Raw genomic sequence first — 288,358 nt, forward strand, 5'->3', positions numbered from 1 at the left:
CAACTCACCATCACTGTAAAAAGAGGGCACCCTAGGGGTATTCCCATCATCCAAACTCTGAAGCTCCTTCCTTAATTGATTTGTAAATTCATCATGGGATTTCAAGTAAGCCTCAGCTTCAACTCTCTCACCCGGATTCATCAAACTGTCATCATTCATCATGTCCTGCAACCGTGACCTAAGCCTTTCGTGCTCTTTCAAAGCTCTGGCTCTTCCAGTGTATGTCTTCCAGTAGTTCTCTGCAACCCGCAACATACTTCTGATTCTATGTTCAATGATCTCAAGAATTAACTTGTCCATCTTTTGTTGTATCTTTTCTACTTGTCGAGATGTCTTTTCGGCCTTGTTCCTCCAATATATTGCATCTGTCAAAGCATCCATGGCATCTCTGTCAACACCGTATGTCATCCCTATTTGACTAGTGCCTGTATCAATCTGAAGTAATCTCGCTTGCAGCCTTTATTTTTCTTCATCGGTCTTTTCATACAGAATTTTGTACGTAGAGTTCTCTCTGACAAGAAACACTATTTGATCCTAGTTCAGTTTAGCCACATCCAAATTTAGTTTGGCAGTGATCCTAGGGTCAGTCTTCCCAACTTTTTGTACCATCAGATGCCTGAAAGCTTCTTCTGTGTCAACAAATGTAGGTCTTTTATCTTTGGGATAAATAGCCCATTATAGAAGAGCTTTTTGATCTGGATCATATCTCGACCCCCTGAAGAGTTTATCAATCTCATCTGGCATCATCTGCTTATTTGGGTCCTGTTTCTTAAGGAATCCATCAAACAACAGAGCAAATTTCATGTCCCATCTAGAGTACAACAACACACCAGCCTCCTTAAGCAATTGTCTCCCCATTTCAGGTGTCATTTCTTTCATCACAAGATCCATCTCCTCTTGTAACTTTTGAACTTGTTTCTCTTCATTATTATCTTTCATGTTGTTTCTGATCTGTGATCCTTTATGTTGATAGAGGAATGCAGTAAACTCTTTAGAAGCAATAAAGTCATTGTCAGCAATGAAATCCTCATGTTCCAGGAATCTGATATCAGCAACTTCTCGGACATTCAATTGTCCTGTTGTCAAATCTATCTGTGCATCCTCTCCATAATCAGGAGGGTAATCCTCTCGAGGAGTGAATGGAACAATGCCACATGTAGAAGCAGGAGACACATGAGCTAAAGGCTCTATATTTTTAATAGTATCAATATACTCCCCAAATACATGAGGTTGAACTCCTTCAAGTATTTCCAATTCATGCTCCATGAGTTTGTTGGCCAACTCCAAGGGGTCTTCAATCCTTTGTAATACATTCTTATCCATTTTCCTTCTAAAAAGAGTCCATTTATAAGCCTGCATTACTTTCTCAAACTTTATTCTGTTTGCTCTAGCCTCTTCTCTGCCAATGTTCTTAATGAGATCATCCAGCAAGTAAGATTTATGCTCTCCAGCCATCAGCTTTTGTGATGACCGGGATGTCCTTATGTATCCTTTAGGATCAAAATTGGGCCTTGGATCCCCCATAGCCATGCCATAATATTCCAACTTTGTCTATAGCAAGCTATAGCTCTTGGAACTTTTCACAATGAAATCTGAAAAGACTAACAACCCAGGTACAATTGATTGTTTCCCATGGCTTGTCAGATGTTCTGTACTCACTATTGACAGTTGCCTCACAATCTCTAGACAAGCCACTCTGTTAGGGACTGTAAGTGGCAATAGGTATGGTCTCCCTTCAAACCCGTATACCCCTTACTTGTGTGCAGTCTGAAAAACAATACCAATCTCCCCAATTGTGTTCAATTGAGGGATCTTCAATAAAATCTTTGGTCTCAAGAATCTTTGAATCTCTGGTGCAAGGGCATGATCACACGGACAACCCAACAATTTATATAACGGCTTGACAAAGAACTCCTCAAAGTGCCAATATTGATTATTTGCATATCTGGTTGCATGAAGAAACCCACAGTTGCACTGGTTTTCTCATCCCAACATTGTCATATGTCCTAACACATAACTCTTCTGGCCATAATCCTTCATCTTGGCCCATATATAATAGCATATGCATAAGCAAGGAATAATGCTTTAAATGCATGTTCAAGACATCCCCTTTTAACTTTTCTAACCCATGATTCAAAACTTCAACCAAATAAGCAGCAAAATCAAAAAAGCGGGGGTCCTTAGACTGCAAATCGACACAAATGACCATGGCTACAATATCCATCAAAGGATGGGCTTTTATCCCTAGAACTTGAGCAACACAGTAATAAGTATATTTGAAGTATGGATGGAAAGAATTGACATCATAGGGAGCCTTGTCATCCTGACCTAGTGGCATTAAGGACCCTGCATTTCTAGGTCTATGTATGGGGAGTCTCCATGTTTTGTAAATGTGCTCTAAGTAAAAATATTCACTTGTCAATTTCTTGAGGTCAATCAATTCTTCAAACCCCCAGTCCAATTCAAACATAGTGTCAATAACCTCTTTTGTAATTGCAAGAATTGGCTCATCGATATAGTTATATATGGTTCTGGTTTTAGGGTCATAGTTGTTTGCCAATGCCTTCATGAGCTCCACATTCACGAAGACATTGGCCACAACTAGCCTACTTAAGTTCAATTGCCATAAATTGTTGATAGGTTGAGGGGCAACTCTTCTTTTGTACCCATTTATGAATAATTCATACCCCCTCAACTCTGTCCACATGTCTCCAAGATCCTCAAACCGGTCCTCTAGGCCTTCCTCATTAGCTCTAATCTTTTTGGAACTTAGACTGGATGATGGCCACTGGTCAATCAGGTCCTGGGCCAAAGAACGCCCTTCCCTTTTTTGTCTCTTGGGTTTTTCTTCTGCAGCAAGAAGTTCCTTTCCCTTTCTGGTCTTACTAGCCTTAGATGATGATTCCATTTGAATTTACAAAGGGGGTCTGTGTGTAGATAACTTACTTGGAATCACTGAGCTTCATCTATGAATTCTTCCAATTTCTGCTTCTAGTTCGTCGCCTGTGAATTCCTTAATGTTGTGTCCGTTGGTGTCGATTCATTACTTATGGTGTATTTAATCAGTTAGTAATGGCGGTTTTAACAACGGTTACTTGGGCACATGTTTGAATTTAATGGCAATGTGACCTCCCCTGGGATTCGTTTCTTATTTTCGCAATCAATAATCATTTCGATGAGAATATGTCTTTCGATCACTTATTTTTTAGTCCATCAATCTCTTTGTTTCTATCGACAACACTTTTGTTTCAAATATTACTTCGATTAGGTATTTTCTCCCTTCATCGAAATGCTTAATTCGGTTATTATGGTCATCTCCTCATCGATATATATCTGATGTTCATCGGGTTTCATGTCAAAGAAACCTTGGGCTTCGGTGACTTCCTTTATCTTTCCATCGAAACACCTTTTCCATCGACATCACTACACCCCGTCGATGAATGGGTCTATCGTCTCATCGAAGCCTTCTTTACTTTGATGACTTGCTTCTACTATCATCTTTCATCGATGAGCTCATTAGTAATCTTCATCGATAAAGTTGCATCGGCAAAATCACGCGTATCGGTAACATGCCTTTTAGCTTCCTTGAAACTCATATCCTTATCAATATCTTTTATCGATGTAGCTTCCTTTTGTCTGATTGATATCATTCTTTCGATAAGAACGTTTCTTTCGGTAAGTCTCCTTCGTGTTGCACCGTTGGTATTGTTTCCTCGAAAACCTTTTCCCATCGATGAAAACCATCTCTACTTTCTTCGATATCCTCTGTCGATGGAATCATTGCTTTCGGTGAGTCCTTTCTAGAGTTCATCGTTGTTCCCTTTCTTCGATAGCCCTTCTATATCAATGAGATATCGCTGGGTCTCATCGATACCATTTGAATTCGGATATTTCTATAGGATGCCATTACAATTGCTGGATAACTTATGGGTTATTATGGTATCAATGAAAATGATGATTTCTTCCAAAGATAGATGGCTTCTATGATTTAATTCCACAAATCAAGATATTTTACTTAATTCAGATTTGATGCTCAACAGTGGCAACGAGAAAAGATAGCTTCTAATATATATCGATCAATCCATCAATGAGATTTGGGGTAGAAAGACTATGGAATTAAGATATTTGCATCAATCACAAACCTTTACTACTTTTATTTAATTTAATAAATAATAAAAATTATGTTCTTAAATTCATTTCCATATTGTATTTTCAATTAAATTTTATCTTTAATTTCTTATCGACGTATCCCTTGAACTTCTTATAGGTGCAAATGATAGTTACTTATTCATTTAAAACGATTACTAATTAATTTTATTTTTATTAATATATATTTTAACTTTGCATTTACTTTATTCTATATAAATTTTAAATTTGGAGTTTATTTTAATTAATTGTTTTTTATGGGAATTTTGTTTGTAATCGTTTCAGAGGGATTAACAAAGTAATGATTTCACACTTGCTAATGTGACTGACCAACTGCTTAGAATCCTCCTTAAATAGGTAGAGTAAAATCCTTTAATAAAATGTTATAGTTAATAATACAAAAACTATTTTCAAGTATTTTTAAACTAGCAATTGTATTTTCATGTATGGTTCTCTCTTATCTAGCCTCTCGTTTTAATATTTTATTTGTAACCACCTTTGTACTCTTCTTCTTCCTCTTGATGGATTACTTAATGCAGTAGAAACTTTGATATCAAAAAAACTAATGTGGTTTGTCCAAAGCATTATTGCAAATACAACATGGAGTATGGAAAGCTTATGCCAATTATAGCATTTGTGTTTTAAGGAGGTTTGATTCAATTATGTCCAAAGTAAATTATATGTTATGTTGTATTATATTATAATTCTTGTTTGTATTAACCAAGTCATTTTAAAAAAAATATTCTTAAACTCTTCCATAAATAGAAATTTGGCATTTTGAAAATTGAAATCCAAGTAAAATTATAAGGCATCATATGTATATAACTATCCATGATTAATTAGGTGATTTTTAAAAAATGACATTAGAAATTTTTTTTGTCTTAATCCTCAACATGAGTGCAAATATATATAGCCTATCAAATCAAGAAAATCAATCCTTTGTTAAATTTCTAAAATATTGAAAATTGTTCATCTATTTTCCATGTTTTATGATGAAGTATTTGGTTTTGATCCAAAGTATTAATTCATAGTTAGTTAACATTTAATCGTGCATAGATTTTGTTGAGTAGTTAGCCATTAGTTCTTATGAGAAAAGTGGGTATGAAAATTATAAGAGAAGACCTTAATAAATTTTAGTAAATGATGTAATTAATATTGAATACTCAACACAATAAACAATATGATTTTCATATTCTTTTGTTATTTGCAAATTTAATTCTTACTTTTATTTCTATATTTAAACATGAACCTCACAATAAAGATCATATACTAAATGATATAAAATTTATTTTAATTTTAAAATTAATAGCACACCTTGCCTAAAAAACAATTTATTTTAATTTTAAAATTAATAGCACACCTTGCTTGAAAAACAATTTATTTTAATTTTAAAATTAATAGCACACCCTACCTAAAAAACAATTTACAAGTATAACCAAAAACTAAAAACTTGCTAGTAGATTTTCAAAATGCCACAAAATTCATAACCCCAATAGTAAATGTATTTAAAAAAAGCTTGACAAAAAATATCTTCACGTCTTTTTATGCAAATATCTACAATGTATCAATATATTTTAAATTATTTTATTACTAATAAAAATTTTAGATTTTTTCATGGAAGTAGGATGAGTATCTTATAAAAAAACATCATACCAAATGCTTTTCTGATTTCTATTTTAGGATGAGTTTCTTATAAAAAAACATCATACCAAATGCTTTTCTGATTTCTATTTTAAACTAACAAACACTATTGCCAGGAACTTTCCCTAAACATACAATACCAAGACAAAACATCAATGAATTTGAAAAAGCTTCCGTTACTATTAATGAACAAGTACCATGTACTACAATAATACATAAGTAGTGAACTCTGAGCTTTGAATTGACAAAAAGACGATCAAATGATGGACCTAGGTATAAGAAATGATTACAACATAAGAAGCCGCTCATTCCAGCAATCGTTTATGTTTAAACCATGCAATTGCTCCAACGTAGAGGAATATACAAACTACTGAACAACCACCAACAAACCAAATAAAATTTGTGAAGGTAGAATTAAATAAACCAATCTTGATGTTCATGCCCAGTACTCCTGCTACAACAACAAAGAAGTTGATAATAAGATTCGCTGTTGTCAACATGACTCCCATTTGAAGAAGGTGATTTTGTTTGCCATCAAGCATGATATTGATGTAATCCTCCGTATCATCAACATACTCTCTCAACTTCATACATCAAATTTAAGCAACGAGACATGCAAAACACCAAGAAAAGTTAATATTTTCAAATATATGCATGTAAAAGGAAATCTGAAGAAATGAAAAAATACAAAAATGAGGGAAATTCACAATGAAAGTATTTCCTTAAGACACTAACCTAGGTGCAGAATCTAGTCAAATGAGTTAAAGATAAATCCAACCCTATCAAAATTACTTCGATTGAGTGCCTCTATTTCAAATACTAATAATATTATTGCAGTCCGCAAAACAATAATTTTATAGAGAAAAAGCATCCTAGTCTTACAAAGAGGGTAAAAAGCCCACCTGCTCGTTTTAAGAGGAAAGTGATTAATTAGAAGATACTAGTCCTACTAAGAGAAAGTTAAAAACCAACCTTTCATTTCAAGAGTAAAGTGATAAATTAAAACACACATAAGTAATGCAGTGTATGCATCCAAAGCATGCATTAAGACCTCTGACCAATACAGTCCTCTATGAAAAGTCCATTTCGGAGATAAAGTTGAACGATGACCACCAATCAAGAAATGATGAACACTTATCAGACACACTGAAGAAAGAGAAGAAACAGTAATTAAAGAAGAGTATCATCTAATGAAAAACAAACAATAGAAAGTCACTTGGGGAGAATCTCTAATGAATCACTCAACAGCACGTTACCAGTTGAAATTTGTGACATCAATTTGGTTCTATACAGATTAAGAAACATACAATAAGATCTGAGCACAACCTCATCTGCTTGTGCATAACCTTGCTCTTAACGATTGGTGCCATGCAGATTGGATTGGTGCTCCTACATAAATAACACCAAAATTGGCTCATAGGTTGACACCAGCCCTGGAAATGGCTATGTAATGCCCCCATTTTTGTCAGGTTTCTGGAGAGGAAATAAATTAATATTTTTTAAGACAATTTATATTTAATTAATTATGTTTAATATTTGATTTTATTAAAGTGACTTTATCTGGTGTCAAAATAAAATAAAATATTATAAATTTATATTTATGAGAAAAAAATTAATATTTAAAAAGTGATTTTTACAATTCAAATTCCGAAAAGTTTCAAGAGGGTTTTGAAAGGAGGTTGTGAAAGCTCATTTGATAGTATGGATTGTTTGTTTTATAAAGACCCTCTTTCGGAGTCTAGTTTTGATTCAACTATTCAGCCTAGGATGAAAACCTTAAGGCCGATATTGCTCAGGAATGGTTCGCAACCCCAAAGAAAGGTAAATCTCAGTTGCCCAAGAGGTTACATCAGTCCCATTTTGCTGAAAAAAATTTCAGACATTATAGTCCTATTGCACCCGCTAAAGGGTAAGGAAAATGTTCATGATTTTGACAAAAGGATGTATTTTCTCATCCAAATAATCATTCATGGTGAGTCGTTTCTTGACTAGGCTAAGATCATTAGTAATCAAATGTATTTGATGATAGTCTGATTCCCACTCAATAAGTTCCTCTATATGTCTTCTGATTTATTCTACACGATTGCTTGTACAAGGTATTGGCTGTGTGTATGCCCAGTAGAGGTCTATGATGAAATGACTCAAATTTATGACCACTACACTCAACTGCAATTGGAAAGAAGTTATAGGAGGTTTAGAAGAGTGAAAGATGCATTCACTACGTGAATGGTAAGAGAAATTTAGGGTGATATGGGCTCAAGAATTTCTCCAGAGCCCATCCAATTGATTAACACATATGGTAGTCATTTCATAATTCATACAATTTCTGAGGTTTACCTATATCGAGATTGGAGGATTTGTGGGGCTTCCTTACAAATTGCCTAAGTATGCAGAGGACAATTTTTTCTTATTAAGATCTGCAGGAAAGTGGCTGAGGTAAATAAAAAGTGTCAGTAAAAAAAAGAGTAGGAATTCAATTCCCCATTGACCTTGGATACTACTCATGTAAGTCCATGTCAAAAACCCTTAATATTGAAAAGGATTTGGTAAAGTTTACCATGCAGTTCTATGAAAGAAGGCTCCCTTTTGATAGTTAAGATTTCATTAAAAATAATTTGCAATTAGGAGCAAGTTTTCATTATCTCCCAAATTTACAGGATTGCTGAGCAAATTGTGCTAATGAATATTTAGTTAGAAAAAGAAGCTGGATGAGATTATCCTTGAGACAAATTGTAACCTTTATGTTAAATAGGGATGTCTCGAACCTTGAAGATGATGAATCAAATTTGGTAGACCCCATCTTTGGTAATCATGTACAGATGCAACCAGTTTTGTCAACCAATTGGAGCATAAAATAGGTTGAGATTATTGAGGCTAAAAATGCAGTATTTCTTAAAAGAACTCATGAGGGTAATGGAGAATATTGCAGAGAAATCTAGTGCAACACCTCAAAGGTCTAAAGACACTTCAGGAGATGCAGAAAGAAGTCAAGGACTGTAATGTCCCTCAGCTATTCTGTAATGAAATTCCAGTCTTTGACCCCTTTGGAAATTCGTCAAACACTTGTCTCACAAATAATTAGCTTGCTGTTTCTGTTTCAGATTGTTATATGGGACATTGAACACTAAATCTTATTGAAGAACACTCCTTAATGACCAAAAATAGAAGTATGAAGACCAATGTAAGAGTTAGACAGCAACTAGGATAAATGAGGCTTCATTAACATGGACTGTCATTTTATCAAATAGTTGTCTTGCAACCTCAGAAAACTATAATATGCAGCCACCAAACTACTCCAATACTCTATTAATTTGCTAGAACAATGTGCCATTACAAATCATTATATGGACTGATAACATATCATGTCTCAGATTTCCTGAGGACATATGACACTTACATATTCAATGCACATCAACTGAAAATCACAAGGGATTGAAGTATCAGAGAACCTGATATGATTCACCTTGTTGAGAGGGTGGAGAATCAAGCAAAATCCACCATGTTGAGGTCACTCCAATGCCAAATCGAAACACTCCTTATGATGTCGCCCCTGCTGTTGTAACTTTAGACTGAGATCACAGAGAATTAGCAGACCAAATCGCCAAGAGTCTTCATCTATTGGATTGGTTTTAAAGCTAGAGGTAAGCGTCCCACTGAAAAGTGTGTCTCAATGCTAATTTTATGAGGATATCACCTAAATCGAACTGCTCACTGTCAACTTGCTGCAGATGTGAAATGTCTGATATGATAATGTGGACTAAAGATAGAAGTCTTAAATCACCTGCTTGCTGGTCGTCCTCGCCCAAGAGGGAAACGCTGCACCAAATGAGGTGTCCTCATAGCCAAGTCGTGATAATATGACCAAATCGAAGGAATTCACAGTATTCAGACCTGATTCTGATTATGACTGATATATAGGCCGATGTTATCTCCAACTCTCTCCAAAATATTATCCAAGAGGTCGCTTAACCCTTTGGATCATATCGCTGTCCTCCTTGATGACTTCAATGCCTCTATGGTGATGGGTAGACAAAATTGTGGTAGATGATATTCTACTTCAGATTGATTACCTGCTTCAACCACTCAGATCACTTCCAAAATTGCTCCAAATAGGATAGCCCCATGGGCACTAACCTGAAAATCTAAAAATACCTTGAAATCCTCAATAAGCACAAATAAGAAAGACTGCAATGTCTTTCTCTCCCAGCTGCAAATTTGTCTTCAAAGAAGACTTAACAAATTAGGCACCAATGTAGATCCCGTCATGAACCTACTCCCAAATCGAAACACTCCTTATGATGTCGCCCCTGCTGTTGTAACTTTAGACTGAGATCACAGAGAATTAGCAGACCAAATCGCCAAGAGTCTTCATCTATTGGATTGGTCTTAAAGCTAGAGGTAAGCGTCCCACTGAAAAGTGTGTCTCAATGCTAATTTTATGAGGATATCACCTAAATCGAACTGCTCACTGTCAACTTGCTGCAGATGTGAAATGTCTGATATGATAATGTGGACTACAGATAGAAGTCTTAAATCACCTGCTTGCTGGTTGTCCTCGCCCAAGAGGGAAACGCTGCACCAAATGAGGTGTCCTCATAGCCAAGTTGTGATAATATGACCAAATTGAAGGAATTCACAGTATTCAGACCTGATTCTGATTATGACTGATATATAGGCCGATGTTATCTCCAACTCTCTCCAAAATATTATCCAAGAGGTCGCTTAACCCTTTGGATGAAATCGCTGTCCTCCTTGATGACTTCAATGCCTCTATGGTGATGGGTAGACAAAATCGTGGTAGATGATATTCTACTTCAGATTGATTACCTGCTTCAACCACTCAGATCACTTCCAAAATTGCTCCAAATAGGATAGCCCCATGGGCACTAACCTGAAAATCTAAAAATACCTTGAAATCCTCAATAAGCACAAATAAGAAAGACTGCAATGTCTTTCTCTCCCAGCTGCAAATTTGTCTTCAAAGAAGACTTAACAAATTAGGCACCAATGTAGATCCCGTCATGAACCTACTCCCAAAAGAAGAAACTAGGGTTTCGTCCAGCCCTTCTATCCAATCTGCTGAAGGTTTGCGTCCTCAAAGATTCCACCAATGCAACGCATCAGTCACTTCATCAAATCAATCTCCAATCTTCCCCTTCCTTCTCTTACCCTCCTCTATTTATCTTTTTTCCATAACCCATCATGAGAGGCTTCTAGAAGAGGGTAGGTACACTTTATTTATTTTATTAAGTGACTATTTAATTAATTATTTTATTTTTATACTTTAGTCACTTTTTAATTAAATTTAATTAAATATAAAGTCACTTTTTAATAATTAATTTAATTAATTTCTCCTTATTACTCCTATTAGCCAAAAGGCTAAAATTGGGGACATTACAAGGACAATATCCTTCTTCTCAATGCCCATCTTCTTTTGCTCAATAGATGGCTTCCAATGGAGAAGGGGACAGTGATGAAGAGACTTGTGAAGGTACTACTAAGAAGAAGACCCAATAAGAAAAAGACAAAAAGTAAAGAAAGATTAGAAGAAGAAGCTGCAGATGTATCCTCATCTCCCTCTCGGGTAAGTGACTTCTCTTCTTCTCAACCTCTTCCAAGTTCTCCACCCAATGTGTCTCAAAGTCCTCACACTAGAGTTGGCCCAACTTCTCCTCCAGAAATAGAAATTTCTAATACACCTCCTCTTAGGGGATCCTTGCATTTTGTTTCTCCAAGTAGTAAATCATTATCAACTTTTACCTCTACCTCTTGGTTAGAACAAAGTCTCTCCAAAAAGAGAAAAGTGGTCCAATTAAATCTCCTTGACAGGGATATTGTTGGCCAACTGCTTCAAGGGACTCCAAAACCTAAGAAACTAGAGTCTACTTATAGGTTATTGGAAAACACCACTACAAGAAGCACGTATGTAGAAGTTGCACACCTCTCTAAACAAAAAGATGTGAGTCAAGTGATTGCAAAAGACTTCAATGTTACTAGAATTAATTTGGGTTATTCGACCAGGGATGGTGATGTACATTATTTTCAGATATCAGCTGCCAAGTTAGTAGAAAGGACAACAAAGGATAAGAAGAAAAGAGACCAGTTAAAGACAAGATAAGATTTTGACAGATCGTTTGAAAACATTTATTGATCCCTCATCTCAACCAATGGGTGAAATAGATGCTCCATTTGATCCAAGTTCAACTCAAAAGAGAAATGGTGAATACGAATCATAAATATAAATCTTATGGTAAAATGATAGAAGATTGGATTACAAATGTTTTGGTTAAAGGGACAATCAAGAAGTGAGAAAAATCTATGATGACATCAAGTTACTGAAAAAGGATATTGACAATGAGATTGCATATACTAAAGATGAAGAATCCATATAGCAACAAGCTGGCAACTTGAAAGAGATAACTAATCATGGGATGTATAAGTTGGTAGCTGAAAAAATCATGCAAAGTGCTGATGACACTTGATGCAACATGTGGAAGAAAAGCCTAGAATGAAAGTTCACATTCTTAAAACAAAATATTCTAGAACAAAATAAATTGATAATTAATCTGACTTCCAAAAAGATCTGTCGAGAATTAATGTCAGTTTGAAGAGGAAAGATGAATCACAGGATGAGGAAGTGGGAACAATGAAAAGAAACTTTAAAACGATGTTTGAGGATTTATTTAATGAGTAGTCATTCTGTATAGATAGAATAAGAAAAATAGCCACCATTGAGGATGCAGACATGGGTTTTCTGGATGAAGATTTCAATGAAGGAATGATATCAGCACTTCAAGGATTTCAAGAGAATGAAGAAGTGAATGAAGTGAAGATGTTGAACAATGCACAACTCCTGAATGGTTAAGCAATAGAATGAAGAAGAAGATTGTAGTAGAGAGCAATCTAGACAAATTGACTCGGAGGATTTTCTAAATAGGATCGGTAAGGCTATAGAGAAGAAACAAGCAAGGAAATGCTCCAAGATTACAAAAGAAAGTTCAAGATTCTGCATGGTGTAAGTTGCAGTTTCAAAGGTTGATAAGACAAAAGATGATATCACTCCAGAAGAGTATGAGGTGATGACAACTGGTTTGGGACTGACAACAAAGGAACAGGAGATTGAGGAATTTGATGAATCTGTGAAAGTAATCAAGGAAAGATCAAGGAAAGCAGAGAAAAGAAGAATCATCTTAAAGTAGAAAACAAGCAATTGAAGGATTACATATGACACTTAATGAATCCAATTCAGCAAGCCGAAGGAATGTTTGTCCCTCCTACAACACTTTCGAATGAAGATTTGGAAGGGATGTAATCTACAACACAACCAGTGAAGAAATGGATTGGAAGTGCATTTGATAAAGCAAATACATTCATTGAGGAGTTGGTACAAGCATATGGTAAAGTTGCATCCATTTAGAAGAAGATTCGGGTCGTACTTGCATTGTGTGATGAATTTCAGGATATTAAGGATAAGACTTCCCTGTTTGAATGTATCGATGGATATCCCCAAGAAAACTTTGGTGGAAGGATACGTAATGGAGGCAAACCAAGCGTGTGACTTTCATTGATGGTATTATGCATTGATGACAAGGATGGAAAACTTTTAGAAGTAAAAGGAAGATTGCAATCAGTTGGGCACAATGGTCAAGGGAATTTAGGATAGAATCCTCATTGCAGTGGAAGTAGTGCTTGGAAAGGAAGTGAATGATGATAAGGACATGGATGTGAATGAATTGAAGAATAAAATGAAAGCTATCTTCTTCAAGGCCACAAGTTCTACTTTAGAGGATCATTCGGAGGATGCTTTTTCATTCAAGACTTTCATGAATGGTGTCCAAGACCAAGGACCAGAATGGGAAAGGATATTTGCCACATATACAGCTGACTTGGCACTCACGGAGTATATGGTGGATGCTGCACCAAGTGCACCAATGGAAGAGCTCGACATCATCATGTCTAGATTCGTTGAATTTTCTATCAAGGAAAGGGATAAGGGGCACATATTCCTAGAGGATAGTTTGTTATAGTCTTAGGTGGCATTGAATTTTTCTATTTGCTCTTGCTCATCACAATGTGCCAACGAGGTTGTTTTATTTTTCATTGGTTGATATTTAATAAGTTAGTGGATTGGATGGTAGTTGTAACTAAGTCCACTTAGGGTTTGCTTTGAATTATCTCAGCCATTGACTTCAAATCAATCTAGGCCCTTCATTTGTATTTGAGAACTCTATATAAGGCTTGCTCATTTCATTTGTAGCAAGACTTTTGTGAAATTGTTTCCAAAATACTACCAGAATAAATGCAAACTCATTGAAGCTCGGTGAGAACTTGTGTTGTTTTGTGTGTTAGAATGGTTTCCTACTTCTCAAGTTGAATTAAGATTTGTTTACATTAAGTTGCATAGTTGAATGGAAGATATTGTTGCTGATTCATGGTGAAACCCATATGTTCATACAATTTGTAGTTTGCTGATTCATGGTGAAACCCATATGTTCATACAATTTGTAGTTTGCTGATTGCAAATTGCAATGTATGGTTAGTCTGAACTCCATTGAAAACTTAGCTTCAATTGCTTTATGCTCATTGATTCGCATTGTCTATGGTGTTGATGTGTATAAGTGATTTGAAAATCATTTGTGTATCGCTTGAAGATTGCATCATCTTTGTGTAGTTATTTCGTCATGGCAAAGCAAAGCTTGGTTTGGTTTCACTAAGTCATCAATAATTCCTTGCATTGTTAGAAGTAGAATAGATTCCTAAGCCCTTATCTTTTTGCATTTTATTTCAAAAGATCTTTCATAGAATTAGTTGGAGAGCCTTATTGCAAGATCATACTTTATTCTAAGGAAAAGAATTGATAAAGTCCTAGAACAATTATGTAAGTCCCTTTGTGTTAACCAGCAATATCACATCAATTTACTGAGTCTATCCATTACAAAAGTCGATTGATCACATCGTAAACCTTAGGATTGCCTTATTTGATCACATAATTTAGCATTTGAGGTTTCCTTGTTCAAGAGAGGATAGAATACTTAGTATTTTATTCTGTGTTCAAGATGTCATAAAAAACACATCAACAGGTTTGAGCAGGAATTGAAAGGGATTTTGTATGGAAACATCAATGCATTGACAACTGGCAATTATGTGTTAATATATCAAAATCCTTCTTTACTATCTCCTACAACAGTGATTAGCTATTCTTCACTTCTTTCTTTTAGAAAAGAAGTAGTTTGGCTTCTGTTTAGAATTTTCTATGTATGCAGAAGAGTTTTGGAGTTTACCCTTGCCAGTCGCTTTGTTTATGACTTGGTTTTGTGTGACAAGACTATTGTTTGAACAGCTGTGTGAATGCACAGCAGATCAGAGGGTTTAAACAAAGATTCTAAATTTGGTAAAAGGCTGTAACAGTTCACTAGGAGGTCTGTATCAGCACAACAAAGGTGTTAGGGAATAGAAGCTCCTTGGACTGCTTAAAAACATCTGCTGATCATAAAAATCTTTAGTTTCCCTGCTCAGTCTGCTACAGGTGGCTGCCAGGAGGCATATTTAGATCAATAAGTCTAGTGGACCAGCTATCTGGAGTGTTGCAGCAGTGCAGGGACACCTTGTAAGAGGAGTTGTTGCTAGCATGCTGTCATATAAAGGTTAAATTCATTTGTATGCCAAGGAGTTCTTTTTGGCCTCTTATTTAATTATTCTAATTATTCCCTTGTTATTTATTTTATTTTCTAACCTCCGAAAATGGAAAGGTTAGATAATTCACCTCTGATCATTCATCATGCAGAAAGGGACATTACATGGATTGCCATGGTTTGTCGGTTGACCTTGTGGGTTTATTACAAGGAAAGTACTATTGTGGTCTAGAACTTGTTGGGGTGGATACCATTGATGTTGAATCAACAAGCATTATCAAATGCACTGTTGGTAGGGTCCTAATAGAAATCAGAGTAGCACAACGACAACATGGTGGTGTCACTCTTTGGGTCAATATATATGCACAAGATCATTTTCAAGGGTTATTGGTGACTAATAATGATAGAAGAAGCATGCCATGGTAAATTGACCTAAAAAGTGATAAGAATGTCATAGTTTTCTCTTGTTTCGTGTCCATTTGAGTTCCTGCAAGTGGACTTGTAATATCCCCTACTAGGTTTAGGACTGTTTTAACCATAATTAATCTATTTCAACAGACTTATGTCTTAAACTAAATTTATTAGGAGACAATTCTATCTTAACATGACTAAAATCACGGATAACGTAATCTTCTTTCTTATGTTGAATTGATGATAATCCAATTTGATTTATTTTCTCAGTCTTACTTGTTCATTCAGATTATTGTTTCTATATATGTATGTATATGTATATGTATATGCATACGTATACGTATACGTATACATATATGCATATGCATATAATCTGATTGATAATACAATATTATTATATATATAAATATATTATCCATATTCTGATTTGAAAATATAAATAAACAAATAAATGAATTATATTATAAATCATTTATATATTTATTAGTTACCTGTTTATTAACTACCTATTAGATGATATATTATATATTACTACAGAATAGTTTCCAGAAATTATTATATTATTATGAGTATTAATATAATTACTAGAATTCTGCATAAGAATATTATCAGTTGCATAAATTAAACATACATATCAAGCACATCTCATGCGTACCACTATGGACAAGGATGTTACTGCCTGTAACTGAATAAGAGTTCTGATCTGATCTGATCGATGGCTACCCGATAATATATATACCCTTTTTTCCTTCCCTTCGTGCCTATATTTTATATTCCCCCCCCGTGAATGAGCGCGATCTAATTCTTATATTTTTAGAATTGAAGAGTCGCATCTTCTGAATGTGAGGAATCATGTCTCTCTTGGATCGAACCACTCATAATTAGATACATCTCTTCATAACAAAGAAGAAGTCTTTATTATGATCGTTGTCTTAATGTAGTCATCGCATCTCTTCGTTAAGTCTCATGTAATCACTGGTGATTGTCATCGTCATACATTTCTTCATAACTTCATCATGCCCTAATATCAATTATAATTTAGACTTATCAATGCCTTGGTAATCGCTGCCTCCTCATATCTGATCAATTATCGGTTATGATTGAGCTGTTACTAACTAACGGTGGGTTAGAGTGATATTATAGTTGATCATCATTAAACTACAGGCTATTAACAAAATTGTAATCACCAATCACAGTGGTGATAGATTCAATGGCTAATGATAATTGTGATCTGTGAAACAATCTTTAGGAACACTCGATATGTCGTAGTATTACTAATACTGCCGTATATCATGTTCCTTGCTGTTAGATGCCTTCGATGATTATAACCGTTTTTGATTGACATTAGTTGGCCATAGAGGTAATCATCATGTCCATTGATCTTAATTATTACAAGCGCTATCATATTGATAAAGATTCTGAATTCTCACTGATATGAATTCTTCCTTAATTGCTATTATAGAAGACTTAATATTACCTGTTGCCGTCTCATAATTTAATCAATTTATATCGTTGGGTGGCGATACTTGATGAAATTGGATGTTTATTTTAATACACCGCTGTCATCCTTATTTGCTTATTAACACCTTGATAAAAACTAATCATTGATTAGTCACCAATATTGTAGCCTCGGGTCTAATAGATGCTAATGTTACTATGTCTGTGTAACCGCATGCATCAATGTATAATACTCCAACTGTATTTATTTATACATTACAGATTATATTCATATACTGTGTACTCAGAATATGTATCTGAGTCTTCAACAAAGTGTATGAGTATTCTGTACAGCTATCCATAATCTGATCAAAATTTGTATTGTATTTTAATATTGGTTCTATTTATGGTATCATATTAATACGATATTATTTATAATGTATTTTGACAATTTATGTTATATTTTATATTTATTAAATAGCACGTTATATGATAAGTGTAATATATTCAATATATCTATTTTATGTTTTAATAGTATTTTATGGTAAAATTTCTTTAATAGTTAATATAATATTAATAAATTGAAATATGAACGTTACATTAAAATAAAATAATAATAATAAATAATAGTCATAACAAATAATAAACATTAATAATCATACATTAGAGGAAAATCGTGAAGTCTCATAAATGAGATGATTTTTTCAATATTATTAAATGTTAATTAATAAATATTTTAATTATCGTATTTATTTAATCCAATGTCCAAAGAGGGGTTATGACAGGACTAAAGAGAGATTATGAGTAAAACTTGGTATTTGTTGTGATGTCTTCACACATCGCCCCATTGTGAATGGGGGGCCCCACTTTTTGCTTGTTAGGTTAGGTGTTTGTGCTTAGTTGCTTAGCTTGGCAACATTTTTTTACCTTTTGTTTGTGAGAATGTTATATCTTGTCAGTGCAAGATACGGTGAGTGTTGAGTGACCTTCGGAATGTCTTAGGGGTGTGATGTCTTGTCCTTAGGGTGCGAACAAGTCAGAAACTCAACTTTCGAGTCAAGAATTCGTGAACAAACATTAGGACAGAGGATTGATAGAAAAGTTGTCAATGTTGCAAAATGTTGTCATAGATGTCAAAGTGTGAAAAATGTTGCAAAGTTGTCAAGAAAATTGACAAGGGGTCTTAAGGTTTTGAAAATGTTAAGTGTTGAGAAATGATGAAATATATGAGGATTCAATGCCTAGACAAAAGAAATTCATTGTCAAGACGAGATGGGGAATAAGGAAGATTTTTTGAAAACCCTTGTCTAAATGAGGATATCCAAAGTTGAGAACTAGAATCTAAGGTTCAAGCATGAAAATGATTTAATTCTTCGCTAAATCCTTAGCAAGCTTTTTAGGCATTCACCTTGGTCCTTAGTCCATACACACCCATAATTTGTTCTCTAGAATTTGTCCATGAACCTGCCTTAAATGTGCCTAGCTTTTGTCCATGAATGAGTTGAAATCCGGCTCTTGCATTGTACCTTGCCCTTGAACATCTGGAAATTGCACCCAGCATGTTAGTCCTTGCTCACCATGGAGATTGACCTTGTTTTATCCTCCACACTACCCTAAATGTGCCCAATCTTTACCATCCCTATCAAAGATATAAACACCACCCAACTTTAGTCCCTTATCACACGTAAAATTTGTCCCTTAATCCTTTACCATCCCTAAATACTGCCTAGCATGAGTCCTTGCATACCTTCAAACCCTGCCCAAGGATCTAGTCCCTTCATACATGCTAAACCCACCTAAGGACCTAGTCCTTGTCCACATTGAATCACCCCTCAAGCACTTGTCCTTGATACCACCTTAGCTGACCTATATTAGTCCTTGACAACACCCAATTAGCACCTAGCTTTGTGCATAATCCATGTACTCCTTGGAATAGCACCTAGCCTTGTGTATAATCCATGTACTTCTTGAACTTGCACCTAGCCTTAGTCCCTCTTACCCATGGATTACCACCCAACCTTCCTATACTAATCCTAGACCTAGATGAAACTGCGCCCTAATTGCCCCTAAACACCTTGATTTTCCACCCTAAGTTGTCCCTTTGCACATTGGAAAACCACCTTCCATTGTCCTTAATACCACCTTCAATGCGCCCAACACTAAGTCCATAATCACCCCTAAATCCCACTCATGAGAGGAGCAGTCCTAATTCACACAGCAGAGCAATTAATTTGAATTGCAAGTGATGAATTGTGTTCGAGGAAGTCCACTCAAACCCTTATTTACATCCATTCAAGGTAAAATGCAATGAGGCCGACTTTGAACATTAGAACCATTGAAGCGTGTGAAAAACTAATCTGGCTGACCTTGGAGAGGAGTGTGCAATAATTTGAATTGGGAAATTCAAAATTTAAGAGACAAAACGAACAATTAGCAAATGGTGCAAGAGCACCTTTGAGCTCACAATGGTCAAAGTTAGGTTTTTGTTTCATTTTGTGTTGTTTCATGTTAATAAGGCCATTTTGGGCCATTATTGTTCATTTGGACCCATTTGTGCAAGTTTGGGGCCAATTGGTTCAAAATTGTCAAAGTTGTCTTGACAACTTTTTGCATTTTCTTGTCAACTTTTCAAAAAGTTTTTAGATGGTAGTTGGAGTCGGTTTGGATGATGAAAAATGATTGTATGGGCATAAATAGGCCTAAAATGTACAACCCAAGGGTAACCAGTGAACAAGAAAAATGCATAACTTTGCCTTCCATCAATAGCAAACCCTAAAACTTGGTGGAATGGTTTGTTTTTACATGTATTTTATTGTCCTAAGTGTGCAGAGGCTGATGTGGAAGTTTGCACGTGCAATGATGCTGTGAATGGTCTGATATCTTCATGTATCAGACAGAGAAGAGTAGTAAGGTTGAAGAATTTGAGTTGTCAAGAACAAGAGACTAACTTGCCTTGTACCTGGTGATTGTGGGACGTGAAGAGGACCCTACCAATCCAAAAGACACTTGTTGGAAGTTCTTAGTGTGAAGAAGAACCAAATAGTTCATGACTGTCCTAGTAGAAAGCTTGTCACAATATTGATTGTCAGTCATATGAATTCTGCAAACAGAATTACAGTGGGAGTCTCTCATTGTTGCAAGACTTATAGGATGTGTACAAACCTTGTGTAGGGTCCTCCAAACCAGGCCTAAAGGGTTTAGGGCATAAAGACATTGATTTTGGCCTTTTGGCCATCAATAGGACAGCCCTAAGTGCAAAGGTCTAATATGTGTCAATGAAGGTGAATGTGGAAATGTTGAAGTCCACAAACTTGTATTTGTTGTAAATTTGTAATGTCACAAGCCCCAAAACCAATATGTACACACTGTCTACAGTTGGTATCCAAAGCCCAATGAATGTCCAAGTCTATGTGTAAAGGCTCAAGTCTTATAGTGGCCCATGGTGGAGTCTAGAAGGAGTGTTCAAAAGAGTAGTCTTAAAGGTGTGTTGTAGAAGCCCCTACAAGTTGAGATTGCCATCTTAGTCTAACCCCTGCCTCTGCATCAGCAAAGCATAGCCAACCCTAGTGCAATTGCAATAAAGTAATTTCAAACCATTAAAACACTAGGTCAGCCTAGTGGGGAAATTGCAAGTTCAAGATCGAGGGAGGCTATAAGAGGGAGACTTAATTTCATTTCACAAACATCAAATTGTAATTCAATTCTCAGTTGAATGGAAGCGGATCAAAGCAAATCAAGATCATTGAAGGCAAATTTCCAGCTGAGAACATCCAAATTTGGAGCAAATCCTATCTACAGATTGATCAGATTTCAAAATTAGTATCATCATTTCCAGACTTAATATTCATTTCCAGATTTATGGGGGTTTTGAAAACTTGATTAATGAAGTGATTAATTTTGTTTTCATTTATGCGTTTTATGATTAAAGTTTTCCTTTATCATCACCTTCTTCTTGATTCACAATGTTTCCTTTTCAGGTTTGATGCAAGGATGGAATGTGAAATGAGGACTCAACCATGTGAGGGGTCAAGATGTTCAAAGTTCAAGAAAGCAGATACAAGGAAGGACTCAACAATTCAAGGAAAGGACAATGAAGGACTCAACAAGGTGTTCACATTCAGGGATGCAGATGAAAGATGCAACAACAACATGAAGGCTCAACACCATGAGGAGGTCGAATTCACACTTTATCAAGAAGAGGAACTCAACATCATGAAGGAGGACTTACACATCAATATCCACACTTCAAGAAAGGAATCCAAGTTCAAGACACGAAAAGGATGGAGTTGAGGAACACCTCAGGAAATCATGACAAGAGATCAAGATAATATTGCTCTACAAGGAAAGATTTTACATTGACCTTGGATTTCCCTTAGAAATTCAAGATCAACATGAGGGCTCTACAACAAGAAATCAAGGATTTTCAAGATCAAAGTGAAGATGAGGACATCAAAGACATATTCCACATTTCAAGAAGACGTCAAGATGCAAATACATAGGATGATTGCAACATGAAGTCAAGAACTACAAAGGAGATCAAAGTCAAGTTCAAGTGTATCCTAGACATCACAAGGTGAATTCCCAAACATGAGAATGAAACATGATCAAGGACATCGTGATAGCTTCAGAAGAGTTAAGCTATAAACTAGATCAAGATGATGCAATTTGGGAATATGAACCATCACAATCAAGCAAGGTTTGGAAATGTTGGGTATCAAGAGATATTGATAAAGATTAAAAGACTTCTTTGTGATGAAGGAAAAAATTTACAAGATAAGCATGCTGAGGTAGTGATTAGTCATCCAACCAATCAAATAATTCCAAGTCGACATGTCCAAGTTCAATGAACCTGACTCATCCTACAAGGAGAACAACTTTAGATGTGGAAGCCACTAAATTCAATGTACCTAACCTCATTTCTTATTGGTTTGAATTCAAGGGAAGGACGTGTCCAAAATATTGTAATTTTCTCATTGGTTGAAGAGGAGTTAGTTGTAACTAACCTTAACTAGGGTTTTATTGTTAAATCTCGATCATTGATTTCAAATCAATTTGGGCCATTCATTTGTAATTGAAACTCTATATAGGGCTCAATCTTCTCATTTGTAAAGGTTAATAGCGTAAGGAGTTAGAATAGTAAAGTAGGAGGAGAAGAAATTGTTGCCAAAGCTATGACTGGAATAAACATATGATTTCATTGATGATATGGTGGATTTTGTGTGTTGTTTCAACATGTTGCATGGTCTCTACTTCCCAAGTTAGATTAATATTTGTTTACATCAAGTTCTTTAGTTGAATGGGAGATATTATTGTTGATTAATAGTAAAACCTACATGCTCATACCATTTGTGATTTGTTGATTGTAAATTGTAGTGCATGGTTAGTCTGAACTTGATTGAAAGCTTAACTTCAATTGCTCTATGCTCATTGTTCATGGTGTTGATGCGCATAAGTGATATGAAAATCATTTGCATACCCTTAGGCGATTGCACCATCTTTGTGTAGTTGTTTCCTCATGGAAAAGCAAAGCTTGGTTTGGTTTCACTAAGTCAGCAATCATTCCTTACATTATTAGGTGTTAGATTAGATTTCTTTAACCTTATCTCCCTTTTTTGTTTTTAATTTTCCAAGTGAGTTTAGTATTCCACATTCCAGCAAAACGTAAGTCCCTTTGTGATTACCGGCATTATCACATCAAATTTCTGAGTCTATCCATCACTAAAGTCGATTGTTCGCATTGTAAACCTTGGGGTTGCTTTGTTTGATCACGAAGTTTAGCATTCAAGGTTTCATTGTTCAAGAGAGGAAATAATACTTATTATTTTATTCTATGTTCGAGGTATCATAAAAAAACAGCAATATTCTACCGTGTTGATGACTTTTGGGAAGACATTTCTAGCCAAGTGAATGATCACAAATTTCACCTTGGCCAAGGTAATTCAGTATTGCAGTGATTTTTATTCTTTACAAGTGGTGTATTTTAAAAAATTAACCTTGCACAACTGCAGATTTGAGAAATTTCAATCCAATTAACTCATGGTTAGGGTTAGTTTTGGGCTTCAGATGAAGAGAATGACAAGTTTGGCTAACAAACTTCAATGTTGGTTGGATGTTTGGGCACCAAATAATTGCTATTGTTTATATTCAGTTTGCACTTATATTTGGGGCAGCAGAGTAAATTTCAGTGATAGTTATTATGTGGAAGTGCAAGGTGTTGGGAATGAGAGAGCTATTGATGACTTTCTTGAGTTTACTCTTATGGTTCCTTGGATTGGCTTTTTTGAAGAGCATTTATCTGAGGAGTTGATCAAGTTTTTGCAGTATTTGATTGCTCTCCTTACAAGTGGTTTTCAGGTGGTCTCTTGTGCTAGCATCTAGGAGTGCTTTGAGTAGATGTGTTGACGTGTTTTTTTGACAGCATCGAACATAGAATAAAGTTACCAACGGTCACCTTACCCTCTCTTGATCAAAATTAGTCTGTATGCTAAGATTGCATAAAGTTCAAACGGCTAATTCCAAGGTTCCTCCAGTGCGTGGATGTGACTCAGTTGTTTGATGGGTTTGTCGTCAACCCAAGGGGCCTTACGTGTGTTCAATTGAAGAAGATGATAATCTCATGCAAGCTCGAGGATTTCTATATGGATGATTTGCAATGAAAGCCCTAGTTTTAGATTATTGATTTTCGAATTATGCAGAAAGTAAATGAGAGTAGAGTAGAGAGAACTATGCTAAAGCTAATCTAATCCTAAGAACAGGAGAAGGGATCACTCATGCAAAATCAAACCACGCTTCGCTACGCTGGCAGAGCACAACTACGCGCAGGCGGTGCAATCTTCAAAGGGTGTGTAGAGGTTTTTCAGATCACCAATATAGACCATCGGATCGAACAATCTTCACCGATGATCGAAGTTAAGCGTACACACATAACAAAAGGCTTAGGCTAACTTTGCACGGTATACAACAATCAGCTGCACACCAAAAGTATGAGCTCGGATTCTGCAACAAGTACTCCTATCAAATCCAGTTCTCCTAACAACATATAAGCAAATCTAATCTAATTGAAGAGAGCAAGACCATGCAGATTGCTAAAATAGAACAAGAACACACCATCAAAATCGAACAATGTATTAAGTTGGCTACTTCAACAATCTCAGATAATAATCTCTCCTCTTTTCAAATGAGGGGGGTCACCCCTTTATATAGGCCTCAGGCCATGATTACATGCAAAACCCTAATTAGGGTTTCACCCTAGAGGATTCTCCACTCAAGATGCAACAAGGTGGGAATCAGCAATAAATACCCCATAAAGCCTATATACAATTAATTACAATCCTGCCAAAAATGGCACCCATAAAGCATTAATTAACCATTACATTCAAAAAGTGCCCACTATGCAATGAATGTACCCTCATGCAAAAATCGCTCATGATGCCATAAATTCACCATCATCTCCTGAACATGACGATTGCATGCAGAAGGAATCTGCCATAATGCCATAAATGTGACGGTTGCATGCAAAGAGATGCTTCATTAATTCAGCGTGCGTTGACTTGGTTGCCACTTGGCAAGAAAACCTTGGAGAGAGAAAACTTCAGGAGAGAAGAATTTTCTTGAAGTTTCTCGAACTTTCCTTGCTCTGGAGGAGATTTTTAATGATTTTCCACCATCTCCTATTTTTTAGGAATGTTCCACAAATTAGGGTTCCACAGTCCAGGAGAGAAAATTCCCTCTTGACTCCAAGTCTACAATCATTTTCAATTTCGGATGATTCTTGATGCCCGAGAATGGATTTTTCAAATTTTTCCCTGGGGGGGGGGAATTTCTTGTTCAATTCATCCTTGATTTCTTCCTTGCCTTAGAAATTGTTTTTTCCACCTTCAATTCATCCCGGCGTGGAATTCATGTTGTGAAGGAATTATCCTTTGGAAAGAAATTTGTTCCTTACCCCTAAGGAAGGAAATTCTTCATGCCTTAGCTAATTTTTTTGAGTTTTCAATCCTGAGCATGGAATTCACTCTTCATGGTGGAATTCATCACTTCCAAGCCTTGGAAGAATTTTCAATTTTCCTGACTGGGCATAGGATTTTGACTTTGATGGATAAAATTCTTTCTTTCATGTTCTCCATGGATACCTCTGTTTGGCCTCTATATTCTTCCTTAGGCGTTATCTGCACTTCAGAGAGGGAATTTTAAAGTTTTCAATGAATTCCAAGGCACTCTTACTTTGGCGCCCTTCCTTGATGCCTGGCACAATTCTTCATAGGGCATGGAATTTTGATGTTTTCGTGAATCCTACATGATGGTGTGAGTTTAGCGCTCTTCATAGGCTCAGGGCGGAATTTTCCTTAAGGCAAGGATTTTTACTTTTTTTATGCTTTCCAAGGACACCCTTGTTTGGCGCCATTCACTTGGCATGGGCACAACTTCTTTAGGAGGGAGGAATTCACTATTTTCCATGAAATCCATGGCTCCTTCTATTTGGCGCCCTGTGTACTCCTTGGGCGCCATTTTTCACTGTGCATGGAACTTTGCATTTTCCATGCTCTCCATGGAATGTCTATTTTGGCACCCTCCATCATTACTAGGCGGCATTTTGTTTTGGTCATGGAATGCACACCTTTTTCAACTTTCCTTGAACACTTCATTCTAGCGCCCTTCATAGTGTCCAAGTGCCATATCACCTAGGAGGAGGAATTCACAATTTTGTCCATTTTCCATGACACTTCACTCCTAGCGCCTTCCTTTCATCTTGGGCACTAACTTGCACTGAAGGAGGAATTTCATTGAATGTTGAATCCTCCATGAGACTTCCATTTTGGCGCCCTCCTGAGGATTTGGGCTGAATTTTGCCTTGGTCAAGGATTTTCATTCTTTTCATGCTATCCTTGCCCCCCTTCCATTTGGCACCCTCCACAGGATTTGGGCGGAATTTGACTATGGCCAAGGATTTCATCATTTGTCCTATTTTCCATGCTCATGCCATTTTGGCGCCTATCCTTGACCTAGGGCGCAAATTTGCCTTAGAGGAGGAATTCAAGAGTTTTTGTGAATTCCAAGGCAACCTGATTTCAGCGCCCAACTCCATTTCATAGCGCTATTTCACCTTTGGCATGGATTCTCGCAATTTTCCATCTCTCCATGCATGTTTCATTTTGGCGCCTGATCTTGGCTTGGGGCAGATTTTTATTGTGAAGGAGGAATTCGACCTTTCATGCTTCTTCCGGACTTGGATGGAGTTTTTGAGTTTCTTCCAGATTAGGCCACCATATAAGAATTTGGGATGATTTCTCAGACTTGACAAATTTCTCAAACTTTCCACTTCAAGAATGGGCTTCTAGCACACAACCATTTTCTGACTCTCCTTGATCCAACTTGACTGCCTTCTGACTCTTCCGGATTTAGAAATGGTCTTCAGGGACGTTCAGTCTTCAGCATCTTCAGAGATATTCAGCTTTCAGTGTTTTCCTGTGAAAATCTTGCCAAAAATAGATTTTCCCAAAAGTTAGGTGTTTCAAAATGTCAAGGTTTGGGCAAAATAGGTCAAGAAAGCACTTACTAAAAATGGAAACTTACTAAAAATAGTAAGTTTGATTTTTTGGCAAAATTAGACCAATCCGGGAGGCAATGAAACTTACTAAAAGTAAAAATAGACTTACTAAAAATAGTAAGTGCTTAGAATTCGCTCAAATTTTACTGGGAGGTTCCTTGAAGGGTCCTAATTCCAGTTCTGCATTCAGTTTTCCAAAACCCTAACAGAAACCCCTAAAATCTAGGACTAAAGGCAGAAACCCTAAAATAACCAAAACAAGTCCTAGACTTAATCAAATTCACCCAAACGAAAAGCAGATTTAATCAATTTGACCCCCAAACACTCGCAAACTAAAGAGACTAGAGAGACTGCTGCGAAAAAGACCCAAAAAACAAAGCCAAAAGACCGGAAGGGCCTAAAAAGTAGGGGGTCTCCATTTGCAATGGGGCGATGTGTGAAAACGTCACAACAAGATGGAGCTACAAACCTCCTAAGTTGACTTGGGACTGTGAGATCATATTTGGTTTCAGTTTGGATTTGTTTGGTGATTTGGGGTTTGAGTTGGCATTGCTCAAGGACAAGCAATCTTTAGGAAGAAAGGATTGTAATTCCCCATTTCCACATTATCTTGCTTTGCAGTTGGCTCTGACCTTCTAGATGTGTGTTAGCCTTATCAAAGTGGTTATTTGATGTTACCAGTGATCTCAAATGGCCCAGAGGGCTCCTATGCCACTTTCCAAAGTTATTTCTGGCTTTTGGTGAGTTCTTGAAGATTCTTGGAGAGTGTCTATTTATAGTAAGACACCTAGTTGGGTCTAATTATCATCATTTATCATTGGTATCGCTCTTGTTCAGATGCATTTCGATTGTTTCTGCAATGTGGGTGTAATATTGAGCTATATTTCAATTAATTTTATTAAGGTTGTTATTTTCATTACATTAATTTAATGGACACCTTAGTATAATAGCTCATTGAAATGAGAATGGAAAGTTTTAAATGTTGGATGCTTAACCAAGTGACTAAAGTGCCTAGAATAATTAAATTTTTGAATAAATCACTTTTGGGGGATATAAGGCTGAAAAATTATAACGTGATTTTATATTGCATTTTCTGGAAAGTTCTTGGGATGGTTATAAAAGAAGGCTGAGGTCTCATTTGTTGCATAAAGAATCATTTCAAAAGCTTGCTTATTTCTCTATGAAGATTCAGAAGTTTGTACATGTGACCAAACTCTTGCCAACAGGACGAAAACCCCAATGGTTCATTGGAGTTGAGGACAAAAACCCTTTGTCTTCAACAAAGCGGTTCCACATAGGAATTTACAAGGTGTTAAATGCAAGGACAAAAACTCTCATTCATGGTGCATCTTCGGAGGCAAATCCAAACAAGGTTTGCATTTGGATATAAAGAAGTTTTCAGGTTTGCTTTCAGATTAATTGGTTGAATCATTTAAATTTGTGGAGTCTTTATAAAAGCAAACTTTCAGAGATTGGAGATTTAATATTGCTGGTATCTTTGACGCCATCTTTGGTATTCATTGACTTGTATTCTTTTGGAATGCCAAGGAAAAATGTTGTTTAATATGCTAGGCAGTTACGAACTATTCACATAAGTTTATAGATTATATTGTTGGGCATTGAATTATCGGAAGTCATGGGTCTTATTCTTGCTAAGCCATGCGAGTTCTTTGCTGCCACTGAGATATTCATGTGAGTTGAGAGGGGTTGTGGAGTTTATTGCTGGACGTCTTCCTTTTATTGTTGCTGCTAGAAAATATTTTTATTGGTCATGAAGTTGAGTAGAGCTTATGACTATGGTGTAGGGTTAAGGAGAGCGTTGTTGGAGTCATGAGCATATCTGCTGGTCGCATATGACAGAGGACAGACATTAAAGAAGATTGGAATCAATTTTACCAATTTTTGCAAATGAGGCATTTTCCCTTGCTGGTAACGGGGATATTTCTGTGGATTGGGATTGAATAAGGGTCATGGGAATATTCAAATAAGTCTGCCTGGTGTGGCTCAAGTCTATTCCAGATTTGAAGTATTGAAGCTAATAACATTGTATACAAATTCATCCATTATCTGCAGAATTCAGAGGAGGTTGAGACTCTATGAAGCCTTGAATAATAGTTGCTGTTCATGCTCAGTAACATAACACTGCACACTTGAAATCTCTGCATCATTATTTCAGTCATGTAATATCTCAGATTTTTTGGCAATGAATGGTATTTCTATTAATCTGTAATTTGCAGGTACTCCATATCTCAATTCAGAGTGATTGTATTCAGTTTAATTAAAGCAATATCAATATTATTTGTTTTCCCATCTGTTCTTTGGTTTATTTTCAATGAAATGTGTCATTGAGGAATGAGGCTTGAAAACTCTTAGAACTGAAATATATAAATCTGCAAATCAAACCTTATCAAGTCACATACTTGCAAACTGTATGTTGAATCTTCATGGTGAAGAATGCATAATATAGAAAAAAATCAATGAGGATGCAAAGTGTTTGACATAATGCGTAAACAATAAATAATTGGAAAGTTAGATAGAAAGGTGCAAAAAAATTACTAGTAACAGGGGTGGCCTCTTACACATTGTTCAACCTTAATTAAAGAAATGTAGAAGTACAACCTTATGCAACTTTTACCTGTCAGAAATGCCATCTTAGTTTCCTTGCATATTGTTGTGCCGTTTTCACACATCACTCCATTGCAAATGGGGACCCCCACTTTTTGCTTGGCAGTCCTTTCTTTAGCTATTAACCTCTTGCTTGAGAGGGGATGCAGTGCAACTTCTAGGTCAGGTCAAGGTATAAGTCTTAGGGGTCATAGGCAATCAAGTGAACAAGTGGACTTCCTCAGGTCAGTTCAGGGAGGCGAGGAGCAATCAAGAGGTAAAGAACAGTCAATTGAGGTGAAATGCTTGATGAGAAGCAATCAAGGCACAAGCAATGATGAAGGTGCCATGTTGATGGTGATGTTACCTTGATGAATGGAATGGGGAGCTCTTGGAATCGATGAAGTGTTACAAACAAGCAAAATGGAATAAGTCAGGTCACTTCCACTTAGCCCCCAAATCCACGGACTTGTTTGTTTCACTTCCAGTTGAGGCCTAAAAGCCTGGCCATGCTTTACTTCCACTTGAGGTCCAAAACCCCGGCCTATCTTTATGACTTCCAGTGGCACCCAAAAAGTCTGTCCACCCTTGCACAACTTCCAGTTGGCTATCAAAAGCCCAACTTAGATGTACATGCCCTTCCATTTGCTAAGATCCATGCTGGGTGGAAGTTGAACACTTAATGTTTTTGAAAGATAATATTGATTAAGGCTGGTAAAGTCTACCTAGCATGAATGGGGATGCCTTGAGCGATTGATTGAACAAGTGATGTCGATGTTGAATGGAAGTCACCATTTCCAGTGCCCCCCTAAAAGCCCTGCCTGCCTTGGTTGATTTCCACTTGCACCCAAAATCCACAGACTTCCTATGTGCATTTCCAAGGTCAATTCCACAGCTATGTTTAGACTATTTCCAGTTGCTATCAATAAGTCCGACCTAAGGAGATGCAATGAATAATATGTTGTTGAATCAATGCTTGAACAATGAAGATAAGGGTTGCTTTTGTGAGGAAAGAAAAGGATGATTTGAATGTCTGATCAAGCAAATGACTAAGGTCAATGAAGAAATGAAGGTAGGCAAGAATGGAAGTCACCACTTCCACTTGGGGCTTAAAAGTTAGGCCTTCTGGGAGCCATTTCCACTTCCTATCCAAAACCTCGACCTACTCTAAGACACTGCCAATGCCCCCCAAAATATCCGGCCAGCTCTTGGACTATTTCCACTAGGCCATGAAAAGCCCGGCCAGCTTTAAAGCAATTCCAATGACTCCTCAAAAGCCTGGCCTTCCTTAGCACATTTCCAGTAGCCTCCCAGATCTATGGCCAAGGGTAGTGTTGTGACCTATTTCACACATCACCCCATTACAAATGGGGACCCCCTAGTAGTTTTGGGGACCCCCTAGTAGTTTTCTTTTTAGGGTTTTTGGTCTTAGCTCTACAATTTCATAAGTCTCTGTTTATGAGAGTTCAAGGTTAGGGTTTTTTTTTGAGAAGTCATCCGGAGACAAGTAGAGAATTTGTGCTCAGGACGCTATCAGGACATTTTCAAAGTGCTTAAAAGGTTCAAAGGACGAAGATCGCAATTGCTTTGGGTCATTTTTTACAACTTTCTATTTTTAGAAATTATGTTTATTGCTTTTTGCTTTTTCTTTTTTTCTTTTTTTTTTGGCACTTTGGGACCAATCTGAGAAGCAACTTTTTTAGCTTGCTTTTTGCTTTTTTATGCTTTTTTGAAAATAGGCTTAGGGTTTGGTCCCTTAGGTCATGGCATCAGTGCCCATGTCTTCAGAATCGAAAAATTATGTCTCAAGTGTAAAAAGCAGGGAAAAAGCTCTGGGATAGGGTTTTGTTCCAGAATATCCAGATGAAACATGACAGATCAAAACTTGAACATGACAATAGAATGAAGTTTGGAGGGTGGCACGCAAACATGCAAAAGGTATAGATGGAAGATGAACTCCAAAGTCCATCCAACATAAGAAAAATTTAATGTCCACTGCCTTCAACATTGACCAGCAAGCTGAGAAGAGAATGTCCAAACATGTGCAAAGTTCAACCAGCACTAACAAAGGCTTTGCCCAAAGAGCATGAAAGTCCGCCATGCATAACAAGCATCCTAATCTGCCTTGGGTAAGAAGTCATCATGTCTGCCATGTCCAAAGGAGAGTGAACTCCGACCTGCAGTTAGAAAAGGATGGCAAAGGTAAAGTAAACTCCAACCTGCAGTAGAGAGGGATATCCAAACCAAGACAAAGTCTGACTTAAGCATCAAAAGGATGGCCAAACTATGTGCCAAGTCCGCCTTGGTTAATAACTTCCATCAAGTCCGCCCAGCCAAGAGAAAGGTATGGTAAAGAAGTCACAAAGTCCGCCTTGGATGAATGGCTAAACAACTTCAAAGTCTGCCTAGGAGTAGTTGAGGGTGGCAAGGTGTTGTGACGTATTCACACATCGCCCCATTGCAAATGGGGACCCCTATTTTTTTGTTTTCTGGGGTTTGCTTTCTAGGTTTTTAGGGTTTGTTTGTTGGCCTTTGCATGCTGAGTGTTGCCAGAGGGATCACTAGGATGGTAGGCTCTGCTTGAGCCAGGGTGAGTCCATGGGGCCCCAGAATTAGGGTTTCTTTGAGAGTCTTCCTTAGGGTCTGGTTTTGCTCTTGTTGCTAATTGTGTCTTGCTCGGTGAGTGAGTATCATCCTTGAAGGTCTGAGCTAGGTCAAGTTGGTGAGTAATGAAGTCTGGAATGTCATCCTGATCTTCAAATGCCCTGAAATTTTACTGTCTGGAATGTCTTCCTGATCCTGAAATTTGACTTGTCTGGAAAACTAAAGAATCCTCCAAAAACTAGATTTTGCATTATAACTCCTGGAGGTCCGAAACCACTCTCAAACATCCTGACAGTACATATGGAATATAACTTAAAGTATAAGTTTCTTATACTTGAATGTTATATTCCATACATGAATCCTGACGGAGAGACCAAAATGTCAAATTTCGCTCCTGGCCCTTCCAAAGGGTCCAGAGTGAAATTCTCCATAAGACATTCTACTTTGACCAAAACCTAGAACTAACGCATTCCCAGGCATTATTGAGGGCAAAGCACTTGTTTGGATGAAGAAATGTGAGAAATGAAGTCAAGATCTGAGCCTAAATGTGAATTTCGCTCCTGACCCTTCCAAAGGGTCCAGAGCGAAATTCTCCCTAGACACCTTGTTTGCACTAAAAGTCTTGTTCCTTGGACATGGTAGGGGTAAATTGGTATGTTCTAGCCCAGGGAAGTGATTGAAGGCATTGGAAAATTGGATTTTTGAGCTAAAACTAGAATTTCGCTCCTGACCCTTCCAAAGGGTCCAGAGCGAAATTCTTAGAAGAGACCTTTTTTCCTCTTTGTTTGCACGCAAACCTTGTTCCTTGGGCGCAATTGGAAGTAGAATGATGTGTCTTTGCCTTTTGAGGTGATAGAATGCGAAAGAATGAAGGATTTTTTACCAAAACAAGAATTTCGCTCCTAACCCTTCCAAAGGGTCCAGAGCGAAATTCACCTTTTCCTCTATTTTGCTCTTTCATATGGCCAAGTTTTAGATTTTTGAGGCATAGTTGGGAAGGTTTTGATGCACATTTGTCTTTGAGAGGAGATTTGAGGCGATGAAATGGTAAAAATCAACCTAGAATGGAAATTTCACTCCTGACCCTTCCAAAGGGTCCAGAGCGAAATCTTCCATTTGACCTTCTATCTTGCCTAAAATGATGAATAGAGTATGAAAGGAAGTTGAAATTGATCAAGGTTGGAGGAGAATGAGATGAAAGAAAGTAAGAAACTAGCCAAGAGTGAGGATTTCGCTCCTGGCCCTTCTAAAGGGTCCAGAGCAAATTTTCTTGTACACCTCAATTTCTTCTTTGTCCAAAACAATTTCCTAGTTTCTAAGGCATGTATGGAAGTGTTTGACATGTTCTAGCCTTGGGGAGTGACTTGAGGTGGAGGAGATGAAGGATTTTAGCCTAAAAGGTGAATTTCGCTCCTAATCCTTCCAAAGGGTCCAAAGCGAAATTCTTGAAAGCACTCATTTTCCCCTTAGCCAAAGTCAGGACCAAGATGAAGATGCAAGGAGAGTGGTCTATGTTTGCTCCCGAAACAAGATTGAAGTTTGAAAAATGAACAATCAAGCCCAAATCATGATTTTCACTCCTGACCCTTCCAAAGGGTCCAGAGCGAAAATCTACCTAGACCCCATTCCCTTCCTTGTTTGACCAAATTTTAATATCCAAGGCATGTTGAAAGGAAGAATGGACATGTTTTTTGCCTTTGGGGATGTTTGAAAGCATTGAAGAGTGAGGATTTTGTCCAGGAATGGAAATTTCGCTCCTGACCCTTCCAAAGGGTACAGAGCGAAATTTCCCATAAACCTCATCTCCTTCTTTGTTTGGACCTACATTCTAGTATTAAAGTGATGAGATGTGAGAATGTGAAGGATTTTAGCCTAGAAGGTGAATTTCGCTCCTGACCCTTCCAAAGGGTCCGGAGCGAAATTCCTTACAATCCTATTCTTTTAACCTTGCTTGGGTTAAAAACTTTGTTCCTTGGATGAGAAGCGATGAAATTTATCTTGTAAGGAAGAATGAGATTGAAAAGATGAAGAATCAAGTCAAGAATGAGAAATTCGCTCCTGACCCTTCCAAAGGGTCCAGAGCGCATTTTCTCAAAACCCCTCTTTTCTCTCAACTTTGTGCTAGATCAAGTGTGGGCTAAGGTAAATTCAAGAAGGAGAAGTCCTTGGGTGCGACTTTGACTTGCCAATGATTATCAAATTTGAAGGAATTGAGCCAAAACAAGATTTTCGCTGCTGACCCTTCCAAAGGGTCCAAAGCAAAATTCCTAAAATCACTTATTTTCCTTGCAAAATCAAGTCAAACTTTGTGTTTTTATAGCTTGGATGAGTGTGAAAAAGTGTTTTCTTGCCTTTTGAAGTTGATTCAAATTGAAAGGATGGAGGAAGAAGCCTAAAACAAGATTTTCGCTCCTGACCCTTCCAAAGGGTCCAAAGCGAAAACCCTAAAAACCATCTTTTTCTCCAAAATTTGAGTGAAGTCGGGCCTAGACCAGGGTGAAAGAAGCCATTTGGATTGCCTTGGAAAGACTTTTGATCACCAAAAATGCAAATTTTGAGCTAAAACTTGAATTTCGCTCCTGACCCTTCCAAAGGGTCCAGAGCGAAATTTTGGATAGGCCCTGTCCCTAGCTAGGTTTTTGAGTGAATTATCCTTTTTAAGCCTTGTGAGGATCAAACAAATGTTGCCAAGTTGAGAAGTGGATTCAAAATGAGGGAGTCTAGATGATTTGAAGTGAAGAAAATGAAATCGAGTGTCGATAAGCAAGCAAAAGGTGAATTTCGCTCCTGACCCTTCCAAAGGGTCCAAAGCGAAATTCTTCAAATCCACTATTTCCTCCTTGTGTCAAGTCAAGATTTTGATTCCTAGAGTGTGGTTGAGATTGGAGTGAGGTTATTTAAGCCTTGCAAGATGAGTTGAAGTGAAGGAGATTGAAAATTAAGCCTAAAAGGTGAATTTCGCTCCTGACCCTTCCAAAGGGTCCAGAGCGAAATTCACAAAATGTCATGTTTTCCTCCAGGATGGTGTTGAGCCAAGTCAGTGATCAAGGTGGATTTGCCTTAGAGATTGCCTTAGAAGATATTGTGAGTGAAGAAGGGTGAATTTTGATCCTCTAGGATGGTGTTGAGCCAAGTCAGTGATCAAGGTGGATTTGCCTTAGAGATTGCCTTAGAAGAGATTGTGAGTGAAGAAGGGTGAATTTTGACCTAAAAAGTGAATTTCACTCCTGACCCTTCCAAAGGGTCCAAAGCGAAATTCTCATCATCACCTAATTTGCCCATGTTGGAAGCTAAAGAATTGAATCCCTAGGCTTTGTTGAACTAAAACTAGCATATGCTCACCTTTAAGAGGAATTTTGGAGTAAACAAGTGATAGAATTATCTTGGAATGCAAAATTCGCTTCTGACCCTTCCAAAGCGTCCAGAGCGAAATTCTTATAGGGCCTGTCTCTGGGAAGGATTTTGAGCGAACTTTATTTTGAAGTCTTCTTGTTGATGATTTAAGGTGGAAAATGCTTTGTTGAAATGAACATGTCATATGTACTTAATCACCTTTTGGTTTATTTTGCAGATGGAGAAAACCAGGCTAGGGCAAGGACGACCTCTTCCAGTCCATCATCATCAAGGACGACCACTTCCAGTCCAGTATCATCAAGGACGACCAATTCCAGTCCATCGTCGTCAAGGACGTTCCATAGGAAAAAGGGAAGACTCAAGGTGTTCAAGGAATTGCCAGCTACCTCCAGAACCTTCACTTTGCCACACTAAGGAACCACAAGATGACAATGAAAGGCGTTGCCAGCATTTCAAGGAAAGGTACACCACCCATCCATCACGTCAAGGACAAGGGAGAATCAAATAAGGTCAATGCAAGGGTCTGTTGAAGAAGCAGATAGTCTCAGAAGCGTTAATTAAAGTTAGCTTCTCAACTTCATCAAATTGAACATCAACCAAGTTACAAGTGTCAGACAAGGTGGCATCCCAGTCATCATTCTTCCAGTCGGATTGGTCCACCTCAGCATGACCAGATTCAAAGTACCTAATTTACCGAAGGCGGCACAAACTTCGATGTACCTACCCCTGCTTCTTATTGGTCCTCACTCTTGGAATGTAATTTTCTAATTGGCTAAGGAAGTTTGTTGTAACAAACCCTAATTAGGGTTTCTATCTTGTAATCCTAGCCATTGATTCTAAATCAATTAGAGTCGTCTATTTGTAAAGGGTTTCTCTATATAAGCCCTGGCTCCTCATTTGTAAAGGTTAATAGTTGATAGTGGATAATAGTTGGTTAATACAGAATAGATAGTAGTGAATAGTCAGAGAGTAGGAAATAGTTAGAGTAGAATAGAAAGAGAAGGCAAAGATTGTTGCCAAGATGTTGTTGTAAAAGATTTGTAAACTTCATTGAAGAAATGGTGAATTCTATGGGTCGATTCAACAATTTGCATGGTCTCTACACTTCTCAAATTTGATTTCATGTTATTAGATGAGTGGAAGAAATGTGTATGATCGATGGTGAAATTTGTACATCCATACTACTAGCAGTTTGTTGATTGCAGACTTGCCTTGTGTAGTCAACTGGAATCATTCAGCTTAAGCTTAACTTCAATTGTCGCTTCTTCATTGATATGCGTCAGCCTGATGGTGTCCATGCCTGTAGCGGTGATCTGAACATCATAAAGCTTTCCTCAGAAGATCGCACTAACCTTGTGGAGATGGTCCTAGGATGTCAAAGCAAGACTTAGAATTTCATCAAAGGTCATTCATTGCTCTTACATTCTTAGTATTAGAAATAGATCCTGTTTCAACCCTTCTCCTTTTTCCTTTTTTTTCAAAATCTAGGACCAGTAAAATCTCATGTTCCAGCAATATCCAAAGCAAATCAGACGTTCAGGTCGTCGAATGTAAGTCCCCTTGTGATTCCAGCAAAATCATATCGTACCGCAAAGAGCTTATCCACACGTAGAGAACCTACATACAAGAACCTTGGAGTTGCCTCGATTGATCCTTCGGCGAGATCTTCAGCAGTCGGGAACTTTGTTCAAGAGAGGATAAGGTACCTTTAGGTATTTTATTCTATGTTCGCATGTGTACAAAAAACACATCAACACAAGGTAAAATTTGCACCAAAGTAAGCATGTTCCAAACAAGCCCAAAGTCCGCCATGTCCACAAGAGCATGAAGTCCGATCTGCAGCAAGTTAAGATGGCCAAACACAAGGAAGTTCCAATGAAGCCTAAAGTCCGCCATGTTGGCTAATGAAGAGTGAACTACGCCTTGTCCAATGGGACTTAAAGTCAGCTAAAGACATAAGAGAAGATGGCCAATATAGGGGTAAAGTCAGCCTAGGAAGATAGAGGAGTATGTCTTGACAAATTGGAAGTCCACTTAAGGAAGAAAAAGTAAGGTAAGGTGGCACATTGAACATGAACTTTGCCCAAGCCTAAGACATGTCCAAATTCTTTCAAAGTCTGCCCTATGAAGAAGTTCCAACACAAGGTGTAAAGTCCGCTTTGGAACATAAGGTAAATTGCACAAGGTTTGGAAGATGGCCAAACACATTCAATGTCCGACTTGGCTAAGTAAAGAATGTCTAATAAGCATGAAAGTCCTCCAAGAAGAAAAGCATGGCAAAAGTACAAGGTTTGGAAGGTGGCCAAGTAAGCCCAAAGTCCGCCCTCTCCCTAGCAAGTCCAAAAGAACTTCAAGTCCAATCATGGCATGAGAGAGACGGCCAAACATGATGACAAGTCTGCCTAGGAAGTAAGGTTTGGACGTCCAAAGCATGGTGAAGTCCACTCAAGAGGGGTTTGGCATGATAAAAGAAAAGAAACAAAGTTTGCCAATCTAGACACTAGCCAAGTTTGCTTATGGCATTCGGCTTAGACATAAAGATGATAAAGTTTGCCAAGAAAGATAGCACATAGACCTCCCTACAATGCGCAGGAAAGACAGATCATTGCACCTGATGGAAGAGTTTTGGCTCATCTTGGAGAGTTAGCCATTCAGGAAGCATTTGGGATACCAAACTACAACAGAACCTCATACAAAACCAAAAGACACCCAAAAACTCTATGATAACCAGCCATACCTTTGCGCAACAAATATCAACAAGTCTTGGTTAGAAAAGCCCAGGGTTTCCCTCAAGAGAGTACCAAAGAAGTTGCTACGCCCATACTTCAAAGAAGAATATGGTGACATCATCTTACTGCTGAACAGAGTAATGGGAAGCCCTCAAGGTGCACCATTTGAAACATAGATGTACTACTACATTGATGAGATCACCTTAGGTGTCAAGATGTTCAATTGGTCAAGAATAATCAGTGATAATCTTCATGAACAGCTAAAGAACTTGGAAAGGACAAATCATTTTATATGAGTTCCTACATTGTCTACCTATTGGCCAGAAATTACACATACATAGGGTTGATTTGCAGAGGCGTAGTAGGCAACAGAGAGAATGAGTTCAAGTCCTATGACTGTTACCTGCAACTACAACTCAATGAGAAGACCCACTTCAAGCAAGTAAATGATGCATTCTTGATATATATCACCAGAATATTGCAGGGAGGAACCCATCAGAAGCTAACTCCAGAGGCCAAAAGTTTAACAAGCAAGTATGGATCCTGGTTTATCCAGTTTCCTAGATTTACATACATAAGGATTCAAGGTTTTACAAGTTGTCCTTACTGACTTCCAATCTATCCTACCAACAAAATGGTCCTTCTTGAGGTCCTTAGACAGTTGGAGACTTATCAAGGCTTCCAAAGAGCAAAACAGAAGACAACTATTCCATTCCTATTCTTTATCGGAGATATGCTAGAGTCTTGCCCAACAGCACAGGCAATTGAGAGTGTCAAGCTTGAGATGCAATGGTACCCTTTCACTGTCTATCGGTCCAAAGCTGATTACGACCCCCACAATGATATTGGGACGGTAAATGGAGAAAGGTACAAACATAGAGTAGACTTGGAAGACTTTTGGGCAAATGCTACTGATGAGTTTGACATCAGGAAAAGGTTATGGTCCAGACTACCAGTAAGCTTGATCAGAACTACTAAACTTTTCCATGTGCCTGATCAATTGGAAGATGACGGGGAATACACTCAACCTCACTTCAACGAGAATGCACCTCTTCATCCTGTGAAATGGTCAAAACTAGAGCATGCAGATTTGGCCCCCTTGATGCGGCCAGTGGTAAAATATTCCGAATGGTGGGTCGATCAGCAAGTCCATGGGCTAAGACGAAGGAATATGACCTTGACTTATAACTTGATGGGTGAAATAGAAGAATGTTCTTCAAATGCAAAAGCATCTCAAAATGTCAGACCTGTTGAAAGCACTAACTCTAGGAAGAAGAAGAAAGAAATTGGAAGCTCTTCAAGGACGGAGGACAAGACAGTTATAAATGAAGGACCTACTCAGAAGAAGCAAAGGCAGGAACCATCTCATTCTGCTGCATCAGGGAGTATAAACAGTATATTGACTATTGAGGAGTCATTGGCTAAGATAGAAATTCCTTCTCCAATCCATGGAGAAAATGTAGAGTCAATCCATCAGGAAGATGAAGAACCTCCATCTCCTACAGGTATAGAAATATTAGAGTCAGATAATGAAATGGATATTCTGGGCGACGAATTTCAAGAGGGAATGATTTCCGCTCTTCGAGGAGGCCAGAATATGCCATGTGAAGAGAATGATTAGGAAGAGAAAGGCACTGAGCAGCCTACAGTTCCTGGTTGGCTGAAAGAAAGACTGAAAGTAAAAGCACCAGTGAAAGTTCAAGAAGAGGAAGATGACATGGCCCATTTCTTGGATTAGGAGAAGTTGCTGCAAAGAAACCAGCCAGGAAGTTTTCCACAATTCAGAGAGATGAGAGAGGCTGTCGTACAGTTCAAATTGTTGTACCAAAAGTAAACAAGTCAAAAGAAGATATAACCCGTTAGGGGTATGAAATTACCACTTTTGACTTGGGACCAACTACCAAAGGTCAAGAGGTGGAAGACTTAGACAATTCAGTTGCTTCCATGAAGGCTAGGATAGATAAGGAGGTAAGAAAGAAAAGAGAATATAAGAAGGAAATTGAGCGTCTAAAGGAATACATTCAGCGCCTGACCAAGCCACTTAACCAAGGCAATGCAGTAGTTCCTCTACATCTGAATCCTTCACAAGGAGCAGCTGAAAATCTTGAGGAAGAAAAGGTGACAGCAAGAGAAGCTAAAGAGTGGATGGCAAGCAAAAGAGAAGAAGCAGCCACGTTCATGGATAAATTAATGTTGACATATGGATAGACTTTCTTCTTGCTTTCCAAAATTGCGAATATGGCAGAAACATGGGCTAGCCTTTAGGATATTCAGAATAGAGTTATCCTGTGCCTTAGAGTATTGAAAGGCATGCATAAGCAAGAGCTGATTGATAAGGAGATAATTGCAGCAAGGGCTGCCTATGATTTTAATGCATGGCATTGGGCATTAGTAGCACATGGTGAAATCCTGGAGAAGGTAAAGGCTGAAAGTGTTAAGTCCAAGGAGCAGATTAAGGAAATACAAAACAAAATTCTCCTTGTAACTGCTGATTTGCTTGAAAAAGAAACCATTCGGGAAAAGTGATATGCAGCTAGAAAACCTCAAGCTCAAAACTTAGGAGATTTTCTTCACCATCGCAAGGCCAATCCAAAAGCAAAATTTGACAAAGGCATTAGAATTCTTCTCCATCCGAGATGCCTTCCAAAGACAGGAACTGGAGTGGGAGATTGCACTTGCCGCTTGTGCAGACGACTTAGACGGATGGGAATATAGGATCAATATGCTGCCACATATCACTATGGAAGAGGTCAACATGATTGTGTCCAGATTCATTGAACACACTACCAATCAGCAAGATAAGGATGTGCCTTCCTAGGAAATGGCTATTCACGCCACTTGTCTCGCATGCACTTGTCTTTGGTTTTATTTCGGGAGACTCTATCTAGGATTGTGTTGTCTTGATCTCGACTGTTGATCTTAGATCGATCTCGACCTTCCATTTGTTTTCAGAAACTCTATATAAAGTCTCATTCTCTCATTTTCATTGTTGTGGAGAGATTTAAGAAATTGTTGCTCAGAGCTACTTGAATAATAAAAAGTTCATTTGCAGATTTGCTTTGATGTCTTATTGTTATTAAGTGGTTGCATGGTTACTGTTTGGTCCTTAATGTGAGGTTGGTAAACTGACGGATAAAACAAGGATTTCCCACACGTACCAACTATTCATGTGACAGAACATTCATATATCAAAGCATAAGTAACAATAACAAATAGCTATACCAGAAGAATGATATCTTTATTGAATTTTCAAGAATATGTCAGTACAATACCATCCTTGCCGAGGTTCCATCCGAATCATATATAGACTCGACGGTTGGCCAGGTTGCCAACCGTCACTAACTACCAACTACCCCACAGGAACCTCTCGACGACTCAAACATAATCAAACATAAACACCCATCCCAACTACAAACTAACATGTGTTATTGACCCCTAACATCAGCCCCCCCAAAAAGTAGTCGTCTTCCAGACGACTAAGACAATAGGAGTTGGAATACAAAACAAAAGACTCAGACTGAGAAGGGGGAGGAGGCATCCCTGTAGTGGTCGAAGAAGAAGGTTGTTGCCCTATGTGGAGTTTGAGGTTCTTCTCTGCCATCAGCTGTCGTTCTCGTGCCTTCTTCACCATGTGTGCGGCCTCCAACAGTTTTTTGTCTTTTTGCTCCATCTGTAAGGTAAGCTCGGCCACTTTTGCTGCCAGTACTTGCACCTCCTTCTTCTACATGCTGCAACGGGCCTCATAAGTAGTCACCTTTGTTTCTAGCTTAGCCCTCAGGTTCTTCTCTACTGCGGCTAGCTACGCACGCTTCTCCCCTTCCTTCTCCAGTTTTGCTACATACAACCGTTGGGCCTGCTGCTCTATCTGGGTCTGTCGCATCTGCAAGTACACATCTCGGAAGGATCCTTCCATACTGCGCAAGGTGGCGCCCAAGGTACCCACTCCTTCCACCAGTCGAATGCGCGTCCATTCCTGTACCATCTTCGGTGTACTACTATCTGGCCACCCCTGCTGATCGAAGTGGCATGCAAACTCGTCTGCACATCCAGAGATCATGAAGTGGCACAGTTTCTTAGCGTCGGCGGAGTTGTCGGCATCCATCTACCCAGTCAATTGTGCCATTCCACGTGCTACATCTGAAATCCCCTGTAGCTCCCCAAAGAATCGCTGGAGCGAGCCTGCTGGATCGCTAGGGTCTCGTGGAGTGAGGTGAAGTCTTGCCAATAGTCCTTCCGGTCTGCTTTCCCCAACACTGATGATCTTCGAGTTCTGCCCACCACTTCATGTTGCTCTATTCTTCTCCTCAACAGACATCCCCTCATCATGATATGTGATAGGGATAGAACTGTCTTGTGTCTGGTTCGGTCCAACGGCCATGGCATGTGGTGAAGGGAAGGGGGGAGGGTGAGGTGTGAGTGCAAACTGCCCCAGCCATCCGTCCAACGATGCATCTATATCCTCATCCGTCAGTGTCTCCAGTGCTGCCAACTCCTCTAGACCATCTCCCATCATCGGTACATCCCCTGACTCATCTTTCTCCGTTGGTACCATACTAGTACCTGTCGTACTAGTACCTGCTGGTACATGATGGTATTATACTAGTACCTATCATACTAGTACCTGTTGGTACCGTACTAGTATATGTTGTGCCAGTACTTGAACCTACCGTACTAGTACCAATTCCCTATACGACTACCTCTTCTTCCCCTGGTACGGCCATCTCCTGAGCTATTTTATTTGGACTATGTTGTACGGCCTCCTCTACCACCGTCCGGTCTGCCATACTGGTACGATCTGCGGCTGGTACAACTTGTGACTCAAGTACAACTAAACTTATCTGCGACATTGACACCCGTCGTTGTGCCGATGGTTCTCCTTCATTGATTTTCCAGAACAACACCCCTACTGGTCATACGTCTCCGACCGGACTGGCTACTGTAAGTGCTTCCTATGGTACCAAGTGTGTTGAAGAGGATAATTTTGAGGGTATAAATTTCACCCATGTGCTCCTCCACTGTGCCCGTAGCCCTCCATGTTGCTCTTCCTCTTCCTCCTCTTCCTGTTGCTGCGATTCTGCTTCCCCTTCATCCTCTCCTGCTGTGTGTGGTGCCATACGGAACCCCTCATCACAACTTTCCTGCTCCTTAGTCTCTTCGGCCTCTTCCTTAGAATCTTCGGTACTGCTGTCATCTTCAACCTCTACGGACACGTCCAGCTTCCTCCTCCTCTTTGTCGGTTGTGCGGTGTCACCAAGAGTGTCCAGATGAGCATAATAATACATGGTCGGCTTATTAAGTTCCACCCTTCCGCGTGGTTTGAAAGTCCCCACATTTTTGGCGGTACTTGCAGGCGTACGACATCCAAAAATAGGCTGATGACATGGTGGCACATGTAAACTGTCTTGTGTTCCAGGTTGAGGAAATCATGAATTCTTTCCGCCAAAAGTTGCCCCCAGTTGTACACTTTGCCACACTTAATCCCATTCATTAACCCTATCATCCAAACGGCTATGTTGGATGCACGGTTGGCTCCTGTGAGGCTACTTTTTACCAAGTCCATCAACATTCTCCATTCTCCTGGTGCGATAAACACACGCTTCAACCCCCTAATGTCAGACCAGGTGCTTTTCCATTGCTCCTCTGTGAGGTCATCTCTGCATACCAAATCCAGCAGCCACTTCTTTTCCTTGGTGAGCTTCTTGGTTGGTTTTGCTGCAGATGCCCCCTTCTCGAGTATACCAAATACCCTCCTGAAATCTTCCGGTTTGAATGAAACTCGTACCGTGCAACCCTGAAACTGAATTATGGAAGCCCTTTCCTAGCGATTGTATTCGGATACCATAGTCCATAGCACTGGCTCAAAATCCTTATTGTTGAATGTCGGCATCTGGATGGCATGGTCTACTTGAGCTTTTTTGAGGGAGTCCTTTATCACATGGTCGGGGGAAGTTTCCTCCCACCAAGTACGGCATTTGCTGCCAGTCACACTCTCAAAGGCTACATTCTCTGCCATGATTCCCTTTGGATCCTTCTGCACTTTTGGCCTGATTTTGGCCTTCTTGCTGCCGCTGGCTGAATCTGTAGCTGTCATGGTTGCACTGCAACTGCTTTGCCCTGGTTTCTTGTCTTTGTCTCGTCCTTTACCGTTATTATAACGGTCTGCAAGTGTGACTCGCCAATTGGTACGGACCATTAGACCAACTGCCACTCCTACACTGTACCGATTGGCCCATATACTTCCCTCTTCTGACCATACAACTTTTTTAATGCACACCAACTCTGCACCCAACTCAGTACGGATGGCAAAAAAATTCTCCTGTAGCACTGCCTGCCGCATACGGAATACCGTATGTATTGCACTGCAACCCTCTTCCAATTCCGTACGGTGGTCGTACAGTGTCCAATCTCCTCCGTACGATGTCCACTTTTTCCTGTCTTCCATACCTCCCTTGTCCGTACAGTCGCTGTGCACTTGATCTTGGCAACCCGTACGGATTTCCTGTGCACGAGCTCTGGATATCTTTTCGTACGGCCTCTCCTGATATCTTGTACCCATGTACCGTACAACTTCACCATATGGCTTCGCCTCCAAGTGTGCTCGTGTGGACTGTACGGCTTTACCGTACGGCTTCTCCCGAGTTAATGTGCTTTTTTGTACGTCGTGCAATGGTCGCCGTACGGTTTACTTGCAACATCGTATGGCTTGATTCGTCCAGTCTTTGATGCATTCGTATGTCGTACGGACTGTTGTTGGCATAAATTGCCTATTGTTATGTTTGATAATATGTTATCCGACAAGGTATTAATTAATTGTATTGAGTGGGTTGTCAGTCTCGAGTGGTTATGTGTCGGTTGGTTGACGGTTGTGTACATCTCGGCAACTGTCGGGTCCTTTAAATATGTCATGTACTGTCAAGGAAGGGGGATGGTATTGTCGGACCTAGTGTAATCCTTGGCCGACCATCTTTGGTCTCTTCTCTGTAATAATTGAAAGTACGAATAAAGATATATTTTCTGTAGTGTCTGGTATGCGTTGTCATGTACATTATTATTTCCTATACTTAATTTACCAGTTGTACCAGCAAACATTTTGGCGCCATTGCCTTAAAAGAAATCGGGTCAACCTTGAGTGATTCATGTCCGTAGATCCCATTAAAGGTGAGAAGAGGCCACAGGGTGGTCAAGACCAAGCGATTAGGTGATCTGCCGACCCTCGGCCAGAGGGAGCACAGAGACGAGTCGAAGCCTGGAAGTACTCGAAGTGTTGGGACGCTGGAGGTGGACGTGTCGAGGACGCGCGCGTGTCTGAGAGTGCAAGGAAAGCACCGGAACGTAGCAGTCGGAATAGTTCACTCAGGTCTAACACACCTGGAAGTACTCGAAGTGTTGGGGACGCTGAAGGTGGACGTGTAGAGGACGCCTGCGTGGTCGAGAGTGCAGGGAAAGCACCGGAATGTAGCGGTCAAAACAGTCCACCCAAGTCCGGCACACAAGGCGAATACACACGTACCTTCCAAGTGAAAATAATGTTGAACACCCAGGAGAAGCAGAAACTGCCGAAGTTCACGGGAGACGGGTCGAAGGACCTGGTACGGCATTGCAAAACATGCATAACCATTTGGGAGGCAAATGGCCACGATGACAGGGACTACTGGCTGAAGGCATTTCCCGCCACCCTTCGAGGGATCGCCATTGACTGGTACACAGACCTCGATGCCCAGCACAAGACGAGATGGAGTGATCTGAAGAAGGCGTTCTAGGAGGAATTCAAACTCTTGAGGGATGATAATGAGATCGTGGCCGAAATCTATAATACTAAGCAAGGGAAAAATGAGTGTACGCGCTTACAACCGTAGGCTCAAAGAACTGTTGAACAAGATGGAAAACCGGCCAGCCGACGAGTTGAAGAAGAGGTGGTTCATGGAGGGATTGATACCCTCACTGCGCAAGAAGATGAAAGTAGTGCCTCTGTCCTCATACGCTGATGCGTACAATCGAGCGATGGACATCGAGAGTGAAAATAAAACCTCCTCCCGAGAGAAGAGGAAGACCAATGATGATGAGAGCACCAAAGGTAGCAGTGAGGAAGAATCCAAAACCGTATGAGCCTTGTGACGAGATATGTTGAGAATGATGAAAGAATTGAAGGCTAAGAAAGGAACCAGCAATGAAGGTAATGAACTATGGTGTATTGAGTGCAAAAGGGAGGGGCACACGAAAGCTAATTGTCCTAGAAATATGTTTTGTGAAATTTGCCAAGTGCTTGGGCATTCAATCAACGAGTGCCCGTACAATTTGAAGATGAGAAGTACACAAGTACTCTTCACACAGGGAGAGTCCAGCCCATCGAAATCATAGAATGTATCACCAAGTGGTTATGGAAATCAACGAGGGTGAAACCAAATACAATACGACTCCAAAGGACATCCTATCATACAGTGCCAACAATGTAGTGAATGGGGACACTTTGCGAGAGGCTGCCATAACAGGAAAGACAACATACAATTATTGTGCAAATGGTGTGGACCAGGTGACCATGAAGACACCAACTGCCCAAATCAGAAGGGTATTAATATGCTGGACGTGGAGGAACAAGAGGACGTAGTTTTGGCAATCACAAGAGCACAAACAAAGAAGGCAATGTATTCAAACTCTGGTACGAAAAAGGAACAAGCCGAAGTAGAACAAGTGTTGGCGAAGGAATGAGTAACTTCCAATGGAACTGCAAGTATGTCATTGCGGGAGTCAGAGAAGAACATAGTCCGGCAGGTGCTACAAACAACCGTACCCATCAAGGTGGCAGACCTTCTTCAAACTATTGACGGGCGATATAACGAGGAGGAACTGGCAAGAAAACCATCAGCCAAAGGGAATGAGTCCAGTGATCCAATGTTGTTGACGGTGAGCATCGAGAGGAAGCCGACGATCGTCGAGATGGAAATAATGGGGAAGAAGTTGACAAACACCATTGTCGATGGAGGCTCGGGAGTAAATGTACTGCCAGAAGGCACATGGAAATGTCTGGGGAAGCCGAAGCTTTGGCCGCCAACCTTCCACTTGGTAGGTGTCGACCAGCACGACATCCAGCCGTTGGGAACATTGATGGCACAAAAAGTAATGATTGGGACACAACAATTTTTCTTGGACTTTGTAGTTATCCGGTTCCAGAAGAAGGCGTACGATGCACTCCTCGGGAGGGGATGGTTGGTTACTGCCAAGGCGAATCATAACTGGAAGCGAAATACACTCTCGATCGAGAGTGATGGGAGGAAGCACGTCATTGACTTGAGGAACCAGGCGGTGAGTGAAAAACTGGCACCCTCAGACTCTGAGTTTGAGGATGGAGAGTTAGGTATGGACGAAGGAAGGAAAGGCATGAAACCCAACGATGAAGGGGCGCTCAAACTAGAAGATTGCTTTGAAGATGAGACGAGTTCTCTTAATGGATTATTCCACTGGCAGATGGAGGATTATGAAGTTTCCCACCCCGACTGTAACATGCTACAAATTGGCCAAATTGAGGAAGTACAAAGTCCGTCGTACGATATTCATCTGTGCACATCCAAAGTTGGTGTGTCTGGGCTGTACGAATAGTTACGAAGTGAGCCTGTACCGTATGAACAGAGGCCGCCGAGTGGGAATGGGGAAGTATCTAAGGTGTACGAAGAAGATTCATAGGGCGAGGATCTGAAATTGGATGCTGTAGAGCCTGGTGGAGATGCCCCGAAGAAGTTAATACTATACGCTAAACGGTTCACATCAGCTAAAAGCAATTCAGCCGTACGGTTCAGAGCAGACAAGAGCAAGTTGGCTCCTGAGGGTCCACGTTGCGTCAATGTGATGAGGTTACCACACGAAGCTAAGAGCCTCAGCTACACCGTACAAACTAGAGAAGCCGAGTGTTGGAGATCCGTACGGTCAAGGGAGAGTTGGGGAAGCAGACTTGACAGCAGGACAAAATTGAGAGAGGGAAGGAACATTTCCATCTAGCCACAGGATAAGTTGAATCCGTATGGTGCAGGTGAAGAAGCAGAAATACCGTACATTGTACGGTCAACAAGTACGGTCGAAACACAGGTGCAGAGCACCATTCCATACGACAATGCAAGGAGTCCATATGGCATAGGACAGAGCACCATTTCGTACGGCGCACAACAGAGCACCATTTCGTACAGCGCAGCTCACCCGTACGGCGTACCTAGTTCAATCTTGTACGACGTAGCTCATCCAACCATTCCGTACGACATAGTCCATTCATTCGATCCGTACGGCGTACGACATAAACTACATAGAGAAAAGGGTATGGTGTACGATGAAACCGTACGATGGATATGGCTTACGAGACATCGTACAACATACATGAAAGTCGTACGGACATCGTACATGAGGCATCGTACGGTATACAGGGATGCAATTAGGGAGAGGTCGTTCGACCACGCTACAGGTATGGCAACCAAAGGCGAAGGTCGTACGACAACCAAGAGAAATCCGTACGGACCACAGGAGGAAAACCGTACGGTCAAGGAAGCAATATATCAGAAAATCGAAGGCATCAGCTTTGAGTTGGATGAAGGGAGTCTCAAGCCACACACCTATGCATCGTACAACCAAGAGAGAAGCACAAGTTTGTACGAAAGAACAAGTCAGAAAACACAATTCCCGTACGAGAGAATGCACCTTGATCAGAATTTTGACTTCTTTGGCCTTGTTCCTGACGTCTTAAAAAAGCAGAAAATTGATGCACGCCATGGAGTTTCGGGACCCTGCGAGGGGCGCTGCCCCTTGACCCCGTTGGAAGCGTTGCCCCAAACCCCCATTTGATTTGGTAGGTACACTACAAGTTGGGGTTGTCCAATCGAAGTCGATGTTTGTCGTTAGTCTTCCCGAATATTACTTGATGTTTGCTTGTCGTCTGGAAGACGACTTTTTTCTTTTAGGGGGGATGATGTTGTTGGCATAAATTGCCTACTGTTATGTTTGATAATATTTGTTATCCAACAAGGTATTAATTAATTGTATTGAGTGGGTTGTCAGTCTCGGGTGGTTATGTGTCGGTTGGTTGACGGTTGTGTACCTCTCGGCAACCGTCGGGTCCTTTAAATATGTCATGTACTGTCAAGGAAGGGGGATGGTATTGTCGGATCTAGTGTAATCCTTGGCTGACCATCTTTGGTCTCTTCTCTGTAATAATTGAATGTGCGAATAAAGATATATTTTCTGTCGTGTCTGGTACGCATTGTCATGTACATTATTATTTCCTGTACTTAATTTACCAGTTGTACCAGCAAACACGGATTCCCCTCCCTTGTTGCGCCTTCTTCTGGACTCGCTTCCTCTCTCTTGGTCCTTCTGCTGTCACAAGTGCAATCTTGCCTGTGTGTTGTATAAAAATGAGCTTCTCGGGGGTTTTTATAGTCATTCGCTCTTTTCAGGCTTAGGCTTAAATACTTTATTAATTTTTTACAAAATAATTGCCTTTTTATCAATCGTATTTTTTCTTTACTTATTTCCCTTACTTTTGCTTGGCACTTTAATTTTTTAATACTCGCCAACCCTCGCCTTTTTATCTCCTCCATATACTCTTTTCTTCTTATTTTTAACATCCCGTCTCTTATCAATTGTTTTAATTCTTTTATTTGACAGCACTTTTTAAATGTAATTCTTCGTACCTTCAGTTTACCAAGGCATCCCGACGTTAGGTTGCATCGTTTAGATGGCCCTTTGTGATCCACAGGGTAGCTTATTGCCTCTACCAATGTTGTCGAATGATTTTTCCGCCACCTTAGTTTCCTCGTTGTTCGGGTACTATATTTCTTCCTTGCTCTTCCCTTGCCACTCGTCCCGACTTCCTTCCACTTTTTGTTTGACCCTTGGTCAATGTCATCGTCTCCTCTCCTCTTCATTCCTGAGGGGTCATTCTAGGTCTTCAGCTTTATCTCTGAATCGTGCAACCACATACAAACGTGTGGCAACCTCCTATAGCATTCTTGTGCACAACACGACCCCATGTACTCAACCTCCCATATCTTGTCAACTAATGGAGCAGTTCCCAGCCCCTTATATCGCCCGTCAATGTAGCGACCTCCGTACTGTTGGTACCATTTTACTTTTTCTCCGTCAACCTTCGGTGGTACCGCGGGGTTAGAGATCACCCAGTATAATGAATTGGGTCTGGCTTCTGCTTCACCTAGCTGGGAGGCGATGATGAATAAGTCTTCTGTTTTCAGCACCATTTTTAAACAGGGACCTAGGGTTGCCCCGTACTCCTCTATGTCAAGTTCCGCCTCCAGGTCTACAGGTTCCTCCTCTTTATTTGCAGTCTCAGCTTTCTTCCGGGCTTCAGCCTCTTCATCGATATCGTATGCTACATACCCTTCTCGAAGACCTTCATATGGGGCCTGCTTCTTCCAATGTCCTGAAACCCATACCCATACCGCTAGCTCCCCAAAATACGCGTTTGTGAGGTGCTTTTGGTTCCTGGGAACTGCAACACCTTCCACCTGCTTTGGCACAAGTCGCCCTTCCATGGCCGCAAAAGGCTTTGCCCACTCTTCATCTCTCCGGTAGGGTTCTACTTTTACCACCGGGTCTTCGTCGACTTCCTGGCTCTAGCCAATGGTCCAGTTCCCTTTTGTAGCGTATCCCAACATGTTGATCCCGATCACCAGTTTGTTCCGTTCTTTGTAGATTTTCAATTTTGAACCATTCATTGGGTCCCTAATTGGATTGTTATCCAAAGTGGATAGCTTTACCGCCTTGTTCTTGCCGACCTCTTTGACCTTATAGGGTCTAAGCCAACGAACTTTAAACTTCCCCGGTTGGAGTTCGTTCCAACCGTTATACTTCAAAACCAACTGCCCCAATTGGAAGTTGACCCGCCGTAGGTGCTTGTCATGCCAACACTTCCGCCGTCGTTGCGCTACCTCCATTGCCCATTGTGCCATTACCCTTCGTTCGTCCAGTTTCATCAATCTACCAAGCCTTGCACTCAAGCTTTCTTCATCATCGAGTCTATTATCCACCGCCACCCGGAGGCTAGGTATGGTGTACTCGATCGGTACCACCGCCTCCTACCCGTAGATGAGCTGGAATGGGTATGCCCCGTGGTGACCTCGTAGATTGTACGGTAGGCCCACAGTACGGCTGGTAGCCTTTCCTCCCAGTCTTCCTACTCCACCCCACACGACTTGTAAATTATTGACACCAACACCTTGTTGGTTTCTTCTGCCTGGCCGTTAGCTCAAGGGTAGTACAGACTAGAAATATTGTGAAAGATTTTGAGCTCTACGGTCATGGTACGGATTACTTGGTTAACAAAGTGCACTCCCCTGTCATTGGTGATTTGAAGGGGTATCCCATACCTCGTGACGATCTGTTCATACAGGAACCGTGTCGTACTCAGAGCCATGTTATCTGGCAAGGCTCTCGCTTCTGCCCACTTGGTGAGGTATTCCGTAGCCACTACAATATATTTGCACCTGTGCATGCCACTCGGCTTCAGGGGTCCTACAAAGTCCAGGCCCCACCGTTCGAATAGCTTCTATGGTTGTGAGGAAAAGACAGGCATCAAGTCCCGCTTGAGTGGTTTTCCTGCACGTTGGCAAGTGTCACACCCGGCAACCCACTCCCGGGTGTCAATGTGTAGAGTTGGCCACCACAGACCGGCCAGAAGTACTTTCCTGGCAGTTGCATCTGGTCCCATGTGTCTGCCTACTAACCCGTCATGTGCTTCCTTCAACACACTGGGGATTTCCTCCTCCATAACACATCTCCTCAAGATTTGGTTGAGGCCCATTTTATATAACAGGCCATTGATTAGCTGGAAGGTCTTACTCTTCAGTGCCAGCTTTTGTCGTTCCCCCAGGGGCATTTCCTTTGGGAATGTGGAAGTAGAGAGGTGTTGATGTGTTTTTTATGCACATAACAATACAGAATAAATTACCAAAGTAATTTACCCTCTCTTGAACAAAATCACCTCAGATGCTAAGGATGGGATCAACTAATGTGATTCCAAGGTTTCTACATGTCAGGTCTTGACGAGTGGGTAAGTTCAGTGGTTGATGTGAATTGCTGTGTTTCACTTTGGGGACTTACGCAAATGTTTGGATTATCATGAATGATGTGGAATAGGTGTGCTGACAACTTAAGATTTATCAATAAGGCTCTGGATTTACTTCTTACTAAAAAAGGGGGAAAAAGAATAGGGTTCAGGAAATCTATTCTAATCCTAGGAATGTAGGAAATGGTGAATGGATTTAGTGGAATCAAACCAAGCAAGGTCTCACAATCAGGTATTGACACAAGCTTAGTGCAATCATCTAAGGTATACTTAATGATTTTCAAACTATTACCATCAAATGAAAACACCATCCAAGTTGATGCTTGTCAACGGACGCGTAATAATTGAAGTTATGCTTACTCAAACTCCAGTTGACCACACAAGGCGCACTTACCAGTGGAAAGAGGCTAGTGGTATGGATTAAGGATTCCACACAAATATACTGAACAAATCTTCCATTCAATCTAACATACATGAAAATAAATTCTAATCTAACTTGGAGGAATTGAGAACCATGAATGCAAATACAACACTTGAAGAGCAAAATCACCAACAATTGAACAATGATTAGGATTCAAATAGCTGTAGCATATACCAACAATTCTACAAAAACTCTCTCTTACAAATGAGAGACAAAGGGGCATATATAGAGTCTCTTACAAAATGGATGGCCCAGATTGATCTAAGATCAACGGCCGAGATCATGCCAACAAAACCCTAGAATTGCCCTAATTAGGGTTACATCAAAAATGGTGCCACCAACATATGGCCCAATAGAAAGATACCTAGTCATCATATAGAGAATCTTCTAGAAGATTCCTCCCTGCATCTCTCTCTCCTAGCATACTCCAAGAATCTAGCCAAAACTGAATCTAACTCCTCCATGGAAACGCTAGGCAAGGTATCCTGCTGTAAATCAATCACATCCAATGAATCCGAGCAAGCATTCAAAGTGTTCTCCCATTCAGGTATGAGCTTCTGCGAATTATGAACATGAATCAACAAAGAGACCAAGTCATCTATCTGACTCTTCTGCAAAGGGTCCAACTGGCAAAAATACATAAATTTTATCGTCTCTTAATTCGGCTAAGTGTAAACCACTAGCATCACTAACATCAACACCCAATAATTCCTCAATCGAGGCAAGGATTTTCATCTGAATGTCCTGAATTAACCCTTCCATCTCCATACAACTCAATTGGGCGTTCTCATAAGCTGATTTCTTCAAAGCTAGTGCACAATACCAGCCATGGAAATTATATATGTCTCCACTGTGCACAATGTTCTCGTTGACCAAAATGGAATTAGGAACCTTCTTCAATGCCAGGAGGCATGGAATAGTCTTCTCTTGGATAGGCCGAAATTCTTCCCAAACTCCCTCCAAATACTGGATTCTGAATACAAGCGTTGTTGTCTTATCATATGCTTGGACAAACTGAGTAAGGAAATCATCTGCCTGCCTTCTTGTGCTTTCAATCCACTTTTCCACCTCTGAGTGTGTACCTCTCGCTACCTCGCAGTGTGAATGTATTCCATGGTCAACTGCAATAGGGGAAATAAGGGTGGGATCCCCACGCCTTGTCCCTGCAATATACTCTCTGAGTCTAATATTTTCTTCTTTGTACCTTTCATTCTTCGCAATCGCTGTGTCTAACTTGGCATTGATTGCTTGGAGGTTGTCACCAATCTCCTGAAATTCCTGCCCTGCGGATGGACGACCAAGGGCAACTGAAGTGATCTGGAAATCCATGGGAGTAGCAGTGTCCACTGTCACGCTTGCTCTAGGAACAGCAATCTGCGCAATCCGCATTCCTGTCTCATCTCTAGCTATGTGCGACAAAATCTCCGCTCTCTTGGGCTCTTTCTTCTTAGCACTCCTAGCTAGGTAGTCATCAATATTCTCAATAGGCTGTACTTCTATCATTTGTTTACTTTTTCCATACTCTTCCTCAACCATTCAGGAATAGCGGTCATCTCCATACCATCATCAAGACATATTTCTTGATCAAGGTCCTTCAGTGCTGAGATAACTTCATCATTATCATCAGGATTATTCCTGGTCCAATCATATACATCATTTCCCAAACTAACTTCCAAAAGGACAGTAGGGGATCCCGGCTGGTCATCATTCTCATTAGGAGGTGTAGATGTTGTTGTGGCATGAAATTCCTGAGTATTCTCTGGTAGTATCACTGTGTTGGAACACTGCTGAGTCTCCTTATTCTGTTTTGTTACTTCAATCACTTCGATTGATGAGACACTGGGAGGGGGTGAAGGAATGATAGTCTTTTGTTTCTTCTTCACATCCTCAATCTTCTTCTCTCTAGCCTTGACTTCTCCATTCATGTTCTTCCTTCTTTTGGGAGCTTGACTCTCTTCGTCTGCATGAATCCTGACATCACTGACAGTCCTCTGATTATCCTCGGAAGTAGACTCTTCCGTCTTCATCCTCTCATAAGTGAAGGGAACACCCATGTCAACTAATCTGTTCATCTGCATATCTACCCATGTGCGGGAGAAATTCAAGACTTCTCTCATCAATATATTCAGATCAGTCTCCTCTGACTCTGACCAATTTGGCAATAGGATTGCCTTCTTCATTTCATTCTCATAATGTGGGTGTGTATGATCTCTATCATCTAATACTTGATCAGGGATGAGGAAAAGTCCACACTTCCTCATGAAATCCACTGACATTCTGGACCACATTCTTCTCTTTACTGCTTGTTCATCCATCAAGTTAGCCCAATAATCCTCTATGTCAACCTTGTGAGTGAACTTCTCTCCTTTGATCCTTCCGACCTTCTTGTCTGGATCAAATCTTTCTCTTTTCTTGTAGGTAGCGAATCTGTAGAATGCAATCTCCTCACCTGCAGTGCTGGCAGCTATGGCGGATTGGCAGACCTCTGACGTCTTCCCAACTGAAATAGGGAATGTCATTCCTGCCCTGTGCTTCTCTCTCTGGATAACATCGAACTCTAGAAGCTGTCTTACCACTTCCAACAATATCATTCTGTCAGTAGGATACCTAGGAAGTCTGTAGGGTTCAGATTGAAACCCATGAATCTTGAGGTATGTGAAAGTGGGAAACTGTATATACCACGATCCATATTTCTCTATTAACTCTGTTGCCTCCTTGGACAATCTTCTGTGGATTCCGCCCTGCAACATCCGTGCGATGTACATAGTGAATGCATCATTCACTCTTTTATAGTCTTCAATTCTGTGCATACTCAACTGGGGGTAGCATTCATAACTCTTAAACTGTCCTTGCCCATTCCCGACTTCACCTTTGCATATTAATCCTCTGTATGAAACAAACCGTGCAAGCAGGTACACCAGGTAAGAAGTCATGGCGAATGACTTGGACCTCTCTACATTCCTCAACTGAAAATCCAGATTGTCGCTTATGATCTTAGACCAATTCACTAGTGTCCCTTTAAGACAATCCTGGATGAAGTAGAACATCCATCCATGAAATATTGCTCCCTGTGGCATTCCCATCACTCTGTTGAGTAGGAATATCAAATCACTATATTCCTCCTTAAAATCTACGCACATAAGTGTCTTGGGAGCCTTGGAATGATGATTTCTAGGTTCAATCATCCATTCTTTATTAATTAAACTCTTGCATACACCCATCTTCTTCGTGTATCTGTCTGCATAATCTTCCTTGGTCACATCCTTCATGTCTGTATTGCGTGGAATTCCGAATACCTCAGCAATGGCATCCTCAGCAAGGTAGGCGATGACAACACCCTTCGGACTCTTGATCATTCTTGTGAGTGGATCGTAACATCGTGCACACTCCAGGATCAACTCACTGCACTGTATGGATTGTGGAAACCCAGCGGCATGGAAAATGCCACTCTTCATAATATTCGCATATGCTGGAGAAGGAACCTGATCTCTGGATCCGAACATCCAACGTTGCATCTGGTCGAAGTCCAGGAAATGCATGTTGGTATCAGTGATCTCCCTCCATCTGGATGAAATCTTGAATTCTAGATAAAATCCAATCTCCAACGTCTTTAGCAGCTCTTTCCTTTCCTTGTATCCTGACTTCGACATCGCACCTGTACAAAACTGGAAGTTAGTCCTAGGATAAAAATAAATACTTATAATAAAATTCCTGACTTTCTAGAGATTTAGCTAGTTTAGAGCATGAAGTCAGGAAAATAATCCATACACTTGGTAAATTTTAGCAATTACGTTCAATGTGTGACAACACTAAGGCATGGAAGCCTTCCATAAAAAATTCATTTATACCTCCTTACGCTTAGAAAATATGCAAGCAAAGAATGCAAAGGAGTATACCGGATTGATGATGACTTAGGAAAGGTGTGAAAGGTTGTGTTTTCACACAATGAATGTCTGAAGACACCTTCCGCAGTCAACAATGGAGGTCAAAATTCTGAAGACAACTTGAAAATTCAGACTTTTAAAATATGTTGTAATCTTCAAAATGTGCATAAAATCAATAGAAATCAGTTTTATTGATGAAAACAATCATTTTCTGGAATGTAAGTATGGCTGGTAAAAATTAGTTTTCTGAGGACAAGTCTGAAAATCGAACACTTCAGACTTACCAGCACCTTGCAAAGTGGTTTAAATCCCTGAAAATGATGAAAAAAGGCTTAGGAAACAACCCCAAGCAAATTCGCCAAAATTGGTTAGGTGGCTGGAAATGAAATTTCTGAGGACAACCGCCTAACAATGGAGTTTCAGACCTGCAACAGCGATAAAATGGTCTAAAAAGTGCACAGAAAACTCCACAAAATGTCTCCAAATGCTAAATATTTAAGTTAGAATTGGCTGGGCAATAAAAACTTAAGTCTGAAAATTAATGGCAGCCATTAATGGAGGTCAAAATCTGAAGCAAACCTCAGATCTGATGCGAATCAGCAGGCTGGAAATGATGACAGCCAACAAACATGCATGAAAAATCCACCAAAATGTGGCCTCCAAGCAAAATCGAAATTTTCCCAAGTCTAGCGCTAAAATGGAAATCTGAAAATTGATGCCAATGGTAGCTCGGATCTGCACTAATGGAGGATGGCAATAATCTGGAAAAATCGCCCAAGTTGGGATTGAAAACCCCAAACACAAAAAATTGCCTTCCTTAGCAAAAAAATTGAAATTTTCAAAATTCTGAAAATTGTTGTCAATGGCAGCAATCTGCAGAAATGAAGGTCTGAACAGCAAGCAACAATGGTGGAGGAAAAAATCGCCCAAGGTCTCCAGACACAAATTCGCCAACTTTCACCAAAAATTGCTAAATTTGGAAAAAATCGCCAAACTTAGCAAAATCGAAAATCTGAAACTGGTCTTTAATGGCAGCCAAGAGGAATAAATCAGTAAGCTGGAAAAAAATGGAGGAAAATAAATCCTCAATCCCACATTTCACAAAATGCCTTGCTAAAAAAATTCGCCCAACTTGAAAAAAAATCGCTCTCATGGAGACACCTGGCAGAAATAATAATAAAATAATGCTGAAGTTCCTTTCATATACTTGCTTTCAGCTCCAACTTTCACCACACAAGCAATGTGGGATAAAAAAACACTTGTATAAATACTTACTTGGTGAAACCCTAACTTGCTTCTAGAAGATTCAAACATTTAATAATTATTGCAAGTTATTAAATTTGCTTTTAAATTTTAAATAATCATTTAATAATTATTTAAAAGCAATCAAAATGGGGCTTTTATTTAAAATATTCCAATTTAAATCCAAAATAAAGCCTCCAGGGGAAAATCGCTATAGGCTGGGATTAAAAAATCCCTTCAAAAATCGCTTAAGTGTCAAAATTTGCCCCATAGGGGAAATTCGACCCATGCTTGGATAAAAATCCATGCTCAAAATCATCAAAATGCACATAAATCACCCTCCAGGGGAAAATCGATAGGAGTTTGGACAAAAACCCAAACAAAATTGCACTCAATTTGCAAAAATCACCCCCCAGGGGAAATTCGATGGGTGTCTAGACAAAAATCCACACTCAAAAAAATCACTTAGCTTGAAAAAAAAAATACCTCCCTGGTGGAAATTCGACCTCAGTCTGGACAAAAATCTGGACTCAAAAACTCTTCATAATGTTCCCAGTGAAAATCGATCCCTGTTTGGATAAAAATCCGGACAAAAATCCTAACTTAGTTGTCACAAAAATCCTGGTGGAAAAACGACCCAGGCATGGAATTATCCTTGCACTCCAATCCGCACTCCCAGGGGAAATTCGATGGGTGTCTGGATAAATCCTAACAATTAGCCAAATTTTAGCATTCCCAGGGGAAAATCGCTCCAGGTGTGGATAAACAGTGGGGAAATTAGTGGCCAGTATGGATTCTAAGGGGAAACCCATGTGTAGTATGGATTTTGAGTGGGGGAATGGGTTGGGTAGTCTGGAATGTGAGGGGAAAATCACCTCTAGCATGGATTTTGACCCTTTAACCCTTGGAATATGGATTTCCCTTAGGATTTTAACATTTTAACCACTCAAAATTACTCAGCGACTTTAAATTTAACTGGACTTGGACTAATTTTCCAAAAATATGAGCGAAACGCCAGGAAAATGTTGGAATAAAGTGCGAAACCAACTTAAATATTACCTTAGGAGCGAGAAAACAACTTCAAGAGGTTTGTGAATATCTTAGCACTTTAAAATTATTGATGCGCGTGTTTAAAAACACGTTAACGTTCAAATGCTCAAACACTTAGCAAAACTTAGGATCATTAAAATATCATCTTTTGCAACTTGATCCTAACACTTCAAAAACCCTAGACGGGACTAGGCATGATCAAAACTCTGAGACTCGGGCACGGAAAACGCAAAATTGCCCACTAAGCAGCCAAAACCCTAACCTAACGACGTAGGAAGCTAGCAAAGAGAGGGTCCCCGTTAGCAATGGGGCGATGTGTGAAAAGGTCACAACAAGAGGTACTGGCCGATCTTCTCGTACCACGATGGTAGTACTGCAATCTGGAACAAGTGTGCATCTGGGAAGTCCTCGGTCACCCCTTCGACCGGTTCTCCTGATCTGATCCTTGATAGTTGGTCGGCTATCACATGGGACTTGCCTGGCCGTACAATAATGGTGAACGTGAATTCTTGCAGGAGTAGTAGCCATCTGCTTACCCATCCCTGGATAATCGGTTTATTTACCAGATACATTAGTCCCTGATGGTCCACGTAAAACGTGAATGGAGTAGCCAACAGGTAATGGCGAAACTTTTGTACCGCGTACACCATCCCGAGTGCCTCCCTCTCCGTTGTGTTGTAGTTTCGTTCAGCCCTTGACAAAAGTCGGTTGGCGAAGAAGACGGAATGATCCAGTCCTTGCATCCCTACTTGTGCAAGGGTAGCACCAATCGCGAAGTTGGAGGCATCGATGTGCACGTGGAACTCCTTATTCCAATCCAGGTACACCAATATTGGTGCACTTACCAACCGATCTTTCAATTCCTTGAAGGCTTCTTCCTACTCTGTACCCCATACGAACGGATCTCCCTTCCTTGTCAGCTTATCTAGGGGCCAGGAAGCTTGTGCAAAGCCTTTGATAAATCTCCGGTAGTAGCCAACATGGCCCAAAAATGACTTCACCCGTCACATTCGTTGAATTCTCCATGTTGACAATCACTCCTATCTTATCTAGGTCTTTCTTCAGACCTTCTTTACAAACAATGTGGCCAAGAAGCTTCCCTTGCGATACCATAAACCTGCACTTCCTCGGGTTAAGATCCAGCCTAGCTTTCCGGCACCTCTCCATACATTCTTTGAGTGCCTTTAGATGGGTGTCCTGATCACTGAAAAATTGATGAGTCATCCAAGAATGCCCTGAAATTTCCTACAGACATTTTGTCAAAAATGTGTAAAATTATTCTCTGGAAGGTTGTTGGTGCATTACATAGCCCGAAGGGCATGCGATTGTAGGCGTACACCCCCTCCTCCACCACGAATGTGGTCTTTAGCTTGTCTTCTTCAGCAATACTTATCTGATTGTATCCCGAGAACCCATCCAGAAATGTGTATATCTCATGCCCAGCTACTTCTTCCAGGATGCTGTCAGTGAATGGGATTGGGAATGGATCTCTGATTGTTACTGCGTTTAGGTACCTGAATTTCATGCATATCCTTATCTGATTAGCTTCCTTCTTGAGAGAAATGACTATTGGGGAAACCCAGTCATTGGTTTACACTTTGAATATGATCCCAGCCTACATTTTGTTGATTTCCTCATTCACCTTGGCCGCGTAGTTCTTGTTCATCCTGTACGATCTCCTCCGTACAAGTTGGGCTCCTGGTACGAGGGTTATGCGATGTACGCACAATTCCAGTGGTACCCCCTTCAAGTCCTTGTAGGTCCAGGCAAAGACGTCCTTGTATTCCAAAAATATCCTGAAAGTCGCCACCTTCAGTACAAGATTACAGTCATCCCCTACAAGTATCACCTACAGGTCCTCGTCCTTGCCTAGATTAACTTTTTCACATCCCTTTCCTCGTACTTGATGGGTTTGTCTCGTTCAAACTAGTGGGCTGGCATGTCATCCACCCATTCCATTCCCTCCTGGTACCTACCGTACTCCAGGGGAAATGACTGTTCGCCACTTGATTCCCCAATCTCACATATTTGCAGCATGTGGCACTCCGGGTGGAAGACCTCGTAGTCCTCCATCTTCCAATGGAAGAGTCCGGCCAGCAAACTAGTTCCATCTTCAGAGCATCCGTCCAGTTCCAACACGCCTTCTTCGTTGGGTTCCCTCCCTCCTCTGTCTCCTTCGAAACCCCACTCCCATCTATTTGAGTCCTCTGAGTCGGAGTCAGACGACGCAAGCTCTTCACTGCCGGACTGATTCCTCAGGTCAATCACATACTTATGACCTTCACTCTCGATTGAGAGAGTATTCTTCTTCCAGTTATGATTGGCTCTAGCCATGATCAGCCATCCCCTTCCCAGGAGGGCGTCGTATGCTTTTCTCTGCAGTGGAATGACTACGAAGTCCAGAAGGAATTGTTGTGTCCTGATCACCACCTTTTGTGCCATGAGAGTCCTGAGGGGTTTGATGTCGTGCTGATCCGCACCGACGAGATGAAATGTTGGTGGCCAGAGGGTAGGCTTGCCCAGACCTCTCCAAGTTTCTTCCGGTGGCACGTTGACTCCAGACCCGCCATCCACAATGGTGTTTGTGAGCTTTTGTCCCATTATGTCCATCTCCACCAAGGCAAGTTTTCGTCCAATGCTTATCGTGAGCAACATAGGGTCCATGGCATCCGTACCAGGTTCCTTCATAGGAGCCGCACTAGGTGGTTTTGTCGTCGTCTGGTGTTCCTGGTCGACAGTGATGTCACCGGCTGCATTTGTCAAGGCCATCCTCAACTGTGGCATGGTCTGTAGAAGGTCGGAGACCCATACGAGTATGGTGGTCTACAACATCTGCTTAATGATAGTTTTCTCCAGTCCTGACCGGAGTGGGGTACTGGCAGCCGAGTGCGAGGCCCTTCGTTCTTCTGCCATCACCCACTCAATATCTGCCTTGGTTTCCTGGAGTCTTGCCTTCTTCGTGCGAAGGTCAGGATACATGGTTTTCTTGTTTTGCAATCTTGTGATTGCCAACACGCCTTCCTCCGGTTCTTCTACCTCCAGCATATTCACCCCTTTTTGCTTTAGATACTCTGTGTCCTCATGATTCCCCGGACCGCACCATTTGCACAACAAACTTCCTGCATCATCTCCATTTTGACATTCCCGCGCAAAGTGACCCCATTCGTTGCATTTCCGGCATTGGATCATGGGTTGTCCCTTTGCGTCGTATTGAATTCTACTCGGCGTGTTATTATTGGGTCTGTTGTTACCCCGCTGGTTGTTTCGGTACCCTCTAGGAGAAGCATCAGAGTTTGCAGCCGGCTTCGGAGGTGTCGCTGGCAATGTGACTTGGTCGAGTTGGGCGTAGACCACTTGTGTGCTCCGTGCTTTCAAGTTGTATCCGTACTGTCACCATCGCTCACCCAACGCTTCCCTCGAAATGTCTTATTTTCACTTTCAATATCCATCGCACGGTTGTATGCTTCGCCATACGAGGGCGGAGGGACCACCTTCATCTTCCGTCTGAGAGACGGTACCAATCCTTCAACAAACCATCTCTTCTTGAGGCCATCGGCCGGCTAGTTCTCCATTTTGTTGAGTAGTTCCCTCAGCCTTCTGTTATATGCCCACACACTTTCACTTTTTCCCTGCTTGGTATTGTAAATCTCCGCCACGATTTCATTGTCATCCCGTAGAAGTTTGAACTCCTCTTGGAAAGCCTTCTTCAGATTGTTCCAAGACGTTTTATACTAGGCATCCAGGTCTGTATACCAATCAATTGCTATTCCTCGCAATGGCTGGAAATGCCTTCAACCAGTAATCCTGGTCGTCTTGGCCATTTGCCTCCCAAATGGTCACGCATGTCTTACAATGTCGTACGGGATCCTTCGACCCATTGCCCATGAATTTTGGAAGCTTTTGTTTCTTCGGGGTGTGTGCCATTGTTTTTGTCTGGAGGGTTTTATGTAGTGCTTGGAAGTTACTATATGCCCGGAAGGTATTATGTGTCTAGAAGGTACCGTACGCTTTTGACCTGGTTGGACCCCTGTCCGCAGGGCTTTGGTCACTCTTGCTCCTATAGTCCCTCCTTCCCGCGGTTTCTGGATTTGACCCTCCTATTTTGGTTTCCTCTGACAAGAAAAAATTCCTAATGCCAAATAATGTTGCTTCAAAAATATTGGCGACCTCTTCGTGCAGGTCCCGTACCGCCTCCTCTCCTTGTTCAGAATACTCTGATAGGTTGCTCTACGACTCGGCTCCAGAGTCTTCTTCACTCGACGTCGAGTGTGGGGCCTAGTCGGCGAGATCTTCTTCCACTACGTCTGGAAGTGGCAGGTTCTTGGCGACCTCCGCCAACTCCTTCCACGTACACGGCCTTTGTCTCTCCTAACTACGACTCCAACTCACACTCCGACTTCTGCTACGTTTCTCAGGGCTCTTCGAGTCAGCAACCTCCCTTAGCCGTCGTCTCCGCTCTTCCTGTTCTTTTATACGGATAGACCTCCGTACAGTTCCCTCGTCTACTCCTTCGGTGGCAGTGGTACGTTTGTCTTTGTTGGGCCATAGGGGCATTAAGTGCCAGAGGTACGGCGTCGACTTGTCTCCCTCTCCTCTTCCTCTCTACGGTTCCGCTCTTCGTACCTTTGGAGTACTTGTTGCCGACGGAGTTCCCGTATAGTTTCCTCCCTTCGATCATGAAGTGCAATCAAATTTCTGGCAAGTAACCTTGGAATACTTCCAAGTAGGTCAAAGATGGGAGTGCTGACGGTGAGTTCACCACGTACCACGCCTTCAGAGACGGCTCTCTCTTGAGCCTCCCTTTGCACGTACTGCGTGACCGACACGTCCCACAACTCTACCAAGTCTGTCATCAACTGATCCTCTTGTGCCTCTTCCACAGTACTTTCTTCGTGTGTGTTGCTGTCCACGACAATTAATTGTTGGTTGAATGGTCGGCCCATTAATTCCTTTAGCCTGCCGCCATAGTTATCTCCAGGTTCATTCAGGCAACGACACCAAAATGTTTGGTCCTTAATGTGAGGTTGGTAAACTCATGGATAAAACAAGGATTTCCCACACGTACCAACTATTCATGTGACAGAACATTCATATATCAAAGCATAAGTAACAATAACAAACAGCTATACCAGAAGAATGATATTGTTATTGAATTCTCAAGAATATGTCAGTACAATACCATCCTTGCCGAGGTTCCATCTGAATCATATATAGACTCAACGGTTGGCCAAGTTGCCAACCGTCACTAACTACCAACTACCCCATGGGAACCTCTCGATGACTCAAACATAACCAAACATAAAAACCCATCCCAACTACAAACTAACATGTGTTATTGACCCCTAACAGTTACATACTTTCTTCAACGGTAGAATAGAATAGAATAGATTTGTTTAAAGTAGATTTACTTTCAAAGTTGTTAGATGAATAAAGGATTTGATAGTTTAGATTGATGAAACTTTTGCTCATACTTTCTTTGGATGGATGATTTTCGTTCAATGTGTAAAGTTAGCCTAAACACTTGATGTGGATGCTTTAACTTTTACTTGGAGTAAATATTGTTCGATTGATGGTATTATTCACAAGTATAAAAATCTTAAGCACAACCTTAGAAGATTGCACCCGCTTTGCGTAGTTGTCTAAGTGTGGCGAACCAAAGTGCCATAATTTGTTTCACCTAGTCTTTACCATCTCTTGAGTTCATAGGAATAGCTTAGAAGTAGCATAGAACTTCTGAACCCTTATCCTTTTTATCCTTTTTGAGGAAGTCCAAAATTTGAGAATCCAAAACACACACAAAAAAAGAGAGTATTCATTGCCATATTTGTCTAAGTCCTAGCTTGTGAATGATATTAGTCAAGCGTAAGTCCCCCTTGTATTTCAGCATATACATAACCAAGGAAGCTATCCAACATAAAGTCATTCGTTCGCACATATAGACCTTGGAGTCGCCTTGTGGTCTTTCTCACAATCTTGGCACAAGTAGTGATTTTGTTCAGGAGAGGATAGAGTATCCTTGGATATTTTATTCTAATGTTCAATATACGATAAAACATACACCAACAGGTAGACAGGTGGAAAATCAGACCTGCAAGGTTGAGACCAAGACTTAAAAGTCAAAAAAGTCAAAATTTAAAAGGACCTGAAATCAGAAATCAATCCTCGTGTCAATGCAATTTCTACATAAAGGGATTTCAGATCACTTGGTTATTTAGGTGTTTCTCTTGATGTTTGATACAAAATATTGTGACAAGTCTCCAGGTTTGATACAAGGAGCTCAAGAGGAGGTGAGAGATTTTGCTGTGGCAAAGCTTTCAAGGCAAGAGGGAGGGTGAAATGATCCAGCGATGAGGAGAATTCCAAAGAAGAAGAACATTGTAACCTTGTAAGAGGCATCACCTTGTAAGAGGCATCATGACCTCAAGCAGTGCATGTGCAATGATCAACACCTTCAAGGATGTCGTTGAATGAAAGATGAAGAAGACAACAAAGGGAAGCATAAAGAAGTGAAGCAAGAATTCAAGTGCAAGAGGACTTCATCAACAAGCACAAGGATACCAAGGAGGCCTGCATCAAGTATTTCAACATGATGGAAGATTCACACATCGAAGACTAGCACATTCAAAGTTCTTAACGCATCACGAGAGGTGTAGGTATCATAAGATTCAGAGGCATAGCAACAAGTCAAGGCTAACATTGCAACTTGAGAGGATCGATACAAAGCTTTCATCACATCAAGCACTTGGAAATGTTTGAGTATCAAGAGATATTGCACGAATCACAAACTCCACTTTGTGATGTGTTACAAGGAGTAAGCTGAGGTGGTGCCCAGTCATCTTCAACCCAATAACATCCTTCCAAGTTAGGGAGTCCAGATTCAATGCACTTGACTCATCCAACGAGGATAACTACCACATGTGGAGGCACAAACTTCAAGATACCTAACCTCATCATTCATTGGTCAACATTCAAGGGAGGATGTGTCCTATTTATTGTAATTTTATCATTGGTCAAGCATTAAATACTATGTAATGGGTGTAACAAACCCTAATTGGGGTTTCTATCTTTCAATCTTGGCCATTGATGTGGATTTGATCCTGGTCATTGAATTGTATTCTGAGCACTATAAAAGGCTCCACTTCCTCATTTGCAAAGGTTAATAGCTAATGGTTCAATAGGAGGTTAATAGACAATAACAAGCAAATAGTTAGAAGCAGAGTAGGAGGAAAAGGCAGAAATTGTTGCCAAGCTTGTAAATAAATATCCTTTTCATTGAAGACATGGTGGGATGTGTTGTTTCTTCTACATAATTGCATGGTTTCTTGTTGTATCCTCATGTTAGATGAAATTCATTGATTTTGATGGAGTAATGTGTGGATGTTGATAATTCTTTGTTCATACTATTTGTAGTTGAATGATTTTCAATTGCAGTGCATAGTTAGCCTAAACATTAAAACGTGCTAAGTTCAATTGTGGATAAGTTTATTCAAGTTGTGCCAGTGTATTGGGTATTTGGATGAATGATTCGCGATATGAAAACCTTGCGTTCCCCTTTGGAGATTGCATCAACCTTGTGTAGTTGTTGGTAACATGGTCAAGCAAAGCTCGATTAAAGGAATGTGTCCATCCATGCATGATCCATTATTGTTATTGATCTTGGGAGTGGATTAGATCTCTATAAGCCATTCATCTCTTTTTTCCTTTTTTTCAAATCAAGTAAAATTCCACGTTCTAGTAACATTCAAACATTCAGGTTCAACGTAAGTCCCCCTTGTGATTCCAGCCAATCACATCACAATCATTGAGTCTATCCATGTATAAAGTCAAGACCTGACTATCAAAACCTTGGAGTCATCTCATTTGATCACATAGCTCAGCATCTAAGAGGTCTTTGTTCAAGAGATGATAGAATACTTTTTATTTTATTCTGTGTTGCATGGTGTCATAAGAACCACATCAACACATATTTCACACAGAGAGGTCCCCTTGTACAAGTTTGAGAATATCAATCTTGGAGATGGTCATTGCTCAAATTTGAGAATCTCCTTCCGTTCTTTCTACATGCTTATGTAGAACCCAACCAAAACTTCCTCATCAACCTTGAAATTTGAATGGACTCGGATTGCTTAATGGCTTATGAAATCAATGATGCCATCACCAATCAATGATTTCCCCTAATGGATTTGTGTTGTCATCACTCAGTCAAGGGCCTAAGTGTGGATGATATGGGTTGATATTTGTCATCATTAAGTCAAGGACCTAATATGAATGCATATTTATCTATAGATATTGTGACTTTGATCCACAAAAGGTTTGGCCCGATAAAGTTTCCAAGACCCTCCAATATAGCATTAAGGCAATGAATGAAACACAAAGTCCAAAAATGATCTGTTAGAAGCCTAAAACATTATTTGTTGCATAATTTGTAAGAACCTTGCTGGTTCTAACTCTCCTGAAACACTATTGCTGATTTGTTTTTGGATTTTCAAGGGTTTTGAACAATTTTAAATTAAAAAAAAAAAGTGCACTAGACAAGAATTGCTCATAAAACTGAATAGATACCAAATATAGGGCAACTGAATCTATATTATGAATTAGATAACTGCTGCAAATGAAACTAATACATAAAACATACCTGTAGGTCCTTGGTTTATTTTAAATAAAGAATTCTGGAGTTTGTCAGCCAAAACTGGGAAATTGACCAAAATAGACGTACAAGTCCAGAGTACAATTTCTCCAAGCCAAAAATGTGATGAAACCACTTGAATATGTTGGGCATTGGGAATGGTGCAACCAAATTGCAAAATAGGAAGGCGTTTCACCCTCCCAAACAAAACGTCCCTTTCCTGGACCACACATGCCAAGCCTGAATTGTACGGCCAGCAATTGGAAACTGTACGGCTGCTTATTGAAATGAAATATGCTGCTAAAAGGGGCGTCTAACCTGATTTGCTCTTTCCTTATTAAAAAATCTGCAATATCTGAATAAAAGAATCTCTATTGAAGCACAATAAGACTCCTGAATGAAGCCTTCATAATTGCAATAATTCAGCCGGTCTTCTACAACCTCACAATCACAGATCCACGAAGAATTTCCGTTTTCCAATTGGCCAAACCTCTTAAACCCTTGTCAAAGAATTCCATAGAGCAAAATAACAAGCAATGTCAAATAATCAATAATAGAGGTTGAATTGCTTGCTTTGCCTTAATTAACCCAAAAAGGCATGATTTCCAAGAAGTATGCCCAAATGCCTTTTAAATACATAAAAATGTATTTAATTCACTTTGCATAGTTTATTAATCAACTTGGGTGCCCAAATTTACTTAAGTGATTTAATAAAAATCACTTTATAATATTTAAATGGCTTTTAATTTAATAAAGTCACTTTAAGATTTTATAATAACCATATAAGTTAATTAACTTAACCACTAAAATTTTAAATTTTTCCTTCATTATTCAATCTTTTGACGTGTCGTCTGAAGCCGGAGTCAACACTGAATAATCCCCATGTGTCCAGGTGCCCTAACCAAAAAAAGCACAACTGCCAGATTGACTTACTATAAATAATGTCCCTCAACTAAGCCCACACACTAATTGCTAAGGCCCTGGAACTGAACCCAATACTGAACTGAAGAAGTGGAACTGTCACTGAGACTCTCTATCCAAACATGTTAGCCTACGAGAGTCCAAATAATAGGCTAACCCATCAATAACTGATACTGACTAGAGTGGGGACATTACAATCCGCCCTCCCTGAATTTGCTTGTCCTCAAGCAAACTCAATGCTAGATGTTGTAAAATACTCTCGCTCTCCCAAGTAGCATCCTCTATCGACAGATCTCTCCACTGAACCAAAATTTCCCTGATGACCTGCCTTCGAAGATGATGCTCTCTAGTCTCTATGACGGCCTCAGGTACCAATATCAACTTCCCCTCATCATCCAAGGGTGGTAAGTCTGAAGAAGGAGCTATATGTTGTCCCAATGCCTTCTTGAGGTGAGAAACATGGAACACATTATGAACCTTACTATCTTCCAGTAAATCTAACTCATAAGCCACTTCCCCAACTCATCTGATAATCCTGAATGGCCCATAATAACGTGGCTTGAGTTTCTTCAAGCCCTTCTTCCTAAGAGAGGACTGTCTATAGGGTTGTAGCATCAGATACACCATATCCCCAATCTCAAAAGATCGCTCAACCCTCCTCTAATCAGCATATTGCTTTTGTTGATTCTAAGCCTTCTGAATGTTCTCACGAAGAGCTCTCATGATATCCTAGTTCTCCTGTAACAGATCCCCAACACTCGATACTCTGCAATCGCTCATCAATAAATCCAAAAAACTAGGAGCATCATAGCCATAAAAAGATCTGAAAAGTGTCATCTGGATAGTCATGTGGTGAGTGCAATTGTAACAATACTCACAAAGATGCAACCACTTCACCCAAGCCTTCTGTTGCCCAGAAATATAGTTCCACAGGTATCCCTCCACCCATTTATTGACAATCTCAGTCTGCCCATTAGTCTAAGGGTGGTAGCTAGCACTCGGTGTGAGCTTTGTCCCACATAATCTGAATAACTCCTACCAAAAGTTACCCATGAACCTATTGTCTCTATCACTAACAATACTCTGAGGTAGCCCATGCAATCTGAATACCTCACAAAAGAAAAGATCTACCACCTGTGTAGCTGAATAAGTAGTCGTGATCGGGAAGAAATGTGCATACTTAGTCAACCGATCAGCTACCACATAAATGATGTCTTTCCCTTGAGCTTTCGGCAAGCCCGTAATAAAGTCTATAGACATGCATTCCCACTTCCTCTCAGGAATAGGAAGTGGCTGAAGCAACCCAGCAAGGTAAGTATGCTCCTACTTGTTCTGCTGACAAACAGAGTAATCCATAACATACTGAAGAACATCAGATTTGAGAACCTTCCAAGTAAATCTCTCCTGTACCTACCTATAGGTCTTAAAGTATCTGAGATGACCAGCCATAGGTAAGTCATGTAAAGATCTCAAAACCTCGTTCCTCGTATCCGAATCTAGGACTAAAAATATTCTCTCTTTGTAAATGATGAGATCATTCACAAGAGAGTAGTTGTTGTCCTATATTGTCCCATCAATAATGCTAGAAGCCCACGGATTCTTGGCATACTCTGCTATAATCAAGTGTTTCCAATCCTCGGAAACCTCTACCATACAGCTAAAATAGGGCTAGCGAGATTAGGCGTCAGCAACAACGTTCTGAGTCCCTTTGAAATAGGAAATGTCAAATTCATAAGACTATAACTTGCTGACCCACTTCTGTTGACGTTCATTTAGATCCCGTTGTCCAAGGAAATGCTTCAAGCTGTTATGATCGGTTTTGACACAAAATTTGTTGCCAACTAAATACTGCCTAAACTTGGCCATTGCATGCATGATGGCCAACATTTCCTTGTCATAAATACTATAGCTCCTCTTAGGACCCCTTAGTTTCCTTCTCTCGAAAGCTATAGGATGGTGATCCTGCATAATCACTGCACCAATACCCTCTCCACATGCATCAGAATGAAGCTCAAAAGGTTTGGTGAAATCTGGTAAGGCTAGAACTGGACATGTAGTCATCAACTGCTTGAACTTCTCAAAACACTCATGTGCTAGAGGTGTCCAAACAAATGCGCCCTTCTTTGTCAAATCAGCAAGTGGTGTAGCATGCCGTAAAAAACCACTAACAAACCGACGGTAGAAAGCACATAAACCAACAAATCCCCTGAGATGAGTCAAGGTCTAAGGTGTAGGCCAATCAATAATGGCACGAACCTTATCAAGATCCATGCGAACTCCCTCTCTGCTAATTATGTGACCCAAATATAAAAGTTCTGCCATGCCCAATGCACACTTGGACTCCTTGGCATACAAGGACTCCCTATCAAGTATGCCTAAAACAGTGTCCAGGTGAGCCATGTGCTCCTCCCAAGTTCTATAGTAAACCAAAATGTCGTCAAAGAATACCAGGACAAATCTCCTCAATTGAGAATGGAAGACCCTGTTCATAATGGACTGAAAAGTAGCTAGTGCATTGGTTAAGCCAAAGAACATAACCAAAAACTCATAGTATCCACAATGACATCTAAATGCAGTCTTCTCAACATCCTTCTCTCTGACACTGATCTGATGATAACCTATCCTCAAGTCAATCTTAGAAAAATAACAGGCTCCGTGAATCTCATCTATCAACTCATCAATGCGAGGGATGGGATACCGGTTCTTAATTATCCTTTTGTTTAGCATCCGATAATCAATGCACATTCTAAGTGTACCATCTTTCTTCTTCACCAAAACCACAGATGAAGCGAAAGGAGACTTACTCGGCCTTATGTGTCCCATAGCTAAAAGTTCTTTGATGGTTTTCTCAATTTCATCCTTCAAACGCTTTCGGTGCCGGTAAGGTGTAATCATGATGGGCTTAGTGCCCTCCTCCAACTCAATATGTTCTCTATGCCTCTATTAGGAGGTCTACTAGGTGGTATGTCACTGAACACCTTAGTGTGCTTAATTCTAAGCTCCTAAACATCTGAATGATAGGAAGTTTTATGCTTCTCCTCATATGTAGGCATTAACTTACACGCTGCTGCCCACTCTACCATATCATGTTTAACCAATCTCTCCATTCTTTTAAGAGTGATTACTTTCAAGTTGTTGGCCTTAATAGCTTTAAGCACATGATTAGTTCCATCCACCTTGAATTTCATTTCCATTTCTCTAAGGTTCAGTGTAAATCCACCTATTGCATGAAACCACGTCATGCCAAGGACCACATCCATGTTAACCACATAAAAATCAGCTTTGAATTCATAGTTATTGAGTTGCATAGGTAAGCCTGGAATCATTCTATCACAATTGAGAGTGTTACCATTAGCAACTTTCACTCTCATACCTTCAAACTCTTGAGTTTGAATACCTCACTTCTCCACCAACCATGCATCTATGAAATTATGAGTTGCACCTGTATCAAGTAAAGAGATGACTCTTTGACCAGCCAAGAGTCCGCGCAACCTAAAGGAGCCTTCTCTCTGCATACTAGACATATGAACTTCCTGTAGCTCAAATTCCCCTTCATTTTCAACTCCTTTTTCTAAATTTTCAGTCTCTGAATCATCTTGATCAGCTTGTTGGTATGTGTTATCAGTCATGTTTTCACCCTCATAAAACCACTCCATATGCCTATTTTGACCCTTAGGCTTGAGAGGACAATCATGTTTTTGATCATAAGGGCCCTTGCAATAAAAACACAGCTTCCTTCTACGCAAATCATTAATTGTTTCTTTATTCAAAGGTGCTGCAAACTTCTTCTTTTGGTTCACATTTTCTGATTTCTTTGGATCAGATTTGCTATCATTATATGATGAGGATGGTTTGGAATAATTTGAGTTGAACTTACCACATGGACTTGTAAATTCCATGCTACAAGCTTTCCTCATAGCCTCTTGCAAGTTAGGGGGATCAAAAGCCTTAATCCAACCCTTCATAGGCTCATAAAGACCTTCAACAAAAAGAATGACCAGCCTCCTCTTTGAAATACCTGTGACCATGACCGAGAGCTTTTGAAACTCACTAATATAAGATTCCAAGCTGCCCATTTGTTTCAACTGAGCTAAGTCTCTGAAATACAACTTTGGATCTCTTTTGTCAAAACGTTCAACCAATCTATCAGTGAATTCTTGGTAAGAAGTAATAAGGTCATGATGCAAGGTAACCATCCCATGGTGCCACCAATCATGGGAAACCCCATCCAAATGCAAAGTTGCAAATTTAATGGCATCCTCTTCTGACATAGGACATAGGGTCAAGAAGGAGTCCAACTTACTAATCCAAGCTTTGGTTGTGACTCTACCACTACCATCAAAAGTAGAGAGTGTGAGCTTGTTGATTGCATATTTAAGATCATTAGTTTTATTCCAAGGTTTCCTGTCATTCCAATTCCATTTCCTACTATGTTCCCTCTTCTAACTAATGAGCCTGTTAAAGTTAAGATGTTCCTTAACTCTTGGTGGTAATGCATCCCACTCATCATGAAGTGTCATCACGTTATCTGTAAAGGCCACCTCATCTTCCTCCTCAGCCACATTCTCTTCTTCAGGTTCATTTCTCACAAATGTTGGGCATGTAGGCCTACATAGGTGCATGTGGGTGTCACACTTGCCCTTGGGCGACCAGCAACACTTCCATTTTCTTCTTGATTATGGTTATGTCCCCTAGGCATAGTGATCTGCTATATGGCTGTAGTTAGCTGCTGCAACACATTTGCCACCTGTTCATGTCCAATTACTAGACCCCTCATAATTTTGGCTTCTTAGTCCTCATTGTTAACAAGCTCTCTACATGGTTCACCATCATTCCTGTCTCCCATGATTTCCAACGGTATCTCTTCAAAATGATTTTGGTTTCCCTATAAACCAGGTCTCCTGCATGTATAAAACCTGTGAGGCCCAAACTGATGCTGATGCGTAAGAACTTCTAACCCTCCAGGAAGGCAGGATCAAAGCTTTGATACCACTATAAGAACCCTGCTGGGTCTAACTCTCCTGAAACACTGTTGCTGATTTGTTTTTCGATTTTCAAGGGTTTTAAACAAATTTTAAATTAAAAAAAAACAAGTGCACCAGACAAGAATTGCTCATAAAACTGAATAGATACCAAATATAGGGCAATTGAATCTATATTATGAAGTAGATAACTGCTACAAATGAAACTAATACATTAAAATTAGATAACCTCTGAAATCCTTGTCAAAGAATTCCACAGAGCACAATAACAAGCAATGTCAAATAATCAATAATAGAGGTTGAATTGCTTGCTTTGCCTTAATTAACCCAAAAAGGCACAATTTCCAAGAAGTATGCCCAAATTCCTTTTAAATACATTAAAATGTATTTAATTCACTTTGCATAGTTTATTAATCAACTTGGCCACCCAGATTCACTTAAGTGATTTAATAAAAATCACTTTATAATATTTAAGTGGCTTTTAATTTAATAAAGTCACTTTATGACTTTATAATAACCATTTAAGTTAATTAATTAACTTAACCACTAAAATATTAATATCTCCTTCATTATTCAATCTTTTAACATGTTGTATGAAGATGGAGTCAACACTGAATAACCCCCATGTGTCCAAGTGCCTTGACTAAAAAAAGCACAACTACCAGATTGACTTACTATAAATAATAAGTCCCTCAACTAAGCCCACACACTGACTGCTAGGGCCCTAGAACTGAACCCAATATTGAACTAAAGAAGTGGAACTGCCACTGAGACTCTCTATCAAAACATGTTAGCCTGCGGGAGTCCAAATAATAGGCTAACCCATCAGTAACTGATACTAACTAGAGTGGGGACATTACAACATTGGTCTCACCCATTTCAAACACTATTTCCGCTAAAATCTAACAAAGGAACTTACCATTTTTCACCTTACTTGAAGTATTACTGTATTTCAGAAAAAAAAAATTCCACTTGATGAAGAAACAAAGAAATTCAATGCCATGTTTCACCTATCCATTCAACCATCACACATGACAGTACAATTCTTCTTCCATCATATATCATTTTCTTATTGATAATGGACCTCAGATGTCAACTTCTCATTTAAAATTAAGCCCTTTAATTCTTCATCATTAAAGACTTTGAACACTGGCTAAACACCATGGCATCCACCAGATTTTGCCGAAAATAGACAAAAATTAAATTTTAAAAAATGAATATTCTAAACTTTTTAATTTCAGAAGGCAGTCACGTTTAAAATTCAAGTAACATATATGAATCAAAATTTACTCTTTTAAACAAAAAAAAAAGAACTAATTACTTTGCCACGTGAATTGAAATCAAATAAAAGAATAAAAAATCTCCAACAGAACTCCTCATCACTTGGTTTTTGTGTCTATTCCAAACCATGCTCTTCAAATTTGCTGCTCTAAATGGGTAATGAGTTGTGTTCCAAATGCACTATGGATCCATTGGTCACTATTTCTGGTGATTTCTATTCATTGTTTTTTCTATGTCTTATTCTTCTTGCTTTGTATTAAGTCTTTTGCTTTACTTTTCTTTTTTGTAAGCCTTGGTTTTTTGCTTCTATTGTGTTTGGGTTTTAGGTTTATACATTTTTGGGTTTAAAATGTCACTTTTTACTTATTTCCCCTGCCAGCTTTTTTCGACCATGACTTCATCTAGCAAGACTCATAAATCCTACACAAACTGGTGAGCCTGTCAAAACTTGCTGAGCCTCACCGGATAACCAACAAATCTAGTAACACTAATTTTCACTAACTGATCCATTCTCAGATCAATGTAAAATCTTCTTTGGGTAAAAAATTATGTTGATGGATATGTGTTTGACATCTATCACATAAAAATTCTTTAAAAACAACAATTATAAATGTGTCATTCATGTATATTGTGTTAATGGATATACCTTTAACATCTGTCACATAAAAATTATTAAGAAACAGTTATAAATGTGTCATTCGTGTATATTATGTTAATGGATATACGTTTAACATCTGTCACAAAAAAATTCTTTATAAATGACAGTTATAAAAGATGTCATAATCTTAATATTTAAAAGTTCTCAGCTCCAACTACCAAATTTCATTCATGTTGTTTTCATTGAACATGGAGTATAATGTGGTAGGTATTACATCTGCACTTAATTGTTATTATAGCAATTATCTTAATACAACTCCAATTTGGTAGCTGAACATGTGGTACTTCTCCTAACATTCAAACATAGCATGGGGAAATAAAGATATAAAATGCATATTGCAAACATTACCAATTTACCATATTTACTTACACAGTATATAAACATGTAAAAAATGCACATGACTGAAATGTAGGAAAATGACAATAATTTTGTACAACATACTGCTGATAGCTTATTAAGGGTTCCATCAATCTGGACAAAGTAAGTGTCCAAAAGCATCTCCAACTCCTCAACGCCAAGACCCTTAGTACCACTGTGGTTTCTACTGCTTGTTCTCCTCTCCTCATCTCTACCTAATGTATTGAATGTTGCACTCGGAGCTTCAACGTCACTGACAGAAGAGTTCAACAAATTTTGTGCTTCATTGTCTCATTTAGAAAGCAATCTTTAATAGGAGGCTTATAATAAATGGACACATATAACATATCTAAAATTCTTCTGGAAACAATTTATTTAGATTCCCATAAAATATTACAAAAAAATTCATTCATCTACTAAAAATATATGAAAGAGGGAAATATCAAATATCTCACCTGTCATCTTCTGCATCAGAATAATCCAGCTCCTGCTCCATTCCAACTCTAGCACCATGAAAAGAAGGGGGAGAAGGAATCCCATCTTGTTGTTGCATCAAATTACCTGTTAGATACATCTCAGCCATATCCTCCTCATTATCAAGCAAGTGCTCTAATTCATCTCTGACCTGTAAGACCAAATGGAGTTAGCTTTTCTTGGAAATGGTTACAATAAATGTAATCGTACACAAAACTTCCAACTTTCCAAAATATTGTACAATTTTCTTACTGATAAAAATAATAAAAAAATATGCCATATACAAAGCTGCATAGGAAACAAGATTGGAACAGTAGACAAGAAAGCAGGAGCAGACACGGCAGTCCCCTTCGATTGTACAGGCAAGAATCATGAGTGTTTGTGATCAACCCCTAATATAATTATGCATGAGTGATAAAAAATTCTTTAACATACAACCCACTTTGAGAACTGTTAGGAAGTTTCCCTTAAATGACTAGGACTAAGGTATTCTATTTAGTTTATTTCCCAAATCTTTCTTCCCTAGAGTATATAGATATTATTTATTTTATCCCACAATAAGAGGAAATTAACATCGAAACATTTCCAACTCTTTGTCCCTGTGTGGAAAAGATTCTTACAAAGGAATATAAGAGTTATATCTAACAACTTCTGAATGTACATCTCTTGTTTAGAAATTCGTAACTTCCAACCTTCTACTTGAATTAGCATGAGTAAATTAGGTAACCCTTAAAGACCCATGTCCACACAGTTTTGAATAGTGGCTATTCTCCCCTCTCCTTATCATCCATATCTTCTTCTCATTCTTAAAAATTCCAGATACTTTTTCCTAACTATTTTTCTACAACTGAGGAGATACAAACTGCAATAGCATAGCACCAACTTGGCAACTATGACCATGCAAAAGAATCCTTGCATCCACATTTGTTTATCCTAACTAGCCTTTAGAGTAACGTTACACCATTAATATTTCAGATGATCCTTCAATTTTGTGATCCTTCAATTTTGTGAAGTCTCTAAAAGAGACAGAATTGCAAAGTGAATCAAAAAGGGTAATTAAAGGAAGTAGGCAAAGAGGTGAATGATCAATTACAATCATATCTTTATTGTCCAGGCTTAAATCTATAAACAAACAAATTATCATACCAACTGATTGATAAGAATGATGAAGTCATTGTGAGAGGTTAAGTGTTTGACTGGAGGTCATCATGCTTAACACGATTAGATGAAGTTGACCCTCACTGCATATCGATCATACTTAGAGTAAACAACATGACATGCTATCAATGGACAATCAGCAAAGAGAAGGCTTGGGCAATCAAAGGTACACTAAACATCAGACCAGATTGAGAATCCGTCATATGAAATGAAAGTCCCTGTCATTTGATTTGAACTTCATCTCCAACTTAGGCACATTAAGGGTAAACTCTTCTATGTCTTGGAGCCATTTCATTCCCAAGACTACATTTGCTGCTCCCATGTTGACCACATAAAAATCAGCGTGTAGCTCATAGTCATTCATCAACAAAGTCAGACCACATATCCTTTTGGTGCACATGTATATCCATCTACAACTCTAACTCGGAATCCCTTGAACTCTTATGCCTACAACCTGCAACGAGCCACAAATCCTTCATCAATGAAATTGCGCGTTGCTCTAGTGTCAAGCAAAGCAACACAATGCTGCCCATTAACTGTATCTCTGCTCATCAACAAATATAGCTATAGGAGATAGATTCCCATCTGGCTCAAGCTCCAATACAGCATTTCCATCCTGATTATCTCCTAAGGCAACTGGCTGATCTAAATTTTCAGAATCATCATAATATACCCACATAGCGCGATTCGCTTTCTCCTTAGGCCTCAAGGGGCAATCATGCTCACTAGAAACAAAGTTGTCTCCTTCTCAATTCTTCTCATCTCCTCATCTACCATCGCTGCTGATTTCTTTTTCTTATCAGCAATTTGTTGAGGGCTCTCCTAGCTGGTAGAACGAGTTTCCTTATGAAAACTTTTGTTTCTAGGCGCTGTGAACTCCATGCTCCTTGCTTTTTTCATGGCTTCCTGTAGTGTAGGTGGATCAAAGGCTTTCAACCAACCTCTAAGTGGCTCCATTAATCCTTCCATGAACAAGACGACCAACCTCCTTTCACTAATGCTAGGCACCATAACTGACAATCTCTGAAAATCACCAATATATGTCTCCAAGTTACCTACCTGTTTTAGTTGTGCTAAGTCTCTGAAGTACATTTCTAGATCCTTGGGATCAAACCTTTCTATCAATATGTTCGTAAACTTTGCATAGGTGGTGGTATGTATATGACCAAGTGTGGTAAAGCCATGATACCACCACTCATGGGCAGCACCCTCCAAATGTAAGGTGGCGAACCTGATAGCATCCTCTTCGGGCATAGGTTGCAATGACAAATAGTTGTCAAGCTTTTGCACCCATGACCTAGCTGTATATTTGTTGCTCCCATCAAAGAAAGGCATGGTGGTCTTCCCTAGAGAATGTTGATAATCATTCTGCACTGGTGTGTGGTAGTCATTCCTCCCACCATTGCTCCTACCCCTCTGATTCATAAACTGATCGAAAGACCACATCTCTCTCAAGTCAGGAGGTAAGGTAGTGTATTCTAGATATGCCTGTCGTGCCTCATCTGCATAAAGTACAGCAGCAACCTGCGGTTGTTCTTCACGTGGAGTGAAGGTAGGAAAGAGTGGTCTTGTGACTGACCGACCCTCTAGTATATGCATCATGTTGATTGATAGTCTTGTCTCTTGATCTGTCTCTTGACCTGTCTCTTCCATCCACTTCATCGCGACTACCACTTCCACTATCTTCCCCTGAGTTATTTGTTTGATTTTGCTCAGGTTGCTGATGGATTTGGTTCATTTTGCCTAGCAACTGAGACATCATGTCAATCATGGTGTCAAACTTACGCTCCATCCTTTCATCTTTATCTTCTTCTGCCATCTTTTCTTCTTCCTTCTCCCTTAATGCTTCTGAAAGGGTGTCAACTTCAGGTACCTATGGAATGTTATATTGTTGCCTTCGTTGTTCCCTGTTGTAGTACCTTATCTCTCTCTCACTCATCAATCATAGGATGGCAGGATGCAAGCTCTAATACCACTGAGATATCCCCTGTCCTTTTGAGGTTTGAAATAAGGAGATATTTGCTGTCAACTTGTGTGTTATGCAGTTTGTAGTATTTTGTGTTATGCTGATAGTGTTTTCAGATTTGCAATGTGGGCCAATACACATAAATGTCTCAAGATAAACCACTTCAAAATGATCCTAAATGATCCTTAAGACTGATAATGATTCAAAACAATTGTCTTAAAGGCTCACTAAATATCAAATCAGCAAATGGACATTTTAGCAAACACTTGCCATGCGTCCTCAGAAAGATAGTATGATATGATGCAAACCCAAGTCTACCTTCTTATTCATATGAAGAACCAAATTACATTTCAATTGACAGCCTAATGGACACGATATAGGCAGCAGATAAATCATACATGGACTGTCACTTTTCAGACTTCTGAGGACTTAGGGGTTGCAGTCATGTTAAGCATACATATTATTAATTCTTAATGAAAGCAAGTTAATTAGGAACCTGGTTCAAGACACCTTTAGAAGCAAACAATAGCATGAGTGAAGGAGTCTTTAATGTGTCATTTCATTCCTTAATACCAATTGCCCCTGCTGCTGCTACTGAAGTCGGATACAATGTTGATTTGATGGCTGCAAGTCCTTATTTCCTCCAAAATAATTGCCCGCCCTTAGGAAATGTAGCGCTGTCCTTAGAACCGAGTGTTGTTGCTGAATAGGTGACTTATGAACGAAATTGAAGGTTAGGAGCTGCCTGCCACAATTTTATGATTCAGAGTGAATATCATTGATTACTCCACCAAATCGACCTCAAATTGTCTTCAAACAGTTTGCCTTACTCCACAAAAGATATCGCTGTCTTCACATCCATGAAACGACGCATTACCAATGGATTGTGAGCAAAATAGTGATGGATAAGGGTCTGATGCAATTTCAACTTCAGACCGATTTGTCACTGATCTTACCACCAAAACATCCTCAAAATTCCTCGAAAGGGAATCGCCGTCTCCAAAATTATAGCTGACCTCTTGAGGAAGATTTGATGCTTAAATAAAGCCATATGACCTAAGTCGTGGGTGTAAAGTTATTTCAATTTCAATTAAAGAACAAGTTATGAACTATGTATGCTATATATGGATATGAGGAATTATGTCAATGTCTAATAATTCTGATTTTTATCTGCAGGTCTGAAGGAGAGAGATCATTTAATATTTTCTATTTCTTCTCCAAATGAGTTCAATTGGCATATATATCATTTAGGCAACCGGTCAATTGGTGTATTGACCGGTCATGCCTTTAGGCATGACCGATCAATGCACCCATTGATCGGTGCCTTTACATTTATACCATTAACACAATGCTGATTACTGGTTCAAAAACCCCCGATAGCATATTGTAATATCATAATATAATGACTGATCTATTTAATGAATCGTTTCAGATAAACATCGATGATTCAAAGTGCACGATGAATATAATCCAACCGGTGCATTTGTTAACCAATGTTTAATGCCAAATGAAGTGGTGTATTCATTAAACCCGATAACAAATATGCTCGATATAATTAAGCCCGATAACAGATGTGAATCGGTGCCAATGTTTATGCATCCGATAGCAAGTATGTATCAGCTAATTTAACCCGATAACTTAATGATAAGCAATGTTTGTACAATCCGATAATCATATGTAATATAAATCAGACATGAAGCATGTAGATGAATAACAGAACAGGAAGGTTAGGAAGATCTTATCTTGCATAACCTACCATGCATTAACACTCCCTCTTAGCTTTGGAAGATAGATAAGGCAACTTGCATCACATTTCCTTTTCATAACTAAGATAATGTCAGTCAGCAAAAATCATTTATACATGAGAAGTACTATCAAGACATATGATACAAAATAGAAGAACATCACTTGAGCATGTGACAAAGTATTATTTTAACATGTGATAAAAGTAAGAGAATCATCACCTGATCATGTGAGAAATCACCAAAAACATGTGATCTGTAAGATTCATCAAGATATCACCTAACACATGATATCAGTATTGCCTAACACGCAATACTTAAGGATAAGTCTATGAGAAAGGTTAGTTTCTCATCATATCCAAGTTGTGATAAGTGCAATAACATTTATAAATGTTTATCACAACATAGTCATGGCACATCCATGACTTACCAGAGATCCAACATGATCAATGGTTGAGATATCACCTACACGTGATATCAGTATTGCCTAACATGCAACACAAGGATAACCATATGAGAAGTGCTAAGTTCTCATCATATCCAAGTTGTGATAATGCAATAACATTTGTACAAATGTTGTATCACAACATAGTCATGGCACATCCATGACTTACCAGTGATCCAACATGATTACTGGTTTGACTATCATAAGATCGTCACCTTATGATGTCTACATACAAGTGTTCAGTATCTGAGAGATCGTCACCTATTAGATATGAACACAAGTGGCAAGAAGCCAAGAGATAGTCCAAACATGACAAAGAAGTTTACACCTTAAACATCTTAAATATATGTAAGTATAGATTACAAAGCAGATTATCTTTCTATCATACCTAAACCCTTTCAGAAGTGATCAGCCTTCACTCTGGAAAGTGGTTTGGTCAGAATATCTGCAGTCTGATCTCCTGTACACACATATTCTAACTTTATCACATTCCTGTCAACCATATCTCGTACATAGTGATATGGAATCTCAATATGTTTGGACCTGTCATGAAATACTGGATTTACAGAAAGTTTTATACAGCTTTGATTATCACACTGAATGACTGTAGGTTTCATAGGTTCTCCAAATAATCCCACGAGCAATTTCCTTAGCCATACTGCTTCTCGGGCAGCCATTGAAGCTGCAATATATTCAGCCTCTGTGGAACTCTGAGCTACTAAAGATTGTTTTCTGCTGATCCAGGATATCATGGCTGACCCTAAACTGAAGCAGCACCTTGAAGTGCTCTTTCTGTCAGTCACACTGCCAGCCCAATCTGAATCTGTAAATCCATGTAGATCTATGTCAACCTTTTCATATTTGAGACCAAGCTTTAGGGTACCTTGTAGATATCTCATTATATGCTTTACTGCAACCAGGTGTATCTCCTTAGGTTCACACATGAACCGACTTAAGGCATTAACAGCATAGCAGATATCTGGCCTTGTATTTACTAGATACATCAGGGACCCAATCATCTGCCTGTATTGAGTGGGGTCAGTAGGTCTTGATTCTGCTGCTGCTTCTTTAAGTTTATGGAAGTTGGTTTCCATAGGAGAGGTCATGGGTCTGCAGTTTAGCATTCCAAATCTTGTCAATATGTCCAAGGTGTACTTCCCTTGGTTCAGTACAATATTATCAGAATTCTGCCATACTTCCAATCCTAGGAAGTAATGAAGAAGCCCCAAGTCTTTCATATCAAATTCTGTGGATAGATCTTTCTTGCATTGATCTATTAGGTGATCATCTCCTGTAATTAATAAGTCATCAACATATAAAATTAATATTAACATATCACCTTTATTTCTTTTGAGGTAGAGATTAAGATCTGCATCATTCTTAGAGAAACCCAGCTTTGAGAGATAGGTGTCAATTCTTTCATACCAAACTCTGGGAGCCTGTTTGAGCCCATAAAGAGCTTTCTTGAGTCTACACACAAGAGACTTTGCATCATGAATTTCAAACCCTTCAGGTTGCTCTAAGTAGACTTCTTCCACAATCTCGCCATTTAGGAATGTTGTCTTAACATCCATCTGATGTACCTTCCACCCCTTTGCTGCTGCAATGGCTAGGACAGCTCTTACTGATGTGTACCTGGCAACAGGTGCAAATGTTTCTTCGTAATCTATTCCTTCCTTCTGTGAGAACCCTCTAGCTACAAATCTGGCCTTGTGTTTTTCAATACTGCCATCTGTAGCATGCTTGATTTTAAACAACCATTTAGAAGACACGACAGATTTCTTGGTTGGCCTAGGAACAATCTCCCAAACATCATTCTTCATAATGGACTGATATTCTTCAGTCATGGCATCTATCCATACTTGATGTTTGAGTGCATCTGAAACATTGTTAGGTTCAGCTTTAGAGAGATCATTCATAAGTGCAACATAGTTGATGAATTTATTAGGCCTCTTGCTTTCCCTGAAGGTTCCTGAAGGAGCAGCGAACTTTTGAGCTTCTGCTATAGTTTTGGTGGCCCATAGTGGTCTTTTCTTGCGATTATCTATAGGTGGGTCTTGTGTTTCACTTATAGTTTCCTCAAGATACTCCCTCTGAAGCTCAGGAGTAGGTTCTTCTTCTAGGTTAGGAGTAGGATTATGAATTTCAAGTTCTATTGTATTTTGGGCCCTTTTGAAGGCTAAGTCTTCTTCGAAGATTACATCCCTACTAAGTTCAATATTTCTCTGCCCTTGTACATAGATTCTGTAGGCTTTAGAAGTTTCACTATATCCTACAAGTATTCCCCTTTTTCCAGAGGGTTCTAGTTTTAGTCTTTTCTCTTTAGGTACATGAATATAGACCGGACACCCAAATATCCTAAGATGGCTGATATCTGGTTTTGTCTTGGTAAAGACTTCCTCAGAAGTTTTATCTTCAAGGTGTGAATGAGGACATCTATTTTGTATGTACACAGCAGTGTTAGTTGATTCTGCCCAAAGGTTCAAGTTTAGATTTTGATCTAGTATCATGGCTTTGGCAGCTTCTACTATGGTCCTATTTTTCCTTTCAGCTACTCCATTTTGTTGTGGATTATAAGGTATTGTCAACTCCCTCTTAATCCCAGAATTTCTACAAAAGTCTTTAAATAGTTCTGATGTGTATTCCCCCCCATTGTCAGTTCTTAAGGTTTTAATTTTGTTTTCAGAGAGATTTTCTGTTAATGTTTTAAACTCTTTGAACCTACTTAGGATCTCTTCTAATTCTTTACATTTCAGAAAGTAGATCCACGTCTTCCTAGAGTAGTCATCAACAAAAATTACGTAGTACAAAAATCCCCCTAGCGAGGGTACGGACATAGGTCCACATACATCAGAATGAATTAACTCCAAAACTTTGCTAGTTTTCCTAGTACTATTCTGAAATGCATTTTTGGTATTTTTACCTAAGGCACACCCTTTGCATGCCTCTGAATGATATTGCTTCAACTTAGGTAGACCTGTGACAAGGTTTCCCATGGTTGACAAAGCTCTATAATTCAGATGGCCTAATCTCCTGTGCCATACTTCATTTGCATTAGTTGCTTCATGGATCAATGCTAGATTGGGCTCTGTACATAGCTCATACAAATAGCCTTGTCTTCGACCAATGACCTTAGCGTCTTTGATGGAGGATCTCTTTGGCCAAGCCAACACCTTGTTTTCCATGAAGGTCACTTTGTATCCTTGATCTTCTAGTGCTGATATGGAGATTAGATTTCTTTTGATGCCTGGAACATATAGTACTTCTTCAAGTCGTAGTGACATGCCTGACTTCAGTTTGATGGTGCAGGTTCCAATTCCTCTGAATGGATGTGAAGAATCGTCTCCGATGGTTACTTCCTCATCATCTTTCTCTATCATGGAGTCTAGTATTTCTCTAAAGCCGGTGATGTGTCTGGATGAACCACTGTCGATCACCCATGAGTTAGATTTGTTTGAAGTATGGCTTGTAAGTGCTGAGTAGAGGACATAGTTCTCGGAGTCATTTTCTTTTGTAGATTTCTTCACTTTTGCAAATGTGGCTTGCTTCCCTTTCTCCGGACAGTTTGCAACATAGTGTCCGAATTTGTCACACCTATAACATTAAACATGTGATAGGTCTTTCTTAGAAGTGTTCTTGCCTTGTTTAGCTTTTCTTTCACTGAATTGCTTCTTTTTGTACTTTTTATTGATGTTTGTATTTAGGACTTGCAAGTCTTCATCTATATTCTTCTGTTTTATTCCTACCTTTTTCAATCGGGATTCTTCTTGTAGACAGTCATCTCTTAGTCTTTCAAACTTAGGATATTTGGACCTTGCACTGATGCCTTGGACGAATGTGCTCCATCCACTAGGCAACCCATCTAAAGCAATGAGTGTTAGTTCTTTGCCTCGGATCTCGTAGTCCAGAGTTGCAAGTTCATCTTTTAGAACTGATATCCGCATGAAGTAGGCGTTGATTGTCTCCCCTTTGTTCATGGTGATATGATTTATTTCTCGTTTTAGTGCTAGAGTACGACTTGCATTTGATATCTCAAATGTCTTTTCAAGTGCCTTGAACATTTTATAAGCCGTCTCCTGCTTTCTAATGATGGGCATTATATTATTTCTTACCCCATCCACTATTATTTTAATAGCCTTATCATTTCCCTGGATCCATGTGGATTTCTCGGTTTCATCTTCTGGTTGTGCACTTTCAGTTTGGACATATGAATCAACTTTGTTTTCTCTTAAAATCATTTTGATTCTAAACTTCCAAGCTGAAAAATCTTCGCTACCTCCGAGTCTATCTTCGAATCTGATAGCGTTGGCCATTATGGAAATGTGATGTAGTTTGTAACTTAGTCCTTGAATTTTATCAAAATTGAATAGCCTAAGGTTTGATTACCTTGGCTCTGATACCATGTAAAGTTATTTCAATTTCAATTAAAGAACAAGTTATGAACTATGTATGCTATATATGGATATGAGGAATTATGTCAATGTCTAATAATTCTGATTTTTATCTGCAGGTCTGAAGGAGAGAGATCATTTAATATTTTCTATTTCTTCTCCAAATGAGTTCAATTGGCATATATATCATTTAGGCAACCGGTCAATTGGTGTATTGACCGGTCATGCCTTTTAGGCATGACCGATCAATGCACCCATTGATCGGTGCCTTTACATTTATACCATTAACACAATGCTGATTATCGGTTCAAAAACCCCCGATAGCATATTGTAATATCATAATATAATGACTGATCTATTTAATGAATCGTTTCAGATAAACATTGATGACTCAAAGTGCATGATGAATATAATCCAACCGGTGCATTTGTTAACCAATGTTTAATGCCAAATGAAGCGGTGTATTCATTAAACCCGATAACAAATATGCTTGATATAATTAAGCCCGATAACAGATGTGAATTGGTGCCAATGTTTATGCATCCGATAGCAAGTATGTATCGGCTAATTTAACCCGATAACTTAATGATAAGCAATGTTTGTACAATCCGATAATCATATGTAATATAAATCAGACATGAAGCATGTAGATGAATAACAGAACAGGAAGGTTAGGAAGATCTTATCTTGCATAAGCTACCATGCATTAACAGTGGGAATGTAGAAAGGAACACGATTTTGGCTCAGACCTGTAATCCAATCAGCAAACTCACAAACCTTTTCTAAATGTTCTCCAATGAGGTCGGCTATCCTTCCTTGCAAGAATTGATGAGCAATGAACATCTAAGCTGCCAATCTGAAGATTCACAATACATCTACCATGGCAAACATCAAAATACTTGATGAGCGCACTTAGGAAGACTGAAATGTCTCCCTCTCACAATAGCAACCCCTCGGAAGGTCTTTCACTCCCTTAGTTATGCAATCTATGGGAGTTTTCGTTCCCAAAGACCCAAAATCTGCAGACACCTCTTGGCTCCACAAAACCCGATCAATTATCAAATTCAATTCCCAAATCTGCCTTGAAGCTTCCTCTTGATCTCACTTTATACTTTTTCACTCCTACATCTTGAAGCTTCTAGAAGTGACTTTATGAAATAATCTTTTAATTAATCACTTTTATTAAATTAATTAAATATAAAGTCATCTTTTAATTTTAATTTATTTGATAATTTATAAATAATTAACTTAATATTATTAATTAAATTAATTAATCAAGCTATCCATAAAATATATCATTAATTTGGACAACTTAACTAATTAAATTAATTAATTAATTCTTCTTCAAAATGTCAGCCAATGGGAATATGACATCCATTTGGCAAAATACGAGGGAAAATCCTCCAACAGGAAAATTGATGCCACATAGGATCATAACAAACTATCTTCTAGAATCTTGTTGCCCTTATCCTTTTCTCTTTTTGCAAATTCAATGAATTTGGACATCATTGATTCAATCTCAGTTATTGGAGTTGCAAACAAGTTCTTCAATTGTTCTTCCAAGTAACTAACTTCATCCAAGCTTGAAGCAAAGGTTGTCTCCCATCCTAGCCCAAAATCTCGTTTTGTTGGCAAATACGGTGAATGAATGTATATCATCCACCTGCCTCTCAGAAGGGGATTCATCTGTTCCAAAGAAGATGATCTTCACTTGCTTGGCTATCTGATCGGCATCAACATCAATTCCTTCATTCTTCACCGTCTTGAGAATGATCTCGGCTACTTCCAAGATCTTGTCATGTATCAAGTTGATTGCTTGATCAACTTGGATGCATCCTCCGCTGATAACTTCAAAAATGACCTTCCTCATGCGAAGCAAATTACACCACTACTGGAAATTAGGTGATTTTCCATCTTTCAATACTCCTTTCACCAATGTCTACATCAACGTATTCTTCATTACTTGCAATATAGGTATGGTGAAATATCTGGTGTAGACAAAAGTATCATATGTTGTCATGAGTGTCTGCGTTCTTTCAAGAATCCCCATAGGTAAACGAAAACGAACAGGCTTGGCCCTCGTTGATAGTAGGGAGACTGAATCTAGTACTGAATATGGAGGGGCGGGGACAAGAATTATGCTAGAATCTTGTTCCCTTCCCCTTGGCCTCTCAAGGTCATGCTTTGATCTGAGTGGTCTGATTCCGTGTCCCAAGCACTGGAAGCAGGGGGTCCAAGGGTCAAACCCCATCCTCCTAATGCTGCCTTTATTCGCCCCATGGGTGTGAGTATCCCGCCCCCCTTCAACCCGGCGTAACTAGATCTGCCTTCGTAGACATCTCATTCGGAAGCAATTCCATCTGTCTCACCCGAGGTAGGCCCTAGGGTTCTCCCCTATCCTCTTGGGCTCTCATAGCATTATAGCTTTCGAGAATCTAGCCAAATTGACTCAACCGAACTGGCCAGATTATATACGCTCTATCAAATATCTCTACTAACTCCCTTATGAATGCATTCGCCATTTTGAAAGTCTTGTTAATCCAATTATCCATCAGCTACACCGAAGCTTTCATCTTTTCAAAGTTATCAACTAAGTCGGGAGGAGGCAACGGCAATGGCGTAGCCAAAGGATCATTCTAACTCAACAATTGCTTGAGTTGTTGGAGATGACTTCTCAATATAATGTTTTCCTTCTCCAACTTCTTGTTCTTTTCTACTTCCAACTTTAGCATGTCATGGACTGTCTTCATCGTGTCATTCATATATTCCAATGCATGATCAATGGTAGGAGGTCCTAAATAAATAGTCTCTAAATCATACTCCTCTGTTGTGATTTCATCTGTTAATGTTTGCGTACGCTACAGGAGATTTTATTTTTCCTGTGATGGTTGTATGACCATTTTGTTGATATCGTGTCTTAATTTTATCAGTTCGTCTTTGTTTGAAGATATTGATCTCTGCATTTATGTGTTCCTTCTTAGCTGGAAGAGTTTCCAATTTCTTGTTAACTGTCACCGACCTGCATGTACTGCATATATGACTTGCGGCTTCGTAGGAGCCTCATGCGTGCTGGCAGTGGTTTCTTTCCTCTTCGCATTTCATCCGATATAAAGATTGTCTATGTGGTTTATGTAATGGCATATATGTAATTGCTGATAAGCTTATGGTGTCTTTTGGCCTTCCGTCTACCTCCAGCAAGATATATTTCGAGCCTTGTCTTCTCTTTCAAAAGACAATATTGTTATTTGTGCTTTAGTGGGGGGTGAAGTTCTCAAGAGAGAGTCTATATTAATATGTGATCATTTGTGCTGATTGTAGTGTAGAAGCTTTCAGCTGTTCAGAGATGTTATCGACTTATAGTACTGATTGTTAAGTGTTAACAATCTTGCTTAAATCATTGCTTGATTAAGCTTCAGAGCATTGTATCAGATTTGTGTCTTTGATAAAGGTTGATTTTTGGTGTCGCTGGGTTTTTCACCCTCAAGTGGAGGGTTTACCCAGGATAAAATTATGTTTATCTTGTTCTTGTGAGATTTTTCTAAGTTTCAGATTTTTGTGTCTTACTTTTCTGGTTCTAACATTAACATGGTATCAGAGCAAGGTTTGAGGCCATCTCCCTCACAGGAGGTCTTAGGACTTTGGGAGGGTTGCTTGTTTATTATTTGGTGTTATTCAAACTATGTTTTTTTGAAGACTACACCTTTCTCTAAGTTTCGACTTCATTTCTTCCTATTTCGGATTTCTTGAGCGGCCTTGCAAAACTCGACGGGATCTTTACAATGCGATTGATCTTTGCATCTGTATCCTATCAGCTCGTATTTGTTGTGATCATTTATCACATTGTTATCATTGCTATAATCTGCAATCTTTGTTTTGTTCAAAGGAGAGAACACTCAATATGTGGTGTATTTGAGTAGACTTTAATGCATACCAAAAGATTCTTGATATAAAGAAAAGTGTTGGAGGAGTCTTATGAGAAGATAAGACTCGGCTACAGGACTACCTCAATGGGAACTGGCAATAAAGAGATAAGTTTCTTTTATGTTTGAATGATGTTCATGAATTTTCATAACATTGGAATAGTGAATCATTATTTCTATTTGTGCTTGTTATTATAGGTGGAGGCTACACATGTTCTAGGTGCATGGCATGTGTTTGTGAACTTCCAACTGAAAACTATATTTGAGCATCATTTGAGCTATCATTATGTTTCATACTGTTGGAAGTGTTGGTCACTCTACCGATGGGAGATTTGGAATTGGGGTATGCTCCAACATACTTCTTGACTGCTACAACACTGAAAATATTAAAATTGAGACAAGAGGGATCTCCCAATGAGAGGGAGTCTAACATTTCAGCTTCAGAGGGAGCCTGATTTTTCAGCTTCAGAGGGAGTCTAACATTTCAGATTCAGAGGGAGCCTGACATCCAACTTCAGAAGGAGCCTGACATTTCATTAGAGGCAACCTTGGACGAGGAGGTCAAAAGGTTGAGATTAGGTTCAGAAGAAGCCACATCATCATGAAGATTTTGTTAATGCGTTCTTCTCTGTGAAAGAAGTTTGAGGTGCAAGCCCTTGTGCATTTTTCTCTGTGACAGAGAAATTTGAGGTGCAAGCCCTTGTAATGCATTTTTCTCTGTGACGAAGAAATTTGAGGTGAAAGCCCTTGTAATGCATTTTTCTCTGTCATGGAGAAATTTGAGGTGAAAGTCCTTGTTGCTCTTTCCACTCATGGGAGTAGCCATAGTGGATGTCATGTTGAGAGACTCCATGACAACATCAGGTTGAGTGACTCTGTGATGAGAGCTTGTGTTTATTTCACTCATGGGAGTAGCCATGGTGAACATCATATTGAGTGAATCCATGATGCTATCACGTTGAGAGAATCTGTGATAAAATGTTGCCTTTTACACATATGGGTGTAGCCATTGTGTTTGTCATGTTGAGAGACTCCATGACTTGAAAATCAGAAAATAATATCACCTTTGCTAAGAGGGAGTGTTAATGTTTGCGTATGCTAGAGGAGATTTTATTTTTCCTGCGATGGTTGTATAACCATTTTGTTGATATCGTGCCTTAATTTTATCAATTCGTCTATGTTCGAAGATATTGATCTCTGCATTTATGAGTTCCTTCTTAGCTGGAAGGGTTTCCGATTTCTTGTTAACTATCACCAACCTGCATGTGTGACTTGCGGCTTTGTGGAAGCCTCATGCGTGCTGGCAGCGGTTTGTTTTCTCTTCGCATTTCATCTGATATAAAGATTGTCTATGTGGCTTATGTGACGGCATATATGTAACTGCTGATAAGCTTATGGTGCCTTTTGGCCTTCCGTCTACCTCCAGCAAGATATATTTCTAGCCTTTTCTTCTCTTTCAAAAGCCAATGTTGTTGTTTTTGCTTTAGTGGGGGGTGAAGTTCTCAAGAGAGAGTCTATATTAATATGTGATCATTCGTGCTGATTGTAGTGTAGAAGCTTTCAGTTGTTCTGAGATGTTATCAACTTATAGTGCCGATTGTTAAGTGTTAACAATCTTGCTTAAATCATTGCTTGATTAAGCTTGAGAGCATCGTATAAGATTGTGTCTTTAATAAAGGTTGATTTTTGGTGTGGCTGGGTTTTTCACCCTTAGGTGGAGGGTTTTCCTAGGATAAAATTTAGTGTATCTTGTTCTTGTGAGATTTTTCTAAGTTTCAGATTTTTGTGTCTTACTTTTTTGGTTCTAACATTAACATTGTCTTCGAGCTTATCTACTCTTGGAGTGGCAATCTATATTATTTTGGATCCTTTACCATCTATAGTCATCTTAGACATCTTCACTGCATTCTTCTTTTCAGCCTCTTGAATTCTATCCAAGAGGTTGTCTAACTCAATGGGATCTTCCTCCTCTTCTACTATCACTTCCTTTGCCAATCTCTCCCTTAGCCATGCAGGGATAGCTAATCTCTCTTCTCTAACTTGCACTTCATTCAATTGCTTCTCTTCTCGAGGTGGAGATGTAACTTCTTGATCTTCATACTCAATGCTCACGTATGCATCACTACCTATCTTATCATTGACTGGCTTAGGCAGGACTACCTTGTCTCAACCCAAGGGTTGTGTTGTGAGGTATTCACACATTGCCCCATTGCAAATGTGACCCCCACTTTTTTTTTGCTTTCTAGGGTAGTGTTAGAGTCCTTGTATTAGCCTTTGCATTGGAGAGGAATAGTTTGTCAAGAAGCCGGGAGTCAGAAGGATAGGTCTTCTTTTGGGGGTGAAATGAGGTCAAATTGAACATAAAGAGAAAGAGGTTTGATGGAGGGACTTTTCAAGATCAAGCCAAATCAACAATGCAAGTGCTTCTTTCATCATCAAGTGACGTATATGCATTCCGAGTGAAAGGTGATCTCCAAGAGAAAAAATTGACTAAGTATATAAAAATTTCAATTGCTCCCTAGTAGGAGCGAATTTCACTTTTATTGCTCCTCATTAGGAGCAAAATCCTTTCCAAACCTTCCAAATCACTCTAGATACCTCTAATCACTGTGCAATGTCTCAATTTGAGCAAAGAATGCAATGCAGGATCAATAACCTTGAATTAGGTCAGGTATGTAGGCAACTTCGAGTGCTCCCTAGTTGGAGCGAAATCTGCTTCCATTACACATAGTTGGGAGCAATGTGGACTTCTTGAGCAACATTTGAGGGAAATGAGTGAGTTTATAAGCCTTTAACAACATTTTGATCATAGAAGAAGTGAAGTTTATCATGAATTCAACCAAGGAATGAAGGGAGACTACTAATAAGGGTTACTTCTATTGCTCCTTTCTAGGAGCGAAAAACTTCAACTGCCCCTTTCTCAAAGCGAATTTCACTTCCATTGCCTCAAGTTGAAGGTGAAGTCCCATTCAAGGTGAGTTTTAAAGACTTTTGGCATAGAGGAGCATTAACTAAGGCATAAAACGATGAGATTTGACTCAAAGGTGCATTTTCAAGCTACTTCAAGTGCTCCTTATTGAGAGCAAAAATCACTTCAAGGGCTCCCCAATTGGAGCGAAATTCACTTCAAGTGCTCCTTATTGAGAGCGAAATTGTTCCTAGAATGCACATTGAGCTTTTTGAAACACCTAAATAGATGGAATGAAGAAGAGTGAACAAGGAAGTGCTAAGTGTCAAATTTCAATCCACTTCAGGTGCTCCCCAATAGGAGTTAATTCTACTTCATGTGCTCAAGTCTCAAAGCGAAATTCCCCTACAAGCCTTTCTTGAGGTTAGTTTGACATGTTTTCATCAATCAATGGTTAAAAGACTTAGGTTTGAGCCCATAGAATAAAGAGAAGTGAGTAAGAGTGAGTTCAATTTCAAGTTTGAAGATCACTTCAAGTGCTCCTCCTTTGGACCGAAATTTACTTCATGTGTTGTTCCCTTGGAGCGAATTTGCCTTTGAAGCCTTGAATGAGTATGATTTGGTGCATTTGAGTTGTCATGAATGAAAGATAGTGAGCAAGACTTCGATTTGAGGAATCATTTCAATTGCTCCTTCTTTGGAGCGATTTCAACTTCAAGTGCTCCTCAGTTGGAGCAAAATTTACTTCCTTTGCCCAAGGTTAGGAGCGAAATTGCTTATAGAACCTTCTTCGAAGTTCATTTGACTCCTTCACTTGCATAGATAGCAAATCACCCAAATTTGAAGTGATGAAGGATAAAATTTGATCAGGTCTGAGAGAACTTCAATTGCTCCTCTCTAGGATCGAAAAGCACTTCAATTGCTCCTCATTAGGAGTGAAATCCTCTTCAATTGCCTCTATCTTGGAGCGAAATCATTCTTAAAGCGTTTGGTGAAGAGAATTTGACAGCCTTTGCATGTGAGCACTCAAACTCAAGAGATGAATTGATGAATGAAAAAGCAAGCAAATGAAAATTTAGCTAAGTACCCAAAAATTTCCATTTCTCCTTGTTAGGAGCGAATTCTTGTTCCATTGCCTTCCATTAAGAGCGAAAATCTTCTCAAGGCAATTATAATGACGATTTCAAACCTTTTACATGGAGGGATGATGATCTTGAGGTATAAGAGGGCAAGATTGGTTGAGTTTCCTACCACTTCAATTGCTCCCTGATTAGAGCGAATTTCATTTCCATTACCTTGATCTAGGAGCGAAATTCCCTCCCAATGCACTCATCATGCCTATAAAACGCATAAAACCAAAGAATATATCAAGTTAGAAGAATTATCAAGGTTATACATTATGTGTGTTTGATATCATGTTTGTTTTGTTTTGCAGATTGGAGAGGACGATGATGCAAAGTGCAAAAGGAGGAAGATTGTAAGATCTACACCACAATGCAAAGGGGAAAACTTCATTTACAAGAAAGAGAATGCCCAAGAGGAACCTCAAACTCTCACCGCACCATGGAGACATGAAGAGATCAAAGGAGTGCGAAGGAGAAGTCATACAATCACCCCAAGGCAAGTGAGGATGGAGTAATGACTCAACTACATCAATGCTTCCCATCACGACTACTTTGAGCGAACTTGAAATGTTGAGTATCAAGAGATATATCTCAACATCCCTTCATGATGATGAATCAAGTCTACAAGAGAGGTGACATCCCAGTCACCACTCACCAAATCAAGGAGTTCCACATCAGCACGTTCAGATTCATGAACCAAGCCCATCATATGAAGGCACCTACCCCCGTTATCCATTGGTCGAATATTCCAAAGAGGAAATGTGTCCAAATATTGTGATTATTTCATTGGCCAAAATTGAGATCGTTGTAACAAACCCTAATTAGGGTTTCATTGTAAAATCTCAGCCATTGATCTCAAATTGATCTAAGCCATTGAATCGTATTGAGAGCATTATAAAAGGCTCAAGCTCTTCATTTGTAAAGGTTAATAATTAAAAGAGAGAATAGCAATAGAATAGACGAATAGAATAGTGAATAGAAATTAGAATAGAAGTTAGATTAGGAAGAGGCAAAGATTGTTGCCAAAACTTTGTCGTAAAGAACAATTGATTTCATTGAAGTCATGGTGAATTTGATTTGTTACTTCAACAACTTGCATGGTCTTCACTTCTCAATTTACTTTCATGTTGGTTAGATTGAATGGAGGAATTTGTTGAATGTATTTGTGTGGAATCTGTTTAGTCCATACCACTAGCCTCTTATTGATTGTAAGAGTGCCTTGTGTGGTCAACTGAAATGATATGAGCTTAAGTTCAAGTTGTTATATATCCATTGTTTATGCATTAATTTGAATGGTAAGCAATGTTTGAATGATAATGATTTGAACATCTTTGAATTGCACCTTAGAAGATTGCACTGAGCTTTTGTTAAATTGTTCAATTTGATGGTGAGAACTCGCCCAGTAGGATTCCATTAAATAGTTCATCCATTCTCTTGCATTCTTAGGATTAGAATAAACTCCCTAAACCCTATGCCTTTTGCTCTTTCTTTATTCTCCCAGATAATAGTTAGGATCTAAGTTCAAGTGATTCAAGCATTCAACAATTCAACATAAGTCCCTTTGTGATCCCAACATAATCACATCAAACCAACAAGCTTATCCACAAGTCAAGACTTGACATACCAGAACCTTAGAGATGTCTCAAGTGATCCTTAAGTTAATCTTCAGCATTTGAGAAACTTTGTTCAAGAGAGGATAAGATACTTTTGGGTATTTTATTCTGTGTTAGATTGTGTCTAAAAAACACATCAACAGGTTGCTTTCCCTTGTCCTTCCTTTCGCAGCTGCTATTCTAAATTGTAGATTCCACCGACTCATTCACTCCATGATCAATGCTCTCTAGGTGGATGATCTTCCTAGGTGGCCCCTTGATTTGTTTCTATCTCGTGCACAGAAGAAGTAATGGTAGAAAGAACCTAATAGTAGAAAGAACCTGATTTATGCTTCTTCTTTGAAGGCTCTTTGTTGATTTCTTTTCTCTTAGATCCTTTGGAATGGGGTGACTGTGTAGCACTTCCACTCCGGCTTTCACTTTTCGTCTCATCATCAAAAGATTCTACCTCTCCCATCAATTCAAATGTCAACTCAATGCCTTGACTCTTCAATACGTGGGTTTGAGCATCTACCCATTGCCTTGTGTATGATAAGACTAGCTTCATTAATTCTTTTAAGTTGGTGACCTCCACCTCAATCCAATTGATCTTCACTTCTTTATCTTTCTCTTGCTCATTTACTGGTAGGAGGCACCTTCCACAGTGTTGTGCTTGATCGGGAACGTCAAAGACCTTGCTAGCTCTGACAATGTCAATCGATAGCCTCGAACACATTATTTTCCTTATGTCGAGATCATCCTTAGCATTAATGAAATGATCTTCTAATTGTAACTTACGCTTGTGTCTTCTTCTTGATGCAGTCGTAAGGATCGACGTTATCTCTAGAAAAGTATGGGATTAGATGGAGAGACTTCAATTCCTCATCCACCTTCTCTGCCACTTGCAAAAATGGGCACACCTCCAATGACTGTCCGACTGAGATGGGAAATGGAATCCTTGTCTTGTGTTTATTCTTCTAAACTTTGTTGTACACTATCAACTGCCTTACCAACTCGAGCAATACCAACTTGTCGGTAGGATATCTCGGTAGCATGTATGGTGGACAAGAGCATCCTTGTATTCTTATGTTGCTGAACTTGGAAAACTAGATAAACCAAGCACCGAACTTCTCTATTAGCTCTTTCGCCTATGGGGATAATCTTTGATGAATACCACCTTGCAACATTCTTGTAATGTGCATAGTGAAGGCATCATTCACCCTCCTGTAATGTGTATTGCCAGGATAATGCAACTGTGTATGACTCACATGCTCTCAATTCTCCGGCTCTAGTAGCGATTGGACCTCTATAGATTAATCTTGTATATTCATGAGCTCTGGCAAGTGAATATATGATGTATGAACTCATGTAGAAGGTCCTAGTTTGCACAAGTCCCTTGAGTTGTATATCGAAGTTATTGCTAATAATCCTTGCCCAATTGATTCTCTCTTTTCCAGTTGATATGATCTCCACAAGAAGAACATCCAGTTCTCAAATTGAGATGCATGAGGGGCTCCTACAATTCGGTTGAGCAATGTGTTCAAATCACTGAATTCTTCTTTGAAGTCAATCCTATGGACCTTGGCGGGTATCTTGGATGAGCCAAGCCTACTCTTCAATAGCCAATACTTGTTGATTATGCCTAGGCATTTGTCGGGATCATCATCATAGAACACCCATGCTGCCTCCTTGCTTTGTAGATCATGTTGTTAAATTTAGGTATATGGAAGGCTTCGCTAATAGCTTCTCAGAGAGGTAGGCTAGTTCTCTACCATCAGGTGCCACTATCATCCTCTTGTTTGTGTCATAATGCTTGGCACACTCAATCATCAACTCATTGCACTGCACAACTAGAGGGAAGCCTATTGCTTTCACTATTCCACTCTCGATCATCATCTTGGAGTACCTGGAAGGCTTGGTGGTATATAGCGGTCCTTGGAACTTCTTTGTGTTGATTTGGCCGAGGTTGATATCTCCTACATTGCCCCAGAATGACGCAATCTTGGATTCCATCGTATCTCCCTTTGAGTCCTCCTTAATGAATCTATCGTGACCCTGCCATGTTCTACCTATGAGAGTTGTTCAAGTTAGTCTAATGATATGATATGAATACTTGCAAGTGGAAATCAATCACCTAAGCCAAGAATTTCAGCTGTAAGAGCTGATAATTCATCAAAATCCTAATTATGCTTAAAACCCTAGGTGTCTATGCTAAAACCCTAGCTTGCAAAACTTGATTCTAATTGAACATAACCATGTAAACTAATGAATTGTGCCTTGAAATACGCTTAGATGATTAGAATGCAATGAACTAAAAGCCTTCTTTGATCAAAATTGATAATCAATAAGATATACCAGCTTTGAACAAGGTCTGATTTCTTAGAAAAAATGATTAAATATACTTGTCTCAGACCTATGAATTTATTAAAATGGGCTGGTAATCTCTGAATAAATCGTTCTTTTAACAAAATTGCCCTCCATCAAGGCAATGTTGATGTAGAATAGGTAATTTCCTTGCCTATTGATTAATGATAAGATCACTGAAGCAATATTGCTGTCCTTGATGAAAAATTTGTTGTGAAAAGGTCAGTTCATTGTCAAAGATGAGCAAATTTGACACCTCCAATGACCTTGCTTTGCTTTGATGAAAATTGCTGCCACCAAGGAATGAATTCGCTCCCTATCAATGACAAACTTGACTGATATGTGTGATTAAAAACATTGTCTTGATGAGCCTATGCAAAATCGATTTTAGTTTGATCAAATGAAATGATCAAACATAGCTTTATAGCCGTTTGGTAGGGTGTGATACTCCATCACAAGGCCAACTTCTGATCCGAATTAAATGATTTGCAATTAAAACTTGTGAGGTCAACTTTCAAATTAAATGTTTTTTCTTTCCAAATCGTGGGGCCCATTTAAGGTGGCAAAACACATTAAATGCATCTTCTCATAAAACATATTTTCCTTAAGTCGCCGATCAATGACAATCGATTCATCCTTAAGTCGCACTTGTCGGGGGGAAAAGGAAATCACTTTATCCTTATGTCGCACTTTCAGCATGTCAATGGAAGTATCAAAACCTTATATCGCACTTTCAAGGTAGCAAAGGAAATGACCTTATCCTTATGTCGCACTTTTGACATAGCAAAGATAGTAGCATAATCTCTTAAGTCGCACATTTCACATGTCAAAGGAAGTGAATGATCCTTATGTCGCACATTTGACATGGCAAAGGAAATGACCCTATCCCTTAAGTCACACATTCAGGGGGTCAAAGGAAATCACCTTTTGAAGCTTGATTGATAGTAGAATCTCTTAGCTTGCTGACCAAAATCTTCAAAGAAATGAGTCATCCTAGGTCACTGCCTTGAGGAGGCAAAGGAAATCAGTCAAAACCTTAAGTCGTTGCTCGAAGGAGGCAAAGGGAACCGCTTTACACCTTAAGTTGCACATTTGGGGGGTCAATGATAGTGGCTGAAATACTTAAGTCGCACTTTTGGGGGGTCAATGACAATGCCTCAATGCTTAAGTCACACTTTTGAGGAGTCAATGATAGTAGCCTAAAAGCTTAAGTCACACTTTTGGGGGGTCAATGACAGTGCTCCAAAATGCGAACTTAGAATGTTTACCCTCCAAAAGCAACTTGCCTTAGCCAAATTTGTACCTTATTTCAGTCAAAGTCCGCAAACGATGTGAATCCTTGACCTTCAAAATGCCGAATGTGAGATCAACTCAGACTTGCTCATTCTAAAAGGATCGCTCTAGCAATCTAACCTAGCAAACTCCTATAACATGAAATCAAAAGAGGGGTCCCCATTTGTGATGGGGTGATGTGTGAAATGGTCACAACATCTGGCGACTCCACTGGAGAAATGTTCCTGAACATTTCAAGAATAAAATCCACTTGAAACCTAGAATCTCCGAAAAGTTCCCCCTTAGTGAATCAAAAGGTTAGAAAACATACACAAACAAGAGGAAAGTCCCAGATTGTACCAAGACACTTAGTCTTTGACTACCCATGTGTGTGCAGTTGCATTCATTCCATCTCACAAGATGACCACCATCTACAAGTACCATTGTGAATAGCTACATAGTTTGTTTTAACTTCAAAAGCATCCTAGATAGAGCCTCACTGTCAGCGAGTGTCAATAGCCCCAAGAAGGTTATCACTATAATCTCACAAATATTGCTCCATTGCCAATCGGGCGTCCATAGCCCCCTTGGAGTTACTCACGCATTCCCAAAGCCAAAACTTTAATGTTTCATTGTCGTTCATTTTTTTTTCTTTTTATATGATATTTCTTTTCTTTTCTCATTATCCACACTTCGGCTTGTAAGCAATGAAGCTCACTAGAGTTGGAGAATTACAGTGGCACTGAAGTAAGACTTTAGATTTTTCACTAATCACAACTTCACCTGAAAATCACAATGACTTGGACTTCATTAGTGTATATTAAGATATAGTAATCAAAAGATGTCAACATTAAGATAGAATAAGTGATTTTCTCCAAGTTAAGTATAAATCCTAAGCAAATGATAACACTAAGAAAGAACCACCTCGAACTCTAAAGAACCTTATGAGAAATCATCCATGGAATGAACAGGATATAACATCATAACGCTAGAGTGTGCCTAGATATAATCGCCTTCTCACGCGCAATAATCCCTCAAGACTAAACTAAAGCAAAGAAAACCAAACTAAAGAAAGGAAACTAAACTAACTGAGCCAACAAAAACATGAGTCAAATAACTCAAGGCAAATCAGAACCTCAGCTCAACAAAACAACTAAAGCAAAGAAACGAAAATAAAATCTATTCTAGGACTGACACAACTAATCTAAGACAAGACTGAAAAGGAAACCTAAACTAACTATGTACAAGGCAAGCTACTAGAGCTAGCCTAAGGTTGGAAGTAATGCTTGAGGAATTGCCCGTTGACAGGCAATTGAATGTCCTCTCTAGTCAATGTCTTTAGCTTAAAAGCATTTTCTCCCAGGATTTCAGAGATTTTGTATGGACCTTTCCATAATTTGTCAAACTTGTCATATTCTCCTCGCTTTTCATGGGCTTTACCCCAACAAAGAACCAAGTCAGAAATCCTAAAAGGCTTGATTCGTGCTTGCTTATCAAACCAACGTTTCACCACTCCTTGGTGTTTTGCAAAGTTGTTCAACACTTCGTCTCTTTACTCTTCAAGTTGTAGCAGTTGTGCTAATCCTGTTTGGACTCAATCTTCACCCTCTAAGTACTCCTGCATAAGCTGCAAAGTGGGAATTCTCAGCTAGATAGAGAAGACAGGGTCTTGCCCTTATACAAGATGATAAGGAGCAGTTCCTAGGGAATTCTTTATCCTTGTTCTATCAGCCCAAAGCGTGTACTTGAGTTGTGTGTGCCAATCCTTTGGATTCTTAGCCAACAATTTCTTAATGGCACATAAGAGATTTTTATTCGTTGACTCTGCTAAGCCATTCCCCTGAGGATGATAATTGGACAAAAATTTCAAGGTTAAACTATATTCAAACGCACAATTGGAAAATCTAAGTGATGTACAGGCAAGACTGTTATCACAAACAAAGGCATGAAGACAACTAAATTTGGTGACAACATACTCTTCATGAAAAATGATTACGACATAGGTAGTGCAAGAATTGAGAGCCTTTGCTTTTGACCATCTAGTACAATAATCCGTAGCAGTTAGAATGCACCTGTGTTGTGCTGAGGATTGAGGATTGATCATACCAATAAATTCTAGACCCCATTGAGCAAAAGGTCTTACTTCGATGACAAACTACAACAGCATGGCAGGGTTCCTTTCTCAAACAGCAACTATCTAGCAAATATGACATGTTTTCATATGCTGATGAGCATCTTTAAACAATGTGGGCCAATAATAACCCGCTCACAAGATATGATGAGCATCTTTAAACAGTGTGGGCCAATAATAACCCGCTCACAAGATATGATGAGCAGTTGCTAGAGTGCTTCCATGTGCACTTACAAATTTGGAATGGAAACGATCCATAATGTCCTTAGCTTCATTCTTTCCAACACATCGCAGATAATCTCCTTCATAATTTCTCTTGTAAAGAACTGATCCTTGTAACATGTACCTTTGGCTTTTGAATCGTAATGCCCTTTTCTATACTGGGTTCAAATGTCAGGGGCACCTATGATTTAACAAGTAGCATATAATGTCTTTGTACCATTCGTCTAAGCTAATGTCTTGAAGTTGATATATTTGTTGCACCAATCCTAGTCCATCAATTGCAATCATCTGAGTGAGCGCTTGTCATCGCACTAGCTTCATAGGTTGTATTTCAATATCGTACTCTTGGATAGTGGTGACCCATTTTCCTCTTCTTTCGCCTAGCTTGTTTTGCATTAATAATGTCTTGACTACTATGTCTAGGATAGTGTGTGCACCTTGCTTCTTACAATGTAGTGGCGAAATTTCTTGATTGCTTTAACTAGAACGTATGCTTGTTTTTCAACATTGGGGTATCTTAATTCAACATCCTTGAGTGGTGAACTCATGAATGTGACTCATCTTTTTCTTCGATCTTTTGTGTAAGAATGGCCGAGTGTGTTCTGATGCAAATGAATATAAGTAAAAGGGCCTCGTATAGTCTAGATTTATGAGGACAGGAGCATTGGCAATTGCCTGTTTAATCTCTTCAAATGCTCCCTTGGCTAGTGGATTCCATTCCATCTTCATATCTTTCTTCAACATTTCATTTAGTGGCTTGATGAGCCCTATTATGAACTTCCTGACGAAGTTGATCTTTTTGAAGAAAGATTAAACTGGCATAAGCTTCTGCAAACTATTGATGTGAACCACAAGAGAAACCAAATCATCCATCTGACTCTTCTTCAAAGATTCTAACTGATTGAAGTATATGAACTTCATCTTTTCTCTCAATTCTTCTAAGTGTAAAGTGTTGGAAGCATGGACGTCCATCCCCAACAACTTATCAATCGATGTAAGGATCTTAGATTGAATCTCTTGGATCGATCCTTCCATCTCCGCACAATCTTGTCTTGCATGATCATAAGTAGACTTCCTCATAGCCAAGGAACAATACCATCCCTGAAAATCATATACATCACCTGCGTGCACAACTCCCTCCTGGATCAATGTGGGCATTGGGATTTTCTTCAACACCTTGAGACGAGGAATTGTCTTTTCTTGCACTGGTTGGAAATCATCCCAAACTCCTTCCAACTTTTGTATCCTAAATATGAGCATTGACGATTTGTCAAATGCCTAGACAAATTGAGCTAGGAAATCATCTGCTTCTTGTCTTGCAACATCCTCAATCCACTTTCCAACCTCCAAATGTGTATTCCTCGTTGTCTCATAATCAAAGGGAAATCCACAATCAACTGCAATAGGTGAGACAAAAGTAGGATCCTCATGCCTATGGGAACTCATACCTTCAATGTATTCCTTGAGTCTCCTATTCTCATTTTTAAACATATTCTTCTCAATAGTCCTATCCAATCGTGCCCTGATTGCCTGGATTGTATCATCAAGTTTCTGGACTCTTGTTTCTTCGTAGTAGGTCCAAGGTCAATCGTAGCAATCTGATAATCCATAGGAGTAGTTGGGTCTCTGGTTACATCTCCCATCGGAACTGCCACTTGTGCAATGCGCACACCTATTTCATCTCTAGCAATTCTAGAAAATATCTTAGCCTTCTTCTACTCCTTTTCTTTGTTTGGCCTAGCTAAGAAATCATCAATGTCTTCTATGGGTTGTGCCTCTATCATCTTCTTCTTTTTCATGCTCTGCAACAACCAATCGAGAATGGAGGACATTTCCATCCCATCCTCAAGGTTCACGTCATGATCAAGTCCTCTCAAAGCTGAAATGACATCATCATCCGTTTCTTTGTCCTTGGTCAAATTGACCTCATTGTTGCCCAAACTAACCTCCAACTGGACAGTGGGAGATCATGGCTGCTCTTCATCTTCATTTGGTGGTACCGATTGTGCTGTAGCATGCAATTCCTAATTATTCTCTGGTAAGATTTCCGTATGGGAAATCTGTCTGGACTAATCGCCCTTCTCTGGCATATTATTCTTTCACTAATGAAGTACTCGGGGTGGATAAAGGGAGTATTAGACTTATGTTTTTTCTACCTTGACTACTGACTAACAGTATCCCTGCCTTTTGCTTGTGATTCTCCAGGCATACCCTTCCTTCTGTTGAGAGCATGACTCTCCTCATCTTCATGTATCCTTGCATCACTGATTGTTCTGTCATCATCATCAAGGGAAGGTTCCTCATGTCTCATCTTTTCATAGGTAAAGGTGACATTCATTTGTCTTAACTTATTGACGTACTCGTCCACCCATTCCCTAGAATAATCATTCACTTCTCTCATAAGTACATTCAAATCCACCACCTCCGGTTGCGTCCAACTAGGCAATAAGATAGGCATGTCCTTTTCATTCACATATTGCGAATGAGTGTGATCACTGTCATCAAGCACCTGATCTAGAATGGAGAAGAATTTGCACTTCCTCATGAAATCCACTGACATCTGGGACCACATCCACTTTCTTACTGCATGCTCATCCATGAGATTAGCCCAGTAATTCTCAATGTCAATCTTATGTATAAACCTTTCTCCCTTGATCTTCACAATATTCTTGAATGGATCAAATCAATCCCTTCTCTTATAAGTCCCAAGGCGATAAAACTCAAGTTCTTGAATAACTAAACTCACTGCAGCTGCGGTGGTGGCTGCAATGTGGCATACCTCCAAAGTCTTCCCGAGTGCAATTGGGAGAGTTATCCCCGTTATGTGCTTCTCCTTTTGGATGAAATCAAATTCCAAAAGTTGTCTTACTACCTCAAGTATGATCATCTTGTCTGTCACATACCTAGGAAGTTTGTATGTTTTGGATCTGAATCCCTAAATCCATAGGTATGTAAAGGTAGGAAACTATATATACCATGATCCATGTTTCTCAATAAGCTTTGTTCCCTCCTTGGACAACCTTTTGTGGATCCCGCCTTGCAGCAGCCTTGTGATGTACATGGCGAAAGCATCGTTAACCCTTCTATACTATCCAATTTTGTCATATGAAGTTGTGGATAACATTCATAAACTCTGTATTGTCCTGGCCCATTCCCGACTTCACCCTTGCATATTAATCCTTTGTATACAACAAATCTGGCAATCAAGTACACAAGGTAGGAAGTCATGTCGAATGTCCTTGTCTTTTCCATATTCCTCAACTGGAAGTCAAGGTTGTCACTTATAATCTTGGCCCAATTAATCATTGTCCTCTTGATATGTCTTGAATAAAATAGAACATCCAGTTCTCAAACAAAGCTCCTTGAGGTGTACCCATTACTCTATTGAGTAGAAATACCATATCATTGTATTCATCTTTGAAGTCCAATGATAGAAGCCTCTTGGGTAGCTTGGAGTGGTGATGCCTAGGCTCAATGATCCACTCTTTGTTGATAACTGACATGCATGCATCCGCCTTCTTCAAAAGTTTAGCTTCATATTCATAAAATAAGTCTGGTCATTAAAAATAAGTCTGAGGACATGCGGGTATGCTCAGAAAATAACAGATTTAGTCTCAAAAGGTATACCACGAGTCTGAATACACTCAGAAAAAGGTGTATGTAAGTCTGATTTTCTGATTTTTAAGTCTGAATAAAACCTCCAAGGTCAGAAAATGGCCTCCAAAAGTCTGAAGACACTCTGAAAATGATGGAAATCAGTGGCTGGAAGTGGTCACAGCCATGTCATGCACTCACACTTGAAATATCTCACCCTTCCAAGCTCAAAAATGGCCACACCTGGGCATAACTAGGTGGCTGGAAATGTAATATCAGTCTGAAGACAACTCTGAAAAATGATGCTTCAGACCAGTACCAGGAATGGTGTCCACACACAATGCCCCCAAATTCTTCAAAAATGGTGTCCAAACGAAATCGCCATTCACCAATGATGACTGGAAATGAAATTTCAGATCTGAGAATGGAAAGCTCAAGGCAATGACGCCCAAGGATAATGTCCAAACTTGCCTAGCTATGGCGCCAAACTCAGATTTACCTCCCTATACCAGTAATAGCACCAAATACCTTCAAAAATCACCCAAATGTGAAGTGCCCAGCTATATACAAAATCGTGGCTTCCAAACAATGGTGCCAAGAACATAAATCACCAAAAATGTGGCCCACTCAGCCACACAAAATCGCTGCAATTCCTCCTTTAATGGTGGCGCTAAACCTAATTGGGCAAAATTGCCCTCTCCTATCTACAACTTGCCTTCAACAATAGTGTCTAAATGACACTTAGACACAAATTGCCCAGCTGGAATCTTCAATCTCCCTCCAATCAGCGTCTTCAATCAATCACATCAAGGCAATATAATAATAATAATAATATAATGCTGGCTGGGCCTTCTTATTCATGTTTTCACCTTGATATTTCACCACACAAGCAATGTGGGATAAAAAACTTGCTTTTTAACAGCCTGGTGGAAAATTGATTTGCTTTGGGATAACATATGTCATTAAATAATTGTTGTTGATCATTAAATAATTGTAACAAGGCAAAAATAATTAAATGTGAGCACATTTGTCATTAAAATCCTTTCACTTGCATTAAATTTAGGCCTCCTGGGGAAAATCAATCCATATTGGGACAAAATTTTACATTAAATTCCGCCATATCACATAAGGCCCTTGGGTAAAAACGTGGCCCATCTAGACACACAAAACCTCTTCATTTCACTTGCCTTGTCCAAAATAAATCTCACTTGGGGAAAAAAGACCCCCATCTGGACAATTAAAATTCATTCATTTATTCATCTTGTCCACACATTTGGCCTTTAAGGGAAAACGACCCCTATCTGGACACATAAAACTTGCCAAAACTTTGTCAACTTGTCCAAGGGAAAAACACACCTAACTGGGACAAGGTTATTTTGTCCACATGCATCGTCATTTTCCATCCCTGGGGAAATTTGAACCCCATCTGCAAAATTTGGGATGACATACTTAGTCAATTTTTTCTTCCAGTGGAAAAACGTGGTCCATCGAGACACATAGTGGGGAAAATCATGTCCCATCGGGACAATGTTCTTTTATGACTTTATTTCATGTTTTCCATCAAGACAACTCATTTTTAGGCCTTAATTTCATGTTTTCCATTGGGACAACAGTGATTGCATCAGGACTAGGACTATTTTAACTAGGGGAAAAGAAGGGTCCATCGGGACAATGTGCAAATTAACCAAATTTCACCTCTTAGGAGCAAGAAAATGACTCTTAAAGGGTCTATAGACATTCTAGCACAAAAATAACCCTAATTTGCAACACTTAGACACATTTAAAACCTGTTGCAAACCCTAGACTTAGAAAAAACTTAGGATCACATTAACAATTTTGACATTTTTGAAACATTTGATCTTATTCCAAAATTATAAAACCCTAATTGCACCTTAGGCATGATCACTTCAAAATTGAGACTTGGGCATTGAAAGCTCAAAATTTTGTCGTTTGACCACCAAAACCCTAGACTAACACGACATGGAAAGCAAGAAAGAGGGGGTCCCCGTTTGCAATGGGGTGATGTGTGAAAAGGTCACAACAGGACCAAATATCTCAATCACATTGAACATGACCTACAAAATGAAGACAAACCTCTCTGATACAACTAATCTATGGCCTAGGGTTGAATCTTGATGAACAACTCTATAGATGAGAATCTAGATGAAATTGTAGGCAGAAGCTTATGAGACAAAATAGTAAATGACACAAAAGATATATAGAATCAAAACAATAAATGTATTATTATTAGATTGTTATCTCTATACATTGCATACCCTTGAGAAAGGTGTATGACTATTATCTTCTAATCTACCTATTGGTCTACTTATTGTATTATATGCTTCTCCAATGTTAGAAATGTGTACATATATAGATTGCAAAGATTTCATTGTTGTGAAGGTTAAGAGTTGCTAGCAAGTCAAATTGTCTCCTAAGGAAGTGGAATTGTCTCCTATATCTGAGTCTTTATGTACCAATGGTTGTAAAGTGTAACTGTTCATCGATTGTTTCCTGGTGTGCTAATATATGTCTGGCACACTTCAAGCCTCAAAATGCAAATTGGGTTGTGACATCAACTACAATATCTATATCCTGTAGTTGATGCTCAAAACAGCACAAGTTGCAATGAGAATTGGAATTTCCAATGTGAACTAGAGATGTATTGGAACTTGTTGAGGCCATGTTGGAAACCACAGAATGTCTGGTGAAAGTACAATTACTAAAAAAGTTTTTATCTCTATGCAAAGTTATCTACAGCACTACCAAAGCATGCATGACATTTGTTGGAGTGTGTGAGATGGTCTTTGTGTTCTTAATAGAATCTAGGAGGTTCTCTAATGTACTGCAAGCCATTGAAGTGTTTCACTAGTTACTGTAAGCCATGAGAATGGTTGTGATGTTACTACAGGCACACTATTGATGAATCCTCTTGAATCGACAAGAAAGATCAGAACCGGAGGAGATGATGCCTTTCAATTACAAGGATAAATAATATTTGTTTCAAAACCACGTTTATATACTAGGTTTTATGCATTATCAGGGTTGCATAAACTGAAATTACTACATACATAAAATATCCAAAGTCCATGAGTGGAATCTGCTCTGTTTCTTAGGGCACCCAAGGGTATTCAATGATAATAGAAGTAGATAATTATCATTTATTCGTATGCTAGCATGGATAATGCAGTTGCATTACTTATTGGTTGTCTGACATCAAAGGCGCTCCAAACTGAGCTAATATTCTTGTGAACTGATATCACAATGCATATAGATCAGAAGACTGGATCAGTTTAACCATATTTCGGTTTCAACAGTTTGCAAAATCCCCCTTCATTTTTTTTTCTTTTTGTGGACAGTTTGCAGGTTTATTCCATTTTATTTGTAGGTTTATATGATGCCAAGTTTCGATGACATTTTCATCCATGCATTCAATAATGCTATAGAATGACAAACTGAACTAAATCTGATTTCTTTATGAAAAATCAGAATATACCCCTTCTTTGCAAAGTAATCAAAAATCAGAAAATACATAGAGTAATGTATTTCCTTTCTGACCACAACTGTGAGTTAATGCAACATGAAATACAATTATACTTGCTCAGTAGCTAAGCCATGTCCAAGGGACTGGAATATTCCATACACAGAACCAAACTTGAGCAGAAATAAGGCCTCATTAATCCATAAGCAGGTCTGAGCAACTCTTTCCCAGCAACGTTTCAATGTACAGTAATGACAAGCAAACATATAGAACAGAAATCGTGATGCATGGGACTGAAAGTGCTAAGCTTGAATGTATTCGCAGCTCAATACAATCTCCAATTTGCACCATATAAGAGTTACCATGCAATCAAGAATGCCCAAAGAAACCTCACACCACTTTCCAGTCCTCATGTATCATACATAGCACCCTTTAATCTCCAGACTCTTGTGGCAAGCTGCAGCAACAGTAAGAAGCAATAAGCAATGTATGCCAGCGCCAAGTTTAGGGATTGCTCCATGCCCAACTCAACCAAACACCCAAGTTGACCTTGCTTTCACAATGATGCATGCCAATAAGGAATATAAGCCCTACATCCAGCACTCTTGAATCATAATAAGATTCGCCCGGCAATGAATATTCTCCATGGCATCATAGTTTAAATGTTCTTAATCCCCTTCAATGTCCACCACATGAAGTCTAATATTGGCATCCAAGCTCCAAGCTCCTTAAAAATCATTGAAACCACAAAAATTTATCTTCAAAGAAAACCTCAAAAATTTCGAACTGTAATCTTTAGACAGTCAGTGAGAAATCTGTGTATCTCTCCAACAGCCAGCCAGGGTAGAATCGTGCACAACCAAAACTAGCAATCCCTTAGGTTTTTTTCTTAGGGTTTCAGATCTAAGAAAGCTCTCCAAATTTCAAAGGAAGCGAAATAATCCAAGCATGTGAAAATGAGCCTCAAAATTTACTTTTATATTAACCCAGGTAAAGGCTTTTCAAGTTGCCGCACTTTTTAATATTTCATTTAGTCCTAGGAAATAAAGGCTTTATTAATCTCCTTACAATATTTCACTTAAATCATTTAGAGCTCTATTAAATTAATTAAATAACATTACTTCAAAAAAACACTTTATTGGATAATATTAATTAATTAATTAATTAATCTCCTTTAACCTAACTTTAGTCTACAGAAATTAAATAGGTTAATTAGTCATTCCAGACTAATTCTCAATGATTTCAAATAGAGAATCCATATTATATCACTTTCCCACTAATAGGAGAACAGGCCAAATAATGAGAGCTTACTTCAAAATTGCATGTTGATTGAGCATTTGGAACTGATAAATATGACAGAAAAAATAATTATATTTATTATGATTTTTGTTCTTATGAATGTTGATTACTTGCAAGTAAGATCTCTTCTTTGTGTAAATGACAAATCTATATTTCTAGGTAGGTTTTATGTAGCATTATTAGATGTAGAAGTTGGATCAAAGCAGAAATAAATCGCAAAAAACTACATTTACAATCATTAATACCTTTTCATGTATCAAGATGATTTTGAGAAGTAAATAAGTCGAGATTATTGAATTCAGAAATCAAAATTTGTAAAAGGGGGAATATATTCCAAAAATCTAGAATTGTAGAACTTTCTTGGACTGGTTGTCTTTGTGTGTGTATTTCTAAAATTTTAACTGTTGTACTGCACATTGCAAATTGAGTGGAATATGGATTTGTAGACAAATAAATTTTTAATTTAAAGAAAGGAAAGACAAAAAGATATCTAGATTGCATCAGACCATGTCATTATGTATGAAAAATTTAAGATTCAACAGGTGTCGAACCAAACCAAGCAGGAATTTGACTGTAGTTAGAGATAGTTTCTAGACAATCAATTCATTCTTGAAACTCGTTGCTTTTTCAAATTTTCAAGAATCATAATATTACATGAGAATGAACAAACCTTTTGAACACGACCAGATATTCCAACTAAACGGCTTTTGATTTGTCTGACTCTTTCAAGCTTGAGAGTACTAACTTCGGCTTTTGATTTGTCTGACTCTTTCAAGCTTGAGAGTACTAACTTTAGATGTCAACTCATCCATTGTTGGATATGCCTCTTCTTCCAGAATTCCAGTCTGAAAGATAAAAGTTAAAAGTATAGGCATAAAGATATGGTGAATCCAAAATCATTTCATAAACAATAATCTGGCAGTTCAATGCTACAATAGAGTAAATTTCTATCTAATACAAGAACCAAATTCATCAAAAACAAATACATATAAATCAAATTATATTCAGGTTTATGTGAGACAACTAAGATACATATAAATCAAATTTTTACTGAGGTTTATGTAGGACAACTAAGATACATATAAATCAAATTACACTGAAGTTTATGTAGGAATACTAAGAAAATCTAATTCAACAGCCTTTTGATTAGGTGGTAGCATCATTTTCATTACTCTGAAGGACTTCCAGTCCCAAGTTAGAAATCCTTTAAATTCATCCTACTCAATAGAGCTTGTTTTTTCAATAAACATGAAGTTAAGGAAGGGAATAAAGAGCTAGAAGCCCAAGAGTTGAAGTAAATCAATGTAAAATAAGCTAAGCATTAAATAAATAAAAAATGATTTTTTTTGTAAATGTACAATTATAAAATTTTGAACTTGTTCATAGATAATCATGTATCAATTTAGAGTTTGAAATATATAAAATGTATCAGTTGGTTCAAAATAAAAGAAATATTAAAGATAGATTTAAAATGACAAAATTCAAAGTTATTTGAAAACATTTAACCACGAGAATTTTTTTAGAATCCTAGTTAGATGCACCTCAAAATGATGTTCACACTAAATAAGAAGTCATTTTAAAATATTTTTCAACAATATTTTATTAGAATCTTTGTTAGATGAATCTCAAATGATGTTTACATGATTGTTGTTAGTCATGTCCTAATAAATAAAGTTTGTTGTTGAGAAGTTTTCATAGAGTAGTTTTGTAGTTTACATACTTAGCAACTGAAAAATGGTTTCAAAGACCTTTGTATTCAATGCAAACGAATTTCTTGAATCCCATTAAATAATCTTGGATCATATATCTTTATTATCATTTTTTGTCCAATAATGGTGTAGATATTACTTCCCATGCTTTGAGAATTCACTAGTTCAATATGGTATTGAAGCATGGTAAAAGAAAATGAAAGGAGGTTGATTTTACCTATACTTTTATTTAAGTGCCAAAAGAAGAAGAAGGTGGTGGAAGTTATTTTTTGTAAGCCATTTTAAATGCATTTGAAGCAAAGTATATACTATTTGAACAAATTCATTAATGTATCCAATAAAGAAAAAGAATTGATTTACATTTTTTATTTTTGGGTGTTCAATGCTAGAAGTTATTTTTTTAAGTCATTTTAAATGCATTTGAAGAAAAGTATATACTATTTGAACAAATTCATTAATGTATACAATAAAGAAAAAGAGTTGAATTACATATTTATTTTTTGGGTGTTACAATCCCTGCTAATGTATGCCCTTGAAGTGGATAATATGGCAGATCGTGGAAATAAATATTTTTGTTAGTGGATCAAACCTATTGTATTCATATTTTTTGGGTCAAAAATCTTGGACAAGATATTGCATTCTATTCCTCTAGCTCTTCACTATCCAAATGGTGGATCACATAGTGTGAACCAAAACGTTTATACTAAACAAATCACGGTTAAATCCAAAAACCACTCATGCCTAGCATAACATGAAGTTAAAATAAGTACATAAAAAGAGGGTTAATGTGCACATGCTCTAGGATCATTTGTTAATGAAGGTAAAGAATCTATTTTCTAAGTTCTACAACATTTTGGGGACAATGACAGGGGATGCATATAGAGGATGGCAATCTAAGGGACTTCTTTTATAATGTCGAGGGGACGATGATACATATATATATATATATATATATATATATATATATATATATATATATATATATATATATATATATATATATATATATATATATATATATATATATATATATATATATGAATTTTTTAAAATATGTATACTAGAGAGAGATATGTCAACAACTCATAACAACAATATCAATATATAAATAAATTATGACAGCAAACTATAACAACACAATAAACTTCAATAGGAATAAAGTAGTTTAACAATAATATAAACTATTAAACAAAAAATATATATTATGATAGTGATAAAATTAGTTGTCTGAGTTCTCTATTTTGGTCTCTACTCTTGAATCCACTCATTGTAATCAGATTTCTTATATGACAAGAGATCTCAATAAGTAGTGGGGATTTGGGAGTGGAGACTCTAAAGGTTTTGAGGGGCAGTAATGATAAGTTGCACAAGGTGTTTTATGTAAGAAAAACCCAATGATAGAGGGGGCACAGGGGAACATTTCATTCCCTTGTGGGAGGGACGTGGGGATTTGGGGCCTAGGCCCTCAAAAAAAAGATTGGATAATTGAAAAGATGAAACAAAAATTCAAAAAATGACAAAATGTCTTGCAGTTGTGGGGGAGGCCTAGTCATCCCCTCGGACATCCTCGGCCATCCAAGAGACAACTAAGCATCCCTTCCCATTTTTGAGATGTTTCATATGTTTCTAATAATTTGGCAAGTTGAGGGATGTCCCCAAACATCCTACCATTCAAGGACGTGTCTTTTGAACACCACTGAATACTAAGGAGGTGGGCAGTGGTTGAATCAGTATAAACTAAAACTTAATCAAATTTAATCTTTTTACTAAACATTCATTCCATCCAACACATGTATGAAAATAAATAATTGAAACCACAAAAACAACCACACAAGAACACCAAGATTGTTATGTGAAAAACCCAAACTAAGAAAAACCACGGTGAGAACTATCTCACTATATGATAAACTGGTTATAATGTTCAGGCTAGAGGCCAAGGAACTAACTACTCTTGAGATGACTTGCAGAGCTAAGACACACAACCTTAGGGTAAGATACAAAAAGGGACTTGCAAACACTAAAGATCACTTCTTCAAGGCAAGATACAATACATCTGATAAAGATACACCAATAGAGTTAAACTGTAAGGAACCACATCTATTAAAATATTGATCACAATTCACAATTCAAAACATATCAGAAACTATCTTCATCACTACTTTATAACACTTTTCAGACCACTATACTACTTCACATTTACATCACACAACACACATAATTTCTCTATCTCTCTCCACAATGATTCCACCCTTTATATACAAACCACAACCTCAAGGACACCAATTAGGTCGCCCTAATTAGGTGTAATGTCTAATACCACACAGTGCACTAGAAACAAACTCCAATGCAAGTCCAGAAGGAAAAATAACATCTGTGAGGCTTCACACCAAGTTGTCACACCTTCTAGTCCATATTAAATCATCACCCATACATCCACATGCAGCCCACAAACCAAAATCTTATAGGTCAAGTGCAAAAGATAAAATTGTCAAAGCTCACTGCCACAACTTTACACAATCTTCAATGCGGGCCATGAAGAGTGCTTGTGGATGCCCTAAATAGCATCAACAGGTACCAATAACATTGAATAACAGAACTACGTCACCAAAGTACTAGCAAGTATGGGAATGCAACACATTCCTATTCACTACCATCATAACAGTCACACTTGACGAAAACCAACTACAGATCCAGGTAACCAACACCAAAGCTCCATAAATATCAAGATACACTATTTTAAGCCTTTTGGAACAAACACAAGTAGATTCCACACATTTGCATGGTCACAATGCAACTTCATTGTTACTGCACAATACTAGACCACATTCGGACCAAAGTCTAAACTAACTCATCTGGATTGAAACAAGTTTAACATTAATGACAACAAAATCTCATATTTGCAACAATCTCCCCCTTTGTTATTGATGGCAACACTTGTGCCAACTTCAAAATCACTTCCCCTTTGACATCAAAGACAAAGAGTGTCTTCTTACAACAAAACTAAACAACCTATATACAAATCCCCTATCTACAACAGTTCCTCAAAACTAAAGACCAAAAATAGTTGAATCACACACTCATCTGCATATGTACATGGTCAAAATGTCTTATTTAGAATCAATCAAGCACCTTGTTAAGCAGGTTGCCCACTTTGCTTAGTCAGGGGCATGATACTCTAATGCATGAACTTTTGTTGAGCCCAAGCAATACTCCAATCAGCTCCAACTGAGACCAAAAGATTACGTTGACTCTCCATCTTCAATAGAAGATCTGTTGCCTCTTCACAACTTCTTGGTACCTTTATTGTCTTGCTGAATTCCTAAGAGTCTTTAAAGATTTTCACCATAGTGGTGAGATGCACATCTATAATGTCTCTCAATTGGTAGAAGTCCTTCTCGATCCGTTCTTTCTAAATTGTCAGTAAATTGAGCTTTATATACAGGTTATCTAATTGAAATGTCCCTTGACCATCACCATCTTCTTTAAAGTTTATTGACTTAGATACTTCTACAATCTGTTTCTCAAAAATATTTATCCGATCCTAAACACCTTGATTTGAGTCAGGCCACTTGTGTCAAAATTGATATACCTCTACCACATTATCTACAATTTTCTCAAAACTAGTTATGCTCTCTTGTAGTCACTTGTGTGCATCTGCGCACTTATTCACTAGATCATTTAGCCACTTCTCTACCATCTTATTCTCAAAAGTTGCTTCCAAGTTAGAAGCATAGTCTTTTAGTTCACTTAGCATAGCCTACAACTACTCCTCTTGACTCTGAGACTCATTAGCCTTCACTTTCAGAAGTTTCTCATGGAGAAACTTCACTATATTATTTATTAGTTCTATACAGTCCACCTTAGAAACAATGTATTTCTTCCTAGTTGTATGGTGGAGAACATCACCCAAATGTAGCATATGAAGGGTTGATAACTTGTCTAAATCCAGCTTACCTTGTGTCACTGGAACCCACAACACTTCTGATGTAACAACAAGTTCAAACTTCATCTGCAACTATAATAGCTCCATTTTATAATCTATGGATAGTCAGGAAGATTCTCCAACATACATTCTTCTAATTATATTCTCCTTCTCCTTTACTGGACTCACCTTCTTCAGACTATTTTTCATCTCTTCTTTCTTCTCCTCGGATATATTTGTTTTTTCTTCTATCTTCTCTCCTTCAATCTTCTCTTCCTCTTTCCTTTCCTTCTTCGGATCCACTTTCTCCTTCTCTTCTTTGATAACATTCAAGATCTCCTCTACAATCTCCATCATGTTTTTCTCTATATTTAACTGATCATTCGGAACAATATCTACTTTCTACTCTTCTCCTTTATCTTCTGGAATAGCCATACTACTTGATTTTGTCAGACCACTTTCAATGTTTGTCTTCTATGAAACAGAAGATAAAGTAACCTTCAATACTTACATAGTCTGCATTGTTCCATCCTCTATTCGCTTTGCTATCCTTTTAACGTCTTCTGGATCACCTCCCATGATTAGATCGACTCTTTCTTTTGTCTGGAATCTTGTATTTAAAACCTAATTTATCCTAACCCTTTCTTATTTTGACAACAGATTGATAACCATATCAAGTGCTTGAGTCCTTATGTTTTTCTCCTTTATTGTTGCATCCTTCCTCTTCTTTGTTAATACCTCCAAAAGCTCCATAGGTAACTTTCCTCAATGCCATCAATAACTTTGTTATAGATAATCACATATTTAATTATTTCATTTTCCACGGTCTCCTTATTTGTCGGAGGTGCACCCAGATACATCCCTTTAGAGGCCTCCAATGAATCATATTGACATATTGCATTTACTAGATTATCAAGATCTAAAGGCTGATAATTTGGACCATCTTCAATGTTTTGTTCCTTTGTCTCCTTAGGTTTTATAGGAACTTTCTTTTTTACTTATTTTCAATTCTTGCTAGGGGTCATGTTAACGTGCGTTTTGTGACCATGCGCAACACAGAATAAAGATTTCCAACGATCAATTTACTCTCTCTTGATCAAAGTTCAATTGTATGCTAAGATTGCAATAAGTTCAAAAAATTGACTCCAAGGATCCGATTATGCAATGGATGTGACTCAGTTGGCTTGATGTGATATGTTAGTAATCCAAGGGGACTTACATTTGGATCGCTCTTTCACTTCTTTGTTGTGGCTAGAACTTCATCATCGGATATAGCAATTCCATAATGCTTCTACTTTGAATGAACTGAACTGGAATGGACTGAAATTAAATGGAAAAGGGTTAGAAGGATCTAAATCTACTCCTAACGGTAGTGATACCAATAGATAATGCTCTAATGGATGAATTCCAAATAAACCAAGTTTAGCTTTGCCAAGATTAACTACAACTCCCCAAGAACTGGTGCAATCTTCCAAGGATGTTGAAGGATTTTCACATCAAAAAAGTGCATTTGAATACCCAAAACAAAGCAATCTAAATGACTATCCACAATCAAACTTAGCACAAATTTAGTGGCTCAAGCTAACTTTACATTGCAACTTATAATCAACAAGATGCAAAAAGTATGAACCATGGAAATTCATCAAACACCATTACATTCTCCATTGAAATCAAAGCACTACTCTACTTCTGCTCTAAGTGAGGAAGGTGAAACCATGCAAGTTTTTGAAAAATAACTTAAGTGGACACCATTAAAGAACAATGTTTCACTGTTATTATCTCAAAAACTTATCACAACAATTTCATACCAATCTCCCCCTTTTACAAATGAAGGAGTCACCCCCTGGTAAGGAAAATTGGGACAAATTCCTAGGGTGCAGTTGTGCATTCAAATCTTCCTAAATTTGAGCGATGTCCACAAGGAAACTATCTTGACAGCAAGAAATATGAAACTATTTCCCATCCATTGAGAAAACTTCTTTTTGATTTTTGAATTTTTCACTTTTTTTTTGATTTTTTGACATATAAGAGATCTAACATATCTTTGATTTGGCATTTGAAAGTTCATGCTAGTTCTAGCCAATTTGAATTTTTGCACTTGTTAAAATGAACGATTTGATGTTCAGACCCTCCTAGCGCCAATTTTGTTGATGTGAACTTTGTGACCATGCACAACACATAATAAATATTTCCAACGGTCACTTTACTTTCTCTTGATCAAAGTTCAATTGTATGCTAAGATTGCAATAAGTTCAAACAATTGACTCCAAGGTTCCAATTATGTAATGGATGTGACTCAGTCGGCTTGATGTGATATGCTAATAATCCAAGGGGACTTACATTTGGATCGTTCTTTTTGTTTTGGTTGGAACTTCATCATCAGATATAGCAATTATGTGATGCTTCTACTTCAAATGAACTAAACTGGAATGGACTAAAATTAAAGGGGAAAGGGTTAGAAGGATCTAAATCTACTCCTAAGGGCAGTGATACCAATAGATAATGCTCTAATGGATGAATTCCAAATCATCCAAGTTCTGCTTTGCCAAGATTAACTAAAACTCCACAAGAACTGGTACAATCTTCCAAGGATGTTGAAGGATTTTCACATCGAGAAAGTGCATTTGAATACACAAAACAACACAATCCAGATGACTATCCACAATTGAACTTAGCACAAATTTAGTGGCTCAAGCTAACTTTACACTACAACTTATAATCAACAAGATGTAAAAAGTATGAACCATGAAAATTCATCAAACACCATTACATTCTCCATTGAAATCAAAGCACTACTCTACTTCTACCCTAAGTGAGGGAGGTGAAACCATGCAAGTTTTTGATAAATAACTTAAGTGGACACCATCAAATAACAATATTTCATTGTTATTATCTCAAAAACGTATCGCAACAATTTCATACCAATCTCCCCCTTTACAAATGAAGGGGTCACTCCCTTATATAGGACTTTAGCCTTGATTACATGCAAACCCTAATTAGGGTTTGACCCAAAAGATTCCACACACATGATGCAACAAGGTGGAAATAAACATTAATAACCCATCATGCCCATTATCTATTAATTACATTATGCCAAAAATGGCATCCACTGTGCATTAAATGCACCATCATCTCCTAAATACGATAGTTACATGCCAAAGATACTCCACCACCTCACCATGCATTGAATCAACCACCACTTGGTCAAATGCTCACCAACAGTAAATGTACCATCATACTGCCATGCATTCAATAGATTCTCGATGTGCAAGTGGACCCCATCACAATAGGAACTTCTATAATTTTATGAGTTGTACTTCATTAATATAGAATATTCTCTCTGCATGTTGCCAACTCATCCTTTACTAGAATCTTTCCATTCTGGGCCCACAAAAGACATTTTGGAAGATTTCCTACCTTGGAAGAAATTTAACAAATTTATCCGCTCTTCAGGAATCCTACACATTTGGAATTCTTGGAGAGAGAAAATTCTTGAAGAGAGAACTTTGTCCTTAAGGAAAAATTTTGTGCACACTTCATCTTAAAGGAATATTTTCCTGACCACTAACCATTTACCATGCTTAAGGAATTTTGTCTTGTTCTCAGTTCTGGAGAGAGAAAATCTTCTTACTTAGCCAATTTTCCTTGTGCCTAGAAAATTTTCACCTTGGGCACATTTCTTCAAAATTTCTTCAATCCTTAGCCAAATTTCACATTTTCCAAGAATTTTGTCCTGAAGGAAGGAACTTCCAACACTTAGTCAATTTTTCACTTTCCTAGAATTTTGTCCCGAAGGAAGGAATTTCCAACATTCAGTCAATTTTTCACTTTTCTGGAAAATTGTCTTGAATGAAGGAATTTCCAACACTTAGTCAATTTTCACTTTCCAAGAATTTCTTCATCTTGGGTGTAATTTTCTCCTTGGGAAGAATATTTTTGATCAATTCATCATATTTCCTATTTTTTAGGAATTTTTTTCATTTGGAGCTCTAATATTTAGGAGAGAGAAAATTCTCTCCCTTGATCAATTTTTTTTCTTTCATCTTGAAATTTCTTCATCCTTTGGTGAATTTCCATGCCTGCGAGAGGAATTTTGATTTTCTTCGTTGACTGGGATTTCCATGCTCCTCTTCCAATACCAATTTCATCATGTGGAGGAATTTTGACTTAGAGGAAGAATCCTCCACTACTTGCTTCCAGCACTCCTACTCCACCTTGGGCATCATTTTGACCTTTGGGAGGAATTTTGTTCTGGAAGAGAAAATCCTTCCTTACCTAGCTTTGGTGCCCTCCACCTTGACATGGGTGCCATTTTGATGAAAGAATGTTTGATGCATCAAAAAATTTCTTCCTGAACCCTCGTTAGCGCTTTGACCCTTGACTTGGGCACTAAAATGACCACATGGAGGAATTTTTCCTTGGAAGGAAAATTCCTTCCTTACCTTGGTTTAGCGCCCCCTGCCTAGACATGGGCACTGATTGCATGCTCTGGAGGAATTTGGGTGTGCAGGAAAATTCCTCCACACCCCCTATTTGGTGCTCTCTTCCTATACTTGGGTGCTGAAAACACATGGTAAAGGAAATTTTGTCATGGAAGAAAATTTCTCCATGACCTCTCTTTGGTGCCCATGCTCTTTTGGGATGTACTCTCTGCCATGGTTAAGATTTTATTGCCTTAGGAAATTTCTCTCCCGACTTAACCAATTTTCACTCACTTTCCAAATTTGGATGCCAATTTGGGATTGAAGTGATTTTCTCTGTCTTGGAAGTTTTTTCAAGCTTTTCCACTTCTAGAATGAATCCAAAAAGTCATTTTGATCAACTATCTGCTTTTTCAACTTTCTGGATTTAGCCATGGATTTTCAAGAATGTTTAGTCTTCAATGTCGAGACCCTCTACCTGTGATAGACCTGCCAAAAATTAACTTACTAAAAATAGTAAGTACTTCAAATGTCAAAATTAGGGCAAATCGGGATGAGATGACACTTACTAAAAATATAAATTGCTAAAAATAGTAAGTTTGATTTTTGGCAAAATAAAGAGAATTCGGGAGGTAGTGAAATTCCCTAAAAAATAAGAACTTTCTAAAAATAGAAAGTTGCTCAAAATTAGCTCAAAATTCACTGGTAGCTTCGTTGAAGGGTCCTGACTCCAATGCAATGTTCAATTTTTTAAAACCCTAAGGAAAAGACCTCAAATCTAAGTCTGAAGGGCAAAACCCTAAAATGGACCGAACGAGTTCCAGACTTAGCCAAATTTGCTCAAACAACTTGCAGACAATCAAATTCACCCCAAAAAACTTGCAAACTAGGGAAATCGAAGAGACTGCCATGAAAAGACCCAAAGAAGACCAAAACCAGAAGACCACAAGGACATAAAAAGTAGGGGTCCCCATTTGCAATGGGGCGATGTGTGAAAATGATGCAACAGGTCACTTCCAAAGTGACCAATGATCTCTTCCTTCTAACCAAAGGCATTGTGTCCTCTTACTCTTCTTCTTCTTCCAATTCGTTGACCTTAGTCCCCTTGGACCTTGTCTGGTTATAAAATTGCTCCTTCTGTACTTCTTCATCCGAGCTGCTACTTTCTATTTCTTCTATCTCAGGCTGCAAATCATCTTTGTTCCTTGTAGCCTTTTGTTTTTGCCTTAGTGCCTTCTTCTCACTTCTAATTGACCTAGTCGAGGTTCTGGAGGAACCTATCTTGACCAGAGGAGAGGTAGACACAAACCTAGTCCTCCTTTGCCCCTGTCTAGAAGACCCCTCAACAAGAGTCACACCAAATGCTTCTACTACTAGAGGCAAGCTAATCTCCTTGTACAAATTCTCCATCCTCTTATCATGTCCTTTATCTATTTTCTCTTTCCTCCACTTAGATTCTGTTGGCATTTTTGATGATGATGTTGTGATTGTCATTGATGGACACACACTTGCTTTGAGATCACTTTTTGTATATATGAGTTATGCTCAATCGATATTTTTTCCAACCGGTATTATGTATTATAGTCTTTAGACTATCGGTGTTTTGCAGAAAGTGTTTATCGATCTCAAGCGGTATGAAGAACCAAGCGATATGAAGACTCAAGCGGTTCGAGGATCCCAAAGCGGTACGAAGGAACAAAGTGGTTGTTATCATTTTTCCCACTCTTCATTTTGACAAACCGGTAATTGGTAAAATGTGTAAACTGGTAATCGGTAAATTTATGAACCGGTATTACTCTGTGATGAGTTACCAACCGATATTTTTGTGATGAGTTATCATCCACTGACACTTTGGTGGTGATTCTGTGTCGTGTTACCAAATGTGTCCAGATGCACTAAACCTAGGAACTTGCAATGTAATCCTATTGGACCGACATGAAATCATATTCCTTTATAAGGACATCATGTCTAGGGTTTCAGAGGTTGTTAGGGTTTTTAGGTGGTTGATGAGGTTTTTGTATGTGCAATCACAGAAGAAGATTAGGTCTATGTGAATAAACAAAGTGTGGAGATTTTGAAGACTGAAGTAATGCTGGAATGCATTAACAATGAGCTAACAAGGATCTAACCAAGCATATTGTGCTAGTATTTAGATCACTCACTTATTGATTACTCACATCTTCGACAAGTCTGAAACCCTTAACTGGGTAAGCCTAGCAAAGCCTTTGTAAATCCTCTAACAAGGTGGTACACAACTATGGATCTGAAATCCTCTCACAAGGTAGTCTTTAATTGGACTTATCTCCTAACAGAGATTGAGATTCCTATCAGGATCTATTCTGGTGAAGAACATTGTATGACCTTAACCGGTCTGGTTACTATTCTACAGATAGTTACTTGTGAGTTTCATCTCACCATGGTTTTTCCCATTTGGGTTTCCACGTCAAAATCTCTTGTGTTATGGTGATTGTGCTCCCGTGGGTGAATGTCTTATTTGTTGTTTGGTTTGCATTTGTCTTAACCGGTTTGTTAGTAAAACTGTTATACTAGTTTACTGCTAAACTGTTTAAGTGTTTGAGTTTAGTAATTATTGGTATACTAATTCACTCCCCCTCTTAGTATTCATCAATTGGTATCAGAGCCAACCTTTCTATAAGTTTAACCACTTGGAAGGAGATATGGGGGAATACATTGTGAGGGAACTTACTCATCATCTCACTCAGACTGAGAAAGCCTTTGATGAACTCAAAGTCAAATATAAAGCCTCTCTAGCAAAGAGAAGAGAGCATGCTGAGAAACTGATGGAGCTTACTGAAAATAGTTCTTCTGATGAAGCAGACATGGAAGCCCTAGTTGAAGAAGTTGAAAAACTGAATGAATCTAATGTTAACTTAAGAAGGGAATTGGAAGGACTGACTATTAGAATGTGTCAAGAGCTTGAGAACCGGAGGAAAGCTGAAGATCTGGTAAAATACAAAGATCATGAGATCTCCAAGCTGAAGCAAGAAATCAGTGCACTTATTGCTCATCTCCAAGAGAGTAAAGTGGAAAAAGAAGAAATGCAAGGTAAACTAAACATGGCTATTTCTGAGAATGCAACCTTGAAGGAATCCAATGCTGCTATTTCCAAAGAACTCACTGAGTCAAAGGAAATACTTGCCAAATTCAATAAGAGCACTGTTAAGCTAGAACAAAAGTTTGAATCATCAAAACCGGTAAAGAATACCACTGGACTTGGTTTTTCTAGTTATGAGGAAGGTGAGAGCTTTGGAACAAAAGATGGAGCATCAAAGAAGCAACTGACACCAAAGGATAAAGGTAAGCAAAAGTTCAAACCTATTTGCTTTAATTATCTCAAGGAAGGACACACTACCAATGTATGCAGAAGTAAGGCTTACAATAATTTTCCCTACTTTCTAAACAATAAGCCTAGATCCAATAGATTCAATGGTAGCTGTTATGCATGCAACAAGTTTGGGCATAGAGCATTTGAATGCAGGTCTGTTATACACAACACTGGAAGATATCCTCAAAGGAGTCAAGGAGTTTTTCCTGAATCCTTTGTGAACCAGAATCCAAACCGGTATAGTGCCTATGACCATCAGTCAGGTGGTGGTGGCTATCAAGTGACAACCGATTGGAGAGCAACCTGTTTGATTTGCCATTGTAGCGGTCACTCTGCTGCAACATGCAGGAGGAAGAATGGTAGAATGAACAATGGACCATGGAGAACACCTAGAGTGGTATGCTATCATTGCAACAAACTAGGACACCCTGCCAGAACCTGTAGAATGAGAAAGAACATATCAGATGATATACCGGTCACTCCAGAAGGAAAGATTGATGTTGAAACTGTTCAAGCAGATATGAAGACAACATGGAAGAAGAAACCTGAAGAACTGTCACAAGAAGAACCGGTTTCTGCACCTAGTGTGGAAGTCACTGAATCGACAAACTAAGCTTTAGAAAAGCTTAGGGGGAGAAAATCGGTGAAATGTTTTGAACCCCTAGTTTATATCAGTAAAAGACCTTAACCGGTATGTGATACCTATCAATTAGTAGAAGACCGAAAATGGTAAAAGGAAAATTAGGGTTTACGCCCTAATGGTGGAGCATTTATTATGGTAGGTGAAGAATTCGTTTAAAAGGGATTTTCAAGTCATTTTCACTTATCAATTTGCGAGCGAAGAAATTCTCGAGTGCAGAGTGACCAAAGGCGATTTGTTTTACGATTCAGAGAGATTTCAAAAACTTTGAAAGAAGAATCCGAAGATAATATCAATCAATTAGGTGAAGAATACAAAGCGGTAATCCAGCAACCGAAGTAGTGTGTGGCGAAGCTGAAGTTGCAAACCCTAAATTGCGGATTTTTGAAGGTATTTATCAGAATTCTTGTTTATCCGTTTATCATGGCTTCTGCATTGCACTCCAGTTCTAGTGCACCTGTTGATACAATAGATTTCATCCAACGGAAGGCGAAATACAATGCCCTATCCCAAATACCCGTTGGTGTTATAGTTGAGGAAGGTATTTCAGATTATATTGATTGCAAAATAGAAGACCTAGGATCTCTAGTGATCCATTCTCAGTTAAGTTTTTCCTACGAGAATGACAAGAAGATCAAATCGGAATACAACATCCTGGAAAGAAAGAAACTTCACAATGTGGTCTATTTTCTTGAAGAATTTACAGAAGATCACATCCGCATCATTCTAAGCAGAGTGCATGGTGACAAAATGTATCTTGAGCGGACACATGGCATCACACCATAAGCGATTCATGCCATCACCGGTTTCTGTAACGTTGGAGAAGTGCCAGCCCTAAGGAAAGTCATTAAGATGGAAATGACCAAGCTCACCGATTCTATGAGCGACCAATGGGGAATGACCGTCAATACCATCAAGGACATTCTGGTCAAGTATGCTTGTATGGTGATAGGTTACCAAACGTTCTATGCTAGTAGAATTAACTCTGTCTCTGCTGCAGTGGTAAATGCCGCCTATAGGATGATCATGGAAGATGCCTCGTTTAATTTATGCACCTGTATGCAAAGGCAACTTCTGGTGAACCTAAAGTCTATTAAACAAGACAATGCCTTAAGATTTAAATTTGGACAACTGTTGGTAGGATTGTTTTTATACTTTCAAGGCTATTTTCCGGGAGTCGGTGATATACAATGGTTTGCTAACGAACCGGTTACCAAGCAAATCAGAGAAAGTCTTCAAGCGGTAGGAACCGGTTATCCTGAAGTCCTGAACAAATACTTTGATGAGTTCAGATGCAAGATGAGCCAGAGGATGAGAATATCTAGCGATATTGTCAAGAAGTATGAAGAGGGCATTTGCTTTATCATCAGAGTAGATGAGTGCATAATGGAGGTGGTTGAGCCTAGAAAGGAAGAAGTGGAGCCTATGGGATATGAGGTGATGTATGACATGATTGATGGGTATGCCTCTACCCTACTTGCCTAGCCTCTTGATCCAAAGAAGAAGAGAACCGAAACCTGCTTGGAGAGGGTAACACCAGTTGAAGAACCTTTAGTGAAGAAAGGAAAGGCAGTGCCATTGGTATCGGCACCGATTACTTCAACAAGTCCTAAAGTGACCAAGCGGTCATCGGCAAAGAAGAAACCAGAAGTTGCACCTGCCAAGGTCTTTGAAAGAAAGCAGAAAACCAAGAACACCTCACCAGATTCTGAGGATACAGAACCTGAGGTACAACCTAAAAAGACTAGACAAACGAGGAAGAAGACAAAGACAACCAACAATGAACCGATATCATCAGCACCGGTAAATATAGACATTTCCTCTTACAAACCATTGACACATTGTCAAAGAACTATCAAGAATATTAGGAGAAAAGTGCTAAGTGATTTAATAGATCATTTTGATGATTTTAATGACAATGAAAAGGATGAAGTTGAATAGGAAATTATTCAATATTTATGTATTAATGACCGGTCGCCATCAGAAATTAGATTTGTGACACCAGATTCTTTATATAATTCTTTAGATAACAAATGACGCATTGCCATAGAAAAGGAACATGAAATAAGAGAAGAGGAAACGGGAAGAGGAGGAGAAGAAAAAGGAAGAGGAGAAGAGGAAACATGAAGAGGAGAAGAAGAAAGAAGAAGAAAAGTAGAAGGAAGAAGAAAGGAAGAAGGATGAAGAGAAGAAAAAGAAAGAAGCAGAGGAACAAAAGAAGGAAGAAGAGGAAAAGCAAAGAGCCAAAGAGAAGGAGGAAGTGGCAAAGAGCACACAAGTGGAGACCCCAAAGGCAACCAGTGGTCAAGCTAAATCAACTGACATCACCAATCCCATTGACCTCCAATCTGTGAATGAATCGGAGCTGCTACAAAGCATTAAGCTTGCCCAAGAGCGTCTGGAAGCGCTAAGGAGGAAGAAGGAGCAAGATGTTATTCAAACTGCAGTGGAAACTCTTACCAGTTTGATTCCTGGTACCAACCTCCCCAGTACCGATTCCTCTCTGGCCCAACTGAAACTTTTATGCACAGTTGTTGAGGACCAGGTGCAATGTCTAGAAGATGTTGCTGAAGCCAATGCACAAAAGAAGCATCAAAAGGCACTGAACACTGCCTTAGTGAAGAAATTAAATGAGCTCCGATCGGAACTTTAGAAAGCGCAGAAAGACATAAGAGATGCTATGGATGAGGGGAAATTACTGCTCAGTAAGATAAGCCAACCCCCCATCTATTATGTGATGATGTGCTTGCACAAAAAGACAAACTGCAATATGATTTGCAGGCATATATAAGCACCTTCAAGATGCCCTATGATTCCTTCACCACATATGGGAAAACCATTCACCGGTTTCAACTCCAGACTGCCAGAATAGAGTTGGAGATCAACAACCGAACCCGAGATTTGTAGGAACTTTAGTTTGTTCTACTACCTCGACTGCAAATACTTTAGAAGTTCTATCTCAATCTGGATGCCTTAACGGTCACTCAAGAGATGAGTACCTTGGACGCCATGGAGGAACAAGTATCCCAGATGCAAATGGAAAGTGAGGTTGCTACCTCATTGCTTGAGTCATGGTCCTTATCCATGAAGATCTTCATGTAGGATTTTAAATCGGTTTTTGATAAGTTTCACTCATTATTGTCATAAACATTTATTATATTAATGATAATGAGAGACAAGGGTTATTCTACAAAACTTTGTCATTGTTGGCAAAGGGGGAGTAGTATTTTGTATTTAAAATTTTGGTGAATGCCATGTATGCTTTCATGTTATCTCTTTAAGGGCCTAGTATACATTGTATTTTCTGCAAAAGGGATAGTGTATATGTTGGCATTATGTGAACCGGTATGAGGACATAATGACATTGTATGTTGTCATTGATGTCAATATGTTGAAGAGGTGAGAATCGGCATATGGAAGAACCGGTATAACACTGTGAACCGGCATGTGTGCCAAAGTGAAGCGGTGTGCTTGTTCAAAGATGAACTGACATATGGTTATGGGAACCAACACATGGAAGCGTTGTATGACTACCGGTTGGTAGTCTCAACTTCAGGGTTTCCGGTTGAAGTGCTTCAAGCCTGTGTGGCTCAACCCATGACTTTGTGTGATGGGTTAGCATGATAACAAAGAACAGATCGTGTTGCCACGTAAGCCTTGTGCGCGTGAAGGATCTTGCATGAAGAAGATTGTTCCTATCTACCTCGGGAATGTGAGAAGTATGTAAAACGATGATAACGTGTGATGGGTTATCAGCTGCCATGAAATCGGTGGAAAACGAACGATGGAGATTAATGTAGTGTACTCAACGGTCAGGATTGAACCGTTTGAATTCCTTAACCTAATAGGTTTAGGGTTTAGGGTTTATGCTACTGACCTAACTGTTTTTCCTATAAGGTCGATGTTGTGACTCTTTCTAGGGTTGTTGGCAAAAGTTGTGTGTGAGTATCCAAGAGAAGGGATACGTGATTCTTGCCAGACCAAAAGGAGAGAAGTGATACCTGCAGAGTGTAAGTGCAGAAGGTGAAGAGGAGCTTAAGCAGATCTGCATTGGCATTGAGTGCTGTTACCAGATTATTGTAATACTTGTTGATATCTAACCACCTCAACAGTTGGAAAATCCCTTAACAGGGTAGCCTTAACCGGCTTGTTGTAAATCCTTTAACAGGGTAATTCAAAGCTATTGAGTTAGAAATCCTTTAGCTATTGAGTTCTTGAAATCCTCTAACAAGGTAACCTTTAACAGGGTTTAACCCTTAACCAGGTATTGTAACCATCCCTTAACTGGGTGATCTCTAACAAGATCGGTTCCTAGAAGAACCTATTGTAATGTCTCTAACCGGACAAGGCTTCTAACAGAGCGAACTTATAATGAGTTCAAAAATAGCTTGTGGGTATTCATCCCCACCGTGGTTTTTCCTAGTTGGGTTTCCACGTGAAAAATATGTGTGTTATGTGTGATGCTTTTATCTTGTGATGCTTTGCTATTGTCTGTCAAGCATATGATGGTTCTGTGTTTTATGCCTGTCAATAAAACATGTTGAACTAGCTGTTATTATGATCTGATGATAGATTACATGTTTATGCATAAGGGTGAAATGGTAGTGTAATCTTGAGTTGAGTGAAAAGCTAAGTGAGTAACCGGTTAATGCTTGTCTCAGTCATTCTTAGCTTTACCGGTTGCACTCTGTTTCAAACCGGTGTCACTGTTTGCCAGTCATTTGAAGTGTCTACTGTCAGACCGGTTTAGGACTATATTTTTGTCTGGACTGATTCACCCCCCCCCCTCTCAGTACCAGGTTAGTACTATTAGTTCATCATTGAGTTATCAGTATATGCTTAGGGGGAGTAATTTTGATTATGGCATATTTTTGTTGTAAAACACTTAGATGTCAAAATTTTTCCTAAGTGTTGCTATCAATGTCAAAAAGGGAGATTGTTGGCATTTTTGATGATGATGTTGTGATTGTCATTGATGGACACACACTTGCTTTGAGATCACTTTTTGTATATATGAGTTATGCTCAATCGGTATTTGTTCCAACCGTAATTATGTATTATAGTCTTTAGACTATCAGTGTTTTGCAGAAAGTGTTTACCAATCTCAAGCGGTATGAAGACCCAAGCGGTATGAAGACTCAAGTGGTTCAAGGATCCCAAAGCGGTACGAAGGAACAAAGCGGTTGTTATCATTTTTCCCACTCTTCATTTTGACAAACTGGTAATTGGTAAAATGTGTAAACCGGTAATTGGTAAATGTATGAACCGGTATTACTCTGTGATGAGCTACCAATCGGTATTTTTGTGATGAGTTATCATCCACCGACACTTTGGCAGTGATTTTGTGTCGTGTTACCAAATGTTTCCAGATGCACTGAACCTAGGAACTTGCAATGTAATCCTATTGGACTGACATGAAATCAGATTCCTTTATAAAGACATCATGTCTAGGGTTTCAAAGGTTGTTAGGGTTTTTAGGTGGTTGATGAAGTTTTTGTATGTGCGATCACAGAAGAAGATTAGGTCTGTGCAAAGAAACAAAGTGTGGAGATTTTGAAGACTGAAGTAATGTTGGAATGCATTAACAATGATCTATCAAGGATCTAACCAAGCATATTGTGCTAGTATTTAGATCACTCACTTGTTGATTACTCACATCTTCGACAAGTCTAAAACCCTTAACCGGGTAGGCCTGGCAAAGCCTTTGTAAATCCTCTAACAAGGTGGTTCACAACTGTGGATCTGAAATCCTCTCGCAAGGTAGTCTTTAATCGGACTTATCTCCTAACAGAGATTGAGATTCCTAACAGGATTTGTTTAGGTGAAGAACATTGTATGACCTTAACCAGTCTGGTTACTATTTTACAGATAGTTACTTGTGAGTTTCATCTCACCATGGTTTTTCCCATTTGGGTTTCCATGTCAAAATCTCTTGTGTTATGGTGATTGTGCTCCCGTGGGTGAATGTCTTATTTGTTGTTTGGTTTGCATTTGTCTTAATCAGTTTGTTAGTAAAACTGTTATACCGGTTTACTACTAAACTATTTAAGTGTTTGAGTTCAGTAATTATTGGTATACTAATTCACCATCCCCTCTTAGTATTCATCAGATTCAATGTCTACAACTATGCCAAATTTGGGCTTATTTGGGTCTGCTAGCAACTGTATGATTGTATCAATATGTCTCTCGATCATAAGTGCAACCTAGCTCATCATATGCATTCAAATAAATTATTGTGTAAAGGATTTACCTTAAGGCGCTCCTCCATCTTGTGCAAGAAAGGTCATAAAACCCGCTCAACCACATTGTGCACACATGCACCTTAAACCTTCTTACACAAGGGTCACCTTCATATTCACTCTCATCATGGATTTGGGAAAGGTTACCTTCTAAGTGAACTATGCAAGAGGGACCTTAAGATGCACTTAAGGGAGTGAGAGTTAAGTCAAGGGGCATGTAAGTCAGACCTTAAGTGAGGGTCTCAAACTTGAGACAACAAACAATCAGGCCTATAGTATTAAAGATCAGACCTAGGGCAGAGGACATCTGACCTTATCTTAATATATAGTGCATTTTATTACCCACCAAACACAAAATAAAATGTCCAAAGACACTCTATCTTCTCTTGAACAAAATCACCACATATGCTAAGATTGTGAGAAGATCATACGACGATTCCAAGGTTTCTTTTGTCAGGTCTTGACGTGTGGTTAAGCTCAATGGGAATTGTGATATGCTGGTAATACACAAAGAGACTTACACTTGGCTCATTCAATTCACAATGAAGCTCTAAACAATGAAGTTCTATCGTTTGGGTCCTGGATCATGGACTTCAAGAAAATTGAAAAGGATATAAGAGTTTAGAAGTTCTTATCTATTCCTAAGAATTCAAGAGACAGTATTGACTTGGTGAAACCAATAACCACGCTTTGCTTCACCACACTAGGACAACTACACAAAGTGGGTGTGATCTTCAAGGGGCGTGCTTATTATTTTCACATCGTGAATAACTAACATCAAATTGAACAATATTTATCTAGACAAAAGTTAAGCATCCACAAAGTAAGCTCAGACTAACTTTACACAATGAACAAAAATAATTTGTTCATCAAAAGTATGAGCGGAAGATTCACCATAAATCAATACTTATTAGATCTTGCATTCATCTAACATACATGAAATAAAATCTAAACTATGATGTGGGATAAGAACCATGCAAACTCTAAAACAAGAGAAGTAATCACCATCAATTTAAACAATGCATTACTTATTACTTTGGTAGTCATAAACAACAATTAACTCAAATCAACATGTTTTGCAACATGCTCCCATGTTTTATAAATGAGGGGCGAGCTCAATTTATAGGGTCCTCAATTACAATTCAATGACCTAAATAGATTTCGAATCAACGATTGAGATTACAAAATAAAAACCCTAATTAGGGTTTGTTACAATTAACTATCTCTCGACCAATGAGAAAAATTCAATTTTGGGGACACTTGTCCTTATACTAAATATAAACCAAGAATAAAATAGAAACTTGTTGCATTGTGGTTTGTGCCTTCTAGAAGCTTCCATGGATAAGTCAAGTTCATTGAACTTGGAAATGTTGACTTGGAACAATCTGATTGGTTGAAAGATGACAAGGCGCCACCTCAACGTTTTGGATGTCTTCCTTGGTCACTTTGTTTTCCTTCCATGTGCTTGCCTTAGAATATATTTCCTTGCTGATGACTTTGTCCTTTGCGGTTGCTTCTTCCTAGCTTTGATCTGAGATTCCTTTCGATATTTTAATCTCTTTTTCTTGCCTACATTTGAATCTTTGAGGTTTGGAAGTCTTCACTTGGAGCAGATGTCTAGACTTGAAGTTATTTAAAATTTTCTTTCCCAATTGCTTTAAAATTCCTCCTGCCTGAACTAGACTGGTGTTGTTCCTCCAATGTCTCTAATTTGTGTCAAGAAATTATTTAAGTATGAAAATTTGTTTGGAATACTTTTCTTGTCACTATCTGATTCTGATTGGGAGCTTGTCTTCAATTCTTCAGGAGATGAAATCCCTGAATAAGTTGCCCTGATTGCCTCAATAGGTCTGGGATTGTAGATGAAATCCCCCAAGAAGTCTGAAGTTTTTTTTCCTATATTTTCACCAAGTCTAATGAGTTTCCTTTCTTGATGCCTTAAAATTATTTCAAGTGCCTTGAATTTGGAGAATAATTCCTTTGTGCTTTCGCCACAATGGAGGAAATTGAAATTTTCTCTGTGAAGTATTTCCCATACTTAGCCAGATTTTGGCTATTCAATTTCATTTTGTAACACCTTCATGTGAACCTTTCAACTTTAGCCAAGATTTTGGCCATCTCTATACTCAGACGAACTTTGCCTATGGATTTGCCTTCAATTCTGAATTTGGCTTGTGTCAAGTACGACAGACTCCATCCTTGGACAAGGATTTTATTCATTTCCTCTTTACTTATCCTTTTTATTCTTCTTCATTCTTCATATTTCCTTTCCAACACTTAGTCAAAAATTGACTCTTTTGCTGTGGAAAACTCCACACAGCCATTTTTTTTGTATCCTCTTGGCAAATTCCAACACTTGGGTCAAACTTAGGAAATTCCCTTCCTTTCTTGCCTCAAAAAAAATCCACCTATTTCCTTCGAAAATATGCCTTCCTTGAACTTGGGAGAGAGAGAACTCTTTAATTTTCAAACTTGAGAAAGAATGAGAATGAAGATGACAAGCTGAAATTGATATAAGTTTGAGAAGTTCAATCCTTTATAGCATCTTTACATTCTTGGTAGATTCATCAAACCTAGTCCTCTTCTCATCCTCCTTGAAATGGCAACTTAATTCCCTCAAAAGACTTTCAAAGAAAGTTTTTAATTCTGCTATTGATGCCACTTCACACTTAGCCAACTTGTCTTAATCTTGGTCATGTGTTGGCAAGTAATTTCTTAAAAATTTATGTGTTCAAAAATTTTCTAGGCGTTGGGAAAATTTTGAAAAATAATTTTAAGTGTTGGATAATTTTTCTTACTTCCAAACCTTGTTAAACCTTCATTTATGGTGGACTTTGCCATGTGTTGTGCCATTTCACATTTATCTTTGGTAGATTTATTACTCTATCATGCCATTTTATCTCTCTTCTTGGCAAACTTTGCCATGCTTCATATCAAAATTACCTCATGCTTGGCAAAATTTATCACATTTCATGCAATCTTCTCCAAAGTGTCAAGGCGGACTTCATGATTGTTTTGCCATTTTGACCAAGTGTTGGGTGGACTTCATCATAGGCTGGACATTTTCTTTCTTGTGGTATGGCAAACTTGATGTGTTTCCATGCCATCTTGGGCAGACTTGGTTGTTGGTTGGACAATTTGCTTTCATGTGCTGGGTGAAATTGATGATTGATTGGACATTTGCATTCATGCCTTGGGTGGACTTCATAATAGCTTGGACAATCTTTGGCAGACTTGAACATGGCTTGAACACTTCTTGGTGGACTTCACCTTTGGTTGGACATTTTACTTTCTTTTCCTTGGCAGACTTGCTCTTCACCATGTCAATTTCTTCTAAGTGTTGGGCAGACTTCATGATTGGCAAGCCATTTATTGTTTGGGAGGTGGTGGAGTTTGACATGGCTTAGACATGGCCAACTCCCCTTGGGTGGATTTTTTCTTGCTTAGGGAATTTCCTTGACACTTAACCGAATTTTGAAATTTTATTCTCCAAGGTATCAACACTTAGCCAATTTTTTTGAATTTTTTCTCCCCTTGGGTGGATTTGCTACTTGAACAAGGAATTTTCCTCATGGTGGACTTGGAGATGTCTTGGACATTTCCCTTGGACATTCTCTTGGACATTCTCTTGGACATTCTCTTGGACATTCTCTTGGACACTCTCTTGGATGTTCTCTTGGACATGTTCTTGGACGTTCTCTTGGATGTTCTCTTGGACATTCTCTTGGACGTTTTCTTGGATGTTCTCTTGGACATTCTCTTGGACGTTCTCTTGGACATTTTCTTGGATGATTTTTTCCCTCAACAATTCATGTTTGTTTGGAACTTTTGGATAACACCTTGTCTGGAGATTTTCCCTTGCTTTTCATACTTGGAAGTACAAATTTTTGATTTTGAATATAGGAACCCTATTTCCATGACCTGAGTGACCCAATCCTAGGTCAACTTTCAAAAAAGCTAACAAAAATAAGGTGAAAAAGCTGCTTCTCGGATTGGTCCCAAAGTGCCAAAAATAAAAAAAGCAGAATCCCACAAAAATAGGAAGGTGTCAGAATTGACCCTAAGCAGTTGTGTTTTTGTCCTTCGGGCCTTCTGAGCACTTTGATGGTGTCCAAACACCGTTCTGAGCATGATTTCCTTAACTAACTTGGATGACCATCTAAAAACTCTAACTCCTCATTGTAAAAAGACTAGTGATTAGCAGTTGCGACACCAAGGCAAAACCCTAAAAAGAAAAAATAGGGGGTCCCCATTTGTAATGGGGCGATGTGTGAAAAGATCACAACAAGTAGGAAAGGTTTTCCTTATATTTTTAGGCATTCAATATAACTGACTTGAAGGAAAGACAAGGCCCTTAGCTGATGCTATTGATTTGTGCAAGCAACCATGTGAAATCCACTCCGAATTTTATGCACAGGGGCCTTCTAAACCCACCCTACAAGAGAGGGATAGATTTGTGCCCATGAATATGGGTGTCTCAAGCATGCCCTCTATGTAGGATTGTATAAAGCTTGAAAGTTCGAGTGTTATATGAGAAAGCTTAATGATGTTTAGTATTTTAATTGATGGTTTGTTTGTTTTGTAGGCATGAGGCAAGGGCAACACAATCAAGCATTCAAGAGCTATATTGGCGACATGAATAGATCAAGACCCCAAGGCATGAAGGAGAAATTACACTCACTACATGAAGAAAAAAGGTTGCCCAACATCATGATAGAGGATATCACAATGGTGCAAAGGAAGAAGTAACACTGCCTTATAGATTAGTACATTAGGATTCAAAACATCACCATGAAGATGAGGATTCAATAAGGACAAAAATTAGACAATCTTGAATTTCCTTAGAAAGTACAAGAAGAGGAGTCGGTGCAAGAGGACAACCCTGGTTATGCAACATTGAAGTACCCTCACACATTAACGCAAATAATTCAAATCTAAGCAAATATTTGTCCAAGGCATTTGAAGTTCAACATGAACAAAGGAAGGTGAATCATGTGCAACACATATTATACATCAACTATCATCAAGCTGAAATACTATGCAAAGATGGAAATTCTCAAATGTCAAGAGGATGGAAGAACGCTTGTGATCAGGAAGTAGATAGTTTCAAAAGAATTAATCAAAGTTAGAAAGATAGCTTGATAACCCAAGATGATACAATTTGGGAGTATGCCTCCATTACATCACATCTGCCAACTAGATAAAGTCATGTATCAAGAGATATGCCTCAATCACAAAGACCTTGTGATGATCTACATGTTGTGTACATTGAGGTGGCATCCTACTCATCATCAAACCAATCAAGTTCTTCCAAGTCAACATGTCCAAATACATTGAAATTGACTCATTCAAAGGTGGAGCAACTAACACATGACACTTCATCAAATATTATTTTATTTACCTAACCTCAATTCTTATTTGTTAGAATTCAAGAAGGATATGTGCTCCAAATGTTGTACTAATCTCATTGGTCAAGAAACAGTTTGTTGTAACAAACCCTAATTAGGGTTTCATTGTTAGATCTTGGCCATTGATTTGAGAATTGATTTGAGCCTTCAAAATATAATGAGACCTCTATATAAGGCTAAATGCTCTCATTTATAAAGGTTAATAGTTGATCAATGGTTGTTAGATAACAGTTAGCAGTAGAGTAGGAGGAGGAAGCTAGAGATTGTTGCGAAGACTTGTGGAAATAAATACTTGATTTCATTGAAGTTTTGGTAGATCTTTGTGTTGTTTCTATATGTTGCATGGTTTCTTGTTACTTCTCAAAGATTTATTGGAGTTCATTGATCATGGTGGATGCTTATGAAGATATTGTGATGAATTCCTTAGTTCATACTTTTTGTAGTTTGGTGATTGTAAGCTACAATGTAAAGTTAGCTTGAGCCTAATCATTGTGGTAAGTTTGATTGTGGATATTTGTTCAAGTTGCACCAGCATTGGGTATTTGAGTGATGTATTCGTGATGTGAAAACTTTCCATTTCATTAGAAGATTGCATCAAGTTTGTATAGTTGTTGTCATTACGGTAAAACAAAGCTTGAGTTTGAGGGAATTTGTCTATCTAAGTTTCATCCATCGTTATCATTGTTCTTAGGATTAGATTAGATCTCTAAACTTTTCATCTCTTTTGCCTTTTATTTTTCAAGCAGATAAGTTAGTTTCCATGTTCCAGGTGTTCATAAACATAAGTCCCTAGTTTTCATGTTCCAAGTGTTCATAAACGTAAGTCCCCTTGTGATTCCAACAATATCATATCAATTTCACTAAATCTATCCACAACATTTAAGTCACATTGTTTGCATTGTAAACCTTGGAGTCATCTCATTTGATCATGTTGTATAGCATATGAAGTTTCTTTGTTCAAGAGGGGATATAATACTTGGTATTTTATTCTATGTTCGAGGTGCATAAAAAACACATCAACATGTTCATCTAGGTATCATTGCAAATATATCTACTTGATTATATCATTTGTAATTGTCATTGAAAACTCTCTATAATAGGAATTGATTAAACAAATGTGGTGTATTTTATAGTTTCCTATTGGTTGTAGGATTAAACAATTTCTTTAAAAAAAAGTGGGGTGCATATTACAGTGTTATCAAAGCAATGTGTTGCCATCCTAGAGGGTTGGGTGTGCATGAATAACTTATGACATTAGAATAAATAAAGCAACCTAATACACAATCAAACCCTACCATTGAAGATCCACCAAAAATTGATCTGTTTGAGGGTGTTAAAAGGGTTGAAGTAAATATGGGCGACAAAGAGCATAAAGACCACCAAGAACAAGAATATATATCCTCAATGGTCTACCTAGAGGACAAAGTGAGTTACAACCGAATATAACTCAAATGTGTGCACTAATGGCACAACATATTATGGGCAATAACCATAACAATGGAAGGAACAAAGGACATGATAGGAACAATGGATATGAAGATGGTTCAGTCAATAACATGGCTACAAATCAGCGTACTAGGGCTGAAACAACCATCTCAAGGCCTCTAATTCCTAACTTTCCTCCAAGTAATAATCCTCAAGTTGAAAATAAACCAACACACCAAGAGTTACATGATCAAATTTTGCAAGATTGGAGAGATTTGGGTGTTGATTTCAAAATGTCTTTCTATGAGTACATGAATCTCATATTGAAACATAGGCCACATACAGGTGGAGGTGGTAGACCACATAATCAAGATTTGTAGAGGAAGGTTCGTAAATGTTCAATTCCCTATTATGATGAATTTGAAAAAACTACAACTAGGGCTTGGCTGCAGAAATTAGATACTTATTTTCAAGTTAATCCAATTCTAGAGGATGAGGCTATCAAATATGCAATGATTCATTTAGATGGTAGTGCTCATATATGGTGGTATCATGGAATGATTACATTGGGACACGATTAGATTGATTCATATGCAGAGTTCACTGAGATGCTGATTGATGGATTTGATAAAAGGATCCTAAATTACACTTTAAAGAGTTGACACAACTTAAGGAATGGGGTTTCGTTGATGCATACATTGTTGCTTTCCAAAGGTTATTAATTTTTGTAATTGATATTTCAGAAAGAGATTAATTGCATTACTCATAGATGAGCTATTAAATCCATTGCAAGGATGGACTAAGGCACTTAGTCCACCTACATTACAAGATGCAATTAAAAAAGAAAGAGACATGGAGTCCTCTACTTCAAAAAGGAAATTTCAGTCAAAGGGATTTTACATAAGAAGGATAAGGACAAGAAACATTTCCATAATAAATTCAATTGGTCCAAAAATGTGTTAACCAGGCTGGATAATTACTAACTCAATGAACTTAGAAGGAAAAAAATTATGTTTCCAATATAGGAAGTCGTTGGACCTGTCTCATAAGTGTGCTATTAAAGAAAGGCTAAGTAGATTGAGTAGTTTTTCAACAAATGAAATAACTTCACAAAAATTAGACTAGCAAACTGATTCAAAGAGTATGAGGAAGAAAGTACTACTAAGCAGCTAGAAAAGGAGTAGGGATGTGAGGGACCATTTTCCTAGCTTTCTAGTTTCTAGAAAGTGGTATCATTCAGAGTTAGGGGATTAGTTTGTGGATAACAAATAATCACTTTGATTGAAATAAGTGCCACACACAAGTTTATTGACAAAGGGGTTGTTTCCAGGAGAAGAATTAAAATCGAGAATTTTAATGGGTTTAAGGTAATGGTTGCAAATGGATTCACATTGACTTGCATAAAGAAGATTCCTAACCTAAGTATACAATTAGGTGGTTATGAAGTGGCATATGACTTCTATGTGGTCAACATAGGAGATATAGATGTGGTACTTCACATGCATTGGCTGCAATCCATTGGAGAGTTCTACTTGAACCTGCATACTATGGAGATGAGGTTTGAGATAGATGGTAAGAAGATAGTGCGCAAAGGCGTGTCAGATGGTGCACAAGGGTAGTGTCTTTCAAGAAAATGGAGAGACTAATTAGGCATGATTAGATAGAGTGGGTAGAAGAATGCATCATAATGCCTACAACCACAAAACAACAGAAGAATAGTTACCATCTAAGTATCTAGACTTTGTTGTCTAAGCACAACAAATCGTTTAGTAGTATACCTCCTAGAATACCACCTAAGAGAGGCATAGAACATGTTATAGAATTGGAGGGATCTAAACAAGTGGTTACCATGCCATATAGACATCTGAATAGGCATGAGGATAAGATAAAAAAAGCTATTACAAAGACACTTGATATGAGGCAATTAAGGCTAACCAAGAGTCCCTTTGCTTCTTCAATGGTATTGGTTAAAAAGTTAAGAAAAAAGATGGGGCAATGAGTATGTGCAAAGATTACAGGGTAATAAACAAGAAGACAATTAAGAATAGGCATTTCATCCCTTTGATTGATGAGCTTATCAATGAGTTGCATGGTGCTTGTTATTTTCTCAGAATTTATTTGAGATCGAGTTACCATTAGATTAAGATGTGAGAGGATGTGGAGAAGACTGAATTTAGGTGTCATTTTGATCACTTTGAGTTTTCAGTGATGCCCTTCAACTTAACCAATACCCTGGCCACTTTTAGTCTCGTATGAACTAGGTTTTCCGTAATCAACTCAATAACTTTGTTCTCATATTCTTTGATGATATTTTGATCTTCCACAAGACATGGGAGGAACATATGAGGCACCTTGATGAGGTATTGAGCATCCTTGAGAGGGAATTATTATATTCCAAGGAGTCTAAGTATGATTTTGGCATGATAGAGCTTTTCTACCTTGGCCATATCATTTAGCTCTGAGGGTGTGAAAGTAGATCCCAAGAAGATCAAAACAATTTTTGATTGGCCTACACCCATGAATCTCTCACAGCTCAAGGGATACTTTGGGTTATGCAGTTTTTATAGAAGGTTTGCTAAGGGCTTTTTACAGGTGGCAAATCTACTTATGAATCTGACCAAGAAGGGAGCTTATATTTGGTCAAATGTAGTGCAACAGTGCTTTGATCACTTCAAGAAATTTATGATCGCTTGCCCAATTTTAACTATTCTTGATTTATCCAAACCATTTGAGTTGGACTATGATGCTTCAAGAAAGGGAATAGGTGTTGTATTGAATTAGGATAAGCATCTGATTGCCTTTGAGAGCAAGAATTTGAGGGGCACCGAAAGGAGTTATTCTATATATGATAAGGAGATGTTGGCCATTATGGATGCTATGGAAAAATTCAGACCATACCTTGTGGGAGGCAAGTTCATTGTTAAGACTAACCACAATAATCCCAAATAGTTCCTCAACTCTAAGGACTTTAAAGATGGCCAACAAAAATGGATGAGTAGGCTTTAGGCATATGACTTTCACATTGTGCATGTCATAGGAAAGAAAAATGTTGTTGTAGACACCCTATCTAGGAGACCTCATTTATGTTATTTAGTAGAGAATACTACTAGATAATGAATTGTGTGTAGTGAACAAATATATAATAAAAATAAATTATTATACTTCATTGGAGCTGAGTTACACCTAGCTATCCCATATTGGGAACTCCATAATGAGCTATACATATCACAAAGATTGGGTAGTTCATCTTCAAATACTTTGAATCCTTTCCAATGGTCAATAATCAATATAGCCTTTGAAGGATTACACATACCTATCACTACCTACCAAAAAGAATGATTCATAGATTATACTAGCTACCATACCAAATAATGGAGGAGCCATACCAAGTCTAGGGCATCATACAACTTTGAGAGGGAGTTTGGAAATTAGTAGTTGTTGATTGGATTAAGCATACCTATCACTTTGATTAAAAGTGCATGGCAACTACTCATTCTTGTAAGGAAGCCATTTGAGTTAAGAATTTGTGTTAAGGTGTGGGGCTAATTCCAAGAGCTATTAGGATTATATGTGATAATCAAAGTGCCATATGTTTGGCAAAGAACTTGACCCTTCATGCAAGGATGGAGTATATTGATGTCTAATACCATTTTTCTCATAACATGTTAGAGGATTGGATGGTGATGCTCAAGAAAATCAAAACTATGCAAAATATTGCAAATACATTGATGGAGCCAATGAACATAGAAAAGTTCATGTGGTGCTATGATTCTATGGACCTCTTGGCCCTTAGAAATTAAATACATTAAATTTACATAGGCCATAGTAATAGGCCAATTGTGTAATATTTTTTTACTATCAATGTTTTGGGTTACATTATGTGGTCCATCATCAAGATAGTAGAGAGCTAAAGGAGGAGAATGATTGAATTGTTGACCTAGACAAGATAAAAAGAGAGGGGGAGGGGAGGGGAGGGGAAGTTGCACATGATTTGAGGTAGAAGGAATAAATTTTTCACGTGTATGAATAAGAGCATGTGAATATGTATATGCCTATATGAAAATGAGAAAAAAATTGAAGCAAAAGAAAATGATAAGATGAGAAGTATTAGAAATATATTAGTAAATTTAAAATTAGAATGACAATAAGAAAGAAATAGAAAAAAAATTAATACATATCAATTAATAATAAGATAAATTTATACAAATAATTAAATATGAGTTAGAAAGAACAAATGTGAACAAGATAAAATAAGAATGAGATATTAATAATAAATGAAAATATATAAATATTAAAAAAATAAGGAAAAAGAGAAAACAAGAAATTAACAATGAAGAGAATAGGAAAGAACAAAAATAAATTTACAAATATGATACATATGCATATATCTACATATAAAAAGAGAAGAAATACACAAAGATAAAAACCTAAATATATTTATTATTAACATCTAAATATATATATGACATATAATACATGCGTACATATATGTATGCATAAATATATAAATATGAAACATAAATACATACATACATGTCATATTTTTATATTTAGATTTGTATCTTTGTGTTTATCTTCTCTTTTTATATGTATATGTATTTATATATATCACATTAATAAATTTTTTTTTTCTTCTTTCCTCATTTTCTTCATTGTTAATTTATTTTCTCTCCTTGTTTTTTTTATATAAATGTATATTTTCACTTATTATGCATATCTCATTCTTATTTTAGCTTGTTCATTTTTGTTATTTTTAACTTATATTTAATTATTTTTATAAATTTAATTTATTCTTGGGTGATGTATTAAATTATTTTATTTTCTCTTTCTTTCTTATTGTCATTCTAATTTATATTTACTAATATATTTATCAATATTTCTCTTCTTATTCATTTTCTTTTACTTCTGATTTATTATCATATTCATATTTATTTAATTAAATTTGTGCAGATACATATTCACATGCTCCTATTCTTATACATGCTGAATTTATTCCTTCTCCCTAAATCATGCGCAACATCCCCTCCACTCACCCTTTCTTTTTATCTTGTCCAGGTCTACAATTCAATCATTCTACTCCTCTAGCTCTCTACTATCCTAATGATGGATCATAGAGTGTGACCCAAAATGTTGATATTAAACAAATCTTATACAGTTGAATCCAGAAACTACATGTCCCTAACAATTAGTTCATAAGTGTCCATACTACCTTTGCTCTTGCAATATTTTTGACAAGTGAGAGAATGTTATGAAATTTTTTTCAACCTTGCTCCTAATATTAAGTATATAAAGAATGTATTTTTCAGACCCTGATAGATATGACCTCAATTTTTGAGCAATAGAATTTATTTTCAGGTGAAACAAAAATTCCAAGTTGTTCAAGATTGCTTCCAACAATGTTTGTTGTGTATATCTTTTTGAACCCTACAATTAAAAAAAGGGGCCCGATAGCCTTCTAGATCAAAAGTTATGGCCTCCAAAAATTATGCTCTTACATTGGAAATGTTAAAAATATAAAAGACAGAAAAGAATTGTATGAGGGAGTTCGACTTGTTGACTAACTTATGATGCATGTTATGATTTGTCATAAAACATTTTTGAATGTAGTTAATAAAGATAAAATGGAAAGTCTAAGTTGCTGAGTGGATTATGATGAGCTTATGGCAGGAAGAAGGAATGTGCTATTTTTAGCCTATGGACTCATCTTGGGATTTGAGTGTTGGATTTTGTAATGTCCCCTACCCAATTAGCATAATTAATCTATTTCAATATACTAAAATTGATTGAGAGACTAGAATCATGAAGCTAGTCATTGTTATTCTTCAATTTATTAGTTATTAACAAGTGCTTATTTATCTTCCTCATTAGATGATTAATTTCATTATTCATAGTTTTTAAAATAGATATTAGACCCTGCTACTAATTCAGTTTTAAAGGAGAAGGGTGTATGTATGTTACCAAAGTGCTCAAAGACCAGATACAATAGGTTCCCTCAAAGTTTACATATCCAAGCCCTTACCTATCTCACAGAGGCTTCACTTAGTGAACCTGGGTTATATCACCTACGTTCATAGCATACTAAAGAATCCCCCTATTTTCAAATAATATTGCCCTAAACTCCTTTTTTTCCACCCCCTCCCAATACACAACCTGAATTAAAAGCCCCGCTATTTGCACAAAAAATATTGCATTTTTTCATAGCCCGAATTAAAACCCCCCCTATTTTCACTGATGGGCAATATATTGCACCCTCTTTTTTTGGATATGAAATTCCCCAATATGAACGCACATGATATGATATTGCCTATTTAGTGAAGCCCATGAGACCTATCTTGGGTCTATACCCTCAAGGCTTATGGGTCGTTGATCCCCACTTCATCTTGGGACTTAACCTATTGCTTGGGTTTAGACTGCCCCTCTTTGGAACATCTCATTCCCATCTTCTTAAGTACTAATAGTAATAACATGATTTAGACAATAAGTATAATAATTTCTTATGTATTATGAATGCATAGGAAATTAAGTATGACTGTCATACATATTGCAATCCATATTAATGTTACTATGAATTCTGTATAAGAACATTATCAGGCTTCATATATTAATCATACTTATTAAACACATCCCCATACATACCACCAAGAACAAGGGTGTTACTGCTTGTAACTTAATAACAATTATGATCTGATCTGATCGATGGTGATGACACTAGATGCTTTGATTCCTTCCCTTTATATCTCTCAATGTGAGGGAGAGGTCACACCTCTTCATCATCCATGCCCTTTGGCAAGAGACACACCCTTTCACCATTAGCACCTTTTGAAAGAGTGCAACTCTTGATTATTTCTGCCCTTTGAAAGGGACATAACCTTTCATAATTAGATCTACACTTCTTATTTAAATCCGATACATGCACTTCTGATTTCCAATTTATCCCCCTCCCAAATGAGGTTCTCTTCTCTCTTTTATATCTCATTGTTGAGGGAGTCACAACTTTTCCTTCCATGTCTTTTGACCATTCATCAACTTAATTAAATTTTAATTAATTATTTTAAATTATATTCTTTTATATTTTAATTTAATTTTTAATATTTAAATTTTATTATTATTATTATTTATTATTAAATTCTATTTCAAAGTGGGGACATTATAGATTTCTAACTAGGGACTTGGATGCCACATTTTAGATGGGATTTTGAATTTTTCTCATGTTTTCTTTATCACCATTTGATGGTTCCTATATTGTTTCTCCTATTCATTGGGTTCTTGAGATGGAGGTAGGAATAGCTAGTTTTGTGAGTACTATTATGCCAAAATTACTCCAAATCCCCAGTTGATAATACTCTTGTAAAGGTTTTGTTTGTAAATGCATTGTAAACATGTTTAGATTACTGAATAATACATTGATTTAATTTTCAGTGTAGAAATTCTGTTGAAAGGGTTTTCCCACATACACCTATATTATGATATGATTTTGTTTGTGTTTATATATGTTTCTTCTTCCTATAATTGTAAGAATCTAAAATTTAGACACATAGAAGCTTTACTGCATACCTTCTTTTCTTTCAATGCCATTAAACTACACCACTGGCTGCCACTATATGTTAAACTTCTCAACATTAAACATATCACATTTAATCTAAATCATAGTACTGGGAGACGAAGGGATCTGCATCCTATTACTAGTGCAAGAATGGCCATGTCATTTCAAACCAAGGGTACAAAAGTAAATGAATAAGGGTTCAGCTTTGTTGTATATAAATATTGTCACGGAAGATGTGGGTAAGGACAAGGACAGGGTCCTTGTCTGTATATTAGTCTCATGGTGACTATACCTCTCTAAATTTATGTCTCTTGATGCTGGAAAGAGTTCTAATTAGCAGACCATACAGAGAAGAGTATTAAAAACTCACTTGCAATGACATGACTTTAACTTGTACTACCAAGAAAATAAAAAGTTCAAAATTAAGAGCTGCAAGATGAGGGAGAAGTATATTCTTTAGATGGATAAACGGTGAGAGTCCAAGCGAGTGTCTTATAGTATTGGTAAAAGGAAACATGTCATACCTCAGACTCCAGGCAGTTACATGCAGCTTCAAGACAAGCTTCCAATGCTCTAAATTCAAATGGCAAAACTTTTGCACCACTTGCAATGGCATTCATCTCCGACTTCAAATCATCAATTTTTGTATCAGGTCTCTCTAAAAAAGTGTTTTCATCTGGAAGCCCCATATCCATGTCACCGTTTGCTCCTTCCTTTATGCAGTAAAATGAATCCAATAAAAATTAAATTAAAACTACAGGAAACAGAAGTATTCTGGCAAACTGGTAAACTTATTGCAGTTTACTTCATAAATAAAGGATTTTAGACTATCGGCCCTTATGCTGTACTGCCATTTCGAGGTATATAATGAGATTTTTGACTGAAAAGATTTTTATCAGAGATTCTAACATCATTACTCTATACCATTAAATTAGTTTTTGTGTGGACAAAACATGTTGCTTCACATGCAGAAAGATTATAAAGAAGCTAAATGAGAGAGAAGGGGAAGAGAGAAGAGCATTTGAGAAATACTCAACTATATTCCTTCTATCGTCAATAACCAACATTCCTCCTATCATATTATCATCTGCTAACGACAAGGCTGAAGCAGGGAGCCATTTTATGATTCAAATAAAATGACACATGAACCCCTTAAACATATTTCAGAAGCTTCGCCCTCCTTTAAGAAAATTGATATCATAAAAGATTCCAAAATTAAGTTTTCTCTATCTCTGTATTGAAAGCTATTTATGTCCACATTATTATTTTTATATACAATGTGTATCTTAAAATGCCAATTTTATGTCTTTTAATCCCATTTAAACTTAGTGAGAAATTGACGAAGAATATTCGTAAGTTTTGTATAATCTAATGTTTCTTATCAAGGATCATTAAATGTTATTATCGCCTGTTCTACAAATAATCTTTTTTATGAGACATTTTTTTTTTCTAAATTGCCAATTCAAGTATGGTGGGAGGTACAATTCGCATATGACAGTTTGACAATTTCTTTCTTTATATATAATCAATTTAAAATGAGTAATAAATAAAATATTTAATAAAGTCAAACACAAAATAAAATAAATAATAAAATATATTTAAAATATTTTTAATATATAATAATATAAATAATAAATATATTATAATAAAATTTAATCTAAATATTTTAAAATATTAAATTTTAATATATTGAATATAAAATAAAAATAAATATTTTTCATTAATGAGGTTTGGAAGGTTGATCTTTCTGGTAACTCGTATAATGGTGTAACATGGCAAAAAAATCTGATGTTGATTCGATAAAAGTCAATTTCGATGGTGCATCTAATCCTGACTCGAATGATGTTGGTTGTGTGGCTAGAGATCATAATCACATTATCCTTAGTGAGAAGTGTAAACATTTGAGAGAAACAACAAACAAAGCTGAATTCTTAGGAACCCTGTTAGGTCTAAAATGTGGTATAGAGTTGAAAGCAGACCACTTGCACCTAGAAGGAGACTCCCTTTTGCAATTCGGCGAAATTCGACCCCTAATTGGAAGCTCATAAAATGGTTAAAGCCTATCTGGGAGATGATAGGTAAATTTGGTAGAATTCAAAATCACCCATGTATATTGTGAAGGCAACACGCTGATTGATAGCTTGGCGAAGTTGGCAGCTGGGTAAACATTCATTGTCAGGTCACACATTTCCATCGGGTGGTGTCATTTCTCATTTTTTGGTGGGAGGATGATGATGGGATGGGAAGCTATGTTTTTTTCATTACTGTCCTGGCAATTGGGCATGCAACCTAAGTCCAAGGTCATTTATGGGTAGAGTGTTATACCATTTCATTTATTTCATCATTGACTTCATCATTTTTGGTATGCACTTACAAACTGGAGGACGTAGGATTTGTTTCAATCATGGGGTGAGGGGTATGTGTTGGTCGATTGTCTAGCCAATGCATTGATTGAGAGTCATATCAAGCAGCTTAAGTGTGCAGTGTTTCGGGGTAGTATGCACTAAATCCAATATCTCGTCAACCTTAGATATGGGGATTATTGTTTCAATGGGATGGTACAATAAATCATTAAGAGGTCTCGATTTTTTAGGAGTAATGTGTGTAAAAGGATCTTTGATAGGTTAAAAGTGATATTTATGCTCCTTAGCGTTTGCAGATGAGTCACCTTTCTCGGAGATTGAGAGTTTGTGGGTAGGCGACTGTCATGGATACGCCATTGCATTTGGTCTATAAGAAGAGACAGATGTCGTTTCTTGGCAAAATGACAGAAAAAAGGGTTGAAATCTGTATTTAAATGGAATCATGGCATAGTAATTCATGCTATAGGGTGATTCTCAGATCTATGAATTTCTAAGGACGAATCACATGCATAGAGTCAACACAGATGTTCCTGCAGTACTTTTGGAAACCTTGTCGGATGTGGGTGAATCAAAAGAAATGGCTAGATCTTTGTGCCTTAAATCGATCAGAAATGTTATTTGGGAAAGATTGAGGATGTTTTAGAGAACGTTGGTCCAAACAAATGAATACCATTACTAGAAGACTACTATGTCATCCGACGTTGGGGTAGAGAGGTGGGAAAGCTTCCACTAATCAACTTTGAGGAGCCATCTTTCCTTCCGTTGAGGAAAGTTGCAGTTGAGCATAATGTCCTTTTTATCAAGGGAATGTTGGGTCTGGTCCTTGGTGGTGAAGCAGTTTGGTTGTAGAATTACATGGTAGTTGAAGGCTTGGTGAGCGATGGACAAGAGGAAGGGGAATTTGGTGTAGACATTAAGGAAGAAGAAGCTAATTCTAGGATATGACGACGTTGTAAGAGGTGGAACTTGCTACTCATGTGGACTGTGGACCAGATTGACTAGTGAAATCCAAGGTGGTGTCTCAAAAATGTGGGAAGACTAGCAAATTAATCCTAGTGCTATGTTATGTTGTGTTTTCCTCGTGATTATTGCTTGGCTTTTAATGTTAATGCTCTAATGGTAGTTAGTACAATTACTGGGTCTCCATTTTTATCTTGGAGACATTTTATAGCATAGTTGAAGACTTGTTAATAGGTGATTCTTTGTTAGGAGTTAATGGATCAGATCATTTTCAAATGGGCGGGCAATGTCATAGATTATTTTTTTATATTAATAAATGAGTGCAACCTCTAGCTACTATTAATCAATAAAAAATAACCAAATATCAAATAGATTGATTTAAAACATAAAGTATAAATATATAAAATTTTATTTGAAAAAGGAAAAATAAAAATAAAAACAAAACTTTTAGAAAGCTGAAGGTAAAATAAAAATAAGTATAAAACTTTGGAAAGCCAAAGCTTTTTCTTCCATTGCAAATAGAGACAAGAGAGTCATCCTAATTATCTCCCTAATTCAATAGCTTCCTTCACTCCTAAGTCCTCCAATCATCCATCTAAAAGTATCTCATCTTCTCAATCCACTTTGGGTCCCTATGTCCCACAATCCAAAATCACCCTTCCATCTAATTTGAAATCCACTTCTCCAAAACTCCATCACCCTTCAAGGTATGTGCCAATGTTGATTTTGCCAAAATTTCCATCCACTTATCCACAAGTCTTCCATCATACCATCCAACATCCAAAATTCATTCCCCATACTTCTCCTTTAATCCAATTCTTTGTATAAATCCTTATCCTTCTCCATTTCCCCAATGCCTATGAGGATACTTCCAATTGTGATGGTCTACTATAGAAAATATTCTATACACCATATGTGGAACTAGATGCTTAAGTTCTTCCTCCATAATCCATCCACTATCTTCTTTACCCACTTATCAACATCTTTATCTTCATCCCTTTCTATTCCAAAAAAGAAAATAATTAAAAAAAAATTAGAAATTAAAAAATAAAGAGAAATCATGCATCCAATGGTGAAAAATGCTTCTTGTGGTGCCTTAGGAAAGTACAATGATGAAAACCTAGAAAAAAAAATCATGTGTTATCCTCCATCTTATTGCACTCTACACTTGAGGGCAAACTTCATCCATCTTATCTACCACATTCTATCCACAACCTTCACTATCACTCATCTCCTATCCATCACCCTTTCTAAGTACATCCTCCTTCCTTTGGTCTTGACAAGGCTAAGAATCTTGATAACCATCATGTATCTTATCTACCTCACCTTATCCACACTTTCCATTCCATATCTCTCATCCTATCTTGTTTCATCCTATCCAAATGCATCCTCCCTTTCCATCCCTCGATCTTAATAAGGCTAGAAGATAGATATTCATACATACATTCATATCTTATTCACTTGATCTTTGATCATTACACCATACTCCTCCATCATATCTAAATAGATCCTCCCTTTTCACCTTTGATCTTGATAGGGCTAGGGGTAAAATATCCATACACCATCCATGCTATATTACCTATCATATGATTCCTTCCATCCCATACTATCACAAACCTTATTTTCTTTAGTTTATTGTTTAACAATTTAAATGATTTTGGATTTATATTTAGGGTGTGAAGACAAAAAAAATCATTTCTTTTATGTATTGGCTTATTGTTTTTCTCATGTGTTACATAATTTCCGTAATTAGAAAAATTTAAAATGACTATATTTTGTTTCACAATAGTTTTAGTTAGATAATATAAATAAATTAAAACTAAAATTAGATCTTGAAATATTATTATTGTAATATAATAAAAGATATATAAGTAGATAATTGGAAAGAAAATATTGTATTTAATTAAATTTATTGTGTTTTTAAAAAAAAAGTTTTTTCTAATAGATAAACAACTATAATTTTTTTTAAAATAGTCTTCTATTGTAGTAGTTTATGTGTTTATTCTATGATAGGAACTAAATTCCTTTATAAAAAAAGGTGTATCTTGTTTCTCAATAAAACCATGTTTACTCGCAACATGCTTCAAGATTATCACATATGTCTATGTTTGCAATGTCATTTGTAGTTCCTACAATTCTTAGTGCTAAATAGAAGTTGTGTTTCATACGTGCTATCATAGGTGGTGCCTTTTAGCCATATATTTGTCAATTTATTTCTCTTTAACATTTCTAAAGCTTTATCACAAACCCATGCTATGCATTTCATGCAATCATTCTTTGCTTCTTTCAAACAACTAGCAAATCATGATGGATGACACAAGTAAGGGGGATGATAGAAAAGGTTGTGGAATTTGGATTCATGATTGCCACTTGTGTTTTATTAGAGAGCTAAAGAGAGAGATAGAGAGGGAAACACACATATAGAGAGAGATAGATGGATAGAGGGGAAGAGAGAGGTATAGAAACATAGAAAATAAACGAGAGAGAGGTGGAATAGGGATATATATATGAAAAAAGATATAGAGAAACAAGAGACCAACTTTTGATAAAATATGTGTTGGACATTGCTGCTACTAGGATATGTTGTTGTCATTGATGTCAACATATTCCTACTTTGATGATTGCATATTGGTTTATTAGGATTATGGTTTGGTGTATGGAGTATCTATAGTATCACTATATTCTTCTGCATTGTTTTTGGTGATCCAGGAAGCGTAATTGATAATATCATATGATCTGGTTTTATAGTTTGTTTTTCTGATCAGTGCTTTGTAGAGTTCAATATTTCCTCTGGTATATTTTGTTATGATCAAATCTCAATTTGATTCTTTGGGAGATTGTTTGGGATGGTCATGTGTATCTTCATTTCAGATGGTTCGTAGTTTGGTGCTCTGCAAGTTATCTTTCTTCGTGACAGTTGTTGTTGTTTGAGTGTTCTTGAGTTTCAGACATTGACAGAAGAAGATTTGATAAGTAGTGTTGGCGCAACTGTTTCTGATGGTTCTAACGCGCTTGTTGGTGTTTCCTAATTGTGTCCTATTTATTTTGACGATCTGCATTGATTGTTGTGCAAGTTCTTGGTGATTTTGTTGAACCGGTGATGTTCTTCGTGTTATGTAGTTTTCTTGGTGGTGTAGCGTGTTGCAGTCAATATTGGTGTGATTTCTAGTGGTATTGCGTGTTTGGAGATTTGAATTAGGTCCATGCTATGTCATGTATATCATTATATTGGTCCGGTGGTCGATCTTGTATCGTGTGATGTAATTTTGTGATTGTGAGTTGAGGGTTTAGCTGACCTTGTTGTCAAGGTTGATGAATTGTATAAATAGGTGGTATTGTCATGTAATTTTGGTATCAAGGATATGTCTGCATTATCAGAGAGAGGTGCATGTGTGAACAAGTGATTCATCCTTTGACATTGTGATTGAGAAGAGATTGGTGTTGCAAAGCAGACAATTGTGCTTAACCGGATCTATCATCAGGCATTTGGAGATGCTATTATTGCAGTTCATTCCTTTCGGATTGTAGTCTGAATCTTATTGTAATTCAGTGAGACTTCCCTGAGGTTTGTAGCCTTCCGGGTCATTATCTTTTGAGCAGTGAGCTCTAGGGAATGTTCCTAAATGCATGTGTATTCCCTATTGTAATATTTACACATACTACTGCAGAGTATCATCTTATTGTGGGTAGGTTCCCCCTGTGCTTTTTTCCTGAACTGCATTTTCCATGTCAAAATATTGGTGTTGTGCTATCAATTTTCTTATCTTTGTTATTGCTGCAGTTTATCAGATCTATTTTTGTGGCTAATTTTTTAGATCTGGTGAAAAGCGATTCACCCCTCCTCTCAGTTTTCCTTCATTGTTGTTGCCAACAATACGTTTTTGGTGATCTAGGAAGCTTAATTGATCACATCATATGATCTAGTTTTGCAGTTTGTTTTTCTGATCAGTGCTTTGCAAAGTTCAGTATTTCCTTCAGTATATTCTGGTGTGATTAGATCTTGATCTGAGTCTTTGGGAGATTGTTTGGGATGGTCTTGTGTATCTTCAATTCAGATGGTTCGTAGTTTGGTGCTCTGCAAGTTATCTTTCTTCATGATAGTTGTTGTTGTTTGAGTGTTCTTGAGTTTCATACGTTGACATATGAAGATTTGATAAGTGGTGTTGGCACAACTATTTTTGATGGACGTTCTAACGTGCTTGCTGGTGTTTCCTAATTGTGTCCTATTTATTTTGATGATTCACATTGATCGTTGTGCGAGTTCTTGGTGATTTTGCTGGACCGGTAATGTTCTTCATGTTATGCATTTTCTTGGTGGTGTAGCGTGTTGCGGTTGATCTTGGCATGATTTATGGTGGTGTTGCGTGTTTGGATATTTTAATTAGGTCCATGCTATGTCATTTATATCATTATATTTGTTCGGTGGTCGATCTTTGTATCGTGTGATGTAATTTTGTGATTGTGAGTTGAGGGTTTAGCCGACCTTGTTGTCAAGGTTGATGAGCTGTATAAATAGGTGGTATTGTCATGTAATTTTGGTATCATGGTTGTGTGCATTAATAGAGAGTGGTGCATGTGTGAACAAGTGATTCATCCTTCGACATTGTGATTGAGAAGAGATTGGTGTTGCGGAGCAAACAATTGTGCTCGACCGAAACTGTCATCAGGCATTTGGAGATGCTATTATTGTATTTCATTCCTTCTAGATTGTAGTCTGAATCTTATTGTAAGTCAGTGAGACTTCCCTGAGGGTTGTAGCCTTCCGCGTCATTATCTTTTGAGCAGTGAGCTCTAGGCAATGTGCCTAAATGCATGTGCATTCCCCATTGTAATATTTACACATACTACTGCAGAGTATCATTTTATTGTGGGTAGGTTCCCATTTTGTTTTTTCCTTAACCGAGTTTTCCACGTCAAAATCTTGGTGTTGTGCTATTAATTTTCTTATCTTTGTTATTGATGCAGTTTATTAGATTTGTTTTTGTGGTTAATTTTTTAGATCCAATGAAAACTGATTCATCGCCCCTCTCAGTTTTCCTTCATTGTTGTTGCGAATAATATATTTTTGGTGATCCAGGAAGCTTAATTGATCATATCATATGATCTAGTTTTGCAGTTTGTTTTTCTAATCAGTGCTTTGCAGAGTTCAGTATTTCCTCCTGTATATTCTAGTGTGATGAGATCTAGATCTGAGTCTTCGAGAGACTATTTGGGATGGTCTTGTGTATCTTTATTTTAGATGGTTCATAATTTGGTGCTCCACAAGTTATCTTTCTTCGTGATAGTTGTTTTTGTTTGAGTGTTCTTGAGTTTCAGACGTTGACAGATGAAGATTTGATACGTGGTGCTGGTGCAACTGTTTTTGATGGATCTAATGTGCTTGCTGGTGTTTCCTAATTGTATCCTATTTATTTTGACGATCTGCATTGATCATTTGTGCGAGTTCCTTGCGAGTTTACTGAACCGGTTTCTTCATGTTATGTGGTTTTCTTGATGGTGTAGCGTGTTGTAGTTGATCTTGGAGTGATTTCCGGTGGTGTTGCATGTTTGGAGATTTGAATTAGGTCCATGCTATGTCATGTATATCATTATATTGGTCTGGTGGTCGATCTTTGTACCGTGTGATGTAATTTATGATTGTGAGTTGAGGGTTTAGCCGACCTTGTTGTCAAGGTTGATGAATTGTATAAATAGGTGGTATTGTCATGTAATTTTGGTATAAAGGTTGTGCTTGAATTATCAGAGAGTGGTGCATGTGTGAACAAGTGATTCATCCTTTGACATTGTGATTGAGAAGAGATTGGTGTTGCAGAGTAGACAATTGTGCTTAACTTGAACTATCATTAGGAATTTGGAGATGCTATTATTGCAGTTCATTCCTTTTGGATTGTAGTCCAAATTTTATTGTAAGTCAATGAGACTTCCCTAAGGGTTGTAGAATTTTGGATCATTATCTTTTGAGCAGTGAGATCTAAGTAATGTGCCTAAATGCATGTGTTTTCCCCATCGTAATATTTACACATACTACTACAGAGTATCATCTTATTGTGGGTAGGTTCCCATCGTGGTTTTTCCCTTAACTGAGTTTTCCACACCAAAATATTAGTGTTGTGTGCTGTGCTATTAATTTGCTTATCTTTGTTATTGTTATAGTTTATCAAATCTATTTTTGTGGTTAATTTTTGAAATCTAGTGAAAAACTGATTCACCCCCTCTCTCGGTTTTCCTTCATTGTTGTTGCCAACAATATGTTATACCAAAGATGAAACATGTCCACGAGGATCTATCTTTTTGTCTCCCTCTCTTTCCTTCTTTTTTCCTCTTTGTCTCTCTTTTCCTCTTTTCCTTTCTCTTTATTTATTCATCTCTCACATTAGCTATTTTTCATATCTCACTTTGTTAGGACTAATTGAGTCTCCTTAGCTGCACGAGGCATTCATAACTTGGTATCATTCCTATCCTTGATAATTGTATCACATTCTTGTATACTAGGTTGTGTTGTGTATGCTCAATGTATGGTGTGAGTGTAAGCCTATTGCATTCTTATTTTCATTGCTTGAGTGTATTGGCCTTGTGACTATCTCCACAAGCATGGTGGGATGGATCTATGGGTACCACATGGTCGGGTGGAGTTGCACACCATTGCTAGAGTTCGGTGGACTTGTTGAGAGCACTTTGGATAAGTACTTCACTTGAACCTCAACATTTGACCTTCTACACCCTTCTTCATTTGAAGTGTAATATGAATATAATTTGATATAGTCATTGTAATTGATATTGAAATGTATATTGAGAACACTCTAAGTAGAGATCGATGTAATGAAACATATTGATATGATTAGTGTAGACTATAGTGGATCGATGTTGGAACCGACCACCAAACATGACTATGCAAGTTCTCATTTGATTCTATAATAAGATGTTATCATAGGAAAACTTCATTTGGTGCTTTAAAATGAACTTAGATATATTCTTCATAGTTTAGAAGATTTATTTAGTCATCTCTTATTGTGAGCATAAGACATTGATCAAGACTTTGTAAGATTGAGTCCTTTAGAGCCAATTCAAGCTTCATTTGAACCATTTGACAAGTGCTTCTTGAGGTCCAATTATGGATTTTAGTTGTGTTAGACTATTTTGTGTCCATGTGTGATGGTTGTGGGTTGATTTTTGGAAAAATGAGTCTACTCAAACTTTGCCTTGTCTCGTAGGAGCTAACCGATGACTTAGTGTCACTCAACTTGACTCATTTTCATACTATTTCACCATTTTCTCCCAATTCTAAGATTGTATGCATATTTCAACTTCACCAAGGAGTTTAGGGTGTCTGAGGATTCATACAACCCATTTAAGAAGCTCACTAGTTTTGGATAAATATGTATCTTAGGGACGTTAGCACAAGTTCACCAGTCCAGGGGACACTACCACGTCTACAGAATGTGAATGCATTCTACAGATAGATGCATTATTCAAGGATACTTGTGTACCATACTAGTATCCTCAATCTACGATAGTTTCCTCTCAAGGCACTTGTGCAGACTCGCTCCAGTGTCATGGACACTTGTGCAATCTAGCTCTAATGTCCTCAAATGTGTAAGTGTCCTACCCATTTGACCCCATTTTCAAAGTGTTATAAAGATAGTAACATCAAGGATCCCTCAAAGAAGTCTTCAATATGTTTTGAGTGAGTTTGGATGGTGTCAGGGGTGTCCATTTGTAATTAGGGTTTCACCAAAGCCCATCTATGACACCTAGGAGATAACAAATTGTCCTTTTTACTATTTTGAACTTGGCAACTTGAGGGATGGTAATGTGTTATCCTAAACACTGCTTAGAAATTTTCCTATGGTTTGGAGAACTTTTTCCATACTCATTTAAATTTTTGAGTGTTTAGTCTTTTTCTTGTACATAGTTGGTAAGCTATGATTTTACCTAATCTTGAGGTTCGAGCATTGTTCGTGTATACGCTATGTATGTTCACAATTAATTAGTTTTAAAAAATTCATTTCTGTGTATTTCTTGTATGATTTTCTCATATCATCTAGGGTTCCTTGGTGGGGCATTACAAGACCTCCATACATCACTTTGTCTTTAACTTGTAAATGATTTCATCTTTTTTTTTTAGTGGAGTTTTCTCCCATAGGGGTTTCTCCTCTTCTCCATTTGTGAGAGATTAATTGCATGATTATTTGTGCATGGGTACCTAACATGGCCTAGTTGTTGGGACCCATAGATAATTTTCATATTAGTCTTGTATCATTTGCATAATAATTTTGTTGAACCCGTGACAAGAGTGAGAGGGGGGCGAATCAACCTAGAACACTTCTAAATTGATCTAACCAATATTAAGTAATATTTAACAACAATACCAAAAATATCAACTATCAACACATGAACACCATATTTACGTGGAAAACCCAACAAGAAAAAACCATGATGAGAATCATACTTACAATATAAATAAAATTGATTACAATGTTTTAGGCTCACTGCCAAGGAGCATTATGCACCTAATGGAATTGCAGGACTAAGGTGCACTACCTTAGGGAAAGACACATAGACTTGCACAATTAAGGCACACTGATTCAAGGCAAGATACACAGAAAGTTTCCAAGAGACTCACCATCTTTCGACAATAGAGAGAATAGTAAAACTGAAATGAGAGGAATCTCCTGATCATGAATTTTCCTTGAACCTCTATGTCAAGTGACCAATATCATGGCAAACACATCTGATAACACTCACTGTCTCATCGTACTATCACACTAAATAATCACTGTCAAATCTATTCACAATCCTCCATTCATGGATATGTACTTCTTCTAATCAACTTCTAAAGATTTATCATCTTTTCTTAACTTACAACCAAGAACTAAGCAGGTTGCAACTGGTTTATAGTTCTCTATTTCAAACTTCTTTAGCATCTCTTTGACATACTTGGCTTGAGAAATAAAAATTCCATCTTCTAACTACCTAAATTTCAAACCAAGAAAGCATGACAACTAACCAATCATTGACATTTCAATTTCCTTCTACATCTCTTCTACAAGATCCTTGCATAGATCATCATTTACTCCAAATATAATATCATCACCATAGGCAACAATAATCAACAGTTTGTCACCTTCAATTTTAAAGTAAATATTGTTGTCACCAATACCTTTACTATTTAAATTTTGCTGTAATATATATCTATCCAATCTAGCACACCAAACCCTAGGTGCTTGTTTGAGTATATAATGTCTTCTTCAATCTGCAAACCCTATCTAGAGCTTTCGACAACTTGAATTCATCTAGTTGTTAAACATATTCTTCTTCTTCAAGTTCTCCATTTAGAGAGGCCAACTTAACATCTATTTGATACACCTTAAAATTCTTGTATAAGCATAAAAAGTAAGAAACATTCTTATAGCTTCCATCCTAGCTACTGGAGCAAAAGTTTCCTCAAAATCAATTCCTTCAACTTGTGAATTATCTTTACATACCAACCTTTCTTTGTTCCTTGTGACTTGTCCTTGTTCATTTAGCTTATTTTGGAACACCCACTTAGTTCCTATCATATTTTTGTCCATTGGTCTGGGTACTAGTTCCCATGTTTATTTTCTTTGTATTTGATCGAGCTCTTCTTACATTGCCTTTACCCAACTATCTTCTTTGATTTCTTCCTCTTTAGAATTTGGTTCCACTTATGAAAGAAAACCATAATTTTCTTGCTCATTTTTTTTTGGAACTCTTCTTCTTGTCCGAACACCTTTTTTTTATCTCCAATAATCTAATCTTTTGAATGGTTCTTTCGCACATATCTAGTTGGAGTCTTGTACACTTTCTCATGTTCTTCTTCTGCTTCATTTATTTCTTTTTAATTTTTGTCTTCCAAATCTACCTTCTCTTCTGCAACAACTGGAATAATCTCAAATTGAGTCTCTTGTTCAGGTTCAGAGGCAATTCGACCCCATTCTTCACATACTTTTACATTTGTACTTTCCACTGTCTCAGACCTTCAACATAATAAAAATCATCAGTTTTATGCTTACCATCAATTGTAATTCTTACTATCCCACAAATGGGTGCATCTTCCTCTCCTACAATTTTTTTTTATCCTCCATACTACTTCTCAAGATTAATGAACTTTTCTTTATCACTGATCATATGATTTGAGCATCTAGAGTCAATGATCCAAGCTTTGAGTTCTACTATGGCATGCAATGTAGTCTTTTCACTTAATTTGTGTTGTTCTTCACTTCTTCTGGTCTTCTAGACATTTCCTTATTCTTTTCTTCTATAGCTATAAATAGAGATTCTTCATTCGAGTCATCACCATCTTCATTCTCAGATGATTTGTCTCCATAGAACATAAGCTCCTTTTTCCTTTATCTCTATCATTTATCCTTTTCTTTGTATATCAAACATTTTGTGTCTACTTTTATTCTCATCATCTTCAGATCTCTTATAATCTTCCTTATACATTTGTGTATAATGACCAATTGTACCACAATTAAAACATTTCATAACTAACTTACCTTTGTATTTTTCGGCTCCTCTCTTTAGTCTTCTAATAAAGTTTTCTTTGATCTCATCCATATTTTCACTTGCTTCCAGTTCATCTTCATCTATCTTTGCAACATTGAATGTGACCTCTTTTCTTTTTCTTTTGATATATTCCATCTCTAATATTTCATAGGTAGATAATGACCCAAGGAGTTGACCAATTGTATACTTATCTAAATCATGACATTCTTCAATAACACACTTCTTTGGCTTGTAGGGTTTAGGTAGAGTTAGCAAAATATTTCTCACAACATTACCTTCTTATATCTTTCAACCAACACTTTTGATAGCATTTACAATCTCATTCACCCCGTGTATGTAATTTTCAACACCATCATCGACTATCTTTATACATTCACATTTCTATTTTATATTCATTAACTTAGCTTGCTTTATCTTAGGATCTCCTTCATATGATTGACTTAACTTATTCTAGATTTCTTTGGCTTCTTTTGATATTCTAACCTTGCAAAATTTTGCATCACTTAAGAAACTAATAATTACAATTCTAGCCTTTGCATTATTCTCATGATTTTTAAGTTCATCTAGAGTTTGAGGCCCATTTTGTGGAGGCACATAACTAGATTTAACAATATCCTAGATTCCACTCAACAAAGTTTCCAGATAAGATTCCATCCTCTCCTTCCAATAAGAAAAAAATGTGCCATCAAACCTTGGTTCTTTGAAATTAAGTTCCCACGTTATGGATCTACCTCAAACGATTAATCTCTTCTAAGAGGAACCTTGCTCTAATACCAATAGTTGAACCCTTGACAGTATTAAGAAGGGAGGTGAATTAGTCTAATTTACTTCTAAATTGATCTAATAGATATAAGAAATATTTAACAACAATACTAAAAACATCGACCATCAACACATGAACATTAGATTAATGTGGAAAACCCAATAGGGAAAAACCACAATGTGAATCATACTCACAATATAAGTAAAATTGATTACAATGTTCTAGGCTCATTGCCAAGGAGCATTATGAACCTAATGAACTTGTAGGACTAAGGCACACTACCTTAGGGAAAGATACATGTACTTGCACAACCAAGGCTCATTTTGCTTCAGGGCAAGATATAAAGAAAGCTACCAAGAGACCCACTATCTTCCACCAACAAAAAAGAATAGAATAATTGATATGAGAGAAATATACTGATCATAAATTATCCTTGAACCTCTATGTCAAGTGACCAATATCATGGCAAACACATGTGACAACACCATTGTCTCAAAACATTGTCACACTGAATATATCACCATCAAATCTCTTCACAAAGTGACTTTCACACATCCACAATACCAAATTTGCTTGCACATCATTCACATTCACTTCACATCAATTCACACACCATTCCACACTCAACATATACATGCATACTCCTTAAATATAATTTAGTTCATTAAAAATCTAATTGAGGGTTGGCCATAGATAAAGTATACATCATTACATGAAATAGGCCACCTGGACCAAAAATACTCGAAGTGGTCCACTCTAAGAGGAAAAGGGAACCCAAATCTATCATGATACATCCTTCCAAGTTCAATCCAACATGTTACAACACTAACATATCCTCCAAAGTCAGCATCAAAATGTAACGTGTGGATATGCAATAAAACTCAACAACCGGTTGGCCAAAAACATCTTCCAATGCAAAAAACTTAACTTGGATCTCCACACACTACAATGAGACCCATACAAATATTATAACTCAACCTCCAATGCATATTCAAACCAAAAGGTATTATGAAATTGGGCACATTGGAAGACATAACACAACTGAACATACCAAGCATAATCCAACATAACTCACTTGCGGAACTGAAACATCACTAGAGACTTGAATTGAAATACTGCATGAACCAACTAAACATGTCCACCAAGTTGAAAGACAAGATTCCACATATTCAAAGGCCACCAAGCAATTTTTGAACTTTTTTGATAGACACCCTCACTATCAGAGCACAACAATAACAAACTTCTACAATCCGTGAACCAAACAACTTGATGACATAACATAGATACCATATTCAAAACCTCAAAATACAACCTTCTCCATTTGGAGGCAAGCAATGCATTCAACCACTGGAACATTAAGTACTATTTCTTGCATATTAAACTTTCCATATACTTTATCATCACAAGCTCAATAGCAACACCACAAACTCAACAAAAACACCAAACATAGAAACCTACAACAATACAAGACCATATCTAGACTAGACTCCATCCAAAACAACAAGTTTGACATCAATGGCAACACAACTCAGATATCCAACAAAATTTTCTCCCTAAGTTGCACTTAAGGAAGGGGTGTGTTGGTGTGAATGAGGTTATATCCTAACTATTTTATAGTTAGAATCTATTCACATATTAAGTTAATTTAGGCATACATGCCAGTTAGTTTTCATTTAATGCTATTTACATGTTAAGGTTACTTAGGCTTAGTTGTAATAAAGTTAATTTGTAATTTGTCATTTAATAATGTTCATAGGATCATGTTAGTTATCTTAGGTGGCATTCTAGAAGATATGAGTAATATCTTATTATTTAATATTTTCTTTAGGCAATTATTATATTGCATCATGCATTTACTTTTGTATCAAGGTAGTTGTCATGCCACATAGGATTATGACACATGATCACATCTTGTGTACTCCTATTTCATTTTCTTTCTTATATAATTAAGGCTCATTTATACATTGTATCATACCAATTGAATCATTTTTATATCATTTAAATATCATGTTCATGCAAGCTCATGTTGCAACATTCTCTTGTGGAAGGCATCTTTCTTGATTGATCTTTTGAAGTACATGTTTAACTTCATTATGGATTTTTTATTATTCCATCAAACACCATTAGAGGAATTATAAAAAAGATTGAAGAACTAATGATTGTGCAAAAGGTGCTAAGGTTTATCCCTTTGACATTTGATGACAAAAAGTTTACTAGTGGAGAAATGAAGGATCTAAATTCATTAGCAATGGATGAGTTTCATGGGATCTTTACTACATATGAAATGAGGACTGGAAATAAGAATCCATCAAGGAGAGAAGAAACCTTAAAATATTCAAATAAGGAATAGCATGAAAAACCTAAATCAAACAATGAGTTAGATGCAGTGAAAGCCCATTTTGTCAAAAAGTTGAAGAAAAGATAAAAAAATATAAAGAAAAGCTACCATTTAAATTTTTAACTGCGGTTTAAATAAGATATTTTTTTTCTAAATGCCCATATGCGAAAAAAAATGAGAATGATGATAAAGAAGATCATAACAAGAAAATAGGAAATAGACATTTCCAAAACAAGAAAAGAAGAACTCCCATAAGAACAAGAAAAACCTCTATTCCAAAAGGGATAGTAGATCATTTGAAGATAGTCATGAAAGTGTCTTAGATAGTGACATCGGAGAAACTCTATCAACGATAGTACACACAAGTGTTGATGTCATGAAATGTGAAGATAGTATAGATTTAGAAGAGGAGAAAGATGCTAAAATTGAAGGAGAAGTGGATCATGAAGAAGAGCTCATCCATATATCTTAACAAAAATCACAAATATTAAGAAGAAGAATCCAAAACATAAAATTGCAACTATAGAAATATGAAGAAGAGGACTATGATTTAAAAGAAAAATGGTTACAAATACTTGAGGTATTAGAAAATTTTATCATCATCCTAAGGATTCAACTAGAAGAAGAAAGGAGGATGGAAGAGGTGGTGAGAACTTAGTTGAAGATAAAGGAAGAAGACCATGAGAAGCTAGAGTCCAAAATTGTTTCCTTGAGGAAGGAATTGGAGAAAAGTACTTCTCAAAAAAAAAAGAAAAAAATTTGAGAAGAGTATTGAAATTTTAGATGACATCATCAGTTTCCGAAGTTCACCATTCATTAATATTGTTCTTGGCTATGAAGAAGATCAAGGGAATACTAAAGAAAATCAAAATCCAGAGGATACTAAACCACCAAAGAGGATATATATAGAAAAACCTTAAAGCCATACAAATTCACTCAAGGAGCCCATCAACAATGAATTTAGCAAGAAGAAAGAAAACGATAACCAAGGTTTCAAAATATCATATCCTCTAATAGCCTTATATTCATTAATATTGGTCTTGGCTATGAAGAAGATCAAGAGAAAACTAAATAATATAAAATCCAAAGACCACTAAACCACTAAAGAGGATGTATATAGAAAATCCTTAAAGCCATACATATGCACTCAAGAGGCCCATTGAAAATGAATGTAGCTAGAAGAAAGAAAATGATAACTAGGGTTTCAAAAGATCATATCCTCCATGATAACCTCATATGACTAGGTTCCAAAATTCTTTATTTGGTAATTAATTTTTCTATAATTATTTTGGTCATAAAGCAATAGATTGTAGGGAAAATAAAAGAAATAGTTTTGTGTGGAAAAAACTAGATGTTCTTTTGGGTTCTTATATAGAAACTACAATTCATTTGCTCCTTTGTTGTATTACAATGTCATATGTTATAAGTGTAACAACTTTGGTCATATAACATAATTTTGTAGAAGTGGTTTTGTGGAATCTTCTAAACAACATAGGAAAGTGGCTACCCCTATTGAACAAAAGGAAGAACATACAAAAGTGTGGAAAAATAAGCAAGAGAAAAGAAAACAACATAAAGAGAAGTCTATGATTGTGCCAAAAAAAGTTCATGCCCAAGATGAAGGAAACCAATAGTACATTGACAATGGATTCTCAAGCTACATGAAAAGGGACAAGAGAAGGTTTCTCACATTGAAGGAAGTAGATGGAGGTAGAGTGAAATTTGGAGACAACACTATAATAAGGATAATTGGAAAGGGTACTCTAAGCCTTGGCAATGGTCAGACAAGACTTTTTTTTGTCTTGTATGTTAAAGGTTTGAAGTATAATATTTTCAATGTTAGTCCAATATGCAATCAAAGATACAACCCCACATTTCATGCTCAAGTTCATGAGGTCAGGAAGGAAAGTATAGGAAAATTATTGTGGAGGAAATTAGAACAATAAATAACTTATACATTCTCAATGAGATTAAGGGAAAAAGATGTATTATAGGATGAACAAATGAAAATTAGTTATGGCACAAAATAATAGGTCATATGAACTTTTGATAACTAGACATTGTATAAGTCAATGATTGGTAGCCTACCATATGTGACACAAGCAACATCAAAAGAGACTCATGTGAAAGCAATCAAAAGAGTATTCAAATATCTAAAGGTCACTTTAGACTTTGGTTTGTGGTATCTTAGAAGTGAAGATTTCACTCTAGAAACACATACAAATGTAGATTGGGGAGAAAGTGTTTGATGACAACAATAGTGTCATGTTGCACACTATTTCATGTGAAGAGGTAGAACACACAATAGAGGCAAAGTACATAGAAACAATGTAATGTTATTTGGTTGAAGTAGACATTGAAATATATTAAGGTAGCAAGACAACATGTCAAGTTGGACTATCTTAGGAAGAAGTTGGGAAAAAACATAATTTCAAGAGAGCTAATTACTTTATTATCATTTAGCTCTATAGAATCTTTGGTGATATGCTCAAAGAAAGATTAGTTTGTGGATTTTAGAAAAGAGATTTATGGGAAAAGGGAGTTTTATGACGTTGATGTCAAAATGAAGGATTGTATATGGGGGATATTATTTGTGAGAGTACTAGACATTCCTTTTCCAATGATGTCAAAGGGAGAGAATTACAAAAAGGGGGAACATTGCCAAAAGAGGGAGTATTATGTTATTATTGTGTTCACCGATGATTAATTATTTGCAAGGTTTCCATCAATGACAAATGGGGAGATTGTTTTAAATCTTTTATTAATATCAAATTGTATTTTGTTCAAGCAGGAATATTTTTGGAGATATGATTATTGATGTTAGAGTGAGATTGTTAAAAATATTGTTATTGATGGAAAACATTGTTGATGTCAAATTTTGTGAGATGATTTGTTATATTGGATTCAATTATTTGAACAAATCATAGAATTTTTTATATTTTGAAAAAGGTGTAATTGGAGGTTGAATCATAAAATTTTATTATTTTGAAAGAGATGTCATTGGAGGCTGACACATGGAATTTTATTATTATGATTTAATTTTACAAGGATGACCTATGTGATTTATGTAATTAATTTTGATGCCTGAAGGGGTATAAAAAGGTGAAGCATGTTTATAAGTATGTTGTGAGACATTTTTTTTTATCATTTGAATATAGAGGAGATCAAATTTAATGTAGAGTAGATTTGATACAAAGAAAATTTTGTGAAGTATGAAAATTTAAAAAAATATGTTCATATTTGTTTAAGAAGCAACATCCAAAGGTAATATTTTGTAGAAGAGCTTTGTGCCTCCTCAAAGAAGGTATTGGTATCTCTCACTGATTTGGTGCAAAATGTAGAGCAAAGAAAATATAATGTAGAGTAAATTTAATATAGAGAAGATTTTTTGAAGTGTGAAAGTGTAGAAAATATGTTCATTTGTTGAAGAAGCCACATCGAAAGGGTGAATTTTTGCAAAAGAGGTTGGTGCCTACTCAATGAAGATATTGGCGTCTCTTACTAATTTGGTGCTTTGTTGTAGGGGTTGTTTTATCTAGTAGGCCTTTTCCCACAAATTCTATAAGTGGGCTTTGGTGTCTCCAGTGGGTTGGTACATGAAAATATTATAAGATCATTTTATTTTTGTATTGGCTAGATTTAGATAGTAGATCCAAGCAATTACTCTCCTTGTTTTTTTCCAAAAATATTTTCCACATAATTCTTGTATTCTGAATTGTATGGATCTTGTGTGTTTTCTATTATTATGGTTATTAAATTTTTAAATAAGTAAAAAAATGTCTTACATTGATTCACCCCCTTCTCATTATACGTGTGTGCTCATTAATAATGTTGATATAATTAATACAATGAAGATATTTTTAAACTTTTTGAATTGGTTAATAATCACAGTTTAAGTATTCTGCAAAACAAATGATAAAATTAAAACTCAACCCAAAGAGGTCCCTTTTTCATCTAATCTTAATATTGATCATGAATATGATTGAGACACTCTTTCTTTTACACATCCCGATCTTTGTTTTTCTTTGCATCACTTAATAATAGATATGGGTGTGGCTCTCAAACTCTACAAAATATATTTATAGAGACAAAAATATAGGTGTTAATCAACATGGAACAAGTTAATCTATAAAGCCTCGTTATCAATGAAAAAGGAGGAGTTTGGTTATGGACCTCCTCATGCAATTAAATCAATGAAAAAATCATCATGAACAAAGGGAACATTTAATTCTAACTCCTACACTTGAGGATGATTCTCCACTTTATTTTATATATCTAAATTTAATTAATCTATCTTTAGTTTATTCTCCTCCTTTAAGAAAAATATTTATTTTTTATATGAATTTTCCTTCATTTCATCATGATCAAGTATTATCATATGCTTTAAATGGATGTTCTTATTTTAGGATACTTTGGCTTCTTATAATTAGCGATTGTCACATATCATATTTAATCTATTAATCTCTACAACTAATGATCATGTTTGATTGAGATTTTTATGAATGATAGTCATATCAAATTGACCATTATAATATCACAATATGATTTAAGGTAAAAATAAAGTATGGTTTTTTTTTGGTTATTTGCATATTATATATGATTAACTACTTTTTTTTGGCTTAAGGTGGATGCAAAAGGTTATTATAACTCTCAAAATTTCTAGAGGTAGAGCATCACATGGGAGAGGGAGATAATTCATGATAGTATGTGGAAATTTTAACCTATTGACAACCATCATACATATGTACTATCTTACATGATGTTAGTTTTGATGATACTATAGGCATGCTAATAGTGTTTTAATGTATATTCTTAAGTATGGACAAAAGTTAATTAACTAACTATTAATTATGAAATTATTTTAAAACTAGCGACCACACCATGGTGTGCAATGGGTATGCTGAAGAGGTATGAAAGGTCAATTGGAAAAAATATTTTTCTATTTTTTCACATGTGTATAGTTGGGGAGAGAGAGAGAGAGAGAGAGAGAGAGAGAGAGAGAGAGAGAGAGAGAGAGAGAGAGAGAGAGAGAGAGAGAGAGAGAGAGAGAGAGAGATAAAAAGATAAAGAGAGATAGGAAGTGATATATAGAGAGAAGTAGAGAGAGGGAGAGATTTTAGGCTAGAGAGAGATGGAGAGATGGAAGATGAAATATGGAGAGATAGAGGAAAAGAGGGAGGGAGGGAGACATGTCTAAGAGAGATGGATGGATAGAGAAAGGGAAACATGTCTAGAGATAAAGGGATAGAGCTAAAGATAAAGAGAGAAAAATATGAAGGGAGAGAGAAAGAGGGGGAGAAATAAATAGAGAGATACAGAGAGGTAAAGGGAGAAATAAAGATAAAGAGAGATATGAAGATACTGTTGGATTGTTGGGGAGATTGTTGGATCTGGTTGTTCATTGCTGCTGCTAGGATATGTTGTTGTCATTGATGTCAACATATTCCTATGAGTTATTCTGGTGAGTTTGGAAAAGGTTTTTGGTCTGGTTTTGTAGTTTGGTTTTGTTGATCACTATTTTGAAGAATCCGGTATTCCCTCCAATATATTCCGGTGTGATTAGATATTGTGTTGAGACTTTGGATTATTGTTTGGGATGATCTTGTGTATCTTCATTTCAGATGGTTAATTATTTGGTGCTCCACAAGTTATCTTTCCTTGTGATAGTTGCTGATTGGTTGTGAGCTTGAGCTTTGAGACGTTGACCGATGAAGATTTGAAAAGAAGTGTTGGTGCAACTATTATGGATGATTCTAATGTGCTTGATGGTGTTTCTTAGTCATTTTCTATTTGTTTTAGTGATCCACATTGATCGTTGTGTGAGTTTTTGGTGATTTCTTTGAACCGATGATAATTTGCATGTTTTGCAGTATTTCTGGTGGTGTAGCGTGTTGTGGTTGATCTTGGTGGGATTTTTAGTGGATGTAACTATTTGGGAATTTGAATTAGGTCCATGTTATGTAATGTAAATCATAATATTGGTCTAGTGGTCGATCTTTGTATCGTGTAATGTAATTTTTGTAATTATGAGTTGAAGGTTGAGGGTTTAGCTGACCTTGCTATCAACATTGATGATTGGTATATATAGGTGATATACTTATGTAATTTAGGTATCGGTATTGTGTTTGCATTATCAGAGAGAGGTAAATATGTGAACAAGGATATATCATTCAACAAATTATTGTGGTGAGAATGGTGTTGCAGAGGAGACAACTGTGCTTAAACAAAACTGTCATCAGGCATTTGTAGATGCTATTATTGCAGTTCATTCCTTCTGGATTGTAGTCTATTCCCCGAGGGTTGTAGCCTTCCAAGCATATATTTTTTGAGCTATGAGCTCTAGGCAGTGTGCCTGAATGCATGTGCATTCCCCATTGTAATATTTTCACATACTACTACAGAGTATCATCTTATTGTGGGTAGGTTCCCACTGTGGTTTTTCCCTTAACCAGGTTTTCCACGTCAAAATTTTGGTGTTGTGAGTTGTGTTGTTAATTTTCGTATCTATTATTGTTGTATTTGATCAGTTTATGTTTTGGAGTTTAATTTTATTTGATTTGTGAAGATTGATTCACCCGCCCTCTTAGTCTTCCTTCTTGATTGCTGCTAACAATTGGTATCAGAGCCAGATCCTCCAGTAGAAGCTTAATCGTTTGAGGAGATCCGAGATGACAACTGAAGGTATTCTTTTCAAGAAGGATAGTTTGAGGTTTGATGGAAGAAACTACACTGTATGGAAGAAACAAATGGAGGTGCATTTGAAATGTCTTGGAGAAGATTATTGGAAGATTACTAAGAATGCTTATGTTGTTCCTCAGAATAGACCATCTACTTCTGATGAGGTTAAGGAAGCTGAATATAACATCAGAGCGAAGGAAGCATTACTCAGTGCCCTGATTGATTTTGAAATGACAAATGTTATGGAACTTCATACTGTACATGAGATCTGGGTGAAGCTTGAGATCCTGTATGAAGGTGACAGTCAAGTGAAAGTTGCTAAGTTGCAGAGTTCAAAAGGAAAGTATGAGACTTTGAAGATGGGAGATGATGAGAACATACATTCATACATGGCTAAGGTGAATGAACTTGTCCTTGGTATCAGATCTGCCGGTGGAAAGATTGAAGAAGATGGGATTGTTGCTAAGGTGCTAAGATCTTTGCCTCCTTCTTATAAACATAAGGTTGCCGCTATTGATGAGATTTGGAGTGTAACTACAGTAACGAGAGATGTATTGGTAGGAAAACTCGTTGTATTTGAGTTGAGCGAATTTGGAGAATCACATGGAAATTCTAAGATACCATTCAAAGCATCAATATCTATGTCCAGTAAGAAGAAATATGATCTTGATGAGTGCAAGATATCCAGATATGAAAGAGAAAGGTGAGAGATAGAAGAGAAAGAAAGAGAGCTTGATGAGATTGAAGCATTGATTGCCCGGAGATTGCCTAAAGGTGCTGGTAAGTATGATGGAAAGTTTCCCTTGAAATGTTTTTCCTATAATAAGATAGGACATTTTGCTTCTAGATGTCCGTAGAGAATGACTAAATATGACAAACATGATAAGCTCGATAAGTTTGATAGAAATGATAGATATGAGAAGCATGGAAAGTATGATAATCCTTATAAGTCTAACCAGAAGTTTAGGAACCAAAGGAACTATTACTATGCTATTTATGAAGGTGCTACAGAAGAAGAATCAGAAGGAGATGACATTGTGTTTATTGCCATTAAAGAAGATAGACCTGTGCCTATTGATTCCACTAGCTGCTCTATTGAGGAGAAAGATTTGGTTGCAAAGGTAGAAGAAAAAGGTGAATGGACTATTGACAATGGTTGTTCACATCATATGACCGATGACAAAAGAAAATTTGTAAGCATGGAAAGGTATAATGGTGGAATAGTTAAATTTGGAGATGACAAAGCCTATGTAATCTGTGGGAGAGGTTCTATTTCTTTTGATGGAAAGAATAACACTGATGATGTCTTGTATGTTGAAGGTTTGAAGCATAATCTCTTGAGTGTTGGACAGATGGTTGATAAGGGTTATGATCTACAATTCAAAGATGGTAACTGCAAGATCTTGAATGCGTCCGGTATAGAGATTGCATCTGGAACTAAGATTGAAGGTAGCATTTTTCATTTGAATGCTAGTGAGAAATGTTGTTTGATTGCTAAGATAGATGAGAGTTGGTTGTGGCATAGAAGAATGTGTCATGTAAACTTCGATTCATTGATCAAGATATGTTCTACACAAGTTGTTAGGGATTTGCCTAAGATTGTTAAACTAGTTAATCCGGTATGTAAGGAATTTCAGTTGGGTAAGCAAACAAGAATTTCTTTCAAGGGAAAATGATACAAATCAGATGGATTGTTAGATCTTGTACATACTAACCTCTGTGGACCTACAAATGTTAGAAGTGTGCAGGGTGATAGATAGTTTACGTTGCTAATTGATGATTATTCCAGAATGACGTGGGTTGTCTTTTTGAAGGAAAAATCAGAAGCATTTGAGAAATTCAAGATATTTAGAGCTAAAGTTGAAATTAATTCCGAATTGAAGTTAAAGTGTCTGAGATATGATAGAGGTGGAGAATTATGTTCCAGTGACTTCAATTCTTTTTGTTAGATGCATGGAATCATAAGACAACTATCTGCTCCTAGGACCCCACAATAGAATGAGATTGTTGAAAGGAAAAACCACACTGTTTTAGATGTTGTAAGAACCATGTTGATTGAAGGAAATGTTCCAAAGGTCTACTGGAGAGAAGCTATTAGCACTGCAGTCTATACATTCAATAGAGTTCATATCAAAGGTGGTACCGGTAAGACCTCTTATGAGCTTTGGTTTGGTCATGTTCCTACTGTGAAATATTTTAAAGTTTTTGGTAGCAAATGTTATATCAAGAGAGATGAGGATATTAGAAAGTTTTATGCTATAAGTGATGAAGGTATCTTTTTAGAATATTCTACAAATAGCAAAGCCTACTGGTGCTATAACAAGAGACTGGGAAAGATAGTTGAGAGTGCAAGTGTGAAGGTGGATGAAAACCTTGGGAAGGAGATCAAAGCTTATGATGAAGGTCAACATGTTGTTTTAGCTCCTATTCAACCTGAAGCGCCTAAGAAGAATGATCTGGTAGAGACATAGACTGTTGCTGCTACTGGTGAAGATCTTCAAGATCCTAAGTCTAAGAATCAAAACAATCAAAAGACTCTGAGGTATGTAAGATTGAATCATTTTGAGAATTAGATTATTGGTGATAAGAATAAAGGAGTAATGACTAGAGGAAGGTTAGCTATAGAAGAAATATGTTTAATTTCTAAAGTCAAACCTAAAGATGTTGTTGAAGCTTGTAAGGATGATAACTAGATTAGAGCCATGGAAGAAGAGTTAGATCAGATTGAAAGAACAACACTTGGGAACTTGTGCCTAGACCTAAGGATAAAAATGTTATTGGTACTAAATGGGTTTTTAGGAACAAATTGAATGAAGCCGATGAAGTGGTTAGAAATAAAGCCAAACTGGTCTACAAATGATATTCACAACAAGAAGGGATTGATTATGAAGAAACTTTTTCTCTGTTTGCCAGAATTGAAGCTATTAGGTTGTTTCTTGTTTATGTTGCTTATAAAGATTTCAAGGTATATCAAATAGATGTCAAATCTACATTTTTGAATGGCGATCTTGAAGAAGAAGTTTACATTGAACAACCTGATGGATTTTGACTATCAGATGATGGAGACATGGCATGTAAGTTGAAGAAAGCACTTTACAGATTGAAACAAGCTCCTAGAGCCTGGTATGCTAGATTAGATAAATACTTGCTAAAATTGGGATTTGTCAAAGGTGTTGCTGATAGTAATCTGTATTTTAAGATTAAAAATGATAACATTTTGATTGTTGAAGTCTTTGTTGATGACATTATTTTTGGTGGTGATGATGATACGAGTATGAAATTTGTTGATGATATGCAAAATGAATTTGAGATGTCTATGATTGGTGAGATGAAATTTTTCTTAGGTTTGCAGATTGCACAGATAGGAAAATGTATCTTTACATCTCAAACTAAGTATGTGAAGGAACTGCTAAATAAGTTTGGATTAGATGATTCCAAACCGGTTGGAACTCCTATGGTGACTAGTTGTAAACTGTCTAAAAATGATGAATCTCCTAAAGCTAATCATAGTTTGTACTGATCTATGGTTGGTGGACTATTATATCTTACCCAGACTAGGCCTGACATTATGCATGATATGTATATGTCAGCTAGATATCAAGCTGATATGAAGGAAAGTCATGTCATTGCTATTAAAAGAATATTCCAATATCTAAAGGGAATTGAAGATTATAGTTTATGGTATCCAAAGAATGATCATTTCATGTTGTGTGTTTACACTGATGCAGATTGGGTAGGTGATGTTGATGACCAAAAGAGTACTATCGGTGGAGCATTCTTTTTAGGTAAGAAGTTGGTTTCATGGGCCAACAAGAAACATGATTCAATATCTTTATAAATTGTTGAAGCTGAGTACATTGCCGCTGCTAGTAATTGCGCTCAGATAATATGGACGAAGAAAATGTTGAAAGATATCAGAGTTATTTATGATGAGCCTACTATTATATACTGTGATAATTCTAGTGCTATAAACATGTCTAAGAATCCCGTGCAATATTCAAAGACTAAGCATATATCAATCAAATATAATTACTTGAGAGAGAAAGTTAGTGAACAGAAGGTAATGCTGGAATATGTATCTATACAGGAACAAATTGCTGATATTTTTACTAAGCCTTTGCCTGCAGATACGTTTGTCTATCTAAGAGACAAGTTAGGGGTCTCCACCCCTCCTGATGAGAACTAGATGCATTGAGTTGCATTGATCTGGTGGAATTTCGAGCCTTATTCTTTTATCTGGATTGATGAGTTGGTGTTGCTCCTCTACTGGAGTAGTCTATTGATTTGATTGTCTGTCCCAGGGGGAGAGAGATTCATGATTCTCTTTTGGGAGAGAGTTTGATTTTCTATTTTTGTGATATTTGGCATTGCTGTCAAAGGGGGAGAGAGATCATGTGAAAAACTGCTTTATCTATCTTGATCTTAGGGGGAGTTTGTTGGTGATATCTTCTTTCTTTGCATTGACTGCTTTTCACATTCATATGTTGCCATCAATGCCAAAGGGGGAGATTGTTGGATCTAGTTGTTCATTCCTGCTGTAGGATATGTTGTTGTCATTTGTGTCAACATATTCCTGTGAGTTATTCTGGTGAGTTTGGGAAAGGTTTTTGGTCCGGTTTTGTAGTTTGGTTTTGCTTATCACTATTTTGTAGAATCCAGTATTCCCTCCAGTATATTTTGGTGTATTCAGATCTTGTGCTAAGACTTTGGATTATTGTTTGGGATGATCTTGTGTATCTTCATTTCAGATGGTTCGTGATTTGGTGCTCCACAAGTTATCTTTCCTTGTGTATCTTAATTTCAGATGGATTATTGGGGAGATTGTTGGGTCTTGTCGTTCATTGTTGCTACTAGGATATGTTGTTGTCATTGATGTCAACATATTCCTGTGAGTTATTCCGGCGAGTTTGGAAAAGGTTTTTGGTCTGGTTTTGTAGTTTGGTTTTGCTGATCACTGTTTTGTAGAATCCGGTATTCCCTCCGGTATATTCCGGTGTGATCAGGTCTTGTGCTGAGACTTTGGATTATTGTTTGGGATGATCTTGTGTATCTTTATTTTAGATGGTTCATGATTTGGTGCTCCACAAGTTATATTTCCTTGTGACAGTTGTTGATTGGTTGTGTTCTTGAGCTTTGAGATGTTGACCGATGCAGATTTGAAAAGAGGTATTGGTGCAACTATTCCAAATGATTCTAACATGCTTGATGGTGTTTCCTAGTCATATTCTATTTGTTTTGGCGATCCACATTGATCGTTGTATGAGTTTTTGGTGATTTCTTTGAACCAGTGATAATTTGCATGTTATGCAGTATTTCTGGTGGTGTAACGTGTTGCAGTTAATCTTGGTGGGATTTCTGGTGGATGTAATCGTTTGGGAATTTGAGTTAGGTCCATGCTATGTAATATAAATCATAATATTGGTCCAGTGGTTAAAATTTGTATCGTGTAATGTAATTTTTGTAATTATGAGTTGAGGGTTGAGAGTTTAACCAACCTTGTTATCAAGGTTGATGATTTATATATATAGATGATATACTATGTAATTTAGGTGTTGGTATTGTGTCTGCATTATCAGAGAGAGGTAAATGTGTGAACAAGGATATATCATTCAACAAAGTGTTGTGGTGAGAATGGTGTTGCAGAGCAGACAACCGTGCTTAACCGGAACTGTCATCAGGCATTTATAGATGCTACTATTGTAGTTCATTCCTTCCGGATTGTAGTCTGAATCATATTGTAGGTCAGTGAGACTTCCCTAAGGGTTTTAGCCTTCCGGGCATTTATCTTTTGAGCAGTGATCTCTAGGCAGTATGTCTGAATGCATGTGCACTCCCCATTGTATTATTTTCACATTCTACTGCAGAGTATCATCTTATTGTGGGTAGGTTCCCGCCGTGGTTTTTCCCTTAACTGGGTTTTCCACATCAAAATCTTGGTGTTGTGAGTTGTGCTGTTAATTTGTTTATCTGTTATTGCTGTAGTTGAGATCAGTTTATGTTTTGGAGTTTAATTTGCTTTGATATGGTGAAGACTGATTCACCCTCCCCCCCTCATAGTCTTCCTTCTCGATTGCTTCTAACAGATACAAAGATATAAAAGAAGAGGGAGGGTGAGAGATCGAGATGGTGAGATAGAGTAATAGAAATATAAGGAGATATGGAGAGAGGAAGAGAGGGAGATAGACATACAAATAAAGATTAGATATAAAGAAACAAAGATGAAGATAGGGAGATACAAAGAGGAAGAGAGAAGTTGATGGAGATAGAGATATAGAGGGAGATATGGAGATATATGGAAGAGAAAGAGAGAGATACAAATATATGGAGAGAGAGAGAGAGAGAGAGAGAGAGAGAGAGAGAGAGAGAGAGAGAGAGAGAGAGAGAGAGAGAGAGATGGATGAGAGAGAGAGAGAGAGAGAGAGAGAGAGAGATAGATAAATGGAGATAGGGAGAGGAGGGAGAGAGAAGAGGGGATAGAGAGAGAGAGATATAGGTGGAGGGAGAGAAGAGGGGTGAGAGAGAATAGGGGCACAGAGGGGGAGAGTTAGGTGGAGAGGGAACGAGACAAGATGAGGGGGAGAGTTAGGTGGAGAGGGAACGAGACAAGATGAGGGGGAGAGATGTGGAGACTTCTTCATTTATAGAAAGGGAGAGGGATATGGAGAAATATAGATGAGGGTAATATAGAGAGATATATAGGGACGAGGAAAGAGATAGATAGATAGAGAGATAGAGGTAGAGACAGATATAGATGGAAAGAGAGAGAGAGAGAGAGAAGCAAGAGAGAGAGAGAGAGTAGGTGAGATAAAATGAATGAGAAAGGGAGGGAGAGAGGGGGAGATAGCTCAATAAACAAAGAGGGAGAGAGGGAGTGATATAGATAGATATAGAGGGATATAGACAGATAGAGAGAGATAAAAGAGAAGGTAGAGGATATGGATGGAAAGAGAAAGAGAGAAGAGTGATAGGGAGGTAGAGATATTAAGCAACATGTGTTGAATCATGGATAAGACAAAGAGGTAAAGATAATGAGATATAGATAAAGAAGGGGAGGGAAAGATATGAAGGGGGGGAGTGAGAGAAAATGAAGGTGATAGAGACGAGAGAGAGAGAGAGAGAGAGAGAGAGAGAGAGAGAGAGAGAGAGAGAGAGAGAGATAAATATATATAGATGGAGGGAGAGGGACGGAGTGAAATAGAGAGAAGAGAGGGTAAGTAGAGATATATATAAATAAGGAATGATAAAGAGAGAAGGAGATAGAGGGATAGGGATAGAAAGAGGGAGACACATATGGATAGAAATAAGAGATATATATTACTTGGGAAATGGATTGAGAGAGATAAATAAATATATAGGAAGCACCATATACATTATTTTTAAAAATAATTTCATAATTTATATTATATCAAAAATTATATAAAATATCATATATAGTAATTATAAAATTTATATTATATCAAATATTAAACATAATAATAAATATAAATATATGACAAGTTAAATTAATGAATAAATTATACCAAATTCATTAATTAAAAATTAAAATTTTTAAGCTATTTTTTTGTTAAAATAAATAAAATTATTTTAGTTATTAATTAAATTCTAATTCTAATATTATTTATTATTAATTATTATAATACTAAAAATATTAAGATTTCAATAAGAAACAAGTGTCATGTAGTAACAAGTACTTGCCTTCCTAATATTATAATAAAAATATTAGTTGTAATTCTTAATTATTATAATTTTAAAATTATATTTATGTAATATTATTCACTTCAATAAAAGAATATTAATAATTATAATATAAATATTATAGTGAAAATATACATTTTTCTTAAAAATATAATCCTAATTTAATTAAACAATCTATATAATTATAATTGTAACATTAAAATTAATTATTAATTTAAGATTATATTATTTTAATTATACTTATGTAATTTTAATTATATATAATCTTAATAAAATAACTATTAATATATATTAAATTGTATAATATAAAAATTAAAGTGAAAATAGAATATTTTCATGACTAAATGAAAAAATATTTAAATTTATGATTGAAAATTATTAATTATTTTGTATATATTAAAATGATTAGAAAGAGATCGTTGATGATGGCGGCGCTGCGCGTGGAGGGAGCCGAACACGGGCTAGGGCATCACAGCCCTAGCTCGTAGGAGGACCTGCATGCTAGTGCGGCGACGTGAGGGTGGCAGTTGCGGATGGGGGTGTTGCTGCGGGAGGGGTTGGCTTCGGGGTTGCGGGGGTAAAGGTGGAGCGGTGGCTGCGGGTGGTGGGAGGTGCTGCGGGGGGCAGGGGCTTGGGGTTCCTGCGGAACTGCAGCTTGTGTGTGGGGTAAGGCAGTGGGAGGCTCTAGCTACACGATGGGGAGAGGGTGTTTGTTGCAAGAGGGTGCAAAGTCATTGGCCAGCTCCTTTCGAGAGGTGGGCTCTCCGAGAGGCGCGATGTCTAGAGCTGGTGGAGAGGCCTTGAAGGCGCCTCACATTATGGATTTCCGCACTGTGGTGGGTTTGAAATCTCCACCCCATAATGTAAAGACCTTTGATAATAACCTTTTTGCCTCAGAGTCCGGGGCTGGAAGTGCTAGGGGTTCTCGGATCTCGAAGATAAATGGCTGCCTGGAGAAGTGCAGCGAGAGACCTAGGGTGAGTATTCCTCAAGAGATGATAGCGGAAGATGTTGATTACTTTTCCAAACTTTCGTTATACTACAAGTTTTTGGGGATGAGGGTTTCTCTGTAGTTTTTGGAGAACTTGGCTCAGAGATCTTGGGCTCCGGAAGGGGAGATGGAGATTATGTTACTGACAAACAACTACTTCATGGTTACCTTCAATTGCATGGAGGATCGGAGTAGGGTTTTTGAAGGAGGGCCATATTTTTACAACCAGGTGGGGTTGTTTATCAAACCCTAGCATGTAGGGTTCAACCCTTCGGAGGAACTCCCAAATAGGGTCCTAGTGTGGGCCTATCTACCGTGTCTTCTGGTGGAATATTGTCGGGAGGATGTGCTATGGATGCTCGCTTCAATGCGTGGGAGGTTAGTTGGAGCCTCTTCGCAAACCCTGGGGAGAAGGGTAATGACCTTCGCTCGCATTTGTGTTGAAATTGATCTTAGTAAGCCTTTGCCAGATGCTATAGATATGTGTGCAGGCTCTTATTCCTGGGTTCAGCAACTGGATTATGAGACTTTACCTTTTCAGTGTTGCCTATGTCATGAGTACAGTCACTTGCAATGCAAGTGCCCTAGGTATAAACCGATGGTGTGCCAATCTCAATAGCCGACCCGTAACACAAATGGGGTTGATAAAGGAAAAATCGCCATGACTGGGGAAGCTGTGGGTACCGATGGTTATGTCCTAGTTAAGACAAAGAACAGTAACTAGGGACAAAAGAGGCCCCTACAGGAGAGATAGGAGGAGGATACCTTTAACAAGTTTGAAGTCCTGGACAACTTCACCCAGCAGGAGGTGAATCCTGGGCTGACTCCTTTGGATCAGGGTGCTCCAGGGTTGGCTGATGATAGTGTGAATTGGGATTTGACCCAGGCTTTGCAAATTGTTGGGAGCTGGCAAATGGAGATGGATCAGCCAATTGTGGCTTAGTTGGGGACAATATCTAGTGCTGTAGTGGAGTTGGTTAGGGGGGAGGTCTCTCCTTCAGCTCAAAAATTGGAATCTGTTGGGGCCAAAAGTAATAAGATGGGTTTACATTTGGGTCTCCACCAGAAGGACATTAAGAAAGGATCATCGGAGAAGAGTTCAAAGGCTGGTAGAAAAAAGTACTTAGAGAAGATCAAATTGATGGGGGAGAATTTGGTTGAGTCAGGGTCAGTAAAGACTCTGGATTCTCATTTTTCCAATCCCCCTAAATGATTGTTTTATGATGGAATGTGAGGGGCTTGAATAGTGGCCCTAGACAAAAAGTTATTCAGGAGTTGATAAGTAGCCATTCTCCTAATATCCTATTTTTGCAGGAGACAAAACTTTATGTGGAAAGTATGATGGATCTGGTGCCAAAGCTTTGGGGGAGATGCCAGTGTCAGTGTATTGGGGTTGTGGGCTCCTCGAGAGGGTGGCCTGTCTTTGGAACCCTCTAAGAATTTGCCTTGGCTGGTGGGCAGCCTCTAGATCTTCGTTATCCGGTTGTCTCTAGTCTTGAGACTGGGGAATATATCTTGGTTACTAACATCTATGCTCCCACTGATCTTCAGGGTAAGCAGAATTTATGGTCCCATATCTCTTGTATGCAAAGGTTGGTCCCCTTGCATCCTTGGATTATGGTGGGCGATTTCAATGCCATCCTTGAGCTAAGTGAGAAAAAGGGGGGTGTTATGCAGTTAGAACCTTCGTCTTTCCTTTTTCGAGATAATATAGCTTCGTTGCATCTTGTTGACATTAAGCCTAGTAATGGTCTGTTCACCTAGAACAATAGGAGGGTAGGGGAGGATTGGATTGCGGAAAGGCTGGATCATTTTCTAGTTTCTAGTTTTTTGATTGGTGGGGAGTGGTCCACAAGATTGGAGATTCTTGACAGGAGAGGATCCGATCACTGGCCCATCAAGTTGGTTTCTTCTTCTGCTCAGGTTGCTCGCTCTCCTTCATTCAAATTCCAACTTATGTGGCTTTGAGATCCTGCTTTGTAGACTCTTGTAGCAAAGTGGTGGAGGCAAGGGAGGCTAGCCTTTGGCACTTCTATGTACACTTTTGCCAAGCAACTGCAATTTGTTAAGTTTCAGCTTAAAAAGTGGAACTGTCAGGATTTCGGGAATATTTTCCATGCTAAGAAAGCTGCTCAGATTGTGTTGAATGACATCACCAGCGACATCAGAGAGCATGGTTTGTCTGAATCCTTGCTTAGGGAGGAAGATAGGGTTGTCAAGGCTCTAGAGGAATGGGAACTTAAGGAGGAAATATACTGGAAATAAAGAGCTCATATTGATTGGCTTCAAGAGGGGGATAAGAACACTGCCTTCTTCTTCAATTCAGTGAAAGCAAGAAGACATGGAAATGCCATTCCGGTTCTGGTTAATGATAGAGGTGAGCAGCTTTTATCCTTGCAGGGGATTTCTAGGGAGTCTTTACTTTATTTCTAGTCTCTCTTCAGGGAGGATTCTGAGGGGGAATCGGTGGAGGAGAATCAAGTTCTTGATTGCATTCCTTTTGTAGTTACTAGGGAGATGATGAGCAACTTATGGTCCCATTTCATTGGAAGAACTAGAGAGGATTGTTTTTAACATGAGAAAGGAAAAGGCTCCTAGACCGGATGGATTCCTAGTTGAATTCTTTCAAGAGTTCTGGGATATTATCAAACTAGACTTATGGGATGTAGTTCAGGAGTCCTAGAGGAATAAGTAGATGCTTTGGGCCTTGAATGCGACTTTCATTGCATTCATCCCCAAGTGTGATGGAGCAGACCAATTAGCCCAATTCTGACCCATCTCACTCTGCAATGTGATTTACAAGATTATCTCTAAGTTGATAGTGGATAGGTTGAAAAAGTGTTTGGGGGATGTTATCTTTGAGGAGAAGAGTGGGTTTGTGGAAGGGCACCAAAACCTGGATGGGGTGGTCATTGCTACAAAGACCATTCACTCTATGGCAATCTCCAAGGAAAAAGCTATGTTTATTAAGTTGGATATGGCTAAGGCTTACATAGAGTTCGTTGGTCCTTCCTCTAGAAGATTCTTATGGCGTTTGGCTATGCTGACGAATGGGTCTAATGGGTAATGAGTTGTGTGACGTCTACATCTTTCTTGGTGCTAATCAATGGAGATCATACTGAGTTGTTTGGTGCTTCTAGGGATCTTTGCCAAGGGGACCCCCTATCCCCATACCTATTCATTCTTCTGGCTGAGGGTCTGGGAAGGTTGATTAAACATAATGTGGGTTGGGGATTTATTCATAGATGGAGTTGGGGTAATGACTTGCAGCCGCAATCTTAGTTGTAGTTTTTTGATGACACGACCCTGATGGGACTTGCTCGGATCAGAGAGGCCACTAATCTGAGAAAGTTTTTGGATGTTTATCTTGCAGCTTCGGGCCAGAAGATTAATGAGGATAAATATTCTATCCTCTTTTTCAACACTCCTGGTTCTATTCAAAGGACGATTGCTCTTATCTTGAGATTCCAAGTGGGCTCTCTGCCTTTGACTTATTTGGGAATTCCTATTTCTCCTGGTAACCCTCCTAGGGAATCTTGGTAGGGTATCTTGGATAAATTTCGCACGAAGGTTGATCACTGGACTAATAGATGGTTGTCCTTTGCTGGGAGGGTTCAGCTGATTCAATTGGTGGTTCAGGCTCTTCTGATTAATCGATGTATGCTTCAAGTGGCTCCAAAATGGTTCTTGAAGGGATTGGACTCTCTGGCTAGGCAATTCTTATGGGCAAGTAGCCTCTCCTCCTCCAAATGGAGTCTTGTCAATTGGGAGTTGGTGTGTAGCCCGAAGCAGTCGGGGGGGGGGGGCGCTTGGTTTAAGGCATTCTATTTTATTTGGGGAGGCTCTGGTGGCTAAATTGTACTGGAGGTGGTGTGCTGAGAAGGATCATGGTTGGGCTAGGATTTTGGCCTATAAATATATGTACAGGATTCCGATGGAGGAAATTCCAAGATATCCAATTAAGGGTAAAGTTTCAATGATTAGGAGTACTCTTAAGAAGGGGGCTTCTCTTATTAAGGAAGGTCTCTTTTGGATTTGCAGGAGGGGGGAGGAGGTCCTATTTTGGAATGACTCTTGGGATGGTTACCCCCCCATCCTGGATTAGTCTCCCAGCCTTGGGAATCTTTGCCAGAGGTTTTTGGAGGCAGGGTGGTCTAGGGTGAGTGACTTCAAGGTTGTGTATAGGTGTGGGCGGCTAGAGATGGAGCGATGGAAGGCTCCAAATGAGTGGTCGGTTGTTGGGATGGAGGAAGAGTGTGCGGAGTTGTATGACATTCTAGCGAATAGACATTGTAGTTCTCTCAAGGGTAGGGATGGACTTTCTTGGTTTCTGAATCCTAAGGGCATCTTTACTATTGCTAGTGGATATCGACTACTATTGAACCAAAGATGTGAGGGAAGAGAGGTGCCCTGGTGGAAACAGGTGTGGAATAATCTTTCTTGGCCAAAGTGTAACTACTTTGCTTGGACTTTGGCATTGAGCAGATGTCCAACCTAGGACAATATCTGCAAGCGGGGATTTTTGGGGCCTTCCATTTGTGCCTTGTGCGGTAATGGGGAGGAAGACTCCTCACACCTGTTCTTCAAATGCCCCTTTTCTATGCTTATTTGACACTATTGGTGGGGGGTGTGGAAGCATCCTTGTGTTCACGTGGATTCATTGGTGGAGTTTTGGAGCAGTTTGGGGAGATCTCCTATCTCCTCCTCCTTCCTCCAAACTGTCTAGTACATCAGGCCCATTTTCATATTGTGGCAGATCTGGATCGAGAGAAATAGGAGGATATTTCATGAGGTCAGACTGGTGGTTCAACAAGTGTGGAATAGAATCATTGTTATGATTCGGGAGACGATGGAAGCTAAATGTGAGGTGCATTTTCCTCTGAATAGAGATGAGGCGGATATTGTGAGTAGGTTGGGGTTGCAAGAATTATCTCCTGCCTCAACTTGTGTCAGGAGAGGTAGACATACTTTGAAGAAGGTTCAAAGGATGGGAAGATGGATACCTCCTCAGGATGAGTTTATCAAGATTAATACCGATGGCTCCTCTAGGGGTAACCCAGGCCCTGCTAGGGTTGGTGGTGTTGGTAGGAATCGTATGTGGGAGGTGGTCCTATTTTTTTCGGATCATAAAGGGTGGCATTCTAATAATTTTATGGAGGGCTTTGTTATTCTCTATGCCTTGGAGCGTGCCTGGGAGTTGGGTCGCAGGAAGGTTATCTGTGAATCGGACTCACAAATTGTGGTGAACTTGTTGACGAAGTAGAAGGTGAGTGGGGTTCATTGACAGTTGACAGAGATTGTTAATCAAATTCTTCATATTATCTCGGCTATGGAGCAGGTGTCTTTCATCCACATTCCTCGTGAGTGGAATAAAGCAGCAAATTGTTTGGCTAAGTGGGCCTCGGAACATGGTAGTGATTGGAAAGTGGAAGGTTGGGAGTATCTTTCCCCAGATTACTGTCAAGACTTGTAGAAGATTCTTGCTGAGGACATGGATGGGTATGAAATTGGCTAATTTTGGGTTGGGCTTGTGGTTCTTTTCTAGGGCCTTGGGGCCTTGGTTCTCTTTGTAATTCTTGTGTCTGATTTTCAATAAAGTTTTTACCCCTTTATTTGAAAAAAAATGATTAGAAAGAAAATTATGATTTTGAAAAAGTATAAAAACATAATGATTGAAAAAACTTATACAAAATATAATTCTAAAAATAAATACAATAATTGAGTTTATTTTTTTAATAGAAATATTTGTTGTGTAATGCTTGTAATGAAATAATTTAATTTTTTATTTAATTTAATTTAAATAGTGTGGATCAAATCCAAATAAAATATCTAATTGATTTTATTACCTATATTTTGAAAAATATTTTTATTATGAAAAGTTATAATCTATATAGAAAAATGACTTTATTTATAATATTATAAATAATAATGGAGAAAAACTATTTAATGTAGAAATTTCTTTTTAAATATAAAGAAATTCAAAATAACCTAAAAAATTTATCATTTCTAAAACTTTAAATCAATCATGGTGTAGATAAATAATTTCTACAATATATTAAGTTAAAAAATATATATCTCAAGTTTATAAAAACCAAGTTTATTTCGAAAATAAAAATAATAATCCCTTTTAATTGGTGCAAAATAATTGATTAATTGGGCTTCACTAAATGAAATAGTATTGTCTACGACAAGTATTAGTGGTGAGTACTCGCCTTTATAGTATTGTAATGAAAACATTTCTTGTAATTCTTAATTATTATAGTTTTGAATTATTGTTATTTTAAAATTATATTTTTGTAATATTAACTATAACTCTTACTTCAATAAAATATTATTAATAAAATTATAATATAATATAAACATTGGCCTATTAATGAGCCTCTCGAGGTTGATCTGGATTCCAAGGGAAAGGAATCTTTTGATTGGATGAAATTGGATGTAGGATGGGTGAAAGTCAACTGTGATGGGGTGTCAAGAGGAAATTTGGGCCTTCCAAGTGTAGGCTTTGTGGCAAGAGATTGGAACAAAAATATTTTGGCAGTTGGAGCTAAAATATTGAAGAAAGGTACAAACCATGAAGCTAAAATACAATTGACTTTATTAGCAGTTAGGATGGCCAAAAAATTATCAGTATCACAATTGCATTTGGAGGGTGATTATCTAATTATTATCAATGTCGTTATCAGGGGTGAAATTCTAGTGTGAAAATTAAATAAATATGTTAAAATTATAAGAGAACTTTTTAATAACTTTTAAGGATTTTAAAATTACTTGTGTCGAGAAATGGAAATATGGTGGTGGACAAGTTGTCAAAGTGGGCGGTGTCATTTATGGAAGAGAAAACAAAATTTTATAGGGAGGATCTTTGAGAGATCCAACTTGATTAATAGTGATGGGTTGTACACTGCCAACTGTAACAACCATAATGGGGTGAACTTACAATGCTGGTTCCCACTTTTTGGTACATTCTGATTTTTGTTGAAATCATATATTTTTTAGAAAATATAATGATTTAAGCTTTAAGAGGTCCCATTTGAAGTAATTAATTTAAGAGAGTTAGATCAAAGGCTCTTAGATCAAATTTTCTTGGATATAACCTCTCTACTTCTAAATCATACTTGCATTGGAGACACCTTTGCATCTATCAAATGATGATAAAAAAACATTTTTTCATTAGCTTTTGGGGGGTCAAATGAATTCATTTAGAAGTTTTGTTTTTTTAATTATTTAGTCCTTATTATAAGCTTTCCAAATGATATAATTTTTAATATATTTAATTTCATTAATATATATTTATTTTATTTCTTATGAATGTAGGGTTTTCACCGAACATGAACTTTTTTGTTCAATGCTTATGGAAAAATAGTAAATGTCACCCAAAAAAATCTGAAAAATATTTACGCACTAGGTATTGAAATCCTCTTTCCAACAAAAAAAAAAAATTGTTTTTGCGTTACATATACAACAAGTTATGTAATATCAAATGGACATATATCAAAATTACAGTTAACTCGACTTCAAATCTTAATAAAATATGAAATATTGAAGATAATGTTACAAAACCAATTGAAAACACTAGATATGGATGTTACAAAACCAAATTCAAAAGAATCACATTCATATCTATTATAGAAAAAAAGTTATGCTATACAGAGTGAGTATCACTCTTTAAAAATATTATTTTTTTGAAAAAAATCTAGTTTTCGAGGGAGATAGAAAAATGGAAGCAAATTGATTCCAAAAATTATCAAAAAAACACTTTTAGAATCCACATAAAAAATGACACAAATCACAAGTTCACATCATCTACAAATTCCTTTCGGTTTAGAAGTAATAGGTGTCTGAATCTTAAGTTTTTTTTGAAAATGAATATTGTAGTGTCAAAGTTGGCAAAAAAGTGTAACCCACTATTGTGGGTTCACCCAATGGAAAGTTGTGTAGTTTAAATGCAATGGGACAAGCATTCTATTTTAAAGGCATTTTTGCCATTTTTATCATACAACCATTTGAAATTGGTATAATCTGGCATGTAGAAGGTTGGTGGTGAAGAATTACATAATGCAGGTAAATTTCACCCTGGTTATTACTAAGCATCAATTGACATTTTTTGGCTGAATCTTAGAGAAGAGACTACAAAGAATTTTCAAGCATGATGGTTCTCTTCTTAAATGTATAATTTAGACATCTTGTTTGGGGAGGAATTAATGAGAATAGAGCACCGATATCAAACTAATATCAATATCATTCCACTACTTGTGGCATGGGGGTTGGAGCTAGCAAGCAAGGAGGATGTTTAGTGGGTCCTAAAGGAATGTATGGATGAGGAGTAAACTTATGATTTGAGGTTGATTCTAGAGTGGGCACGTCTAGGTGAAGTTCTCATGACACCGGAGGGTGAGTGGTTGAAAATTGGAGATCAAAAACCACCACTTCAACCTTTCATTCAGTGGAGTGCGTTAAGTAATATAAATGAAAGGAAAGCTCAAGGCCATATTGGTTGGGATGCTTTGAAAGATTATCTTCATGAATGAAGGCTATAACAAGATGGTGCTAGTGTAATGAAGGAGCAAAAAGGGAAATCTTGTGCGAAGTTCAAACTTGAAGATTACTGGGTCAATAGTATTGGCATATGTGCAGAATATGTTGACATGATGATATTGTGTTGTCATTGATGTCAATATGTTGAAAGAGAGAACTGGTAATGTGCTAAAAGAGGACCAGTAATATGCTGAAGAGTGAATCGGTAATATGATGAAGAGTGAACAGGTTTATTGAAGTTAAGCAATTGGCAAAGTGAACCGGTATAATGATGAGAACCGGTATATGTGCAAAAGGTGAAGCGGTATGTTTGTCCAAGTAAACCGGTATATGGAATGTTTTCTATCAAGGTTTAATATGGTATGACTACCGGTTGGTAGTCTCAGCTTCAGGGTTCTCAGTTGAAGTGTTTCAAGCTTGTGTGATTCAACCGATGGCATTGTGTGATGAGTTAGCATTGTAATGGAAATTAGATCGTGTTGCCACGTCAGTCTCATGCACATGAAGGATCTTGCATGAAGGAGGTTGATCCTATCTACCTTAGGAATGTGCGAAGTCTCTGCAAACGGTGGAGAACGTGTGATGGGTTATCACCTCCAAGAAGCAGTGAAGAACTAATGATGGAGAATGTCTTGAGATCTGTTCAAGACCGTTGTATTCAAATGCAAAGTGTTCAATGGTCAGGATTGAACCGACTGAATTGCTCAACCTAAATGTTTAGGGTTTAGAGTTTATGTTACCAACCTATCCGTTTCCTATAAGGTCGATGTTGTGTTTCATGTTGAAGTTGTTGGCAAATGTTGTGTGTGTATCTAAGTGCAAAGATACATGATTCTTGCCAGACCAGATAAGAGGGTTGATACCTGCAGAGTGTGTATGCAAAAGAAAGGAACTAAAGTGGGTCTGCATTGGCATTGAATGCTATTACCAGATCATTGTAATGCCTGTTGATCTCTAATCACTTCAACAGCTGGAAAATCCCTTAACAGGGTAGCTTTAACTAGCTTGCTATAAATCCTTTAACAAGGTGACTCAAAGCCATTGAGTTCATAAAATCCTCTAATAAGGTAACCCTTAACCGGGTATTCTAACCATCCCTTAACCGGGTGATCCCCAACAGGATCGGTTCCTAACAGAACCTGTTGTAATAGTCTTTAACCAAACTAGGCTTCTAACAGAGCAGACTTCTAAAGAGTTCAAAAACAAATTGTGGGTATTCATCCCCACTGTGGTTTTTCCTAGTTGGGTTTCCACGTGAAAAATATGCGTGTCATATGCGATGTCTTTTTCATGTGATGCTATGTTGTTTTCTGTCAAGCGGTGAATCATGATTGATCTAGCATGTTATTATATTTCTGATGATAGAATATCTATTTATGCACAAGGATAATGTGGAAATGAGGGTGTAGTTTGTGTGGTAAGATAAGTGTTTTCGGTTTATATCTTTCATAGTCTCATTGTGCTTAACCGGTAGTATTTTGGTTTATGACCGGTGTTAGTGATTGCCGGTCAAGTTCACTGTTTGCAGTCAAATCGGTTCAGGAAAAGTTTTTGTACTTGTACTGATTCACCCCCCTCCTCTCAGTACCAGTTTGGTACTCACTGTTCATCATTGTGTTATCAAATAGACCCCTCAGGGCAACCAAAAAATAGTTTGTAAGGGAAATGGGCAATATTTTGTGAATACTTTATAGATTTTGTAGTTTGTATATACATGTGTCTCTAATTTTGTTGATATTTTGTAATTTTGTATGAATAGTTGACTATAGTAACGACCTCAAGGTATATTTCATGTATTTATAAATATGGAAGTCAGTTGATATGGGGAATGTTGCAATGTGTTAGATACTGATGTGGTGGTTTAGTGTATGGAAGGGTACTTAGGGTTTGTAGTCCTTTGAATTTTCTAGTTACAGACTTATGAATACTTTGTAAAATCTAAATTTAAATATTAATCAAAATACTATATTACTCATAAAAACAAATAATATAAACATTATAGTGAAAATATATATTTTTCTTAATAATATAATCTTAATTTAATTATAAAATCTATATAATTATAATTATAATAATAAAATTAATCATAAACTTAAGTATTAGTTTTTTTTTGAATAAAAGGGGTAAAAAATTTATTGAAACACAGACATAAAAATTACAAGGAGGGCCAAAGCCCCGTGGCCCCAAAAAAAGAGCCTCAGGCCCAGTCCAAGATCAGCCAACATCATAACTATCCTTGTCCTCAGCAAAAATCTTATGCAAGTCTTGACAGTAGTCCCAGGAGAGATGCTCCCAACCTTCAATTTTCTAATCACTGTCATGTTCCGAAGCCCACTTAGCTAAACAATCAACTGCTCTATTCCATTCACGAGGAATGTGGATGAAAGACACCCGCTCCATTAAAGAACTAATTTGAAGAATCTGTTGAACAATCCTTGCCAGCTGCCAATGAATCCCACTCACCTTCTTTCTGGTCAACAAATTAAAAATAATTTGTGAATCCGATTCATAGATAACCTTTCTTCTACCCAACTCCCAAGTCCGCTCCAAGGCATAGAGAATAGCAAGTCCCTCCATAAAATTATTAGATTGCCTCCCTTTATGCACCAAAAAGAGAAAAACCACCTTCCCCCTACAATTCCTACCAACACCACGAACCCCTGCAGGGCTTGGGTTACCCCTAGAGGAGCCATCAATGTTAATATTGATAAACTCATCCTGAGGGGGTCTCCACCTTCCCACCCTTTGGACCTTCTTCATAGCATGTCTACCTCTTCTGACACAAGCAAAGACGGGAGACAACTCCTGCCAGCCAAACCTACTCACAATATCCGCCTCATCTCTATCCAAAGGAAAATTCACCTCAAATTTAGCTTCCACCATCTCATGAATCATAACCATAATTCTATTCCACACTTGTTGCACTAACAGTCTGGCCTCACGAAAGATCCTTTTGTTTCTCTCAAGCCAGATCTGCCAGAGTATGAAAATGGACCCAACATACCAAACTGTCTGGAGGAAGGGGGGCAAGATAGGAGGTCTGCCCTAACTGCTCCAAAACTCCACCAGAGAATCTGTGTGAACACAAGGATGCTTCCACACCCCCACCAATAATGCCAAATAAGCATAGAGAAGGGAAATCTGAAGAAAAGATGTGAGGAATCTTCCTCCCCATTACCACACAAAGCACACATCGAAGGCCCCAAGAATCCCCTCTTGCAAATATTATCCCAGGTTAGGCATCTATTCAAGGCCAGAGTCCAAGTGAAGCAGTTGCACTTCGGACAAGAAGAATTGTTCCAAACCTATTTCCACCAGTGCACCTCTCTTCCCTCCAATCTTCGGTTCAATAGTACCCGGTACCCACTAGCTACAGTAAAGACGCCCTTAGGGTTCGGAGACCAGGCAAGTCCATCCCTACCCTTGATGCCACTATAGTGTCTACTCACCAAATGCCAAGCAACTCTGCACACTCTTCCTCCAACCTAGCAACTGACCACTCATTAGGATCCTTCCACCGCTCAAACTCCAGCTGCCCACACCTATAAACAGCCTTGAAGTCACTCACCCTTGACCATCCTGCCTCCAAAAACCTTTGGCTAAGGTTCCCAAGATTAGGAAACTGATCAAGGATGGGGGGTACCCATCCCAAGAGTCGTTCCAAAAAAGGACTTCTTCCCCCCGCTTGTAGATCCAAAAGAGACATTCCTTAATGAGAGAGGCCCCCTTCTTGAGAGTATACCAAATCGTAGAGCCTTTTCCCTCAAGTCGATATCTTGGAACCTCTTGCACTAGGATCCTCTGCATATATTTGTAAGCCAAAATCTTAGCCCAACCACGATCTTTCTCAACACACCACCTCCAGTATAATTTAGCCACCAAAGCCTCCCCAAATAAAATAGCCTACCGTAAACCAAGCCCCCCAGACTGCTTTGGGCTACACACCAAGTCCCAATTGACAAGACTCCATTTGGAAGAGGATAGATTGCCTGCCCATAAGAATTGCCTTGCCAAAGAGTCCAAACCCTTCAAGAACCACTTAGGAGCCACTTGAAGCATACAACGATAAGTTGGAAGAGCCTGAACCACTGACTGAATCAGTTGAACCCTCCCAACAAATGATAACCATCTGCGAGTCCAATGATCAACCTTCGAGCGGAATTTATCCAAGATACCCTACCATGACTCCCTAGGGGGGTTACCGGGAGAGATAGGAATACCCAAATAAGTCAAGGGAAAAGAGCCAACTTGGAATCTCAAGATAAGAGCAATCCTCCTTTGAATAGTGTCAGGGGTGTTGAAGAAGAGGATAGAAGATTTATCTTCATTGATCAATTGAGCCGAAGTCGCCAGATAAACATCCAAAACCTTCCGCAGATTCGTAGCTTCTTTGATCCAAGCAAGTCCCATCAAGGCTATGTCATCAACAAACTGCAAATGAGACTGCAGCTGCAAGTCATTACCCAAGCCCCAACCCTGAATTCTACCCAAGCCCACATTATGCTTGATCAACCTCCCTAGGCCCTCATCCAAGAGAATGAATAAGTAAGGGGAGAGGGGATCCCCTTAACGAAGGCCCCTAGATGCACCAAATAGCTCAGTATGATCACCATTTATTAGCATTGAGAAAGAGGTGGACGCAACTCCACTCATAACCCATTGGATCTATTCCTCAGAAAAAGCCAAAAGCCCTAAGGATCTTTTGGAGGAATGACCAACGAACTCTATCATAAGCCTTGGCCATGTCCAACTTGATAAACATAGCTTTTTCCTTGGATGTTGCCAAAGAATGAATGGTCTCCGTAGCAATGACAACACCATCCAGGATCTGACGCCCTTCCACAAACCCACTCCGTTCCTCAGAGATGACATCCATCTAGAGACTTCTTCAACCTTTCTGCTATCAACTAAAAAATGATCTTATAAATCACATTGCAGAGAGATATAGGGTGGAATTGGCCTAACCTGTCGGCCCCATCACACTTGGGGATTAGTGCAATGAAAGTCACATTCAAGGCCCGAAGCATCGACTTATTCCTCTAGGACTCTTGGACTACTTCCAGTAAGTCCAGTTTGATGATATCCTAGAACTCTTGAAAGAATTCAACTGAGAACCCATCCGGTCCAGGGGCTTTTCCTTTCCTCATGTGAAACACAATCCTCTTGATTTCTTCCATCACAATAGGGCCCATAAGTTGCTCATTCATCTCCCCAGTAACAAGAGGAGGAATGCAAGTGAGAACCTAGTTCTCCTCCACCAAATCCCCTTGAGAATCCTCGCTGAAGAGAGATCGGAAATACTATAAAGCCTCCCTAGATATTGCTTGCAAGGATAATAACACCTCACCTCTATCATTGACCAGAGCCAGAACGGAATTTCCATGATGTCTTGCTTTCACAAAGTTGAAAAAGAAAGCAGTCTTATCGCCTGCTTGGAGCCAATCAATACGGGCTCTTTGTTTCCAGTAAATTTCCTCCCTGAGGTCCCATTCCTCTAAAGCCTTGACAACCCTATCCTCCTCTCTAAGCAAAGCTTCAGACAAACCATGCCCTCTGATTTCACTAGTGATTCCATGTAACACTGTTTGGGCAGCTTTCTTAGCATGAAAATGTTCCCAAAACCCTACCGATTCCATTGTTTAAGTTGAAACTTCACAAACTATAGCTATTTGGCAAAAGTGTACATAGCAGTGCCAAAGGCCGACCTCCCCTTCTGCCACCATTGCTCAACAAGAGCTGAAAAAGTAGGATCCCAAAGCCACATAAGTTGGAATTTGAATGAAGGAGAGCAAGCAAACCGGGCAGAAGAAGAAACCAACTTGATAGGCAAGTGGTCTGACCCTCTCTAGTCAAGAATCTCCAAACTTGTGGACCACCCCCCACCAACCCAAAAACTGGAAACCAGAAATCGATCCAGCCTCTCTGCAATCCAACACTCCCCCACTCTCCTATTGTTCCAAGTGAACAAACCATTACTGGGCTTAATGTCAACAAGATGCAGCGATGAGATACTATCCTGAAAAAGGAAAGAAGAAGGTTCCAACCGCATGACACCCCCCTTCTTCTCACTCAACTCAAGGATAGCATTAAAATCTCCCGCCATAATCCAAGGATGAAAAGGGACCAACCTTCACATACAAGAAATATGAGACCATAAGTTCTGCTTGCCCTGAAGATCAATGGGGGCATAGATATTGGTAAACAAAATAAGATCTCTTATTTCAAGACTAGAGGCAACCCCAGATAACGAAGATCTGGAAGCCACCCACCAAACAGGGCAAATCCTTGAGGGGTTCCAAAGACAGGCCACCCCTCTAGAGGAACCAGTTGCCTCGATACATTGACACTCGCCTCGCCCCCAGAGCTTGGGCACTAGACCCGTCATACTCTCCACCGAGAGTTTAGTTTCTTGCAAGAACAAGACATCAGGTGAATGATTCCTAATCAAATCCTGAACAACTTTTTGTCTAGTGCCGCTATTCAAGCCCCTTACATTCCATGAGAGCACAATCATTTAGGAGGATTCAAAAAGTGATAATCCAAAGTCTTTACTAACTCTGACTCAACCAAATTCTCTCCCATCAATTTGATTTTGTCCAAATCCTTCTTTCTGCCAGCCTTTGAGTTATTCTCCGTAGCACTTTTCTTAATATCTTTCTGATGCAAACCCAGGTGAACGGAAGACTTATTACTTTTAGCCCCAGCCGGTTCCAGTTTTAGGGCTATCAGAGATCCCTCCCCCCCAACCAAATTCACCTTCGAACCAGGAGTGAGGCCCAACTAGACCCCAACTGTATGTTCCATCTCTATTTGCTGACTTCCAATCACTTGTAGGCCCTGGGTAAAATCCTCAATAACTCTTTTCGAACCCCCCCTTGAAGCACCTTGATCCAAAGGAGTTAACCCTGGATTCACTTCCTACTGGCTAAGGTCATCCAAGGCCTCAAATCTGTTAAAGGTATCCTCCTCCTGTCTCTCCTATAAGGACCTCTTTTGTCCTTGATTCCTATTCCTTGTCTTAACTGAGACAAAATCATCAGCACCCACTACCTCGGCCGACATAGTAGCTTTTCCTTTATCAGCCCTATTTTGACTCTGGGCCAGCTGTTGAGGTTGGCACACCACCAATTTATATCCAGGGCACTTATGCTATAAATGACCATACTCATGACAAATACGACATCGAAAAGGTAAAGTCTCATAATCTAGCTGCTGAACCCATGAGTAAGAGCCTACACACATATCTATAGCGTTTGGCAAAGGTTTACTAAGATTAATTTCAACACAAATACGTGCAAAGGTCATTACCATTCTCTGTAGGGTTTGTGATGAAGATCCCACTAGCTTCCCAAGCAGTCCGACTAGCAACCGTAGCACATCCTCCCAACAACATTCCACAGGAAAACATGGTAGCTGAACCCACATAGGAACCCTATTTGGGAGCTCCTCTGAAGGGTTAAACCTCGCATACCAAGGTTTGATGAACAACCCCAGCTGGTTGTAAAAATATGGGCCTCCTTCAAAGAACCTATTGTGATCCTCCATGCGGTTGAAAGTAACCATGAAATAGTTGTTTGCCAACAACATAATCTCCATTTCCCCTTCTGGTGCCCAAGTCCTTTGCACCCATTTTTCCAAGAATTGCAGAGAAACCCTCATTCCCAAAAACTTGCAGTATAGCGAGTGTTTTGAAAAGTACTCAACGTCTTCAGCTATCAGCTTGGGAGGAATAACTAGCTTCGACCTCTCACTGCATCTCTCCAGGCACCCATTAATCTTCATAATGCGAGAACTACCAGCACTCCTCGATCTTGATTCAGATGAGAAAAGGTTATTGTTAAAAGTCTTCATACTTTGGAGTGGGGTTTTGAACCCACCGCAACGTGAAAATCCATGGCGGGAGGAACTTGCGAGGCCTCACCACCAATACTTGCCATCGGGAATCAAAAAAATAAAAATAAAACAAGAAATTGAAAGACCCACACCCCAAAGGGCCACTCAGGAAGGCATGACACCCGTGACGCAACCACTCCCAAGCACCACCGAGATAAAGTGCTAGCCGGAGCCCCTGTCCCCTTGAAATCCCACGGCTCCCCGCAGAACAGAAGCCCAGCCGCTCGCGGCCAAAGCTCCACCCGAAGCCCCCCGATCCTCCCTCCACACCCTCGACCGAACCCTGCCCGACCTCTGCTACCATTGCACACCCTCGCTGTGCCTGCACTTCCCTCCCCTCGTCAACACAGTTGCAGATTTGCACCCACGAGCTAGGGCATCGAAACCCTAGCTTGGCCGCCTACGAACCCCCGCACACATGCCATCTCCAATCCCAACTAAAACATTAAAATTGATTGTGATTTCAAAATTAAGTATTAGTTTAAGATTATATATTAGTTTAATTATAATTGATCTTAATAAAATAACTATTAATAAGTATAAATTATTTAATATAAACAGTAAAGTGAAAATAGATATTTTTTTATGACTAAATGGAAAAATATAAATTTATGATTAAATGTTATAATATTATATTGTATATATTAAAATGATTAAAAATAAAATTATGATTTTTTAAATGTATTAATAAAAAATCTAATGATTTAAAAATAATACAAAATTATAATTATAAAAGACACATACTTGGGTTTATTTTTTTTTAAAAATATTTGTTGTGTAATGCTTGTAATGAAGTAGTTAAAGTATTTATTTAATTTTTTTGTTTAAATGGTGTGAATCAAATCCCTATACAACAGTTAATTGATTTTATTACTTATATTTAAAAATTACTAAAATTTATATATATTTATACAAAAAATCACTTTATTTATAGGATTATTAATAAAAAATGAAAAGAGTTATTTAAAATTGAAATTTATTTTTTAAATATAAAGAAATCTAAGAAAAAACCCTATAGAACCTATCATTCATATATATTTGCTCCTAAATTTTTTCATCCAATCATATTATAGATAAATAATTTCTAGTTTAAAAATATAAATCTCAACTTTATAAAAATCAAGTTTATTTTAAAAATAAAAATAACAATCTTTTGATTGTTGCAAAAAATCGATTAACTAGGCTTAAGTGAATGCAATAGTATTGCCTACACTAATAAGGCAAGAATTATAGTTAGACCTTTTAAATAAATTAAATAAATATAAAAAATATATTAATTAAAATAATTAAAATATAATTAATAGATATAATGCTATCATAAGTTCCAAAAATTCTCATATTTTACTATCTAATATTTTTTATTCCAAATATTATTCTCGATATTAATTCATAGAACACCAATTTGGATAAAGTGTGAAAACGAGGTTGGAGGACACGTGCTCTGTAACTTTCTTCTCGTTCGTGTTGAAGGTCGGTTTTGTTTGAGAAAGCATTTGCTCGTCTTGGGCATTGAAATGGCCTTCAGTCCCTGTGTGCCCTCTATTCTTCCCCCATTTATTGTTGCAGCTGTTTTGTTGGTTTTATATTTTGAAGTTTTATGGCCTAAGTTTCTCCTGACAATGCTCATTTGATGGTTGGTGAAAAGTCATTTAAAGAAGCGGTGGTTGATTGCAGAGCCCTACCGGGAGATGCATGTTTGTCTCTCTCCAATCAGACTTCCTTGATGACAATGGAGGCAAGTGAGTTAAGGGCTTTGACTGCCTTAAACTCAATGTTAAGCTAATCACTTAATGACTAAAGTTATTTTTGATGAAAAGAATAGACTTAGAAAAATGGCTATCTTGCTTGCTGCTCTCAATATAAACATTCTACCCTCTCGCAATTACATTAATTCCTGGATTCAAAATGTATGGGTTAAAAAGATAGGGTTTGTGGTCTCTTTTTGTCAGATGGTGTAGAAGGGCCTGTTTATCATTTTTTTTCAAAAACCCCACCCACCAAGATGAAGTTACTAGGAAGCAATTTTGGAGTGTTGGCAAATGTTTCTTTCAGGTGATATGTTGGTCACCAGAAGCTAATAATGATGAGGTTTTGGCATTTTCTTTCCCTAGATGGGTCTCAATGCATAATGTGCCTCCTTTTCTCTAGATTTTTATACCTAAAGCACTGGAAAACTTAGGGGATGTCCTTATGATGGATAATTCCCTATCCCTACTTCCTCATCTTGATGCGAGATTGTTGATTGCAATCAATCCTGAGAAAGACCTACCTGATGAACTTGATCTGGGGGACGAATCTATATCTTGGCTGGTGAAATACCTGGGAGGTATTAATGTGTGTTTCTTATGTAGGATCGAAGGTCATGTAAGGAGGAATTGCTCCTTGCTAGGTAAGAAAAAAATTGCTCCCCTCTCTACCAAGCCCAACCCCTCTTCCTTGAGTAAGGATGAAATATTTGCATCCCTTGTATCCTCTGTGGAAGGATCTGCTCAATTGCCACCCCCTCCCTTTGTTTATTTTTTTTTTCCTGGCTTGACTGATGGAGAGCATATTGCCTCCCCTATTTTGACTCCCTCTCCTTTGCCTCTTGTTGTTCCCCCTCTCTCTAGTATCTCTTAGTGTTATGTTGATTCCCTGTTTGATAGGCCCCCTTGTTGCCTCGTTCCCTAAATGATTAGTAGCTTTCTCTTATGAAGATTAACAAAATTGTGGTCATCAAAACAAGAATTGATAAAATGCTATATAGTGATGTGGATAAGAAGGGTGTGTGTGATGTTGTCTTTGTCCATGATGCCCCCCCCTTCTTTTAATTACCTCTCTATCAAGGATTTGAGTGAAGCCATGGATATTGAGGACTCTGATGTTGGTATGTTTGAGGTGATACTTGATGAGGGAGAAATAGATGTGGTGAGGTCAGGGGCATCTCACAACGATTGTGACCATCTTTGTAAGGACTCAGATGAGGACTTGTTTGTGATTAAGAAAGAATATAACCCTGAGACTCTTTTGATTGATGTTATTATTGTAGTGGAACCTTCTAATACTCCCCCCTATAGATACCCCCTAAAATATGCCAGTATTTCAGATTCTACTATCCTTGCTCTCCTGACACCCTTGATAGGGTTGATAAGGAAGGGATGGGGAGTGAAGGAGTTATAGAAAGAGAAGGTGGATTCAGGGAAGAATGTTATGAGGATTGGGAAAAGTGGGCTATAGTGCCATATAAATGCTCTACCTCAGGGGATTTGATAGATAATGCTATGCTAGGATTTGGCTCCAGAAAGGCAAAGACAAAAAGGAAGAAGCAAAATAAGGTTGTGTTAGGCCCAATATAGAAAGCTAATGTACTGAGAGAGGAGGGGTGAATCAGTACTCCAAAACTTTTCTTTTGTAATAACCTTACTGTTATGCATAAACAGAATAGTGCAGTAACATAAAACAAAACTATAATCAACAGATAACATTCATACATGATTCACTCCATAACACATATATTTTGGTCACACAGAAACTCTTGGTTAGAGAGAAAAACTGCGGTGGGGATGGCACCCACAACTTCACTACTGCAATAATAAAGAATGCTCGGTTAGAGCTACATTTAGCTATTTCTGATAGCTTACCCTGTTAGGAGTATTAAGATCAGTTAGATCTACCTTACTAAAGGATTTATACAACACTATATAAGTGTAGCACCTGGTTAAAGGATTTATAATTTATAGACTTGGCTAGAGTCTTTTACCTGTTAAAGGTTTCTCTTACAACTTCAAAATATTACAATATAATCATTACAAATATCTGCAACTTTACATTTGAAATGCTAAAGCAGATTCTATGTGCTCTGAATAAGATTACCTAGCTTGTAGCATACCTCGGTAACCCATAATGAAACTCGGTAAACCCTTCTGTTTACTCTGTTCTTCGACTGTTCATTGATAACCTTCTCGGTGACCTCTCTATGTCTCTGTAACAGTCTTCCTTCATGCACACACACCGCTATCTCATTGCATCTCTTATCACATCATATCGTGTCATATATCTAAGCCTAGAATCATGCTGTATATATAGATCTCTTACAACGGTGATCTGATTTATTACTTCAATCTTACAAAAATATTCTTCGATTAAACAAAATATCTCATAGGTTAGATTGATCTTGTAATCATACACAATCTCCTAGTGCAATTTCCAATGCAAAAACGGTTAGATGTGCCTCGATCTTGTAACACGTTTTCATGTGCATGGCCAGGTTCAATGTATCTAGTAAGATGTTTTACTTGGTGAATATCAACTCAGTGAGTTAATTATACCACTCAGTAGCCATGAACCTTTACTCGGTAAACAACTCGGTGAATACTGTGTTCTGTGACTGCTTTCTTCAGTAACCGACTAGACTATTCATATTGACTTCTCTGTGTGTACCGACTACATGATTTGGTAATACTAACCAACTAGAATATAGTATGACTTTGGATATGAAACTAATGGAAATTTGATAAGTAGTAACAATCTCCCCTTTTGATATTAGTTGAGATGTTTGACAAAAACTACTTACAAAGTCATAACTAAAAAAAACTTGACAAAATGACTATACTTGACAATATGTACAATAGTTAATAGTATATGCAGATATACTCCCCTTATCATTATCCTGTACATAACTCTGAATCTGCATGTTTGGTTCGGTTTTGTACTGTACTTGTGTACTCTGAATGCTCTGTATATTTTGCTTAGTAGACTCCCCTTGTATATAATACTCAAAATTGTGTTATCAAAACTGTACTATTTTCCAAGTGTAGAATTACTCCCCCTTTGCTGGGCTTTCCTCTCCTGTGTAGTAACATAAAATTACTCCCCCTTTTTGACATCAAGCCATAGTAACTGATCAAAAATAGTTTTATACTTGGTCCGGGCGTCAGTGAGGGCGACTGAGAGTGAGTCCTTGAGACTTTCCATTAATGAGTTATGTGGTTGAATATCAGATACGAGTGATATCAAGCCATCAAGAGTGCTTCCCTCTTGGGTAGTTGATAAGCTTGTAGCTCGGTTAAGCTGCTCTTGGACTGATGAGAGATGAGGAAGGAATAATGTTTGAAGGGTCATTATATCCATCCTAATTTTATGCTCTTCATTCCTTAGTTCTAACTGTTGAGCCATGAGCTGTTGTAGCTTTTTGAAAAAGGTCTGAACTGAATTAGGCTCAGTGGTCAACTTGGAGGAGAGATCGGTGATCTCTTTCTCAATTGCATCAGTTTTATTTTTTATGTCTTTAATAAATAAAGAAAATGTACACAATTTCTGGAATAAATAAAGAATGTGCTTGAGTTGAGGGGTCAACTCAACAATGAATTTGACAAGTTTTACCTTGCCAACAGAATTTGATTTTTGGACTTCCTCTATCATTTTTGCTGTGAGCTCTTTATCCTTGAGCTTGCTTAGGTATTCGGATGCATCAACTCTAGATGTTTCAATCTGATTAAGGAGTTCATCCAACTAAATATGGATGGCTGCATCGATTGACACTGTTGCTGATGGTAGCATTTTTGTGAGCAGTGTTCTAACCTTTTGAAGTACCTTGTTCTTTTTTTGTATTGCCAGTTGTTTCTCCTGTTCGGCCTTTGCTTTGCATAGTTCACCGAATTCAATGAGTGCTTGCCCTTTTAATTTGGAGATGTTGACATTGGGCAACATGATCGGTTTAGATAAGTCAAATTTAAAACCATGCTTTCTCACCTTTTTCTCTTTTCCTTTTGTCTGGGGCACTAAGACAAGTGCTTGTGAGGCTTGCTATCCCTAGGTAGGTTGCTCGGTAGATGCAATACTTTGCACTGTTCCTGTAGCAGTTGCAGTGTCTTTGGATGGCTCGGTGCTAGGGGTCTCTGCTGTAATATTTGCTGTGCTTGTCTGTCCCTGAGACGATTGATCTTTTGTTGTTTTTGCTGCAACTTTAGACTTGTTACCTGTATCTTCTGCAGCTTCAGATTTGTTACCTTCGGTAACTTGTTCGGTGTCCTTGGCGGCTTCGGTTGGTACTGTTGGCTTCACCAGTGGATAAGGCTGAACTTGTTCTAAGACTGATTCACTAGACACAAGTTTTGCATAAGTGGTGCCTTCAATCATTTCTTGCTCTGGTGCGGCTTCATCCATTACATCTTCATCAATTTGTATTGTGTCAACCGGGTCTGGACCTTGCTCGGTGACATCTGGATCTTGCTCGGTGACATCAACAATTTCAATTTGAGATTGTTCACCGACATCCTTTTGTTTGAAGATCTCCTGCCACTTGGCCTTAGTCTCATTCTTCACGTCAATATATAGCCCATTCATCAATTTTAAGGCTCTCTGTTTCACAAGAAATTTTGAATTGTATGTGGACAAATGCTCCTTGATTTCAGCTACAGATATGTCAGGAAATAAGTGGACAAGGCTTCTTTCTCTTATTTGTCTCTCTAAATCCATTGCATATTTCCATCTGTTATCAATATGTGAGTAGAGTTCACTTGGAAGTGACTTTGCTAGTTCCAATGGTGCTAACTGAAACTTCAGAAGTGTACATATGATAGCTTCTTCAATCTGTCATTTCTCATCATTGTTCCTAGACTCATACTTAACATATCTGAATCCTGCAAATCCACCGTATTCCTTGAGATTGGCACAAAAGTTTTCAACACTGTGAATGTTTGCCTTTTTTCTCTTCACAATCTGGAATTTGTTAGCATCATCAGACTCTGTATCACTCGACTCTTTTGCCAAAATGAGTCTCTGAGTAGATTTCTTGTAAGTCTTTGTTACCTTGGGAGCGACAACAGTCTTTTGTTTCTTGCTCGGTGATGCAGCTGATGCTCTGGTGTTTGGTCTCTTTGTTGGTGGAGTCGGTAGGGCCTTTGTAATGTCTTGTTTCTTTCTTTTTAGAACTTTTCCCTTTGGCAACTTTGTGCTCAATGTTATTGCAACCTCCTGTGCTTTTTATTCTTCCTTGGTAATGGCAAGATTGCCTTTGACAGGTGTAGATGAAGATTCTTCTCTGAATTTCTCAGACAAAGATTTTATCATCTTTGTTGCTTTCCTTGTAGCCTTAGGAACTACAATGCTCATTTTTACTTTCTCCTTTACCTCTTCATAGGTTCCATACCTTAGTTCAGTTGCATGCCTTGGCAATGATAGATAGGCATCAATTTGTTGCTGTGTGATGTCATAATCAATTTCATAACCATTGGTTGCAACGATTGAATCCTTGGTTCAACAACATTTACATAGCAGTAATCAGTGTCAACTTAAAAACAAATATTGTCCTTGTATTTTTCAACCAGTTGTGGTGGGATCCTATACCTATTGTGCATTTTCTCTTGGAATTTGCTAAAGTAATCATCCATGACATCATTAAAGTTATCTCCTAACTTCTTGATGCAATCATTGATCTGATGGGTGATAGGTCGGTGTAGCTCCCATACTTCTTTACCGACTGAGGGAAAGAACTTTTCAAAATAGAAAAACATACAGACAAGTAGTGAACCGAACTTGAGTGTGTTTGCCGAGTTCTTCTTCTTTAGCTTCCTTATGGTGTTCAGGTTCTCAAATAAGTTCTTTAGTAGTACTTCACACAAGTCTACTTTCATTCCCTTCTTTACTATTTTGTAGGCCAGGTCCACTGTAGCACATGGTACACTGTTTTCCCTTGTAGATTGGAAGAAACAGTAACCAATGACTCTGATTGCAAATTTCAGTTCAGCATCAGTGACATTATTCAATTTCAGTCCTCAGTAATCAGATTCTACTCCGGTTAGACTGATTAGATCCTTTTGTGATATCATTTTCTGTGCACGAGCATGATCGTAGATGGGATATCCGGTGATCAGGTGAATGACTTCCTTCGTGATCTTGAATGGTTGCTCTTGTAGCCACATGAAATCGTCATGTACTCTGCTCAATACAAACTTAACCCATTGGGGTTTGAACACACGAGGATAGACTAGGGCTTCAGTTAATCCCTTGATTCTGATATGTTCAAATTTACTATCCAGTTTGCCATCAGTGCACAGTTCATCATATGTGTTACTAATCTCTACATGACCGAGTTCCTCAACATGACACTTGGTAAAGAATATAACATCTTCTACCAATAAGACTCGATCCGGGATGAGTGAAAATGTCATTTTATCATTTGGTTCTGAGGCGACTTTAGGAGTTAGGGAATACTTCAGAGATGGCTTCTCCACATTTTGGACAACTACAGGGTCTTGGATCTTGGGCACCATGGTAGATCTCGAGTAAAAATTCGACAGGTTATCCTTAGGGTTTACAAGTAGCTTACTCTTCACACTCGGTATACACTAGCAATTTGACTAGATTAGAAACCAACTAAACAATGTGAATAGATTGATGTAAATACCTTGAAAATTTGCTCTGAATGAAATTTGGTCGCTTTGATTCGCTCTGCTCTGCTTCTTGAAAACTTGGGTGAATGAAAATGACCGCGAAAATACTTTTAAGTACTCAAAAATACCTTATCGGGCTCCGTGCAGGTTAGGTCATGGCATTAAATGCACTCGGTTAACCTTTTACCGATTTACTTCATTTTTTGTTTTCACCGAGTATTCAACTTTGCTTTGATAGCCGACTCGACAGGTTTCCTGTATACACTGACTTGACAGGTTTCCTGTATAGTATACTAACTGACTAATTGCATCTTAACTATGCAGATTTTGAATTCTTGTTCATAATAAAATAGGAACTGTTATGATTTAACTTTTAAAGAATGCAATCCCTTCATACCTTTTCTTGATTAATTTGAAATAGGTGCACCTAACTCGGTAGGTAAGGTGCTTTCTTGATCAGACATAATTTCTTTCTTTTTCCAAATCATCTTGAATTTTTCTTTTATCTCCTTAGTGTCTCTTCTTGGTTGATCTCTACAATCTCCAGCTAAATGTCCAGTTTTGTGACAATGAAAACATGCCATACCAGGATTTCTCCATGATCTCCGGTTGTTCATTCCAAACCTTATAAAACAGTTGGCACTTATATGTCCATATCTTCCACAACATTCGCACCGAATCCTCGTATTGTAATCCCGTGGTACTGCTACATATTGTCGATGAGAATCTGTGTGAGTTCGGTAACCTCCAGTGTTTGTTCGGTGTGGATACTTCATGTAGTTCTTTTGCTTAAACCAGCATCTCTTGGTACTATGTCCATATCTATTGCAGTTTTTACAAAACCCTTTGAATTTTGCCTTCTGATGGTTGTTAACAGACTTTGTTCTACATTGATTAGGTATGTGATCATATTTATTGCAATTATAACAATATCCATTGGACTTAGAGATATTCGGTTGCTTACCTTTTCTGATCTGGCATATGTTGGCAGTATGACCTTGATTTCCACAGTAGTAGCAAATAGGCTTCTTCCTTTTGATGTTATTTCTTTTTTCAGCTTGTTTTGATGATTCTCCTTTCTCGGTAGTATTATTTCCTTTATAATCGAGTCCTCCATCTTTGTAGAGTCTTCTTGTATTCAGTTGCTCATCCAACATCTTTGATTCTTCATAACTCTTCTCCAATGATTCTTTGGATTTCTTTTCTGTTTCAAGTTCACCAATCAACCTTGATACTTCAAGTTTCAATGATTGATTTTCATCATTCTTCAAAATTGCTTCATGATGTGCATAACCTAGTTGATCTGTCATATTTTGTTGAATACCAGTTAACCTTATGATTTCATCATCCTTATCAGATACTAGTGCTTCAAGTTGTTGTTTCTCTCTTTGTAGATCTCTTGCTTTATCCTCAGCTCTCCTTAATGCATCTATATTTTCAATCATTTGTGTACTGAAATGTTCATGTTCTCTTTTCATTGCTTTTAGTTGATCAGCCAATGCTTTGTTCTTTTCTTTCAACATTCCAATCATTTCTTTAGTTTCTTCAGATATACCGTTCTCAAATGATGTCTCGATTTGTTCCACTAGCTCTTGAGAATCCTACAAGTCATCAGATAATCTTCTCCTTACTTTCAGAGATTTTTACATTTGCCTTTACATGTCTGCAATCACTTGATTTGCATTATCCATCTCTTCTTGAAGATGCACAATCCTCTGAGATTGTTTGGAGCCTTCCATTGCTAAGATCTTTCTCTTCAGGTGGTTAAACCCTTTTCCAAGATTCAAGCTCTGATACCAATTGTTAGGTCCAATATAGAAAGCCAATGTACTGAGAGGGGAGGGGTGAATTAGTACTCCAAAACTTTTCTTTTGTAATAACCTTATTGTTATGCATAAACAGAATAGTGCAGTAACATAAAACAAAACTATAATCAACAGATAACATTCATACATGATTCACTCCATAACACATATATTTTGGTCACGCAGAAACTCTTGGTTAGAGAGAAAAACTGTGGTGGGGATGGCACCCACAACTTCACTACTGCAATAATAAAGAATGCTCGTTTAGAGCTACATTTAGCTATTTCTGATAGCTTACCCTGTTAGGAGTATTAAGATCAGTTAGATCTAACTTACTAAAGGATTTATACAACACTATATAAGTGTAGCACCTGGTTAAAGGATTTACAATTTATAGACTTGGCTAGAGTCTTTTACCTTGTTAAAGGTTTCTCTTACAACTTTAAAATATTACAATATAATCATTACAAATATCTGCAACTTTACATCTGAAATGCTAAAGCAGATTCTATGTGCTCTGAATAAGATTACCTAGCTTGTAGCATACCTTGGTAACCCATAATGAAACTCGGTAAACCCTTTTGTTTACTCTATTCTTCGACTGTTCACTGATAACCTTCTCGGTGACCTCTCTGTGTCTCTGTAACAGTCTTCCTTCATGCATACACACTGCTATCTCACTGCATCTCTTATCACATCATATCGTGTCATATATCTAACCCTAGAATCATGTTGTATATATAGATCTCTTACAGCGGTGATCTGATTTATTACTTCGATCTTACAAAAAGATTCTTCGATTAAACAAAATATCTCATAGGTTAGATTGATCTTGTAATCATACACAATCTCCTAGTGCAATTTCCAATGCAAAAACGGTTAGATGTGCCTCAATCTTGTAACAGGTTTTCATGTGCATGTCCAGGTTCAATGTATCTAGTAAGACATTTTACTCAGTGATTATCAACTTGGTGAGTTAATTATACCACTCGGTAGCCATGAACCTTTACTCGGTAAACAACTTGGTGAATACTGTGTTCTGTGACTGCTTTCTTCAGTAACCGACTAGACTGTTCATACCGACTTCTCTGTGTGTACCGACTGCATGATTCGGTAATACTAACTGACTAGAATATAGTATAACTTTGGATATGAAACTAATGGCAATTTGATAAGTAGTAACAGGTTGGTAAGAAAATCATAGCCCCTCCTCTTGGGGCTGAGCAAACTTTTGAGTTTAAAAAGAAGAGGGGTAGGCCCAATGGGTCCACTAATAAGAAACAAGATATATATAATTCTAAAACTCAGTTGCCCAAATGTTACAAAACATTTAGGGCCGCAATGGACACCTCAACTTGATACCTTTAATGGATTTGAATTGTATATCATGGAACATAAGGGGTTTGGAATTCCTTGACACGAAATATGTAATAAAAAGGTTCTTAAAAATGAAAAATAATGTGGATTTCCTGTTACTTCAAGAGATTAAAGCAGTGCAATTCTCCCAAGAGATCAACCTGAAGTGCATCTAGAGGGAGGCTGATCACTTTGTCACCAAGAACTCTAAATGTAAAGGTGGGGCTGCTATATTGGTATGCAAAATGTGGGCCAAGTTTGTGAAGAGGTGGGGTTTCTTCCCTTGTAATATAATAGTTTGGATTATTTTGAACTATAATGAGCAAGACTTTAAGGCTGCTTCTATATATGCATCAAATGACCATAAAGAGAGAATTGAACTCTCGAATTGGATTGCTCAGATGGAAGACATTCCTTGGATCCTTGGTGGTGATTTCAACATGATTAAAAATCCACAGGATAAGGTGGGTGGCAATAAGTTTGAGTGAAAGCCCAATGAAAAATTCTTCTAATTTAGAATGCTTAATAAACTCAGATTGGTTGATCCACTGTCTGGGAGGAAAAAAGAGTATACAAATATTTGGCACACTTGGTGCAATTACCCATAGGGGAGCAAAAAAATTATGGCAGATTGGATGGAGTTTACTTCAATAAGGACTTTTTTAGTATCCTACATAATGAGAAGGGTTGCAGTGTGAAGGTTATTCCCTACACTATTTCTGATCATCATCCTATACATGCCACATTTTGTCTCAACTCTTATCCTCATATTGCTTAAAGGGGGAGGGATGTGTTCTTCCTCAACACTAGTTTGATGAACGACGGTGATGATGATGTGTTTGCATCCTTTTTCATTAGACAATACAATTGTTGGAACTCCAATTTAACTAGTTCCATTGACATATGGAATCATAAGGTGGACAGTTCGAGGATTCTTTTCTAGACTCTGGGGAAAAAAAGGTAATTGATGATAGAAAATTAGAAATTGAGATGCATGAAAATCTTGTCTCAGTAGAAGGAGACCTCCAACTTCATCAGGGGAATGTAGAGGCTACTGAAAAGCTCAAGATAACTAAGGAAGAATTGAGAAGGATTCAAAATTAGAGGATTCATGGAGCCAAAATAAGGGCTAGAATCAATTGGTTGAATCATGATGGCAAAGGATCAAAATTGTTTTTCCAGATCCTTAGAAGCAAGGAAGCCAAGGAACGAATTGATAGTATTTGTGATGGAGTTAGTATTACAAAGAAAGAAGGTATCTCAAGAGATTTTTCTCAATTATATCATAAGTTGTTTTCTTCAGAAGACTCTACCCCTATTAAGAAGGATGCTAGGAAAAGTATAAGTGCTATCATTCCCAAAAGAATTACTGAGTCATGATGGCAAAGGATCAAAATTGTTTTTCCAGATCCTTAGAAGCAAGGAAGCCAAGGAACGAATTGATAGTATTTGTGATGGAGTTAGTATTACAAAGAAAGAAGGTATCTCAAGAGATTTTTCTCAATTATATCATAAGTTGTTTTCTTCAGAAGACTCTACCCCTATTAAGAAGGATGCTAGGAAAAGTATAAGTGCTATCATTCCCAAAAGAATTACTGAGAAATATGCTTTTTTATTGGATAAAGATTTGTTAGTGGATGAAATCCAATGGATATATTCAGTCCCTCAAGAATGATAAGGCCCCTGACCTAGATAGCTTGCCGATTGAATTTTACAAGAAGAATATCAACTAGGTAGGTGATGACATTTTTCTTTTGTACAGGGAGGCTATTGAGAAGGGCTCTCTGGGCAGACAAATCAATAGTGATGTGATTAAGATCATAACCAAGGATAGGGACACATATCTCATCAAGAATTGGAGACCCATCACTCTTCTGAATTTCTCATATAAAATTTTGACTAAAATTCTAGCCAAAAGACTTGAAAAGATTCTTCTTAAGGTGATAAATAGCACCCAAATTAGGTTCATTAAAGGGATATACTTTCTGGAAAATCTCCTCACTTGTTGGGAAGTAATGTACTGGGTGCATGAAACTAATCATAGTGGGTCTATGATGTTGTTAGACTTTGAAAAGGCTTATGATAGAATTGAGTTAAGCTTTGTTATCATGATGTTGGAAAGTATGGGGTTCCCTAGAATATTATGTCGGATGGTGAAAACCCTCATGAACGATGCCATGGCTGGTGTATAGCTGAATGAAGTTAAATCATATAGTTTTTATCTTACTAGATCTATTAGACAAGGATGTCCTCTAGCACCTACCCTTTTTGTGGTTGCTATTGATTCATTGTCCTTATTAAGAGACAACTCCCTTTCAACTAAGGTTAAGGGTATAAGGCTGCCCAATAGAGAAGAAATACTAAACATATAGTTTGTTGATGACATTGCTATTATGGTTGAATTGGAAGAAAATAATTTGGATGAATTAATGACTAAGCTGGATATGTTTTGTGATGCCTCCAGAAGTAAGGTTTCCTTTCCTAAATCCATTTTTCTTGGGTGGAATCATCACCCACCTGCTTGGTTTTCCATATTTCCACTTATGTGGGATGGTCTCAAGCACCAAGTCAGGTATTTAGGTATACCATTTGTTGTTAGCTCGAACCTTAAGGGGATGTGGGAATGGGTGAAGGTTAAAATAGATAAGAGATCAAGAAAGTGGAATAAGCATTATCTCTCCTTGGCTGGGAGGTTTCAAATTTTTCATAAGATTCTATCTTCCTATAACATCTACTACTCCTCAGCTTGGTTGTTCAATAATTACTAGTTTTCATTTATCCATAAACTAATTAGAGATTTTTTATGGTCTGACAACAAAGGGGGAAATAAAAGCAATTAAATAGAGATGGTGCACCATGAGTAATCAGAAGGGGGGATCCATAAACTAATTAGAGATTTTTTATGGTCTGACAGTAAAGGGGGAAAGAAAAGACAAGCAATTAAATGGAGATGGTGCACCATGAGTAATCAGAAGGGGGGATTAGGTTTGAAAGACCTGAAAATACAAAGTATTACACTTGCAACCAAATGGATCTTCAAAACACTACAAGGGAATGAACCGTGGCAGATTCTAGTGAGGAATAACATTGCATGCTCTTTTCCTAAGCAAGGCCCATCTTGGAAAGGTTTGCCATCAAGTGATTTGGTAGCTGGGCACTTCCCCATTGCTCCAACAAAGGTTAGTTGTTTTTAAGGCATTATGGAAAGCATGGGAGTGTATGAGACACCTTATCTCACACAATGGTCCAATCAATTATAATAATATGATTTGGGGGCAGAGATCAATCTAGTGGAATCTATCTCATAAGGACAAATTATTATCTCTTTTCCAAGGTTGCCAACAAAATCCTGGGCAAGAAAAGGAATCCAAGTTTTTGAGGATATCGTTGATGAGGGGAATTTTCTATCTTGGTAGGAAATCCTCTCTAGATTTAATATTTATCCTTCCCAAAGAAGAACTTACTCTATTCTCCAGGCTACGTGCTCCTCTCCACCTCGGCCTTTCTTGTGCTATAATGATAGTAACAATTTTTCTTCCTTTACTTGGACTGATGGGTCTTCTCTCCATGTTATCAAAGTAAAAACTATTTATTGTTGTCTTATCGATAATAATGACATTTTGAATCACATGAACTACTCCTGGAGCCTTAATCTCACCCCTGTTGCTTGGTAGAGAGTTTGTGCCCCATTGTGGCGTAATCCTATTGAGCCCAAGAATAATTTATTTGTTTGGAGGCTATTGTTGAATAGGCTACCTCTTAAGAATCCTAATGGGGAACTTGATATCTATAATTTCTGTAGACTCCTTGAATCTGCATATCATTTGTTCTTTGAATGCCTATTTGCCAGGGAAGTGTGGGATATGTTCGGCCTTGTGAAAAGATGTAATATTAATATTCTTAATATCTTATGTGATTTTTTTGCCAACCTTTAGAAAGATTTCAACTATTTCTGGTCTATTCTTTCAACAAATATTCTTTGGGTTATTTGGAAAATTAGGAATGATAGTGTGTTTAATGGTAGATTCAGGGCACTTATTGAGTCTTTGAGGAGACTCATTATGTATGAAGGTCTTGAAGAGGAAATTTGAGAACTTTATGATTGATGGAACTACTAGAGTATTCAAGTGGGAACGCTCTCATGGCTTCTCTTGGACAAAAAAAGATGGAGATAATGCTCCCTTTGAAGCTTCCCTCCATAAATTCATGAGGGAACTGAATAAGATCAAGAACAAAGAACATCAACAACAACAGGAAATAGGGATCCTAGTAGCTGAGTTATTTGTGCACCCATACTTGGAACACATCTAGAATGGAGAGGATATTATTTGGATGGATGTCCCTGCAGGTTGGACCACTTGGCATGAGATTAGTGGAAGCAACACCCTATTGAGGGGCTCTTTCAGCTTGTTTAATCCCTCTTGATGAGGTGTTCATATTTTGAAATTAATTTGATATATTTGTTATATGTAGAGTCTAGATATGGGCTTGGGGTTGAATTTAAGATGTAATACTTTGCAACATATGCATATAGGCACAAGTGTTATGTGGTGTATAGAGATGGACAATTGGATAGGTTTATTTTACTCCTGTGGTAGTTTAGAGTAGTTATTTGGGCAGATCAAATATGAACTCCTGATGATATTTTTTTGTATTGACTTGATATTTAATATAAAAACATATTAATTCATAGGTTTTTGTTGCAATGCCATTCTACAATTATTTATTAACTTATCATTAGTTCATCAATGTTTAACAAATATTGATTCTAATGAAGAGATTTAGTTTCTATGAATCAAACTTGAAGCCAACATCACTTAAGAAAATAATCTACCAATAATCTATTTGACTCAAACCATTGCCCACTCTATCTTTAAATTAATATTTCACAACTCATCTACCATCAAGCAAACAAATACTATTATCATAATACTATAAAGACAAGTACTCGCCATTACATGACACTTGTTTAAATTGGATTTAATAATTTTTTAAAAGAAATGTGAATGTGAGGGAGGTGTGAATGTAATTCCCTTCCTACTTATATCTTGGAGATGTGTAGATCTTAGTGATATTTTGACTATGTATCTAGGGATGCATAGGTTGTGGTTGTATTTTTATCCTAATGGATTATTCTTTGTGTTGCTTCAACATGTTTATGGTGCCTTCATGACTTATGGTGTGTATGGACCATCCCCATGTAGATCGCTCAACATGTCAATTGCCGATGTTATTGCTTTGAGATGTGTGTATACTATTGTACCAAGTTTCCCCACAAGGACTTGATGTATTCTTCTATGATGATATTTCATGTGATGAATGTGAGATGGTAATATGTTTGATTTTCTATGCTTAATTTAATGATTTGAGAGATATTGTTAAATGTAGTTTAAATGTGATTATGCCTTATGATGTTTGAGATATTAATATTGATGTTGAAATTAAATGATAATATGAAATTTAGATCAAATGCAATAAAGTTATATATGTGATATTTGATGTTGTTGGATGATTTTTCTATTATTCAATAACTATGAACAAATATAGGTACACTTCACATTTGTGGAGTGGTAATAGGTACAGGGTACCTGAATGAACACAATAGGACATTGAGAGGGGGGTGAATCAGTGTATCTTTAAAATTTTTAAAACTTGGAGTGTGCAAAAACTAAAGATGCAGATAAATTAAAAACACACACACACAAGGCAAGCATATGCCACCAAATATATGAGGAAAACTCAATGTAGGAAAAACCTCGATGATAATAGTTGTTGGAGTCTACTGCTCCATTCCAACCTCACAAATAAATCATTGATTACAATATGTTTATGGGTACTAACCCAAAGGAGGACCAACCCTTGATTTTATGAGAACCTTCTCAAAGGAGCACCTACCCCTACTCTGAGCACCCACTTAGAGATTTATAGTGACTCAATAAACAATTTGATACAATGAAAAGCCTTGTTACAAATGATTTTTTGTAACACCTTATTGTTGCTCTCAAATGATTTCTCACTGATGCTTCATCTCTTCCTTTCTGTCTCTACAAATCAGTCTTCTTTTTCTACCCCACTCAGTGTGTCTAACCTATTGTGTTATCTGTCTCAACTCTCCACTCTCTGGTCTCTGCTACTAACTTTTGGTCTTTTCTCTTTTTACTGTCTCTCACTCTCTGCAACTGAACTCACTTCTTGCTCTACCCTTCAACCACTCGTTTCATCTGAATGAACTTCTCTATTTTTTATCACAATCCACTTGTCTGCCTTTGCCAACTCAGCTATCTCATCTATCACTGTCAAATCTCATCAACTGTCCTTTGTATTTGGTCATCTTTGTATGCATGGGATTTTCCCTCCAAAATGGAATTTAAAAATAATTATTTTAACTTCTAAGGGATCATGATAGCAGAAGATTTGATTCTCTATTCTGAAAGTATTCTCAAATTGGTTGCCCATATTAAATGCACCCTTCTTGCCTTCAAATCATTCTCTGTGTAGTGATTACTAAGTTTAGTAATCTTCATCTGCTCGATGAGATCTAATATCCTTCCTCAAGACACAAAAATAGTTTGTAACTTGGTCGCCATTAATGCATTCTCCATCCTTCTGTCTCAACCTGCTTTGATTGGATCGCCAACCACCTCATTTAAGATCCACCATCTTTAGGCATCGACCTTTGCATATCAGATTTCCTTTCAACGTCCTTTCTTGACATATGTCTTCATACTCGATGTTCAAATCACTTGGTCAAAATTGGTCAACATCCATGCGGAACTCTGTGTCTATCAACATGCAAACGTGGCATCAAAATCACCTCAGACGGTCAAAAAATCTATTATAGTTTATAAAAACCTTATCGCATAAACTCTGGCAGCTTAAATCATTTTGGCAATCTTCTCTGTGAAATGGTGAAAAATTTGGATAATAAATAAAACACGCATTAACCACTTCTATACCGACCTAAAACCCTTTCATTGTATCACAAAGTCCCTGGCGGTCAACTTGGTAAATCTTGTGAAATGGTGACATCCATCTTACCTTAGCCGCATGGTCACACTTCATTTCACCTTGAGGTTGCATTTACCATTTTTGTGGTTTCACTAGAAGCTCCCTCTTCCTTGATGGTTACCTCACGAAATAGAGAAACCACCATCTTCACCTTTCATGGTTACATTTTCTTACCGCACAGTCTCCAACTCCTTTTTGCTATTTCATCGAGTGTCTGGGTCAACAACAATGTTTGATTGGTGAAACGACGAAGCCCTTATCTTTCGTGGTTTCTTAGGTAGTCAAAACTCTTTGATAGTCACCTTAGTGAAATGGCGAAGGTCCCCAATGAAAGTCAATAACACATGCATTATGAGCATTTTGCAGCTTCTCAGAGCTTGTTAGTCAATGCATAAACCTTTCTGCGAAATAGAGAAGATAAAAAAAACCCGTGTGTTATATACACCTTCTCTATTTTGTGGATGCCTTGGTTAGCATGAAGTGTTGCCCAATGAAATAGCGATAGCGATAACATGATGTGTTATGAACATATCATTGCAACAGAGTGCAACTAACATGACATGTTAGTATAACTGCAACCATAGTTTTTCTGAATCAGACCAGCTCGCCCAATGCATTTCCAACTCAATGACCTATGTCTTCCTTGTCCAATAACACGTCCCAATGACACACTTCATGCTTTCCTTTTGTATCCCCTTATGTAACTAACATGGTGTGGCAACTAATACTGCGACTAACATGACATATTATACATTTTTGCAACTGCACTTGCTCTCTGTGACACTTATCGTCTTTGCATCTTTGTTCTCTGAGTGTTGACATCAATGACAATTTGATGCCAACAATATCAACTTCACCTAGCTCCACAAGTTTGAGCATACTTTGATGGTGATTATATGGGAAATGTCACATTGGTTATAGTTGTTTATACCTTACCCATCATACTCAATTTGAGTATGATTTTCCATATTGTGATCAATGTTATACCCCATTCTCAATAATGTTGTGAGAAATTTTTATAAATTTTCTAAATTATATCATTACCATTCCCAATTTTCGTAGGATGGATGAATTGTTGATTTTATGTTAAAAGTGTGGTGTTGGGCACCTTAGAACCAAGTGGGTACCTTTACTTTAGTGATTTATTGATTTTTAATTTTTTATGAATTTTGAGCTATTTTAATGGAGTTTGGGTAATTTTGCTAGTTTTTTATGAAAATGAGAAAATGAGGAAAAAGTGAATTTGTTCTCATATATTTGGATCACGTTTCATGTGTTTATTGAGATTTGAGAGAATTACGCCTTTGTTGTGTCAAACTGCAAAAAATTTGTGAAAGGGCCCTATTTGATTTTGATTTTGTATGTATTTGTGAATATGATGAGCCTAGGGTATGGGTGTTAGGGTCAACGATGGGAGTGGCTTCCAATGGGGGCTGGGGCACAAAGAGGCACTGAGATAACCCATTGGGAAGTTATTGTAAAAAGTGGAAACTAATAAAATACACTCAATAATGAACCAAGATTACACATGTTTCTCTCATGCATTGAGTGCTTGTAAAGACTAAGGATGAATTGGGAAGACTTGGCAATTTGTGGGGCATTGATCTAGTAAGATTGAGTCTCCTCATTTGTTGGAGAGGAATACTTGGTTTTGCATGAGTCATCCCTTCAAGCTACAAAATGATACTTTGCTCTCTTTCTCTCTAACATCTAACCCTTGAGTAGTTGAGTAGCATCTAAAAGATTATTATTCCTTTCATGTGGGTGTTGAATTATTGATGCATATGTGGATTCCATATGTTCTTGGCCTTTGGATGTTGTGATATCGCTTGTACTTGGATGTTGTTTATTTTTGTATCTTTGATGCTACATATTCTTCATGGTTGGATAAGTATTTGCACCTCTCCTTATCCATATTGTGTGTGTGAGTGTATTTGGCCTTTGTGACTATCTCCTAGCATGGAGGGAGTGGATATTTTGATTCCACATGGTTCAATGGCATGTATACCACCATTGGGGTCCAAAGGATAGTAGATTGAGCTTGCTCAGTGGATCCACTTCTAATGCATTGGCTTATGCATTCCAATCAATTATCGAAATGTAATTGTATATTGAGACATTTGAGTCCTCTTGTAATGTAATACTCTTTCATAAAAATCTCATTGAGATGAATATAATTGATAGTGGATGATGCTTATGTATATAGATTGGTTTGCATGTCTTGATGTTGGATTTGATCATGATTAGTTTGTGAATTGGTTATGTTTCTTATGTTGCTTAAGGTCAATAGATGTAGGGACTTCTATTTTGGGCTTAAGATGAATCTTAAGTGTCTTGATGTTGTCTTGGGTAGTGTTGTAGACCCATTGTGCCTTCATAATATGTCCTAGTGGCATTATGAAGTTTTTGAGCCAATTTGAACCCTCTTATGAAGTGTTGTAAATGTCGAAAAAGTGTTGTAGTTGTGTGTTCTTGCATCTTTTGGCTTAAGTAAGGAGTTAGGAGTGTTGGTGAAGTCACTATGGTCCCTCCCAACCACTCCTTCCATGTTTTGATGGTGTTCAACACTCGAGGGAGACATTTGTCAATTTCATCCCCTTAGTCAAGATTTATCATTTTCAAGCTCATGTGGCATTGTAGGACCTTGTGGGTGTCTCCTCTATGTTTGGGGTATCCTGGTGACCAATCCCTAACTCTAGATTTCTTAATGGTCAGGATATTAATGCACAATTAGTTACCAACATAATTATAGGACTCCAAGACATAGGTAGAACTCTAGCACTAAACTGGGACTCCAACAAAATGCACTAGTGTCCTCATTGGGTTTTAGTGTCCTAAGGTGTCCAATTTTGCAATTTGGTTGCCCAGAATCATTTTTTGACTATTCGTTGGGGTGGCCTAGTGTGTGGGAGTTGGTCCCCTTGGTCTCCAGTCTTTCTAGGTTGTGAGTATGTTGATGAGTGTCCTACAATAGGAATAAGGATATCTCCTTGCCTTGGGAGGATGACATTTCTTGGAAGTGGCTTGTTGTCCTTCCATTTGATGGAGAGTGTCCTCTTGGTTGAGATACCTGTTATGTAGGTTGAAACTCTTTTTGTAGGCTTTTTTTGGTCTTGTTGAGTAAACTAGTGGTGATTAGGACCTTGTCTTACTCCCTTACCTCCAAAATCAACAAAGTCATTGTCTAGTCAAGTGATATGGCTTCTAGACTCCTTCGTTGAAGTTGATGTTTTGAGTGTGTCATAAGTGTTGTGTCATTGAGTTGGTTAGTGTGGTTTTATTTGGGTTGGAGGTTGATCTTTCACTCATCCCATCACTCATGTGGCTTTGTGCACAATCATGGTCATGAGTTGTGCTAATCATTGTTGAAGTATCATCCTCTTTCTTTCTTTTGTCATTTCATCATGGTGAGTTGTCCCTAGATGGTTAGTCTTCTACTGGTGGCACCTTGTTGAATATTCTAACACACAAGACAACTGAGAGGGGGGGTGAACTAGTTGTATAATTTTTTTAAATTTATTCCTTTAACTAGATCTACAACAACTTAAATTTAACACATAATTCATAGAAATATATAAGCATGAAAACCAAAGCACACCATACACAATGAAACATCAGATTTTACATGGAAAGCCCTATTAGGGAAAAAACCACATAGAATTCTATTATCAATATATGAACACTTGTTAGGGTGACACTGGTTAAGGTGATTTTTACAAATAAAGGCTCACTGCCCAAGAGAAAGAAAGAGAAGCTCACTACTAGAGGGTTCGCTACCAAAATGAATAAGAATAAAAGAGAAAGAATCCACCTCTGATGCAATTCTACAACTATAAGATTTGAAGATACCTTCAACTCACTACTTTCGGTAGCTAACACATGAAAGTTCACACTACTCAACACTTTTCACCAACTCAAAGCACTATTCACCAAACAATTAGGGAGATAGATCCTCTTGCACACACCTTCATTGGATTTCACTTTCTTTAACATACACATTCACACACCCATATTCTCTCTTCATACACCTTTATTTATATCATCCTCAAACATGCAAAGTCTCCCAAGGTCGGCTAAGCATTTCAATTGAACACAATTCAAATTAGGTTGGCACTAGACATTCTCGCAATGGAAAATAATGTAAAGTGGACCATAACACATCTTAATTAGGACCAAAATAAACATCAAACATATTATACAATAATCCATTAATCATTGAAACAATAATATGAAGTGTAAACACTTTAGGTTGACTAAACCTAGAGTAAACACCATCAAACTTTGGAACCATGCTTCCGAAGCCCAAGAACACATGCCAACTGAATAGAATGAAGCTAAGGATATTATAAACTTAACTCCAAAAATGCAATGTTAGAAAACATAACATGAAGAAATGCAGAGCATTTACTTCATACAAGAACACTGTCAAACATTGTCAAACATACTAGTAAACACAACTTCCTTATCATACCAATCCGGAGCACCAAATTTAGAATATAATATCTCTAAACACAGCTTAACAACATATCCAAACTGCATGAATAGATGTACAACATAGAAGATATGCAGAGCAAACCTCTCAGCACAACTCCACATAAAACTCAACATCACTTATACCAACTAGTCACTAATGACAACCAAAGCATGTTGACATCAATGACAACACATAAGAGGCTCATTCTGATCAACCTTGCAACACACCTTTGTTGTGCAATGGTGTTCTCTTGTGTAGTCATTCTTTAGTATCGTAGTGTCCTTGTGACACTTATGTGCATGTACTAGTGTGATTGTGACATGCCATCATATCTTCAAAGTTGTCGATTGCAATTTAAAAGGAAAAGTTGTTATGCCAAGTTTTGCCTTGGTCCTTTGGACATGGCATTTCAATGAATTATTCATGGTAAGTATAGTTTTATAAAATCTACTTTAATTTTTATAAAGTTAAACATTATGAATTTAGGTACATAGAGAGGGGACACAAAATTTATTGTTAATGTTTGAGTTTTTAAAAAGTTATTAAGAAATAAAAAACATGACAAAGATATTATAATTAGATTTGGGTACCACTTTTGTTCTTTTTCTCTTTCTCACACCTATCATTAGTTATAAAAAAATATTAAAATATTATTTATCAACTTCATCATAGCATACTATTGTTGTATTTTATTTATTATTGCATTAAAGTTGTATAGGCATGTTGCAAAGATTTTTATTTAAAACAAATGTTTAATTCAAAATTTCATAATAGTAACCTACATCTAAGTTTTCAAACTAGAAGTATATGTTGAATATTAATAGTTATTTCTGACAATAATTTAGAAATTATCTTTATTTTATGAAACCAAAGAGAATATTGATATTTGTATATCAAACAAAAAAATCTAGATTTTTAAAAATATTAAATTGTACATTTACAAAATATTTTTTTTTAACAATGATTTAAATGTCTTTATTGATAATTGCATAATATTGTTTATGAATTAGCTCTATTGGTTTAGTTCATAAGACACAAATAACACTATTAATAAATATTTATAAATATTTGATAGGATATTTTGATAATGTAAACTTGTTGAGATTAATTATAATAATATTTGTGAATTGTTTGAATTCAATAAATAAACTAAAAATTCACTTCAAAATGTTTTTTTTAAAAAAATGAAAATTTCTTTTCTTTTTTTTTAAATAAAAGACATTATGTCTGAAATATGTTAATATAAAAAAAAAAAAAAAAAGGTATACATAATGGACTTAATTATAAAAGTAGCTAAATACATACAACTACAAACCAGAGACACATAAACAGAAGGCCCACTGAAGCTTATAACAACTAAAAATCTTAGATAAGACAAAACACAAGGAGATACTAGCTCCAAAAAATATGAGACCCGAAATCTAGATTTTAAAGATAGCCATTAGGTTCCGTGAGAATACAAAACCCTTTCATGGTTAAAAAAAAATATACAACTTTTATGTATTGGGGATATTTTCCCCAAATCCTTCGTGAGCAACTTTATCAACTTCTCCAATAGAGCCCTAAACCCGAGACTTTATGTTTTTGTGCAAAAATATTAATAGAAAAACTGGAAAATAGCTTAACAAGAGCTGTGAGGCAGCATGAGTCCCTGTCTAGTGCCAAAAATAGGCAAAATTGATTTGTACAAATGCAGATGTTTGTGTAAAACATGGGGGAGGATGTTATTTTATTTTATAATATTATACAAGAATATTAAATATTGATATTAAAAACAATAATAACATTAATTGAAAAATAAATTCAATATTAACAAAAAAAATATTATATAAATTGAACATAAATACAATTAAATTCTTAAATAAATTAAATTTAAAAAATTAATAGTATATAATTCAAGTAAAAAGTTCAAAATAAATTAAACTATATTAAAATTGATACAATTTACATTTTAACTTTTACATTAAAAAATACAAATAAAATCATAATAAAAAAGCTAAAAATAGAAAAAAGGAAAAAAAGACATTACAAAGATTTAAAAAAAGTAAAAATTTCTTTATGTAATTTTTTATTATGATATCATACATAATATCAAATATTATTAAAAAATAATAATTTATAATCTTTTTTTGTTTAATATAATAATTAATTTTTTCATAGACATAAGCTTAATAAAACTATGATATCATATAAATAAAACTAAGAATATAACAAATTAAAAAACAAAATGTCTAAAATATCCTACAATGACCAATAAAAACGTCTAAATTTTTATTTTGTTTAAAAATAATGAAAATTTTCATATGGTGAAATATTTATCTCTAGTAATGTGGTTTGAAACGTTCAATTGCAATAGCTCCACCCAATTTCCAAAGTTCTCCTGAATTTCACCGTCTAAATGATTGTTGACCAGGTCTAAATTGTATGCCCCCAATTTTTGCCGAATTTTTTGATATTACAGGGCTTTGGAAATAGCAGGAGGAATGTTACGTGTAGCAGGTTGAGGATGAAGTATACAATTTAAAGATTATGTTGATCTGGTGACGATTTAATTGCATACAGAGTTTTGACGGTGGAAGTAAAAAAAAAACATTTTGTTGGCCAATGTAGAAAAATACAAAGCATCATGGAGGAAGATGGGGGTCTTAATTCTCAGCACCGAGGCAAAGGAAGAGGAGTTGGGCAACAGGGGCAGGCAACATGATGGTGGGATCGCGGAGCGACTTAATTAGATTTCAAATTTTAAATTTTTGAACATTAGAGAATCATCGAAATTTTTACCTACTCAAATTTGATTGGTCATCTATTTCTATTTTAAAGAAAAAATAAAAACCCAGAAAAAAATACATCAGCCAATTAAAAAAATGTAAAAAATAGAAAGAAAAATATATTAATAACGCCTATAGATAGGCGGGACTAATAATACACATAATAATTAGATTTATTTTTTTAATATAAATACTTGTATTTATTTTTTCATTTAATTTAATTTAAACAATCTAAAAAGCTGTACCTAGGAAGGGGAAATAATTCCTCTAGTTTGTCCTTGTGCAATACGGTACACAAAAATCCTTCTTGCGGATAAGCTTTCCAACCTAGCAGCACGATCATTAAAGATAGAATACAATTAATTATATTATTATATTATCCCAAAATATATCCATTCACGGGTCCCACGAACTCATTTTACCTTTTCGGCATCTACTAAAATAATATTAAAATAATCTTCCTTAGTCGGAAAGTCTTACCTACTATTTGTCACCCGCCGCATGATTTAACTCCGTGTGAATTAGATTTCAAATTTTAAATTTTTTAACATTAGAAAATCTTACTTAGTCAAATTTGATTGGTCATCTATTTCTATTTTAAAGAAAAAAACAAAAACCCCAGGAAAAAATACATCAGCCAATTAGAAAAATGTAAAAATAGAAAGAAAAATATATTAATAAATAAATTAAGATAAACTATAAAATAAACATTAATATAAATGTCTGTCACGGATTTCAAAGCAAATTAATAGGCAGAGATGAAAACATTAGTCTCCCTTAGTAGACTGATAAGTGGGATGTTTAGAGATATATACCACCAAAGGGGTGGGAAATCATATAAGGTACTTGACCGTAATGATGAGAAAATTTGATTCTGAAATAAATAATGGGACAATAATGAGTTATAAATAAAAATAACCATAATGTAATAGTAATGATAATTATTTCTTACGAAAATTTAAGTTTTATATATACCCTTTAATTATTTATCAAATATAAAATTTATCAAATAAATTTAAGGTATTGAGTCAAACTCAAAGATAAATGAGTCAAGTTACATATAATATAATTATATATATGTATGAGTCTTATTAGGCTACATAGTTGTATGTTCTTTATTAGTTTATTATACTTTTACAATTATGTATGTCAAAATTTGAGAACTAAATAGAGAGGGTGTATAAAGTATACATAATTGACTACACACAATACATGAAGCATTTAATTTACATGGTTCTAATGTTACACATTGGTCACTATCTACCACCCATGTTGAAGGGTAGGAAAACTCTTATTTTGAGAGAAGTACAAGAGAACAATAAGTCCATGGTTGAAAGAAAACATCTAAATGATACTCTTCCTCCTTAGATTGATGTACTCCAAACTATTTATATAAGTAATGGATATTATAGTTTATGTATGTCAAAATGATTTGAAATGATTTATGTTGAGAAATTATACAACTATATGCAAATGAATGGGTAACTATCCCGGAAATAATTTTATATTATATGTTTTTTTTAAAAAGGGTGTAAAAATCTATTCAAGTCCAAGGAAGATTAATAAAGAAAAAGGCCACAAGCCCAACAAAGAACAACAAAGAACAACAAACTGAATCCTGGAGAGGATCCCCGAAGAAGAAACTAGCTACACATTTCTGTCCTCCATTACTAACTTTTCCAAAGCTTGAGAACACTCTCGGGGAAAGCTCCCTAGTCAACAAATTCCACCCCTCCAAATGCTCAAAAGCCCATTTAGCCAAGGAATTTTTTGTTGTATTCCACTCTTGAGGAATTTGACAAAAGGAAACCGATTCCAAAGAAAAGTGCAGACTCGGAATTTGTCTAAGCACCAAGGCCTATTGCTAATTAACCCCATCCAACATTTTCTCATCCAACATATCAACCACAATCTATGAAGATTTCAGATTCACAAATAATATATTTCCATCTAAAGGAGAAACCTCTTTCCACTACATAAAGAATATCAAGGGCCCCCATGAGGTTATTAGTATGCTACTCTTTATAGATAGAAAGGAAGATCATAAGATCCCTACCATTATGCCTACCAATTCCACCAATCACCACATGTCCATGATTCCCCCTAGAAGAGCCATCAATAATTACCTTTAGAACTCCTTGAGCAGGAGGAAGCCACCGAACCTCATAGTGAATCTTCTTTTTGACCTATTGAGGTCTTCTACCTATAGAGAAACCAAAATTGTTGTCAATAATATTCAAATGTCTTATAACAGCCAAACCACCAGGATCCACTGTAACTGAAAGATCACATTTTGCTGAAATAGTCTCCCAAAGCCTACTAATTATCTTTCACCATAAATGAACCACCACAATTTTCATATCCTTGAAGATACTTTGAGTCATTTCCAACCAAAGATGCCAAATAATGAAAGTAGGGCCATTAGCCTAAGCTACCTAAAGAAAAAGGTCTTGGCTAGAGGCCTACCCAAACTTTCCCAGAACTCAACCAAAGTTATAGCATGAACATAAGCTTGATTCCATACCCCCACTAGAGGTGTCAAATCTCTTGGGAGTAAGGACATTGGAAGAAGAGACATGAGGCATGCATTCTTCACTATTATTACAAAGAACATAAATAGGACCCTGGAAGCCTCTCTTTCATAAATACTCCCAGGTAAGGAACCTATTTTGGACCACCAACCATAAGAAAACATTAGATTTGGGCTAAGAAAAATTGTTCCACACAGATGCTTCCACAAAGGAATGCCAACCCTCCCATATAATTGTATATCCAACTTCAAGTAACTTGAGGCATCAAATTTTTTTCCCTTTGGATCAAGACCCCAAGCAAAGTATCTCTCTCTTGAAGGGAGTTACACATTCTACTTGTCAATATTTTAGCTAGCTCTTATCGAGCCTCCTCAGTATCTCTTGATGACCATTCCTAAGGATCCTTCGAACTAATCACTTCTACTGGACCCAAATTTTGAATAGTTTTGAAGTCTTCCACTTTACTCCAACCAACTTCCAACAAAATATTACAGAGGGGTTGCAAATGAGAATACATTGATATGATAGGGGGATAACCATCCCAAGAATAATACCAAAAACGATCATTTGAGCCCTTATTATAAATCCAAAAAAGACCCTCTTTGATAAGCTTAGCCCCCTCTTTTAAGTGTATTTAAAATCATATAACCTTTCTTAATAAGGCTACACTGACGCACATTAGAGTTGTTCACCCCTTAGAGGTACTTGATAGTAAGAATTCTAGCCCAATCCTCATCCTAGTAAATACACCATTGCCAAATAATTTGGTAGCTAAAACTTGACCATTCAAACCTACAAGACTGAGATTGATACCTCCCTCTTGCTTCGACAAGGTTCCTCTTTAATGAAAGAAAATTTCTCACACATAAGAATTGATAGGGAAGAACATCAAACTCCTTAACGAATCTTGAAGGGGCTACCTTAACAATGCACCTGTAAATATGGAGGGCTTGAACCATTGACTTCAAAAGAGACACTCACCCAATAGACAAAGGCTTTTTGCAAGTCCAATGATTAACCTTCTCATGACACTTATCTAGAACATCATGCCAAAACTTCCTAAGTTGAGATCCCATAGAAAGGGGAATCCCTAAGTAGACCAGAAGAAGGGAGCCAATATGGAATCTATGAATCCAAGCAATCCTACTCTGAATAAGTCTAGGAGTATTGAAGAAGAAAATAAACAACTTGTCCTCATTAATATTTTTCCCAGAGGTAGCCAAGTAAATGTCCAAAATTCTAAAGTTCACTGCTTCATTGATTTTGGCCATGCCCATCAAACCTTTTCTAACAAAGGGCCTGATAAATCTTTCCAAACTTTTAGACATAATAATACACAAATAAGAATATGTGTGATCTCTTTATCAAGGGCCCTGAGAAACTTTGAATGACTCAGAAGGCTCACCATTGATGAGAATAGAAAAAGAAGTAGAAACTACACACCTCATGACCCAATTAACCCAATCACTACCAAATCCAAAAGCTAAAATATTATTTTACAAAAAGGCCCATTTGATCCTATCATAGGCTCTTGCCATGTCTAGTTTGATGAACATGACCTTCTCCTTAGATTTTCCATATAATGAATGGCCTTATTTTCAAACACAATCCCATCAAGAATTTATCTACCGGCAACAAATCCACCCCTCCTTCGAAATCAAAGAATTGAGCAAAGGCTTAAGCCTTTATACAATCAATCTAGTAATAATTTTGTAAAACACATTGCAAAGAGAAATGAGTCTAAATGGTCCAGAGAAGTAGAACAATCCCTTTTTGGAATAAGATCTAGGAATGTAGAGTTCATAGCTCTTATCATTTTCTCATTTGTTTGTGACTCCTACATCACCTCAAAGAGATCCAATTTGATAATCTCCCAAAACTCTTGGAAGAATTCTATTAGAAAACCATCAGGGCCTGGGGCTTTTCCTTTTTTCATATGAAACACAACCTCCTCCAATTCTTACAATGAGATGGGCCAAATGAGGGCCACATTTATCTCATTAGAAACTAAAGAGAGAATGCAGTCTAAAATAGAGTTCTCATATTCTCTCGCAAGGGGAGAGTCCTCAATAAATAGAGATGAGAAGAACTAGGAAGGCTCCTAAGAGATCTCTCATACGGAGGAAATATGAAACCTCTCCAAGGACTCAAGAGAGGTATTAAGATTTTCATTCCTTCTATCTTTGATAGAGTTGTGAAAAAAGAAATATTTATATCCCCTTCTTGCAACTAATCAATACAAGACTATTGCTTCCAAAAAATATCCTCACATAGTTCTCCATTCCCCCATCTCCTTAGTAGCAGTTGTCTCCTCTCCACTCAAATCCTTTGTTTCCGCTTTTTAAGCTTATATTTCACAAACTACAATCTTTTAGCAAAGGAATACATAGTCCTGCTATAAGAAGGCCTCCCTTAATGCCACTGGTCAAGCATTAAGTCTTGGAGTGAAAGATCAAGTAGCCACATAAGTTGAAACTTAAAAGAGGGGTTCTTTCGAGCTCTAAATGAAACAATCGGGAATTTAATCATCCAATGATCATAACCTCTCCAATCCAATACCTCTGAACTGATAGTCCACCTATCCCCAATCCAATAACAAGAGACAAGGAATCTATCAAGCCTCTCCAAAATATAATTTTATCCACTTATTATGTTGTTCCAAGTGAAGATACCATTATTTGGCTTCACATTAATTAAATTCACAAGATTAATATTATGTAGTGCCTCTCCTAGACTTGCATTTTGACTTACGCATTAATAGACTTATTTAGACATATGGTTGATGCTTAGATGGTTATTTATGACTTTATTGCCATCTTGGATGGTATCATTGATGATAGTACTTTATGTGAATTTATGTTATTTTATATGACTCATTATGTTTGGAGATTCACGTGATTAATGTTGCTAGACATACTATATGATATATGACATTTTGATGGTTCTTATGGATGTTAGTATGTAGAATCACCTTGATGGATGGATGGATTTGTATGTAATTATTGCTCATGTGGATTATATGACTTATGATCATATGATGTCACTAACCTTATTCCATGTTTATGATTTTATGTGATGTTTGATGATTTATTGTGTGACTGTCTTCGTGAGTAGAGATGATGTCATATCACTCATTGCAAGCATGATATGCCATCATGATTCTCTATCGCATGCTTGTTTATTATGATGTATATGTATCGTATATGTTGTGTTTAGTGTTTGATACAAGTTTGTAGGTACTAGACATCGATTCCACCTAGCTTCACAGGTCTGAGCATGTCTCTATCCCAATGGAAAGTTGTCAGAGATGACATAGTTTCTCTCACACACTCTGGTTTTAAGTTGTGTACCTTGTTAGTTGCACCACAACGCAAGTTGATATTAGAGTTTTGAGTTGTAATTGTTCCCATTCGTTAATCATTCGATATTTATTTTTAAATTGATTAATGCTTAATTGCATTCTTTTTCCATTTTGTAAATGTTTTTACCAAGTTACAACAGTGCTAAAACAAGTGACAAAAGTGCCACTCTAGGAGTCAAAAGCACCAGGGTAGGACAAAAGTGTTAAAATAATGTCAGTACATTTTTGGATGGGGTTTTGACCTTCCAGTTGACTTTTCTTGTTGATTTTGGACTCTAGAGGCTAGGGTTTGTTGTATTGATGATTTTTGGGCATTGATCCATTATTTTGAGGTGTGTTTAAATTCTATTTGGGCTTCAACAAGTATATTTGCACTTGCCTATTGTGGTTTGAAATATTTCTCCAACAAGATGTGTGTATCCCTTGCTGTTGAGGATGAGTATATGCAACTCCAATGAGAGGTTATGTTGTGCCTCACTGTTGAGGACTATGTGGTATCATTGGATTCATATTATTTCCCTATTTATGTGTTTATATTACTCTTGAGGCTCTCTTTATTGTTGCATTGTGATGCTTTGAGATTATGGCATGATTCTTGTTATATGGCATTTGTTTGCATCCTTTATGATTCAGTTTGTTTCAGATTTGTAATGACTGTTGGATTCTTTTCTTGCTGACTTCTATGTTGTTGTGAGATGTATCTTATTATGTTTTTACTCCATGTTCTTGGTCCATGTTTGGGAGAGTGGGCTCTTGCATGTGTTGGACCTAGGTTATGAGCACTAGATCTCTACGAAGGGGGTCTAGACCTATGGAACCACATGAAGAGTTTATGGTTTAATTGCAAGTGATAACATTATTAATAATTGAATAGTGGGTTGGGTACCTGGGAATTCACCTAATAAAGATAAAGAATATGATGTTGTATGCCCCAATTGGACGGACTCGAGGAGAGGGTTTTGGGATCCTAGATTGGCAAGACCATTGGAGCGGTATACCCGATCTCCCTTGAGTGACTCCAAGGTGGAGATAGATGCCACATGATGTTAGCATGTGATGACACTCTATCCCACATGTGTCCATTATCCATATGCCTTGATTTGTTGTTTGTGCCTCTGGAGGTTGTTTGCTTTGATTTAACCATGCGTTGAATTCGATGTTTTGTTTCTTATGTTGAGGTCTTGTGGTGTCATGTTATATCCTATGGTTGTTAGGTGTTAGCTTAGGTCTTGAGTGTGAGTTGGAACCTTTTTCATCTCCTAGCACAAGGGATGGTTCCTATTTGGTTCCACATGGTCGGGTGGTTTGATGACTTTTGCCATTGGGATATTCTTCTTTGGATGTTAGCGTGTGTGGACATGGATTTATATTATCTCACCATGTGAATGGATATTGGAGCACATTCTATGTAACTTGAATTGATATCACGTGAAATGAAGGATGCAATTGTAGAGAAGATTATGTATTTTGTATAATGAGAAAATGTATAATAGGACTCGTAGTAGATTGAATTCAGAATGAGACGTATTGAGTGAGATTGTTGTAATCGGATATTCTAATTGTATATGTTATTTTGATTAGAGAGGAATAAAATTAATGAGAGATATAAATGCAATGTCTTGTGTACATCTTGTGGATGGTAGCAAATATGTTAGTATTTGTGTATGCCTTGATTGGAAATATGTTAATCTTCAATGTTAGTTATCTTGAGATATGTAAAATAAATGTGTAGTTGTAGATTGTACGGATTGTATGACTCTTCCATATGTGGAAGATCTATTGAGCTTATTTCTATGTATTAGTGATAATGTTGTTTATGATGACTTCTAACTGTGGAATAAGAATGTGTACTTACATAACTTGTATGATTATGCAATAGGATGGGATGTAGCAAAAGAGACTATGTGTTGTTCCATGGGATCTTGTATATTTGGACTTGATGTTATAGGACGATGTTCTAGTAAGAAGATGATGTATTCATATATGGATTGTGTTGTATAAATGCTCATTATGTTGGGAATGATATCTTATGATGAATTAGGGGATTGAAATACTAGATTGTCTTTATTCTTGTAGGTAACATATGACTCTTGCACTTGTTTAGTGGCACAAAATCTTATTTGGAATTAGATAAGTGCTTGCTATTATAATCTTGCATATAAATATGAAAAGTAATCTTAATGAGTTGCGTAAAGGTCGTGCTTACGGAAATAATCTAGTTCGTAGGAGAAGGTTAAATGCACTTAGATTAATGAAGTGTTGAGTGATTGATGAATAAAGAATGATTATTAGGAGTATTTGATTTTGTAGTTTCTAAAGGAATCTAAAAGGGCAAGTTATGTTAATGATTTGTTATAATTGCATGTCAAGTAAATTAATTGTTGGAAAATAGTATATGGTGTTCTAGATGGATATGTGTTGAGTTAGAAACTATGTCAAGTAGTGATGTTGAGATGCCCTAGGGAATGGATATATTGTATGAGTTTATATAGAGTTATGTTAATGATTAATAATGGTTTCTGCTTGCGTAATAAGGTACTATGGTTACATTCGTGATGTTTAACATGAGCTTGTAAATTATTAATGTTGTATTGATGAATAATGGTAGTAATATTGCATTAATAAATGTTAGTAATAATGTTAGAGTAATGGTTATCTTAAAAGAAAAAAAAATCATCTTTTGTTAGTAGTTTTTGGTTTATTTCTCTAGGGTATTTTGGCGGGCATTACATATTGTCCCTTAGAAGGCCAATAGAGGGATCAAGGCTGACTATGCCATCCCTTTTTTTGTCTAGGCTTGAGACCACATTGAAGTTGCCAACCAAGATCAAAGGAAGAAAAGGTGCAAGAGACTAGACTCACCTAACATGAAACTAGAACTAGGATTTTCCAAGAAGGTTAGTAGGGGCATAAACATCAGTGAAAGGATAAGTTTCACCAAAATCCAAACTAGTAGCAACCAAAGAAATAGAAGAGAAATTTGAGATCCACCAAAGTGGAGCAACCTTTCTTGGATCCCATAAATAGGCCAAAATAATAGAGCTACAATGGGCCCCAACATACTAACAAAAACCATGGATCCAAATTCTAAGAGCTCTATTCAACATACCATCCACTATCAATTTAGTTTCCTGAATGAAGACAATATCAAATGAATGAGTACTAATCATCTCATGAATATCCTTTTGCCGATGGATGTTATTCACACCCCTCACATTCCAATAAATAACAACCATTTATGAGATTGGGAGAAGTGGGGGTTAATGGTTTTCACTAATCTAGATTCTACCAACATCTCACCAATTAACGTCACCCTTCTCCTAGTCCTTCATACGTCCCACCTTAGAATATTTCTTTGGAGGTCCCTTTTAAAGGGGCTTTTGTTGCAAACCAAAAATGTGTGAAACTCCACTTATTTTCCTAGATTCTAAAGCCTTCTTAACCCGAGGAGGAGCCGAATCAACCAATAAGCATCCAACATCTTTCAAGACGAAAGTCCCACTTGGTTATGATGCTTCGGGTATCCGAGAGTAAATCTATATCCATCTAAACATTCTGCAAATCAAATAGAGACAAGTTATGATTGATATTCTCTTTTTCTTTTGACAAGGTCAATGCCAAGGACCCAACACTAGAGGACAACTCAACTAAATTTCGCTCTTCCTAAACCATGTCCTCCAAAGCATCAAATTGCTGAAAAACCCCATCATTTTGTCTATCCTTGAGGGTTCTCTTCTAACCTCCCCCCTTATTGTGAGGATTAACAAGGATAAAACCCTCCTCATCTACAACCCCATTAGACTAGGGAGCCTTGCCTTTATCAATATTAGGGGAGGATGTAGAGGGAGCATTAGCCACAACAATCACTAATTAAAACAAGGACATTTTATTTGGAGATGTCCATATTCATGACAGATTTGACACCTTAAAGGAAGAGTTTTATAGTCAAGTTGTTGAATCCAGGTCATATTTCTATAGAATTTGGTAAAGTGTTATTCAAAACAATTTCAACACAAATTTGTGCATATGAAATTACCTTCCTATCCACAGTTTGTTTATCCGAGCCAATCGGCTTTCCAAGTAGAAGAGCAGTCATATATAGAATGTCACTTATCCAAAACTCAACATAAGTTGTAGAATATGGACCTGACCTAGATAGGGACCCTTAAAGGGAGTTCCTCAACATAACTAAAACCCACATGCCAGGGTTTGATTAGGGACCAACTTTTTTGTAAAAATAAGGTCCACCCTCAAAAGCCTTATTTATGTCTCCCATGCATGAAAGCATAACTAGAAAGTAATTTTTGGTAACTATCATTATCTCCATATCACATTCGGGGTTCTAAATCCACTAAGCCCATGATTCCAAGACTCGAAAACAAATTTGGAGCCCCATTAATTTGCAAATTAGAGCGTGATTGCTCAAGTAAGTAACATCCTCTAAGATAGACTGTGGCTAAATCACCAAGACCACATGATCTTGGCTTCTTTCTAGACAATAGTTCACTTTCTTGATTTTGGGTAGACCCTTGAAAGATGAAGAACCCTCACCAATCAAAATTTCATCCAAATGCTCCATGGGCTTTGCATGCAAAGAGGAAGAAGGATATACCATACCCATGGCTCTAAAAATCAACAAACTTAGCGAAGCACCACACTCCTCTATAAAAAAAAAAGCAAGTCCAAAAAACTAGAAGACATAAAACTAGAGCTAGGAACACTAACTCCACAAAACCCCAAGGCAAAAACCCATGCAATCCAAATGAAAATAGAGCTTTTTGCATTGCAAAAGGAGAGCCAAAAAAACCTACTACACATCTGAGAAGGAAAGCTAAAACCTAGAAAAACCCTTCTAGAAATGCCACACAACACCAAAAAAATACCACCCTCAACCTAGGCCTATGCCACTTATAACAACCTTCCTCAACAAGACCACTCAACGCTTGCACAAAAGGAGAATCATGGCTAGGGTTTCCACTAGCCCATGCAACTGCACAGGCTCTCTACCATCACCATCTCTAGAAAACATTTGGAAGACCATGATAAATTTTGTATTTATATGTTGTGTCCAATGAAAATAAAATATATTTTTTCAATCATAAGTGAATATGGATGTTTATTGGAAATGTCCCAATTTTTTTAAAATAATGATAATAATTAGAATTATTACTATTACATCAATGTATACTTGTTAAAACCCTTGCAAAATATATATTCAAGTATTTATATCATATAAAAAGAAATGTGTTGAAGGATATATAATTAAGATGGTTGGTTATTTATTAATTCAAAATATTTAGTAATTTTTAATAAGATCTTAGGAGGGATCTTACATCCTCAATTAATACAGTAACTCCTTGACTCCTTACTAATGAAGTCATTTGCTGAGGATAAAAGTATGTTGAATTTTTGTGGCATAAATGATGTGGAAGGTGATAAGAGTGATAAAGATTGGCAAGTGTTCACCTAATAGTTAATGTGATGGTTATTCACAACTTTGGTATGAATTTGGTAAATTATTTGCATTGGTCTCATGAGGATATTCCAAGAATTACTAGTGACATTTTCTTAAATTTGGATTTTAAACTTGTGAAATGGAAAATTAGAAAATAGTACCCTAAGATCACAAATAAATAAATTCAAAGTTTATAAAAAGGTAGGTTCATTCAGTCTATTGGTTATTCATCATGGACCTCTAGTATCATTCCTACTAGAAAAACATGATAGTTGTATTCATATATGCTCTAGTTTTAGATATTTGAACAAAATCTCAACTAAGGACAACTTTTCACTCCCTAATATTGACATGATTATTGATTCATTTAGTGGTTATGCAATGATTTATTCAATTAATGTTCATTCTAAGGGTATGGCCAAATATATATTGACCCTCAAGACCAACATAAAATAGCATATACCACTCCTTAGGAAATATTTTTTTACATCATCACGCTCTTTAACCTTAAAAATACTAGAAATACTTACCAAAGGGATATGATGACAATGTTCCATAATTTCATGCACGATATATTAGAATATCGAGTCAATGATATTATAAGAACATCCAAAAAACAAATTACATGTCACGCCATTCCTTGAAATCCCACCTTCCTCTAAGATGGTTTTATTAGTTGTTAGAATTGGACAAATTTTATTATTAAGGGTTTGGATACTATTTAAGGATGATTTTATTATTAAGGCTCTATTGAAGTCATCCCTTTTTTGGAGTTCTTTGTCAATTCATTTTTGTTAATGTTACCTTTCTCACTCCAAAAGTGTTGACTTTTAGACAAGGATGCTAGATCATACATCTCCTACTAACCTATGCCATGCACAAACTTTGACTCCTACGTCAATATTTCCTAAGTCTTTCAAAATCAAAGTCTTGGTTGACTCTTATTATATGTAGTCAAATCCTTTCAACTTTTAGAATCATACTTATGGCCTTTTCTTATCTTGATTTCACCATAAGGTAATCTTAATTCCTGAATCATGACCTCCTAATGCTCTTTTAATTTTTTGATTTCCCTCTCTAGACTACCCTCATTTCACATCTCATTATAGTATGACTTCTTAGTCATTTCAAAGTTAGACTCTCTAATCACATATTTTTGGCATAAGTTTCTCTTTAATCTAAAGTCTAATGATCATGATTATTTTGTTGATTTCTCTATTACTCACTGGAAAGGCTCAAAAAGTCACATGGATGTTGGAAAAGGACCCAATTGTAATGGATGAAAGATTAGGGTTTCACAAGTTATGCTTTGTAAACTAGAAAATGACCTAACTTTCACATGCATCACATTAAAGGAGGATGAAATCAATAGATCCAACCTCAATTCTATTAGGAAGAGGGTTGAATGCTGATTGGAGTCCTAATCCCCTTTTGTTTGAGTTGAAAATGAAATTGGAAATAAGTAAATTAAATGCCAAATCTAAGGTAAGAAGGTACATGCATTAACTAGCAACTTGAACTGATTATGCTAACTGATAATGGAACAAAAACTTCACAATAGGTACATAAATGGATAGAGAATCTGATTATGTACCTGTGACTAAAATATGAGGATGAATTTATAGGACTAGGATGTTGGACACCCTAGTCTTTTGAGCTATGATTAGAAGATCTGAATCCTGATGTAGTCTGAGTGATAACCCTAAAATCTGGAGTTGAACTAGGAGGACCAAGGCACTAGGTGCCTTGGTCCCTAAGAATTAGGTTGAAATTTTAATAGAGGGCCTGTACTTACTTCTTAAGGTTGCACACAAGAGGAAAGAAAGAGGGTTGTGGATAGGGGTTTGCCTTAGGTCAAAGCTTGGGTTAGGAATTAACCCTAATTGAAATAGAAATGAAATTGAAAGCATGTTTTTTGAGGACAAAGGCAAGACTTGGAATTGAAATGCTTGAATGAATATGATTGTACCTTCAATAGGTGATGTAATTCTCTTAAGATAAGTCCTCCATGTGTTGATGCAATAACATGATAAATCACATAAAATTCATCATGAAATTATAATCAAAACATAATATGAAGATGCCTTGATGTAGTTTGTTTCTCCTTGAATCAAATCCACTCTTGAGGAAGAAGGATTGATGTTGAATTGGTAATAACGTTCATATAAGATGTAATTATGAAAATAAATTGAGAGGGTTGCATTATATAGGGATTTCATAATTTAAATCACCTTTAGGCTGATTTAGATTTGTTATCTTTTTGCATGGAGCTAGTTTTGGATATGGTAGTATCGCCTTATTATCCTCTCAAAATTCAAGGAAAAAAGTGTGGGACTGAGTAGTAAGGGTTCGCCCTAGTCCCAACAATATTTTTTCAACATTCGAGGAATGAAATATAACGGGGTTCTAATGTTGAATCCAACTTGGTTGCTCAAACCATAATGCATAGGTATAAAAAATATGCTCTGAGAGTTGAATTTAGGGTAAGATTAAGGATAAATCAAGACAAAATGATAAAGGACACACCTAGAATTAAGGGCCCGAATAAGAGTGTGATGATGTAATAAAGTGGAATAAGACCCATAATATTAATTACAATAAAGGTCCTCTAATGCATAGAGGAAAAGGAAATACTAAAATAGGTGCTAGGAGACTATGGAATTGGACATACTAATAGAGGTGCCAATTTATGATGCTACATTGACATGATAGAGAACTACTAACAACTAACAACATTTAAGGGCACACAATATATTGAGAAGGGGGTTGAATCAGTATATGAAAAAAATCAACTTCCAATCCAACTTATCATTATCAACTTTTTTGAATCATACATTATTATTAAAACAACAATACAAATGATATGCCTAAACCCCTAACGACACATGAGAATACCAAATATATGTGGAAACCCAGAAGGGAAAAAATGCAATGAGAATAGTTGCTTGGATCTACTACTCAAATCCAACCTAACAAAATAATAAATCACTTACAATATAAAGTAGGCACCAACCTACTAGAGACACCAATATCCAACTATATTTGTAGGTAACAACCTATGGGAGATACCAATCCCGTAATCCAAGATCTTAGCACCAACTCAACATGTGAAACACCAATCTCACCATTATATAAAATATATAAGTTACGGTTCTCCAAGGTTGAATACTCGACTTATCTTTGATTTGAACAACATCAAAACACTCCCTCATAGTGCATATGATCTTCTAATAAAACTGCACATAGTGATTGGCATGCTACTCACACATTATCACCCACATATTCACACATCAATACCTCCCATATTAAATAATAACACTAGGAGTGAACCTATATCAACTATATAAACGTGTTACAATGATTATTACATTCACATGTTAGCCTAAGAAAATATTGATGCATATGCAAGTCAGTCACAAGAATAGTCCTTAAGAAAACATGTAACAGGCTAGGTGCAAAAGTCCACACGTTAGTGCAGAAGAAGAAACACACTATGTGTTACCTAATGTAGAATTATCTATTCCAATACTCATCCATATGCTGTCTTTAGTGAGAACACATTAAAAAGCTCTAGTACATCAAACCAGAACATAAAAATAGTTTGTCAACGTAGCATGACCACTCTATCATTCCCAACTTTTCCTATTGAAGCTCAACTCCTAAAATTATAGAATCTGATACATCATGAGCAACATTACATTGGTTCCAAACCATAGGCCATAACTCTCAATTGCAGTAGAATGCAAAGCACAACAAATTATTAGTGTAAACACTAGTTTTGAGAGATAGACCTAGAGCATTCCACAACCCTTTTTGGATCACCTCAAACAATAGTAATAGATGCAAGATGATATCAAAAATATTTTACAACAAATATCATCAACATAACTCATCACTATCCTTCCGGATTCCAAATGCATAGAAATAGACATGACACCAATTGTACTCTTCTGAATACCTTGACATCAATGATAGAATTGACCAATACCTTTGACATCAATGACAACCTTGTCCCAACAATCTCCCCTTTGTCTTTGATGGAGAATCAACAACAAAATGCTTCCCCTAAGAATAACTCTCCTTGAACAATTTTTCATCCAAGCATTTTAGCTTTCACTCTCTCCCTTGACATCAATGGCAAAGGGTCACATTGATTCTTCCTCTGAGACCTTCTCTCCCTTTGTTTAAGATACTGCATGTATTAAATTGAATTGTTCTTCGTTGCAAGAACACCAAGACTTCTTGTAGTAGGGAGTTAACACTCCCCCTAAACCTATACCTTCTCTAGAACATCAAATAAGAGAGATCTTTTTGTCTCATATTCTTCCTAAATAACTCAAATGTATTATCATTTTCTTCCATTTTGCACCAAGGCCAAATTTAATCTTTGTTTCTTAGTAGACATTGTATTTCTTTGGTTTCAATTAGATATTCACTTTCCATCTTGTATCCTTCCACAACAGGCTCACCAAAAATTCCTTATATGATTTCACATTCTTCTATACCAAATGCAATAATGTAGCATTATCTTTAGATCTGTTCCATATCTCAAATTGATCATGAGGAATTATTAACTTTTTGAAATCTTGTTCCTCTTCTTATCCTTTCCATGTTTTCTTAGACTTATTCATTTGATCAAAAGAGATGTTTTCCCTTATATCTAGTTTAGATGTATTCACCAAATTGTTTTCTCAATGTCTTGCAATGTGTCCAATTTTTTTGCACTTAAATAATATTCAATATTGAAATCAACCAAAGGAGTAAATGCATTTCTACTCATAAAATCATTATTTATTGTAGGAAACCTTTTACAATCCACTTCCTTATGTCCATAATGATTACAATTGAAATAGTAACTAGAAAAAAATGATCAAACTTGGTATTGTATACTTGTCTTCATAAATTTTGTATTTTCGACCTTCTCTTCTATCTTTGGACATGAATGAAACCTTCATCTTCTTCCTTGCCATCCTTAGTCAACTTGGACAGATTAGATCATAAACTTCCAGAGCTATGGTCATTTGAATCTTCTACACTTTTATTTTATGGAGTCCTTAGTAACCTTACTGACCTATTTTTCCTTAAATCCACTATCAGTCTCGATATGTGGTACCCTTTAATTGTAGATAATCTCATTTCGTATCTTATTATTCTTCTCAAACTTTACATTTTTTCTCACCTGACTATTTTCTTTCTCCAAATTTTTCCTCAATGATACCACTTTTGCTTCAAGCTTTTCACAATCATTGTCTCTTATCTTTAACTTTTTAGTCTAGACATCTTGCATCCTTATTCCTTCTTCTATCTAAACCTTCAGATCAACAACTATCTTCTTTTTCTTCTTAAGACTTTGTAGTTGTTCATCCATAGCTTTAATGTCCTTTGTAATTCTCTTCTTAAGATTTTTAATCACTCTATGAACACCTCGAAGTTCTTCAAAATCTATTTATGCATCTTCTTCATTTTCAAAATATATATTACCATCAAAAATTTATAATGCCACGAATAGAGATTTTTCATTTTCAAAGGTATATTGTTCATACTCATTTGATGAGTAACCTTCTTCCTTAGGATAGAAGAATTTCTTCTTGTTGCTAGCTCTTAATTTGCACTTTGAAGCAATGTGCCCAACTTTACCACAATTGAAGCAATTAAAAGGTAACTTACCTTTATACTTTCCAAAACCTCTTTTTAATTTCTTCACACAATTTGCTTCTTCCAAATCAAAACATTCCTCATTCTCCATTGGTTCCTTGAAAGTTGGCTTGTTTCTTGAAAATTTGTCATTCACAATTCTCATCTCATATGCAATTAGTGTCTCATGTAGCTCATCCATAGTCAAATTATTCAGATTTTTGGCTTATTTTGTTGCAAAAACTTTTGAATCAAACTTAGGGAGAGAGGATTTGAGTACCTTTTTAACTACCATTAATTTTTTCACTTCTTCACCAAGTCCTTTGATGGTATTGGAAACTTCATCAACTCAGAGTAGGTATGCAACAATATCATCTTCCTCCTTCATGTTCAAACCTTCAAAAAATTCTCGATAGGTTTGAAGTTTTGTTTCTTTGACTTTATCATCACCTTCATAGATATTGTAGATTTTATCCCAAACTTCTTTGTAGTCTTGCAATGCATTATTTTCACAAACTCAGAATTAGCTAAACCATTTCTTGCTTTTTCTTTATTTCCACATGCTCTCCTCCCAACTAGATCTCTTGGAGGACTATCTGGAATTTAATAACCTTCCACAACTTATTTCCAAACATCAAACCGTAACACCATCAAATAGGCTTCCATCCTTACTCTCCAAAAAGCATAGTTGGATCAATCAAACAAAGGTGTCTTATTTGAAGACAAACCTTATTGAGAAACTAAGTGTGCCATCCTATATCTACCTCAAGATATTAATCTTCTTACAAGGAACTTATCTCGGATACCAATTATAGGGCACACAATATACTAAATGAGGGGTAAATCGATATTTGTAAAAACTCAACTTCTAATCGAACTTATAATTAGAAAAAAATTGAGATCATACATTAATGTTAAAACAACAATTTAAATAAAATACATAGACACACAACCACAAATGAAAATACCATATAAATGGACATCCAAAAGGGATTCACCATGTAAAGAATAGTTTCTTGGATCAACTACACAAATATAGCCTCAAAAAATAATAGATCACTTACAATATGAAGTAGGCACCAACCTACCAAAGACACCAATCTCCAATTACATTTGCAACCATCAACCTACAAGAGACACCAATCCCCTAATCCAAGATCTAACCACCAACTTAGCATGTGAGACACCAAACTCACCAATATACAAAAGTTATCAATTACAAATCTTCAAGGATGAATACCTAGCTTCTCTATGATTTGAACAACATAGGAACACTCTCTCATAGTACATATGATTTTGTGATAAAATTGCAAATAGTGATTGGGATGCTACTCACATAGCATCACCCACAAACTCACACATCAATACCTTCTAGATATATTCATTAAAGAACCACACTAGGAATGAACTATATTACAATTATTAATACATTCCAAGTCGGCCTAAGAAAATATAATGAATCAATAATTCGCCCACAATAATAATCCTCAACCAAACATGTAATAGGATAGGTCCAAAAGCCCACACGTTACTCTAGAAAAAGGCATACACTATGTGTTACCCAATATAGACTTATTTGGTCCCAACAATCATCCACACACTATCTCCAATGAGCACATGTTACAAACCTTTGGCTCATCAAATTAGAACATCAAATCAGTCTGTCAACATAGCATAGTGACCACTCTGTCATTCCTATTTTTTTGTTTTTTACAACACAAATTCTGAAACTCTAAAATTTGATACATCATGAGCAATGTACTTTATTTCCAAACCATAGACCATAAATATCAACTACAACAATATGTAGAGCACAACAAAATGCCAATGTAAAAACTAGGTCTAAAAGATAGACCTTAAAACATTCTATAAACCCTTTCTAGATCATTTCAAACAACAATAATAGATGCAGTATGATACACCAAACATTCTACAACAAATATCATCAAAACAACTTTCTACTATCCTTTTGGAACCCAAATGCACAAATATAGACATGATAGTAAGTGTTCCTTCCAAATACCTTAGCATCAATGATAAAACTAACCAACACCTTTGACATCAATTAGAACCTTTTCCCAACAAAAACCATATTTTTTGCAAACCAAGGTAATTTGAGCATGATTTTGGCATTCAATTTGAATTGCTTGCAAGGGGTACTTAGGGTTTTAATTAATTGGGTAGTTTGGCCCTACACCTACCAAATCAAACCCTATAATCATTTATTTTCACAAATGACAACATAAATTTTACATCGAATGACATAATGAGCATGTTGGATTCATTTCAATATTTAAACGAATGGATTCTTATAATGTCTCAGATAATTTTCATGATAGATTTCATAGAATTATCTATGATAATTTTCATAGATTTCATTAGCATAACTTGTCACTATCCTTCTAAAACCCAAATGCACAAACATAGTCATGATAGTAATTATACCTTCCAGATACCTTCACATCAGTGATAAAACTAACCAACACTTTTGACATCAATGACAACCTTTTCCCAACAAACACCATATTTTTCGCAAACCAAGGTAACTTGTGCATTATTTTGGCATTCAATTTGAGTGGTTTGCAAAGGGTACTTCGGGTTTTAATTAATTGGGTAGTTTGACTCTACACCTACCAAAAAAATTCCTATAATCATTTATTTTCACACATGACAACATAAATTTTATGTAGAATGACACAATGACTGTGCTGAATTAATTTCAATATTGAAACGAATGGATTATTATAGTGTCCCAAATAATTTTCATGATAGATTTCATATATTTTTTTATTGTTTCACATGTTGGTTGGGATATAGCTAGTGAAAAATTTAACTATAGGATTTCATGGTAAGATCTTGACAATGGCTAACATGTCCTTTGACCTCTAAGATCATGTTTTCATGATTGTAATCTCTAGATCTTTGTGCATAATCTAATTTATTGTAATAGTTGAGATCTCATAGCCCTATTATCTATGCCATCTCTAGTCCACTATTTCGACAAATTTTATGGGCATCTTTCTCATCTCAACACTCAAATTCTATAATCCATTAATGCACATAATAATTTCCTCACTTTCTTAGGGCTTTATAGATCCCAAAAGGGCATTCTCTATATAAGCTAGTTATCACAATGCTAGTTAAGGTACAATAGATGTCCACAACTCAAGATTTTCATGTTTCCTCCTTTGTAGCTCATATGTCTAGGTTATATATCATATATCTCCTTGATTAGTTATAAACATTTTGAATATAATAATACAATAATTCTCATGCTACTTTTATATCCTTCTTCACCATATTTGTTGGTGTAAGTGTAACAAATATTTGATTAATATCATAGCATTTGTAAACAATACAAGTTGGTGTTGTGTTGGTCATTTCTATGTTGCATGGGGAGTGTTTATGAGTTTGATGAAGGATAAATAAGAACATGTGTTTGTATAATTTATCATATATTTTATACAATTTCTTGTTTGATATTTTAATGGTTTAATGTGACTGTGTTATCCAATAATACATCATTATTGAACAATCAGACTATTCACATCATTTTAAAATACATACAAAAAGTTATCAATAGTATGGAAAGTAGGAATAGTTAAATGTATGCTATTCATGATTCAACATTAAAAATTAGAAAAACCTTACAAAAAATATATCTATTTAATTTTCAAAGAACCAAGTTCAACATGCTTATTATTTTTCAATGTTTATAGAATTGTACATGAAACTATCGCAAGGAAATGTTACATTGTTATCGTTTGTTATTGCACATGCAAATTATTTATTAGTTATATATAGGTTATCATAAAATTATTACTTCTAGTGACAATTATTGGGGTCAAGTGTGTAGTTGGGTACAACTACTATTTATCATTTTTGTTGTCCATTTTATTTGATTTGAATTCCTATTAAGACATACCTCTAAGAATATTGTCCTAAGTTTGTTGAGCTTAAATAGTAAGAGAGATTCCTCATTCTCATAGTTATACTTTTACCATCTTGAGTTTGTTGACGATGCTTTGTTTCCCTTCTTGAAGATAAAACTCTAGGCTTGGAGGTGAAAAGTGCTAGGATTTGAGAGAATAATTTTGGGACCTAAGAAATTGCCCACCTAATTCTGCTATCTATGCCAATCCAAAAGCTCTTGCAAATCAAGATCATGCATAATGCTACCAAAAAAATGAAAGAGTTTTGTAGCTTGATGGATTAAATGTCATGATAAAGTACATGTGTACTAATTTTGTATTCATTTTGTACAACTACTTCTCTTCACTTCTCAAGTTTGGTAAATCACAATTTTTCATGTCCCCTTTCCAAGAATAGCCATTTACTAAAAATAGTAAGTCAATTGTCTTGAAATAGTAAATCAAAATCATTTTAACGATTTGGGAAATATTATCAAATAAAGAAATTTGGGCTGTTATAAATTTTTTTTCGTCACAAAATATATTTAATTTAAGATTCTCCCTCTTTTTGGTGTGGGGACTTGTGAAGCTTCACATGGACTGTTTTGTTGACTTTTAGTGGTAATTCTAGTAGTTTGGCAAAGTTGACATTTCATTGGAAGTTGTATAAGTTCAAAGTCACATGGAAAAAGGAGTTACATGCAAGATATACTTTTTTGGGTGTGGGATTTAAGTGCCCAAGTTGTGTTAGGAAAATAGTGTCTCAACCTTACAATGATAAAAATAGTACTATTGATAAAAGGTTACTATTGATACACGATGACGAAGGTTTGGGGGTAGCACCCCGACTATAAGGGGTTTGGGGGCAACACCCGTGAATTTTTTTTTGGGTATACTTTATCATTGTAAATCTTGACAGTTTACCATTAGGTCGTAGTAGATCTAATAATCGATATTTTATATGCTTTGTCTGCCCTACCTAGAAGGCAACCCTATATTATGAGGGCATTGTATTCCAACCGTGTATTGTGATGTATTCAAAGAGTTTGATAGTTGTTGGGTTAACCACAAATCCCATTGGTGATACTTATATGAGAAGCTTGGTTTGCAAGTATATTGTAATTTATTGTTGATTTCTTAATAATGTATTAGGTGACTTTTGGAGTGTGGGGTTTTTTTTATCTTGAAAGGGTTTTCCCCATGTAAATCATGATGTTGTGGTATGTATGCTATTTAAATTTATTTCTATTAAGTTTTTATAACTGTTGTAAAGATCTATAAATTTTTTGCATTACATTCCTCTCTAGATTAGTGTAGGAAGTTGTTCTACTACTTAACTTCCTTACAAGTGGTATCAAATCCTAATCACCTTTTGTTTTAGTTGTGAGTTGTTAGGGTTTTTTACCTAATCTAGTTTTGAGTAGGAGCTTGTTTAGAAGATACTTTTAGATCTTGTTGTGGGAATTTTCAGATGGCAAGTTCGTTAGGGAGAATAGAGGTGGATAAATTTTTTGAAAGTAATTTTGAGATGTGGATGCTGAAGATGGAGGATCTGCTAATAGATCAAAATCTATGGGATGCTATTAATGTGAATATCTCAAGACCTCTAGATCCTATTGTGGGTGCTCAATATAATGCCATGGACTGTAAAGATAAGGGTCTAATTAGATCGTGCTTGGTAGACTCTATTCTAATCAATGTCCATGAAGAAACCTCTGCAAAGAAGCTATATAAAAAGATTGGTGAGATGTATCAAGCCAAATATTTGTTGAATCAAATTTTCTTGAGGAAGAAATTGTATTCCTTGAGAATGGAAGAGGGTGGATGAATTATAGAACACTTAGAAGCATTCAATATGGTGGTGGCTCAATCAGACTCTATTGGTGTCAAGATGGAGGAGGAAGAGAAATGTCATATTTTTCTTTGTTCTTTACTTGATTCATGGGATTCGATCTTGTTATGGCTATCAATGATACTTCTATTATTTTGAAGTCTAAAGATGTAGTAGGTTCCTTGCTTGGTGAAGAGATGCGAAGGAAGGTTTCTATTAGTTTGAAATAAGCTCTAACTGTTCATGGAAGACCTAAGGAAAAGGGCGATAAGAATGAGAAGTGTGACAAATCCAAGTCCAGAGGGAGGTCCAAATCTCTTGGAAAGTCTAAAGTCATTTGCTAGAATTGCAGTAAATTTGGACGCTTCCATAAGGATTGTAAAGAAGAAAAGAAGAAGTTTGATTTTTATTTTGAGCCCGCGAAGGAAGATGGTGATGTGCTCATTGTAGCTTCCACTCATGCATATAATGATGTATGGTTAATTGACTCAGGTGAATCTTTTCATATGACTTCCAATAGAGACTAGTTTTCTAAATATGAAGAATTTAATGACGATAAGGTGTACTTGGGTGATGATTCTGATTTAGATAGTTTTGGTTGTGGTAAAGTTAGAACCAAGTTTCCTAATGATAGACTAAAAAGGATTAACAATGTGTTTCTATCCCTAACCTTAATTTTATTTTGTTATCTATGAGAAAACTAATAAATACAAGTGTGCAAGTAGTCAATTCTTATGCAAGATGTACAATGGTTAGGGATGCTATGGTAATCGCTAGAGGTGTCAAATTTGGCACATTGTATAAGTTAGAAGCATACACTGTTGAGTGTAATAGCATTTCTATGAAAAGAAAATCTATGGATACTTTGTTGAAAGATGTGAAGATTTCACCTTTAGTAGATGGACATGACTTTTGGGTACCTAAGGGTGCTCTTTCTTCTAAAGAAAAGTTACTTGTAGAGAAGACTATGTTAGGACACCAAAGGCTTGGTCACTTTAGAGACAAGGGTCGAAGGACCTTGAAAAATAAAAAACCTTGTTGAAAGTTCGAATGATCATAATCTTAGTTTTGATTTCTGCGAGCATTGCATTTATGGAAAATAAAACAATGTTTAGTTTTACTTGAGTTCTCATAAATCTTGTGGTGTGTGGATCTTACTCATTCTGATGTGTTTGGTCAGGTAGATGTTCCTTCCATTAAAACTTCCACATATTATGTTTCATTTATTGATGATTTTAGTAGAAGGACATGGGTATATTTTCTAAAGAGAAAATTTGAAGTTTTTAATTGATTTAATTTTTTTAAAGCAATGGTTGAGTTGTAGTATGCAAAGAAAATAAAAAATTTGAGGACTACTAATGACCTGGTGAATGCCTCTAATGATTTTGATAGATTATGTAAAGGTCGAGGCATTAATAAAAAAAAGACAACTGTATAGTATCCAGAACAAAATGGAATTGCAGAAAGAATGAACATGACACTAATGTAGAAGGCTAGGGGTATCTTGAGTGTGATGGTCTAGAACAAAAGTTTTGGGCTGAAGTTGTTGCCGCTACTTGCTGCCTGATTAATAGGTCTCCTATATCGACACTTGTTGATAAAACACCTATGGAGGCATGGTTGTATCATAAGCCTTTATTGAGACAACTTAGAGTTTTTGATTGTGAGATATTAGCACATGCACCAAAGAAAAAGTGAATAAAGTTGGAGAACAAGGCTATGCAATATAAATTCATTGGATATAGTTATGGTGTGAAAGGATACAAGCTTTGGGACCCTGTTGCATAGGTCATACATTGTAGAAGTGTTATTTTTAGAGAAATTAAGCCTTTCTATTAAATTGCAACCAAAACAAAGTAAAAAGGAAAATGTGATTCAATTTCCTTTTATGTCTAAAAGAGTTGAATCGAGACCGTTAGATAGGCAAGAAGTTGAGGAGAGCTCATCTAACTTTAAATCTTTAGAAGAGGAGGAATAACCTCCAACTCAGCTTGTTCAAAGGTCCACAAGACATAGACAACCACCTGAAAGGTATTCACCTAATGATTGGAGGTGTATTTTTCATATGAATACTAATGTGGATGAACCTAGACCTATATAAGAGGCATTAGGTATGAATGATGTGAAATCCTGAAAAAATTGTTACAAATGAAGAAATGGTAGCTTTGAAAACAAATGATACATGGGATCTGGTACCATTGCTTAAAGGATGAAAACATGTTGGTTGTAAATGGGTGTTCAAAAAAAAAATTGGTTTAGATAGAGGTATTGAGAAGTATATTGCAAGGTTAGTTGCAAAGGGCTACTTTCAAGTTGAGGGTGTTGATTATGGTGAGATATTTTCTCCTATTGTGAAAACGACATCCATTGAATTTTTTCTCTATTGTTGCTACTTATGGTTTAGAGGTTGAGCAAATGGATGAAAAAATTGACTTCTTTCATGGTGATTTGGAAGAGGATATTTTTATGACACAACCAACACACTATGTGGTAAAAGGTAAAGGTAATTTGGTCTGTAAATTGAAAAAAAATATTATATGGCCTCAAATAGAGTCCTAAGATGTGATACCAAAAAATTGATTCGTATCTATTGAGTTTAGGATTTGAGCGTTCTATATCAGATCATTGTGTTTATTATAAATTTGATGGTGATCATTTCATATACATTAGTAAAGGGAAAAGCATGATTTCAGAATTAAAGTCTCAACTTATTGTTAAATTTGATATGAAAGATTTTGGTGTAGTGAAACATATTATTGGGATGGAAATCAAAAGAGGTAGAGCGAAGAGAAAGCTATGGCTAGGCTAGAGTATGTATGTGAATTCGGGTTTAGAGAGGTTCAACATTAGTAGACCATTGTGTTTCTTTTTCAGTTGGAATAAAATTATCTATATCAGATTGTCCTACATCCCCATTAGAGATGAAAGAAATGAGAAAAGCGCATTACTAGAGTGCAGTTGGAAGCCTTGATGCATGTTATGATTTGTACTAGACTAGCCATTGCCCAAGTAGTGGGAGTTCCTTCTAGATATATGTCTAATCTTAATAGAGCTCATTGAGATGTAGTTAAAAGAGTCTTCAGGTATTTGAAGGGTACTTCAAAGTATTCTTTGTGTTAGATCATGGTAATCTGATAGGAGACAAAATTCCCTTTGATATTCATGGTTATGTGAATGTAAACTAGACAAGTGATGTTGATAGAAAAAGATCCACCAAGACTTATGTGTTTACTTTATTTGGTGGTGCAATTAGTTGGATGAGTAAGTGACAGGTTGTGGTTTCTTTTTCCACTATTGAAGTTGATAAAATGACAACTAATCATGCTTGTAAACAAGCCATTTGGCTTAAAAGACAGTGTTCAAATATTGAAATAAAACAAGGTGCAGTGATATTTTATTGTGATAGTTAGAGCACAATCTGCCTAGCTAAGAACTTGACATTTCATGCTTGAACCAAACACATTAATGTTTAGTATCATTTTGTTAGAGATATGGTGGAAGATGCCAGGGTGAAGCTACTAAAGGTAGAGACTTTGATAAATGTTGCAGATTCTTTAACTAAGGCTATGAGCATAGAGAAGTTCAGATGGTGTTCAAAGTCTATGGGTCTCTTAGCCCCTAATGATTAAACAATAATGTTGGAACCCCCCCTGTCACTCTTGCAAGGTGTTTGACAAATGTGAGATTTGTTAGGAAAACCGTGTCTCAACCTTGCAACGATAAGAAAGGTTCAACCTGGCGATGATAAGAAAGGTATTGTTGATAAAGGGTTATTGTTGATATGCAATGATAGAAGTTCAGGGGAAATGCCCCTAAACAACATTTTTTAGGGTATAATTTATCATTCTAAATCTTGACTGTTTATCATTAGGTCATAGATCTAATGGTGGATAATTTGTATGCTTTGTTTTCCCTAGAAGACAACCCTATATCATGAGGGCATTGTATTATGGTTGTGTATTGTAATGTATTTAAAGAGTTTGATAGATGTTGAGTTGCTTCTGGATCTCATTAGTGATACTTATGTGAGAAGCTTGCTCTACAAGTATATTATAATTTGTTGTTGATTTTTTAATAATACATTGGGTAGTTTTTGGAGTGTGGGTTTTTTTTCCCAAAAGGGATTTCCCCCATTTAAATGATCGTGTTGTGGTATGCATGTTGTTTATATTTATTTATATTGAACTTATGTAACTATTGAAAAGATATGTAAAATTTTTGCACTAGCCTCCTCTCTAGATTAGTGTAGGAAGTTGTTTCGCTACTTAACTTCCTTAGAAGCTTGGGGTTGAATGTGGTTTTATTTATGCTTGGTTTTGGCTTGAAGTTTTATTATTCGCTTGCTATTTTGCTAACCAAGCTTTTGTTGTTCTTCAATGGCTATCAAAACAGTGGAGGAAATTGTAGAATGAGATGTTCAAGGTTTCTAGGTGATTTAAGGACGAGAGTTAGAGGATTACTAGAGTGTAGTTTTATTCAAGAACTACCCATGTGTTGAACATATTCATTTTCCTTTCAATTATCTACTTTATGTTGTAGGATAGTTTTACAAATTTGTGGTGTATTTAGGTTTCTCAATATTTTCGAGTTTTGCAAAAGTTTATGGAAACCTTGAGATTGTGAATTCCTTAATATTTATTTGTATTTTTATGTATTATTTCAATAAGAACACTGGTGTGAAGTTCGGTGAGTTTTCTTGGTAGTAGTTGTTGTTGCAATGTGTGTTTTTGCTTCAAATTTTGTCTTTGTTTTGAGTTGAGTTGTAGTAGATGTTTATTTCTATTGGCTGCAATATTGAAAAGAAAAAACATGATGTAGTTTCATGTTGAGAATCTATTAGAATCATTTAATAAGAGTTTCCTAAATATTTTTTTCAAGTTCAGTATGTATTGGTGGATATCTTTGTTCACCTAATTTGCATGTTTTTATTGTTTGCAAATTTTGATAAAGAAGTCCAAAAGAGTTTCAGATTTGATTATTTTGATTAACAAGGGATATTACACAATTGTACATCTATGAATCCGTGATTCATCTACATTGTTTGGCTATATTTTTTTCTCTAGTTCGATGCCATAAAAAGTGTTAGAATAATTTTATTTAAGTTACAATTGTTATAAATGTGTATATTACAAATAAATTTATCCATTTTACATAGTAAAGAAATAGGGATGCCAAGATTTGGGGTGGATAGATCAACAGATTCTTTGTGACCCATTATGATATGTATTTTATCAAAAAAATATTTAGTTCCTCTACTCCAAATGAAGATCCATAAAACTTCTTTCCATAAAATGTTATATATGACACTACATGCCCTCCTTGTGTCCCTTAATAGGTGATGCATCTTCTGTTATTTATAAGTCACAAATGCTTGAAGAGTCCATTACATTAAAGGTCATGATAGGTGGCTTGTTCATATCACTCTAAGATTTGTATTGGTGCTATTACAAGGAATTTTAATCAACAAGTAGTTTCCTAGAAATCAAATTGATAGCACAACACATTGCAACGTTATTATTAATGTATAAAATATCCTAAATCATTATTTCCTATATTTCATGGTAAGTTCTAAATCCCTACTTTTTGCATGTTGTTTTTGCTAAATCTCATTATTTTGAGTTACTTGTACTGGAGTATGTTCCATGATACATGCTCTATTAAAGGAATGAGATACATAATAGAAGAAGATCTTAGCATGATGGAGGTTTTGGAATCAACTACCACAAAACATCTAGAAGGAACTTCATGTACAATTTCAAATTCAATAATCAAATAAACATCTATTTCTATTTCCAATCACTATAGATCCATTGGATGACAAGATAATTCAAGGGGATTATAAATTTGTTAGTGGGTGTAGAATTTCTATTCCATTCGTGGATTTTGGTGATGGCATCATTGTATTGTTAGATTGGTACAAGGCTAATCAGATTGTACAACTTATCATAACTGACAAACTCACTAAAAGACACCTAAATGTGCCCCGTAGTAATAAAAGACACCTAAATGTACTACAAAAGAGATGTATAGATCTTACTTCAAGCTAAACTAATGCCCACTAATTTACAACAAATCAATAATCGATTATTTTTGACAAGTTAAACATTCAACTTGATATATGTACATATACTTTCATTGATTAATGTATTGAAATTATTTCCACAAGAAAGGAGGAACATAAAAGTAAGGCTTTCACACCTGTTGAGCAGGGGTGCAATGCAGCTGAGGCAAACGGAGCTGGAGATGTGCAGCGAAGGGCGCGACAGAAGGATCCCTGGAATTTAACAGAAAAACTTCATGCGCAGTAATAATTGCCTTAATGTGCTCCAAATTTATGATAATTGCTCGCTCCCGGCCAAAAATCGAAGGAGGATAGGAAAGCAGGGGATCCAAAACACGCAAATCGCGAGCATTAAGACCCGTCCGGCGCATGATCGCATGTTTTCCGGCTTCCATGAGTTGCGCGTGGCCGTACGCATCGAGCAGCAGCCATGTCCTGACGCTTGTGCTCTTCTTCTTCCTTACGCTCTCCTTCACCTCTTCATTACCGCCAGTAATGGCTTCCTTACTTGCAGAAAACCTCCGCCTCATTGCGCCTTGCAAATTCTCCGATTACGGAATTCGTAATTGCTAGATCTTTCAGTATGCTCATCATATCTTCACATAATTCATTAATTTTTCACTTTAATCACATCGTCACAGAGATTTTTCGGTATGCTCAGGGGAAGCTTTATTCATGGCTGTCGTCCAGTCCTTATATTTCATCTGGTTTCGGTAATATTTAATGAGCGATGCAAAGGGGTTTTCTATAAAAGGAAACGTTACAGGCATATTGTATGGGGTGGGGTTTACACAAAGAATGTTATGTGGGGTAGGGCTAACTTTCTTTTTTATTATTATTATTTAAAAAAAAAAAAAAAAAAAATGATAACAAAAGAAGTTAATCTTAATAAAAAGATTTTTTAAATAAGAAATGCTTTTAAGAGGAGACGATGTTATATGGGGTAGGGTTAATCACCTTTTCTTTGACTTAAAAAATAATAATAAAAATAAATACTAATATTAATAAAGAGACTTTTTAAATAAGAAATAATTTTAAGAGGAGATGTTGTGTGGGTAAGGTTAACCTTCTTTTCTAGTTGACTTTAAAACAAAAATAAAAGAATAATATAAAAAGTCAATTTTAATAAAGAGACTTTTTAAATAAGAAATGATTTTAAGAGAAATTGTTGTGTAGGGTAGGGTTAACTTTCTTTTTCCATTGACTTAAAAAATTAAAATTAAAATAATAATACATGAAGCTAATTTTTAATAAAGAGACTCTCTATATAAAAAATGATTTTAAGATGAGATGATGTTGATTGTTTTTTAACAGTGAGTTTGGAGTTGTTTTGGTTGGTTTCATGATAATAGGAGCAATAGGTTGTTTGTTTGCAAAGTGTTCAATATTCAACTTTGATGGTAGGGAGTACATGTGTCAGTGTTAGGTGAAATGATAAAATGAAATAGTATGTAAATTTTTTTAAGTTGTTGAAGTTTAGATTATTCGATCTTAGTAGTTTTTGATAGGTTGTAGGATCATATCACTCTTATCTTAATAATTATTCTATCATGTCACTCTTACATTATTAAGTAAATAAATTATTTAACTATAATCACAATTAATCTTATAGCTCCATAACTAATGCTTGAATCAATTGATTCTTGTTTTGTTGGACCATAGTGGATGAAGGCCATGTGTTTAAACCTTACAAGTCTATAACAAATGACCAAACGTTACAATGTTCAAACTATGTTGTGCTTTTAATCCTCTATCTTTGATAATATTTCCTTGTTTATCTTACACCATAAGATCTTATTGACAATTACCAATGTAGTGTTGGTAAATACTAGTTTATTATTTTATTATGACATGGAATGTGGGTGTGTGAATCTAATTAGTGAAATATGGGTGCATAAAGTACATGCGTGGATGAGCATTATTAAGGGCCAATGACAATCCACCAAATGATTTGATGACATAGACATGGTGGAGACTATAGGGAAACTGGGTTCATAATCAAACCTTTCTACTTGTGATTGGGAGAGCTTCTACATGTCATGATTTTAGTAATGTTAATATAGTGTGATATTTAATTATAAAATTAATGTATAATGAATTGTAGCTCCAACTTCTTTATTGGGTACTTGGATGCCCATGCATTTAAGAGATATTCTTTGTAGTACCCCTGCCCTAATCAATTTCTAATCTCAGTTTGACCTTGGTTAGTTTATCATAATATTATGATTATAGTCAAGTGTTTTGATTTTAGTGCATAGTTGTTAATGTGGTTTTCGCACCAATTTGTATGCAAGTTTATTAGTTTCCTATTTCGTGTTATTAATCTCAGGCAAACACTTTCATTAAATTTATATATGTATGCATGTATGACTCTTGGTTGCAGGAGATTTCAGGTACAGTGCCGCATGGGTGCGAGGTTCATCTTTGCCTGAATTTGTAGGTTTGAGTGTACCTCTTTAATCCTTAGAGTTGGATTAGGTGGTCGTGAGATCCTCGTTTGACCATAGTTGTGCTCAAGTGAGCGTCGTCAGTTGTCATCGGTATTCCCTTTGGTTGGGTATGTGGGTCGTTTGCCTGTTTGGCTTTCTTGGGTTGCATGTTTTGTGTGTGGTTAATCGAGTAATTAATCCTTAATCTTTAATTTGATTTAATGTGTGGTTTCGCATTAGTATTTTGAGGATTAAATTAAATAGGCTCCATTTTTATGTGATTAATCGTTAATTGAATTACTCAATTCAAGTTGGTAGCAAGTTCAATTAAATGGTAAATTATAATGTCAAATTATCATGTTTATGATGTTGGAAAAGAAAGATTTAAATTTAATTAAAATAGAATTAATTTTATCTTGTTGGCATTTTGGAAATAGAAAAGTTAATTTCAGTTATTTGAAAAAATCAATTTTAAATTGAAAAACAAGTTTAATTTATTGATATAGTTTAAAAGAATGATTTTTTGTGATTTATTTTAATATAAAAATTTTAAATCCAAAATAAAATATTGGTCAAACTTCTCCCATTTAACCTAGATTTTTGGAAAAATATGGGAGGTTGATTTTTTTTCTGGAAAATATTTTTGAAAAATATTTTGCATGGAAAAATTGGGGGTTTTGGAAGGAGAAGGATTTCTTGAGCTGCAGGTTGGGGCTCTCCATCAGATCTTTTCTAGGAATGCCTATTGAGGTAGGAATTGGTTTATCAATTTGGTTAATTGTTTAATTAAAAAAAATGGACTTGGATGTTCTTTAGGCAGCTTTGTTTTAAATTCTCCATAGATTGCCCTCAAGATTAAGAATTATAGTGGAAATTAGTTAAAGAGTCGCTGATTGCTTGAATCTTTGTATGAGAAATGAGCTCCTTCATGCCCAAAATTTACTTATTTTGTTGGTTATTCAACAAATTCCTCTATTTTTGTAAACCTTTAACATTCTGGAAATTATTATTTTAAGCCTCTATATGAAGCTGTGGATTGACAAACTAGGCTTTTCCTTTATCCTCTTTTGAGGTTTGAATAAAAAAAATAAAAATAAAATATAAAACAAAAATATATAACCAAAGTCAATTTTAATTTTTTTTTTTTTAAATTGAATTAAATTGTGATTGGGCGAATTTATTTTGGGTTGGAGGGCGGGGAGCCGAGGCTCAACCCGTGCCTCCTCCCCTCTCGGCTTTCAGCCAGGGTGGAGGGTCTATGACCGGCGGCGACCATAGGGCGCTGCGACCCCCATAGTGGCCTCAAGGTCCCCCGCGTCCACTGTGTGGGCGCCGCGGGACCTGCGTCCACCGCGGTGGCCGCAGCCCCACGGCTAGGGCACGACCGCCCCAACCCCCGCGTATGGGAGGTGGGCCCGGCTGCCCTCCTCGCTCCTTGTTTTTTATTTTTTTAGGTTTTTAAATATATATATATATATATTAAATTTAAAGTATTTTTTTTAATATAGTTTTTAATTAATTATTAATTATTATTAATATATATTTATTAATGAAAATTAATATGCATATATATTAATTAATATTTAATTTGAAATTTGTGCATTATTAAATTATATATATATATATATATATATATATATATATCAATTAATATTTAATTGGATTCTTGTGTATAATTAATTATTAATTGTGTATATTTTATTAATCATGGTTAATGAATATATATAAATTCACATTTAATTTTGGGATCTGTATTATGGGGAAGTATCTTTTTGGAAAAAAAAAAAGATAGAGTATTATTTTAATTGGGAAATTTTTGAGATAAAATATATAAATTTTTTTAGCTGGTAAACTTTAAGTAATGTATTATTCAGGAATATATTATTTGAAGAATTGAATGATAATAGGTCATCTAGAAATGTTAGAAATGAAATAATATAGTATTGGAGTAATTGAAAAATGAAATATTTTATCATTGGACATTTTGAAATTTAAACGACATGCCATTGAGATTATTGGAAATTTAATAAAGTATCATTTGGAAATTGGTAAGTTACTGATATTTTCATTTAGCAAAATAAATGGTTTAATTAAAATTTTCCTCTGTTTTGAGAAATGGACAAATGGTACTATTGCAATTGTGGTATTGTATTCACCTTGTAATGATGATTTTCTGTTAATGTATTTTGGAAACTCAGGCCATTTAGAAAACTTGATTGACTTTTATTGATTAAATCAATAGGAAAGAAGATTGTCTTTTCTGGTTATTGCTTATGCAAGTTTTGATTTCTGTATTCGCTTTGCTTAAGTAATGGCAAGCCTTGTTTTGTTTGATAGGACCCTGTCGTATGGATTGATTTGGGGTACCTGTTTTAGTCCCCGATCTTGAGTTTGGCTGTTGTTTTGTGGTGGTGTCGTAATTGGTCATATCCTTTATGCGGGTGTCGAATGATGTTTAGTGATTGACCATAGCTGGCTAGGCCTCTGGTTAGAGTTCCATCTGTCAGTGCACCTCATATGAAGTCATGCTTGACCAAATGGTTGTTCCCTTCATTTTGAACTCCGTTTGCTTGACCATGTGTATTCCTTGGTTTTTGAATTCATTTGAGTATAGTCTAGTGTTATAAGGGAAAGTGGCTTTCGATTGGGGGCCGCGCCCAAAGTGGCTGCTGGATAACCCATCAGAAGTGTGTCTAATAAGTGAAACCTAATAGCAAATTAGAGTGTTAGTTAATGAATCACTAAGTAAGATAGTTGTGCCTCGCACATGGGATGAGTGCTAGTATAGACTCGACATGCAGTGAGAAGGCCTGAAATGGCAAACCATCATCCTTGTCTTCACAAAAGGATGTGTGGGTCCACATGAGGCTTGGATGGGCCAGAGGATTGGATTACATTACTAGGGTAACCCAATGTATGGGGCCGGAACCTATGAAGACCTACCATGGTTACCATACCAGGTCATGTGATGACACTTGTCCTTATGTTCGCTAGTGTGTTGTTGTATTGTCTTGATAGGAGCAATTTTGTGGAGTCGTCCTGTTGCTTATACCCTTGTGAATACGTGATATCCTGCTAGACCTTGGGTTGCGATGGCTTATTTTCACGGGTGCTCCAGTGGACTTTGTATTTGCTTCTATTATGTTCAGATGGATCCTTTCCTATTCAGGGATCATTTATGTATTTATTGACCGATGTGGTCGTTTGTATATTGGTTATGTTCGCCTTGATGGTAGGATTGTAAACAATGAGAACGTCTTGTATTCTTAACTTTATTAATTATCAGAGGGGTCTTGCAGTTGAGCAGACCCGAAGATGTAGCCCTTTAGGGGTGAACTTCGAGATCATCTTGGTGTTATGTGATGCTTTTGTTCTTATGTTTCATGTTTAGTGTTAGCATGTATGGATGACATTTTGATAGAATGTATAAGTGGATTAGATGAGATTTATCGTAGATGCATGTTTGCAATCATCTTTAAAATATAGTAAATTGGATCATGAAAGAATGTAGATTACAATAAGGAAATTTATATTCAGTTATTGTTAAGGAAATTAAGTATGCATGAAAAGATCTCATTAGTTTATGATGAAATTCTAGTGTGTTATAAAATTAGATGCATGGCTTAAATTCTAATGAAAAGCATGAACGAAAGGTATGAATAAATCTTAATGGATGAACCTTATCTTGTGATTTATATTTTCATCTTTTGAAAGAAATTATCCTTGTTTAAGAACTATCTCGTTATAAGATAATCAGCTTATTGGATTTGTTAGTGTGAGTTAAGTGAAATGTGAAAGTAAGTAATCTCGTTGGGAAACTCTTTAGGTGTTAGTTGATGTCTTCCTCTGTGTAATCTGAATTTTGATATCTCGTTGTATCTTTTGTTGTGTTTAACTTTAATTTTTTTTTTATTGCACTCTATTCATGTGATTTAGCTTATCCCTTCGGGGTGTCCTGGCGGGGCATTACATTCTCATTCTCTTGTTTGACTTGGAACATTCGTTGTAATGGTATCCATGGAGGAAAGCGAAGTATAATGGCACTAGTTACAATCTTATTAACACCATCTTCCCATCCTTGGTGCTATGAGATAGTGGAGAATATTATCATTATTGGTTTGGTCCCATATGTTAGTGGTCTCATGTTGGAGCATCATTTTTAGGGAGTATGCCCACAAAGAAGTGTACTCAAAGATGCTTGGGAGTTACATTTTCTATTCATGAATGTATTGATTTGCCACATGGGCATGTTGTATTTTTTTCATACCATAGTTTTGTGTGGTCTTGACTTTAGAAATCCACTTGTATTTTTCTCTTGTCTTTTCAATTATTGTAAATGTTATCACTAAAAAATGCACCCTATTGCTAAGCTATCAACTCAGTGGGTTCGTGACACATGGGAACACTCCTAGGCCTATCAGTTGCCTAAACTTGGAGTGAACCTCCAGAGCAAGCAGGTTCTTATGGAGCTTCACCTAATTCTAACCTATTTTAATGATCTTATTGGGGGAAAAGGAAGAAGGATTACATAAATTAAATCTACAAACTAACAGGTGATGCACCAACGTATAATATAAGATCTCAAAACCAGCTGCATACACACAACAATCGATAGGTAAAGCTTACTATACACAACTCAAGCCTATATTTTTCTTGCATAAATATTTCACAAGAAGGTTACACTGCCTTTCACAACTAGAACAGTTCTGCAACTTAAACACAACTTATAACTCGCAACATAAATATAACTTTGTAAAGGTGCTTGAAATGAGACAAAACTACTAGGAATTTTTTTTTTTCACAAGTAATAACATCAATCACCAACACACAATGAAATAGAGGAATAAGAAGGTAAATCTCTTTTCTTCTATTGATAGATTGTTAGGTCCTAGAGACAACTGAGAGGGGGGGAGGGGGGTGAATCAGTTTTCTAATAAATTCAAACCAAAAACAACTTAACCAACTTAATGCTTAATACCGGTAAACTAGTTTAATATGCCGGTAGACAGATTTAACAATTAATTGCTATACCGGTAAGGATTAGTGCAAGAAACATTAAGACAAAGTCATCCACAACACATAACACCAATATTTATACATGGAAACCCTATAAGGGGAAAAAACATGGTGGGAAACCTTACCCACAATCAGATGATACTACTGCATATAGTAAGTGTACATAAATGGCGTCTGCACATGCAGAAAGGCCAAGCGTCTAGAGCTCACTACTCAATCACAAAATGGGAGTCACATTGACTACAGTTGGATGGTTAAATCCAATAAGAATGTACTACTTAAAATAGCATCTTCATATGCTGGATTCAGTATCTGTGTAGTTCTGATTGTCTTCACAAAAACCCTCCTTCAATCTTCAAATGATGTCTGCATGTATAGCTCTGCTTATTCTCGCATATACCTTCGCACAATCCTTTTTCGTATTCCACATTTGATCTTACAAATAAGATCTTACATTTATACCATAACCTAAGACCAATTTTAGTAGGTCAGCTCTACAAGATATTACAATAAAAACATTTTACAAAAAATACAATATCTAATGCAATAACCGATTCAACATGTCAGCTTAATTCATTTACAACAATAATTAATCATCTCCATAGTGTGCCATGCTGATTTGGAAAAGATAAACCTGTTGGTGTAACCCTGGACCTATTTGCCGGTAACAACAAATATGCAAATGCTAATGTACCAATAAACAAAACTCTAGGACAAAGTGTCCATGTAATGTTTTTGACATAACCAAGTGTTTTCCATATCATTCCAAGTGCTGGTGATCATTATATCTTGTCGGTGTACCAGATACCGGTGACTGTGCATGAGTCACTTGCTTGCTAATGAATGTTGCTGATTCTCCAAAGTGCCAGAGTTGATAAGTGTTTAGTAGGTGTTGACATCAATGACAAAACCATACCAAAATACCAACAATCTCCCCCTTTGGCATTGATGGCAACACAAGATGGAAAAACCATCAAAGTGCCAAAACAGAAATGCCAAATACCAAAAACCAACAATCTCTAGAAAGAGATCATAACTAGAAATCAAAATACAGATACCGAGAGTAATAATCTCTCTCAAACAACAATCTCTCCCCCTAGGAGCAACATGTGTTTTCCTTGTGTTTTTCCATACCAATCTCTCCCCCTTTGACATCAAATGCCAAAGTTACAACAAAAACATCTTACCAAGCCAAGTTCATATACAAAATACCAATCACTTTTGTATACCAACTACTCCCCCTGAGAAGTAGCTTCCCATCAAAGCTGGAAAAAAAGATTTCTCTATTAGTTTTGCCGGTTGATGACAATCATCAACTTCCTAAGTCTCTACCGGTGAGGGTATGACCCCAAGCTAATCTCTGAGATATTCAAAAGTCTCCTTAGGCAGAGGTTTAATAAATGTATCTGCAATCTACTCTTTAGTATTCACATAAACCAGTTTTATTTCCTTTGCTTCAACATTTTCCCTTAGAAAATTCAGTTTGATAGAAACATGTTTGGTTTTAGAATGTAATACCGGATTCTTAGATATATCAATTGCTGCAGTGTTATCATAGTAGATAGTAATAGGTTCCTTGCATTTTACCTTTATATCTTTCAACATTTGCTTAAGCCATAGTACCCGTGTACAGTTAGTTGCTGCTGCAACATATTCTGATTCTACTGTTGATAAAGATGTACAACTTTGTTTCTTACTCAACCAAGAAACTAGTCTGTTTCCAAGAAAGAATGCCCTGCCGGTGGTGCTTTTTCTATCATCCACATCTCCTGCCCAATTTGCATTTGTGTATGCACATAATTCAAAGTTTTCATCTCTAGGATACCATAATCCAAGACTTATAGTACCTTGTAAGTACCGGAAAATCCTTTTTACTGTTGATTCATGATTTTCTCTAGGATTGCTTTGAAATCTTGAAACAATACATACTACATTCATAATATCAGGTTTAGTTTGTGTCAAATACAAAACCTCCTATCATAGATTTGTATCTAGTTGGATTAACAGGTGTAGATTCATCCCTTAGTGATAGTTTGTCATTTGTTGTCATAGGTGTGCTTACCGGTTTAGAGTTTTCCATCCCAAATTTCTTTAGTAACTCTTTTAAGTACTTGGATTGACTCAAGAATATACCTTTATCAGTCTGTGAAATCTGCAATCCTAAAAATAAATTTTTTCTCCAATCATAGATTTTTCAAATTCTTGCTGCATTTTAATAGAAAATTCTTTACATAATCCATCTTCTCCTCCAAAGATTATATCATCAACAAATACTTCTATAATCAAGATGTCATCATTAGTCACTTTATAGGATAAATTGCTGTCTGCATTACCTATAGAAAAACCAATTTTCAAAAGATACTTATCCAATCTTGCATACCAAGCTCTTAGAGCTTGTTTCAATCCATACAAAGCTTTTCTTAACCTGTAAACCATATCTTTGTCATCTGTCAAAGAAAATCCATTAGGTTGTTCAATGTATACTTCTTCTTCAAGATCTTCATTTAAAAATGCACATTTAATATCCATTTGATAAACTTTGTAGTTCTTGTGTGCTGCAAAAGCCAAAAATAATCTGACTGCCTCAATTCTAGCTACCGGTGCAAAGGTTTCATTGTAATAAATTCCTTCTTTTTGAGAATATCCCTTACACACTAGTCTTTCTTTATTTATAACAACCTTACCATCTTCATTAAGTTTGTTTCTGAATACCCATTTGGTTCCAATTACATTTTTATCTTTAGGTCGAGGAACTAATGTCCAAGTGTTGTTTTTCTCAATTTGTTCTAATTCTTCTTCCATAGCTTTAATCCAAAATTTATCTTCACATGCCTCATTAACAGATGATGGTTCAATTTGAGAAATAAGACATACCTCTTCATTTGCCAATCTTCCTATTGTCATAACTCCTTTAAACTTGTTTCCAATTATCTGATCTTCAAAATGATTCAGTCTTACATATCGGGGTGTCTTTGTTTGCTGCTGTTCCTCAGTTACTATGGAATCCTCAGATGATACCGGGGTAACTGGATCTTCATTTTGTACCAGTGGATTCAGTGTAGGTTCATTTGTCAAAATTTTTGTTGCCGGTTCAGAGTCTATATACCTTGAAGTTCCTTTGAATTGTTCATCAATCTTTACATTTGTACTTTCAACAATTTTCTGCAATCTTTTGTTAAAACATCTATATGCCTTGCTCTTAGATGAATAACCAAGAAATATTCCTTCATCACTTCTAGGATCAAATTTCCCAATATACTCATCTCTTCTAATGTAACATTTTCTTCCAAATATTCTGAAATATTTAAGAGTAGGAGTAATACCAAACCATAGTTCATGATGGGTCTTACCGAACTTTGTTGAATGTATAGACTGTTGTACTGACTGCCTCTCTCCAATATACATGTGGTAGGTTTGCTTCTGATAACATACTTCTTGCTGCATCCAAGATAGTTATGTTTTTCCTTTCAACAACTCCATTCTGCTGTGGTGTCCGAGGTGCTGATAGTTGTCTTCTTATTCCATTCACTTCATAGAATGTATTAAATTCCTTAGATGTAAATTCACCTCCTTGATCTGATCTTAAACATTTGATTTTCTTACCGGTTTCATTTTCAACCATTGCTTTGAACAATTTAAACTTTCCAAGTGCTTCTGATTTTTCTTTGAGAAAAGTAACCCAACACATTCTAGAATAGTCATCAATGATTAGCATGAAATATCTATCACCTTGTAAGCTTTTAGTTCTAGCTGGACCACATAAATCAGTGTGAATTAAATCAAGAGCATTATTGGATTTTTCTGGAATACTTTTGAAACTAGCTCTAACTTGTTTTCTAAATTGACATTCCTTACATACTGTATTGTGAGGTTTGACAATTTTAGGTAAATCTCTAACTGCCTTAGTAGTACTGATTTTTACCATGCAATCAAAGTTTACATGACCGAGTCTTTTATGCCATAGCCACTTTCATCAATATGTGCAATTAAGCATGTCTTTTCACTATTATTCAAATGAGAGATATTACCTCTAGTCTGATTACCGATTGCAATTTCCAAACCAGTTCTATTAATGATTTTGCATTTTCCATTTTTAAATTGTACTTGAAATCCTTTCTCAGCTAATTGGCCAACACTCAAAAGATTATGCTTTAAACCTTCAACATAGTAGACATTGTCAGTGTTATGCTTATCATCAAGAGATATTGTACCCTTACCTTTGATTAAACAAGCTTTGTCATCTCCAAATCTCACTAAGCCTCCATTGTATTCTTGAAAGTTCAAGAATTTACCTTTGTCTCCTGTCATATGATGTGAGCATCCAAAATCAATGATCCATTCATCCTTTACTTCAAGTTTAGCTGCCAAGGCCTGTACTATCGATTAAGCAGTAGGTGCCGGTTGATCTTTTGTTATAGCAACAAAAACCCATCCATTGTCTATCGGATCTTCATCAAAATCATTAGTCACTCCTTCATCAACAACATAACAAGATTTGTCCTTATTCTTCTTAAATCTGTATCTCTGATATTCAGGATTAGGCTTGTATGTCCTTCTAGCTTCTTCTCTTAGTCTATCATGTCTATCAGGGCATCTTGAAGCCATATGTCCAATCTTATTGCAGTTAAAATATTTAAAGGGTGCTTTACCTTCATACTTACTTCCAACTGGTCCTTTAGGCATTTTTCTTGCAAATAGTGCTTCAAGTTCTTCAAGTTCTTCATTTTCTTTCCTGCTTTCTTCAAGTTCTCTTGCATAAAAGGATTTCCAATCATATTTGTCAAATGATGGAGCAAATTATGTTGATGCTTTAAAGGCCAAATCTGTCTTTATAGTAGCAACATGACCAAATTCTTCGATTTCAAAAGCTGAAAGTTTCCCAATCAATGTATCCCTAGTTACTGATGTATTAGGCATTGTTCTTAACTCATTTATAATAGTGACTTTCATTTTATATGCCAGTGGCAATCCTCTTAAAACTTTTGAAACAATTTCATCCTCACTTAAGGTTCCTCCACAACATTTAATACCTAAAACAATCTCATTTACTCTTTCCATAAAAGTAGAAATCCTTTCATCTTCTTCCATTTTTCAGATGTTCAAACCTGACCTGGAAGCTTTCAAGTTTTGCAATTTTGACTGTGGAATCTCCTTCATTTAGTGTTTCCAAATGATCCCAAATAGCTTTAGCAATAGACCTATTTGATAGTCACATGATTTGTTGATCTGATAATGCGCTCAAAAGTGCTTCTCTTGCTTTGCAATCATTTTCCTCATCTTTAGTCAACTTGGGTGGATGGGCCGACTTTGAGTAGGAGCAGTATAACCATTCTTTGTAACATCCCATATGTCCTTTCCAATGCAATTTATATGTGTCTCCATTTCGATCTTCCATATGCCATAGTTGGTTCCATCAAGTTTAGGACTGTCCTTTCTGAAATAGTTAGTAGACATTGGATCTCCTCAAGCTGTTAAACTTCTGCAAAAGAGGACTAGGCTCTGATACCAATTGTCAGGTCCTAGAGACAACTGAGAGGGGGGAGGGGGTGTGAATTAGTTGTCTAATAAATTCAAACCAAAAACAACTTAACCAACTTAATGCTTAATACCGGTAAACTAGTTTAATATGCCGATAGACAGATTTAATAGTTAATTGCTATACCGGTAAGGATTAGTGCAAGAAACATTAAGACAAAGTCATCCACAACACATAACACCAATATTTATATGTGGAAAACCTGTAAGGGGAAAAACCACGGTGGGAAACCTTACCCACAATTAGATGATACTACTGCAGATAGTAAGTGTACATAAATGGGGTCTGGACATGCAGAAAGGCCAAGCGCCTATAGCTCACTGCTCAATCACAAAATGGGAGTCACATTGACTACAATTGGATGGTTAAATCCAATAAGAATGTACTGCTTAAAATAGCATCTTCATATGCTGGATTCAGTACCGGTGTAGTTTTGATTGTCTTCACAAAAACCCTCCTTCAATCTTCAAATGATGTCTACGTGTATAGCTCTGCTTATTCTCGCATATACCTTCACACAATCCTTTTTCGTATTCCACACTTGATCTTACAAATAAGATCTTACATTTATACCATAACCTAAGACCAATTTTAGTAGGTCGGCTCTACAAGATATTACAATAAAAACATTTTACAAACAATACAATATCCGATGCAATAACCGATTCAACATGTCGGCTTAATGCATTTACAACAATAATTAATCATCTCCATAGCGTACCATGCCGATCTGGAAAAGATAAACCTACCGGTGTAACCCTGGACCTATTTGCCGATAACAACAAATATGCAAATGCTAATGTACCAATAAACAAAACTCCAAGACAAAGTGTCCACATAATGTTTTTGACATAACCAAGTGTTTTCCATATCATTCCAAGTGTTGGTGATCATTATATCTTGTCGGTGTACCAGATACCGGTGACTGTGCATGAGTCACTTGCTTGCTGGTGAATGTTGCTGATTCTCCAAAGTGCCAAAGTTGATAAGTGTTTAGTAGGTGTTGACATCAATGACAAAACCATACCAAAATACCAACATAGATGAGGTAAATACTAATATACATAGTCTAAAAATCCAAGTTACAAATCTATTTCTGCAATAAAGAATTTTCAAAATGAATTACAATACTGCTCGTGAAATGACAAGAACTAACTACACAAAAGAAGTTAGAAGCATACTATTATGCTTCACTTGAGTAGTTACAAGAAAATAGAAGTCCTAACCTCCTTGGTCAAATTCAACCAAAAACCCTAAAATCTAGCCACTAGATTTCTTTCAAAAGAGCTCCAAATGGATGAAAGTAAAATTTGACTTTGTCAAACATGATGACTTGCAAAAACAACCTCCAAGATTCTCTCCAATGCTATTAAAAGCACAAAACCAACCCCTATATCTCCTCCAAGTGTCTTGCCACCTCTCCAACTTCCCTATATCCTTGGCATACATTTGCCACCTACCTATACAGTTGGCATTAGTCATTATTTTTTCCTCATAAATTATAACATTTCTTTGACTATTAAAAAATTAATAAACATCAATCACTTTGCATTCTTAAATGACTAAGTGATTTATAACACATCACTTAATATATTCTTCAATAGAAATTCGATGCAAGTGTTACAAGGCATACTAAAATATTACATTGTCAAAAAAAATTAATTCAAATATGAGAAATGTTTTACATTATAGGCACAAAACCTAAGTGCTATCGACACTTTTTAGGGTAAAGAGTTAACCCTAAACAAAAATCACACCATCCATTCATTTTGCATCTTGATTTTATTTTTGTGTAAGCTATGCCGGCAAGGTGATTTTTGGAGTTTTTTTTTTTTGGAAATTGTATGAGATCTTCTTCTACTGCAACTTTGATTTTCTATTTGGAGATTCTTCATAGGTAAGTGATAGGTTAATTTTTTGGTGAAAATAAATGACACTCCTTTCAATATATTGGACACGTTGCTCTTTTCCATTAAAAATTACTATTACTTTTGCCATCTAAAAAAAAATGCATTCTTTTTTTGATTTCTAGAATAAAGTTGCTGAAAAATCATCACATCTGCATTTTTCTTTTTCTATTTTTTGTGGATCTTGAATCTTCTTCAACTTTGCATATGAACCCATGAGGGTTTTTGTTGTTTACAGGTATCATGGTACTATCTCTTTGCGAAACTGACACTTTCCTTTGTCATAGTTATGGCTTCACATATTGTGTTATCCTTGGCACGTAATCTTCATGATCGATGACTAGTCTAATGATTTGTTATTGTCAAAAGGGTTGATATATATATTATGGTTGAGTTATGTTTTGAATTATTTGATAGTACCTTGTGTGTTTGGGATCAAACCCTTACTACAAAGGGTTTCAAAACTCCTTTTAGACCACTATATCTTGTGCACAAATCACTGTTATAATCTTCAGATGAGAAAATCTTATCATCTTTTCCTGGAAACCTCTGGACCCTACAATAAATGTGAAAGTGATTTACTATTAATGATGACTACAACCTCACTATTATGACCCTGAGTTTGTATAGAGTTGACTCTGTGCAAGGGTGTGATGTAATTGACCATTGATTCTCTCAAAATCTTCATGAATGCTTTGTCACTTTTCTTTGGACTATTTGACCTACTCTTGGACCTTGTAATAGTCCAATATACTACTCATTCTCATTATTTTTGCTTCTCTGTAAATTATCATTGAGCTATCATGTGCTAACTCATTGTGATGATAAGAAAAGACTCCATTTCACTCTGTCCTTTAGCTTTACCAGATTTGCAAGTCTTGAACTTCTCGACATATGTCCTTATGGTCTTCTATGTATGTATGACTGTTACAAACCTTCTTACTATCCATGCAATGGTGTTCAAATATCTTAGATAGCAACATGGACTTTTCCATAACATCTAGCATATGTGAATTGTTATTGTCATTGTTTTGTGTTTTCATGCATTTGTAACTGTGACTTCTCTGTGAATGGTTCCAATGGTTGCAAATACCTTGGTATATTACACTGTCTTTTGAACACTTATTGTGTATTGAAACTTCTGTGACTGTTCTTTTAGGGCTGCATATTTTTACTTGGCTAAGTCTGCAACAATATCTCCTTCACGACTGCCATACCCTTTAGCTATGAGGGTCACATGAGGGTTTATGAACTTTTCTATTTCTAGGGTTATAAAATGATCTTGTAGTTGCATTTCAATCTTCTAACTATCACTGTTAGCATTTGGTTACATTGACATGGTGATGAGTGTAAAAGTTGTAGAATATAACCTCACAGAGCCCAGTGAACACTTGTATGCAAATAACCTGTCACAACAATAGAAGATTCACAAAACACAAAGATTGCTTTGAAAATTTAGAGCAAAAGAATGCAATGATGATAACAAAATAATTAATTACAAAAGAAATCAATCCTTATAAAAGGAGATCAAACCTAAAAAGGGAAAACTCTAAAAGCAATTAATAATTAATAATAAATTAACTATTAATATTCCTAAGTTTAGCTTAAGTGAAATAGACAAAAGGTGACTTAATTATTAAATCAATATGGTTTAATTAATTGAGTAAACTAATACCTTTTACTCTTACACCCCCCCTTAAGATGAAGTTAGGGAGAAGCTAAAAAAACTAAGAACTAGATGCTAGAAAACTAAAAAAAGGTCCCGACAACAAGGTACCCAAGTACAATGAAATCTCTATTAAATGGAGAAAAAGGAGAAAACCCAATGGGAAAAACTCCTCTCCTAAAAGAGATGAAAGCATGCTAAAAAAAATGAAGGAAGGAAGGCCTCACAAAGACCCCCCAAGGACAACTTCCTTCACCCTGAGCATAGAGCGCAATTGAAGATAATGCGGTGATGCCAAAGGTTTCATGAAGATGTTAGCAACCTGTTCCTCTGTAGGAATGTACTCCAAGGTGAGTGAACCATCTTGAATCAACTTCTTGATGAAGTGCATGTGGATCTCAATGTGCTTCATCCATTGATGTTCCACTGGATTGCATGAAATGTGTATAGCACTCTAATTGTCGCACCAAAGAAGTGTGGGTTCCTATCAAGAGAAAAACTAAACTCTGTCAACAACTGTCGAAGCCATAAAGTCTCCTAGCTGGTTAACACCGCTGCTCGATACTCTGCCTCTACAGATGATAATGCAATAGTAGATTGCTTCTTGCAAGACCATGTGATAGGACCATAACCAAGACATAAAACAAAGCCAAAAGTAGACTTCCGATCATCAACATCACCAACCCAATCCGAGTTAGTGAAGCCAACTATGTGAGGAGCCCCTGATGTGTAGTGAATGCCATACTGTAAAGTGGCTTGAATGTACCTCAAAATCTATTTGGCAGATTTCTAATGGCTCTCATGTGGATCATGTGAGAACCTAGAGACAAGGCCAACTATATAGGAAAGATCAGGACGTGAATGCATCAGGTACAACAAATTGCCAACCAATTGCCTATATAATGTAGAATCTACTGAAGGGGTACAACAAGTGGAGAACATAACAACACCCGACTGAAATGGTGTGGGGAAAGGCTTGCAACCAAGCATGCCAAATCTGTGGAGCATGTCAAGAGAATACTTCTGCTGATATATGTAAATCCCATCCGAAGACTGAGTAGCCCATAGACCAAGAAAATAGTGTAGAAGACTAAGATCTGTCATCTCAAACTGCTCCATCAAAGGTCTCTAAACACTCTGAATCATAGAGGATGATCTACCTGTAATAATGAGATCATCAACATATAGCATAGGAATTAAAATATCACCCTCTAGACACTGAATGTAAATTGTGGGATCAGAGTGAGAGCGCATGAAGTGAGAGGAGAGAAAAAAAGAGTCCATCTTCTCATACCAAGCCCGAGGGGCTTGTTTGAGACTATATAATGAACCCCCAAGTTTGCAAACCAAAGAAGTGTCTTGCACAAACCCCTGAGGCTACTCCATATAGATCTCCTCATGTAAGTCTCCATGCAAGAAATCACTCTTCACATCCATTTAAAAAACTGGCCATCCCTGTGAAGCTGCAAGGGATAGTACAAAGCGAATAGAATTCATCTTGGTAACAGGAGCAAAGGTCTTAGAGTAATCAATACCCTCAACATGAAAAAACCCCTTCATAACAAGATGTGCTTTGTACTTATCTATCAAACCATCAACAACATACTTGGTATGGTACACCCACTTGCACCGAACCAACTTTCTTCCCTTAGGGAAGAGAACAAAGATCCCAAGTATGATTCTTCATCAAAGAAGAATACTCCTCATTAATAGCCTAATCCCACTCAAGATGACCTATCACATCTGAAAACCTCTGAGGATCATCCAAAATGGGATGAATCAAGAGACTAGCAACTGAAGTATGTGGTCGTGTACGACGGGTATCTGAAGGGTTACCTGCCAAAGAACTAGCTGCCTCTATAGTAAAGTGGGCACACTTGGGCAAATTCTATGGATTTTGTGGTGGATCAACATCTACATCATACTCAAGAGATGAAGACGGAGGAGTAGCTAGTGGGGGAGAAGTTGGTGAAGGAGTATCTGGCAGAGTGAAGCACTCATCAAACTGGATATCTCATCGAAACAAGACCTCTCTGGAATCCAGATCAAACAACCTATATGCCTTCACATCCTCACAATAGCCAACAAATATGACTGTTTGACTCTTCCTATGAGCATCGGTAATAAATGCCCAAGCCTCACAACCAAATACTCGAAATATAGAAATATCAGGCTTGACATGGGTCCAAGCCTTCTTAGGAGTCATATGTTGTAATGCCTTATGAGGCATCTGATCCTGAATATAAGTGGCACAATTGACTGCCTCAACCCAAAAAGAAAAATCCATAGACCATGACTGAATCATATAATTGGCCATCTCCCTAAAGTCATGTTCTTTCTCTCAACAACACCATTCTGCTGAGGGATAGAGGGAACTACAAACTGATGTTGCAAACCTTGCTCAGTGCAAAAATATCTGAAGGCCTGATTCACATACTCCCCCTCATTATTGTTGGCAATTGACACTCATTTGGCTGGTTTATATATGTTGTCATTGATGGCAACATGTTCCGGCTTTCATATTGTGGTTTGGCTATTTACCGACAGACACTTCATCGACACCGACATGTATCTTCACCGGTTGGAAGGGAAATCTTTGGTTACCAACATTGCAGGCTGACATGACTTCATTATGTTATTGGTATTGGAGGTCGACATCATTTGGGAGATCCGACATCAACAATTGATTTTGATATTTATGTATATATGTCATTGAGCCGATAGTTATATTCATTTTGTAATTATCTTTGTAAGCCGACATAAGGCATAATGATTTGTAAAGGGTATATAGGTCAGTTGGTTAGATCATTTTGTAACACACATAGATAGGAGAATATGATAATATTATGTAATGCGAAATATATGAGAGAGATAAAGTATGTGAGGACATTTATGTAAGAGGATATTCTAGTAAGGGTTTAGGGTTTTAGATCGGAACAAACATAGCTTAACCGGAACTATATTCAGGCATAGAAGATGCTATCTTTGCAGTTCAATCATTTCTTCGGATTGTAGTATGGATTTGTATGTTGTCAGTGAGGCTCCTTTATGTGATGAGCAATATGCTCTAGGCTGTAAGCCTTCCTGCATGTGCAAACCCCCATATTTTGTAATATCTTTTCATATGGCCAGTGGATTGATATTGTGAGTCACAAATCCCACCGTGGTTTTTCCTCTTTGAGGTTTTCCATGTATAAATCTTTGTGTTATGGTATTCATTTGTGTGATTGGCTTATTGGTTGCTTTACTTCTTTCAATCTTATATGTACCAGTATATCGGTCGGTGAATGCATGTTTTAATCAGGTTAAAATTAGTCATTCCATCAAAACACCGATTCACCCCCCCCTCTCAGTGTCCTTGGATTCCAACAATTGGTATCAGAGCCTTGTGCCTTGGAGGAAGTTTAACAGCTTGAGGAAGATCCTGAATCCAGAATCCATAGATATGAGTTTGGAAAATAAACTTGAGGTATTACTTGAAGATTATGATGCTGAAAGGACAAAAAACTTGAAGTTACAAGATTAATTAAATTGTTCTTAGGAATTCATTCTTGTCCTATAGGAGAGGTTGTCATCTATTCAAGCTAGGAGGAAGGAACTTTTGAAAAATTAGGATGATGAAGAAAAAGATGCACTTAAGGAACAATGTCAGAAGCTGAGTCAGGAGAACATGGTCATGAGGAATGAGATGCAAGCTTTAACTACGAGGATGTCAAAAGAGATTAAGGACCGAAAGAAAAATGAAGAAAATCTTGTATCTCTGAAAAATAAATTTGAAGAATGTGGTAGGTTGGTTCATGAAAATGATATGTTGAGAACTGATTTAGTGCAATCCTAGAGTAATGAACAAGATCTTGAGAGACAAATGATAATACTGAGAGATGATCTAATTGCTACAAGTGAGTACAAAGACAAGTTCAAGGTTAGTTTAGCACAACTTGATGAGTTATTGAAAAGTCAAAGACAAAATGGAGATTCCAATGGACTTGGATTTGAACAAGGTCAACGCTCTGGTACTGCTAATGAAGATCAGAACTAGAAGGCACCAGTAAGACAACTTAATGCTTACAAATTTAATGGTAGATGCTTTGTTTGTAATAAATTTGGTCATGTGGATAGGCAATGTAGAAATAGAGTAAATTAGAATAATAATTTTGCTCCTGGTCAATGTTCTAAATGCAATAAGAATGGTCATAAGATAAAAGATTGCAGAATAAATGTAAAATGTTATGCATGTGGAAAATTTGGACATATGGCTAATCAGTGCAGGTTAAGCAATTGTACCAGTTTTACCAAAGTAATTCAAAAGAAAAATGTTACATGTTATGCATGCAATAAGGTTAGACACATAGCTAAGTTCTGTAGAAGAAAAAATCCACTGGTTGGTAATGATGGATCAAATGAGAAAGGGAAAGAGAAGGTAAATGAAATTCGGCAAGATCATACCAAGAGATGGGTTAGGAAGTCACAAGATCAATCTGCAGATGGGAATGCTTCGGTTACTCAACTGACATAGGAGGTTGCTCCTACACCGACAAGAAGCTCAACTAGTAACTGAGGCAAATGCCTTAGGGGTAGGCAAAATCATGATAATACTTCTTAAGCCTCGGGAAGAGGTTCTGGAAGATATTCTAGACATTGGATATGCTTATCTGGCATGGAGATGTTTAATCAAGATCCGATATCTTTCATTGGAAGTCATTTATATCAATGACGGATTAGGGTTTTTCTTGAAAGTTAAAAGGTTGAATCTACTTCATTTTTTATCACCTTGCATTTAGAGTGATTAAGAACAATTTAGAGAAAGTCTAAGGTGATTCAGTGCGATCAAATATCATCTTGAGTGACTTCACCAGCAATTGGAAGAGGTCTTTAGGGTCTTTCATTGGAAACGATTCATAGGTATTTATCTTCAATCATGGAAGCATGATCATCATCTGTACCTATGTTTGTTGAAAATCCAACTGTTGTTGAGGCCAAGGACCATCCCAGGCCAATTTTCAAGTGATATCCACCTGTTGCTACCCTGGATGATTCGGTTGGCACTTTTTCCCATGTTCTAGAGGGAGTCATGTATGTTGAAGATGTAAGAGCCTACATTCACTATCATATTGAGGATTTAGGAATGACTAATATCAAGATCATGTACATGAATGAGTTAATGGGAGATTCTGGAAAGATTAAACCTGAATACCAGTATATTGTTGATCTAGGGTTTACCGACATTCTAGATATTTTGGAATTTGATGATGAAATTGTTAGGTATGTTTTGAGCATAGTGTATAGAGAATTCATCTAGTTGGACAAACCGTATAAGATCTCAAAGGAGGCCATCAGGGAAATCACCGGTTTACTGCAGGTTGGACAAAATCCAGAGAAGAAAGTTTTAAACGATTAGGTAAACAAGATTATCGGTGCAACATCAGACAAATGATCACTGATGATTAGTACTATCACCAACACAGACATCAAATTCATAAGCATGATTATTGGGTATAAGGTAACTCAATCAAACCATCTGAATTCTATTTCTAGCTCCTACATTTATTAGTACATAAGATGATGAGAGAAAATGAGAAGTTAGATCTTTGTGGATGGATGTTAGATGAGTTGTTAATTAACCTAGGGAAAATAAAAGGAGAAAAGAAGGGGGCATTCCAGTATGGGAATCTTATTGTTTGTTTGATGTTGTTTTTCATCAATGAAACTCCTGGTTTTTGGAAGAGACAATGAGCATTTGATATCCCGGTAGGGAGGCAACTGAAACAATCTATTTCTTTGAGGTTTGGGGTTACTTCAAGGGATTCCAGAAGGCTATGAAATCTAGGATGAGGGTTCCTAAGCACATTGTTGAGAAGTACTCAACCGACATATGCTTCATGGTCAAGAAAGATGAAACTTTGATGGAAGCTGTAAAACCTCGAAAGATTTGAATTGAGGAAATGAGTTATGAAGTTGATGCACATATCCTTGATGCTTATGCACAAATGCTAATTGAAGCACCTATTGATGAAACTATCAAAGCCTTTGACACTGCTAAACAGAAGAAGCAAGAGGTTGAAACTGAGTTTAACCAGAAGAAGAGAGAGAAGCAGGAAGGAAAGGCAAGTAAATTTGTTAAAAAAGTTTCACATGACATTAAGGCATTAATAGATGTTGCTCCGGTAAGAGGAAGGAAGAGGAAAGAGCCTGTAGCCATCATTACTCCTATTCTATCAGACTATGGATCTGATGATGACACACCCTTAGCATTTAACAGGGTATTGAGGAAGAAAGCTAAAAAGACTAAGGAGGAAACAAGAAAGCAACTGGTTAGGAAGGTCACAATCAAGGTACCACCAAAGAGAAGAGCTCCAATGGAAACACCTTCTTCTCCATCCCTTACTAAAAGAGGAAAGAAGATGGATGACACTGATTTGACACTTGTCACCAGAAATGTAACTACTATTCCATCGAAGACTTGTGCAAAATTAGTAGATGAAATAACAAAGGATGGTATGTTAAAGAATGTACAATTTATTATGAGCATTTGGATGATGATGAACAGAGAGAAGTTGAGGAGGCAGTTTTGTTGCATTTAGATATATACAAGAAAGTATTGTTAGAAATTGAAGATCAAATACTAGTATAGTTATATAACAACTTAGATGCTAGAAGATTATCAACAATGAAGGAGGATAAGCACTTAAAGATTCAAGAGTTATTGTCTGTTTGTGGATCCATTACTCAAGAGGAGTTGGATAGGACACTTGAGGTTGTAGACAAAAGAATATTTTACAGTAAGCATGAGATGATTAGTCTTATGTTAGGTAGGATTAATGAGATTGTTACTAAGACCCAAAAGGCATGGGTTAAATTCTTTGCTAAAAACCGTGATTTTTATACTTCATCAAAGCCTAAAAATGATACTACAGACATCCTGGTTGAAGGGAAGGGAAAAAGTATTATGGGTACTTCACCCTCAATTTTGAAAAATATTAAGATAATGGAAATTGAGTCCCTGGTAGATAGAAATGTACAGACAAATGTTGAGATACTGACAAATACAGAGAGTGTAAAGGTTGAAAATGAACATGTTACTAATTTTGAGGACAATAGTCCTCCAGATTAGAATGTACAGGTTGAGGTCATAGTTCATAAGGAGGAACCTGCAATAACTGATATTGCACCAAGTGGTGAATCCATCAGTGTAAGAGAGGAAGCTATAAAAGTTAATAAACCATTAGAGGAGAAGGGAAAGGAATTCGACAAGAAACCGGTAGTGAGCCCACCATTGTTGTCAATTGACACCTCATAAGTTGAATAGAAAAGCATAATTGAGATGAGTTCCACTGAGCTCATGATGATGGCTGCACATAAAATATTGAAGGAAGGATCTGTGGACAAAGGAGTTATTGATCAGTCTATTCCTATTTTGCATAGACTTGTCCCGGAGTGCAAATTTAACAATGAACCAAGCCCATCTAACAAGCTTAAGATAATCACAAAGCACATCTCAAAGGACTTTCAATCTTTACAACATATATCAAACCACCAGGCATTGGAGAGGTTTACACAAGTTAATAGAGCAACTTTTGATCAGATGATTGAGTTGAAGAAGAAGGAGATTAATGATAAGATGAAGTTGATTGATATTTCTTTGAGGGAGTGTACCGATATTTACAGAGTCTGTTGTAACAGAGGTTTACTTACAGTTGATTTGGATAAGAGGATTAAGGAATCTTAGGAGAAAATTGTAGGTATAGTCAATTCTTTTGATGGTTCACATTCTTTGACTACATCTATTGATGGTTAGATTTTGGTATTGGAAGCTCAAGTTTTAGCTCTTGAGAGGGAAAAAGAAAAAATCGTAAGGAGAGCTAGAAGTCTTAGAGGAATGGTGAGTCCCTGGTTGGATTCATTAAGTGTACATAAGAAGGAATGTATTGATACATTTGGTAAGCCCACTTTAGTAGAGCTTAATGATAAAGATTCATATGCCCATATGCTTAATGGACTTGTATCTATTTCTGACACACTCAAATTAGGTTGGGATACCTATCTAGAACTTTTGGAGAAAGCCTATCCAGAAATTTTCAAGTATATTTAGCTCCGATAAGATATTTTGGGATATTCTTTGTACAGTATTTTATTCTTCATCCTGGTTTTTGATGGCATTGATGTCAAAGGGGGAGTATAGTTGAAAAATATATTCTTGGCATTGAAATATATGGAGGTATGGAGTATTTTGTATAGATCTTGATCACAAATGGTTATTCAGCTCAGGGGGAGCAGTCGCAGGGTGATTCCAACAGATAGAAACAATTTTTCACACGAGTGTTGCCATCAATGCCAAAGGGGGAGATTGTTGGAAATTGACACTCATTTGGTTGGTTTCTATATGTTGTCATTGATGGAAATATGTTCTGGCTTTCATATTGTGGTTTGACTATTTACTGACAGACACTTCACCAGAACCGACATTGGCACTGATAGGTATCTTCACCAGTTGGAAGGGAAATCTTTGGTTACTAACATTGTAGGCCGACATGACTTCATCAGGTTATCAGTATTGGAGGCTGACATCATTTGGGAGATCTGACATCGACAATTGATTTTGATATTTATGTATATATGTTATTGAGTTGACATGTATATTCATTTTGTAATTATCTTTGTAAGCCGACATAAGGCATGATGATTTGTAAAGGGTATATAGGTCAGTTGGTTAGATCATTTTGTAACATATATAGATAGGAGAATATGATAATGTTATGTAATGAGAAATATATGAGAGAGATCATGTATGTGAGGACATTTATGTAAGAGGGTATTCCGGTAAGGGTTTAGGGTTTCAAACCAGAACAAACAAAGCTTAACCAGAACTATATTCAGGCATAGAAGATGCTATCTTTGCAGTTCAATCATTTCTCCGGATTGTAGTCTGGATTTGTATGTAGTCAATGAGGCTCTTTTTTGTGATGATCAGTGTGCTTTAGGCTATATGCCTTCCTACATGTGCAGGCCCCCATATTTTGTAATATCTTTTCATATGGCCAATGGATTGATATTGTGGGTCACAAATCCCATCGTGGTTTTTCCTCTTTGAGTTTTTCCACGTATAAATCTTTGTGTTATGGTATTCATTTGTGTGATTGACTTATTGGTTTCTTTACTTCTTTCAATCTTATATGTACTGGTATATCGGTTGGTGAATGCATGTTTTAATAAGGTTAAAATTAGTCATTTCGATAGAACACTGATTCACCCCCCTCTCAATGTTCTTGAATTCCAACACTTATCTATGTGTATCCGCTTGATAGAAAGTCCAGACTGCTTCTCCACAAATATCTTAAAGATTCAAAATGAATCAAAGACATCAAAATTGTACTTTAGAAAGTACACCCATGTACATCTAGAGAAGTCATCAATAAATGTTAGCACATATCTAGCCCCTGAAAAAGGAGTAAAAAATAGGTCACTATATACCAACTCCAAGGGCACCATAGCACGTGGAGACCCATTGATAGGAAAATAATCCTAGTGATGTTTGCCAAGTACACAACCTCGACAAACACCATCAGTACAAGAAATCTATGGGAGCCCAATCACTAGTGCCTATGTGCTCATTTGCTATAGATATCAGTAATTGACATGGCCAAAATGCTCATGCCAAAGTTTGCTCACTATGTCTACATGTGTTATAAGAGATGAACTTGTACCATCTATCGTATAAAAGACATCAAATTTGTATAAGCTAGATGCAAGATCAACATTGCTAGTAGCCACAACCAAATTAGGATCATGAAGGTCTCTAATAACCATATCATGTGGTAAGAACTCAACTGTCTTACTAGTGCCAGAGTGGAAAATTTGATAAATGGAAAGGAGGTTTGTCAAACTATCAGGAACAACAAGGACCTCCTAAAGAAAACCACCATTCAATGGAATAGGACCTGAACCCATAATGGAAAGCTCTGTAGAGTCACCAACTGCAACCTGTGAAGTGCCACAACGGGCAAGTGCAATGACAAACTCCTTAGTGTGTTTCATATGGTGAGAAGCACCAGAATCTAGGGTCCAAGTGGATCTTGAAGGTAATGCTCGTACAGAGAGAGAATGACCTTTCCCTGTGGGTGGAGAAGGTGTCTGAGGTTAGGTGATGTGATGCTGCTACATGGCCTCCTTTAAAGCCTCTAATCATTTCCAACACCTAGAAAATGGAGGTCGTTCCTTGCCATAGAAACTGCAAGGTGGGTGAGCTCACAAAGCTGGTTCCCACTTTTTGGTACGACCTGATTTTTGCTGAAATCATACATTTAAAAAAAAATATAATGATTTAAGCTTTAAGAGGTCCCATTTTAAGTAATTAATTGAAGAGAGTTAAATCAAAGGCTCTTAGATCAAAATTTCTTGGATAGAACCTTTCTACTTCTAAATCATACTTGCAATGGAGTCTCCTTTGCATCTATCAAATGCTGATAAAAAACCAATTTTACATTAGCTTTTTGGGGGGTCAAATTAATTCATTTAAAAGTTTTTTTTTAAAAAGTATTTAGTCCTTATTATAATATTTCCAAATAGTATAACAATTAATATATTTAATTTCATTAATATATTTTTATTTTATTTCTTATGAATGTTGGTTTTTCACCGAACATGAACTTCTTTGTTCAATGCATTGGGAAAAATAGTAAACTAATTGAAAAAAATTCTGAAAAATATCTATGCACTAGGTATTGAAGTTTTCTTTCTAACAAAAAAAAGAAAATTGAATTTTGATATATATAGAACAAGTTATGTGTTCAAACGTACACCTATATCTAAATTATAATTAGTCGAACTTCAAAACTTAATAAAATGAAAAATATTCAACATATCACTACCAAACCAACTGCATGCCCTAGGTATTGATGTTACAAACCAAAATTCAAAAGAATTAAGTTTTTATCATTTATAGAAAAAAAATTATGCGTTTCGGGATACACATCACTCTTAAAAAATGTTGTTTGCTGTAAAAAACTACTTTTTGAGGGAGATGGAAAAATCAATAAAATTTTATTCAAACAAATTTGAAAAAAATATATTTAGAATCTGCAAACAAGATGTTAAAAATCACTAGTTTATATCATCTTCAAATTCTTAACGGTTTAAAAGTTATAGGTGTCGGAAAGTGAAGGTTTTTTTCAAAATATTCATATAAGTGTCAAAGTTGGTCAAAAAGTGGGAACCAGTATTGTGAGTTCACCTAGGTTCAGCTGATTTCTTCTTAGTCCTGGAGGAAGACTCACCAGACTTAGAAGAATTACCCTGCTTAGGGTTGCATTGTGGTTTAGAAGTAGACTTTGGTGGAGGTATGGAGGAACTCTCACTGCCTGTTGAATCTATCTTCGGCTTTTGTTTCTGCTTCTGCTTCCCCTTAGATGGTTGAGCTACCAATGCTTGGTTATTTGAACTAGGGAGAGTATCCAATTGTGTGAGGTGAGACTTCACTCATGTCAACCTATCATAGAATACCTCAAATGAAGGCATGGTAAATCATGTGCCCAAAGCATCCATGGTGGAATAAAAGGTAGAAGAGAATATATGAAAGGAACCTCAAAGCCTAGATAGAATCAGGTATATACACTCGGTGTCTATCTTGGTCTTACCACAATCTTGTAACAATGATCACAGTGATTTGAAATTCATCAAGAAATCCTCAATAGATGGACATGGATGAGATACCAAGGTGGTCAATTTTGCCTTAGTCTGAAGTGCCCCGAACTGATTAATGGTGCCAAAAAGATCATGAAACTTAGTCCATATAGCCCAAGGAGTCGTGCAACCCTCCAGGTGAAAAATAAGACGATGTGTAACATGTAAGGATATCAAACCGATGGCCTTATCCATTCTGTTCCTATGTTGTAGAACCTCAAAGGGTCTTATCAAGAGAGGCTGGACCTCATCCAAACAGGACCATAACCTCTTAGACATGAGAAGTCTAGTCATATGTGCTTTCCAGGTATGATAATTATGAGGAGTAAGATGGTCACATGAAGAAGTATCCGCCATGATATATATGGCTGTGAAATGTGTTTGAGAGAGAGAAATCTGATTTATGATATGATAATACAAAAAGCAAAAAAACACACCCCAACAACACAAAAAAACCAAACCCTAGTACAAATTTGAAAGCGGGAAAGTTGAAAAGGAAAAAATAAATTCTGACAAATTTTGGTGTACTTGATAAAATGATATGATGAAATATCCTACAGATGTGGAAAGAGATTAAAAAGAGCTTTCTAATGATATCTAATTTTTTGAAAATGGACTTTGGATGCAAAAAATATGACCTCGTGAAGCGAAAAGTCAACCCTAACTTTGACTAGCAAAAATAGAGAAAAAACTACAAAATTAGAGAAAAAAAACCTCTAGATCTAGGTCTATGGAAAAAAGAGCTTTTCGATGATATACAATATGTCAAAAAAGGCCTCTGTTTACTCCTGATATCGCCAAAAAAACCAACCCCCTGTAAAAAAGAAGGTTTTGGAAAAAACAATCCACCCTTGGTGGCTTCTAAGTGGAGGTGTCGGCTGAGGTGGTGCGATGGTGGTGTGGTGGAGGCTCGGTGGAGGTAGGGAAGAGGCACAGAGGAGGCGGCTGCTGCTGATGGTCCGCTAGCTGCTAGCGGCAGTGCTGCGGCTGCAGAGACCGCTAGCGGTTTGCAGATCGCACCAACTGCTGCGACGGATTTTGTAGTCCCCCAGTGGCTATGTAGTCGCTTGTGGCTGCAAGCTACTGCGACCACAATGAGCCAAAGTGCCTGCAACTTCGATTGCGGGCTGGCAGCGACAAATAAATTATTATTATTATTATTTTGAAAATTGTGCCCGTATGGATCCGTATGACACAAACCCCAAATTGTTTTTTCTGTAGTTGCTACTGACACCAAAATAGGTCGTGTAATATGTCAAAAAGACTAGAAATGACCTTTGGAAGCTAATGGTGAGGTCCTTTTTAGCCCAATCTTCTCTAAAAAATAGGTGCCCCCCTGGATCACAAAAAAGATGAATTTTTCAATCCCTCACAAATCTGAGCTCGTGAAAAAATTTTTGACAAACAAGAGGTCAATCTTGACTATTTTGCACGTGTCAGATTTAGTGGTGAGGTATAAATCAACCCAAAATTGCACTAGAAAACATGCTATAGGTAGAATCTCCCAATCTGAAGAACAGGAAAGCCTCAGGTCTGAAGCTTTGATACCATTTAAAAGTTGTAGAATACAACCTCATAGAATCTAGTGAACACCTGTATGCAAATAACCTATCACAACAATGGAAGATTCACAAAACACAAAGATTGCTTTGAAAACCTAGAGCAAAAGAATGCAATAATGATAATCAAATAATTAATTACAAATGGGATTAATCTATAAAAGGAGATCAAACCTAAAAAGGGAAAACCCTAAAAGCAATTAATAATTAATAATAAATTAATTATTAATATTCCTAAGTTTAGCTTCCTAAATTTAGCTTAAGTGAAATAGAGAAAATGTGACTTAATTATTCAATTAATATGATTTAATTTTATTAAGTAAACTAATACCTTTTACTCTAACAATGAGCTTATTCTTTACTTTGACCACCGCTCATTGTTTTGAAACTCTGCCATTATTCTTGCTCAATGCTCTTATATTCACTATGATTAAATGTTCTCCTTCAACGGGCTAAAGATTTTTGGGCCCATAATAATGCAATGACAAACCTTCTTGACTTGATATGCCCTTATTAGCTTTGAGATGCCTCTGTTCTCTCAATGTGCCTTAATGACTCACTGCCAATCTATTTTAAGCTATGTAGTGTCAATGATAACTTATGATATCTCTGTTTTGCTCATCATTTGATTGTCTTTTTGCATCTTTTGACATAATACTCTTTAATGGATTTAAATATTAGCATCCTTAATGGACTGTTTTGTCATTACTCATTTAGCACTGGGTACATGCCTTCATAACTTCATAGAAGTCATTTTTCCTTGTTGGACCTGAACTTTCTATCATCTTAATGTGGGCTTATCTTTGATATTTTATTGTCTTGCATGATATTTGACTATCATTATTCATATATATTGAAATCTCTTTGCAATGAGTGCTCCCTTCTATGGATGGGACCGCTTTATATCATGACTGCCCTAAGGCCTTTTGTCTATATCTTCAGATTTTGTGATTCATGAATAATCCTAAATGCTCACAGTCTGTACTCTAAATTGTGGCACTTTATCCTCTTTTTCTGCCCTTTTGATTGTGTTTTGACAATGATCTGAGAGTATGACAACCTTCATAATTTCCCTAGGAACGAGAAATCTCTTATGTTCTTTTGAATGATCTTCCGATGCTCTAATCATTGTTGTTACAATCTTTTTGATAAGGCTCTATATTTAGCAAATCTTTCACTATCTTTCATGTCTCTTAGAAACCCTTGGTAAGAATGCTATGATTGTCTATGGATTTCTTTTGGTCAGCTCTTCACATGGAAAATGCATAACTTCCTTGCAATATGATTGGGGTTGCTACATTAAAGCTTTCTTGACACTGCGAGGACTTCTATATCATTGTTCTTGAGTTTATGGCATTAAACTATCAAAGATTAGATTTTGTATACTTTCCATAAGACTAAATATTGTCTTAACCCTTATGACAGTTTCTAAACCCTTGGTAGCTCTTTAAATTCCTTTGATAGAACTTATTTATACAATAGAAAATGTCTTCATTATTGATCCCTAACTGACAAATTCCCTTAATATTGCAAACTCATCCTATGGGGTTGTCATTGTTATGATATTTTAGGACTATATACCTGTGTTTGTATCAATGGTACTACTCTTACAAAGTATTTCTATTCTATGAAGCTTTGACAATGTTCTTTATTCATGGATGCACTTAATGCTTATCTATATTGACTTTCCTTTAGGCATTGATGATTGCAACATTGGGCCTCTAAAACTATCCCTGCAGCTGATCATTGATCATCGTTTGTTGGTGCATGTTGGGCTCAACCCTAGTGGGAGCCACATTTCAACCCACATGTTGAATTTGATTAATCAAAAGTACATGATTTTCACTTGTAGCTGCACATGAAGCAAACATGTTAGAAAAATATGTACATATCTTAGATGTGTTTGATGACTTTGATGATTTTCTTACGCTGATACAATATGTGTTTCTTGTTTACTATGAGTAAAGATCATCTTATACATGCATAATTTTTTTTTCATGTAAGGTTAGAGACCTTTCATTACTTAGAGCATTGATCTAACATCATTGTTATTGTCAGATGTAGGAACTAGGAGCAATATGGAGGTAGAAAAGATATAAGCAACTTGAGGATATAACACAAGATAACACACCCTAAACAAGTCATTCCCAAGCAATTACTAGTCTTCCTCATTATATGCACATTTATATTTGTTTTCTTATTCTTGTATATGCTCTTTCTTTTATTTGCATTGAACAAGCAAAGTTAGTCTCACATGTTGTGTGAGACAATGTACATTTTTACATTCAATAAAGACTAATTATTTGTACAAAAAAGATTTGCATAAATCCTTTCTATGTTACTTGCACTTGTATGAATGTAATAATATGTTAATGTAATCTTTTGATTTTTGCTTATACACTTGAATGTAATATAGGAAAGATTAAGAAATGTACCTATTCTTCTTTCTATTCAAAGCAATAATCTCTACCTAATTGAGCTGTAAGTAAAAAATTAGTAATAGTAATATTGGATAGAGGTTTTATGGGTTATTTATAGGTACATTGACATTGTTAGAATGCTACCAAATTGAGGGAAGAACTTTTTTGATTATATAAAATTTATTTAAATAAAAATACATACTTGTTCTCTCTTTGATGGTGGAGTCTTTCCCTCAAAAGTCTTTTTCCACATACATCTAGTCTCATGTGGTTAAATCTCATGGTTTTTTAATTTATACTTCTAGATATTAATTTTATGGTTAATATAATGTTTTTGATTAAGTAGAAATAGGTTTTAAGGGACCCAAAACCTGATTACATTCGAAAGATAGCCAAGAAGGAAACAAAACAAGACAGCTACAAAGGACCAGCAAAAAAACCAGTAGCAAAGAAAGGGACAGCAAGAGGCCAGCAAGAAATTGGCCCCAAGCCCAACATTACAAGTTAATTAAAAACTCTTAATAGATTCCTCAGCATTCTGAACCAAGAGCATCATTGCCTTGGCCGCTTCCCTTAGGTCATTATTTTTCTGTCCCAGCTGGCTCTATTTCATTTTGGTGTCCTTCCCAGTAGTGGACTACCTAGTTCTACGTCTGGGATTCTGGTGGGTGGGGCTGGAGGTTGGAGCGTCTTCTATAATTACCAGGTTCTTATCCTAATTTTTCCTTTCCAAATGATTCACCAAAGCGTTCATGTTCTGGGAAGAAACTTTAAGGACCTGGAGGCTGTGGTTCATGAGGCTTTTCAGAGCCTTCTCATTATGGGTAATCCGGGTGTTGATGTTGTCTTTGTCCTCCTCCGCTTGCTCTTTCAGAGTTCTAATAACATCCTCTAAGTGTTTCAGGTCCCCTTTTATCAAATCTTTCTCCAGCCAATCCTCCATCTCCATTTCCTCCTCAGCTTCACTGTTTTCTGTATCCTCATTCTGTTTCCCAGAGTTAGAATCCTTAATCAACTTATTAATCTTATCTTACAACTCCCTTTGCTTACCTTGCATACTAGTGATGTTTTCGACAACCCATTTATGGAAATTGAAGGATTCCAGAGTGTAGTTACGGGCAGTGTTCAAGATAGTGTTCATAGAGTCCTTGCCCTGTTCAGTCTCATCAGAGTTAGGGTTGTCATACTCCTTAGAGTTCAGAGCAGCATTCTCACTTTCTGAGCCATTAGGGTTAGAGTGAGGGTTTTCAGAGTTACCCCCTTCCTCCCCTTCACCATTGTTCTCATCCTTATTTTGCTCCATTTCAGTATTAATGTCCTTATCCTTTTCCTCTTCCTCATCACAATGCACCTCCTTTTCCTCATGCTCTGTTTCAACTTTCCTTTTTTTGTGGGTAGGGGTATTGGGCTGATCCCCATCCAAGTCAGAGTCTTTGCAGCTCTCAAAGATATGAGCGTTAGTGATCAAGGGGTCATCTTTGGTTTCCCTGGCCTTGTCCTTTAAATGTTCATATATTAGCAGTATAAGCCCCTGGTGGGCTAAAGGCTAAGAGTTAGGCTTTTTAGCATGGTCTGCAAGACTCTCATTTAGAGAGGACGCTAAATAGAAAGGCAGGGAAATTTTAGCCCCATGACAAAAATGGTTCAAAATAGCAAAGTGATAGTTATAAATTTTTGTAAATCTTCCATCCATAGTCAAATACTCCATTAAAACCCTTAGAACTTTTTGCTAGAAGGGCTTTACCTACTGGGGAGTGTAGTAGGAGATGTTGTCCTTCTTCACAAGCTTTCCCTTCTCATCTTCCGACTTCAGGAAGTTTTTGAAAGCTTCAGCTACATACTTTCGATCCCTTTAGAATTTAGTACCCTCCGTCTGAAGACCCGTGACCTCTGCAACCAGGTTTTCATCAATTTGCCAAATCTCCCCAAACAGGGTGACTCTGTTGTTACTCTAGCTTTTAGCAAAAACATAAGACACATAATTTTTGCTTCCTTGAAGCTTTTCCATATAGTCAGTAAAGCCGTATCTGTGGAGCCTTCTCTAGACCTTTCGTTCACTCTTCCAATTTTCACATCCTGGAGGCTCATTCCTGTTTAGGTTACCACCCATTCTGAGCTCCAAGTAGAGATACCCACTGCTACAATTCACAGTTCGCAGATGAAACCCTGAAAACTTGTTATTTCTGGAATTCTAGTGGAGAGACTCTTTCATTGTTTTGAAATTGCTGCTTATGGCCGCACAAACCCAACAATTATTACTATAATCTTTCTCACACATATGATCTTGGAAATAATGCCAAAAAACACTCATTAGCTGACAGTTAATCTGCCCCCAAAATCTATCTTTGGAATTCATTCCCCAAAAAGTAATCATGAGATTAACTTGACCCATTGATACGATCAAAGTATAATTGCTCTTTAACCTCCCTTTTAATGTGAGTTTCTCCAATGTATTTGACATCCTTCTCCAAATTGACCCCTTCATTGGCTAGGATATCCACAACCTTATTGCCTTCTCTAAAGGTATGAGTTATACTAATACTAACATAGTTATTTAACAAATATTTAGCACTTTTAACTAAGTTAGTAATATTCCAAGATACAGAGCTTGTACCTTTGAGGGCTTGTATGATGTTTAAAGAGTCCCCTTCGAGCCAATTTTTTTTGAATTTGAATTCCTGAGCTAGCTAGAGGCTCTTTAGCATTGCCAGAGCTTCAACCACATGGTTATTTTGGACCCCAAAAGGAGAAGCAAAAGCAACAATGCAAATTCCTTGAGCATTTCTAATAACTCCTCCACCACCAGCCTTCCTAGGGTTCCCTTTAGCCACCCCATCAAAATTTACCTTTATCCAGTCATAATCAGGAAAACGCCAGACAATATTATCTCTCCTATTCTTATTTTCTGATCTGTAGACCTTATGTATTAGGTTCCATTCAGTGAGGATGTCTCTTTCCATATCATTCATATCAGTAACAAACCATTGTTGATTGTTCTTGTGAGGGATATTGATGTTCTCCTTTATAGCCCTATAGATTTTTTCAAAGACCACCTGAGTATTACACTTAGCTTCCCTAAATATCCTATTATTTCTTTCTTTCCAAATGCCCCAGCAAATCATGGGGAGGGTCAAAGACCAAAGGTTCTTGATAAGTTGGCATTTGGTTGGAAAATTCCAGTGCCAGATAATATCCTTGATACTCTTGTTCATAACCCAATTAAATTTCCATTTTTCCCACATTTTACACCAAATATCCCAGGTAAAAGAGCAGTGAAAAAAGAGATGATCAACTGATTCCCCCTCCTTCTGGCATAGGTCACATCTATTAGGGAATTTGAAACCTCTTCAGATTAAATTGTCAAGAGTAAGGGTACTATTATGAGAAGCAAGCCAAAAGAAAATGTTGACTTTAGGGATCAAAATGTTGTTCCAAACTTTACTCCAAATGGGATTACTGGTTAGAGAAAAGGTGTTTTTGTAGGCTGAGGCAACCATAAATTCACCTTTAGGATCACTTTTCCAGAGGAACACATCATCATAGTCTTTGTTAGGGGAAAAGGACAACAACTCCTTATGGAGAAAGGAAAATCCAGAATGAATATCATCAAGCCTAACCCACTTGTCCTCCTTCCAGTAGTCACACACCATAAGCCCAAACCTCCTTTTACATTCCTCAATAATTTGACTGTTGCCTTGATCATAAAGAACTTCATTCTTCATCCAGGGGTCTTCCCAAAACCTTATTCTGTCACCTTTTCCAAGGACCCATCCAACCCCAGCTTTGGCCACTTTTATGGATTTAGTAATGCTATTCCAGATGAAGGATCCAACAGGGATGTCTTTAGAATTAAGGACCCCTTGGATAGGCTGATTCTGAATGTATTTGTCAAACCAAATTTGATTTGAATCTTTCTTAGTATCATAGGCTCTCCATAATTGTTTAGCAAGAAGAGCTTTGTTAAAGGTTTTTAGAGCTTTAATCCCCAACCCCCCTTTGTTCTTTGGTCTACAAACTTTGTCCCAAGCAACCAAGGATATTCTTTTTTTTTCTTCCACTCCTGACCATAAAAATCTCTTCTGGATTCTTTTCATTGCTTCAACAAATTTAGCTAGGATACCAAATAGGCTAAGGGCATAAACAGGGAGATTTTGAAGAGTAGCTTGAAGGAGCTGCAATTTCCCAGCCTGAGATAAAATTGAACCTTTCCATCCAGCAAGTCTTTTATTGAATTTATCAATAAGCATATTCTAGAAAAAATTTGGGGGAGCTAAACCCAAGGGAAGACCCAGATAGGTGGAAGGGAGCATATCCACTTCACACCCAATAATTTTAGCAATTTTGTATTGTCTTATGACCAGAGTACTTAGGAAGTAAATAGCCGATTTGTCCCAATTGACTTGCTGACCAATAGCCAAAGCATAGGAGTTAAGAGTAGTTTTGAAGGCTACAACCTCCTTAACAAAAGAATATCCCATGAGGATAGTATCATCAACAAACTGTTGATGAGAGCAAAAAACATTGGCAGAGGAAGGTTGAAGACCTTTGATAGTTTTTCTCTGTTTCAGATTGTGAATCAATCTGCTCATACTTTCAGCCGAAATGGTGAAAAGGATAGGAGATATGGGATCTCCTTGTCTGAGCCCCCTTGAAGTTTTAAAAAATTTGGTAGGAGATCCATTAATCAGAATAGAGAACATAGGAGTGGTGATCAACTCTCTGATTATTTGGTTACCTTTTCATCAAAACCAAATACCTCCATGATTTTGAAAAGAACATTCCACTCCACTCTATCATAAGCCTTCGCCAAATCCAACTTTATCAAGAAGCCTTCTTTTTTAGCAGCACCAAGGGAATGAATGTTGGTATATAATGATTTTGAAAAGAACATTCTACTCCACTCTATCATAAGCCTTCGCCAAATCCAACTTTATCAAGAAGCCTTCTTTTTTAGCAGCACTGAGGGAATGAATGTTAATATAATGTTGGTATATAATTGGTATTAGTATTCGCATACCAACTTAACAAGATTCATTTTATTGTAGTTTTCCTTATTTGACAATAAGTAACTATATTGAAACAAACACAAAGAGGTGGCTTGCATCTTCCTTTTATCATTTAGCCCCTTGTCCATTAGATCTTGTCAAATCAACATGTTGGTCATAGGATGTTCATAGTTAGCAATCTAGGTGTGAAGTTCACATGACATGAAGAAAGATTATATGTATGCCTATGTTGACACATTGTATAAGCTTATTGATTTCAGTGTATATGCATATATATTAACTCTTAGGATTTTGTGTTTCATTTACCTTGTGAATCTAAAGCCTTGCAAACTATAGTTGATTACTTATTGTTAGGAAACTACTAGGTCAATAAAGCCATTTCCTACATAAACCTAGGATAGAAAAACACAAATTCAATCTTACATAATAATGATAATAAAAATATGAAAGATATACCATAGTATTACACAAGATATACCTTGTAAAACTCTCAAAAGGGGAAAATCCAACCTCCAAAATCATCCACACGATATATTATTTAGGAATGAAATATTATAATACACTTACAGAGTCTCCATGAATACTTTTGAGATATTAATCTCCTCTAATGGATCCTCCACGTGTCTAAGAATAATGGGTAACCATGCAAATATATACATCATATGCCATGCTTCACATATGCACTCAACAAAAGAGCTCAATACAAATTACAACTCAACCAACTAGAAAGTCTACCCAAACAATTGCTAAACATGCTAATTTTTATGGATTCAAGCTCACACAAACAACCAAGTGGTAAAGATAAAACCATGAGTGCATAAAACCATTGACCCTTTTTGGTAAATTTTACTAATATTAAATATTTTTCTAATGTACAAATCACACATAAAATATATCATCAATGCTACATAAAAGTTTACAAGTGAACCCAAAATAAATATTTAATGCACCATGACTAAACACATTTCCTAACAATGTATCACAAATAAATATTATTATACATAATCAAAATAATTTTTTTTCTTGTGCAAGGAGTACAATGATATTTCTTAACATTCTCCCACTTTCTATATACATTGCATAAGGATTAATTGATGAAATACATAATTATAACATTCATAAAACAACATGAATATCTAGCATGCTCTCGTACTCCATCAAGATATCTAAAATAAAAACTAATGTAACCATATCTTAAGAAATAATTCCTCTCATCCTCCAACATCCCACCTATGGAGGAAAATGAACATGCCAAGATGAAGATGCACCAATCCAAAGAACACAAGAATCAATTCCAAGTGATAAAAAATTCTCTAAACCATATAAAGGAAAATAACCACATAAAATAGGAATAAAAACTACAAAAATGCTATAATATACAATCACTCATACCTACAAAGTTATACAAAAAAATTAGTAGAAATCATGACAAAAACATATCCAACCCATAAACCATTTTCACAAGATCCCTATATAAAACTTGTTAATGAATAACATACACATTCATGAACTCTTAATTCATGGGTTATGTCAAATCTGAAAATATATCAAGGAATACTAAGTATACCACTAAAAAATTAAACCAAAATATGGTGCATAATCAAACTATGTAATAACAAATAACAATCACAATGATCCATATATGCAATAAAAATTACTCCATACCCTCTCAGAACAAGTCACCATAACTATTCCAAGTCCACCACACCAAACATTGTGAACATGAACCTATAAGAAGTAGCCATTGAACAAAGACAAACAAATTGATAAATTGTGTTAAGTAATATCTCCTTCATAACCCCAACCAAAATTCCTTAACAACCCCCATGGTTCAATCTCATAGATTAAAAAAGGTCTCATTTAATAAATATGGATGGATTTTCTTCCTCAATATGAAAGAGTATGTGTCTAGGGAGTATTTCTTCTCAGATGATTTTGAGGAAGGAGAGCAGGAGGACTTTGATAAAGAACAAGGGAAAGAAGGGAAGGATTTTTATAAGGATGAATAAGGAAGAGTAGAGAAAGATAAATAGGAGGACTAAGGAAAAGAAGACAACGAGGAAGGTGAGGGAAGAACATTGAGAGAGGAGGAATATTTTTTGAATTTATATTTGTACAATAAAAGGAATTTTTTTTATCATAATAAAGAAGATGATGGAGTGAGAAAGTTGAAAATATGGATGAGATTTAGAGGGGTAGGTTCTTTGAAGAGGATGATGGAAATGATAATCAGAAGTATACATTGGACACTTTTAGAGCTAACCTAGCTGACCTATATAATAGAGTAGGGGAGATTGAGAAAAAAAATTGAAGGCAAGAAATGATACAATGAGTGTAAAGAAAAATGGAAAGAGATTGATGACCTCATTACCAACTACTAGGAAAGAATGAAGAAAATGCAAAATGCTTTGGGAAGACTTGCTTCTATTACAAATGGGATAATTAGGAAGGCTATGATAGGTATTATTTCTAGCCATTCTAAAATTAAAAAAATAGAAGAAGAAGTTGGGAAACAATAAGGATGCACAAGTTATGAGAGACAAGAAGAAGAAGGAGAAGCACACTCAAGAGAAGATAATTTAGGAGTCTCTTGACTCCTTGACTAGGGATTGGAACTTCATATGTTAAGTTGTTATTTTATCGTAAGAGCTTCTTTATATTTTGGTTAGATATTTTTTGTTATTTCCTTTGTGTTGATCTTTCTAGTAGGGTTGTTGTGTGGGCTAGGGTGTCTTGTTTTTGCTTCTTAGTTTATATTCTATGTTTAAAGCTCTCTTTGTATTGAATTCTTGGGATCAAGGCACTTTCCTTGCTAATTTAATAAAAAACAAACATGGATGAAATCCTATATAACCAAGGAATATAAAACTCAAATCCATTTCTAACCTAATGTCATCTCCTAAATCCTTCATAAATGGCATCATAAATCAGTTCATATGTGCAAGGGAATAAAAAATTTAAACACCCCTCAAATAGGCACTATATAGCTAGCAAGTGTAATTCAAGATCAACATCCATGAGAATACAAAGCATAAAATATAACACATTTGAAAAAAAGAAGGGAAATACCAATGATATGATCATCCACTAAGTAGACCAAGACTGGGAAATGATATTTATCCTCCACGATACACCAATACAACATGACTCTCTCCAAGAACAATATCCTCTACACTTCCATCCTAAACTCATGCCCATATCTAGGTGAAATATACTTAGACTTTTTTTCTAAACCTCATTGAAGAGTAATCATCTCAATAAATGTCTCTAAACATAAGAGGAATATAACCTCATCTAAGTCTCCAAGTATACATGAGTATCTATAAGTGATCAATCCATGTCGAGCTCCAAATATTGTTTCTCCTAAGAACATTACCAATGAACTCAACACCAAAATAACTTTCCAAATCATTGCCAAACCTCTAACCATAGAATCAAGAACACATAATGACATTATTATCTAATATTTCCCCCTAGGATATTAGATTCTCTAATTAACATATCCTAC

The 288,358-nt window shown here is 36.9% G+C and overlaps 1 protein-coding gene across 1 annotated transcript; it reads right to left on the reverse strand.

Annotated features, from left to right (window-relative positions):
* Window positions 1-5,943: 5,943 nt before the first annotated feature.
* LOC131049284 (magnesium transporter MRS2-3) lies at window positions 5,944-158,307 on the reverse strand. The gene is made up of 8 exons (XM_059212619.1): window positions 158,163-158,307; window positions 157,526-157,629; window positions 144,844-145,032; window positions 110,454-110,511; window positions 110,337-110,410; window positions 76,042-76,211; window positions 75,671-75,839; window positions 5,944-6,371 (listed from the first exon to the last, which is right to left on the reverse strand). The coding sequence occupies exons 1-8, from the start codon at window positions 158,305-158,307 to the stop codon at window positions 6,093-6,095; spliced, it is 1,188 nt and encodes a 395-aa protein (XP_059068602.1). The 3' UTR covers window positions 5,944-6,092.
* Window positions 158,308-288,358: the final 130,051 nt, after the last annotated feature.

This window comes from Cryptomeria japonica, chromosome 10 (assembly GCF_030272615.1).
Source record: "Cryptomeria japonica chromosome 10, Sugi_1.0, whole genome shotgun sequence".
NCBI classification, from domain to species: domain Eukaryota; kingdom Viridiplantae; phylum Streptophyta; class Pinopsida; order Cupressales; family Cupressaceae; genus Cryptomeria; species Cryptomeria japonica.

Excerpts from the sequence above, each read along its gene's own strand:
- LOC131049284 (XM_059212619.1), bottom strand. The coding sequence starts at position 158,307 with ATGGAATATATCAAAAGAAAAAGAAAAGAGGTCACATTCAATGTTGCA. Across the intron at positions 75,840-76,041 it reads TCTGATGCAGAAGATGACAG|TGACGTTGAAGCTCCGAGTG; the intron begins GTGAGATATTTG and ends CTCTTCTGTCAG. Across the intron at positions 6,372-75,670 it reads CCCTTAATAAGCTATCAGCA|TTGAGAGAGTATGTTGATGA; the intron begins GTATGTTGTACA and ends TGATGTATGAAG.